Below are 288,358 nucleotides of genomic sequence, written 5' to 3' on the forward strand. Positions count from 1 at the left end.
TTGCTAGGAATCTGTATGATTTGGGTCACATTCACAAGTCCAAAGCTTAAGTTGGCATATTTCCAGCTACATCCATTAATGGGATCTTCGTAGGATGAATTAAGTAGATCTTTCAGAGTTTACATTCTATGCTTTTGGATTGATTCTCTCCTTCTTACCTTTACTCTGTACTTCAATTTGCTACCAGAAAGATTTTTAACATAGTTTTTGAAAAATGTAAAGCAGATTGCCTCAAATAAATGTCACCACAAATAGATGCTGACTGGGTGAATAGCAGATTGTTTTTTAAAAAATGAACCAAAATGTAAACTGTGATAGTAGGGAGAAGACTGTAGACTATTGGCCTTCTTTGGTCTGTAGCTTTGCTTCAGTAGCCTGAATCTTCACATTGTACTGCAAAGTGGTGGCCCAACACGCAGGTAATACCAGGTAGTAGTGAATTGTAATCAAGGTTTTGGGGGATGGGGAGGTTGGATATTCCTGACATTGGTATAGCAACAAAAATGTAAAAGGGAAATTCTATTTTGCATGGCTGTGCTGTGATTGTGTGTGTATTTAATGAATCAGATATACAGAAGGCTTTATGAAATACAGAAATATCATTTACAGAATAAAACAATAAAAACCTGTATGCCTACCACCCAAGTTAAAAATAGAACCTACAATCTTGAAAGACCTCCTATCTGTCCCTTACCAATTTTATTTCCTTTTCTTTCCTTACCATCCACAAATAACCGTTATCTTGGTTTCTGTGCTAATCTTTCTTTTCTTTAGAGTTTTGCCAGTTACATATGTACCCCTGTAATGCATGGTTTTGTCTTAAAAAGCTAAGTAGCAAACCAAAACCTAGCAGTGTAGGGCAAGGGCAGTATTGTCACTATCAGATCAAGGCTTTTAGGACTAGATAAATTAAACAGATTCTCTAGGTCATAGTTTGGCTTTAGTTTCTCTGATAATTTCTAAAAGCCAATTCTGAGGAAGACAGTGCGCAAGGTCATGAGTGAGTTGTGGGAAAAAGGGTCCACTGCAGTCAGGGCATCTGACAGGGCTGTCGTGAGCTTGATCCTGGATGTCTGACAGAGACACTGTCTGTCGCGGTAGTCTGCTGTTTCCTGTGTCTAAGCTCTCCACGGCTTCCCTCCAGTCCTCTGGAGTTGATCAAAGCCCAACCCATGGGACTGGGTGGTTTAAAATAAACCTCAGCTGATCAATTCACCAAGGCATGGAGGAGAGAACAGAAATTTCATTAGATTTGGTCAAAATCAGATAAGTACAGAAAAGAACCTGGACCAAACTGATTTAGGCAGTCTGCTGATATAACAGCCGTGAGAATCTTGGTAGTGACATCCCTCAATGTCTGTCTCTTGGCTCACAATACTCAGATCTGATGCATAGCTGACATTCCTAGTATTTCCTTTCACCTCTTTCCTTGGGTCTTCTCCCACCCTGTATTCCTGTAAGCCATATCTTAGTCTTTTTTTTTTTTTCCTCTAATTTTGTTGGAGTGACATCCTCCAGTAACTTGAGGAAATGAGTGTGGGAAATAAATATTTTAGTAGTTTGCATATCTGAAAATATTCTGTTTCAGTTGGTAGTTTGGTGGATAGAAAATTCTAAGTTGTAGATAATTTTTCCTTTAGAATGTTGAAGGCATTACTTTATTGTCTTCTCGCTTCCAGTATTGCTGTTAAAAAAATCCAAAGCCACTCTGATCCTTTGTATGTAATCCTTTTGTCTCCCTCTCTGGAAGCTTGTAGAAATTGTCTTCTGTGTTCCTTGGTGTGGGTCTATTTTAATTCTTTGTGCTGAACACAGTGGATAAACACTAGGTTTTTAAAATCTGTTGACTCATGTCCTTCAGTTCTGGGAAGTTTTCTTGACTTATTTCATCAATGAATTTCTTGCAGTTATTTTCACTGTTCTCCGTTTCTAAAAATCCCATTATTCTGGACTTTCTCCTATCCTTTTTTCCAATTTGCCATCTCTGTCTTTTGCTCCTCCTTCTAGGAAGTTTTATGTCAACTTTGTTTATAGTTTTATTCTCCTTGCATTGTTTCTGTCGGTTTTATCTGTTTGTTTTGCTTTGATCTCTGTCTTCCACATTAGAGCCTTCTCAGATCCCTGGTGATCCTTGGTATCTGCTCTTGAGTAAGACTAAGAAGCTGATAGGAGGTTTTGTAAACATGAAGGCATGCCAAGTTTAAACCTCACCATTGGAAGATCTGGATGGGCTCTGTGTTGGAGAAGCCCTGTTGTTGATGATTTGGGGCTACTTCTCCTGGGCTGGCCGGATTCCATAGAGAAGAGTCTTATAATGGCCGGCCTAGAGGGTAAGGGTCTGAGTGCTGGAGCTGTTGTGGTGGTCTCCGTATTCATTACAAATATACTTACTTCATCCTTATTTTCAGTCCCTTTCTTTCCAGAGATTGTCTCTGAATATCTGCCCACTTAGGAGAAGTGTGGTTGTGCCGTGGTGTGGAGTTGGGGAATGAATCTAGGGAACTAACTTCTTACAACAGCTTTCTTAGCAATCTTTATTTTAGCCCACCCCGCACATTTTATCCTTGGTTCTAGAGGTACCCAGTACCGTCAGTTTCTGTGCCCTTGAGGATTCTGTGGTGTGAACTGTGTTGGGTCTTAGCTTTCCCCACTGTTAGCTCGAAGCTTCTCAGATCAGCCAAGTGACACTAAACCCGCTGCTTTCTCTGTCACTGCATTTTGTTCTGTCGTCTCCTCTCAGGGTCTCCCTGCTTTTTTTTTATTCTAATTTTAAGTGAAGTATGTAGGTTTAATCTACCACCTTAGTCCAGATTTGTACTCTGATTTTATAAGCTAATAGGCCTAGTGTGTCAGGCAGTCAGGTAAAGGGAGCTTCTTGCTGTTGACCAGTGAGCACTGGCCATTGTGTTGTGGATCCCTTGGTTTGAATGGCACCTGCCCACATGTTTGTTTTGCTGACCTTGAAGTGGTTTCTCTCTTTTTAACATCCTCTTTTCCAGTGGAGCTCTTTTGATTTACAGTCAATAGTTTGTTTTCCAAAAGCTCATCATACAGGGGGTTATTTTAATGGTTAAAATTTTAGTCTAGATGTTAAAGGCAAGTTTTACTGCAGTTTTAGGGATGGTTGCAAGTCAGGTGGATGTGGGTCATTTTCTAAGCTACTTTGAGTTACAGTAATTCTAGAAATTGTAGAGGAGGAAAGAATAGCCTGTCTTTAACTCTGTATGAATTATATTTTGCAAACAGGTAATAAGTGTCAACAGCGTGTTTCCACAAGGATTGTGCTGTGACAACCCATACGGAGCTGAATGCAGTTAGTGCAGTCCACCACTGCTTGCCCGGACTCGAAGACATGACGTACACTGCACATGTTATTAGAGTTTTCTGTCAAGTTTTTACCAACATCATTTGATTTACGGTCTTTATTATATTTAGGGTATGTAAACTTTAAAGAGTTGACAGCCTCTATACCTTAAACATAATCATGAGACATATCCTTTTCAGATGTGGCTATTTCTGCTCAAGTGGTCTATCCAAGTGAAAGATGACTGAGTACATTAACATGCATTCTTTAAGAAACCAAATACTTATTTCATCACAAAAATCAGTACTTACTTCTGTGTGCTTAACACATTATTAACCTAGTCTAGACATAGCCTTTGGACATGCAGGCAATTTCCTACCCGGAAGAACCGCCTGTGAAAACTCATTTCTAAAATTGTTTCCGAGCAAATTGATTTAAAGAAATGAGTACCTGATTGGAAAATCCCGTTAAAGCATAGGATAACTGTTTCTATTGGTGGTAACCCAAGTCATCTGGGAAAGACATAAACATTGTCCCAAATGTTCTAGGCACATCTGATGAGAATTGACCATTTTAAAGAGTATATCCTGCATTCGATCCATCTCTGAGGGAAACTGAGTGTGTTAAGCAGGTGTTTGTAAGTGGAGTCCTTGCACTTCCTTCCACAGCTTTCCTTTAGAGTTGGCGGGAGTAGTTGTACAAGATCAGTAGAGGTTAGTAGGCCAAATAGAATTTTTGTGTGTGTAGGCTGGGTGCTTTTAAAACTCTAAGGCACAAAAATAACTCATAAGAGAATTTAAAGAGAAACAATGATCTGTGGCTTTTTTGTTTTCAGCTTTAGTATTTGCAAAACTGAAATACTATTGATAAAATGCCTAAGGTCCAGAAGATTACATAGAGTCCAGAAGATTTTTTTTTTTTTAATGTTGTTTCAGTGGCATGAATTCCTCGGCTTTGATCAGTCTCTGTAATATGCATAAAGGAAAATAGGCCCAAAGAAGCTGGGTTTTGTCCTGGGTCACAGATTTAATAGCAGAGCTGAATCTAGTTGTTAACCATTCTTAGCCACATTTATCCATAATGTTGTCACGCTCCCTTTCTGTTCCAAAGCTCCAAGTGCTTTGCCACCTTCCTTGTTGATATTTATGAAATGACTAAGATGAGGGTGGAATATCTGTTTCCCCCTTATTTTAGCTAAGTGGTTGTAGAAGAAAGGGTATGAAGAGATAACTGCTTATCCCAGATCGTAGAGTGTGAGTCAAAGGTTGGTTGGGAAATAGAAACCTGAGGGACTTCTTGACAATTTTGTACTTGTATTGAGTTTTGTTTACATTGAATTAGACTACCAAGTTAGCCAGTATCTTCTGGATTTTGTGCAGATAAGGAACAAGGGACAAGGTAATTGTCTTCAAATATTTGAAGGACAGTTATGTAGGAGAGGAAAAAGTATGAAGGACAGAACTGGAACTAAGATGTGAAAGAGAAATTTGAGTTTAGTTTAGTCTAACATTTCCAAACATCTACTTTGGGCTGGGCATTATGCCAGGTGTTTCAGGAGGTCCAAAGATAAGATGATTCCTGCTCTTTTACTCTGAAGAAGTTTGGATAGTCAACTTTAAAACTAAGACTGGATGTGAATGTCTGAAGTACAAAATGTCAGAGTAGCTCGAAGAAGTTAGAGCTTTGAATAAGCTGAGACTTGGGTGGGGGTACAGCCTGAGCAAAGAAAGGCCTTGTGATGAGCTTGCAAAGGGCATATTTAAGGATTGCATCTCAGTTTGGAAGGAACCTGGGTTTGTGCAGAGTACTTGTGAGAGAGAAGGCCTGAGGGTGTACTGGGCACTGCTTTTGTTGGAAATGAACCGCCAACAGTTTCTGTTTCAGGAGAGAGACATGATAGGATTGTGCTTTGTAAATATACAGCCCTAGGCAGTGTCTCTTCCCATGGTGAAGATGGGAGAGGCACTGAGGTGGGGTTCTATAGGTTAATGAAAACCCCTAAGAATCTGGGGTTTGGCCTCAAAGGGACTGTTGATGACCCCCTGAAATTTTCTGCAAAATATGGTGTGTGCATGTGTGTTTCATCAAAACATAAAAAAGCCCATGATACAATAAGAGGTCTAGGTAGTAAACTAGAGAAATAGTCCAGGGGAAGGTTACTGGTTGAGAAGGGGGGTGGGAATGAGAAGGGGAAATAATTTGAAAGATATTTCAGAATCTTGAATTTTTGCAAGTTACAAGTAAAGGATTTTTTCTTTAAAGGTATTTCAGAAATGTGTTTAGGTTTCTCCTAGATCCTCCACTGGACTGCAAGCTCTGATAGCAGGGAACACATCTACCTGTTAACCATTCTAGTCCCAGCACTTAGCAAAGGTCCTGGCGCATAGTAGCCTCTCAATAAATGTTTACCTGAATGAGAGTGACATCTCATGTGCCTGCCAGATAACTGGAATGAATAACTGTACTGTGCTTAAAATAACCATGGACTCATGAAAAGGAAGTAGTTTAAAAGGAAGGCGATTCTTACCGAATTTGTTGAGTTAGGGGTTTCAGCAGGTCATCCAGGCGGAGGTGTCCAGGAAATAGTTGGAAATCTGGGTGTGAAACTTAGGAGAAAGGACAGAGGTGAAAAAAGAAAAAAATACAATTTTGGAGTCATCTTTATATTGGAGAGAAATGAGATAGAAATCTTGCGAAAAACAGAGGTGGATGGTCTGACATGAAGGCAAACTTGAGTGTATGGTGTCAATGTAGGACCTTTCTAGGCAAGACTTATTCAAAATGGCACCCTGTCTCAGGGTTTCATCAGGAAACCAAGGATGTTACAACCACTGGAAGTGCTGGGGGAGAGGGAAGGTCAGGAGGACCTCGCTGGCTTTCAGGAGATCTGGAAGCACCAGGGTCCCAGGAAAGCCTTTACCAAAGAGCTCTCAGCTGCCTGCAGAGCCAACTTGGTGCTTCTCACGAGGTCTCTGGGAAGTCGCTACCAAAACCCCACATTTGCCAATCGCCATCCACCTGCCCACAGCTGCCAATTCTAGGAGTAAGACTTCTTTCTCCCCTTTCAAATTTCACCTTTGTGCCTCTTATCAGCAGGGTCTAACCTGGGATCCTGGTGGAGGGAATCTGAGAACTGTGATGCAGAAGAAAGGGTAGCAGGATATGGGGCTGATGATTTTAGAGCATGTAAAATGGGTCATGTCACTTCCCCTCAAAACTCTCCAAAAACCCCCACCCCCGATACCTCCATAATGAAGTTTAAGTTTTGCCAGTGTGGCATCCAGTGCCTTCTCCCTAACAGACAATGATATTTTCTGTTTCATGTGACTGTCGGTCTGTTCCATGCATTTCTGTTCTCTCAACCTGGAGTGTCCACACCAGTCTTATCCTCACCCTGGTAATCTGCTCCTTGAAGCTTTCTCTCAAATTTAGGTTGTCCTACTCCCACTGTACCTTTTGTACAATGAAGGAATGTTTTATTTCTTTTTGTTCACGTGTTTCCAGGAGTTAGCATACTGCCTGCCATTCCGTTGGAATAAATGAGGGAAGGAAGGTGGTGGGGGGCTAGTAAATTTTATGGGTAGGTGATCAGTAATGATCTTCAAGGGACTGGTTTTAATCCAGAGGAGGTACTGAAAGCCAATTGCAGTAGGTTGAAGAATGAAGAATGAGTGGGAATTAAAGAATTAGAGATAATGTATGGCAGAGATGTTTGATGAAGAGATGATGACACAATTTGAGAAGCAAAAGCCAAGTAAAGGCAGCTTCCTAGCCACCCCACCCCCACCCCCTGCCCCCAGGAAGCTGTAAGCCTGTTAGAAGTCAAAGAAGACAAGCTATTTGGAAATGTAAATTTGAACAAGAAAGCCAAATTGAATTAAGAGCACACGTGGAGGTTTACTCTTAGAAGAGGGATACTTTCCCCCCAAGATAGTAGCAAATAAGAGAGTTTTGAGGTAAATACAAGAAATCTTAAGGGAGTCCATAAGCTCAGTATAATGAGGAGGCCGGAGGTAGAATCAGGATTTGGAGCTTAAGAGTATACAAAATGTGCAACTAGCACTTTGGAAAATGTAGCAGGAAGGTAAAAGAATGGATAAAAAGAGTGGTAAACAAGTAGCAAGGGCCTGGTGAGGTTAGCATATATCTGAAATGGACCCAGTCAGAATAATTTGATATCACCCCAAAGTCCTTACCAGTCTCACAGCAAAGAAAGGAAAGGAGGTGGTGGAGAGTACCAGGAGTTTTAGTAAATAGGTGTGGCAAAAAATCCTGAGTTTGAGGCTTTGGGAGGGGTGAGATAGCAAAGTGCGCTCACCACCGGGTTTGGCCCCGCAGAAGACTGACAGTAGGGGGCGCTCTTAAAGCATGCTTCAGTCTCCTGGGACCGAGACTGGTGCCCGTGAAGCTGTGCACACAAACTAAACAGCCTATTCTCCGGGTGCAGAGCCAGATGGGGGAATGCCACACCAACTCAGAAGTTGAACCTTTCTATGATCCCTAAAGTTTCTTCCAAAATTCAAGATTGTATGATTATTTGGGGATTGCTGCAGAAGTTGGCAATCTCTGAATTCAAAATTAAGTGTAAAATTTAATAGGATATACACAAAATTTTAAAAAATTCACAATAGCCACATTTCATATATTGATTTTCTTCTAGGTATATCTGAATTCTCTTGTTAATAATACCCCATCATCTTTTTTTTTTTCACTCTAAACATTCCTCGAGCAGAGTTACTAGACTGAGATATGCTATAGGGATACAGTTGGGAATAAAACAGACATGGCTCCCTCTTTCTTAGAGCTCATACTTGATAGAGATGACAAACAGTCTAGCAGCGAATATACAGTCATATCAAAAATGCAGAAGAGGGAATTCCAAGGCGGTCCAGTGATTAGGACTCCACATTTTCACTGCCGGGGGCCTGGGTTCGATCCCTAGTTGGGGAATTAATATCCTGAAAGCCACGTGGCCAGGCCAAAAAAAAAAAAAAGCTGAATAATATGTTTATAACCCTGGGGTAGGGAAAGCATTTATAAGCAAAACATAAGACCCAAAAGGAAAAAAATTGATCCATTTACTAAACCTAAATTTAAGACTTCTATAAAACAAACAGCATAAACACAATTAGATCAGCAATAGACTAGGGGAAAACACTTACCACCTATGTATTAATAACCAGAATCTAGTTGAGAGACCCCTGATATGAAACAGCAAAAAGTGTTACTGCTTACTCCACGGCCTTGGGAAAGCACCCTACGACTGCTGGCCTCTTCATCTACACATCAAGATCTTTACACTCACGTGGCCATGAGGCTCGAATGAAATATTGTTAAGTGAGCATGCTTTGCAAACAAAGCGCAATACAAATGCAAAGAATGAGGGTGTAATGATTTGCTGCAAAAATGCTTTCATCTCCTGAAATACTGCTGTCAAGCCTCAGGCTGGTGGCTGGGAACATGGGCATAAGCTAATGGCCGCATGGATGCCTTCAGTGTCGGTCGAGGAGCCCCTAGACAGTGCCCCTCCCCCCCCCCCCCCCCACCACAGGCCACATTGCACTGTGGATATCACTCCCCCTGGGAAGGGAACCCACAATTTCCCTTTAAGAAGACCTTCAGTTCAACTGGCTTCCAGGGTTGAATTCTGCTATCAACCCCCCTGGGGGAAAGCTACTGCTTTGGGCTTGATTGCCTCAGTCTATCAAGGTGACAGCTTTGAGTAATTATCCTTCTTATATCTGACACTTAAAGAGCTACTGATCGTAACCAGCTGTTGTGATAAGAACTGTAATTGCAGTTTTTCATGTTGGGAGCAGATCTCCTATACAGTATATGGCAGGGTAACTACAGTGTGTTTTGGGATCCTATATTGAAGAAGCCTTTTAGGGACTACCTAATGTGTCCTTATATATCGAAGGAGGCTGAATTTTATCCCAACATAGAGAGATGAATATTTTGCTTACTTATTCCTTGGACATACGTTTTACTGAATACATACCAGCTAAAGTGGGAAGAGGAGAAGATGTGTTCCTGACCACTAAGGAAATCGCAGGCTCAAAGGGGAGACTGATATCAATATTTCTTAAAGCTTTTTGACTGAGAAATATAAGACATAATGGAAAGGATATACACCTAGATGTGCAAAGTGATTTAGTAACATGGTGGAGAGAGGGATTGGTTCAGTCACAGAAGGTCAGGGCCAACTTCCCAGCGGAAGAAAAACAGAAGCTGGGCTTCAAAGGATGAAGAGTTTGCTCAGTGAAGACCAAGAATTTGAGGGAAGGCACAGAGGATGGAGAGGATATGGCATTCCGAGCAGAGGACGTGGCAGGTGCAAGACAGTGAGAAAGGCATAGAAAGACTTACCGGGTAGTGTGGGAGTAGCAAGAAGTGAAGCTGGAAAGGTGGGTTGTGGCCAGATTTTGAAAGGCCTTGACAACCATGCTGAGGAGTGTGGACTTTCTTTTGTAGTCAGTGTGGAAGAGTCGGTCTTTTCATACCTTAAGAAATTAAAGTACTTAGAAACGTAATTTGGATTGTACTATACCAAAAGGGTTGGAGGAGAAGAAAAACTAGGCATAATGAAACCAGTTAAAAAACTATTGAGAATAAGCCAGACACAAAAGGACAAATATTACATGGTTCCACTTATATGAGGTACCTAAAATACTCAGAACCATAGAGAAAGTAGAATATTGGTTACCAGGGGATGGGGGAGGGGGAATGAGGAGTTTCTGTTGAATGGGTACAGAGTTTCAGTTTGGGATGATGGGAAACTTCTAGAGATGGATAGCACAACAGTGTGAAAGTACTTAGTGCCACTGAATTGCACACTCAAAAAGGGTTAAAGTGGTAAATTTTATGTATATTTTGCTGTAATAAAAGACAAAGCTATTGAGTTCATCCTGGTAAGAAAGTGCACATGAGTCTGAATTGAGATAATGAGTTTAAAGAGGAAACGAATAATTAAATTTTCCCCCCTATAAGACTGATTTAAGTTTAAAAGACATTTCTGAAAGATAATTGGCAGGACTTGTGCCTGGATGAAAAGATCAAGGAAGAAGGGGGCAGAGATGACAGAGGTCTTTTGTTTATACACAACTGTGTGTACATATTGGCTGAAGAGGAAGAGAAGGATGAGTTTGATTCTGTGGGGTGTAATCTACAGTGAACACACACACCTCTGGAGCTCAGGGAAGAAGACAGAGCTAGAGATAACAATTCAGGAGTTGGGAGGATGTGGGTAGTATGGAACTGAAATCATTCAGAGAGAGAGCCATCAGCAGGATCTCGGAGAACATCAACAAGAGGAAACAGAAAAGATAAATCGAAAACAAATGGTTTTATGGAAGCAAAGAGAAAAGAGTGTCAAGTCAATTATGTCAAATGCAATGGAGGTTAGTTAGGATGAAGACTGAACGCAGTTGGCAGATTGGAAATTTGGGGTCACTGATGTCCTTTTCCAGAGAGAAGGTAGCAGTGCAGTCACAGTGAGGTAAGAGGTAAATGGGGTGTGAGGAAATGGAAGTAGTCAGTGGAGACTAATTTTTTTTAAAACGTGTGAGATTCTTCATCTCCTTTGCAAATAACACTTCAAGTTTTATTATTAATCCTCATTCTTCATCTCTCTGTGTTCATGCTTATAATTTCAACTAAAGCTCAATCTTATTTATCATTGGTTGTCCCTGTCTTCAGTGGGACCTCATATCTCAGCCCCTCTCCAATTAAAGGTGTGATTCTAAAACTAAGAAAGAGAGAAGAGCACCAAGTTGAATCTTCTTTTGTAATTATAAATGATCCTGTGAAGATGGCTTCTATTTCAGTGGGAGGTACCTTTCTGTCTTTAGAGAATCCCTTCAATAACATAATGATTCTCTCCTCTTTGTATGCAAGGATGATTTTCTGCTTATTATTATTTTAAAAATGTATTTCTTTTATTGAGGTAACACTGGCTTATACCATTACATAGGTTTCATGTGTACAACACTGTATGTCTACTCCTATGCACCCTGCAGTGTGCTCACCACTAAAGGAGATTTCATTTCCTTTCGTCAACATACAGTTGACCCCTTTTACCCCTTTCCTCAGCCCCCTCCCCTCTGGTAAACACCGCTCAGTTCTCTGTATCTATGTTTTCTGTTTTTGTTTGGCTTGGTTTGTTCATTTATTTTGTTTTTGCTTATTTGTTTTTTATATTCCACATGTGAGTGCAATCATATGCTGTTTAACTTTCTCCATCTGACTTATTTCACTTTGCATAATATCTTCAAGGTCCAGAAAATTATTTTCTTGGCGCTCAATCAGGACTTAGACTTTGTGTATCTAGCAGCTGTGACACACATTGTTGACAGGAGATAAGCTGGGTGTTAGAAAACCTGGGTCCTAGTTCTATTTAGCCTGTAACCTGTGTGATACTGCTTTAAGTTATGAGTTTTTTTTTTTTTTTGCTTTTCTGGATAGCAGTTTTCTCATCTATCAAATGAGGGGCTTGGATTAAGTGATTTTGAAAATTCTTCCCTGTCGTAATAGATTCCCACTCAGTTACCTTTGTGACTGTGGCACCCAGCTGCCAGATGATTGGCCAGCATCAGGGGTGCTGTATATGATGGGGGAATATGGCAAGACTGCTGGTCCACACTGGGACATGGTTATTACAACTCATTGTCACTGGTGTCCCTTAGTCCTCTTCCCTGCGGGGCGCTGAGACCTCATGGCTTATCTGGCTTCTGGCTTTTTTAGTCCAATCTACTAAGCCCCTCTCTTGGGCTGGCTTCTCAGGGCCATGGTGTTGGTTGATGGAGCTGATGTGGAAACTCTGGGGCAGGGACATGGGCAAGGATACAGGGCCAGTTGCCCTAAGGAAGTGAGGCGAGATTCCCCAGATGCCTCATATAGGCAGCATTCCCTTCCTGTGTGGTCTATGGTGCCCACATTCAAGGTATGCATGAGGACAGACTGGCCAAGGGGCAGGTGGGTCCCTAGTACAAGCCCCTGAAAATGATGGCAGTGGGGCTTCACTCCAGAGCAGCGACAGTGTCAGCAAGTTCATTAAGAAATCTACCAGTAATGATGAGAAAGCCGGCACATCTCCCCTTCAGATCAACGCTGATCAAGATGAGCCTCGCAGGTATTTGTGGGTGGAGCTCAGAGAACAGCTCTCTGGAGCAGGCTTCATGTCAGATAGTCAGGAAAATTCACTTCTCTCTGGTGCCTCTGCTCTCAGATTATATGATGTTTCAGTGGAAAACCATGTAGGATTTCTACTTTAGTATCCAGCTTCACAGCCAGTTTGCATGATGCCTTTAATTTTCTCTTAATTTAGCCTGTCTAGGTTTTATGATATTTCATTTTGAATCTGGTCCTTTTAGGGGTATACTGCTTGTTGTTAGGTTTTAGATGAACTAAGGAAAGGACAGTTACCCTCTCAGTGCGCTGATGGCAGGAGAAAGGTCCAGAGTGTGCAGGGCAGTTGCCAGGGAGTTGAGAAGGTAGGTAGGAAAGTTGGGAGGAATGGTGGCGTGCTCCTTCCTCGTGTGGACAGCTGGTCCCTGAGCCGGCACTGCTGAGAGGAGAGGTTGCCTCTCCCATCCGGTCTGGTGCTCAAGGACAGGGAGCACATAACAAGCCTTTCCTATGGGCTCTGGTCCTGCATGTCCAGCCTCTGACTGGCTATTTCCACTCGGATGTCCACTGTCCCTTCACTCCCAACATACATGAAACCTGGTTCCATTTTACCTCAATCTGTTCTCCCTCCCCACCTTGTGTGTGGGCTTCCTTTGTCAGTCCTGGAGAGGGATGTGGGAGAAGCCGTGGGCTGGGAGTGGACCAGGATTCTGGCCTCAGTCTTGCACTCGGTTGGGTGTCTCTGGGCAGACTCACAACCTTTCAGAGTTGGGATGCACTGGTATAGCATTGTCTAGGGGAGCTGCATGCCAGTTACACCCAATCACCCTGAGGCACGTTGTTATTAAGACTTCAGCTCTAATTGATCATGAGAGCACACTCTATTCACAAAGGCTCAGCCTTCCTCTCCTGTTACTGATCCTTTCTATTGGCATCATTATCTGTGACAGATATTTCCCATTTGCCCTTCTAGACCCTCAGCTCACCCTTCTCCAGCCTATACTTGGCCCAGGGAGGCCAACCTATGCCCTCTGGCTTAGGCTGGGTTTGGGCCACGGGGAGCACCCCTAGGCAACTGGAGAGAGGAAGGAGAGTGAGGCCACGATCCTAGTCTCCTGGTTCCCTCCCGTGGGCACCCTGGCCTGGTTGTAGCTCTCAGCCAAAGGTCCCTGCATTTCTCCAATTGTCCTTTTCGACAGGACTCTCTCCTGGGTTCCAGTACCTTTTCCTTCCCCTTCACTGGTCTATAGGAGCGAGGTCCGTTCACATCATCTCCTTGTTATCAAGGCGAGTGAAGTCCAGTTAGCCTGTCACTGGGCATGAAGTGGGAGGAAGGGCATTTTCCAGGACAGGCTGTGAGGTGGGGTCTGCTGCTGGTGCCCCCACACAAGGCCCAGGTGCCCGCGGAGAGGCTGGCTGCACAGAAGGAAACAGCAGGCATTCCGGGCAGGCCGTGGGGTGCTTCAGGGGGCAAAGCCCACCTCTGCAGGAGGCTAAGTATGTGTTAGGCCTCTGACAAGGAAAAGCCGGGCTGGAGGACTCTAAGGTACTGGCAGAAAATGCAGGGGCAAAAAATGCGGGTTCTGGACTCAGGGTCTGGGCCACACCCAGCACCCTCATCCCATCCTCCCTAACCTAAAGCAACAATTCCAAACTGGTGACTTGACCTCAGTGTGACCCGTACCGCCCCCTTGTTGGGCTGCTCAGGCCTTCAGGCACAAACATCAGGGCGTTGTCCATCTTAAGACATTACCTCTGAAAGCCCCAGTTATTGGTGATGAAATGATGGGGTAAAGGGCAGGAAGGTGGCTCTGTGTCCCCAGGCCAGCCTTGTCCATCAGCCCCAAAAGCCTCTTCCTGTGTTGGGCCACCTCCCTGGGTGGTACCTGGAGGGTGGAGAGAAGTGGGCTGGTCCTGATAGAGGCACTTGGAGCCAGGAGTGGATTCGTGGGCTTCCCTCAAGGCAGCAGATGTCAGATGTCAGGACCCTCCGGTCCAGCTTGCCTCTCTTCCCACCCAGGATGTCAGCACCATGGACAGGACTCAAGCCCAGTCCTGGGAAGTTGAGATCTGTTCAGGATTCAGGCCAAGCAGAAGGCGGGCTAATTCCTGTCGCTAGGGAGGACAGAGATGGTGATGATTTCTCCACTGGGTGTCACTGCTCCCCCTGTACTCTATCGCACAGGCTCCGGCAGACTGCAAGTGGTAAAGCGAAGGTGGCCCCTCCCGCTCCTCCAAGTAGGGAACAGGGAAGGAATTAACTGGGTCAGTCCGGAGAATGCTGGCTGGGAGCCCAGTGGAGGGTTTTAGTCTCCAAGTGCTGCTCACCACTCAGTGACCCCACTTGCCTTCAGTGGTAAGATTAGGGTTGTGGACACTCCCTGCTGGCACTCTCTGCTTGCAGCAGTTTCCTGCCGCCACAATGCCCCCAGCTCTAGTGTCTTCCTATCATACCTTGACATCCTCTGCAAAATCTGAGCAGGGAGGCAGACATGAGCAAGGAGGAGTGTGGGGAACCTGGTTCCCCTGCTTCCTTGGGGCCATCCGCCCACAGGGTCAGCACAGGCGAAGACGGCGGAACCAGCCAGGTGAGTGCCCGTGACCAAGGCACTCGCTGCCCCACGGAAGCCATGCTCAGAGGGCTCAGGAGCTGCATGAGAGCTGAGGGCCCTGGTGTGTCCCCCTGGCAGGCAGAGGCTTCACAGTGTGCTGGCGTGCTGCGTGCTCACCCTCTGGGACTCCAGACTGCACCGCTGTCTCCAGGGACAGGTCAGCATGGTGCAGCCTATTAGCTGACACCCCACTCAGCATCAGAGCGCAGAGAGTGGCCTGAGCCCGCCTTGACGATGTCAGAGCTGAAAGGAGGGCAGCAGCCTGGGCCCTGGGGCTCGTTAGAGGGACTCAGAGGAATGGCTGGAATTAAGAGAACTAATGCCAAAGAGAACAGCCCTCCAGTCCTGCAGAAAACATATTTCTGGGCAGAAATGGGGTGGAAAACCCCGCCAGCGTTTCTATCACAGAACATCCCAAATGATCTCAGGGAAGTCACTCGGCAGTTCCCACCGTCCCCCGGTTGGTGTATGGAACTGTTTGGTCTTCCGTTGGCCAGTCCTAGAGTTGAGTGAAGCAATTCCCTTATCTCTACACCAGGAAACAATTATGGAAGAAAGTGTGTTATTAAGTGTAAAATCAACCAAAGTGCCATCTACTGGGACCATGACGGGGTTTCACCTTTGAACCATCCTTTGAATAGCAATGGGAGTCCTCCAATGAGGACCCGGGGGTGATGGACAGAGAGAGCAGGCATATGACCTCTGTGCTTTCAGCACCACACCCCTCCAGTTCTCTCCCTGCACAACCTCTCCCCACCCCTCCCAGCCCAGCTTCCTTTAGGAAGCCCTCCCTGACCAAACAAGATCCAGCATAAATGCAACTCTCCCCACAGGACATTTTTCTTTGTTCTCTCCCAAGACCATTTCGTTGGATTTGAGTCACATCTTTTATCCTCTGAAGGGCTAAGTGCCCAATCTGGGTTCCCAGAGTGGTCAATAGTCTGGGAACAAGTTCTAAGCTAATTATTGGAGCCATGGTGACAGTTTGGAGGGCCAGGCTAGTCATTTTTCAGTGTTGGGAAGCAGGATGCTATGTTGCATTGAGACAACTGACTTCGGGTTCAGGAGGGGGTCAGGGCTTCACTGCAGGGAAGGATGGCTTGTGAGGGCTGGGAGCTGCCATTTCTGAGACAGGAGGGAAGTAAGACCTGAGCGACGGTTCCATAAGGAGGCTCTTATTACGAGGGTTGTCCTGCCCGGAGTCCTGGTTTATTCACATGCTTCTGCTGTGACTTGATCACCTTATGCCAAGACTATCACACTGTACTTCTGATTTGCCAGGCTTCTGAGCCTCCACATACACATGTACACTTATAGAGTGTATGGTTTAAGCCTAATTTTTTTTTTTTTTTTGGCCACGCAGCATGTGGGATCTTAATTCCTCTACCAGGGATGGAACCCGTGTGCCCTGCAGTGGAATCTTGGAGTCTTAACCACAGGATGGCCAGGGAATTCCCTAAGCCTGAAATTTGACATCCCTGCCCCAAACACCTACTGCTGAACCTGCCATTACAATGCCTTTTGATTTCTACCTGCCCTGCTCCTCCATTTCAAGTTTATCCTCCTTCCCACCCCCATCCTCCAAACACACACCCACAGGACCCACCAGAGCCCTCTGGTGTCCTGGCCACTGGAGTCATGTTTACCAGACTGTCTTAGGAGAAGTACGCTTGACCTGGTGGCCCAGGGCCTCTTCGACCTCCTCTGGGGACTTCTGAGCCTACCCTCCTAATTCTTCTGAGTGGACATCAGACACAGGGCAGATAAAGGTCCAGCCCTTCGCACTTTCATGATCCTGGGAAAGACAAAAAGCCAAAACCGAAACCAGACAGTTATCAGGAGGAGGGTGTGTAGACTTGGGTAGGTGTGTGCAAGTTTCCTGCAAAGAAACTTCAGTGAGACATGGAACTGACCAGACCTCTGAGTTTAGCGTTGGGGCAGGGGGGAGCTCACTCTTCAGTCACCCTTACAGAACTAGCCCCCAGGCCCCTCCTGTTTATTGTTTTCAGAGCTGTGGACACAATCCCTTAATACCTTCCTTCTCCACAAACCCAAATGGCTAAACCTGATTTTGCTGCTTTTTCTTTTTTTCTTTTCTTCTTTCTTTCTTTCCCTTCCTTCCTTCCTTCCTTCCTTCCTTTCTTCCTTCCTTCCTTCCTTTCTTTTTTGGAGGGATCTTAGTTCCCCAACCAGGGATTGAACCCACGCCCTCGGCAGTGAGAGGACGGAGTCCTAACCCCCGGAACACCAGGGAATTCCCTGTGCTGCTGCTTTGATAGCAGCAGCTGTATCCACCACCCCACTTCCCAGCCCTCTACACACCTTGCTCCAAGCCAGAGCAGAGCTGAGGGAGGGAAGGAGACAGACATCAGTGAGGACTGACCTTTTCGACCATCTAGTTGGATCCCAGACCGAAAGGCAAACAACTAAGAAGCAGGTGACTCAAGCCACAGGGACTCTGCTGAGCTCTACGCCGTCTTGCAGCCACTTCCTTCTGAGGTCCCTGGCACCCTCTCTCCTATCTCAGCTCCAACACCAGTCTATTTTTTCCCACCAAACTGCAAAACTTGTTCAGTAAGTATGGTAAGGAAACGTTTTATTTAAGACCCTCACGCCTCTCTCCCGGAAGTGTTCCGTGGTCCTTCTCCACGGGCCTTTTTCATGGAAGAAGGGATTGTTGAGGTCATTACAGAAAGGATAGTGGCAATGGGAACACCCCCGAGGAGCTGCTCCGGTGAGCAGTGAGCTTGTGAGAAGTATTAACGACGGCTTCTTATTTTCTGGATTTGGGGCTCACTGACCACCGAAAGACTGCCCTTCTCAAGGTTAGCCAGTTCTTAGAGACAGCAGATCACTCCCCTGTGAGTGTGCCTTTCATATGCAAACCTCCCAATGCAGAGCCCCTACCCTCAGCCACCTGCTTCATCTGGCCAGACCACCATCCCCCTGCCCTGATCCTCCCAGGGCTGGGTACCACACAAGCAACAACAGCACCTAAGCCCCGGAGCCTACCAGAATTATTCAAATTAACCAATCCTGAACCTCTTCAGCTACTTACCCTGCCTCACTCATTCCTTCCTGGAAAAAACACAATACAGCCCTTTGCCCAAGCTTTCCCGCCTCCTTCTGCCCCCTGACTGCCTCAGGTGCTTCTCTGTGTGGCCCTACGTGGTGGGCCGTGCCCCCTCCTCTTGGGAACTGTGAGTAACGGACTACTTTTTCAATGGCAGTCATCTCCAGATCTGTTGGCCTCATCATACCTGAACGAAAGTAAAATCCCAGGTACATTTTAAAACCAGCATGGAGGCCAAAGACCTTAGTTAAGCTATGCCCCTCTCTGAGGGGCTATGTCATCCTCTGAAATAGAGATGAGATTTCTAAAGTTCTAGAGAAAAGCCAGCCCAGTTCCTCCCCTTGTGACAATGACAGCAGCATCCCATGCCCTGGGGGCCTCCCTGGCCGGGAGTCCACCTCATGATGTCGGTCCAGGCTCAGGTAGAGGAGACCAGAACCTGTGCTTTAAGGCATCCCCTGTGGTTTTATAGCCAGAGCCTGTGGACTGTGGAAGAGGAGGTGTTGGAGTCCACCTCTTTGTGGACAAAGACCTGGCCCAAGGGTTCAGAGCCAGAAGTTAATGACTGAGACACACTTAATAGGCCTGAATAATGTGATTCAGTCCAGCTGCTCTTCATGGAGGATCTACTGTGTGTGGCAGACACTCTGATGGGGAGTGGTGAGCAATGCGGCTCAGAGGAGCCAAGTCCTGAAAGACGTCATAGGCCACGCTAAGGATTCATTTTACCATATCTGCAGGGCACAGGTGAGTCAGAAAGAGTTTTAAAAAGGAGAATGACATGACTAGATTTATGTTTTAAGAGTTGATGCAATGGGGACTTCTCTGGTGGCACAGTGGTTAAAAATCCACCTGCCAATGCAGGGGACACGGGTTTGAGCCCTGGTCTGGGAAGATCCCACAGCTGCAGATCAACTGAGCCCATGCACCACAACTACTGAGCCTGCCCTCTAGAGCCCACGAGCCACAACTGTTGAGCCCATGTGCCACAACTACTGAAGCCCACATGCCTAGAGCCCATACTCCGCAACAAGAGAAGCCACCACAATGAGAAGCCTGCACACCGCAATGAAAAGTAGCCCCCACTCACTTCAAGTAGAGAAAGCCCTTGCACAGCAATGCAGACCCAATGCAGCCAATAAATAAATAAATAAATAAAGTAAATTAAAAAAATTTTTGTCACATTTATTGTTTTATTCAAATACAATATGCAGAATTTTTATTACATTGACTTTTTTTTTTAACATACAATAAACTGCATATATTTAGAGTGTCCAATTTGGTATCCCAATCTCCCAGTTTATTCCCCCCCACCCTCCCCGCTTTCCCCACTTGGTGCAATGAAGTTGGCCTAGATAAAACTAATATATTTGCTACCATTGAAAAACTGGACACACATGAGATATATTTATTGTAGAAGATGAATTTGGCAGACCTTGGGAAGAATTGCATATGTTGAACTGAGCTCTGGCTTGGGTGTTGGTGGACTTCGTTGTCATTCACTAAGATGGGACGTGTAGACCAAGCAGGTTCCCTCTTTTCTTCTATAGTTTCTTCCAGCTTTCAAAGTCTAAGAAGTCTACTTCCCAGAAAGAAAAGAAGGTGGAGGCAAAAAAAAAAGGAGAAGCAATGTTTACACTAGTGGGCCCTGAAGTCGTTCTTTGAGCATCTTGCCTGGCTGGCATTCAGTGGAGGACTGAGTTCATGGTGAGTCTTGGTCAGAGCTGAGCGGAAACCACCTATGATGGCCACCTTGTGTGCCTCTCAGGAGAAGCATCTTTAATATGTAGCCCAAGCTCCACTGCTACTCAGCCCCCTTAGAAATGACGGAGAAGATGGATACCACGTGCAAAAAGTATTTAGGTCAAGCTCCTATTAGGAGAAATTGAGCAAAGAAAAGGCCAGAGGCCAAAGCCACTCTCTTCTTGTAAAACCAATCACAAGGGAATTCCACACATGCCAGATTGTCTTAGTCTGTTTGGGGTGTAACAGTAGAAATACGGTAGACTGGGTTGCTTTAACAACAGTTCTGGAGGCTGGGAAGTCCAACATCAAGGCTCTGGCAGGTTCAGCATCTGGTGAGGACCTGCTTCCTGGTTCATAGACGGCCACCTTCTCGCTGTGTCCTCACATGGCAGAAGGGGCGAGGGAACTCTGGTGTCTCTTTTATGAGGGCATTAATTCCATTTATAAGGGCTCCACCCTCATGACCTAATCACCTCCCAAAGGCCCCACTCCCAAATACCATCACATTGGGCATTAGGATTTAACATATGAATCTGGGGGGAGTGCAAACATTTAGTGTATAGCACAGATCTTAAGTCTCCAGCCCTGGGCCCCCACACCTTCCTGCTGCAGCTGGTTCACAAAGAGGAGCTGGTGCTCACACTGAAGTGGGGAGGACACGCAGGAGCTGGCGGTGTCCTCAGACCTGGGCTCCCACCCCCTCCGCTGCTGTCAACCCCTGGATGGCAGAGGAGCTGTGATGGAGCCCAGTGCCAGGACACCAGTCTCCGGGACAACATCGGGGATGGTGCAATGAAGGGCCAAGCATGGGCACCTCCGTGATAACTAGTCCCTGATCTGAGCCATGGAGGTGGCATGTGGGGAAGACAAACATTGATTCCGCTTTGTCCATGGCCCACACAACCACAGTCGCTACTCCTGGAGAAATGTTCTACTCATGCAGAGGTGCAACCTTTCTTTCTTCCTAAAGTGTCCATAAAAAGTATCAATTTCAATTTAAAAAAAATGCAGGTGGGCAAAAGAAAAAAACCCCATATTCATTTTTATTGTGACCCTCCATTCTACCAGGATGGTAGATGTTCAACCTTCTGGTTGGGGTTTCCCCCTTTCCTGGAGTTTGTGGCTAAATTCGAGAGCATATGGGTAGTGCCAAGGCTTTAGGGAAGGCTCCATTGGGCCCAGAGTCACCTGTGCTCACAGGAGTCCCTGGAGGTGTCTATTGTCTGTCTGGTCCATGTTCTTCAGTTCGTGTATGTCCCCACGAGAAGTCTCTTGTCATTTCAGGTCCATCAGCCATCATGACCACCTCTGATTCTCTGATTCTCTGGCTGGAGGACCCAGGAATCATTCAGCTGCTTCAGTGTCCTGGGAGGGTGCCTTCTGGGTCCCTGCCACTTGGACCTGACGTGCAGATGGTCCCTTCTGTGTCTTGCTGTCCTCCTGTCCTCTTGTCTTCTCCCCCAGGAAGTGGGGCTCAGCCACCTCTTGGAGACCCCCCCAAAGGCTCTGACTGTCTCCATTTCCCCTCATCACTGACCCCTCCTCAACTACGGGCAGGATGGAATCCCTCCCTTTATAAACAGTGATTTTTTTTTTTTCCTGAGGAACTTAGCACTGTTATGATTTCCAAAACATTATTCTTCCACAGTGTCTTCCTATTAAGTCTGATGTCCCAACACAGAAGAGGGGTGGACACGGGCTCTGCCGCACAAACTGTGCCCGGCTCTGCGGGTGAGCCACTCCCCAGGGTCTCTCAGGACAGCTGGCTGAGCCTGCCTCCTGGGCACAGAGCTCTCCTCCCCGTCCTGGCACCGTGCCCGCCCCTCTCCTATCCTTCGCACCCAGGGGCCCAGCAGAACGTGTCTTGAATCTGGAGAAGCCTCTGAGTGTCGCACCTTCTGTGGGGTCTCTGCCCGAAAGGCAGCAGGAAACATGGTCTGCCTCCTGCTCCCAGTCTCCAGCCACACCTGCTTCTTCCAGTCATTGCCCCTGGGCTTTGGCTGGCTGTCTCAGGGGTGTGGGGTCAGCTGGGGCTGGGATCGTGAGGGACCCTCATGGCTCCTGCCTCTGCGCCCTTGGCCTCCTGAGACCTACCCAAGCACACCTCACGTCCACACTTTTAGCTGAGAGTTCATGAGTCTATGGGTCAAGTTGCCCTTGAAATGTCAGAGACTTTTAGAAGCCCAGCCAGAAAGGACACTCACAAGCCCTACGTTCTGAAGAGCTGTCTTGGAACTGAGCCTCGTTTGCTCTGGCTTTGCTGTCGGTTCAGCATCCTCCCCTGAACTCAGCGTCTGCATTGAGCCTGCCCTCCCCCCCCCCGCAATCTGGTGGGCACCGGGGGCCCCTCCAGTGCTCTTCTTTCCCTCCTGATGGCCCTTGACACCTGCTGGTACCAGCCAGTGCTGCCACCTCTGGTAAACACTCCCCTGCCCTAGAGGCAGCGTCCCTGCAGGGGCTCTTAGAATGGCCCCTTCCCTCTCCAGGATGAGGGTTGGGTTCTTGTAGAAATTCCAAGTCTGGCATAGAGGGCTTAAAATTCATTCTCCATGCCCCTCTTTTTCTAGTATTTTCCTGTGAATCAGGATCACCCCCTCTCTGTCCTGCCACTGGCCCTGGATCTGCTCAAGGCATTTCGTGTTCCGTGGGACCCTCCCCCTCTCGCAGCCTAGGGACTCACCCTGGACCCCTGCCTTGAGAGGCTCCACGTGGCTGCGTGTGATTCTGTCCGGCTCCCCAGGGCCGTGAGTGGTGCTCCTTCAGGCCTGTGACCAGTCGCCTCTGCCAACTGGGTGAGTTCCCGCACTGGAGGGTAGGACTCTCAGTCTCGAAAATCAAGGGGTGCAGGAAATTAACCACGTTGTTCTAAAACTTGGTCAGTTCAAGACGAAGCAAGAGAGTAGCACAGACATATATATACTACCAACTGTAAAGTAGATAGCCAGTGGGAAGTTGTTGTATAACAAAGGGAGTTCAACTTGAGGATGGAAGATGCCTTAGAGGACTGGGACAGGGAGGGTGGGGGGGACTCGAGGGAGGGTGGGGGGGAGTCAAGGGAGGAAGGGAATACGGGGATATGTGTATAAAAACAGATGATTGAACTTGGTGTACCCCCCCAAAAATAATAAATAAATAAAATTAAAACAAACAAACAAAAAAAACTTGATCAGTTCAGTGTTCCTGCCTGCTTGCCTTAGAGCTGTGTCATGTAGAGTAGGTGGAGAGCGGGGAGAGAAAACATCTGCACAGAAAACATGCATGAATATTGCAAAAACAGGGTCTACCAGCAACAGTAAACTTCTGTTTCTTGGGGAAGGGAGGAGGGAAGCAGATAATCACCTTCCAGGTGTGTGCTCAGTAGGTAGGTAGAGGTGCAAAGCGCTTCTGCATAGGGAGCAGGCCCACTCCATTGCTGTACCTCTTACTGACCACGTGGCCGGTTCACTTTCTGCAACAGCACGGAACTCGTGCAGGAAAACTCGCTGGGCTCCTCCACCCAGGATGCTCCCTATCACAGTGATGGTACTCACTGGCCACCTCCTTCCTGCATCTTCCTCCTGCCTTTCTTCCCTTCCATTCTACGCGCCTCCCAGCGAGCTGCCAGCTGCAGGACCCCACCTCCACCCCAACGCTGTGGACTGCCTGCAGGGACGGGCATATAACTCAGGCGGGACCAATCAGATCCCGTCTCCTTGGGGTCTAACTTCTGAGTGATGGCACAAGGAAGAGGCGGTGGGTGGGGCTGAGTTACCAGACGGTAATACCCAGAAAGAGAAAGTCCTAGACCCACGACTGCTGTCCTTCTCCACTCCTGGTTGGTCAACTCTTCATTCACTGAGCTACCACTGTTCTTCAAATAAATGTCCATTTCTTGCTTAAGTTGGTAAGAGTCCATTTCTATTGTTTGCCACTAAGAACGCTAACTCATAGACTTTGATTTACACCTACCAGGCATCCTCTGATTTCCCAGATCCGCTGATGGTCAGGCAGTAGCAGGGTAAGTTATGAGTTGCCAAGGACTCTGGAATATTGCCCTCTGGGTATGTGGGTCACAAGGTGACCAAGAAGGCTGCCGACTGGTGCTCAGGCTGGGGAAAAGGTCAGCTGGGTCACTTCAAGGTGATGGAGTCTGTAAACCCAGAGGCGTCTCTGCATGAGAACCCATCTGACTCTCACTGGTCTGTGCCCGTCCAGCCCCACCCTCCTCTGCGAGCCTCACTGACCCGGCAACGGGTAGCAGAATGTGCTGCAGGAAGAGCTGGAATTATAAAAACACCAAAGCTGGCTGCAGGGCAAGGGGCATCTTGGAACAGCAGTTACATTTTGGCAACCTGTTTTCCAACTTCGGAATCTGCCTGGTTGTATTAGAGTAATGGCTTTCAACCCCACTCTCCAAAAGCTGGTTTCAGATTTTGGTTTTGCAATCAGCAGCCCCCCCAGGTCAGTACCATCTCATCCAGGTGGTCCAGCCCCGTCTCCCGGGACCCCAGTTGGATATTCTTCCCTGGGCCTGGTTTGCCCAACAGAAGGACGTGGACACAGAGAGACAGAGACAAGCTGAAGGGTTAGCAGAAGCATTTAGTTACATAAGAACAGAGAAAAAAGATTATAACTGGTAAATTTACCGATATGTTCCTATTAAGCCAGAACATGTGACTGTTCCTGTCAAGCAGCCCTGAAGTCATGCCTGGGCTCTGGAAGAGTGAACTCAAAGGAAAGCTCATAGTGTGTTGAGCTTTGGAAGAGAAAAGCAAAGACTGATATCAACTAAAGAGAAAATAGGGCAGATATACACTACTGTATATAAAATAAACAAGGACCTACTGTATAGCACAGGGAACTATATTCAATATCTTGTAATAACCTATAATGGAAAAGAATCTGAAAATGATATATAAAAAAAGAAGAGAAAATAGAATTTTCAAAAAGTTCTTAGTTATACTTTGTTTAAATTTATTTAAATCATACCTCCTTTGCATAATTATAGGTGAAAAATTATATGCTGGAGGCTTTTAAAGTTTTCAGAGTGGTGTTCTAGAGCAAGAATCAGCAAACTTTTTCTATAAAGGGCCAGGTAGTAAATTATTTTAGGCTTTCTGGCTTGATACAACTATTCAACGCTGCACTTGTAACACAAAAGATGCGACAGAGAATATATAAATGAATGGGCATGGTTTTGTTCCAAGAAAACTCTATTTACATAAACTGGCCATGGGCCAGATTTGGCCTGTGAGTCATAGTTTGCCAGTCCCTGCATTATAAATGGAGATTTAATTAAGCATGAGCATGGGAATTATTTAGACCAGGGGATCATAAATTAAAAGCCACAATCCAGGACGTCCTAGGCAGCACGGTGGGTAAGAATCTGCCTGCCAATGCAGGGGACATGGGTTCGATCCCTGCTGCAGGAAGATGCCACATGCTGTGGAGCAACTAAGCCTGTGCACCACGACTATTGAGCCTGCGCTCTAGAGCCTGTGAGCCACAACTATTGAGCCCATGTGCTGCAACTACTGAAGCCCAAGTGCCTAGAGCTGGTGCTCTGCAACAAGAGAGGCCACCACAATGAGAAGCCCATGCACCACGAGTAGCCCCCGCTCGCCACACCTAGAGAAAGCCCATGTGCAGCAACGAAGACCCAACACAGCCAATTAAATAAACAAATAAATTTATATATATGCCACAATCCACTTGAGGCAGCTTTCCTAAGCTGCACTTATCAAAATCTGAAGTAAATAAGTTTGCAAATACAAACATAAAATTCTACACCTCCAACTTCTGTTAAAACAAGTCAGGGTTGATAAAGATTTAGAAACCCGCAGCCTCCATGACTAATGTTGGTTTCTTGGACTTTCACATCAAGGGTATAAGATTAACGAAATAGGTTTTCATTTGAGTGAAGCATCTCAGAGACAAGTAGCCTTTAAATAGTTCCCCAGTACTCTCTTGGGTTGTTTTTTGTCACATTTTAGACAATTGATTCTGTTGTGTAGAAATATGTTGAGGTTGTCAGTATTGGAATCGATGTTTAAGTTATTTTTAATGCCCTTGAAATTTAACAATCGTTAGTGAAGGGTAAAAACTTGGCAAATGTTGTGCAAGTTATTCTAGAAAAAGAACCAGTCTAGGATTGGAGATAAAAGTGTAGGTTTGTGGATTGGTATTCTGGTTGCAAATGACAGAAAACACAAATCAAATTGGTTTAAGCCAAAAACAGAACTTACTAGCAGAGGTGTACGGCTTGATGTATAGGTTCAAATATCACTGGGACTTGGTCTATCTTCTCCCTGTTGGCCTCCTTCCCAGGCTCTATGTATCATGAGATGGCCGTTGGCCGCTACAGAGCAGCATCCTTTAGGTTCAGGTTGAGTGAGAAAGAGAGAATGCTTCTCTTTCCGAAGTCCCAGCAAAGTTCCATTGCATCTATTGGCTCTGGTTGGATGCCATGACCCTTGCTAATCCAAGACTGTGGCCAGCAGTTTGCAGTGCTCCAGCTGGCCCCTCACCCTCCTGCAGGGCACCATGTGGCAGAGTAAACTCTGCCTGAAGCCCGTGGGCTGTTTGCTCTGGGTCAGGTTGGTTCCCAAGAGAAAAATAAGGGGAGGCTAGACGGATTCTCAGTAGCAAACCAAGAGGTGCACTGTTAGTTTAGCTTGACATTCTGCTGACCCTTCATTCTTGCTGTCAGGTGGGACTTGCCCCCTGCCTGTCTATTAGTAGATTCCCTCCTACAATAGCCAGCTGCCAATTTAGCTGATCTCCGTGGTGAAAAGGTGCAGGTCAAGCCTCCCTGTGTAGCCTAGTCCACACACAAAGATGGTGCATTCAGCGTGGCCGTGAAGTATTATGTGTGGAGAGCCCAGTGCCTTTCTCCTCCCAGAGTGCCTGGGGCCGGAGGAATTTGGGATTAAAAGTTTATGTGTGAAAATGTAATGGAAGAGTTTTAACTCTTTCTTATGTTTGAGGAAAGATCATGGGTTCCCAGAGAGGCTCTGTATTCTTAAAACCAATGTCTCTCATTGCTAGAGCTAATTACTAGAACTAGATTTCCATAACTTGAAACACACAGTCATAAATAATCACATGTGAAAGTGCTGGGTGTGTGGGGTGCACCTCAGGCTGGTGTGTGTATGGGGTAGCAGGGTCACTCCAGCTGGGGAAGGAGGGCAGGACCACCAGCTGGGGCAGCTGAGGCCCTGGGAGAGTTGGGGGTACCACCGTGGCTTTGGGGTGAGAGATGGTAGCAGAAGATGAAACTGCACAACTCAGATGGGACTTGAACCCAGCCCAGACCTGGATTGGGACTTGAACCCCCTGTCTTTTAATTAAAATCACACACCTGGTCTCAGGACCTACTGAAGTTCAAGTTCTTTATGTCTCAGTGCAGAAAGAATTCAGTGAGAGACAAAGCGATAGGTAAGAAGTGGATTTCTTTAGAGAGAGACACATTCCACAGACAGAATGCGGACAGTCTCAAAACGCGGGAGCGGCCCTAGGGCTTGGGGTCATCTCAGAAAGTGAGAGCAGCCGTGGGAGAAACACACCCCACTGACAGCGTGGGGGCGGCCTTAGGAGGCGAGAGGCCCTGAAATACCGCGTGGTGAGTTTTTAAGGGTTGGGTAATTTCCCAGGCGACTGCACCGGAGGATTATTTTAACGCTCTTGGAGGAGGGGGCGGGGATTTCCCGGAACTGGGCCCAGCGTCCACTCTTTTGCCCTTTTATGGTCTGCCTGGGAACAGCCGCGGCGCCTGTGGGTGTGCCTTTAGCATGCTAATATATTATAATGAGCGTATAATGAGGCTCAAGGGCTGCTGGGAGCAGAACCTTCTGCCATCTTGGACCTGGTTGGGTCCAGCCCGTTTCTGTCCTATCCTGAAGGGCTCTGTCATTCTTTTTTTTATTTTATTTTTTTATTTTTTGGGGGGTACACCAAGTTCAATCATCTGTTTTTATACACATATCCCCGTATTCCCTCCCTTCCTTGACTCCCCCCCCCCCCCCCGAGTCCCCCCCACCCTCCCCGCCCCAGTCCTCTAAGGCATCGTCCATCCTCGAGTTGGACTCCCGGCTCTGTCATTCTTTTAAAGGTTGTGCCCTGCTCCCTTCCCTCCTGTTTCAAAGCCAGGCCTGACCAATGATGAGTGGAGGCACTAGTCTGTAGAAGTGACTTTTTTTTTTTTTTTTTTTGCCCAACCGCACGGCTTGCGGGATCTTCGCTCCCCGACCGGGGATTACAGGGGGACCCTTGGCGGTGAAAGCACCGAGTCCTAACCGCTGGACCACCAGGGAATTCCCTGGAAGTGACTTCTAAGGTGTGGAAGGTGTCGGAAAAGGAGAGGCTTGGCTCCTCCCCTGAGCTGCTGAGCGAGGTGGGGACAGCGGCAGTGACCACAGAACCATGTGAGACAGTGTCAGGCCCAGCAGAGAGAGCCTGAGAATGCAGAGGGAGGAAGGCTCTGAACACACTCTACAGGCAACCAGACGAAGGGGTAACAGGAGACCGTCTTTCTGCTCTGCCTCAGGTGTGTGGCTGACCGTGCACCATCTTATCTTACGTTATAGAGCAGTTTCACTGGACACCCAGGAAATCAACAGGGAGAGGAAAGGGCAAAGCCGAGTGAGGAAGGACCTTCAGTGCAGGGAAGGCAGAGTCTGAGAAGCCCCCTCCTTCCACGCTGTCCCAGAAGGTGACGGGGAAAAGAGATGTCCATCGTGACCCCAACTTTGCCCATGCCCACAGGGGGGCCCCGGGGGGCAGTGCAGGCAGCCCCCCTTCAGACCCCTTAGTGTGCTCAGGGGACCTCCACAGCCGCAGGACCCATGCCCCCTGCAGCCAAGCAGCCTCACTTTCCCTTCTCAGGTGAGCTTGGGGCCCCTGGTGCCTTTTGTAGAGGCTCCGTGTTTCCTTCCCAGGTAGCATGGGGAAGCCCCTCTGGCCACATTCCCTGGACCATCTCCCCTTCGTATCTTCAGACCCAGAGCGCTTGCCTATCTCCTTTGGGCATCTCCCTGAGCCCCACGGGCTGTGGAACAAGACTGTCTTGAATCTCAGTTCCTACATTTGCTATGGACCTTGGGCAAATAGCTTAACCCATCGACACCCAAATTTATTAATCTTAAAAAAAATCTGAATGTACAGGATTTTTAATCCTGTAAAACAAGGACGTGAATGTTAGGTGGTTGTGAAGATTAAGATTAAAACAAAAAGCTGTCATGCAGTACACAGTTAAGTATTCAGTAAAGGTCAACTAATTAGTGACCTTTGGCTCTCGTCTTCTAACCTTGGTTTTCCTGTTACAGCCTAAGTCAACTCTGTCCCCTCCCTTGTCAAACTTCTCACTATTGTATTTTTCAGGGCTTCCTCTTGGACTGACTCCCATCAACGTCTATGTGTGTCCCACTGTGTATTTCCTGAAACTTGGGACCCAGTGCTACCCAAGTCAGAACATTCCATCACTATGAATAGCAGGTATTTGCTTGACTTGGACTTCACAGTGTGGGGGTAGTTTTGGAGGAGCGTTCTAGTGCCCAGTGCAGAATAAGAGCAAGACTATGCCTTCCTGGACTTGTCTCTCTGAAAGATGGGTTATTAGAAGTTTCTGGGTATTAGGGAGATAAGCACCCAAGGATTAGAAGCATTTTTTTCTCCACCTTTCACCTGAGGCCTTTGCTCCACCCATGAATCTTAGCAGCCTCTCCCAGGTCAGCAGTAATATCTTTCCCTCACTAAGGACTGCCTTCGTGCATCTCAGGGGCCAGGCTGCTTGTGTTACTTTTGCAGTGCTTTCATTCCGGCTCAACCCGTCACTAGAAATCAGCTTTAGAAAACAGAAAAACCTCTATGTTCAGCCCAGAGCCTCACCCTCACCGCCCTCATCTCCTGTCCCGGAAAATGCTCTCCTGTCACATCCCAACAAGCTGCACCCTGATTTATTTCCTTACTGCCAAGAGGGATCATTAACTTATCTGCAACTACCCATACTTATCAAACTGTGAAACATTCGCTGCCACGGAGTGCACCTTGGTCCCCTGCAGTGACTGGAGAGGGCTGGAGGGGGAGTCTGTTACAGACCAGCAGGGGGCACTTGGAGGCCCCACCCTCCGCAGAGCTGGCGGGATCCTTGTCTCCTTGTTATTTTGGCAGGTGGTGAGAAGTTAACCTTCCTCCCCCGGAGCAGCTTCACTTCTTTCTTGTTCTGAGAAGAAGCCAAAAGGAGAAGACCCCAAGCGGCCATGAACTCTGCCATCCGCAGCTGTGAGCACCCTGACGCCTTGGTGAGTGCTGGGAGAAGAGAGGGAACCATCAGGGGTGGGGTGGGGTACCAGAAAGGAGGAAGGACGCCTGGAGGGGATCCCAGCCTGGAGTCCTAATGCCGATTCATTTTTAGTGCCAAGGACATTAACCCAGGTTCTAGGGAAGACTTTGGATGATTGGAGCTGTCCTCCTGACCTCACCAGCACAGAGGCAGAGTCCTCCCTGAGTGCTAAACTCTGTGAATGAATTACCAAGGAAGAAGGGAGAGCTAAAAGGTCCTCTTTGCTTTACTCTGTGGAATCTAAATGTTTGTTTTGCAGATTTCTCAGCATTAGGATTTATTTGATCTGAAGCAAAATAAAGAGAAAAAGAGAGGGAAGGAGAGAGAGAGAGAGAGAGGGAAGCAGAGAGAGAACCAACATTTACTGAATAACCAGTATACCTCAGGTTATGTACTTTATTTTCTCCCTTCGGTGCATGAAGCATGCACCTCTGTTTCCATTTTACAGATGAGGGAGCTGAGGCCCAGAGAAGTAAAGTGACAGTAACCCACCTGGAGACCTCTCTAGCTAGTCTTTGAGCCCTGGTTCCACCATTCTCTCCAACCTATTTTGGCCACCTAAAAGCAACCGGGGCGCTGAGTGGGGACCTTCTGCCCGCTGTAGCCAGAAAGAGCCTCTCCCCACCAGGTGCAGCCACTGTGTCTGTGAGACAGGTGCCACCCACGAACCTAGGCTGGGCCCTCAGAACTGTCCCCTGGAGCCAGGCTGCCAGACCCTGCCCCCTACTGGTCAGCCTTCTGGTAAAGAGACCTTGGCCATCTCTTCTGAAAAATTGTGGAAGGCACCTGAGAGAAATCTCCTCTTTTCTCCTCAGAATTCCTTCTGTTAAAAACCAAAATTCAACTGAGTAAATTTAAAGCTCTAATTGGCTTTATTCAGTGATTCATGAAACTGGCAGCATCCCATCATAGCAGACAGAGGAGCTGTACAAATGGAAGAGTTTTATAGGCAGAAGGAGGCAGGGCAAGGAAGTTATTCTATCAAAGAGTGGATTGTTTCAGGCAAGGTCACTTTCCTGAAAGCAGGGGTCTACCAGGCAGATCAGCTCACTAGTGCTGAGCAGATAATTGCAGACTGACTGGTTAAAGGTTACATTCCTGGGAGAGACTGAAACTGCAGTTAGATTAGATATTAAGTCTTAGTTTGCTAACGTGGGGTTTAGCATAAGTGACTCCATTTTGGGCCTTTTTTTTTTTTTTAAAACACTTCTGCCACTACCTCACGGAAGCCAAAGAAAAAAAAAAGAAAAAAAAAAAAAACAAACACCTTGGGAAGTAAGTTGAAGACTCCACTTTCTGAAGGCTGTGGTGCTTTCCACATCTTCAGCTCACCTGTGGCCAGTGGGGAGGGGAGGGGTCTGGGCACATATCTGTCTTTTTACAATTTTCCTCAAAGCCTCAGTTTCAGCACCCAGATTAAGAAGCCACTTTTCTGCGATGTTTTTGGTTTTCATGTGCATATTGCTTTGCTAGAAACTTCTAGGGATATAAACGTGGGGAAGACAGCTTCCCCACCCTGAAAGCTTATGGCCTAGCTGGGGGAAGGCAGCGTATACAAAAAATCCTTCTGATACAGCGAGAAAATGGTGAATTACCTAACAGAGAGACAAGATGTGTTGGGAGTACAAGGAAGACAGTCATATCAGGTGGGGAAGAAGGAGAAGTGAAGGAGGAGCAGGCACTGAGCTCTTTGAAGGCAGGTTTAGGGGAAGCAGGGTGGTAGGGATCGGTGAGGAGCACAGGGTGAGCAAAGGCACTGAGGCAGGATAATTGAGGCCATGGTTGGAGAGACCTGGCCAAGCCTGTTGTCTAGAGTCAGCTGAATGGGAGTGTTAGGAAACAAACCTAGAGGAGCAAGTTGGGGAGCGGGAGGCTGTGTGGCAGGTGGATGGAATCAGAGGGCAAAGGGATTCATCTTCCCCCCAGGAATCCTCCTTCCCACTGCTGCTCCCTCTGCACCAGAGTCTCCTGCTCTGCTGATCTGCTCCAGGGAGCTGGCAGGCTGTCCCTTGTATGCACAGGGACGCACCTGCCGGCGACTGCCCTCGACATGAAAAGAGGGAGGTTCCATTCTCCCATTTACAAGGGGAACTTGGACAAGCCATGTAACTTCACTGAGCCTCAGTCTCCTCATCTGTAAACTGGGTTGTGAGAGTCAAATGAGAGGATGTACTGGAAGGTCTTTGCAAACTGTAAAGTGCTATAAAATGCTAAGCTTCCACAGAATGCCTCTTTTGAGCAAGTCTTTTGGTGAAATTACAGCTCATGTGTTGGGTCGATTGACACTTCTGACCAGGAGAGCTTGTGGCCCCTCTTCTCACACCAGTGCTCACTGGCAGGCAAGCTTCATGAAGAGTTCATTCTTCCTTCACAAAGGGGTTTGTGGGCGTTCTGCTGCTGCTGTAAGAGTCACAGACTTTTCCCGCCCAGGGATTCTCCTGGGATTAAGGCGCTTCCCATATCCAGCTGTGCCCTGAGGTGGGACTTCTTCCACCTCCATCTGAGAAGCCCCTGCTCTAAAATATCTCTGGGATGTCACTTGTTTCTGTGCATGTCTTTAATATGCTAATGACTCATCTCTGACACACAGGACTCTTAGGCACAGTGTGTACCTGCTTATTTTATTTTTTGCCCCAGCATTTTGCATAAGTGACATAAGGTAGTTTACAACAAAAGATATATTTTGATCAGGCTCTGTGCTTTCTACTAGCCTTGGCTGACAGGTTTCACAGTAGTCAAACATTCTTTTCAGAAGAAAAGAACCAGCTGTTCTCAAGGAAGACAAGTTTTTCCCCACTCTAAGTTCTAATTTTTTTTTCTTGTGGGGCCTCATACAAGGTCAATTTCCCAGAAAACTGTTTTAAAGCAATTGCAGAAGTGGTTTCCATAATCTCAGATGGTCCAAGTTAATATTCAGACAGAACTTATTATATATAGAGGTCATCAGGCTGAGAACACTCTTTGAGTCACTGACTAGTTTTAAAAAATAAATTTATTTATTTATTTATTTATGGCTGCGTTGGGTCTTCCTTGCTGTGTGTGGGCTTTCTCTAGTTGCAGAGAGTGGGGGCTATTCTTCGTTGTGGTGCATGGGCTTCTCATTGCAGTGGCTTCTCTTGTTGCGGAGCACAGGCTCTAGGCATGTTTCGGTAGTTGTGGCACGTGGGCTCAGTAGTTGTAGCTCACGGGCTTAGTTGCTCCCCAGCGTGTGGGATCTTCCCGGACCAGGGATCGAAACCATGTCCCCTGCATTAGCAGGCAGATTCTTAACCACTGCGCCACCAGGGAAGTCCAGACTCATTGACCCTTAATAGGAAAAAAAAAAAGTTCCCAAACTAACATTTCTCTCAGTCAGTGTTTCCCTCCCCATCACCTTTCTGAGAATTCCGAGGGGTCCTGGGAGAAGGTATGAGGTGCATTTGCTGGCAGCTGTACCTGCCCCAGCCCTGTGAGCTCAATCACCAGCACACATAACAGGAAGCCACATACACTTCGAGTATTTTTGCAACCATCCCAGAGTTAGAAGGGGACACCGAGGCTGGGACAGGGGAAGTGATGTGCCTGTGGCTGCCAAGCAGGGGACTGACAGACCACGTGTGCCCCAGTTCAAACTGTGTGCTCTGCTGTTCTGTGTAGCTTACCCAGCATCAATCAACCAACCAGCCAATCAACCAGCCGCTCTTTCCTTCTGCCCCTCCTCTTTTCCTCAGCCTGTTCTTCCGCTGTAGCTGTCCTGCTCACTGACTGCGCCACACATTCACTAAAACCTCCTGATGAGTGCTCCAGAATTCCCTCCAGCAGCCTTCAGGCTGTCTTTGGCTTGGCTTTGACCTCCTTAGGCAAAACCACCCTTCTTTCACGTGCAACCCAAGTACCAAGCAGCATCGGTACATCCTTCTTTTCAGGAGTCTAAGTAGGATCAGTGTGATGGTTCTAAAGTGTTCTAACCAGTTAAGGGTTTATTTTAAGGATCAGTGAGGAGGACTTCCTAGGTGGCACAGTGGGTAAGAATCCGCCTGCCAATGCGGGGGACACGGTTTCGATCCCTGCCGCAGGAAGATACCACATGCCGCAGAACAACTAAGCCCGTGTGTCACAACTATTGAGCCCATGTGCTGCAACTACTGAAGCCCATGCACCTAGAGCCCGTGCTCTGCAACAAAAGAGGCCACCGCAATGAGAAGCCAGCGCACCACAACGAAGAGTAGCCTCTGCTCACCGCAACTAGAGAAAGCCTGTGTGCAGCAACAAAGACCCAACACAGCCAATAAATAAATAAATTTATTTAAAAAAAAAGAATCAATGAGAAAAACTCTTTATGGCCAATAATTTATACATGAGTTCATTTATTTTATAGCTCGACAGATGATGCTATGGGCACTAACTCTGTGCTAGAAATGGAGTAGAGAAGTTACGGGACTTTATGGCCTTTTGGATGAGGAAACATATGATGGTATTGAGGCGGGTTTGGGGCTGTAGTAAACATGCCTTTAAGGAGGGAAGGTCTGGTCTAGTCTAGGCCAGTGTGGAGTGATGTCAGGGAAGGGCTTCCTGGAGCAGTTTCAGGATGTGTGCTTCCAGGCATTGCTAAGTAGATGAGAAGAAACAAAATTCTTACATTAAAGTTTTAGAAACTACATATGAGAAGGTCACCGAGCAAACCCTGTTCTGAGCCCCGGGAACAATGTGATTCTGCAGAGCTGTGCGGTGGCTGGCTCAGTCCACCCACTAGCAGCAAGCCTGACCACAGCCCTGGGCTCCTCCGACTGCCTGGAGGTTCAGCGCGCTGGATGATGTTCTGCATCGCCAGTGACGTAGGCCCCCTGTACTGGGAAGGAAGAGGATCAGGTTTGCCGGTGCTCTGCCCTGTGGAGGAGGAGGACTGGCTTCCTCTGTCTCCATGTGGAGATGGCACGTCTACCCCACCCACTGCCCCAAGTGCCAGCAGTTATGGCTTCCCGGGTGGGAACTGGATGATGCTCTTAAAACGGTGGTTCTTAACTGGAGGTGATTTTTACCCCGATGAAGACATCTGGCCATGTCTGGGGTCGTTTTTGGTTGTCACAGCTGAGGGTGGGGGCGAGGGGGGTTGCCACTGGCATCTAGCGGGTTGAGGCCAAGGATGCTGGGACACATCCTACAGTGCACAGGACAGCCCTGCCCCCTGCCACACACACCCCCCCACAGCGAAGAAATACCCAGTCCAAAACGGCAATAGTGTTGAGGCGGAGAAACCCTGTCTTAGAGTAGAACGTTCCCTAGGGACCAAGGCCGTCCTGGAAGTGGTAGGGGACAACCACCCAGTGCTTGATTTGGCAGCTTTCTTGCCTCTCTCCACTTCAAAGCAAGTGGTGACCCCCTCACCCCACCCACCCATCTCCTTCTCCCACTTCTCCAGAGCAGGGCCGCTGATCCTTAAGGAGAGCACCCACGGTGCCTGGGCGCACCATTCTTTTGGGGGTCGCCAAGAATGTTTTAATTTCTTTTAAAATCGGAAGGAGAAAAAAACAATTTTTAGACCAAAGAAAATGTTTTTATATATAGTAATATATCTTTATATCAGTGTAGTCACAAGAAATATTACATTTCTTTTATAGAAGGAGCCCATAGAGCGAAGTGATTAGCACTCACAGGAATCAGAGTGTGGCTTCAATTCAGAAGTTGCTTTCTGAGGCTGTGCTGGAGTAAAGGGTGCTTGACCAATGGAGGTGGGTGTTGGCATGGGTGACTTTAACATCTTTTCCAGAACTTTCTCCATGAGAAGCCCACACTACCTTCAGGGCAGTCCTGGTTGTGTCACTGTGCAGACCCTGCCCTCCCTCTGTGGTCTGACCAGGGCCCAGGACCCTTCTGGAGCCTGTCACCTAGAGTTGCCTGATCTTCCTGCTGGTGACCTTGACCCTTCTGGCCACATTGAAGACATTGTTCTCCTGTTCCTCTCACCCACAGATGCTCAAATGTCACTCTGATTGTGAGTTTAAAGGCTTTGAAACATTATATTTATAACAGCTAATATTTACTGGGCGGGTACGCTGCGCCAGGCACTGGACTATGTGCTTTGTGCTCCATTCCCCCCCAGCTTTATTAGATGTAATTGACATATAACACTGTGTAAGTTTAAGTTGTCTAAAGCATGGACTTGATGCGCTTACGTATTGCAAAATGATTACCACCATAGCAGTTAGTTAACACCTCCATCACGGCAGGTAATTACCAAAATTCTTTTTTGTGGTAAGAACACTTAGGATTTACTTCCTTAGCAACTTTCAAATATATAATACAATATTATTCACTATAATCACCACAGTGTACATTAGATGCCCAGAACTTATTCATCTGATACTATTTGTTCATATCCTTTGACCAACATCTCCCCGTTTCTTCATGTTCCAATTTAATTTTCTCAACTGTGAAGTAGGTGGTATTGACATTTCTGTTATATAGATGAGAAAAATGAGGCTTGAAAGTATTAGTAATTTGCCCAAATTTGGTAAGCTATATAGCCAATAAGTTGGAGAAGGTTTATGATCCAAAGTTAATTTGGGGTAGACTGGTAGGAGTGTAACTTATCTATTGACCCTAGAGCATTCTGTATGCCCTGCACTTATTTACATTTGTGTTATGTCTCTTCATTCATCCATTTGCTCAGTCTATACTGAGCACACAGACTGTTCTAGAAGCTGGGACAAAAAAGAATAAGGCACAGTGAATGCATTCTGGGAACTCACACCCCAGCAGAAGAGATGGCTAAGGAAACAGTCCATTATAATAAACATGCTGGAAAGAAAGAAAGAAAGAAAGAAAGAAAGAAAGAAAGAAAGAAAGAAAGAAAGAAAGAAAGAAAGAAAGAAAGAAAGAAGGAAGGAAGGAAGGAAGGAAGGAAGGAAGGAAGGAAGGAAGGAAGGAAGGAAGGAAGGAAGGAAGGGAGAGAAAGAAACAAGAAAAAAGAAAGAGAAAGGAAGAAAGAAAGGAAGGAAGGAAGGAAGGAAGGAAGGAAGGAAGGAAGAGAAAAAATATGCTGTGATAAGGGCTTTGGCACAGGGCCAGCCAGTGGGACATATACAAGGGCAGTTACACAATTCTGGGCCAGAATCCCCATTTACCTGCCTATTTCCTGACCGTGGAATTGACCCCAGTTCCCTCCTCCACAAAGTTTCTTCTCTGCCAGAGCTTTAGGCAAGGCACCCACCCCTCTTGATTGGCCCCAGACTTCACACTGAGGGCTTGCTGCAGATGTATAATATAGAAAACCACTGGTCTTTTGACCTAGAAATCCCAAGCTGGCCAGCAGTTATTTCTAGCCCATTGCTTTTTGCCTCTGGAAAGCTGTCCACCTGTCTGGTTGAAATTGGAAAGTGAAACCAAGCAGGACCCTGTGGGGCTCCTGGGGATGGAAGCCTTTCCATGTCCCCTGTTCCTTGTTTGTAGGGAATAGACTCCATCCTCCATGATGTTCCCTGAGTCCCAAAGGGCAGATTCATACAGTTGCTAGTCAGGGAGGGAAGGGATGCACAGAAAAGGGAGGAGCAGCCAATGAACAATAGTGCAGCTTTGGGGCAGGCTCCTGGTCCCACCTGAAGGGATACACATAACAGTATCTTTTGAGCTCTGTATAGAACTAAAACCCCCAATAAATGGAAGCTGTCAGCATTCTTCATTCCAGATTAAAGGAATCAGAGAAGCTCTTCAGAAGACCACCTGAGGCACATTAAAGGAACCACAGAAACTCATCAGATTACCTGAGACCAAATTAAAGAAGTGCAGGCCCTGCACACATCCTAATCTTATCAGCAACGCCACCCTTGAACCATTGCTATAAAACTCCTCACCAGATCCTCCTGGGTTGGGACACACAGTTTTCAAGGGCAGGAGCCCACTGTGTCCCCCTTTGCCTGGCAAAGCCATAAAGCTTTTCTTTTTGAATTCACCCAAAATTCTGTCCTTAGACTTGATTCAGAGCTGGTGCACAGAGGCAGAGTTTTCGGCATCAAAAGTCCACTTGATTCCTCTTAAAATGTTCAAATGTGTTCTTCTCTTGTTCTCAGCAGAAGGGTGTTGGTGTGCTCAACTCCCATGAAGGTGGCCAAGGCAGGAAGAAGGATGACCAGTCCAGGGGTCCCAGTAGCAGCCACCTGGCTTATAGCATCCTGGATATCCCACCATGGTATCTCTGCATCTTCTTGGGGATCCAGGTAATGCCACTCATAAGCACAGGGTCCAAAAAGGCTCTGCCTCAAAAGACACATCAACACACACCCAGGTCAAATTAGTCAAAACACACAACTTCAGTTGCTGATATTCTTGGCTTCCATGTTGTTGACATTCAGGGGGACTCAAGGCTTCTCCAGTCTCTCTTTCTCTCAAGGAGTTTGGGGGTGGGGGTGCGGAGTTAGGGGAGGATTCTCCCCCATGCTGAGCTAATAGGTCACATCCAGGACACCAGCTGGGCCACTGTGTTTTTGTTTTTGTTTTTTTTCCACGATACCAATTATGATTTATTTGTTTGACAACAACTAAAAAGTTTGATAACCAATGCTTGGGGAATATTGGGAAACAAGCACTCGCAAACACTTTTGTTGGAATGTTATTTGGTGCAACTTTTCTATTAACGTGTGAAACATATATTGTTTAACCCAGTCCCTAATGCTTAAGGATTTCTCTGTAGGGAATTCCCTGGCAGTCCAGGGGTTAGGATCCCATGCTTTCACTGCTGAGTGCACGGGTTCAGTCCCTGGTGGGGGAAATAATATCCAGCAAGCTGCGTGGCATGGCCAAGTTAAAAAAAAAAATTCTCTATAGATATGCTGGCAAGAGTTGTTAAGATAACTATAGAGTTGTTCTTCTATTGGTAATAGTAAAATCACAACAAGCAAACAAAAAAACCCCTAGAAACACTCCCAAAATATCCATCTTTGAGAACTGTGGCACATCCTAACAAATAAATTTTTTAGATTGTGTAAGAACTTTATTTTTTTATTTAAAAAGAATTTTATTGAGATATAATTGACTTACAATAAACTGCATATATTTAAAGTGTACAATTTGATTTTTTTTCTTATTAGTAATGTTTATATACGGCAATCCCTATCTCCCAATTCATCCCCCCTAACCACCCCTCCTGCTTTCCCCCCTTGGTGTCCATGATTGTTCTCTACATCTGTGTCTCTATTTCTGCCTTGCAAACTGGTTGATCTGTACCATTTTTCTAGATTCCGCATATATGCGTTAAGATACGATATTTGTTTCTCTCTTTCTGACTTACTTCACTCTGTATGATAGTATCTAGGTCCATCCATTTCTACAAATGTCCCAATTTTGTTCCTTTTTACATCTGAGTAATACTCCATTGTATATATGTACCACATCTTCTTTATCCATTCATCTGTTGATGGACATTTAGGTTGCTTCCGTGTCCTGGCTATTGTAAATAGTGCTGCATTGAACACTGGGGTGCATGTGTCTTTTTGAATTATGGTTTTCTCTGGATATATGCCCAGTAGTGGGATTGCTGGGTCATATGGTAATTCTATTTTTAATTTTTCAGGGAACCTCCATACTGTTCTCCATAGTGGCTGTATCCATTTACATTCCTACCAACAGTGTAAGAGGATTCCCTTTTCTCCACACCCTCTCTAGCATTTATTGTTTGTAGATTTTCTGATAATGCCCATTCTAACCAGTGTGAGGTGATACCTCATTGTAGTTTTGATTTGCATTCCTCTCATAATTAGTGATGTTGAGCAGCTTTTCATGTGCCTCTTGGCCATCTGTATGTCTTCTTTGAAGAAATGCCTATTTAGGTCTTCTGACCATTTTTTCATTGGGTTTTTTTTTTGATATTGAGCTGCATGAACTGTTTATATATTTTGGAGATTAATCCTTTGTCTGTTGATTCATTTGCAAATATTTTCTCCCATTCTGAGGGTTGTCTTTTCGTCTCATTTATAGTTTCCTATGCTGTGCAAAAGCTTTTAAGTTTCATTAGGTCCCACTTATTTATTTTTGTTTTTATTTCCATTACTCTAGGAGGTGGGTCAAAAAAGATCTTGCTGTGATTTATGTCAAAGAGTGTTCTTCCTATGTTTTCCTCTAGGAGTTTTATAGTTTTTGGCCTTACATTTAGGTCTTTAATCCAATTTGAATTTATTTTTGTGTATTGTGTTAGGGAGTGTTCTAATTTCATTCTTTCACATGTAGCTGCCCAGTTTTCCCAGCACCACTTACTGAAGAGGCTGCCTTTTCTCTATTGTATATCCTTGCCTCCTTTGTCATAGATGAGTTGACCATAGTTTATCTCTGGGCTTTCTACCCGGTTCCATTGAACTGTATTTCTGTTTTTGTGCCAGTACCATATTGTCTTAATTACTATAGCTTTGTAGTATAGTCTGAAGTCAGGGAGTCTGATCCCTCCAGCTCCGTTTTTTTTTTTTTTTTCCTCAAGATTGCTTTGGCTCTTCGGGGTCTTTTGTGTCTCCATACAAATTTTAGGATTTTTTGTTCTGGTTCTGTAAAAAATGCCATTGGTAATTTGATAGGGATTGCATTGAATCTGTAGATTGCTTTGGGTAGTATAGTCATTTTCACAATGTTGATTCTTCCAATCCAAGAACATGGTATATCTCTCCATCTGTTTGTGTTGTCTTTGATTTCTTTCATCAGTGTCTTATAGTTTTCTTAGTACAGGTCTTGCAATGATGAATGGGATTGTTTCCTTAATTTCTCTTTCTGATCTTTCATTGTTAGTGTATAGGAATACAAGAGATTTCTGTGTGTTAATTTTGTATCCTGCAACTTTACCAAATTCATTGATTAGTTCTAGTAGTTTTCAGGTGGCATCTTTAGGATTTTCTGTGTATAGTATCATGGCATCTGCAAACAATGATAGTTTTACTTCTTCTTTTCCAATTTGAATTCCTTTTATTTCTTATTCTTCTCTGATTGCTATGGCAAGGACTTTCAAAACTATATTGAATAGTAGTGGCAAGAGTGGACATCCTTGTCTTGTTCCTGATCTTAGAGGGAATACTTTCAGTTTTTCACCATTGAGAATGATGTTTGCTGTGGGTTTGTCATATATGGCCTTTATTATGTTGAGGTAGGTTCCCTCTATAGCCACTTTCTGGAGAGTTTTTATCATAAATAGGTGTTGGAGTTTGTCAAAAGCTTTTTCTGCATCTATTGAGATGATCATATGGGTTTTATTCTTCAGTTTGTTAATAAAGTGTATCAACTATATCACATTAGTTGATTTGTGTATATTGAAGAATCCTTGCATCCCAGGGATAAACCCCACTTGATCATGGTGTATGATCCTTTTAATGTGTTGTTGGATTCTGCTTGCTAGTATTTTGTTGAGGATTTTTGCATCTATATTCATTAGTGATATTGGTCTGTAATTTTCTTTTTTTCTAGCATCTTTGTGTGGTTTTGGTATAAGAGTGGTGGTGGTTTGGGAGTGTTCCTTCCTCTGCAATTTTTTGGAAGAGTTTGAGAAGGATAGATGTTAGCTCTTCTCTAAACGTTTGATAGAATTCACCTGTGAATCCATCTGATCCTGGACTTTTGTTTGTTGGAAGATTTTTAATCACAGCTTCAATTTCATTACTTGTGATTGGTCTCACCTGTGAATCCATCTGATCCTGGACTTTTGTTTATTGGAGGATTTTTAATCACAGTTTCAGTTTCACTACTTGTGATTGGTCTGTTCATATTTTCTATGTCTTCCTGATTCAGTCTTGTACAATTCAGGTTGTACGATTCCAAGTATTTGTCTATTTCATCCAGGTTGTCCATTTTATTGGCATATTGTTGCTTTTAGTAGTCTCTTATGATGCTTTTTATTTCTGCGGTGTCCATTGTAACTTCTCCTGTTTCCTTTCTAATTTTATTGATTTGAGTCCTCTCCCTCTTTTTCTTGATGAGTCTGGCTAAAGATGTATTGATTTTATTTAACTTCTCAAAGAACTGGCTTTTAGTTTTATTGATCTTTGCTATTGTTTTCTTTGTTTCTATTTCATTTATTTCTGCCCTGATCTTTATGATTTCTTTCCTTCTACTAACTTTGGGTTTTGTTTGTTCTTCTTCCTCTAGTTTCTTTAGGTGTAAAGTTAGATTGTTTATTTGGGATTTTTCTTGTTTCTTGAGGTAGGATTGTATTGCTATAAACTTCCCTTTTAGAACTGCTTTTGATACATCCATGGGTTTTGGATCATTGTGTTTTCGTTGTCATTTGTCTCTTGGTATTTTTTGATCTCCTCTTTTATTTCTTCAGTGATCTCTTGGTTATTTAGTAATGTATTGTTTAGCCTGCATGTGTTTGTGTTTTTTACGTGTTTTTTCCTGTAATTTATTTCTAATCTCATAACATTGTTGTCAGAAAAGATGCTTGATATGATTTCAATTTTCTTAAATTTACCAAGGCTTGATGTGTGACCCAAGATGTGATCTATCCTGGAGAACGTTCCATGTGTACTTGAGAAGAAAGTGTAATCTGCTGTTTTTGGATGGAATGTCCTATAAATATAAATATCAGTAAAATCTATCTGGTCTGTTGTTTCATTTAAAGCTTGTGTTTCCTTATTAATTTTCTGTCTCAATGATCTGTCCATTGGTGTAAGTGGGGTGTTAAAGTCTCTCACTATTATTGTGCTACTGTCAATTTCCTCTTTTATAGTTGTTAGCATTTGCCTTATGTATTGAGGTGCTCCTATATTGGATGCATATATATTTATAATTATTATATCTTCTTCTTGGATTGATCATTATGTAGTGTCCTTCCTTCTCTCTTGGAACGTTTTTTATTTTAAAGTCTATTTTTTCTGATATGAGTATTGCTACTCCAGCTTTCTTTTGATTTCCATTTGCATGGAGTATCTTTTTCCATCCCCTCACTTTCAGTCTGTATGTGTCTCTAGGTCTGAAGTGGGTCTCTTGTAGACAGTATATATTTGAGTCTTGTTTTTGTATCCATTCAGCCAGTCTGTGTCTTTTGGTTGGAGCATTTAATCCATTTATATTCAAGGTAATTATTGATATGTATGTTCCTATTACCATTTTCTTAATTGTTTTGGGTTTATTTTTGTAGGTCCTTTTCTTCTCTTCTGTTTCCCGCTTAGAGAAGTTCCTTTAGCATTTGTTGTAGGGCTGGTTTGGTGGTGCTGAATTCTCTTAACTTTTGCTTGTCTGTAAAGCTTTTGATTTCTCCATCAAATCTGAATGAGATCCTTGCTGGGTAGAGTATTCTTGGTTGTAGGTTCTTCCCTTTCATCACTTTAAATATATCATGCCACTGCCTTCTGGCTTGCAGGATTTCTGCTGAGAAATCAGCTGTTAACCTTATGGGAGTTCCCTTGTATGTTATTTGTTATTTTTCCCTTGTTGCTTTTAATAACTTTTCTTTGTCTTTTATTTTTGTCGGTTTGGTTACTATGTGTCTTGGCATGTTTCTCCTTGGGTTTATCCTGCCTGGGACTCTCTGCACTTTGGTAACTATTTCCTTTCCCATGTTAGGGAAGTACTCGACTATAATCTCTTCAAATATTTCCTCAGGTCTTTTCTCTCTCTCTCTTCTCCTTCTGGGACACCTATGATGTGAATGTTGGTGCGTTTAATGTTGTTCCAGAGGTCTCTTAGGCTGTCTTCATTTCTTTTCATTCTCTTTTCTTTATTCTGTTCTGTGGCAGTGATTTCCACCATTCTGTCTTCCAGGTCACTTATCCATTCTTCTGCCTCAGTTATTCTGCTATTGATTCCTTCTAGTGTATTTTTCATTTCAGTTATTGTATTGCTTATCTCTGTTTGTTCTTTAATTCTTCTAGGTCTTTGTTAAACATTTCTTGCATCTTTTTGATCTTTGCATCCAGTCTTTTTTCGAGGTCCTGGATCATCTTTACTGTCATTTTTCTGAATTCTTTTTCTGGAAGGTTGCCTTCCAGCTCCACTTCATTTAGCTGGTTTTCTGGGGTTTTATCTTGTTCCTTCATCTGATACAAAGTTCTTTGCCTTTTCATTTTCTCTGTCTTTCTGTGATTGTGGTTTTCATTCCATAGGCTGCAGGATTATAGTTCTTCTTGCTACTGCTGTCTGCCCTCTGGTGGATGAGGCTATCTAAGAGGCTTGTGCACACTTCCTGATGGAAGGGACTGGTGGTAGGTAGAGCTGGGTGTTGCTGTGGTGGGCAGAGCTCAGTAAAACTTTAATCCACTTGTCTGCTGATGGGTGGGGCTGAGTTCCATGCCTGGTGTTTTTTTGGCCTGAAGCAATCCAGCACTGGAGCTTACACTCCTGGTGTGTACACTACTTTGTGTGTGCCCTCTAAGAGTGGAGTCTCTGTTTCCCCCAGTCTAAGTCCTGCAATCAAATCCTGCTGGCCTTCAAAGTCTGATTCTCTGGGGATTCCTCCTCCCATTACCAGACCCCCAGGTTTGGAAGCCTGACATGGGGCTCAGAACCCTCATTCTAGTGGGTGGAATTTTGTAGTATAATTGTTCTCCAGTTTGTGAGTTGCCCACCCAGTGGTTCTGGGATTTGATTTTATCATGATTGTGCCCCTCCTACCATCTCATTGCAGCTTCTCCTTTGTCTTTGGATGTGGGGTATCTTTTTTGGTGAGTTCCAGTGTCTTCCTGTTGATGATTGTTTGGCAGTTAGTTGTGATTACAGTGCTCTCACAAGAGGGGGTCCGTGTAAGAAGTTTAGACTTGCCTCCACATTCAGTGGAAAGCTCTCACTATATGTAACAAATAATTCTGTATGTAGCTGTTAGAAAGAGAAAGATATATTTACCTTGCAGTTAAAAAATGATCACCAATATATATTAAGTGAAAAAAAGCCAAGTAAATAACTGTGTATAGTGTGATCTTTTTGTGTTAAAAACTAACAAACAAGAGAGATAGAACAATAGGAATAAGTATATGTAGTAATTTTGCATGTTTTGAAGGATTCACAAGAAATTAATAGGGATATTTAGCCTTGGGAAGAGGAACTAGGAAAGGGACAGTGGCTTTCAACTTTCACTATTTATTTTGTAAATTTTTGTAGCTTGAATATTCTAATCTCATAGATGTGTTTCTTTGAATTTTACAAACTGTTCAATGTGGGATATCAGGGTTGGGACACATTTTTTGTTTGCTTCTTTGTGTTTTTCTACAAAATAAGAAAAGCAAATGTCATACTATTTTAAAAAATATTATGAGCCAATACAATGGATAATATAGATATTTTATCACGAAAGGATGTCGAATGCTTTTTCTGCATCTATTGAGATGACCATATGATTTTTATCTTTCATTTTATTAACGTGATGTGTCATATTTATTGATTTATGTGTATTGACCATTTTTGCATCCAGGGATAAAATCCCACTTGATCATGCTGTATGACCCTTTTAATGTACTGTTAAATTCAGTTTGCTAGTATTTTGTTGAGAGTTTTTGCATCTATATCCATGAGGGATATTGGCCTGTTTTTTCTTTGCTTGTAGTATCCTTATCTGGCTTTGGTATCAGGGTTATGCTGGTAAATGAGTTTGGTAAAATGAGTTTGGGAGTGTTCCCTCCTCTTCAATTTTTTGGAAGAGTTTGGGAAGATTTGGTGTTAATTCTTCTTTAGACATTTGATAGAATTCATCGGTGAAACCATCTGGTCCTGGGCTTTTATTTGTTAGGAAGTTTTGATTACTGTTTCAATCTGCTCACTAGTTATTGGTCTGTTCAGATTTTCTGTTTCTTCATGATTCAGTCTTGGTAAGATGTGTATTTCTAGTAATTTATCCATTTCTTCTAGGTTATCCAATTTGTTGGTGTATAATTATTCATACTAGTGTTTTAAGGTACTTTTTATTTGTGTTGTATCATTTCTGATTTTATTTGAGTCTTCGCTCCTTTTTTTTGAGTTTAGCTAAGGATTTGCTTATCTTTAAAAAACCAGCTCTAGTTTTGTTAATTTTTTCTACTTTTTTCATTTCATTTATTTTTTTTAATATTTATTTTATTTATTATTTATTTTTAAATTTTTAAATTTTTGACTGCATTGGGTCTTTGCTGAGGCATGCATGATCTTTTGTTGTGATGTTGGGCTTCCCTGTAGTTGTGGCATGAGGTTTTTCTCTTCTCTGGTTGTGGCGCACAGGATCCAGAGTAAGTAGGCTCTGTAGTTGTGGCACACAGGCTCCAGAGTGAGTGGGCTCCATAGTTTGCTGCACATGGGCTCTCCAGCTGAGGTGTGCAGGCTCAGTAGTTGTGGTGTGAAGCCTTAGTTGCCCTGTGGTACATGGAATCCCAGTTCCCCGACCAGGGATGGAACCTGCATCCCCTGCACTGCAGAACGGATTCTTTACCACTGGACCGTCAGGGAAGTCCCCATTTCATTTGTTTCTGCTCTGATCTTTGTTTTTTCCTTTCTTTTTCTAACTTTGGGCTTAATTTGTTATTCCTTTTCTAGTTCCTTGAGGAATAAAGTTAGGTTGTTTATTTGAGATCTTTCTTCTTTCTTAGTGTAGGCATTTATTGCTATAAACTTTCCTCTTAGAATTGCTTTTGCTGCATCCCATTAGTTTCAGTATGTTGTGTTTCCATTTTCATTTGTCTTAAGATATTTTTGATTTCCCTTTTGATTTCTTCATTTGGTTGTTTAGGAGTGTGTTGCTTAAGTTCCACAAATTTGTGTCCAGTTTTCCTCCTGTTATTGATTTCTAATTTCATACTATTGCAGACAGAAAAGATTCTTGGTATGATTTCAATCTTCTAAAATTTGCGAAGACTGTTTTGTGACCTAGCATATGATCTATCTTGCAGAATGTGCTCAGGCCTTCCTGGTCAATGGTTTTGCCCTCACCTTGTGCCTTATTTTAATAATGAGGCTCTCATCTTGTTCTTGTTCTTAAGGCCCTTCCTTGGTTCCTGTTATGTCCCCCTGTGCTGTGTCCCTGCCTTGCTTTCTTATATAGAACATAAATTCTCAGCACTAGGGTCCTGCCCTTGAACCCCAGACCTTCTGGCTGGGTCCCTGCTTGTTGCTGCCAGGCCCTCCTAGTTCCTACCACTTGCTTGGGTTTCTCTGACTGTCACTCAAGGCCAGGCTCCTCTGAGACCAGAGGTGGAGCTCTTGCCTCTGGCAATAGGAATAGGAATGAAGGTGGTGTAGAAAGCCACAACATCTTCAAGCCTATCTCCTTTCTCTGCTCTGCCCACAGCACTTCCTCACAGCCCTGGGGGGACTTGTGGCAGTGCCGCTTATCCTGGCCAAGGACCTGTGTTTGCAGCATGACCCCCTGACCCAGAGCTACCTCATCAGCACCATTTTCTTCGTCTCTGGCATCTGCACTCTCCTGCAAGTATTTTTAGGAGTCAGGTAGGTAAAACTCCTCCCCATGGATTCTGACTTTTACCTGCCAGGATAGCAGCAGGGTTTGCCTGGCTGGTAGCCTGAGATGAGTTAGGAAGCTGGTGTGACATGATAGAGGGAGCACAGGACCAGAAACAAGAGCCTGGGTTCAAGTCCTAGCTCCAACACTTACATTAGCCAGGATTCTTGATTAACACAAATAGCTGCAGATAATTGTGCCTGAAACATTTTACTTCTGCAAATTTTATAAGGCATATGGCTATGAACACATTGCATGGACTCCTCCCTGGACTTTAGAAGGAGTGGTGCAAGTGAGGGGCCTTTCACTGTAAATCTGCTTTTGACCTAATCTGCACCAGGTCTGGGCTCAGCCCTGGAGTTTCAGAGGAAAATGAAAAACACTCCTTACAATGTGCTTCTGCCCGACTTGTCTTAAGAGAAAATGACTTGGCAGGAAAAATTAATGTCCATTCATTTTTTTTTGCTTCCAGTTTCATTGAGATATAATTGAAAGACAGTACTGTATAAGTGCACAGCATAATGATTTGACTTACATACATCAAGAAATGATTAGCACAATAAATTTAGCGCTAAATTTAGCTGGCGACATCCATCATCTCATATAGATATAAAATTAAAGAAACAGAAAAAACATTTTCCCTGTGATGAGAACTCTTAGGATTTACTCTTCACATTGATTTATTCTTTATGAATTATCTGAAGCAAACCACACAGGTGTAGGCTGATACAAGGGGGCAGATTATTTCCAGGATAGGCTGTCTGTAGACAGCATCCAGAAAATATGCATTCCCGGTGTGGTCTTCTTGCCTAAATCAAATCAAAGGCACTTTCCAAAGTGCTTCTTTTGCACGTCACTTCCAGGAGATATGCCAATGCTTAAGTTCTCCAATTTTCTGTTGAGGAGAGGGGATTAGTGCCTACATCTTTGTCAGGTTATTTCCCTTCTCTCTCCTTCTCCCTCTTTCGCCATCTCTGAGAGCCAAGATTTCTTCTAAGTCCCCCACCAAGGACTCAAAAAGGTATAGGGTTTGGTCTGGTCTGTCTCTCAGGCCCCTGAAATCCGGGACCCCTCCTACCTTTCCAGGATCAGTCCCTGGAGTGTCAGATGCTGTGGTAGCATCAGAGAGGCCTTGCAGCCACCTGCCTTGATACCCAGGGGTCCCCACCCCTGGGCCGCCCCATGGAGAGTTACAAACACAAGGCTCTTCTGGATGGGGACGCCTCTCTCCTTAAACTGAGATGGTGTTCACTATACTGACTGAAAAACGTTGATCTTCGAAACTGAGGGCCTGAATTTTTGTCCTGGCTTCTGTGCTGTGGGAATGTGCACAAGCCATTCACCTTCTCTAAGGGTCAGTGTTCTCATCTGTAAAATGAGGGAGTTGAAGTATGTCATATCTGTAAGTCCCTTCCATCTCTGTTATTGTGGACACCTACGATGCTGACAGAGAAGATGATGCAGTATCATATTCCAGCTGGAATCTCAGTACTGAGAGTGCCTGTGGGCCTAGCCTTCTGGTAAAACCGTGTGAGAGACACAACGAATTAGGAGTTAGAGTCTGAAGAATCTACAGCCTAATTAAACATGCAAAGAAAGAGGGAAATAAAATTAGGAAATAAAACCATGCTGATGGCCTTAGACTAAGGTAGGGGCAGGAATACACTTGAGTGTGGTTCCACTCATGGAAATGGGCTTCCCACTCAGAGGCTAATGAGGGCAGTGACTGCCTATGACATTAGAGGTTTTAAAACGAGCTGATAGCCTGGGAATCAAAGGCCAAGTCAATTTGATTGCTGGTTTTCTGAAAACCCGTATTCAATGATGTTCTTTTCTAGACTGCAAATAAAAATGCTAGTGCTGCAATAAAATTTTGGAAGATCTTAACATTTAAAACCGTCTTAAATAGCCAAAGGAAATGATAAGAGGCAGGAACATCTTCCCTGATGAGAGCTAAAGAGCGCAGTGCTCACTGAGGGGTGGGCAGCTGCAATCCTTGGCAGAGGGATGGCTGCCTCCCTGCTGTAGATTTAGGGGGCTCGGGTGTGTCTCCCAAGGGCCTTCCTCACTTCAGTGCTCAGTTCCAAAATTTATGTAAGGGCATACTTCATTATTCATTTCAAAAGAAAGCGTTAAGTTTAAATGCAATCGCTAGAGGAAATTAAATATTGACTGTGTAATTCTGGGTCTTAACTCCATCTCTGGAATTATTCATGATTTTTATCTGGAAATGTCTTTCTCTGGAGTGGTTCCAAGTGATATATCTCCCTTTTCATTTTCATGGGAATGTCTCTCATGTGGAGCTAGTACTTCTCCCCAAAGTGCATTCAGATCTGGCTTATATATAGTCTTGCCCGAATCAGCCCTGGCCTTGGTCCTTTTCTTCCATGGACTTCCTGGCAGCTGAGCCCTGATTTGCCCTAGCTCTGCATCTGTTACTGATTCTGCAGAAAGTCCTTGCCCCTTGCCAGAGGTCTGCAGCCAGCTTGCCCCTGCACCGTTGAAAACCAGGCCACCAGATGTGCCATTGGAGCTCTGACTGGAACAGAAACAGTGGTGGCTGTTGGTGGTAGAAGAGTGACCTGGTAATCAGTCACATCAGAGGAGGGAGAGGGGGTGATGTGTCCCAAAGACAGGCCTGGTGCTGCTGCTCCCTCTGGGTTTAAGTCGGGTAGTTAACTACAGGAAAGGTGTGGGACATGCCTTCCTACAGTATAGCAGGTTCTTACCCACTTGGGGTAGGAAGCTCGGGAAAAAGATGAACACTAAGTGTTCTTTGTCCAATAGTGAAGGAGTTGGGGCTCTTAAGGTTCCCAGGGTTTCTCACAACACAGTGACCCTTTTAAATTTGAGAATTCATCAATCCCATTTGACATTCGTGAGGCTCTGCTCCCCATTCTGAACTATTTCAAAGAAAATCCCTGTGTCTTCACTCTTTGCCTAATCATTGGATTGACTCCAAAAAAGAACATCAAAATGATGACACAGGTAAGGTTGGATTCCAGCATCTCAAGCTCCAGATGTTTCTGTCTGGAACGGTTGACCTCTTCCCCACAAGCCCCTCACGCTCCACATGTCCCAACACCAAACCCCTTCTGGGGGCTCATCCCCTCCAGGTTCCTGGATGCCCAGGCCTTATCGCCTTACCTAATGGACACTTAATGGTCCCTCTCCTTTCTACCCGTGACAATTTTTGCATTGTTATTATCTCGGAGTCCTCATAGTTCTATGAACAGGAAAAATTTTTTAATTTTACCAAAGGCATGGTAATTAAATTAGATAATGTATATAAAGTGCTTAGCTCAGTACGTAAAATTTATTTTTCACACCAAGAAAAGGGTATTACCATATACACAACTGTGCACCCTCCCTTCTTTTTTAAATAATTGAAAAAAATTTAACTGTGGTAAAAAACACTCCTCCCCCTCCTTTTTAAACATACACAATACATTATAAATATCTTTCCATTTCAATAGACACATTTCCACAATAGCACTTTTAGAAAAATATCACTTAGTATTCTATATTCTAGAGTACGTAGTATATTCTAGTTTAACCATTTCCTATTAAAGGACATTTAAGTAGTTTTGAGTTTTTCACTATTGTAATAGTGACCAATATCATTCATAACTATGAGAGATACACATCTTATTTGTACTGATAATCATTTATCTAGTTAAAGGCAGAGAAAAGACTTGAAGAGATGTTAAAGTTATTTCTGGATGGTATACATTATTATTATTATTTTTTTTATTTATGATTTTTTTTGGGGGGTACACCAGGTTCAATCATCTGTTTTTATACACATATCCCCGTATTCCCTCCCTTCCTTGACTCCCCCCCACCTCGAGTCCCCCCCACCCTCCCCGCCCCAGTCCTCTAAGGCATCTTCCATCCTCGAGTTGGACTCCCTTTGTTATACAACAACTTCCCACTGGCTATCTATTTTACAGTTGGTAGTATATATATGTCTGTGCTACTCTCTCGCTTTGGTATACATTATTTTTGAAAGGTATATATTATACGCGTGCTGATAAAATTTATCTAGTTAAAGATAAAAAAAGATGAGAACAAAATGTTAATGATTATTTCTGGTTATAGAATTATGGTGATTTATTCTTCATATCTTTATTTGCCATTACTTTTTCTTCAGAGTCCATGTGTTTCTTTATAACTGGGAGAAAAAAAACCACTTAAAACTTTTTTTTTAGAAAAGTATCAGGGCATGTTTTGTGAGCCACATCCTTTGAATCGTTGCCAGAGAGCAGAAGTCCAGTAGGCTGCCCTTTACCATCTTGGAAGGGGGCCTGGGAGCTATGGCTCAAGGCTCTAGCCTTGGGACAACTTCCTAGATTCTGCAACCTTTGTCACTTCACCTGCTTTTATCTCTGTTTTCCCCAATCTGTTTCTCTGTGGTGGTCAGCATTAACGCCCTTAAAAAAAAAACAAAGAGGAAAAAAAAAAAGAAGAAAAAAGAAAAAAAAAGTACAGATGAGCTTGTCTTTGGGGCAGATCAGAAGAAAGGACTGGAGCAATGGGGGTGCATGTCAAAGGTACACTCAGGCAGTGGGTAGTGATATAGTGATGGGTTTAAAGAAGACAGACAAATAGCCTTCCCCTACCAACCAGAGATCTCCCCCCTGTCCCCTTCTAGGCAGAAGCAAGCACTCTCATCCCTCCAAGTTGATTCTTTCTTTTCTTTTTTGTTTTGAAAAACGAAGTATATACCCATCCATATTTTATTTTATTTTAATTTAATTTTATTTTTATTTTAAATTTTCAGCTTTTTATTGGAGTATAATCGCTTTATATTACTGTGCCAGTTTCTTCTGTACAACAAAGTGAATCAGCTGCATTTATACGTATATCCCCATATCCCCTCCCTCTTAAGCCTCCCTCCCACCCTCCCTATCCCACCCTCTGGGTCATCTCCCTGTGTTATGCAGCAGCTTCTCACTGGCTATCTATTTTACATTTGGTGGTATATATATGTCAACACTACTCTCTCACTTCATCCCAGCGTCCCCTTCCACCCCACCCACACCATGTCCTCAAGTCTGTTCTCTACATCTGCATCTTTATTTTTGCCCTGCCACTGGGTTCATCAGTACCATTTTTTAATTAAAAAAAATTTTTTTAATATATATTTATTTATTTAATTTATTGGCTGTGTTGGGTCTTTGTTGCTGCACATAGGCTTTCTCTAGTTATAGCAAGTGGGGGCTATTCACTGAGGTGAGCAGGCTTCTCATCGCGGTGACTTCTCTTGTTGCGGAGCATAGGCTCTGGGCACATGGACTTCAGTAGTTGTGGCACATGGGCTCATTAGTTGTGGCTCGTGGGCTCTAGAGCACAGACTCAGTAGCTGTGGTGCATGGGCTTAGTTGCTCCACAGCATGTGGGATCTTTCCAGACCAGGGATTGAACCCGTGTCCTCTGCATTGGCAGGTGGATTCTTAACCACTGTGCTACCAGGGAAGCTCAGTACCATTTTTTTTTTTAGATTCCATATATGTGTGTTAGCACATGGTATTTGTTTTTCTCTTTCTGACTTACTTCACTCTGTATGACAGTCTCTAGGTCCAGCCACCTCACTACAAATAACTCAATTTCATTACTTTTTATGGCTGAGTAATATTCCATTGTATATATGTGCCACATCTTCTTTATCCATTCATCTGTTGATGGACATTTAGGTTGCTTCCATCTCCTGGCTATTGTAAATAGTTCTGCAATGAACATTATGGTACATGTTTCTTTTTGGATTATGGTTTTCTCAGGGTGTATGCCCAGTAGTGGAATTGCTGTGTCATATGGTAGTTCTAGTTTTAGTTTTATAAGGAACCTCCATACTGTTTTCCATAGTGGCTGTACCAACTTACATTCCCACCAACAGTGCAGGAGGGTTCCCTTTTCTCCACACCCTCTCCAGCATTTATTGTTTCTAGATTTTTTGATGATGGTCCTTCTGACTGGTGTAAGGTGATACCTCATTGTGGCTTTGACTTGCATCTCTCTAATGATTAGTGATGTTGAGCCTCTTTTCATGTGTTTTTTGGCCATCTGCATGTCTCCTTTGGAGAAATGTTTGTTTAGGTCTTCCACCCATTTTTGAATTGGATTGTTTGGGGTTTTGTTTTTGTTTTTTTCTTTTTTGGTATTAAGCTGCATGGGCTGCTTGTATATTTTGGAGGTTAATCCTTTGTCAGTTGCTTCATTGGCGAATATTTTCTCCCATTCTGAGGGTTGTCTTCTTGTCTTGTTTATGGTTTCTTTTGCTGTGCAGAAGCTTTTAAGTTTCATCAGGTCCCATTTGTTTATTTTTGTTTTTATTTCCATTACTCTAAGAGGTGGATCAAAAGGATCTTGCTTTGATGTATGTCACAGAGTGTTCTGCCTATGTTTTCCTCTAAGACAAGCTGATTATCTAGGTATTTTCCACCAAATTTCTAATTAATACACTTCTGTTTTAGGCATTATTGACTAAAGTGCCAATATGGATGACTATGATTTCATTTTCTTCCATAGCCCCTCACTCCCACCACACACAAGCATATTTTCCATCTTCGTATTCTCGTACCTTCCCAGCATAGGTCAATATTGACTGTTCACATTATAATGGCTGTGATGCTATTCAGAGCTGAATCACAAAGTGGTTCCTTTCCTGCCCAACTTTTTGTTTTCCCTGAAATTTAATATCTTTCTGTTTTTAATATTCATAAGTTTCTATCCATTTATTTTATTTTATTTTTTAATAATTTTATTTATTTATTATTTTGGGAGGGGTACACCAAGTTCAATCATCTATTTTTTTTATGTTTTTTTTTTTTTTTTATATTTTTATTTTATTTTGGCACACGGGCTTAGTTGCTCCGTGGCATGTGGGATCTTCCTGGAGCTGGGATCGAACCCGTGACCTCTGCATTGTTAGGCGGATTCTAAACCACTGCGCCACCTAGGAAGCCCCAATCATCTATTTTTATACACATATCCCCGTATTCCCTCCCTCCCTTGACTCCCCCCCCACCCTCCCTCAAGTCCCCCCCACCCCCCCCCCCCCCGTCCCAGTCCTCTAAGGCATCTTCCATCCTCGAGTTGGACTCCCTTTGTTATACAACAACTTCCCACTGGCTATCTACTTTACAGTTGGTAGTATATATATGTCTGTGCTACTCTCTCGCTTCGTCTCAGCTTCCCCTTCACCCCCTGCCCCCTCCCAAACCTCGAGTTCTCCAGTCCATTCTCTGCACCTGTGTCCTTGTTCTTGTCACTGAGTTCATCAGTACCATTTTTAGATTCCGTATATGTGAGTTAGCATACAATATTTGTCTTTCTCTTTCTGACTTACTTCACTCTGTATGACAGACTCTAGGTCTATCCACCTCATTACATATAGCTCCATCTCATTCCTTTTTATAGCTGAGTAATATTCCATTGTATATATATGCCACATCTTCTTTATCCATTCGTTTGTTGATGGGCATTTAGGTTGCTTCCATGTCCTAGCTATTGTAAATAGTTCTGCAATAAACATTATGGTACATGTTTCTTTTTGGATTATGGTTTTCTCTGGGTATATGCCCAGGAGTGGGATTACTGGATTGCCGGGATCAACTCGGTGACTCGAGGTGAGTGACGGGTGCCGCAGGCTTGAAGAAGACACAGACACAGACTGAAGAGAAAGATGGGACCGGGGGACTCAAGACCTCTAGGATCAAGAGCCTTGCTGATTGATCCCACGTTGCTTTTATTGAGTTCTCAGCATAGCCTAAGGGTCTAACACTCCCAGGTTAATCCCATAAACAATCAAAGGCCTCACATGACTGGGGGCAATGATCTTTGTTTGCCTCCTGGGTCCTGATTTGAGCTGGGCGTGGAGAGCAAAGCAGCCCTGGGGGCAGGAGACCTCTCTCAAAAGGATTAAGGGTCTGTGCCCCACCCGTGTTGGCCCCTCTGCGACTGTGCCTGTCTTAGGTTGTTCCTCCCTTGAGGAATCTTACCCGTCTCTGGCTAACCAGTCATCCTCCAGGGCCAAACACGGTGATATAAGGAAGGCTCTATGCACCACCCCTGTTGGCCCCTCTGCGGCTGTGCCTGTCTTAGGTTGTTCCTCCTCTGAGGAATCTTACCCGTCTTTGGCTAACCAGCCATCCCTCAGGACCAAACAGGGTGATATTAGTCTCCACGCCTCGCACCCTCAGCTCCTCCACTGCTCAAGCAGGACATTCTGAATCCCTTCGCTCGGCCCACATACTTCAACATTTTCAATGTTTCAAAAAGGTTCCAGAATGTCTTCCCACACTGGATCATATGGTAGTTCTATTTGTAGCTTTTTAAGGCACCTCCAAATTGTTTTCCATAGTGGCTGTACCAACTTACATTCTCACCAACAGTGCAGGAGAGTTCCCTTTTCTCCACACCCTCTCCAACATTTGTTGTTTCCAGATTTTGTGATGATGGCCATTCTGATCGGTGTGAGGTGATACCTCATTGTGGCTGTGACTTGCATTTCTCTGATGATGAGTGATGTTGAGCATCTTTTCATGTGTTTGTTGGCCATCTGTATGTCTTCTTTGGAGAAATGTCTATTTAGGTCTTCCACCCATTTGTGGATTGGGTTATTTGCTTTTTTGGTATTAAACTGCATGAGCTGCTTGTATATTTTGGAGGTTAATCCTTTGTCAGTTGCTTCATAGGCAACTATTTTTTCCCGTTCTGAGGGTTGCCTTCTAGTCTTGTTTATGGTTTCTTTCGCTGTGCAAAAGCTTTTAAGTTTCATGAGGTCCCATTTGTTTATTCTTGATTTTATTTCCATGATTCTAGGAGGTGGGTCCAAAAGGATCTTGCTTTGATGGATGTCACAGAGTGTTCTGCCTATGTTTTCCTCTAAGACAAGCTGATTATCTAGGTATTTTCCACCAAATTTCTAATTAATACACTTCTGTTTTAGGCATTATTGACTAAAGTGACAATATGGATGACTATGATTTCATTTTCTTCCATAGCCCCTCACTCCCACCACACACAAGCATATTTTCCATCTTCGTATTCTCGTACCTTCCCAGCATAGGTCAATATTGACTGTTCACATTATAATGACTGTGATGCTATTCAGAGCTGAATCACATAGTGGTTCCTTTCCTGCCCAACTTTTTGTTTTCCCTGAAATTTAATATCTTTCTGTTTTTAATATTCATAAGTTTCTATCCATTTATTTTTTAATTAATTAATTAATTAATGTATTTATATATTTGCTGTGTTGGGTCTTTGTTGCTGCACACGGGCTTTCTCTAGTTGCGGTGAGTGGGAGCTACTCTACATTGTGGTGTGTGGGCTCCTCATTGCGTGGCTTCTCTTATTGTGGAGCACAGGCTCTACACATGTGGGCTTCAGTAGTTGCAGCACATGGGCTCAATAGTTGTGGCACATGGGCTTAGTTGCTCCGAGGCATGTGCGATTTTCCTGGAGTAGGGATCAAACCTGTGTCCTCTGCATTGGCAGGTGGATTCTTAACCACTGTGCCACCAGGGAAGTCCTATCCATTTATTTTTAATTCAATGCTAAACCCCCTGCCTGTTGTCTAGATCTCTTCTTAATAATTTCATCATATCAGGTAGCCTATCAGCTTCATCTTCTTGATGAACTACCTCCTGGGGCTCTCTGACTTGCTGCAATCTCTGTCTGTGCCTGGTATACATTAAATATGTCATCCTGAGATGTCTCTTTACCCTTATCTTCAGAATTCCCTTCATGTCAGTTTTCTTTTCTTTTTTTTTTAGTATTTATTTATTTGGCTGCATCAGGTCTTAGTTGCAGCATGTGGGATCTTCATTGCCTTGTGCAGGATCTTCGTTGCGATATTTGGGATCTTTAGTTGTCGTATGTGAGATCTTTTTAGTTGTGGCTTGCGAACTCTTAGTTGCAGCATATGGAAACTTGTTCCCTGCCCAGGGATCGAACCTGGGCTCCCTGCATTGGGAGTGCAGATTCTTAGCCACTGGACCACCAGGGAAGTCCCCATGTCAGTTTTCAAGTCTAGATCTCTTGTTCCCATGTCTTCCTCCTTTTTTGGTGGAACATGATTACCCAGTAGCTTCCTGAGAGAACACATGGTAGGTAAATTTTGTAGGACTCTGCAAATGTGAAAATGTCTTGATTCTATTCTCATACTTGATTGATAGCTTATAGAATTTTAGGTTGGAAATAAATTTTTTTTCAGAATTTTGAAAGCATTGTTCCCTTGCTTTCTAGTCTCCAAAGTGGTTTTAAGAACTCGGAAGCCTTATGCAAGCTTCCCCCTTCTGCTGCAGGATTTCATACAGGCCCATGTTGTGCTGAGTGTATTTATCATTTAACTGGGAGAGATCTATTTAGTCATAGTGTCTAACATACAAGATCAACTATGATCATCCTATTGCTAAATCCAATAGACAGCTGTTCAACTAGGCTTGACTTTTGAGCTTCCATGTAGGTCTCTGCATGGTCAAATTTTAGCAAGAATCCTGGTCAGTCACTATAGCCAGAATCCCCACGCTCATTCTCTGATTGGGTTCCTCATTCTCCATCATCCCCAGGTGGTATCTGAGACCTTTGCCTATCTTCAGCAAGAATCTTCTCCTTACCCCTGATGCTTCCTCTTAGTAATTTTCCATCCACTGACCCCCACCCTGCTCCTTGGCTATTCATTCCCACTTTTCCTTGTTGTACTGGGAGATGAGCCTGATCTCTCTCCCCTATTATAAAACCCCATTGTAGTAGCCCCCCTTGAATAAAGTCTGCCTTAATGTCTTCAACAGGTGTCATGTATATTATTTTTATCAAGAGTACATGAGAGCTCAGAGAGAAGGGTTCCCAATACTTCCAAAAGTTTAGCTGTTTCTGTTTTATGGGCCCAAATGGGACTCTAAGAGAGGGGAAAAATTTCCCACATAATCGTTATCATAAACTCTTTAAGAAGTTTGATCTTACCACATGTCTTCCTATCAGTTGTTCTTATAGTGAACACACTGTCTCAATTTGGCCCTGTGACTCAGACCTTCTGGTCAGGGCTCTGCCCTTCCCGGCTGAACCTTGCCCCTGGCACCTCCCCCCAGCATCAGTTTCCTCATACAGGGACAATGCAGTATTGTCCTACCCACCTTGAAGTACTCTTGAGATAATGATATGAAAATGCTGTGTAGTTTTAAAATACTATATAAGCTTAGATGTTAATAATACCCCCATGGACACATTTCTGTGGCTTTGACAACCTAAAATATCAATCCTATCAAACGTCTAAGAGACATTCCTGAGATTGCAGATACTGACATTTTACATGCAAGTCATTGCTGTAAAAGAAAATGGTGGGGAGTTTTCTTTTTCAGACTTGAGCAGACAGATAAGATGGTAAAGGGTGGAGGGAAGAGGAAGATGGATAGGGACAGTCTTAGGAAACAAATCTTAGAGAACCAACCCACAAGAAATGGGAATGCTGGACAACAGCTTAAATAAAAAAAAAAAAGTCCACACTATAACACCTGTTATGTGAGGAAACAGTAAGAAAATGTTCTGGTGAACACTACCTTTTCCAGAAGTAGCCACACATTTCAGAGGGAATAATAATGAAAATTACTCTATTTATTGAGCTCTCCTCTTCCCCCAGGCATTGTACTAATCACTTACATATGTTTTATCTTCACAGTTACTCCTTGGGAGAGTACTGTTATCTTTATTTTGTCAAAGGGGACACTGAGGCTTGCAGAAGTTGGGCAACATGTCTAGGTCACACAACTCATAAGGTAGAGCCAGACTTAATTCACCTTTTGTCTACACCATGCTCTTAACCGGTGTCATAGGGCAGCGGTGATCAATGAGGAAACCCAAGCACTCATCCTGGTTAACTCTGTGACCTTGGCCTCCAGGTCCCCTACCTATAAAATGACAAGGCCAGGCTGGATATGCTTCAGACAGCTCTTTCTATTTCTAAAATGTTGAGTTTTTAAAATCAACAACCTTTATAAGAGAGACATCTAAATCAGAAGGTGCATGTATAATAGTGAATCATATTCGTGGGAAAATTTTAAAAATAGGAATTGCCATCATGCTAGCAGATGAAATTAACTGTAAAATTAAAAACAGCACTGAGATACACATTAAAGTCACCATAAAGGGTAAAAGGTGCATAGGTCAATGAAAGCCGAGTAGTGATACTGAATGCACGCATCTTAAACATGTACCAGGAAAGTGCATGAAAGAAAAGCTAGCAGAAATGCAAGAAATATATGTATATCCCTCTCTCTCAAAAGGGTACCAATAAGAAGTTATGAGAAAGAAATGAATGATAACGAAATGAGGTGGGGACGGGGACAGGAATGGATTGAAAATAGGATTGGAAGGTCTCAGTATGGGATAATGAAGGAAGAATTTACAGATACATTGTGTGAATCTAAAGGTAGGACACAAGAATCCGCTCTAGTAAATAAATGGAAAAAATTCATCTTGCTCTTGAACATAAAAGGTGTTTATCAATTACAAAAAGGTAGAAAGAATTCCCTGGCAGTCCAGTGGTTAGGACTTCACGCTTTCACTGCTGTTGCCTGGGTTCAATCCCTGGTTGGGGAAACTAAGATCCCGAAAGCTGTGTGGCATGCCCTCCCCACCCCCCACAAAAAAAAAAAAGAAAAAAACAAAGGCAGAAAATCCATATATCACATTATCCCAACTGCATATAGTAATCTTGAATGAAAATAACATAACAGAACTACTTGAAAATTTTGAATACTACCTTAAATGAATTCTAAGTTGGGGATAAATTCCTGTGTATACTAACAGAGAACTTTTTTTTTTAATGAAAATAAAGCTCACCATCAGAAAAAATTGTTATAAATATATTTTGACAGTATCTAAATTCTATGTAATGAGTAGATAGTTTATAGACAAGGAAAAACAGACATAAAATCACGTGAATGAGAGTACATCTTTTATGACAATGAAATGCAAATTAACATTCGTTAGGGTTTCATTATATGCCTGTTAAACTAAAAAAAATTAAATGAGAAAACACAATGTCAACAGGTTTTTGCAGCACTAGGCTCAATGCTGGAGGGATGGAAAAGAAAAATAATCACCCCTGCCCTCATGGAACCCAGTAAAACTGAAATGGCTGAGGCCATGGTAGCATAGCAATGGTGGAGCGCTTGTAAACATAATCATAAGGTGTTTAAAGAACCCCCGAGAGTAAGTTACTGTGAGTGCTTAGTTTATTGGTACAAGGGTTAACAGGGAAATGTGTAACTAGAAGATAAGTGGGAGTTTTGTCTCACTCACCATGGGTATCTCCCCAATACCTGGCAAGCGGTGCGTCCTGCAGAGCAAGTTCTCAATAAATATTTGTTGAATAATTGTACATATGGAATTACAGCAAAAAGTTAAAACACGAGTCTTGTATTGTGTACTCTCTGTATATGTGATATGCAAAGATTTCTATGTTCATTTTAAAAGCTCAAAAGGGATTTTGCAATGATACAAGTATAGCATGTTTCCCTTCTCTGTCAAGATACTTAGCTTCATAATTTCTGTGCATTTTTAATTGAAGTATATTTAATTTACAATGTTGTGTTAGTTTCAAGTATACAGCAAAGTAATTTGGTTATACAAATATATATATATATACACATACATATATATTCTTTTTCAGATTCTTTTCCATTATAGGTTATTATAAGATATTGAGTATAGCTCCCTGTGCTATATAGTAGGTCCTTGTTATTTACCTGTTATATATGTATTAGTGTGTACATGTTAATCCCAAATGCCTAATTTATCTCCACCCATAATTTTTTTAAGTGTACAATTTGATTTTTTTTTCTTATTAGCAATATATATATATGGCAATCCCAATCTCCCAATTCATCCCACCCCAACCCCCCCCCACCTTCCCCGCTTGGTGTCCATATGTTTGTTCTCTATGTCTGTGTCTCTATTGCTGCCTTGCAAACCAGTTGATCTGTACCAGTTTTCTAGATTCCGCATATATGTGTTGATATACGATATTTGTTTTTCTCTTTCTGACTTACTTCACTCTGTATGACAGTCTCTAGGTCCATCCATGTCTCTACAAATGTCCCAATTTTGTTCCTTTTTAAGGCTGAGTAATATTCCATTGTATATATGTACCACATCTTCTGTATCCATTCATCTGTTGATGGACATTTAGGTTGCTTCCATGTCCTGGCTATTGTAAATAGTGCTGCAATGAACATTGTCCCCCCCCCCATAACTTTTTAATTAAAAAAATTATTCACACATACCCATTCCAGCACCCCTGTGTTCCTGCCCTGTGTGTGCCATATATTCCAATCTATTTTGGAGCCTTATGGGTCTAGACTTATGAGTCTAGATTAGTTGTTCTCAGCCCTGGCTGACATTAGAATCACCTGGAGCTGAAAGCCCTCCCCATGCCTGGGTGCACCCTCCCGACAAGCCCTCTAATTCCTCTGAGGGTGCTGCCCGGACATTGCTGATTCCTACGTTCGGTCAGGGCAGAGTCCACTCAGGCAGCAAAACTCTTCTGTATACTTCGTATTTTCATTAAATACAATGTGTTCAGTCATTCTCAAAAATAACCCTTTAAGCTGTCTTCATGGAATCCTGAGTTCAAAAATACCCTTCTAGTCTTGTTAAGAAAAAGTACCTAAACCAGGTGTGCTCTAGCGACAAGTGCAAGCAAGAAGCTGAGGTCCCTCTGTTCTGCACACCCACCCCGCACCCCCATTCTAATATGCAGGGTGAAGAGACTGGCTTAGCCTTGATAGCTTCTGACCTTCTAGTAAGAGAGGGTTGCTGGAGGTTGACTTATCAGGCTTCATTCACCTTGAAGGGAGACAAGTGAGGTGGACACTGCCCGAAGTTCTCACAGAGGCCAGGGTGAGACACGGACCAGGAGAGAGAAAGGCCTGGGTCGGGGACACGCCCTGATAACTGACCTCAAACCTGACCAATCCAAGTGGTAAAAAGGAGCCTGAAGGTAGATGTCTGGGATTGCTGTTCAGTTTTGAAGATGCACAGGCATCTGGCCACCCGGACGCTAGCCTGTGCATCTCTTGTCAGGCGGGGAGCTCCACATGTGTGAACTGTGCTTTGATCCTGGGGTCTGGGGACGATTTTCTGGGACCGAGGAAGACTATGGCACCCACTAAACCTGTTCCCTGTGCTCTTTGCTGTCCCCAGACCATTTCCCAGCACCTGACTCTCTGCTCCTGGGCTTGCATCTCCAGGATGGGGGTTAGGTTGTCTTGTTTTTCCCTCTCCACCTCTCCTACCTGTCCAAAGTCTGGCAGCGTTCTGACTTGGAGCTTGGAAGGAGTCCCCTATAAACTGAGAACTGCAGGGATCATGTGTTGGCTTGAAACCAAGGTAGGATTTGGGATTAAAAGGCCTCCATTCGGGCCAGTGACAGACCAGTGCTAAAGGAGTTGTTGAGTAACTGTCTCCTTTCCCCTCCTCCAGGCTACCCATTCTCCAGGGAGGCACATTTGCTTTTGTGGCACCCTCCCTGGCCATGCTGTCCCTTCCCACCTGGAGGTGCCCCATGTGGACACTCAATGCCAGCCTGGTGAACACCAGCTCCCCTGAATTCACTGAGGAATGGCAGAAGAGGATCCGAGAGGTATCGGGGCTAGGGGGTGGGGTGAGGGGAATGGAGTGGTCCTCAACAGGTGCTCCTGGTTTGACTCATGTGTTCAACATTCGTTGTTCAACTCACTGCTAGGCAAGATTCCAGGCTTTAAGATACTTGGCCCTTGCTTAATTCAGTTGTATCATCCAGGGAAAGAAACTGGTGGCCTTGAAGCAAGCTCTGAAGTTTGGCCATGCTCCAGGTTGGCTTATCTAAACAATATATAAGGAAGCCAGCATACAGGATTCTCAGCAGAAAGCACAGCCACACCCTCAGGGACAGTAGACCTGATAGCTTCCAGACCCCAACATCCTCACCTGGCCTAGGAGGTGAGGGGTCAAGGATGGGCCATGGGTGGGGTACTACATGAAAGAGTGACTGTCACTTGGGATTTCTGGGAAGTCCAGCCATCTCCCTCCCAGCTTGACTTAAATATGTAGGCCTGGAGCGAGGCTAAGGACCACCTCCTCTGGAGCAGGGGCAGAGTTATACAAGCACCACGTGGTGCTGGAGTTACAGTACAAGGTAGTTTGCTCAGGCATGAATCCAGCCCTCACTTATTGTCTTCAGGGCTGCCTCCCCCAGGCTCACTAGAACTGGACCAAGGACATTCCTGAACTCAGGGCTATGGACCTAGAGCAGAGTCTGTTCCCTAGATGTCCCTGGCAGTCAAGCTAACAAGCCTTAGCCCAGCCAAGGTCCACCCTGCAACCCACCCAATCCATGTCCAGCATCCTCACAGCCTCATGGCTGCAATAAGGGTCGCATCCTCCATATGTGAAAGATGAAGGAAGAGGGAAGACAGAGGAAACATGGTAACTAGATTCCTATTCTTACCCAGATTTGATCAGTGAGAAGGAATAGAACTGACAAAACACTCCAATGGCGGGTGGGGGTGGGGTGGAGGGACCATGGTGTAAGTCCTAAACTGATTCCAAATGCCTGAGAACCAGGAGTCCTGATGTCTGGGGGCAGGAGAAGATGGGTGTCTCAGCAGAGAGCATACTAGCTCTTCCTCTGCCTTTCGGTTCTGTTGGGTCCCTCAGCAGAGGTGATGGCACTCACCCACACTGGGCAGGGCCACCTGCTTCATTCAGTTCACCAATTCAAATCTAATCTCTTCTGGAAACACCCTCACAGACACACTCAGAAATAATGTTTTGTCAGCTATCTGGGCATCCCTCAGCCCAGTCAAGTTGACACATAAAATTCCCCATCACAGTATGTATATGTTCAACTTCAGTCAACACTAGCAAATACATTTCCAAAGTGGATGTTCCAATTTACACTGCCACCAGCAGCGTATGTGAGTTCTAGTCACTCCAAATTCTCACCAACATTTTCTCTCTTTCATTTTAGCCACTCTGGTGAGTGCAAGATGGTAAACTTGTATCATTCTTTTATGATGTTATTGAATGGTTTAGAATTAACTATGATGGTCTGTCCTCATCTTGTAAGTCTGTTTGGCCAGCTGGGGTCATTTTTGCCCCTATGCTTACTACGTTAGCTGGTGACTGGAGCTCAATATCCCAATATAGACTTTGTTATTTATCATTATTTCCATGACTTTCATTTCATTGAGTATCATAATCAGTCCATGACCCATTTTAATCTTAAAGTTCAAACAACAGATCATGTCCTAAATATGCCAGTATCACGGTAGATATTGGCTATTTTCACAACATGCCATCCCTCATTGTCCATCCAGTACAGCCCAGTATACTCTGGGTCTAGTTTTATTAGATGTGCTTCAGTTTGGTAGAATCAACTCTGATACAAGCACCCCTCATCCCAGATTGAAGACATATCTAGAAATACGACCAGGAAATCATGTTCTTATTTCCAGCATTTTAAATGCAAAGGGCAAAAATAGCATTATTCGGTACAATGATTTGGTAACTCCAGTTCTTTCTGCCCTCATGTTTCTTTTTGCCCACCAGGAGCCCTTCTTAACCCATTTCCTTGCTCCTATTGGAAGAAGTGGTGTTGAGCGCTCTTCTGCTAGCCTTTAAATTGTGGGCAGGAGAAGTAACACTGTGAAACCCTCCTGTGTGTCCTTCCCCATGGTACTTTCAAATGATTTAATAAATATATTGTCACTGTAACCTCTCCACTGGGTAGGATGCATCCTGAAAAACACCAAACTTTCCAAACCAGTCCATAAATACCATCAGAATTCCAACAAATCAAATTAAATTGATTCTTATTATTCCTATCTTAGGGAACATAACCAAATCCCTAGTCCTGGGAAAACAGGGTTTCTTTATGCTCTCATTTCCCGATCTGTCCTTTGCAAACAGCTCCACTGGTGACTCACTTTAGTGCCCCACTTGTGCCTTGATCTTACACTATCCTACCCTGCAAAGCCTGCCCTTCCTGTCTTTGTCACCCACATTTTGTTGCTTAAAGCACACATACTAATTTTGCAATAACTCCACTGCTTTGGGAAAGTGACATGGAATATGAAAAGATCACTTGATATTGTATTTCTTGGTCCATTCCTGTCTTGTTCATGCTGTGAAAAGTGATCCTTGAGCTGTTTGTTATATAAGTTGGTCTTCATACTGGTGGGCAATCTGGGTTTCTAGTCTCTTTATTGTAGCCTGAGCCAGGGCTTCAGTGGCAGGATAGGCAAAGCTCAAACCAGAAACACTGTCCATACCAGTTTTAAAAAGTGTTAAAACCTCCCGTGCTCTGTGGACTGTCCAGTACAGGCAGCCTGCCAGCTGTGCAATGGGCCACTTAGCCTCCTATTCTCCCACCAGCAGCACCTGCGCCCATCGCTGTTGTCCATCTCGACCATCCTGAGCAATGCAAGCGACTTCAGATAGAGATGGGGATTATGTGGTTTGTGAGCCCACGTGTGCATGCCTTGTGGCCCGAGGAGTCATCTTGTGGGCCCTAGTGACTACATTCAAAATCATACCTCCTTCCTTTTTTTAAGACATAGGGGCACCAACGTGAACCACCAGTATTGGAGGTTTGACTATAAAGTCCTATCCCAGTAAAGGTGACGTTTCAGTAGAGCCTCTATGATACACTTACCAGACCAAACTGCTAGTCCATGGGCCACAGCCCGAGAACCTATGCAATTCTAAAGGGATGACTCTGGGGATTTACGTGTGTACTGTCAGTCATATCACACACAGCTCGGTCCATTGGCTGGACTTAGACTTGCCTTCCTTCCTCCATCAAGGTCCTTCTGTTGGAATGTTACACTCCTTCAGTCTCAGCCTTTGTCAGGTGGGTGAGCAGCAACTTTAGCAAGACTCCAACCAGTGCTTTTTGAATTCAAAGACCCACATATTGGGATCCAAGTCTCTGTTGTTAGACTTAGATTATCTGGTGAGGTAGTATCCACCCAGGGGACACGGGACTGTCACTTACTTGTGGATCCTATGAACTCCTCCTTGTGTAACTGCCATTTCTTTTCCTGAATGCAGTTATTTCCCTTTAATCAGCAAATTCTGTTGATGAGCCCCTTCCTTATCTGAATGTTTTTCCGATATCACTCAAGATGTCATTGGGATCTCTGATCTTGGAGTTATTTGGTGCAATTCAGTAATGCTCTAATTCCAAACAGTGCCCAGTAGCAGACTAGTTAGGAATGGTCTTTCAAAGGGAGAGCAGTCGAGTAGCTTCTCTGGGCCACCTCCGCACCAAATGCCCCACGTAGAGCTGAAGCACCTGGCATCTGCCAGGGTCAGTCCTCACTCAGCGTGGACTCAACCACCGACACTTCTGCTATCTCAGGAGCACTGTGCTGGTAAGGACACCAGTCTAAGCCATAACTTGTGAATTTCAGCCAGAACCTTCTACTGTTCTTCCCTTTGAAAAGCAGCGTTTCTGCACATGCCTGTGCTCTGATATACAGTCCAACAGTGCACCCAGATGTGGATGTACTTCAGTGATCTATCAAGTCCTTGTGCTTCCTTTTTTTTTCTCAAGGTGGACCCAGAGTTCACAGGGGCTTTTAACGTTTAAAGAACTTTTCCATGTAGTTCCAGACCAAGATATACCTAAGAATTAATTTCACTGGTCAAGCTGGTGGGCCCTGGATTTTTGCCTGGTCAATTGGCCAGTCTCCAAATGCTGTGTGTTGTACCACCTTTTCCAAAGCAGGATGTATTTCTTCTTCAGTGCAGGCTAGTTAGATTATATCATCAATAGCACGAATCACAAAACACATGTGGTTTGAGGTTTTGGGGGGTCTGGTTTGGTTTCTGCTCTCCCCCAGGGAACCAATCCTTGGCTTTGGTAAATCCAAATTAAAACTAAGTGAAGGATAAGTGGATTTTGTCAACGAAAATTCAATTAACTATCAAGTTAAGAAGAAAAAAAAATGGAATTTTATTCGAGCCAAACTGAGGATTATAAGCCTAGGAAGCAGATTCTGGGAAAGCTCTGGGAACTCTTCCACCTGTCGGAAGTTGAAGGCACAGTCATACACATTTTCAAGACAAAGGATCGAACATCAAAATGACATACGGATGCTTTACATAAAGTTCACCAAGGATACATAGTCCAGGTAAGCACGCACAAAGTGAGCAGCAAGTCACCACAGCCCCCTACAGAGCTGGGAAAGAACGCTATTCTTTTAAGAAATTACATTGCTAGCATCAAAAGAAAGAAAAAAAAATGATGTTTACGGTTGAGCAGGCCCTCCCGTCTTAGAGGAGCTCTGGTTGCTGTGTAATGCAGGTGCACGCTGCACGTTAGGGAGGGAAGAGGCCCAAACAAACACACAGAGAGAATTTTATGTGTAATTTTTTTCTTGTCCTGCCTTAAAATATACATTTTATTTCATCAATTTCCTTATTCTACTCCTCTAGACGCCAGGGGCAGGATTTCCCTTTCACTTAGACCTACTGAGAACTATAATTTCTTAAGCAAGAATCTCTTGCCTTCATACTATCCAAGAAGAAAGATCTGACAAGTTAATTTGTCTCTCCTCCTACCTAAGCACTTCTGCTGCTTGAAACCTTCCTGTGTTCTAATGACGTTTCTGTCTCAACACTGTAATGGTCCAAAACTTCACCGTGTTCAGAAGCAGTTACTTTGTGTTTTGAGGACACAGTATTAGTACTGAGAGAGGATGTTTAAGTCATGCTGTACCTGCACCGAGCACAGGATTCCAAGTGACAGACACAACCTTGTTTTCTTTAGTACATTTACTGTTTATTTTTGTGTTTGTGAGTCCTCTAAAGCACGAGTCAGCAAACTATGGCTTTTGGACCAAATCCAGACTGTAATCTGTTTTTCCTCTGCCCACCAATTAAGAATGGTTTTTACATTTAAAAAATTTGTTTAGAACTTAAAAAAAGAACATGTGACAAACTACAAGGAGCCCACAAAACCTAAAATATTTACTATGTGGCCTTTTACAGAAAAAGTTTGCCAACCCCTGCTCTAAAGCACAGGGCCCACGGTGGGGGTTCCTCTTGCCCAGCTCTAAGACTGTAGCCTCCACTATATTTTTCCCACATCACCTCGAAGTACACAACAGTGAGCGCAAACCCAGAGTCTTATTTGTGGTATTTTAACTCCATTTGCTGGTCCAGTGTTTTTCCACCAGTGTTGTAAACAAGGGAAAGTTCTTGCAAGTTTCAGTCTCCTTTTATTAATTGATGGATTGGTTTAATTCACTGAGCCAGCCTATTGGAATTTAAGGTAGAGTTTCCATGTTTCAATGAGTTATATTTGTCCACATTACATGTCAAGACTTGAAGCTACCAATGGTTAGCAGTCCAACTCTACATCACAATACTAGCCACAGATGAAAGTGAGAAAAATGTAGGACCGATAGGGATGTCATTACTTTCTGGGAGATGAGAAGTAATACAGAGGACAAGTAAATAATGATTATATTTTGAGAAATGGTGGTAGCAGAAAAAGAAAACTCTGAGAAGAGATGGCAAGCTCAGTTTTCAACACGTTAGACCAATTTAAACCTCACCTTCCAGTATTATGGTGGTTTTAAAATTTTTATATACTGATGTATGCCTATGTATAAGCAAAATGAATGACAGCAATGATAAAAAGGCTAGAAAGGGAGAAATTGGAATTGTTTTGTTACTATGAGGTACTCACACCACTCATGAAGTGGTATAGTGTTGTTTGAAAGTGGACTTGGATTAGTTGTAAGTGTATATTGCAAACTCTAGAACAACCACTAATGGGAAAAAAATAGGATAACAGATACGCTGAGAAAGGAGAGAAAATGGATTCATATAAAAAGCTCAACTAAAACCGCAAAAGGCAGAAAAAGAGTGGAAGGCAAAAACAGAAATGAAGAAGAAGGGCAACAAGTAGAAAATAGTAGTGGATATGATGGATATTAATCCAAATATGTCAATAATCACTTTGAATGTCATTTGCCTAAAGGCATTGATTAAAAGTCAAAGATTGTCAGAGTGGATGAAAAACAAGACCCAACCATATGTTGGATGGAGAAGAATATACCATGTTAACACTAATCAGAAGAAAGCAGGAGTCAGATTTCTTTCTTTTCAGGAAAAGCAGACTTCAAAGCAAGGAAAGTTTTTAGGGATAAAATAGAATATATAACATCCAAATTAGTAAAGTGAAGAAGGAGAAGTAAACTCAATCAGTCCAAAAAGATCAGGGGCTGGCAAACTACAACCCATGAGCCAAATCTGGCCAGTTGCCTGTTTTGTTTGTTTTTTATACAGCCTGCAAGCTAAAAATGGTCTTATATTTTATGTGGTTGAAGAAGATCAAAAGAAGAGTAATATTTTATGATGTATCAAAATTACACAAAGTTCAAATTTCAGTGCCTATCAGTGGAGTTTTGTGAGAACACAGGCAAGCTCATTTGTTCCCGTCTTGTCTGGGAAAGTTTGGACTGAGCCTGTAGGGCCCACAGAGTCTTAACTATTCACTCTCTGGTCCTTTGCAGAAAACCTTTGCCAAACTCTGCAACAGAAAGTAGGAAAACAGAGAAAAATAAAGCACCAAGGTATTCAGTACACTACTGGGTGATGCCAATATTACGAGTCATCAGCGTTACCACTGTGATCAATAGATAATCTTCAAGTTTACTTCCTGAGAAACTTCACATTAGGTGAAAATGTCCAACAGTTGGAAATAGAGGGCTAGAGAGGGGAGTGAGGTCAGAGCTCGCCTTCCTTCGGTTCTTTTGGGGTCCAGCTTTGCCCCTGCACTGCCTTTGAAGTTTCCACCAATCCGGGTGGCCTGGGCTGGGCTGAGGCCCCGGCTGGACCGCAGGCTCCCAGGTACTGAGCCCCACTCTTCCTCTTCAGCTGCAGGGAGCCATCATGGTCTCTTCCTGTGTCCAGATGCTGGTGGGCTTCTCAGGCCTCATTGGCTTCCTCATGCGCTTCATCGGTCCCTTGACCATTGCTCCGACCATCTCCCTGGTGGCCCTGCCTCTCTTCGATTCTGCAGGCAACCATGCTGGGATCCACTGGGGGATTGCTGCCATGTAAGTGCCCTCCGGGGAGGGAGGACCATCTAAGTTTTCTTTGGAGGACAATTACTCAGTAAGAAGAGTGAGTCCTGGATACTGGCAAGCTCTGGTGGTTTACAAATACTTTCACGAACATCACGATACCTTAAAAAGCAGTGAAATGGCTACTTGGAATGTATTATTACTATTTATTATGTTATTAGTCCTCACAGACAATTTCATCACAGGCAGGGTATAAACATACTTAGTGTAGGGTTCACAGACAGCTGATGCTACCCGTCCCCTGCCTCCTAGGTTTTCACTGAGCAAATATGTGTAAACCTCAGGCACCTGGGAAGGGTGCAAAGACATGGCCCCAGCTCAAGCATTTTGTAGTGTAGCAGAGGGATGACTTGGGTCCAAGTATCTGTGACACCAGGAGACAGTGATGAGAGTCACAGAGTGCTGGCTTGTTTGGGACATGGGGTGGTGACAGCCAGCTTATGGAGGGGGGTGCATCAGGAAGGCTTCCAGGAAAAAGAGGCCTTCAACATTTAAACAGAGCTTTGAAGGGAGTTGGGGATGACACTGCATGTGCTCATTCACTCTGTCCATCATGGTCTGACCTCAAGGACCTGCAGGACCACCTGGGAGAGAAGATGGTCTCTGACTCTGGCCTCACTGGCTTCAGTCTGGATCTATGCAGCTGCCATGCTTATTTTTCAGGGCCCAAGGAATACTAGTCCCTGCCCACTCTTCCTCTTCAGTCAGCAGCAGCCTCTGAAAGGGGCCTGTCCACCTGTTCAGAGCTGGCAGGATGCTGCCTACACTGCAGAGCAGGACCTAGGAGGGAACCCTCGCAGCACAGCCACTAACCCCAGTCCCAGAGACACGTGGTGGCCCAGCTTCCTGGACCCTCGCTTGTGACCGGCCCCAGCTTGCCAGGTTGGGTATGGTTTGTTTCTGTTTCAGGACCATCTTCCTCATCGTGCTGTTTTCTCAGTACCTGAAAAACATTGCGGTGCCTGTGCCTGTTTATGGACGAGAGAAGAAGTGTCACACCTCTAAGTTCTACCTGTTTCAGCTCTTCCCTGTAAGAAGCACTCCCCACCCTCTGCCATTCTTAGCTGACTCACCTGGAGAGTGAGGGGCAGCCTCTTTCTCTCCCAGATGGCCCCCAAGTCAGATGCTCTCCACCTGCAGGGGCCTTTCTTCCTCAGCCCCCTCCATTGCCCCACAGGTGGTGGGAGCATTGCTGTGATGCTGTCCCAGCTAATTCCTCAATTCTCTCCCAGGAGCAAAGAACTCGCCCCAGGTTGCCACCCTGGGCACCACTGTGGGACAGTCTTCCGGTGTCCCTGGGCCGTCCTCATAGCATGGCACTGGGGGAGACAGCCAGGCTCACCACTAAGGGTGCAAAACGAAGGGCCAAGTTGCTTAGACCAGGTTCTTTCTTGTTGGCTCCTGGATAATTTGGATCCCCCCGACAGTGATGGTGCCTCCTTCTTCAGAGCCTTCTCTGTTGAAAGGAATCCACTCTGTCAAGTAGGTGTAGTTGCCAACACAATGTTGACACAAATGTATTTTCAGGTTTTTTAATTTATCTGAACTACATTCTACGTTGTAAAAAGACACTTCCACATAGTGATCTCATTGATCCCTCAACAACCCTGTAGGCCAGTGGTTCAAAAGTTCAGTGTGCCTAAGAATCACTTGGGGACACTGCTGAAAATACAGATGTTTGGGGTTCTACTATCAGAGATTAAAAATCAATATATCTGAGGACCCCGCTTTAACAAATCCTGCTTCAGGTTCTGCAGAGCAATGGTTGTAATTCCATTGCACAAAGGAGGAAACTGAGGCTCAGGGAGGTTGATCCAAGGTCATGTGACCAGCCAGCAGTAGAAAGGGAGTCAGATTGCAATCCCTCTGACCCAGGATATGTCCGATTTCCTAGACGTTTCTGCCTGTGCATAACACAAGGCCTCGGCACAGTTTATTTTCTCTGTTTCTTTAGCGTATCCACTGAGACAGCAGATTCCTGGTGTTACTGGAAGGGTTTGGAATCCAACAATTCCTCATTTCAAAGAGCTTTACTAAACTCGCTCCTTTGCCCGCCCCCTCCAGGAGGTGTGGGCGGGGCAGGGGGCGGGGCCGAGTGTCCTCACACCTGCGCCTCCCTCCGCAGGTGCTGCCGGCGCTCTGCCTCTCGTGGCTGCTTTGCTTCGTGCTTACGATCACCAACGCCCTCCCCAAGGCACCCACAGCCTATGGGTACCTGGCCCGCACCGACATCAAAGGCGACGTCCTGAGCCAGGCTCCTTGGTTTCGCTTCCCTTACCCAGGTAAGGAGAAGATGGGGCCCTCTTGCCTGGGACACACTTTTCCCAGGACTGCCCATGGGGCTCAGGGCACCGGACGGGGAGATGACTAGAGCCTGGGCGGGATCTCTTCCAAGGGATCTGACAAGGAGGGAGCCCTGGGGAGTCCGTATGAGACCCCGAAGGGAAGAAGGAGACCCTTGGGTTGTCCCAAGAACCTTTGGGGGGCGGTAGACCAAATGTTCCCGCTGCCAGACCTACCTCCTTCCTGGCCCACACGCCTCATCCCCTCCTCCACGTTGCTCAGACCCTACAGGCTGGGAGTGGGGAAAGCGCAGAGGGATCCCGACCTCTTAGCCAGCCTTTGGGTCTCCTCGTAGAATTCGTGGATCCCACACAAGGGAGACTCGGGACTGAACTAGAACATTTCTGGGTTGCAGGTCAAGGCCATCCCTTAGGCCACTTCTGGTCTCCTTTCCCTGAGTTCTTGACTCAGGGTGTGTGAATAAGGCCATTCCAGTGCAGGGATGGGGGGTGGGGGGGCTGGCCTCATGGACCGAGGAGCTAGGGCCTCCCTGAGTAAGAATGCTGGCTTCAAAATGCTTCATGCCTTCCTGGAAAGAGGCCCGGTTTCTAGTCCTTTTTGTGCACTGTGACCTCAAGGTCAGGGCACGTGACCGACCCTCAGGGAGGCATGGTACAGCAGGAGTCGGAGACAAAGCTTCAGGACCGTTGTTGGGTTGGAAGACGTGTTGCCTGGTCTTTAAAGCCTTCCAGAGAACCCTCTGGCAAAGAAAGTATTTGGGGTCCAACAGCCTGTTATCATCCGGATTAATATTCCCTCTGCATTGCATTTTCAGGACAGTGGGGCCTCCCCACCATCAGCCTGGCTGGGGTCTTTGGGATCATCGCGGGTGTGATCTCCTCGGTGGTGGAGTCAATAGGCGATTATTATGCCTGTGCCCGCCTGGTGGGGGCGCCACCCCCTCCAAAGCACGCGGTCAACCGAGGCATCGGCATCGAGGGCCTGGGCTGCCTGCTGGCAGGGGTCTGGGGGACGGGGAATGGCACCACCTCCTACAGCGAGAATGTTGGCGCACTAGGCATCACCAGGGTAAGGCTGCTGACAGTGGCCCTAAGGTGGGGGTAAGGGGGGCGGGGCAGGCTAGGTACCTGCATCTGTTATCAATGTCTTAGTCTCTTATTGTTGCTGCAACAAATTATCACAAACAATGGCTTCCAGCAACCCAGAGTTATTATTTTCCTCATCTAGAGATCAGAACTCCAACACAGTTCTCACAGGGCTGCAGGAAAGGTATTGGCAGGGCCGTGTTCCTTTCTGGGGGCTCCAGGGGAGAATCCACTTCCTTGCTTTTTCCAGCATCTAGAGGCTGCCCACATTCTTTGGCTATGGCCCCTTTCCTCCATCTTTAAAGCCAGCAATGTTGCATCTCTCTGACCTTTCTTCCTCAGTCACGTCTCTCCTTCACCACAGCTGGGAAAGGTTATCTGCTTATAAGGACGCATGTAATTAGATCGGGCCCACCTGGTTAATTCAGGCTACTCTCTCCATTGCAAAATCCTTGACTTAATCAAACTGCAGTCTCTTTTGCCATGTAAGCTGACATATTCACAAGTTTGGGGATCAGGGCATGGACATCTTTGAGGAGCCATTATTCTGCTTACTATAATTTTTTTTATATAAATTTATTTATTTATTTTATTGGCTTCGTTGCTGCACATGGCTTTCTCTAGTTGCTGAGAGTGGGGGCTACTCTTCATTGTGGTGCGCGGACTCCTCGTAGTGGCTTCTCTTGTTGTGGAGCACGAGCTCTAGGCACGTGGGCTTCAATAGTTGTGGCGCACAGGCTCAATAGTTGTGGTGCACGGGCTTAGTTGCTCCGTGGTATGTGGAATCTTCCCAGAGCAGGGCTCGGACCCATGTCCCCTGCATTGGCAGGCGGATTCTTAACCACTGTGCCACCAGGGAAGTCCTGTTTACTATACTTGACCTTCTTGCTTGTGGTCACCTGGTCACCGCCACCTGAATGTCCCAAGGGTACCTCACACTCAAAATGGCCTCTATGATGCTCAGTCCATGCCCCCATCCTTACTTCTCCTCCTGTAAAACTTGTCTTAGTGAATTCACCCAAGTCATCCTTAACTTCTCTGTCCTGCACTCCACACAGTGGATTCTGTTTTTTCAATGTGCCTGCTGCCCTCCCGTCCTCTTGTCTCCATTCCCAGTACCACCGCTTTATCATCTCCCACCTGGATACGGCAGCATCCCTGTCCCTTTCCAGGATCTTGCCCATCTCTAATCTAGCTACCACATGGCTGCCCAAGCATCTCTCTAGAACCCAATTAAATTAGTCCTTGCTTAAAAATCTCTTCCAGGCTCCCATTTTCCACAGGAAAGCCCCATAAGGTCAGCAAGAGTTCTTCAAGATGGTGCTTTCTAAAGTGACTTAGAAAAGAATATTATTACGATGTTACTGTCCTATATGCTTCAGTGCATAGATGCAGTGTTGTCCAGCACAAGCAAGTGAGCTTTGGAAAATACAGATTCTCCCATCCACATCCGTACCCGCATTTTCTGATAGCTCCCTTGGACCTATCTACCTCTGTATCCTGCATGGCCTCGGCCCCACAGTGGGAGCTAAAATCTGTGAGCAGACAGCAGAGCCAGCACCCACCCCTACGGCACGTTCTATGTGCTTTGACACTGTGGACTCTGACGTTTTCCCAAAGCTTCAAAAACTTTAGTGCAAGTGAGAGGAACATTTTTCCGCATGAGGGCTACTGACCCACACAGAAATGTAATGGGAATGGGCTCTATAAGTATAAAGCGGCAAATTTTTTCTTGCTGAAGGGGACAAATCTCATGCAGAACAGAAGACCCTTTACAGGAGAGGGAAGGAGCAGGGAAGAAAGATACATAGACTCGGAGCAGGCTACAAATCCAGCAGGAGACATTAAATCTGGTCTGGACTCACACCGCCCCCTTGTGGCCCCGTGTTGCATCTGCATCCATGGGCGCTGACCATTTCTTGGTTCTCTTCTGATTGGTCAGGAGAAATCAGGCTGAAGGCCAAAGATCTCCCATCACTTCTCTAGGGTGTCATGTCCCCCAGCCTAGACGTCAGTCCTGAGACCAAAAGAGGCCCACGGCTGCATGATCAATTCTGTGGTGGTAGCATTGGGGATGACCTGCCATCTTTATGAGACCATCAGCGTATCCAAAGGGCACTGGTTGAACCTGACAAGTTGGTCTATTGTGCTTAGGTGCACGCCTTTGTTCCCACAGTTCATTGTTAGGGTTGTAAACAAAACAAAAAGTTCTTTTGATGTGGTTAATTCTTATCACTTGTCTTCTAATGAAGACAGTCCAATTAGCTCTTAAACTGGAAAGAAAAATAAGCAAAGGCAGAATCTGCTACTTTATCACTGCATTAATGGACTTCAAGTTGTTGACATTAGAGTATCTTAAAAAGTGTTTAAATTGTGGTAAAGGTGTAACATAAAATCTACCATCTTAATTATTATTTTTTTATTTTTTAGGCCAAATTTACCCTTTATTTAATTTATTTTTTTAATTTTTAAAAAAAATTATTTATTTTATTTTTTATTTATTGGCTGTGTTCGGTCTTCGTTGCTGCGCGCAGGCTTTCTCTAGTTGCTGCGAGTGGGGGCATCTTAATTATTTTTAAGTGTACAGTTCAGTAGTATCAAGTGTATTCACATTGCTCTGCAACAGATCTCCAGAACTTTTTCATCTTGCAAAGCTGAAACTACACTAGAGTATCTTTTAAGGACTGGGAGTAGACACAAATGCATGAGAAAAGGTTCAAGAACTACCTAAACACATTCATTAATAATAGACTCATGGGACTTCCCTGGTGGCGCAGTGGTTAAGAATCTGCCTGCAAATGCAGGGGACATGGTTTTGAGCCCTGCTCCGGGTGTATCCCACATGCCATGGAGCTACTAAGCCTGTGTGCCACAACTACTGAGCCCACACACTGCAACTGCTGAAGCCCACTTGCCTAGAGCCTGTGCTCCACAACAAGAGAAGCCACCCCACTGGGAAGCCCGTACAACAAAGAGTAGCCCCTGTTTGCTACAACTAGAGAAAGCCTGTGCAGTGCAACAAAGACCCAATGCAGCCTAAATAAATAAACAAATTAATTAATTAAAAAAAGATAATAGACTCATAATGGGATATTCAGACATTTGCAGTACAACTCTAACTTTTGAGGATGCTGCTGAATGCTTCCAGGTCAGAAGAATTGTCTCACTGGTAGCTGTCACTCAAACCCCAGATATAACCCTTGACTAGCACAACAATCATTAATGTCCAGCGTGTGACAGCTGTGTGTATGTGGCACTAGGATGGGATGTGGACCCATAATCTTCACAACAGTGGTTTTTTTTTTTTAAATAAATTAAGCTTATAGAAGCTTAATTTTATTTCCAGATCTAATAGCTATTCTAAGGGGGTGAAACGTACTTCTTTAGCATTCCCAAACTTCTGGCTACTTGAGAAACTCTATGCAAAATGGCAATTAGTAGTGACTGTAGCACAACTGATCCTTTACAGAAATGAACTAGAGAAAAACTCACTTTTAAGATTCTTTTTTTTTAACTTTTTGATCTTTTTTTTACACATTTTAATTAATTAATTAATTTATTTATTTACTTGGCTGTGTTGGGTCTTCATTGCTGCGCGCGGGCTTTCTCTAGTTGTGCAGAGTGGGGGCTACTCTTTGTTGTGGTGCGAGGGCTTCTTGTTTCTGTGACTTCTCTTGTTGCGGAGCACAGGCTTTAGGTACGCGGGCTTCAGTAGTTGTGGCACATGGGCTCAATAGCTGTGGCTCTTTCGAAACTGTGTCCCCTGCATTGGCAGGCGGATTCTTGACCACTGCGCCACCAGAGAAGTCCCTAAGAGTCTTGATTTTGGACCAGTTAATGTTATATAATACCATGGGAAGGAGCCTTGTCTTAGTTTTATATCTTAAAATACCTCCAGATAGATGAAGGAGGAATCATAGTTCCATATTCCATGATAATTGCTTGTTGAGAAAATCTAATTTGTCCTAATTGAGAAAATGTATCGATTAATAATAATGAAGTGACTTATAGAGGGAACTTTTTAAAAAATTGGCTTTATTGAAGTATAGTTGATTTACAGTGTTGTGCTATTTCTGCTGTACAGCAAAGTGATTCAGCTTTATATATATATACCCTTTTTCATATTCTTTTCCATTATGGTTTGTCCCAGGATGTTGAGTATAGTTCCCTGTATTATACAGTGGGATCTTGTTATTTATCCATCCTATATATAATAGTTTGCATCTGTTAATCCCAAACTCCCATCCCTCTCCCACCCCCTCCCCCTTGGCAACTACAAGTCTGTTCTCCATGTCTGTGAATCTGTTTCTCTTTCGTAGATAAGTTCATTTGTGTCATATTTTAGATTCCACACGTAAGTGATATCATATGGTATTTGTCTTTCTCTGTTTGACTTATTTCACTTAGTATGATAATCTCTAGGTCCATTCATGTTGTTGCAAATAGCATTATTCTTTTTTATGGCTGAGTAATATTCCATCACATTTATACACCACATCTTTATCCTTTCACATGTTGATGGACATTTAGGTTGTTTCCATGTCTTGGCTGTTGTGAATATGCTGCTATATGAACATAGGGGTGCCTGTATCTTTTCAAATTAGAGTTTTGTCCAGATACATGCCTAGGAGTGGGATTGCTGGATCGTATGTCAACTCTATTTTCAGTTTCTTGAGATACCTCCATACTGGTTTCCATAATGGCTACACCAATTTACATTCCCACCAACAGTGTAGGAGGATTCCTAGAGGGGACTCTTTGAAATGTAAATCACATCATGTCACTACTCTGCTTAACATAACTGCTGAGAGTCTCCTTTGTCTTTGGATTTTTTATTTTTAATTGTAGTAAAATACACGTAACATAAATTTAGCATCTTAACCATTTCTAAATGTATAGTTCAGTAGAGTTTAATACATCCAAATTGTTGTGCAATCAAGCTTCAGAACTCTTTTCTCTTGCAAAACTGAAATCTTTACCAATTGAACAACAACTCCTTTTCCCCACCTCTCCCAGCCCCTAGCAACCACCATTCTACTTTCTGTCTCTATGAATTTGACTGCTCTAGGTACCTCTATAAGTGGACTCACACAGTATTTGTCTTTTTGTGACTGGCTTATTTCACTTCATGTCCTCAAGGTTCATCCATGTTGTGTAGGTGTCAGAATTTATTTCCTTTTTAAGGCTGAATAATATTCCATTGCACATATATACCACATTTTGTTTATGCCTTATCTTTGGAATTTATTCTAACTCCTTTCCATGGCCCTTGAAGTGCTTCATGGCAGAGCCCTTTCCTTGCTTTCCATCCCATCTCCTATCTCTCTCCTTGCATCACTGTGCCCTAGGCACATCAATTCCCTCCCCTAGCTTTTTTTTTTTTTTTTTTTTTTTTTGGGCACACGGGCTTAGTTGCTCCGCGGCATGTGGGATCTTCCTGGAGCTGGGATTGAACCCGTGACCTCTGCATTGGCAGGCAGATTCTTAACCACTGCGCCACCTAGGAAGCCACCTCCCCTAGCTTTATTGAGATACACTTGGCATATAATATTGTGTAAGTTTAAGGTGTACAGTGTGTTTATTTGATACACATATATTGCAATGTGATTATAACCATTAGCTAACTCCTCTATCGCGTTACATAATTACCATTTCTTTTTTGTGATAAGAACATTTAAGATCTGCTATCTTAGTGACTTTGAAGTATGCAGTACATTTTTGTTAACTATAATCACCATGTTGTGCATTAGATCCCAAGAACTTACTCACCTTCTAACTGGAAGTTTGTACTCTTTGATGAACATCTCCCCATTTCCCCCACCAGCAGCCTCTGGTAACCACCATTCTACTCTTTACTTCTGCAAGTTTAGCTTTTTTAGAGTCCACCTGTAAATAATATTGTATAGTATTTGTTTTTCTCTGTTTGACTTTTTTCACTTAACATAATGCCCTCAAGGTCCATCTGTGTTGTCATAAATGGCAAGATTTCATTCTTTTTTATGGCTTAATAATATTTCATTGTATATACCACATCTTCTTTATCCATTCATCTGTTGACAGACACTTAGGTTGTTTCCATACCTTGGCTGTTGTAAATAATGGTGCAATTAACATGGAAGTGTGATTTATTTTTTGAGTTAGTGTTTTCATTTTCTTGGGATAATACCCGGAAGTGGAATTGCTGGATCTTATGGTAATTCTATTTTTAACTTTTTGAGGAATCCCAATACCATTTTCCATAGTGGCTCACCAGTTTACATTCCCATCAGCACTGCACAGGATTCCCATTTCTCCACATCCTTGTCAGTACTTGTTACCTCGTCTTTTTTTTTTTTTTTCTTTAAGAACTTTTATTGAGATACAATTGACATACAATAAACTGCACATATTTAAAGCATACAATTTGATTTTTTTCTCATTAGTAATGTAGGTATGGCAATCCCAATCTCCCAATTCATCCCACCCCAACCCCCCCCTTCCTCCCTCTGCTTTCCCCACTTGGTGTCCATATGTTTATTCTGTACATCTGTGTCTCTATTTCTGCCTTGCAAACTGGTTGATCTGTACCATTTTTCTATATATTCCGCATATATGTGTTAATATACAACATTTGTTTTTCTCTTTCTTACTCATTTTACTCTGTATGACAGCCTCTAGGTCCATCCATGACTCTACTAATGTCCCAATTTCGTTCCTTTTTACAGCTGAGTTGTATTCCATTGTATATATGTACCACATCTTCTTTATCCATTCATCTGTTGATGGACATTTAGGTTGCTTCCATGTCCTGGCTATTGTATATAGTGCTGCAATGAACATTGGAGTGCATGTGTCTTTTTGAATGACGGTGTTCTCTGGGTATATGCCCAGTAGTGGGATTGCTGGGTCATATGGTAACTCTGTTTTTAGTTTTTCAAGAAACCTCCATACTGTTCTCCATAGTGGCTGTATCTATTTACATTCCCACCAGCAGTGCAAGAGCGTTCCCTTTTCTGCACACCCTCTCCAGCATTTACTGTTTGTAGATTTTCTGATGATGCCCATTCTAACTGGTATGAGGTGATACCTCATTGTAGTTTTATTTGCATTTTTCTAATAATTAGTGATGTTGAGCAGCTTTTCATGTGGCTTTTGGCCATCCATGTCTTCTTTGGAGATACCTCTTGTCTTTTGATGATAGCCATTCTAACAAATGTTGAGGTGATATCTTGTGGTTTTGATTTGCATTTCTCTGATGATTAATGATGTTGAGCATCTTTTCACATACCTATTGGCCATTGTATGTCTTCTTTGTAAAAAATGTCTAAGTTCCTCTGCGCATTTTAAAATTGTTTGTTGTTGTTATTGAATTGTATGAGTTCTTTATATATTTTAGATATTAAACCCTTATCTGATATACAATTTCCAAACATTTTCTCCCATTTCATATGTTGCTTTTTCATTTTGTTGATTCTTTTGCTGTGCAAAAGCTTTTTAGTTTAATGTAGTCCCACTTGTTGATTTTCACTTTTTTTGCTTGTGCTTTTGGTGTCATAGCCTAAAAAATCATTGCCAAGACCAATGTCAAGAAGTTTCCCTGTGTTTTCTTCTGGTTTTGTGGTTTCTTGTCTTACATTTAAGTAATCCATTTTTAGTTAAATTTTATGAGTGGTGTCAAGATAGTGGTTCAGTTTCATTTTTCTGCATGTGGTTATCCAGTTTTCCCAGCACTATTTATTGAAGAGACTATCCTTTCCCCATTGAGTTTTCATGGCTCCTTTATCAAATATTAGTTGACCATACATGCATGAATTTATTTGTGGGCTCTCAATTCTGTTCCATTGGTCTATGTGTCTATTTTTATGCCAGTACCATACTGTTTTGATTACCATAGCTTTGTAGTATAGTTTAATATCAGGACACATGGTGCCTGCAGCTTTATTTTTCTTTTTCAGGATTGTTTTGGCAATTAGATGTCCTTTGTGGTTATGTAGGCATTTTAGGATTTTTTTCTATTTCTGTTTAAAATGCCATTGGAAATTTGATAGGGATAGCATTGAATCTGTAGATGGCTTTAGGTAGTATGGACATTTTAACAATATTAATTCTTCCAGTCATGACATAGGATATCTGCTCATTTATTTGCGCCTTCTTCAATTTCTTTCATCAAAGTCTTATAGTTTTCACCTCCTTGGTTAAATTATTTTATTGCTTTTGATGCTATGTGAATGGGATTATTTCTTTTTCAGACGTTTTATTGTTAGTGTAGAAAAATGCAACTGATTTCTGTATGTTGATTTTGTATCCTGCAACTTTACTGAATGCAGTGATTAATTCTAACAATTTCTTGGTGGAGTCTTTAAGATTTGCTATATATAAGATCATATCATCTGCAAATAAAGATAATTTTACTTCTTTTCTGATTTGGATGGCTTTTATTTCTTTATCTTACTTGATTGCTACGGCTATGACTTCCAGTAGTATGTTGAATAGGAGTGGTGAGAGTTGTCACCCTTGTCTTGTTTCTTTATTTTTTTAATAATTTTATTTTATTTTTAAAAAAATATTTATTTATTTATTTATTGGCTGTGTTGGGTTTTCATTGCTGTGTGGGCTTTCTCTAGTGCTGCGAGTGGGGGCTACTCTTTGTTGCAGTGTGTGGGCTTCTCATTGTGGTGGCTTCTCTTGTTGCAGAGCACAGGCTCTAGGATGCATGGGCTTCATTAGTTGTGGCACATAGGCTCAGTAGTTGTGGCTCATGGGCTTAGTTGCTCTGCAGCATGTGGGATCTTCCCTGACCAGGGATTGAACCCGTGTCCCCTGCATCGGCAAGTGGATTCTTAACCATTGTGCCACCAGGAAAGTCCCACCCTTGTCTTGTTTCTGATCTTAGAAGAAAAGCTTCCAATCTTTCAGTATTGAGTATGATGTTAGCTGTGGGCTTTTTGCATAAGACCTTTATTGTGTTGAGATACTTCTATATTTAGTTTGTTGAAAGTTTTTTTTTTTAATCATGAAAGGATGTTGAATTTTGTTCAATGCTTTTTCTTTATGTGTTGAGATGACCATATGTTTTTATCTTTCATTCTATTAATATGGTGTATCTCAACTATTGATCTGCATATGTTGAGACATCCTTGCATCCCAGGGATAAGTCCCACTTGATCGTGATGTATGGTCCTTTTAATGTGCTGTTAAATTTCTTTTGCTAATATTTTGTCGATAGTTTTTACATCTATATTCATCTGGAATATTAGTCTGTACAGTTGACCCTTGAACAACATGGGGAATGGGGTGGAGTTAGGGGCACCAAACTTCTTTGCAGCTGAAAATCCATGTATAACTTATAGTGGGACCTCTGTACACATGGTCCCTCCATATCCATGGTTCCATCATATCTGTGGTTCCACATTCACAGATTCAACCTACCATGGATTGTTTAGTACTGTAGTATTTACTGTTGAAAACAATCTGCAAATAAATGAACCCACACAGTTCAAACTCACTGTTCAAGGGTCAACTGTACTTTCTTTTCTTATAGTGTCCTTATCTGGCTTTGGTATCAGGGTAATGCTGGTCTCCTATAATGAGTTTGTGAAATAAGTATTATTAATTCCACCTGGTAAATTTGGAGGCTGACATTTGGAGAGGTTAGGTAACAGTGCTTAAAGCCACACAGCTAGCTAGAGGCAGCGTTGGGATTGGCTCTCAAACCCCATTCTTAAGCATTGGGCCACTCCCTCCCAAGAGAGACTTCTTGCCTCACTATAAAGGCTGCCTAGAGAAGGAGCATTTGGAGTCAGGACTTGAAGACAGGCATGAGGGCAGCAGAGAGGAGAGGTGAGAGCAGAGACGGGGACCTAAGGTCACACCTTCCTCCTTTCCCCAGCGCCACGTGGGAGTAGAAGGGGGCCATTTCCGGGTCCTTTGGTGCTGCTCCTGCAGGTCCTGTGGAGCCATTGTTCGTGGTGCCCCAGGAACAGGCAGCGGCCTCCAGGGTGTGCAGTCCAGCTGGTGCTGAGCTCCCTTGTCTGTCCCCCATCTCCCTGAGTGCTGCAGGTGGGGAGCAGGATGGTGATTGTCGCCGCGGGCTGTGTTCTGCTCCTGATGGGCGTATTCGGGAAGATTGGGGCTGCGTTTGCCACCATACCAACCCCCGTGATTGGAGGCATGTTCCTGGTGATGTTTGGGGTCATCACTGCTGTGGGGATTTCCAATCTGCAGGTGAGGCGAGTCACCCTTAGAAAAGCAGCAGCATTGCGTCTCCTGAAAGGAAACCATGGGGATGGAGATGAATGGAACAGGGCGGAGATGAGGGAGGAGGGGAAGGGAATCCTCAGTCCCAGGAACTGCACTGGCCCCATATGGAAGAAAGAAATAACCAGAAGCATCCAAACTTCTGAAAAACAAAATTGCATCAAGTTTGAACTGGATTACCCAAACCACTCAGCTCCCAGGGTCACATGGGAGTCAGGACTTGACTGAGAACCTGTGCCCTCTGAGCCCAACTTCCCCTTCCAATCTCAAGTGCTGGGAGGTGGGGGTGGTTTGGAGGGGTGTTTGACTGATGTGCAGTACAGATGCTGATGGCTTGGGGCCTGCCGTGTGGGCCTCTCTCCTGCAGTACGTGGACATGAACTCATCCAGAAACCTCTTTGTATTTGGCTTCTCCATCTACTGTGGGCTTGCCGTTCCCAACTGGGTGAACAAGAACCTGGAGAGGCTCCACACAGGTGATTCTCCATCCTCTAGACTGTGACCGCTCCAGGGGCAGAGCCGGTGGGGCCCTTGGTCCCTGGGACTTCCCTTTCTTACAAATTAACTATAGTCACCATGCTATACATTACATCACCATGATTTATTTATTTCCAGTTTTATTGAGATGTTATTGACACACATCATCGTATGAGTTCCAGGTATACAGCATAAAGGTTTGACGTACATATACTCTTGTGAAATTATTACCATAATAAGTCTAGTTAATACCCACCACCTCATATAGATACAATAAAAATAAATGGAATATGTATAAATACAGCTGATTCACTTTGTTGTATAGCAGAAACTAGCACAACAGTGTAAAGCTATTATACTCCAATAAAGATCTGAAAAATAAATAAATAAATGAACAAATAAAAAATAAAAAGATAAAAAAAATAAATGGAAAATAGTAAAGAAAAAATTTCTCCTTGTGATGAGAACTTTTAGGATTTACTCTCTTAACTTTTCTGTATATCACACAGCAGTGTTAACCATAGCCATCATGGTGTTCATTACATCTCTTGTACTTATTTATCTTATAACCGGAAGTGTGTACCTTTTGATCACCTTCCTCCAATTCCTTCTCCTCCCACGCCCTGCTTCTGGTAACCACAAATCTGATCTTTCTATGAGGTTTTTTTTTTTTGAGTCTACATATAATAAGTGAGCTCATACATACTTGTCTTTCTCTATCTGATTTATTTCATAGCATAATGCCCTCAAGGTCCATCCATGTTGTCGCAAATAGCCAGATTTCATTCTTTTTTATGGCTGAATAATATCTATTATAAATATATATCACATTTTTTTTTAGTCATTCATCCATTGCTGAACACTTACGTTGTTTCCTTATCTTGGCTGTTGTAAATAATGCTGCAGTGAATGTGGCTGTGCATGTATCTTTTTGAGTTAGTGTTTTCATTATGTTTGAATAAATACCCAGAAGTGGAATTGCTGGGTCATATGGTAATTCTATTCTTAATTTTTTGAAGAACTTCCACACTGTTTTCCATATGGTTGCACTAATTTACACTCCCACCAATAGTGCATAAGGGTTCCTTTTCTTCACACCCTCACCAGCACTTCCTAGTTCTTATATTTTTGGTAAAAGCCATTGTAACAGGTGTGAGATGATATCTCACTGTGGCTTTGATTTACATTTCCCTGATGATTAGTGATGTTGAACACCTTTCATGTACCTATTGGCATCCATACGACTTCTCTGGAAAAATCTCTATCCAGATCCTCTGCCCACTTTTCAGTCCCTGTCACTTTTGTCTCCACTGTAGGGATTCTTCAGCTGGACCAGGTCATCCAGGTGCTACTGACCACGGGCATGTTTGTTGGTGGATTTCTAGGCTTTCTACTGGACAACACCATTCCTGGTAGGGCTCACCTTTGCTCTGTAAGCTGGCAATTTGGGTATATGGTCAGCATTTGGGTCCCCCACATTGCTTCTCTAGCCCCAGTTCTCACGAGAGGCTGGCCACAGCATACCCTAAGCAGGCCCTGGGTCTGGGTGGGGTGTATGGGCTGTACTAGCTTTCTAGGGCTGCCATCACAAAATGCCACAGACTAGGAGGCTTAAACAGCTCAAATGTATTTTCTCACAGTTCTGGAGGCTAGAAGTCCAAGATCAAGGTGTTGACAGGGTTGGTTTCTCCTGGGGCCTCTCTCCTTGACTTGCAGTTGGATGGCCTTTCTTTCCTGTGTGTGCATCTTTGGTGTCTCTCTGTGTGTCCTAATCTCTTCTTATAAAGACACCAGTCAGATTAAATTAGAGCCCACCCTAAAGACCTCATCTTTAACTTAATCACCTCTGTAAAGACTCTATCTCCAAATACAGTCACATTCTGAGCTGGGGGGGTTAGGACTTCAACATATGATTTGTTTCTTGGAGGGGGGTGGGCAGGTGGACACAATTTAGCCCATAAAAGGACCCTAAGGTGAGAAATACACCAGAAGCAAAAAGCAAAAGACACATCCCCAGTTCTCTTAGAGCCTGCAGTCTAGTTGATGAGGGAGAGGACGCATGTATTCATTTATTTATGTTCCAATAAAAACCACAGCAAGTGTGCTGTGTTCCAGGTGCTCTGTATTGAGGATACAAAGCGCTGCAAGATACGCCCTCTGCCTTCCAGAAACTCACAGGCTAATAGGGAAGAGCGAGACGACAGAGACCACTACAATACAGGGCAGTAGTGTGATGATGGGCAAGCAAAGCCCAGGGGCCGCGGAGGTGAAAGCACGGAGCTGCCCTCGCTGGCGGCTTTCAGTGCTCTCTTCTTCTTTTTTATTTATTTATTTATTTATTTATTTATTTATTTATTTATTTTGGGGGGTACACCAAGTTCAATCATCTGTTTTTATACACATATCCCCGTATTCTCTCCCTCCCTTGACTCCCCCCCACCCGCCCTCGAGTCCCCCCCACCCTCCCCGCCCCAGTCCTCTAAGGCATCTTCCATCCTCGAGTTGAACTCCCTTTGTTATACAACAACTTCCCACTGGCTATCTGTTTTACAGTTGGTAGTATATATATGTCTGTGCTACTCTCTCGCTTCGTCTCAGCTTCCCCTTCACCCCCCGCCCCCTCCCAAACCTCGAGTTCTCCTGTCCATTCTCTGCACCTGCGTCCTTGTTCTTGTCACTGAGTTCATCAGGACCATTTTTAGATTCCGTATATGAGTTCGTATACAATATTTGTCTTTCTCTTTCTGACTTACTTCACTCTGTATGACAGACTCTAGGTCTATCCACCTCATTACATATAGCTCCATCTCATCCCTTTTTATAGCTGAGTAATATTCCATTGTATATATATGCCACACCTTCTTTATCCATTCATTTGTTGATGGGCATTTAGGTTGCTTCCATGTCCTGGCTATTGTAAATAGTGCTGCAATAAACATTATGGTACATGTTTCTTTCGGGAGTATGGTTTTCTTTGGGTATATACCCAGTAGTGGGATGACTGGATCATATGGTAGTTCTATTTGTAGCTTTTTAAGGAACCTCCAAATTGTTTTCCACAGTGGCTTTACCAACTTACATTCCCACCAACAGTGCAGGAGAGTTCCCTTTTCTCCACACCCTCTCCAACATTTGTGGTTTCCAGATTTTGTGATGATGGCCATTCTGACTGGTGTGAGGTGATACCTCATTGTGGCTTTGACTTGCATTTCTCTGATGATGAGTGATGTTGAGCATCTTTTCATGTGTTTGTTGGCCATCTGTATGTCTTCTTTGGAGAAATGTCTATTTAGGTCTTCCGCCCATTTGTGGATTGGGTTATTTGCTTTTTTGGTATGAAGCTGCATGAGCTGCTTGTATATTTTGGAGGTTAATCCTTTGTCCATTGTTTCATAGACAACTATTTTTTTCCCATTCTGAGGGTTGCCTTCTAGTCTTGTTTATGGTTTCTTTCGCTGTGCAAAAGCTTTTAAGTTTCATGAGGTCCCATTTGTTTATTCTTGATTTTATTTCCATGATTCTAGGAGGTGGGTCCAAAAGTATCTTGCTTTGATGTATGTCATAGAGTGTTCTGCCTATGTTTTCCTCTAGGAGTTTTATAGTGTCTGGCCTTACACGTAGGTCTTTAATCCATTTGGAGTTTATTTTTGTGTATGGTGTTAGGAAGTGTTCTAATTTCATTCTTTTACATGTTGCTGTCCAATGTTCCCAGCACCACTTATTGAAGAGGCTGTCTTTTTTCCATTGTATATTCGTGCCTCCTTTGTCAAAGAGAAGGTGCCCATATGTGTTTGGGCTTACTTCTGAGTTCTCTATTCTAGTCCATTGATCTTCCTTTCTATTTTTGTGCCAGTACCATACTGTCTTGATCACTATGGCCTTGTAGTATAGTTTGAAGTCAGGAAGCCTGATTCCACCAACTCCATTTTTCCTTCTCAAGATTGCTTTTGGCTATTCGGGGTCTTTTGCGTTTCCATACAAATCGTAAGATTTCTTGCTCTAGTTCTGTGAAAAATGCCATTGGTAATTTGATCGGGATTGCATTGAATCTGTAAATTGCTTTGGGTAGTACAGACATTTTCACGATGTTGATTCTTCCAATCCAGGAACATGGTATGTCCCTCCATCTGTTGTGTCGTCTTTGATTTCTTTCATCAGTGTCTTAAAGTCAGTGCTCTCTTCTTGATCCTCCCACAGCCGCTTGAAAGGACCTCTGTGATAGCTCCTGCTTCGTGGTATTCTATTTTCCACATTTCTTCTTTCCACCAAATGTAGAATGCATCTGCCTTACAGAACCACTGAAATATAGAAAGGTCCCCCCGGTAAGATGAGGAGAGAGCAGCGGTTCACAGAAGGCCGCACCCCAGAACTCAGGGGGTGCCTGATGAGGAGCTGACTTGAGCTGAGCTGGTTCTTGGGATGGGCTTGGAGGAGGAGGAGGGGTGAGGAGGAGGAAGGGGAGGATGGTGCCAGGCACTGAGACGAGGCCTCGTGAGTGCCTGCAGGGGGCGCCAGAGACGCTCGCCCAGGTCCGCCCGCTCCCTCAGCGCCCAGTCTTTTTTTTTTTTTTTTTTTTTTTTTTTTTTTTTGGCACACGGGCTTAGTTGCTCCGTGGCATGTGGGATCTTCCTGGAGCTGGGATCGAACCCGTGACCTCTGCATTGGCAGGCAGATTCTTAACCATTGCGCCACCTAGGAAGCCCAGCGCCCAGTCTTGACCGACCACTGTTTCTTATTAGGAAGCCTGGACGAGAGAGGCCTCCTGGCATGGAATCAAATCCAGGAGTCCGAGGAGACTATGAAGGCCTCGGAGGTCTACGGCCTCCCCTGTGGGATCGGCACCAGGTTCTGCACGTCCTCCTGTGCCCGGTGCCTCCCCTTCTGGCCCAGGCGGGACCACGGTGGGAAAGCTGAGGTGGGAGTGAGCCAGCTCACGCTCTGCTCCCGGGACTCCTCAGCAGAGCTGCCCACGGGCGCCGCAGACACCAGGATGTGAGAACGCTCCCTCCGCACGTCCCAAGGCCCTCTCTGTCCTCCCACCCAATGTGCTGAGCTCCCCACTCACGTATGGGGGGTACCCTGCCCTCTAGAGCGCCTCTGCACCCCGCACATGGTGGCAGCCAGATAAGTGTTAGATGAAGACCTTGGCAGGCGTGCTTTGACCCGGGCACTTAGTCACTGAGGTCTGGCCTCAAGCTGCTTCCTTACACTGCGCTCCAGCCCTCCCGTCTCCAGTGTAAGCCAGTCCTCTTGCAGTATTTTGATGCATTGAGAGGAAGAGGCTTTGGGTGGGGCAGGGATGGAGACGGGGCTGTTTGCTGAAAGGTGACAGGAACAGTTCTCTTCCTCCTCAAAGAGGTAGGAGGCCCTGCCAGCGCCCCCAGGTCTCTCCCCTCCAGGCCCCTCCCCTCCAGGCCCCTGCCATTTGTAAACACTGAAGGGTCAGCAAAGCCACAATTCTGCATGTCCCCTGCGCTGGTCCCTGAGGTCAGATTGTGTATCACAGGACGGTATGTGAGGCAGGGAGCAGTGGGACCGTGGAGTCAGACAGGACCAGGTTTGGATCCTAAGACTTAACCTGTATGTCAGGTTCACAAGGGGACATAAAACAGTCAAAGCATTTGAGAGGCCTTCAGTGGAGAGAAGCCACTGTTGTTATGATTTATAAACTGTAAAGAGCCAGGCGAACCTGTTCTCTCTGCATCCTCAGTGGATTAGTCAGGATTCTCTAGGGAAACAAAGCCAATATATCTATCTCTACAGGGAGAAATATATACATATACACACACACCCCCACACACAGGGCTGGCAGGAGGGTGGGAGGGGGAGAGGGGGGAGAGAGAGAGATTGACTTAAGGAATGGGATCATGTGGTAGTGGAGGCTGGAAAGTCCAAAGTCTTCAGGGTAGGCCAGCAGGCTGGGAAGAGTTGCAGCTGGAGTCTGAAGGCAGTCACTGGCAGAATTTCCTCTTCCCAGGGGAGGTCAATCTTTTGGTCTGTTCAGTCCTTCACCTGACTGGATGAGGCCCACCCACACTATGGAGAGTAATCTACTTTACTCAAAGTCTACTGATTTAAATGTTAATCTCTTCTGAAAAAATACCTTCATAGAAACACCTGGAATAATATTTGACCAAATACCTCGGTACCATGGCCTAGCCAAGCTGACATATAAAATTAACCATCCAAGTGTACAGGCCCAGGGACATTTATGCACTCTGCCCAGAGGCCTCACCAGAAAGCACTCAGAACACTGTGGGACCTGGCTTGGACTCCATTCAGGAGTCTTTATTATCAGAAGAAGCAGATGTAGCTGATTCTACCATGATGTCCTGGAGCACAGGGTTGAGGTCAGCACTGTTCCTGGGCTCCTAGAGCATGCAGGATGTGTGGTGGCCTCCAGAACTCTCTAGAACCCATCAAAACAATGCCCTGAACCCAGGTGTGCGGCAAGTACCTGGTGTCATGGGACAGATCCTGCCTGTCATGTTCTCGTAAGGCTTGTGGCCTGGGCCTCAGGTGCATCTGGTACCCCCTGAATAGGAGCACAGTGGGAGCAGGTGTGTGCCCCGCAGCAGGCCAGCATCTCATACCAAACAACCTGAAGGACCAACACAGGGCCACACTACTCTCAAATACTTTATAATAATCAGAAACTACAACCATCAAAATGCTCTTGAGACAGCCCACTCTAAAACATCCTGCAAGGCTGAGGCAGGGGCAACTTGGGCTGCCAGCATTCGAACCTGGAGACTGCCTGCCCTCCGTCATCCCCTCTGCTCCCAGCCCTTCTGCATCACAGATCTTCATCGTCAAACGTCTCCAAGCACCTCAACATTATCATCTCATCGTCGAGGGGAAGGTCTGGTTCCTGCAAAACACAAGTAGAAGAGGATTCAGTTTTCCTTAAGGTCTCTGGGCCTCAGCAGAGGAGAAGGCCCCATCATCTCAGGCTTGCCCCCCTCCCTCTCTCTCTCCCCCACATCTCTTCAGTGGTATCTTCTTCTCCAGCTTCCGGCCAGGAAGTTAAGAGCAATGGTGGGCAGGGAGTCCATTTCACTCCACTCCATACTCTACGATCTCCAGAAAGGCTTCTCCTGGATACAGCTGAACTGGCTTCTTTCCTCTCCTGGGAATTTCTGGGATCCCATGAGAGAGACTGGGGCAATCCTAAAGTTTTACCCAAATGCCCTCAACAGAGGATGGTGAATTACATCATGATGCACCCACCAATAGAATACCATGCAGCTATTCCAAATAATAATAATAATAAAAAAAAATAAAGGGAATGAGATCCCTCTCTGTCTGTGGGATATAATATTTTAAAAGGGCAAGGTACAGAGCAATGTGTATAGCAGGCTACCGTTTGTGTTTGAAAGATTATATGGATATCTGGAGAATATCTTTGGATAACTGTACAAGAAACTGGTCATGGTAACTGCCTTCAGGGAAGGGAATGTGATAGTAACCAAGGGACACTGACAGGAGAAATGAATTCCTTGTATATCTTTTGGTAACTTTCGAACTTTAAACCATGGGTTAGCTATTTGGAGATACTTTTTAAAAGAAACAGCACTATGTTTGCTTAGCAAGCGTTTCTCATTCTCTCTCTTTCTAAAAAAATATTTATTTGGTTGCACCAGGTCTTAGTTGTGGCATATGGGCTCCTTAGTTGCAGCATGTGAACTCTTAGTTGTAGCATGCATGTGGGATCTAGTTCCCTGACTAGGAACCGAACCCAGGCCCTCTGCATTGGGAGCTCGGAGTCTTAACCACTGCGCCACCAGGGAAGTCCCGCTCATTCTCTTAATGATGACCTCAGCCAACCTCTCTGACTCCCCATTACCTCTTCCCCTAAAAGTATGTTCCTGGGTTTGTGTTCTTCCTGCTTCTCCCCACCCCAGCAGAAAATCACACCTGTAATTTATTAGCCCTGCTGGTTAGGGGTTGATCCCCTTGGGCCCTAGGAAACACCCCTAATCCAGCCAACCATCTCATGAATGTGGGACCTGGTCCCCAGCGTGACAGCCAGATTGGGGGTGACTCTGTGAACGAAGCCTCTCCAGCTCTGGAGAACTGTCCTCACCTGCCGTGCTCTACTGATAGGAGTGGGGCACACGAGAGCCAGGGTATCCAAGAGGGGCAACAGCTGTTAGAAGGAAAATCACCTAGGCCCCTTGTTCAGGGTGAGGATGATGGCAAAGGTTGAGAAAAGGGGGAGGCAGAGCATGGGGGTGCCCAGAGGCCAGGCATCCTGGGAGGGAGTCTCTGTCACACAGAGTGCTTGAATATCATTCCAAATGTTTTACTTCCTTAAGCCCCTGCAAACGCTGATGAGGGATTTTTAAGCTGCAGATGTGTGAAAGCACTAGGCTGTGAGAGGTGTTTGCTGGAAATTGAGTGTTGAAGCGTGTTGAGTAGGGTTCCCCCTAATTCATGTCCACCTGGAACCTATTTGGAACTAGAGTCTTTGCAGATGTGGTGTGTCAAGGATGTCAAGCTGAAACCACCCTGGATTTCGGATGTGCCCTCAATCCGAATGGCCGGTGTCCTTACAAGATGAGAGGGACAGAGACACACACGTGAAGCTGGAGGCAGTGACTGCAGTGATGCAGCTACAAGTCAAGGGATGCCAGGGATGGCTGGGAGCCACCAGGAGACGGGAAAAGGCAAGGGTGAACTCCCTTCAGAGAGAGCATGGCTTGCCAACACCTTAATTTGACCTTCTGGCCTCCAGAGCTATGAAAGAATAAATTGTTGTTGTTTTAAGCCATCAAGTTTGTGGTAATTTGTTACATCAGTCCCAGGAAACCAATACGGGTACTCATTAAGTGTCATGCAACCACCTCCCATGAAGCTGACAGCGGGGGACGAGTGGGGAAGAGAATGCAGTTGCCCTCTTTACACACCGTCTACCAAAGCCTGAGGCTTCCTGCTTGTACCAAATACAGATTCCTGGGGCTGCATCTCGCAACACTGAATGGGAATCTTGGGTGTGGGGACATCAAGAAGCCGCATTTCCAATAAGCTCCCAAGGAGATTCAAATCTGAGCACCTCTGCTTTACATGAGTGCTCCAGTCCTGCCTCTTCTTTCTTTCCTGACATGTGTGGAGAAAGGAAGTGGGGAACGCAAAGACTGTCCCTTCCATCCGTTCTCAAAGCCTTGCTAAAGCGAACTGACTTCACTGTGTCAAAAGAAAGGGACACAGTGGTCAGGGCTGGCGGCGGGGGATTGGTGGGAGGCGGAGAGCAAACCGCGGGGAAGGGCTTTGGCTCCAAGTGGAGGTTCAAAGTGGTCCCGGCAGAGGGAAATGAAGTGTCAGTGGAAACAAGGCCACACTGAAAAGCCGTCCTAAGTATTTTTAGGCATTTTCATCACTATCACTTACCTTTTTAAATAAACAGCTATATTTTTGCTAAATTAGGAGAAAATCCATGGCTATGAATCTGAAAGGGCCTGTCCCCTTGGCAGCTCAGGCATAACCCCTCCCCGCACGGAAACTCCCAGGCATGGACCTTCTGACCAAGACCCCCCACAACGCATGTCACCTTGGGCTGCACAGTCAGCTTTTTGTTTTGTTTTGGGCCACACTGTGCAGTTTGTGGGATCTTAGTTCCCCAACTAGGGATTGAACCCAGGCCCCAGCAGTGAAAGTACCGCGTCCTAACCACTGGACCACCAGGAAATTCCCCCAATCAGCTTTTTGGAAGCAGAAATTAATATCCTTCAAAAGCTGACAGCAAATACTACCCTGGGGTCTCAGAAGATGATGAAACAGTCCGGCCTCTTAGAACGGCATCAGGGAGTCATGCAACATGTAGAAATGCCTGTGAAGGGCCAGGCCCCCGAGGCCTGGCTCCTGCATCAAGGGGCTCCCAGGCTCAGGTCTGCCCTGAAGAGCATCCCTCAGTCTCTTCCCTCCATTTCCCAGGACATCCTCCGTTCCACAGGTTGCATTAGGCGGAGGTCAACCACCCGTGGAAGAACGTCCCCCGGGAGGTGGGGGGTGGGGGTGCTGCAGCCGGGGTGCCCCTCCAGAGCCCTTCCCGCCCTCCCAGGGGAGGTGAGCCGAGGCCTCACTGCACTCTGCTCCGTCCTACCTGTTTGAACTGAGTGTTAACACAGCAAAGGCCTTTAAGAAAATCGATGATCTGCACATAGAGTTGAAACTTCTCCTCGGGATTTTCTGGGTTGCAGCCGGCAAGTGCAGAACTGACAGCAGGAAGGAGGACGAAACGACAAACATTGAAAATCCTAACCTTCCTCCTCTGCTTGCACCCCCTAAAATATTTGATTACAGTGAGAACCAAGCACTCCGAAGCACACAGCTGAATGCTCGGATGGCCCAGAGCCCTCTGTGGGAGGTTTGCATGGCCCCAGTTCCAACATCATGTCTGGAACCTGCTGGGAAAACCAGACAACAGGGAGGCTGGGTGGTGAGCCTAGTTTAGTGATCTGAGCTGTGGCCTGTGGAATAAGAAGCAAGATTTCCTCTCCTCTCAGAGTCAGGCTTGTACAGCAACGCCGCACAGTTCTGCTCCTGCTGGTGGCTGCCCAGGCTCGGGGAGCACAGGGCGCAATTAAGTTCAGTCCCTTGAGATGCCTCCGCTCAGGTCTAACACGGAACACGGGCCCTGGCACAGAGGGCAGGCTGCTTTGCAGACTCCTTTCCCGCTGCTTCCTGTGACAAGGGGAGAAACCCGCCAATGGGACCGTGAATTGGGCTTGAACAGCTGGTGCGCTGACCTCACTTCCTGCTGGAGTGAGGTCCCACAGTCAGTGTGGGAAACCGTGGCAGCAACCGCTGCCTTTTCTAGGGAAAGTAGAAAAAAACATTTTTTTAATTGGTTGTTTTCGTTCCCTCAGTAGGGCAAGGAGTTCCAAAATTGTTTGGCATGTACACTTTGGCCACTTTTCAACAAAACTGTCTTCACAGCCCAAGCCCAGCTCAGAAATAGGAATGTCTACCTCCAGCCGTTTTCAGGAAAATCAAACCTCACACCAGCTGGGAAGAGCTTGAATCACCACGGAAAACTGCTTTGAGATTTTGGGCAAGTCTGTCTGGGCCGGGGGTGGGGTGGGGGTAGGGGAGCAGAGAGGCAAGTGCTGATCCCTGGTCTGCCTGCAGGCGGCCAGGGCTCCAGGCTGTAGCCGCAGGCCTCGAGGAGAATGGAGATGTTCTTTGGGGTCACAAGGACGTGAATGTCGCCCGCACTCCCAAGGCAGAAAAACTAAATTTTCTTGCTTCTTTTTAGCCAGGTATCTGAAAGGCCTGTGCCCTTCAGCTTTTCAAAGTAGCAAGAGAATTTCCGTCCTAAACGTTCTCTTTCTGAGAAAACACACCTGGTTTGTTGTTGTTTTGTTTTGTTTGTTTTTAAAACAAGCTGCTTCTTGTCTTAAAATCTCCCCAGATGGTCTTCTCACTTCAGGGGGTCAGCCATCCCCTCCCCTCCCCCTTCCACATCCTTCCCATCAGCGCTGTGAAAAGCAGCTTCTCCCTTGCGCAGCTCAGAGACGCCCCCAGGCTCAGGGCACTGGGCCTGTTTCCACATTGGCCCAGGCTCTCTGTGCCTCAGGACCTCAACCCCCCCCCCCCCCCCCCCCCCCCCGCCGCCCCAGGACCAGACCTACTGCATGGCCACCTCACCCCGGGGAACAGTGCAGCACAAACAACCTAGAGTTGATAACCTGCTGTGTCTCAGCCCTGGGCCACGATGGAAGAACTGTCTACTCTTGAAGAAGCCCTAGACAGTATCATCCCCAGGGCAATGGCACAATCCTGGGACTGGCCTGCTTTGAATCACAGAAAAAAAGTGGACTTCCAAGAACTTCCACTGAATTATGCTCCCTTCTGAGAGGCCTCAGGGGAGAGGTTCCTAAACACCCCAGCAAGGGTACACACGCACCAGTCTCACACCCCCTTCCTCACCTGGAGCTAGATGTACTTGGAGCCTCACTTTTGTCCAGGAAACTTGCCACATCGAAGGCATCTTCCAAAAGGATCTGAAAGGAAGCACAAAACTTTGACGTTTGCTCTGGGCTGCTGGGGAAGAGACTCGAGTCCCCAAATGGGTGCGTGTTAAATCTGAGGCCCAAATCCAGGGTCTCTGCTTGGTGACCTTTCCAGGGGATAAATATTAAGTTCTTGTCCACCCAGAGCAAACTGCCAACCCCAGAGGTAGCTGAGAGACAGGGAAGCACTGGGGACCGTGGTCTCCTCCCTTTAAAGAAAGCGGGAGCTTAGGCGCAAGATGCAACAGCCAGAGGGGAGCCTCAGTTTACACTGGAAAGGGCTCATCTACACCTCGTGAGGGGCAGAGACTGTTTGAGCCAGGATCCACAATCTAGCAGTTTCAGGCCGGGGCAGCTGAACAGAGGTTAAGGGGGCTCTGGGGTTAAGCTGCAGGAGAGCCGACTCCCAGCCCCGCCACTCACTAAACTGCGACTTAATTTCCCAGATCCTCCTCTATAAGGGGAACCACAACAGTGCCTACCCATAGGGATGTTGCAAGAATTAAACCATGTGTGGGAAGCACCTGGCACCTAATAATGGCTCAAATATGCTAGCTATTATTGAATACTATCTGCTTTGTAAAAGAAACACACTTTCCTCCTGGAAATTTTGGGAAATAGAAACAAAGTTAAAATCACTGAGAAATAATCCCAGCCAGAGATGTCGGCTGTTGACATATTGATCTGTTTCCTCCAGTCATTTTCCTGGGCATATTATAGCATATATTTCCAATTTTGGAATCTTCCTATTTAGATAGCTTTCAGTTCGGCTTTTTAAAAATTTGTTGAAGAATATTAAATATTTCATGGGAACATGACATACACTTAGGACTGCAGGATTTAGTAAATAAAGATACAAGATGCTTGGTTAAATTTGAATTTTAGATAAAGAATGAATAATTTTTCAGCATATGAATGTTCTAAGTATTGCATGGGACATTCTTACATGCAAATTTTAATTAGGCATGCTTTATTTTGTCTGGCACCCCATCTACATGGGAGGCAAGAGGGAGTTCTCTGGTCCTAGTTGGCAGGTTCCCCAGAGTCTCCTCTCCCCTTACCTGGGACACACTGCTCTTTGCCTGGGGGCCTTCTGTCTGCCCTTCACATCTTTTTTCTTTTTTTTAAGTTTTTTTTTTTTTTTTTTTTTTGGTGTGGACCATTTAAGAAGTCTTTATTGAGTTTGCTACAATATTGCTTCTGCTTTATGTTTCGGTTTTTTTGGCCCCAAGATATGTGGGATCTTAGTTCCCCAGCCAGGGATCGAACCTGCACAGTCTGCGTTGGAAGGTGAAGTCTTAACCACTGGACCGCCAGGGAAGTCCCCCCTTCATGTCTTCTTACAGTTCCCTTCCCCTGAACTGAATTTCCTGGGACTCTGGAAGTGTGGATGGTCCTCCTGGTTTTCTGGACATTTTCTTGTGTCCTTCATTTTGATATCCCTTTGGTTACCTCAAAGAGGATCTGGGAAGGGGTCACTGAAAGGCCTGAGTTCCTATGTCCATCAGCCCAGAAGTCCACTGGCTTCATGTTCCTCCCTGGCAGTCCTGAGGCAGGGACGCAGGACCTAAATTCCTTCCCTCAAACTAATCAGCCCACCAGAATCGCAGGCCACACACCGTCCTCACCTGTGCAAACCCTCTCACAAGCCAGCTCTAGAGGGGAGCGTGGCCAGGCTCTGAGGTCCTTCTGGAGCACCCTGCACACTTATGGGTCTGCGCCTCTCTTGAGTCCAGGGATTGGCCCCAAACACAACTGTTCCATAGCAGAACCCCTCCGGTGGACCAGGAGCTACAGAGGTTTCACTGCAACTAATTTAGAAGCCACAGCAGTGTAGGGATACAGGCTGTGTCCCTACACAGAGCATACCTGTCACCTGTCCCACTCACCTCGTCACCCAGCCCTGGGTTGGCCCAAGCCTGGGGACGGTGGAGGGGGCAGAGCCCAGCTCTGGGCATGGCGAAGGGACTCTGCGGTCAGCTTTCTTCAACACCGGAAGAACATGAGCCCCTAGCCCTTCCTGGAAAAGGCCAGACAAGCCCCATGATTTGGGGACATTAGATTCTGGGGTTTTCTCTTTGGGTCTGCTCTTCCTTGAGGAAAGGTTTGTGCTGCAAACACACACACACACACACACACACACACACACACACACACACACAGAGTCAGCTTATAGTTTGACAGAATTTTCATGCATTTGACATGTTTTCTTTTGCCTTCTTTGTTGTGGGACTCCAGGGCCAGGCACTTTGGGGCCAGAAAGACATCTAGCCTGGCTGATGCTTGCCTTGGGTTGAGGTCTTTTGCTACGGGTCATCCGGCCCTGCTTTGGCCTTTATGGAGGAGAGCTCAGGTCCTCTCGTGGTGGACCCAACATCTGTGGACAACCAGATCAGAAGCCACAGTCCAGTGGCGTAGGCTGACTGTGGCTATCCCCTGGCAATTCCCTCCAATAACACCAGTGTTCACCAGTCACCTGGGCTGCTTGTTCAAAATGCAGGCTCTGAGCCACCCCCTTGGGGACTTGCATTCAGTGAGTCTGGGGGACAAGCCAGGCACCTGCCTTTTAACTAAACTCCACTTGAGAAGCATCAGGGGAGTCACAGAAAGTCAACCATAGACAGGTGACCAAAGGGCAGAGATTTGAAAAAATCTGTGATGCAAAAAATCTGTGAAGGATGCAATCCTCAAAGCAGGAACTAGGTGTCCTGGACAAGTGTGGCCTCGTCCGTGAACTGGAAGGCCTGGACGAGGCGACCATAGTTTTCCAGGTTTGGGCCCTGGTGGCTGGGACATCTCCCAGAGAATGGGGCATCCAGGGCTGGCCCCCAGGTCAGAGGCACTTGGAGGTTCTCTGGCTCTAAGACTCCCCAGAGAGAGACACTGGACATCCCTTCAGAGGGGCCACCCACTGAGGAGCGTTTGGAAAGTCAGGGCAAAGCAGGGTGTGGGGACCACAGAAGCTAAATGTCCTGCAGAGCACTAGACAGGCCTGCAGAGCCGAGGACCGCCCGCCCCGCGAAGCAAGGGAGGGCAGAGGCAGCCCCACGTGGTAGCAGCAGCCTTCTGAGGCTGTCCTCGTTCCGGAAGCACAGCTGAGGGGCCCCGCTAATGCCACCCAGTGCTCTGCTTGGCGGACCAGGGCGGTTCTTACAGCTTGAACTCTGGGAAGCTCGTTTATGGTAGAAGTGTGGCTACCTCCTCTGCCTTCCGCACTGCTCTTTGGAGTGGGAGCAGCCTTGCTCTCTGAGGTTGGGCCTGATTGGTCCAAACAGAATCCTGTCTCGATGAGTCATTGGCTCAGTCATTTGGCAATCTGGCCGATTCTGGCCAATGAGAGGAAAGGAGAGGTATGGTGGAAATTTCTGGAAAAGTTCTTCCTTGACCCTTAAGAGCGAGCCGCAGGGAACCTTTTCTCCTACCTGATGTACTGAAGGAGTAACACCTTGATTGCTACCAGCTGCCTTCCACAGTCGCCACAGGGGGAGCGGGACGTGGGGAGGAAAGGGAAGGTGAGACGCCATCCCTGAGAGGAGGCAGAGGAGGGAGAAGGGATGAGCCGAGTCCTTGGCGACATCTCTGGGAGACGAAGCGGAAGTCCTCCTGCCTCCGGCCCTCTCTGGGTGTGCCGAGTACCTTTCCTCTTGGGTTAATGAGCGAGTAACTTGAAGCAGAAAGAATCTTATTGGATACAACCTTCTAAGCCTTCTCTTCTAGAATCCCCAGGGAAAGCCCAGGAAAGTAACAGGAGAACAATAAATGTTCTGTGGTTGTGTATGTTCTCTCAGGAAAACCAGAAACTGACCGCGCGCAGCAGAATCCAATCGGCACCTCCAAGTCGCTGTGTGACACCGGCAGCTCCCTGGCGTCTGCAGGCAGAGGTGACGGAGGCGTTCCTGCCCACCCGCCAGCCCACCCGTGGGTCCGCTCACCTCCTCGGGGGTGGAGACGAGCGAGCAGCTGGCCCCCTGGCTTTCGACGCCGCTGTCCTTCACGCTGCCCTCGGCGCAGGCCGGCTCCTGAGAGGGCCCCGCCAGGCCCAGGAGGCCGCTGTGCTTCTGCGCCCAGGCCTGCAGGAGGCTGGCCTTCCTCTCCTCGGAGAGGGTCTGCCACAGGTGGGAGATGGCCGCAGACACGATGGGGAGGGTCACCTCCTGCAAGGAGACGATCCCGTTCCCGATCAGAAGGTCCATCGTCTGCTTGTAAAAGTTGAGGTACCTGCAACAGAAAGGGCGGCCACTTGCGGACCTGCAGCCAGGGGCCGGAGGTTTCCCGCCAGGCCGGCTCCTTGGGATGCCGTTGGGGGTGGGGTGGGCGCGGCTGCGCACAGGACGCAGGCCTAGGCCGCGCTGTGGTTCACCAGGGACTCAGCCTCCCTAGCCGCCGCCCGCCCTGAGCCTTGCAGAGTAGAAGCTTGGGCGACTTAGCTTTGTGCTTTGGGGTCCCTCCCCAGGTCCTCCCTGCGCCCCCTTTGAAGCTCTGTGCCAGACAGAAGAGAGGATGAGAGGCAGGGCCGGCTCAGCTCTCTCCCCAGGGGAAAACTGTTTCAAATTTAGAGCCCAGGAATGTGCAGACGTCATATGACCTCGCTTTAATTTGGAAGCTGTGGAGGGAGCCCCCTTTTATTGGGCCGATGCCTCCAGAAGCCCACCTAGATGCCGGGGGCCTCAGGTTTGTGGAGGAGCGGTGAGTGGCAGGGGAATCTGAGCCGTTCGCCCACTGCCTCTCTGACTCTAAGAGCAGCAGTGCTGCTGAAGGAGACTTGTGGTTGTGCGGGGCGGGTTTAGCCCTCATCCCACAAACGGCCCCCTTTCAAAGTCACCCCAAATAAAGTCAATCTAAGGAAGCACAGTGCGCGTGCTCTGCAAATGTGGCTTCAAGACTATTCCTCTAGCTCGTCTGCCAACCCCATCCCTAAGCCCCTGCTATGTGGAAACCCTGGCGCTCCCGTGACTCCAGGCCTGCGGGGTGCCCCAGCTGCAGCGCTTGTCCCCTTCTGCACAGGGGCCCAGCTGTTCACACCGTTCAAATTGCAAGAGGTCTGGCAGCAAGGTGTCTGGGGAGTGTAAGAACTCCACTTTTTTCTCCTCTTCCTCCTCCTCTTCCTCCTTCTCTTCCTCCTCTTCTTGGTCTTCTTCCTCCTCTTCCTCCTCCTCTTTTCCCTCCTCAGCATCCTTCCCCACTGCCTCGATTGGGCACCAGGTGTCAGAGCCTTTCTGATGGACTTTATTTGACATCAGACTGGGGAGGAAATGGAAACAAGACAATTATAGACTAATGTCCCTCATGAACATCAAGGCTGAAATTCTTAACACAGTTTTAGCATATATAGACTAAAGACAAAAATCTATAGGATTATCTCAATATGTGCAGAAAAGCGCTTGGCAAAATTCAACATCCATCCATGATAAAAACTCTCAGCAAACTAGGAATAGAAGGGAATTTCCTCAACATGAGAAAGGGCATCTACAAAAAAACCTACAGCCAGCATCATACTTAACAGTAGAAGAATGTTTCTCTGCTATGATCAGGAACAAGATAAGGATGTCCTCTCTTACCACTTTTTAAAAAAATGTGCTGGAAATTATAGACCGCCCAATAAGGTGAACAAATGAAATAAAAGATGTATAGATTGCAAAGGAAGAAATAAAACTGTCTTTATTTGCAATGTGATTACCTATGTAGAAAATCCCAAAGAATCTACAGATATGTGACCAGAACTAAGAAGGAAGCAAGGTTGCAGAATACAAGGTCAATATACAAAAACCAATCGTATTTCTATATACTAGCAATGAACAATTGGAAATTGAAATTTTAAAAAGTACCATTTACAGTGGCACCAAAAAACATGGTTAAATACTTAGGTTTAAACTAAAAGTTCCATCTAGAAAAGAAAAAAAAATAAGTTGGACTTTATAAAGTTTTTAATTCTGCTCTTCAGAAGACAGTTTAAAGAGAATGAAACAACATGACACAATTTGGAAAACCAGAACTTGTACCCAGAATCTCTTCATACAGATAGGACTAATCCCCAAGGTATCAGATTGAGTTAAAAAGCAAATACACCAGAAGAAAACACAGGTGGAGTCTCAACCGCTCTCTCCCTCTGTCTAATCTCAGAGTGGAGGGAGTCTTTCTGACTATTCACCCAACATCATGTGCCACTATAGGTGGACAGGTTAGACTTCATTTTTTGCATGGACAAAACAAAAAGCAGAAACATTGAAAGCAAAATAGTAGAACAGTCAACCAAGGTTCAATTGTTTGTAATCCATACGCTAGAAAGAGACCTAATTTCTTATGACCACTAAACAAGAAAAAGACCACCAACCCAACAGGAAAATGCACAAAGAGTTGGTAAAAAAAAAAAAGCTCCCAGGAAGGGAAATAGAAATGATCCTGAACAAAGGCATTTAAGTTCACTCATAATTTAATTAACTAAACTATAATAATTATAAAACAATTAATCTATGCCTCTGCTGGTACCACAGTTTTAATTATTGTAGGCTTATAATAATTTCAGTGAAAAAATCCTCCCTAATTGATATGATTCTGAAAGAAATTTAGCCACCTCTCTGTGGATAAGTGATACAAGTATTAATAAGATTTTAGTATGAGCTAGTGTTCGTATGTTAAATCAGGAAGGAGTGATGGCTTATGTAATAAATGGGGTGGGATCGATAGCTAACATCTGCTTCACTGAGATCATCTCCTAGGCCGATTTCCAGGTGGGGCCAGTCTGATTTATAAAATGTGGCCACAAACACCCTGTCACGTGCACTCAACACACACACACACACACACACACACACACACACACACACACACACACACACACAATCCCATACTTGCCTCCACCCCTGACGACCAAAGCAGTGCAGAGTGTGATTATAGGTGATCGTGTCCTTTTTTTTTTAAATTAATTAATTTATTTTATTTATTGGCTGCATTAGGTCTTCCTCGCTGCACATGGGCTTTCTCTAGTTGATGCGAGCGGGGGCTACTCTTCATTGTGGTGCGTGGGCTCCTCATTGCCGTGGCTTCTCTTGTTGCGGAGCACAGGCTCTAGGCTCATGGGCTTCACTAGTTGTGGCACATGGGCTCAATAGTTGTGGCACATGGGCTTAGTTGCTCCGTGGCATATGGAATCTTCCCAGAGCAGGGCTCGAACCTGTGTCCCCTGCACTGGCAGGCAGATTCTTAACCACTGCGCCACCTAGGAAGTCTGATCATGTCCTTCTTAATACTTTTCTGTATTCTCACATTGTCTACAGTGTAAATTTAATTTAATAACCTATAATTTCCCCCTGATTATTTCCCTTAGGATATAATACACATTTATTGTTTTAAAAAATTGGAAAATACAAGGAAGCACAGAGAAGAAAATAAAAGTCCTCAGTAACCCCACCCAAAACGAGAGGAAACAACATCACTTCACCTTGGCGGGCTTTCAGGAGGTTCTGATAGGAAGCAGTTTGCAGCCTCCTTTTCAGAGTGAATAAAATTGTTTATACACGTACTCCTGGGCCTCCTCAGAGACCAGCCTGCATGTACACTGTGCTGGACACGCCCTGAGGCCAGCAGAGATGACAAGAGCCCAGCCATTGCCCCAAAGTCCAGGCTGCTCTCGAAGCAACTGTGCAGGATGATGTGGTGCAGGTCTGGGTCATCCTTTGAGAGCACAGCAAAGACTAAGTCTACAAAGCACACGTCAAAAAGTGTGAGAGTTAAATGCTCAAAATGAGATCATAAAAGCAGACATTACTCAAATCAGCCTCTCTTGTCTGACTGTGACGTTATAAACGAGGTTCCCCTTTCAGCAACTGTGACACCTGGGTGTACTACTTTTTCCTCTGCTCTCTGAAATTCAGTTTGGCTTTTCTTAGGTTCCTGCGACGCTTGGAAAATAGAGGTTTGGATTTTCCTTATTTTCATATGTATCCTTCAATAAAGCCATTAGGTGAATTTTTTTTTTTTAAGCTATAACACAATATGAATACTGTGATCTCATTTCTCTACAAAATAATGTGCAAAATTAAAAAACTAAGATATCTTTAAGAGTAACTGATTTTCTTTGAGTGGTGACATAATATGTATTTTTATTTTCTTTTTCAGGCATTTCTGTCTTTTTGACATTTTCTGTTAATAAATAATCGGGAAAACATCCAATATGTGTGATTAGAATAAAATAGAACTCTCCCCAGCACAAGACTGTTCTAAACAGGTAAGCAGCACCTGTTGCTCTGTTCTGCGTTCTGGAGGGGAAGGGTGGGCTGCCGAGCTGCAGCGGAGCAGGAGTCGTAGAAGAGCAGAGTCTAGGTCTCCCGGTGCTTGGGGGTCTTACCTGGGATTTCTGGAGTACATGCTGGCATATTCTTCCTTGACCTCCTCTAAGCTGTTTGCATTCCCATCCTCCAGGTTGAAGGATTCTATTAGGGAGTTGAAGGCAAGGGTCACGCATGATAAAGTCGGGACTTGGTCCAGTCTCTCCTCCCTTTCAGGCCTGGGTGGCTGCTGAGCCCACCCAGGTTCAGTGTTAGGGAGTCAAGAGCCCAGTTTCACCTCTCCTTTTAGGTGTGGGGGAAAAGCACTAGAACAGGGGAGGTTTCTGGAACTGGCCTTTCTTGGTCAAGACATGGAAAGTATCCCTTTCAGACTTTGGCTTTCACTAGCTTCTGAAACCCAAATTCCCAGCCAGCTGCGTCTCCCAGCCTGAGTGCCAAGGAAGGGAGACAGCAAGCCCCGGTCCGCTTCTCTGGCCTCTCAAGAGGAGGTCAGGCACCCTGCAACAGCACCTAGGAAGGAACTCATCGCGCTCACACAGCCCGCCGATGTCTGTCTGTCCTGCCAGACCCTCAGCTCCCTGAGGACAGGGCACTGATCTCACCATACCCCTGGGCCAGGTGCAGTGCCTGGCACACAGTAGGCCCTCAATAAAGATACGTTCACTTGGCTTAACCCAATCTCTCTGTTTTCAACAGAAAAACAACCAGCCCTTCCCTGGGAGGTAGAGGGGTGGCAGGTAGGGATCTCTTACCTTTCAGCTTCAGGAGATTATCCAAGGTTTGTTCCAGTTCCTTAATATGGTTCTTCGCCTTATTTAAAACCTGCCACTGAGGACAGAGACAGACAGTGCCAAAAACCCAGCCTCCCACCACAGAGATGGTTTTGTGGACACAGGAGCCCCCTTTCTTGGCCTGAGGCCACCCTCTCTCAGGGGCCACGTCCCAGTCCTTGACCTTGTCGACAGAAAGGGTAGGAAGTTTGTTCTGATCCACAGAAGGCATGACATTTACTTTGTATTCTGGAAATGGTTCTCACAGAAATGCCACAGTATTTGGAAACAATGAAGCTGAGTTCAGCAGACAACTTAGGGCTGCAAACCACGACATACACTACATGCAGTTGGGATGGCCAGTGACTGCAGAGGTGACCTGACCCACAGCAGCTCCAGGCCGCACAAAGGCCCTCATTAACTTCTCAGTTGTCACAGTGTGCCACTTGCAGGTTAACATTAAATGTACTAGTCTCATGGTTTTTGTTAGCTAAATGCATACACTCTGGTTGATCTAAAACTTCTATCAAGTGCTCTGTCAACTTGAACTCTGAATTTCCCGTTCTGCAAGAGTAGAATCACAAGCATTTCCTCCCTTCCTCCCTCCCTTCCTTCTGTTTCTACTGTATGTAATATTACTGCAGTCAAAATGGTAACTGTAAGATTATTGAAAAATGAGAAACGCTAAATGTTGTTTATTATGCTGACACCGGATGCCCAACAGGCGTCCCACACCTTCATCAGCCATGTTCAAGGGCAAAGATGGGTGCTCAGGCCGGGCACACGGAGTAAACAAGACAGCCCTGCTTTCAGGCTGCTGACATTCTAAGAGGGAAGATGAGCATGGAAACACCCACTCAACACACACAACACGTAACCACTACTCGTGTGTAACACGCGCTAGAATTCCGCAAGCGCCGCAAAGGGCTGTGGGAACGCTCGGCGTGGGGCGGGGGTCCCATGGGCGGGAGGGCTGCAAGGAGCAGGGCGGCGGAGAGCCCGGCGGAGCCTGGGAGGATGCATGCCCCGCGCAGGGAGCTGCAGAAGGCAGGGAGATGGGGCTGCCGGGGCACAAGGAGGAGACTTCAGGGGAACTAAAGGCACAGCGCTCTGCAGACCCCAAAGACAGGGACAGGAGCTCAGAACGCTCCTTTAGAGCAGGGGCCACCTGCCGTCCTACACCATCTGCTGCCCCCGCCCTGGGCTCAGGATTATACCGTTGGGTCAGCGAGGACCCTGTCCCCTCTTCGGACACCAGGGGCCGAGAGGTTGCCCGAACCTCAGGCTTGTTCTCAGGGTGAGGTGAGGACTTTCCGGCGCTCTGGTCCAGGATAGTCGCCTGTGTCTGCACAGTAGGGCCACCCCATGCTGCGCTCAGTCTTACTGCGTCAACTGGACCAAAACAGAACCAGGTGAGCCTGGTGCAATTCATTGAAATTCTGTTTCTAGAACATTTTTGGTAGGCTGATTTTCTTCTATTTTATTTTTGGCTGCATTGGGTCTTTGTTGCTGCGCACTAGCATGTCTCTCTCTAGTTGTGGAGAGTGGGGGCTACTCTTCCCTGTGTCGAGCGGGCTTCTCTTGCTGCGGAGCGTGAGCTCAGTAGTTGTGGCGCACGGGCTTAGTTGCTCCTCGGCATGTGGGATCTTCCTGGACCAGGGGTTGAACCCATGTCCCCTGCATTGGCAAGCGGATTCTTAACCACTGGCAGGCTGATTTTCTTAGGACCTTTGTCTGAGAATTACGAGGAATAAATGAGGTGCTACATTCGGAAATGATACTAACATTCTGAACCACGTATGACCACGCTATGTTTGCCTGCTGCTCTCTTGTTAAACTCTACAGCAGGCCTCAAGAAGCCATGACTGTTGTCCCTGTTTCACAGGTGTGTTAACTGAAGCTTAGCAAGGAACCTGCCTCACGTGGACCGAGGCCAGTTAATAGCCAGGCTCTCAACCACCACGTCACGAGGTTTGAGTTTTAGGGGCTGCGAAGGGTTTTCGTCCAGAGTAACTTCCACCCCTTGCTGCCAGCCTGAGTACCTGTTCTTCCTTCAGTTGTGCTGCCAGTCTGTGCAGACTTCTTCCTTGGCCATGGACAGGGACTTTGGGGTTTTCTTGCAGCCCCGGAAACACGTCACCCAGGGGACACAGAGCAGAGTTGTGCTGGACAGAGGCCCAGAATGAGGCCTCCCTCCCCACCTGTGTCGTGAACCCCTGAGCCTGGCTCAGCAGGGGAACAGCCCTCCCCACACCTCTCACCTCCCCCACCCCCACCATAGCCTTCTGGAGGAGCATGTGAGACCTCTGTTGAGATTCTTTCAGCCCCGCTTGGAGTCCTGCACAAGGGTGCTCTGGGCACCTGTCTCTGATTTCCACAGAGGCCCTGGCCCTGCGCCCACTGAGGGGCTCTTCTGTGTGCCTGCCCTCAGTGAGGGTCCAGCGCCAGCTCCGGAAGCAGGAAGCGGGATGCTCCCACCTATCAGGTGGTCCCTCTCCGTATGTGCAGGTCTGCTGAAAGCACAGAGGGAAATCCGTTGGCTGGAAACAGTTGCAGGGGATCGGGCTGGTCCAGGGAGATGGACAGAGGAAAGAGGGCCAGGTCTGGAGCCCCAGACCAGGCCTCCTCCTGGCCCTGCCACCAACCATCCGACAGGTCCTGTCTGGACTCCAGTTCCCTCCTCTGTTGAAAGAGGGTGAGGGGACTTGGGGCTGCTGGGGACCTCTCCCCTGCGGGAGGCCTCCTAAATGCTTCCTCTAGTGACATCACCTCCATCCTTCCATGACCACCCAAACCCACCCACTCTCCGTGCTCTACCAGAGGCACTAATCAGCAACGAAAAAGCCGTATAAGGAGAAAGGCAAAATTAAGATCGGGAAAAGATAAGTGCTTACCTGGAGAGCCCTGTTGCCTAGGGAAAGACCTGGTTGGTGCATGAAAACTGAGGGGCACACGTGGGCACGTGTGGGGGGGTGTGCTTCAGGTTATGTGTGTGTGCTTGGGGGGGGGATGCAGGGTGTGGGCAGCTGCTAGAGCCTCGCCACTGCCTGTGGGAGGGATGGGCGTCAGGGTCGCTGGCTTGTCGGCGGTGGGTAGGTAAGGGCCGGCTCTCAGGCTTCCCCCACATTCAGCGGCAGACAGAGCCCCGTGAGGTGTCCACAGCTGACCGCTGACCCACCCAGGCCGCAGCCCTCAGGGGTGGGAGCTCCAGGCCAGTCCCCACCTCGGCTCCACAGTCCCTCCACGCGTGGGAGCTTTTCCTCCCCACCTTCAGGTCCCTGTACCTTTGAGGCTGTGAGATCAGAGTGGGAGTACACAGTCTTCCTGAGGTTGTGGAAGAGCCCTGCCAGGGTGGCTCGGTGGCGGGCCTGGGATAAGCGTCTGCGGGCCACCCGCGGCTCGAGCTCCTGCGGCTGTGCCGGGGGCTGGGGCACTGCTCTGCCGCTAGTGGTGTTGCCTCCTCCAGAAGTCTCCATGAGAGGCTGCAATGTACTGGGCTTTGTTTGGCCCTAAATAATAAAGATACAGTGTGAAAGAAAAAGGAAGGTAGACTGAAGCAGAAAGAAAGGGAAACAACTCCCAAGTGAAAGGTCCCAAACCAATGAGTATAACCAGTAACAGATACACAGTAGATAACAGACGATACAAAATCTGTTATTGAAGCTCGACTCCTAAAAACACAAGGTGCTCATATCTGACTTACAGTTGAAGGGCACGGCTGCTTTATACCGGAAGTTTCCAGACCTTGCAGGTACTCACCAGACACTTGTTAATTGACTGCGGTGGCCAAGGAGAACAAGCTGTACCCTAAGATCTCATTCTTTACAGTCTGTTAAAGGCGGGACAGGTGTGTGTCCTACTCTTTGAGAAGGACCCTGAGAAAGCACCCCTCTTTGAGTTGGGAAGTAGTTAGGTGTATTTAGTATATGAAAAAAATCCATCAAGGTGTATTCTTTAGATTCGTGAGCTTTTCTGCATATATACTAGGTCTCAAAAAGAAGAGAATGCACTCTTCCACATGTGAAAGGAAAAAGGCACATGAAGGCAGAGAAGTGAAAGCTGGTTTGCCTTGAACTGCTTCCAGTGGGTTCTGAAGATGATCATTGTGTTGTCCTTGATCGCATCTGACTTTACGAACCAGGAGCCCTGCTCTAGGAGAGGCGACTCTAAGGCTGATAACGTAATGGTTTTAATAAAAGATTGAGCCATGGGTGGCTCTGCCAGCTCTTTGAACAGGAGGCTGCGTTGTCCTCACCTCTGGTACCTGCAGGAGGTGCTCCCTGCCGGGGTGCAAGTGAATTAGGATGGGCGCTCTCCACGGGGTCCACTCTCCCCTGAGCTCAATCCTGCTGCATAGGGACAGTGCACGACCTGGGTAGGTGTTGATGTATGTCAGCCACCTGGGGAGACTGATGAAAATACACATGTCCAGGCCCTGCCTTGAAAACACTGGATCTGCATCTCCTGGGGTGGCCCAGGTGTCTGTGTGGGCGACACGCTGCCCTGGTGCTTCCTGTGCTTTCCCGGTTGAGCCACCACTAGGGTACACACAGCAGCCGTTCTCTCAAAGCATCTCAGCTAGCAGCAGCTGGGAGCAAAATCTCCTCCGTAGACGGAACATGGGGGAAGGAGATGGAAGAAAGCTCTCCTACCAAGTTCTAGGGGGAGAACTGGCCACAGAGACAGTGAACCCAATGAGGCAATGTGGGATTTTTTTTTATGTTTATTTATTTATTTATTTATTTATTTATTTTATTGGTTGTGTGGGGTCTTTTTTTGCTGTGCGCGGGCTTTCTTCAGTTGCGGTGAGTGGGGGCTACTCTTCGTTGTGGTGCGCGGGCTCCTCATTGCCATGGCTTCTCTTGTTGTGGAGCACAGGCTCTAGGCACGTGGGCTTCAGTAGTTGCAGCACATGGGCTCAGTAGTTGTGGCTCACGGGCTCTAAAGCGCATGCTCAATAGTTGTGGTGCACGGGCTTAGTTGCTCTGCGGCATGTGGGATCTTCCTGGAGCAGGGATCGAACCCGTGTCCCCTGCATTGGCAGGCAGATTCTTAACCACTGTGCCACCTAAGAAGCCCGCAATGTGGGATTTTAAAACATCTTTTAGGTCAGACAGCAAATGTCCTGTCACCCATGTGGTCTCCACGAGGGCGCCCACTTTCCCTCGGGTTGTGTCTCAGACCAGTGGCGGGGAGATGGTAAGTAGGGGCCATTTTTGTTGCCTGCGCTGATCCCTTTCAGCTCCTGTGACGTCATTACCAGGAGTTACGCCGTCGGTGTGGGGAGGACAGCAGCTGGGTCACAGAGGCCCATCCAGCCCGAGGGCTAGGTTACATCAGAGGCCACACTGTTATAGTCTCCGATTTCCAGACACCAACAAATCTTTAATAGGAAGCAGAGGAAAACAGTGAAGGTTTTGAACTGCCTAGGGAAAAACAAGAACCTTTCGAACCTAAGAATATAGGTCCTTTTTACCTGTTTAAATGAAAGAGAAATGCATGTGTCAACACTGGGGAGTTTAGGTTGACAAATGGAGGTAAAAATACCACGGTTCTCTCAGGATCTCAAATTCTCTAGGAATACGAATACCAAAGGCTGTTGGGCTTGTGGGGAGTCTGGAGATCTGCCAGTGCCAGTGCTGATAATTTAGGTCTCCTCCCAGGCTTCTACCCAAACACATTCCTCCGGAAAGATCTGGATGGCTGTGGGGACAGTTGCAGTCACTGAATAAGGGCGCAGCCCTCTGCCTCTCCCATAGGGGGCAGACACTCCCATTACTTGCTGCCTCTGGGGGCAGCCTTCTCTGCCTGCCTCTGGGGTGAGGATGGCACCAGAGCATCTGCCCAGATGCAGTGGGCTGTGGCCTCCATCTTACCCCGCCTGCTGCGGTCACCTCCGGGTCAGGAGCTGGAAGAGGTCGCTCCCTTGGAGCTGGAGTGGGGAACACCACAGGGAAAGATGGGAGAGGATCCTTCCACTCTGCTTTAAGGGGGGAAATCAAGCCAAGTGTCTAATCAAGATGTTAACCTTCATTAGACCTTGTGCAATTTTAAATATCCTATTCCTAGATGCTCCATCCTGCTCTCCACCAGGGAGGATTTGCTATGATTCTCCAAAGCCATTCTTTCCAAGTTCTCTTTTTTGACTTGCACTGTGGACCCAGCAGCAGCTTAGGTGTATATTTTTCAGAGCCTCTTGTTGCAGTAATACCGTTGGATGTATCCCATCCACATCTGTGATCCGTGTGAAGTGGTGGTTCACCCAGGAAGAGTACCACAAAAGTCATTTTCTCGGATGGGGGAGGGGAGGGCAGGACCCTCCTCCGCCTTATTGCAGGCTTGGCTCTTTTGATAGAAATGGGGGAATTAACTGTAAAAAAGATCAAGAAGTGATCTTTCATTTAAAGACAGAACAAAACAAAAACAAACCTTTTCTCCTAAAGGTCCTACGCAGATACAACACGTGTTAAGGAAACTGCCCCCAGCAGTATAAGGAATTAGAGCAGTGTAAAGACCACAGTCTGAGACGCCATCCCCAGGGCCTGGAAATCTGCATTTTAATAGCCTTGACCTCTCAGAATCTCCCATTTCCCCCTTCTCTCACTACCAACAACAGAAAGGTTTACTCTCCTGCCCACCAACTTCTATCCTGTGGCCCACTTTCTTTCCTCCTACGGAGAATGCCACCCTGCCCCAGTTTCTACCTATCTAGAGTCAGCTTGTCCTTCAATTCCCAGTTTAAGTCCCAATTTCTCTGAGAAGTTTTTCAGCCCCAGTCCACCCAGGTTTCTCATTTAAATCTTGTTTTGCCAACAAATTGGTAAGATCCTTCATCAGGATCCATGCATCCAGCATCTAAGGTGTCCTTCCTGAGGTGCATCAGAATAGGCATAAGACAGGCTAGCATTAAGAGAATACCTTGGGGACAGGGAATAATAGTGAGTTTGACCTGGACCCAAAACACCTCTCTGGATCCTAAGCATTTACCATCTCATGCATTCAGTTCTTGACAAGATTCACAGTGAGAAGCACATATCTGAGAAACTTAAAAAGCCTTTGAAGGTGATCCTGGCCAATTGCCATGTGAGACAGGTAGGGAGGGATTATATAGGGGCAAGAACCTATTCTGGCTTAGGAAATGGGGCATGTTTGGAGGGTGAGTGTGAATGTCCGGGCATCTGAAATGTGTGAGAACTGGGGGAACTCAGGATGGGGATTATATGTGGAAGAAGCTAGTCCTACATGAGTGGGATGATGCAGCGATGTACACAGAGGTGGTACCCGGCCAATGAGCTGAACCAGTGTGAGAAAAGGCAGGATGGGTTATGGGTTGGCTCAAGACCTGGGTTGTAACTCTATGTTAACCAGCAATGTGACTTCTTATGAGCCAATAAACCTGAAATCTTAACTTCTTTATTTGGATAAAGGAGGTGAAACGTCTCTAAGTAGATTCTAGTTTAAACTTTCCACCTCTGTAAGGTCATTGTCTTGATTCCGTGACCCTCTGGAGCAAGGGCAAGCAGCACAAGCCGCTCATTCTCCAACAGAAGAGGAGGAAGGAGCACACAACAGTGTGGGGAGATGCACCTGAAGAACTTCTGGGGACTGCAGCTCCGTAAACAAATGTTTACTGGGCACTTTGTGCAAAGCCCATTCATTCTGAAGGAAATTGGGGCCAAAGATAGTATTAGGCATTTTAGAATGGCCATAGCTATGATAGCTTTTCCTTTAAAAACTTTTTACTGTGTTCAATCTGTTCATTAGATCAGCTTGCTAAGCATGACCTTCAGTCTCACAAGGTTAGAAGAGAGCTTCATTGATGCACTCTTTTCTAAAAAGGCATTTTGTGAAGGTTCCTACTGTCATGCCATAATTTTTATCATCTCTCATATAGAAAGTATACTTTCACTACCAAAGACTTTCCTATTAAGACACCACTTAATACCCACCTGGAGCTGACATTTTTTAAGAAACTCCCTAGGATAAATGTTAAAAAACTACGACTTCACCCTCTCCAAGGTTCAGAGTAACTTTCAATCATTTTTAAGCATCAGTCCGCAAAACATTTGAGAGTGATCCAGTCTCATTAGCAAACCCCAAGCAAATGCATACAAGACACTGGATAATGTTTTGCAACCCACCAGCAGCTTCCTTTGGTTCCCTATGCTTATCAGACCATGTTAAAAAAAAAAAAAAATCCAAAATCACTCCCAGAAATATGTAGGGCGTTGGGATGACATATACAAACGCTCACACTAAAGTCTGGATCCAGACCCAAATGTTCACCCGTTTGGATCCACGGGCTTGAATCAACTGCTTGTACAGAAACACCCAGGACGCCAGGTGCACCCCTCTGGAGGAGCCAACCGGCAAGGTGAGAAAGTCAGCCCCGCCCCTCCACAGACTTTAGTCGACTCTCACCCTCGGAAGGAGACGGGCACCCAGGGCACACGGCCGAGGTCCCCACTCCCGGGACACGCGGGCCGCCGGAAGCCCTGACAGCGGTGGCAGCGGTCACCGGCCTCACATGCCAAGCAGAGGGGGGACCGAGGCTCCGCCCGGGGCCAGGCAAACCAAGCACCTCGGCACCAGCGCGGGGACCAATCACAGTGTGTCCCCGGGCCCAGAGCCAATGGGGATGCGCGGTGGCGGGCCAATGAGGGTGCAGGCAGTAGAAGAAACAATGTAACATAACGTGCTGTGTGAAGGCGACACAAGAAGGCGGGGAGATGGGGGAGGGGCGGGGCTGACCTTCTCACCTTGCCTGGTGGCTCCTTTCAAGTGGGGGCCGAGTGAAGCAGGGAGGGGATACCTGTGTCACCTCAGGTGCCCCACACGGCCTGTGTGTGCCCACAGAGGGCTGAGTGGATGTCCTCCGACTGGGTCCGCTCAGTTGACGTGGAGCCCCAGTATCCTCATCCCTCAGACAGGGCTCTGACACCTGCCTCACGGGGTTATGCTGAGGCTTAGAGAAGAGGGGGTCAATAAAGGGCCCAGAGCACAGGCTCCCTGTCTCCGGGGAAAAGATGAGAGCGTGCAGGTGTGAGGAAACAGAGAGGCGCGTCAAAAGGGGGACGGGGAATGATGCTTTAAACTAGGGAAGAAGAAATGGGGGTGGGGCGTAAGAGGGGTTGCACAGAAGAGGCCGTTAAAAGGTGGGGTCAAAATAGCAAGAAGGAAAGAGAAACAGGGCTCACTCTTTGAGACAAGAGGAAACAGGCATTCTTCCAGCTTAGGGAAAAAAATCATTTTTCCCCAGATACAGAGAGACTCCAGTGTCTAGGTGTCTTTTTGCATGAATTCCTGCACCCCTGAATGTTTCAGGCTGGTGGTGCTCCCATGCCTTCAGTTTTATGCTGGGAAGCATGGGACAGCCAGGCCAGGGGCCCGTTGCTGCTCTCTGACCCGGGGCAAGCTGCTTCACCCCGGGACAGGGGTGAGCCCGAGGTCGCACGGCCTCGCTGAAGCAGCCTGGGCCTGGTGGCGCGCGTATCTGGATTCCAATCCAGGATGCACCTCGCAGCGACTGTGAGGACTGTAAATGGACTCTGCCTAACGCAGACAAATAGGGACCTGGCACCTGAAATTTAGCTTCGGATTTTGGTGGAACAGCAAATTAAACAGTATGTTAGGTAGAAAGAAACTGCCTCATAGAAAGCACCCAGTAGGAGCAAATTCTCCTCCTTTCCAAGGTAAATGTAAAATGTTCATTTTAAAACAAAATTCTGCCTAGGTTGAGACCCTATCCCTTCCAGCTGTCAGGCCCTGTCACAGAGGGCCCCTGAGGAACTGCTTCCCCCCCCCCACTCCCTGGTCTCTCTTCTGTGCAACCTCTGTTACGCCCCACCCCCATTTCTCTCAGCATTGCTGAGACTCCCGTGGGAACAGAGGGCATTCAGGAGTCTGTGCACCTCTGTCTCGGAGAGCCTTACCTTTGCACCAAGAGGGCACACAGAGGTCCAGAAGCCAATCTGCCAGGCCTTCATCTAGTACCCTCCTCACCCCCATCAACCACCACCACACACACGCCTGCCTCGCAGGATGTGGCCCATTGGGGAGCAGATCTGCACCCAGGAGAAGTGCAGTCCTGGGGTGGTATGGTGCTAAGAGGGTTCCTTACCTGCTGCAGCCCGATTTCTCTCTTGAAAATGAAGATCTCTGGTCCACTTCAGGCAACCTTCCCCACAGCTGTGAGGCAGAAGGCTCTGCTTATGAACCCTGGGACCTCCTGGTGACCTCTCACCCGCTTTGGATACAATCAGAGTTCTCCCCAGCAACAGCTACTCACACACCCCATCACCTTCTGACCCTGACCCCTCCCTCCGAGTAGCAGAGATCCTGCACTGACATATGCCCCCTCATAGTAACATAGATCCTGCCTCAAATAACCTCCTCCCTGAGTAGCATAGATTCCACACTGCAATACGCCTTCCCTCCACCAGTCTGAGAGTATTTTCTCTCAGCTCCACACCAGTCCCAAAGGGGAGCTTCCTAAGATTCCTGCGTTAATGCCAACCCAGTGGCCACCCATGTTCTGTGTCCTCGGCCCTAACTTTCTTGTTGGAGAAACAGCCTTTTTCACTTGTTCTCTATTGTTGGGGATGGCATATTTAAGATCATTTAAAAATCAAAATGGAGGAACTGTGGTTCAGGCATCTAAAATGGAGCTGGGTGGCCATTGTGGATGTGGTTTCAGACACATTCCGGTGTCAACTCCTGAACTTTCTGAACTATATCAGTCTCAAGGGCATTATCAGCTGTTTTCAAAACAATATCTGCGAATGGTCACGAGGCCTCCCCTTGTAACTGTGCAACCATTTTGGGCCCCAACAAATCCCTGCTTAATATGCACCCTCTCTTCCTGCCAGCTCCAACCTTAATTCTGACAACTTATGTAATTTTATGGGTTTTGCATATATAATCCTCCTCCATTTTGTGGTCCTGTGGAAAACAATTCACATTCTTCTTGAATTTGTGTCTTCTGGGTTATAGTCCTCATTTCGGCTCAAATGAAACTCTCCTCTGTCCCTTATTATAGATTGTTTATTGATTACTTGCAGTCAACATTGGTTCCCGTCCATTTCATGTGATGACGGGCAGGGGGTCTCAGACTCTATCTCCTCCAGATAAAATAAGAGTGATGGATTGTGTACTGAGCATCTACTGTGTTCCTAATCCTTGTGGATGACCTTATGAAGCGTCTTCTCTTCCCCATTTTACAGATGGGGAAGCCAGCTCAGAGAGGGGCAGTGACCTGCCTAAAGTCTAAACACCTAAGTTTCTCTCTGGACTTCTGCTCACCACATCTCCTTGGGTGGCATTTATTTTTTTTTTGTTTGTTTTTGTTTTTTTTGGCACACGGGCTTAGTTGTTCCGTGGCATGTGGGATCTTCCTGGAGCAGGGATCGAACCCATGTCCTCTGCATTGGCAGGTGGATTCTTAACCACTGCGCCACCTAGGAAGCCCCCTCCTTGGGTGGCATTTAGTGAAAGGAATATTAACTGTTTTTGGCCAGAGAGAAATTTGCATGATTTTGTAAGTTTCAGAACAAAAGACCCTCAGCTGTGAACTGGGATCTGTGGTCAGTGGCTTGTAGGGAGGGATGAGGAAGGCAGAGGCCCATGGAGGGGTACAATCCCTAACTCCAGGTAGGAGATCCCAGCACTTCTGTTAAGAGGAACCGTGGACGCAATCCCAGATGGGCTTTTGCCCTGCATCTCCTTTGTATGAGGCCAGATTCTGGCTTCCAGGAGAGCCTGGGGATATAGTAAGCTCTTCATGGGGAACAGGTATTGCTGGGTCAGCATGGCTGGGCACTTTCTGCTGTAGAAGGGCAGATATATGACTCCCAAGACATGTCCCAGGGTGAGAGTGCCCATCCTCCCCTGACCTCCAGAGTAAAGCTCCCAAAGGCTCAGGGCCTGTCATCAGGACTCAGTACCAAGGGACCTCCTTCTGGGGTTTCTGTTTTAAGGGTTTAATGTATATGAAAGTGTTTTGAAATGTAGAAGGAGCTATATAAATACTGATAAAGAAAGTTGAGGCTTGAAGCTATAAAATTCCTAAAAGAAGACATATGGGAAAATCTTCATAATATTGGTTTTAGCAATGATTTCATGGATATGACACTGAAAGCACAGGCAACAAGAGCCAAAATAGACATCAAACTAAAAGGCTTCTGCACAGGAAAGGAAACAATCAACAGAGTAAATAGGCATCCCAGAGAATGGGAGAAAGTATTTGCAAATCTTATATCTGATAAGGGGTTAATATGCAAAATATGTGAAGTCCTACCACACAACAGCAAAAAGCCAAATAACCTTTTTAAAAGATGGGCAAAGGACTTGAACAGACATTTTCAAAAAGAAGACATACAAATGTCTTCTTGTTGTGGAGCACGGGCTCTAGGCGCAGGCTTCAGTAGTTGTGGCACCAGGGCTTAATGGTTGTGGCACACGGGCTTAGTTGCTCCCTAGCATGTGGGATCTTCCCAGACCAGGGCTTGAACCCGTGTCCCCTGCATTGGCAAGTGGATTCTTAACCACTGCACCACCAGGGAAGTCCATCAAGAAATATTTATTGCATGTCCACTATGTGGCAAACATTGTTTTAGGCGCTGGAGATACGACAATGAACAAAACAGACATAAATGCTGATCCTTGTTGAGTTTTAATTCTAGTGCCGGGAGATTAAAAAAAAAAAAAGACAAATGTGTTTATAGTATATTAGAAGGTGATAAATTAAACCCCAATACCAGCTAGCCAAGTGACCCCTCCACACCTCCCACCAAGGTTTCAACAGACCTCATCAAAATGCCATGTCAAATGGAATAAGTCATGGAAACCATAATGCTCATATTTCACAAATTTGCGGGGGATAAAGTCTATCTTACTAAGGAGAATCTGAGAAACTCACGGAAAAGGAGTTCCCTGGATTTTTTGAAAATCAAAGTATTGAAGGACCTGGACCAGTAGTGAGATTGCTAATTGCTGGGCTCACCATTGCGTGCGATGACTATTTTGTGGTACACATGAAGCAGAAGGGAAAGAAGAAGGCAGCATGGAGCAATAACTCCCACCATGATTAGAGTTCTTCCACTGGGTTGCTTGAGGAATCTGTCCCATAGTTTCCCCCTGGATGAGGACTTCATGAGCAGATAGGGCCCCTTAGAAAATGTACAAATAAAATCCAACTCCCATTTGACAAGCAGAGAAAGAAGAGTCAAAGCCAGATAAGCTTTTGATTTTTATATTGCTTGTATCCTTTTGCCCTCAATAAACAAATTCCTTTTTTAGTTCCTTAAAAAAGAAAAAGGTGATATGATAAATGCTAAAAAGGAAAGCCAAGTAGGGGAGGGAGATAGGGAGTACAGGGGGAAGGGGTCCATTTTAAATAGGGTGGTCAGGGAAGACTCTCAGAAAAGATGAGATCTTAGCCAAAAGTTGAAGGAGGTCAAGGAGCAAGCCATGTGCCTATCAGGGGGGAAATACCCTGGATGGAGGGCATAGCAAATGCAAAAGCCCTGGGGCAGGAGTGTGCCAAGTGCAGAGCAAGGTGTCTCTGTGGCTGGGGCAGAGTGAGGGAGTGAGTGAGGAGGAGGATGGTGAGAGATGTGGTTAGTGAGGCGAAGGACAGGGGGTAGGGCTTTCCCAGGCCCTCTCTGGCTGCCGTGTCAAGAAGAGGCAGTGAGAAAGTGAGGAGGGAAGCCTGGAGGCCAGTTAAGCCCTTACAATAACACGGGTGAGAAAACATGCGAGCTGGTGGTGGACGAGGTTAGAAATCACTGGATATTGAAGGCAAAGCCCACAGAATATCCTGATGGGCTGATGGTAGGAGGGCACCACAGAAAGAGGAGAGTCAAAGGTGGCCCCGGTTTAGAGCCTGGAGAGCTGGAAGGATGAAATGAAAGGATGGGGAAGACCATGGGTCAGGCAGTTTCTGTTCTCCTTTGATTGGTCAAAGGAGTTGACCAATCAAATCGTTGGTCAACTCCTGTATTCATTTACAGAAATGAAACCGTTTGAGCCCACTCTGGTCTTCTCTCCACCTTTATAGATCTAACTACTGTTATTAGTTTGGTATAAATGCTCCCAGATCCTTTGCTAGATGTTTATGTATCTGCAGATATTCCCTTGGAAAATATAGTTTTGTGAGTTCTGGGAGGAAAGAACTTTACATAAATATGTCACTCTGTAACTTGCTGTTTTCATTTAATAATATGAGTGGGAGATGAGTTTGTATTTATTTGTACAAAGAGATCTACCTCATTTGTTTTTACAGCTGCATAATGTTCCATATGTTAGACAAGTACAAAGGAGTGGTGAATTCCTTTGAAAGTGGAGAAAACTTGCAAGGTGTATTAGTCAGGATTCTTCAGAGAATCACAATGTATTTATACAGAGACAGAAAGAGAGACAGAGAGAGAGAGAGGTGTGGGGGGACAGGCAGAGGAAGCGGCCCCAATTATTGCGGAAGGTAGAAACAGGATTGCAGAGAGCAAGGAGTTGTTTTTTAGAAAATGTGGCAACAGAGATGGGATTCCCCCCCCCCCCCATGCTGTCCTCCACTCGATGTTTGTGAAGGCATATTACTTATTAACCTAGGAGACATGAATTGTTCCAGCAGTGAAAGTGAAAATGATTTTATAGACTCAAAAACTCATGGATTCCTGCTGCTGTCAGGCTCATGCTATTATTGAGCGCTTACAGCCCTGTACACATGGGGACTTGGCTGCCACATGGGGTGGAAGGCAGAGGACTGGAGGCAGGCAGGTTCTCACTCTAATTTGAGCTACTCGTCAAGAGATATGATCACAGTGGTCTGGGACAAGAAGGATCACCTTCAGTCTCCGGGATAATCTTAGAGATGATCTCTAAACAGACAGACCAGTTTCCCAGAAGGTGCCTTATACAAGCATGAGGCCCATGGACTGTAAGGGCGGGAAGGAACCCAGGGTTCTTCTGACCCAAGGTCCTTATGCTGCAGATGACAAAGCTGGACAACTTGATCATCAGAGTTCTGGTGTAAGGTCCAATCTTTTGTTATGAAAATTGAATTGTATAAGCATAGGATTGGGAATTCTTACTTTAGCAGTAATTTATATTTAAAAGTTTTGGGGGGATAGTTGATAAAAGCTTTGTGTGAGTCAACACTAAGATATGGTTATGAGACATAAACATGCTATATTTAAAGATATTCATTATATTTATAAAATAAAATTAATACATGTTCATGGTAAGAAATTTGAAAAGTATTAAAAAGTATAAAGACCAAGTCAGAAATCACCCATAAAATCCAACGTCTCTACTACCTAAAGTCAATAATTGTAAATATTTTGTGTGTACATACATGTCAAAATTATTATATAAAGCAATCGTATTGCATTTACAATTCTGTATTGCACTTCTTTTAATTAATTAATTAATTAATTAATTTTTGGCTGCATTGGGTCTTCAGTGCTGTGCCTGGGCTTTCTCTAGTCGCAGCAAGCTGGGGCTACTCTTTGTTCTGGTGTGCGGGTTTCTCATTGTGCGGGCTTCTCATTGTGCTGGCTCCACAAGCACAGGCTTGTGGAGCACAGGCTTTGGGCACTTGGGCTTCAGTAATTGTGGCACACAGGCTCAGTAGTTGTGGCACACAGGTATAGTTGCTCCTCGGCATGTGGCATCTTCCCAGACCAGGGATCGAAACTGTGTCCCCTGCATTGGCAGGCGGATTCTTTTTTTTAAATGTTTATTTATTTATTTATTTATTTATTTTATTGGCTGTGTTGGGTCTTTTTTGCTGTGCACGGGCTTTCTTTTTAGTTGCGGTGAGTGGGGGCTACTTGTTCATTGTGGTGCACGGGCTCCTCATTGTCGTGGCTTCTCTTGTTGCGGAGCACGGGCTCTAGGCACGTGGGCTTCAGTAGTTGCAGCACATGGGCTCAATAGTTGTGGCGCACGGGCTCTAAAGCACAGGCTCAATAGTTGTGGTGCACGGGCTTAGTTGCTCTGCGGCATGTGGGATCTTCCTGGAGCAGGGATCGAACCTGTGTCCCCTGCATTGGCAGGCGATTCTCAACCACTGCGCCACCTAGGAGGCCCAGCAGGTGGATTCTTAACCACTGTGCCACCAGGGAAGTCCCCAAATTAAACTTTTTATTTTGAGATAATTGTAGATTCACATGCAGTTGTAAGAAATAATACAGAGATCCCATGTATTCTCTACCAAGTTTTCCCCAATGGTAACATCTTGGCAACACTATAGTACAATATCACAACCAGCATATTGACTTTTATAATCCACTGATATTATTCAGATTTCCCTCTTTTACTTATACACATTTGTGACTGTGTGTGTGTGTTTAGTTCTCTACAGTTTTATCACGTGTGTAGTTTCACGTATCCACAACCACCGTGAAGTTCCATTACCACAAGAAGCTCCCCTTTTGCCCTTTTATAATCACATCCCCTTCCTCTTACACCCCCTTACTCATTCCTCATGACTGGCAACCACTAATCTGTTCTCCATATCTAAATTTTGTCTTTTCAAAAGTGTTATATAAATAAATCATACCTAGCTTTTGATCTACACATAACCTTTTAGAATTGTTTTTTTCCACTCAGCATAATTTCCTTGACATTTGTCCAGTTCTATATCACTAATTCACTTCTCTTTATTGCTGAGTACCATTCCACGGTAAGGATGTACCAATTTGTTTAACTAGAGGAGGTGAGGTAGGGTCGGCCATGTTGCCTGTTGCCCTGTTTATTTTCACTTCTACCAAAAAGAGTTGAAGGCCATCTGGGTTGCTTCCAGTTTTTGGCGATTAAATAAAGCTGCTATGAGCTTTCATGTACAAGTTTTTATGTGAGGATATGTTTCATTTCTGTGGGACAAATGTCCAAGAGCGTGATTACTGGGCCTTATAGTAATTTTGTGTTTAATTTATAAGAAACTGCCTGAATTTTTTTGGAGTGTGAATCACACGTTTAAAAAAAAAATTTTTTTTTTTTTGGCCACGCCATGCATCTTGCGGGATCTTAGTTCCTGCCCAGTGACTGAATCCGTGACCCCTGCAGTGGAACCGCAGAGTCCTAACCACTGGACCGCCAGGGAAGTCCCCAAATCACACATTTTTTAACATAGAGTGTGAATATTTCTCTAAGTAATGAAATATGCTTTGAAAAAAAAAAGATTTTAAATGACAATATTATATTGCATGGAATGGGTGTAGTATAATTTATTCAAGCTTTTCCCTAATGTTGAACAGTTTGTTTGTTTCAGATTTCTTTTTCCCTGTAGAAGTCATGAATAGATGCCTGCATGTGCAGTTGATGTGACGAACAGGCTGGCTGGAACTGTTCTTGCCATGCCCAGCAATGAGCAGGTTCTGAAAAATTGATTTGTGCTAACTTCACTGCACAGGGGCCTGAGGGAGACATCAGAATGCCACGCTTTTTGTCATTCAATAAGAAATACAAGTATTGCCCACACAGGGAGTGTGCATGGTAGCACTGGCATAAGTGACATCCCCTTTGATCTATGTTGGACAGTTAACTAACATAATTAAAAACTTCTTTTTAGTTTACCAGGAGAAAGACACTGGAATGCCACAACTCTTCCTGTGGTCAAGTGCCAGGGTAATCAGAAGGTGCCCTGGTGAGCTTGGAACCAGGAAAAGGGTGGGCTACCTCTAATGGCCCCATTTTTATGGGCTAGTGCTTCCTTCGCAGCTTGGGAATGGTCTTGTCACAGGACAGAACTCAGGACATCTGCTGGCCAAGATGCACGTGAGGGCTTCAGGGGGCTCTGTCACTCTCTTGATTTCTGCATGTCTGTGGGCAAAACCTCTTCTGATGGACACAATATTTATCTTGTGAATTGATGCCCTCGGTGAAGTCCTGTGAGCCAGTAGCTTTTCTCTCTCTTCCCATTGGCTTTGTTTCTTGGTTTCTGACCCATCTTGGGCTGATTCTGCAGCTCAGCACTCAGTGGGAAATGCAGTTTCCTCATTCCTACATTCTTGGAGCATATCTCACTGCAGCCTGTAAGTACTTACAACTTCCACTATTGTAAATAACGTTCATTATTACAAATAACTTGCTCTCTTATAAACAACCCATTCTATATGAATCTTGTCTTTTTAAAATTATTTCTTTAAGGGAAATTTTAGAAGCATAGTCATTGGGTTCAAGAGTATGAACATTTTGGGGGGCAGTAATCATTTATAATGTCATCCCTAGAAAAGTATAATAGCTCATTCTGGAGCTTTGTGAGAATGCCCACTTCGTTTTATGGTTATCAGCCCTGGGCAATAGATTTTTTAAGTGCAAATTTGGCAAGTGAAAGGGGCATCTATTTTAATATGTATGTCATTGATTTTCAGTGGGCTGAGCACTGATGTGTAAACAGGCTGCCTCTTAAGGCAAGGCCAAGGGTTATCAGCAGGGAACCTATGAATTGCTAGGTGGGTCATGCTGGGTCACTTCCAGTTTTCAGAGGTGCTCAGAACTTTTTGTGACACTGACCTCCGTAAGAAAATCTTTCTCTGCTGAAAGCAGTGGCGATGGAAGCTCCGTACTGAGCGTGTAGCTTGGAGTCCCAGGCAGTACAGTCATTCATTGATTCAGCAAATCGCTCTCGAGTACCTCCTTTCAAGTGACTAAGCTTTGCATTGGAGGATTAGCCAGACACATTCTCTGCTCTCAGGAGTTTATAATCAAGAAGATGAGACAGACAGACAGTTATAAAGCAATGTGATAAGCACAGACGGGGTGCTAAGGCATGGGAACTGAGAGAGGGAAATACCAAGTGCTACCGGAGGGGTGAGAGCCAGGGAGGACTAGGCTGAGTCTTAAAGGATAGGAGTTCAAGGGAACAACCGCAGGCAGAGTCAGGCAAGGGACTGGGTAAAAAGAAATCTCAGAAGTTATAGATTTAACAAAGGGCAGTCCAGGGCATCAAGATTAGAAGTAAGGGCAGGAGGTGAAATTCTAAGGTAACCCCAGAACCTTAGAGAGCTCCAGGTGCTCTTATACCTCTGACTCGTTATTTGTGGTACCCAGGGTTAAACTGATGGATCCCTGCCCCAGGCAGAAGGCTCCTGCCATAAAGAGACCCTGCGTGGTTAGTCTGAGCTCCAGTACTCTTCAGGAGAGGGTTTGTATTCATCCTCACTCAGCCACGTGGCCTGTCTCACAAGTTGATTCAGCGATGCTGCTGTGAGCACTGGTGGACTTGGAATCAGAAACGTCAACCTGAGACCTTGAATAAATCATTTAGTCTCCCTAAAGCTCAGTGTTTTTATTTCTAAGACGAGGGGAAAAGACTTCACAGGGGTGCAAGAAGTTCAAATGAAATAAGGTATGTAAAAGTGTTTTGCAGCTACAAATATTATGGTTATTACTATTATTAAGCTTAAAATAGTCACTTTTGCATGGAGGCTCTGTTAATTGGCAGCTGATCCTTTCTACCCTTCATTTCCATGAAATAAGTGATTCTCAGACATATGTGTTCCTAAGAATCCCTTGGAACTTGGTCCAAATGCAGATTCCCAGGTGCCATCCCAAGCAATTCTGATTGAGTGGGTCTGGGTTGGTCCCGTGAGTTTGTAATTTTACAAGCCCTTGAAGTAATTCTGGTGCAGGTGGTGACACAATCACACTCTGGAGAAACAGGATCTGAGTTCTGTTGGGTCGGCCAAAAAGTTCGTTTGGTTAAGGAATACGTTGTTCTCTGAAGCTCTTGGTGAAAATGAAAAATGTGTCTTTTATTTTTACTCAAAACTGAACAAACTTTTTGGCCACCCCAATGCAGTCGAATGTAGCAGGACTAAACCCTCCTTCACCATTTTGAACTCAGAGTCTCCAAAAATACTTCTGAACTCAACTGGTACAATTAAGTTTGAGGTGGCTGCAGGATAGATATCCAAGTGGAAATGGCCCCAGGTGTGTGGGCAGGAGCTCAGGAGACGGGTCTGGGCTGGAGGTAAGATGTGGGAGTATCAGTGTACAGGTAACAGCTGAAGCCTCCATAAGGGTAGGCTAGGATAGCCATGCTTCAGGTTTATGGGTTCCTGTTTGTTTTAGCTTCTACCAAAAAGAGCATATCTGGATGTCCCATGGCCTCCTCTTCCGGAGTTTTCTCTGCCCACGAATGGCATTATCATCCACCTAGATGCCCAAGCCAAAAACCTGCCAATCACTTACTACCTGTGCTGCTCATTCATCTTAGCTAATTAATCACCAAGTCGAGCGGATTCCACTCCTCTGTAATTCTCAGATCTTCCCCCCACCCCCCGCAATCTTCATCCCCGCTGCCACCAGTCTAGTCTCCTCCCTTGCATGGAGTGCCACAGCCTCCTAGCTGACCTCCATCTCCCTTCCAGCGCTGTTCCCATCCACTCCAGCCTCCACTGTGCAGCCAGAGTGTGTGTGCTCCAGTCGTCCGGCTTCTCCAACCAGCCGGAGCTGGTGCTGAGGGCAGCCACCCTGGTCTTGCATATAATTGTGTCCCTGACACCTAGCACAGCGCTTGGCATCTAGTAGCTGTTCATTAAATGTTTACCCCCCTGCCCCATCCCCATGCTTCTTGTCCTCCCTTCTCTCCCAACTCGAAGCCTCAAAGGCAAAGAGAGAGTATTAGATTGGAAGAAAAGATAACTTGTGGTTCTCCTTGTGGGCACCCGCATACTCTTCTTTGTATAAAGGAACTGCTGCGGGCCCCCAACAGCACCTGCTTAAACGAACCTCAGGCTTCCTGTTACTTTCATAGCAGACGCCAGAGCGTAAAGCAGTAAAGGCTTAATCAGATACGCTGGAGCTGATCAGTGAGCCGGAGAATCTAGTGCCTTCTCCGGTTACATAAAGACAACTCAGTAAAACGTCTCCAAAAATCTCTAAAGAGAAAGTAAAATGGTAGGAAGGGAAGATGGGGGAAGAGGAATGCTTTGGACAGGGAGCTGGTCAGAAGCTCACAGAGCCTACACACTGGGGTGACCCAGGAGTTTACATTCCCTCTAACAGGGCTGTCCTGCTTGAATGTGACTGGGTCTGCACTGAATTTGTCCTCATTTATAATTCAGTACATTTTTATTGAGCCTGTGCTATACGCCTGACACTGTTTTAGGCAATGGGGATGTAGTAGCAAACAATTCTGACAAAAATCTCCGTTTTCATGCAGCTTATATTTTTAAGGGGGGGGCGGAGGACAGAATAAGTAAAATATCTAGTTTGTCAGATGGTGATAAGTGCCATGGAGAAGGATATAGCAAGGCAAGGGGGCTAGGAATTCTGGAGGTGAGAGCACTATTTTGTACACGATGATCAGACCTTTCTGAGAAGGTGACATTAGTGCAAACGTGTGCAGCCTCTTTTGTGTGTTTGCTCAAATGAACTATCCATATGGGTATCTGGGAGAAGGCATGCCTGGTAGAGGAAAGAACTCCTGCTAAGGCCCAGAGGGGCTGCCTTTTGTTGATCAGAAAACCGATCTTAGTTGGTTTTATACGCTCTGGTCTGAAATTGCCATGGCAGTTGGAGGTGAGGGGAAGGTGGGAGCTGCAGCTTCAGCTTCAGGTGCCTTTAAGGGAATCTAATTCACAACTTTCCTGCAGGAGGAGGTTTTGGCATTGGCTGCTTGTCGGGATTTCCCAAGTTCACTTTTGAAGATCTGAGATCCCAGTCTAAGTAGGATTTGCCCCGGTCCTCAGTCATCACAGAGGTGACTCTTCTTGCCTTTCCCCGCGCGGCAAGGCCGTTTGCCTGGGGGATGCTTACACCTGTGGAGACAGGTAAAGCAGGCAGAGTGGAACAGGTCTCTACCTTGTCTTGCCACAGGTTTTGCTCTTTTTCTGTTTAGTTTTCCCTAGGGCAGATCAGAACGCCCTTGGGGCTAAACTTCATGTAGTAGGATTGGAGGATCTGAGCAGGGCCACAGTGATGATCTGAGTAGTATTTTGACAAACACAGAAAGCCGCGCCATTAGGGGGAAGGAGAAAGCGACAAACCTTGCAATTTACCGATGGGCCATTCACTGCGCTAAGCATTTTATATACTTTCTCATTACATTTTCATTATTTTTCTGGAAGGTAGGTGGAAAGTGAGGCTCAAAGGTATTAACTATGTCTCTGCTTACAAAAATATATGCACTTTATAAAAACGTGAAACAAAAAGACCGCAAAAAAATAGGAAGTGAAAGTCCCTCATAGCCTCACCTCTTAGAGGAAACAACTAGAAGCGGTTAGCGTATAACCTTCCTGAATTAATATACACACAAGCACATACACGCTACCCTTTTTGACCCCCCCCCAAGAAACTGGGACCGAATCCATACATACTGTTCTGAAACTTGCCTTTTCTTTTTCTCTTAACAGTGTGCCTTGGTTATCTTGCGGTGTTGACACATCTTATGAATAAAAGCAGGCTCTTTGGGGAGTTGGGGCTCTCTGATAACACGCCTGGGGTTGTGTGACTTCACACAAGTCACTCTGCCTCTTAGGACTACAGTTTCCCCCATTTGTAAAACGAGGGCAGGCAGAGCACCGCAGACGATTCCACGATGTAATGCCAACGAGCAGGGCACCTCAGTCCCCTGCCCGCCTCGTGACTCTCTGGGATAACCTCCAAGGTCCAGCCCTACTTGACTTGGACGGCAGCCGCCACTTTCAATAACTCAGATGACAAAGCCGCCGGCCAGCGCTGCCAGTAAACCCCGGCGGGCTGTGCCTCTTTCATTTGCTCTTTCAGCTGGGTGATGGGTGATGGGAGCAGCGGGGCGGGCCCGGGGCGGGGCCACAGACGCTCGGCGCGGGGTGCGTGCGGGCTGGTAGGCCGGCCGCGGCTGGACGTCCTTGGCGCCCGCACCCGGCCCCGCCCCGCGCGGCCTCGGCCCCGCCCCTTCGTCCCTCGCCCGCCGCGGCCCCTCGCGGCGCTGGCGCAGCGATGGCGGAGGCCGTGGAGCGCACGGACGAGCTGGTCCGCGAGTACCTGCTCTTCCGCGGCTTCACGCACACCCTGCGGCAGCTGGACGCAGAGATCAAGGCGGACAAGGAGAAGGGGTTCCGGGTGAGGGACCGGCGGGCGCGGCGCGGGCAGAGGTGGCCCCCAGGGAGCCCGGGGCTGGCTCTCCCCCAGCACTGCCCTCGGGGGCGGGAGTGGCGCTGTCACCGCGCCGGGGGGACCGTCGACCTCAGTGCGTCCGGCAGTCGCTTGACAGATGAGGAACTGAGGCCCTGAGAGGGGATGTGACTTGCCTGAAGTTGCCCAGCGAGTCAGGAGCATCGCCGAGGCTGGAGCCCAGGTGCCCTGACTCCTGGTCCAGGGCTCCCTCCTCCACCCCAGCTTCCCAGCAGGTGCTGGCCAGTCATTGGCCAGGATGGCGATGAGGTTTTAGGAGCTAACGTTGAGTAGATGGTTGGGCTTCTGGCAACAGAAATACTCGAAAGTTGGCTTCCAATGGCATTGGGGGCAAAGAGGTCTGCAGCCCAACATGTTAGCTGGGTTCAAGTATCTGTCTGAAATGGCTTTGTCAGTGACTCATGGGCAGCTTTGCTTCACCACTGAGGAAGACCTTGTTGTACATTTGAATTCCCTGCTCGGACATGATTTTCTGTTGAGAAGTTCTTGGAATTTCTCTGTGTGTGATTTGTGTGTACGTTTGCTGGCTTCAGCTGGTGTTGGCAGGTAAATTGAGAGAGGCAGTGAGCTTAGCAGCAAGAACACTGGAGGGGAGTTAGGAGACCTGGGTTCTTGTCTTACCGAAGTTAGGGGCTACCTGGTGGTGGCAAAAGCAGATCATTTCAGCTCCCCGAGCCTCAGTGTCCTGATCTGTAAAATGGGGGATGTCGAAATGGTATCAGTATTCAGAGGCTTTTCCATCTTGTGTACTCTGGTATGATTGCTCCTCACAAGGTGGTGACTCCTTTGGCTGATGTTCTGAACAGCTGCCAGGACTTTGGTGGTGCTTTGAGGATTTGAAGGAGACAGTACATCTCACCGTGAGCTTTGGAAGCCTGGAATGGAGGAGCTAGGAGGAAAAGCATGGGGATTGTCTCACTCTGTCTTTTTTGCTTTTTGAAATCTTAGGTAACTGTGACCAGAGAATTGAAGTGACATTGCCAAGGTGGCTAGGTTAGAGGCAGATCCAGGCCCTGGACCCAGATCTCCTATTTCCTGGGCCAGAGTGCTTTTACACCTGAAATTTCCATGCTTGGTAGAGTCAAAATGCATATCTAACATCAGAAAAAAAGTTAAAAGCTATTACATTACTGTGTTTTGAAAATTTTATAGATCACTAACTTAAAGCAAAAAAAAAAAAAAAAAAAAAAATTTAACACCCAGAAGCCACAGCAAGAGGAAAAAGCTGTATTTACCCTGTGGAGCGAGGAGAGAATTCCCTTCTGTCCTTCACTGCCTTCTCCGTCCCATCTTTCTCTCACCAGGTGGACAAGATTGTGGACCAGCTGCAGCAGTTAATGCAGGTGTATGACTTGGCTGCCCTTCGGGACTATTGGAACTACCTGGAGCGTCGGCTCTTCAGCCGCTTGGAGGACATGTATAGACCCACCATCAACAAGCTGAAAACCAGCCTGTTCCGCTTTTATCTTGTCTACACAATCCAGGTGCTTTTGATTTAGGGATTTCTTGGCGGAGAGAGTTCTTTGACTCAGAAATAGTTTTTCTTTTAATGCCTAGGGACAGCTCTCTCTGTTACTCTGGGAAAGGGTGAAACAGTTACAGTGCAAATTATTTTTGACTGTTTTCCTTTTTTGTTTTTTTCCTTCGATCATCTGACTTGTCTTCCTCATTCCTATTTCCCCTCTCGTTTTAAACGTGTAAGCCTGGGTGGTGTTTTAAAGAACGTAAATAGCTGGACTAAAGTGTGAGTAATAAAGATTATGGCTGTCCTGGGGGAGTGAATCACTTAGATTATTTGAAAATCAACTAGGAATTAATTTTTAGGATGTCATTTATCATCAGGACTTTAGTTTAAGCCAGCTTCTTTGAAGTTACAGGGAACTTGAGAAAAGAGTGATTTCCTTTATTTTGTTGAGTTCATAGATCACGTTTGGCCACTTGCCCAGCAGGCCGATACTCAAAGGCTCTCTGCTATGCGGTGGTGAAGAATCTTACCTCTGGACTTCTGTCTCTTCCCCCTCCTTGCTACCTCCTCTGTGTCTTGACAGACAAACAGAAATGACAAGGCTCAGGAGTTCTTTGCAAAGCAGGCCATGGAGCTGCAGAACCAGGCCGAGTGGAAGGATTGGTTTGTCCTGCCCTTCCTGCCGTCCCCAGACACCAACCCCACCTTTGCTACCTACTTTTCTCGCCAGTGGGCCGACACCTTCATCGTGTCCCTGCACAACTTCCTGAGCGTCCTGTTTCAGTGCATGCATATCCTCTCGGCTGCCCGGGGCTGGGGGCCCAGGCTGAGGCAGCTGGACGACGTGATCAGTGGCTGCTGTTCTTAATGTCATCGTTTCTTCTGCAAAATGCCCTAGGATCATTGTGTTGTGTCACGTGAGGGGCTGGACAGACTGGTTATTTTGATCAGTGGGCCGGGGATCGTAATTCTTAGTCCTGCAGTCTGTTGCTGACTAGTGGACATGTGGGGGTGGGGACTGTACTAGCAGTGGCAGGTAGGAGCCCTCTAATAGGGCAGAGGGCCTCTCTCAGCAAACGCAGGGGCCAGTACCGAGCTGCTTTGCAGCGAAACCGGCCAGCCTGCAGAGCACCCTCTGTGCGCGCCCTGTGCCCATCAGGATTTCACTTGCTTTTGTTGGGATTAGGTAGCAGGTGAGAACACTTCTACGGCTGGAGCCTCCTTCCTGTATTAGTGCCTGGGTCACTCTCTCTACAGTGACCTCAGGGTCCCTCGACTTTATCAGAGGACAGGGCAGTTTTAAGACTATATGTGTGGATATTTAAGAGAGAGAGAGGATGTAAATAATTTACAGCCTACGTTATTTACTGTTTTGTTGTGGAAAGCCCAGGACATCCTCCTCGCTCGCCTTGCTCTCTAGCAGGAGTTCCACGGGAGGAGACGGGAGTCTGGTTTGAATGGGGCTGCCTGGTGAGGCCCTGATAAACTGGGCGTCGTGGAGGCCCACCCACCGTCGCCTTTTGGCCTCTGAGAGGGACATCTTATGGTGGAGGTAGGAAGGGAGCGTGGAGCATTTCCTTTTGTGCTGTGGTGCGTGTGAATTACACCCGTGCCAGGTTGGCCTTTTCTCTCCTCCTGTGGCTGCTCTCCATCCTGAGGGCTTTCTAACAAAACTAGCAGGGGGCCCAGCCCAGAGGTAGTTACGGCTTGACCCCGTGGGCCCTCTAGGGAAGTTTGCTTCCCCAGTACCCAGGCCCTGCCTGCTTCGTGCTCCTCCCAACTGAAGCTGTTTGAGGTGGTTGGGAAAGACTGACACCGTGACCCAGAATGTGGACGCTTGTAGGGTGGCAGTCTGCAGAAAGCTTGCTTCTCCTCGGTCTGAACCTGTGCCAGGGCGAGGCTCGGTCTTCTGAGGGGAAAGGCGAGTGGCCAGTCCTTCCGCCCAGCTGGTAGAGCAGCTGGCGGTGTGCCTGCAGAGCCACTGGCTGCTGGGCTGGCCTTTCGCTGGATGTCGCTGAAGCTTAGACTGGCTGTGAAGCCCTGAGGATACTAACTCTTTACTGCTGGCATTTGAGAGGAACCGTCAGGTTTGGATTTATGTCCTCTCTCTGGGCTAGCCAGGCAGGTTGTCACGTGTCCGTGAGTCTGTCTGAACAAAGCCAGGCCAGGCCCAGTGTCAAGTGAGAGACTCTTCGTAAAGCTGTGAGGAGCCACAGCACAGAGTCTTTACTGTGTGTCCTGTTCAAGGGTATTGCTATGGTGCCAAGAGTTTGGGAAGGGCTTTTAAAGTTTTGCAGGCAGGCTTATTTTTTTTTAATAGGTTTATTGAATTGTTTTATGTTATTGCAGAGTTTGTGATAGAATATATATTTTATTTTATTTTTTCTTTTTTTTAAAAAATTAATTTGTTGGCTGCATTGGGTCTTTGTTGCTGTACACAGGCTTTCTCTAGTTGCAGAGAGTGGGGGCTACTGTTCATTGCAGGGCATGAGCTTCTCATTGCGGTGGCTTCTCTTGTTTTGGAGCATGGGCTCTAGGCTCTTGGGCTTCAGTAGCTGTGGCACATGGGCTCAGTAGTCGTGGCTTGTGGGCTTAGTTGCTCCATGGCATGTGGGATCTTCCTGGAGCAGGGATCTAACCCATGTCCTCTGCATTGGCAGGAAGATTCTTAACCACTGTGCCACCAGGGAAGTCCCAGGATACATATTTTAATTGACTATTTTTTCCCAGCTTTGTTGAAGTATAATTGACAATTAAAAATTGTATATATTGGGGCTTCCTAGGTGGCGCAGTGGTTAAGAATCCGCCTGCCAATGCAGGGGACACAGGTTCGATCCCTGCTCCAGGAAGATCCCACATGCCACGGAGCAACTAAGCCTGTGTGCCAAAAAAAAAAAAAAATTGTATATATTTAAGGTATAAAGCTTGGTGATTTGGTGTATGTACACATCGTGACATAATCACCACAGTCAAGTTGATTAAAAGACAGGCTTATTCTTTAACTTGGTGCACCGGTTCCTGTGATCCTGAACTTTGACGCGGAGTGCCAGAGGACCAACCAGGTTCAAGAAGAAAATGAAGTTCTGCGCCAGAAGGTCTGTTCTGAACAACGCTTGCTCCTTGGGAAGTGCTTCTGCTTTTCGTGTGTGAAATTAGGTAGTGGCCGTGGAGGGCTGATTCAGTAGAGGAAAGCACTGATCTCAGATGAAAGTGAGTCACCAGAAAGGCAGTGTTGGGGACTTGGGGCCGTGACAAGTCTTTGAAAACCAGAAGCGAGGTTCATGTTTTAAGTCATGCAGCATGAACAACATAGTAACCGTGGTGAACTTTTAAGAGGAAGAAGACTCTATGCATCGATGTCACCTTATAGCTAACCTGCTTTCACAGTCTGCTTCCCACCCCCAGTGCTTTTCCACCCGTCCCTACATCTGTATAGTTTACAGCCCAGATATGATTTAATTGTTCTCAGCTAAACTAGGTTTCTCTAGTTTGGTAAAATGATAGCTCCAGGGGGCCCACACTGGGCTTTACATTTTGCCTCAGGGGCATTTCTCTAACCTTGAAATTAACATGTCTTCAGAAAGGGAGGAATTTTCAGAAAAAGGAAGGTTATAAGCTGTTTAGGGGTTTAAAGTTCTTGGGTTTGGGAAGGTGTGTATAATTTTCTTTAAGCAAAAGGTAAAAAATGCTGACCTTCGTTTAAAAAATTTTTTTCATCGGAGTTCCAAAGCCCAATTTTGTAGATTCCGAAGAGCAAAGCAGGATTGGGTGGAGCTATTTTTCTCAGTGAGTGAGTTCAGGAAGAAGCAAGTCAGATAATTAAAAAGGAAGCACGTCAAATGATAAAAAGAAAAAAAAAGTGGGTTTTGTATATTTAACAGTTTTTAGTTTTCTCACCTTCCTGTAGTCAAGTAATAGCAGCCTCACCCATTTCTCCAGTCTGCAGAGAGTGAGACAGGCACCCTGAGGCTGAGAGCAAGTGGCCTTTGCGCCCGTGTGGTTGGGTTTTGGATGTGATGTGTCTAATCTTCCCCAGGGGAGGGAGAGCTAGGTGAGATCCCTGTCTAACTCACCTGCACCTCTACATAGCTGTTCGCACTGCAAGCCGAAATCCACCGACTGAAGAAAGAGGAGCAACAGCCAGAAGAGGAAGAGGCCTTGGTCCAACACAAGTTGCCTCCTTACGTCTCTCACATGGACCGCCTGGGGGACTCGGAACTGTGAGTGTGTGCTGCGCCCCCTCCTCGCCTCTGTCCCCCGTGTGCTCCCCTCCTCCTGGCAACGACTTGGAATTGCTCACTGTTCTTGTCTGAGCTTTCTGAGTCAGGGCTCCCGGTCCTCTAGTTGCCTCCCACCTCCCAGCCTCTGGGCCTGCTCCGCTAGGGACCTGCACATCTGGATGTGCGCAGTTGGGGTTAATACACACGAGCCGCTGTCCTGAAGCCCTGGGAAGATTCTGTGCCCTAAAAGGAGAGCCTCTTGGATGACAAGATTGCCAACCACAGGTTGGATGCATTTCTCCTTAAAAGCATGCTCTTGTCTCAGAGTTTGGAAAGGTAGGCAGGTTGGGAGAGAGGTATTTGAACAACCTTAAAAAAAAGTCAGGTAAAGCCGAAGACCCAGGCGATGAGAATAATAGCAGTTGAAGAGACGCAGGCACCGCAGGTCACAGAATTAATGATTGGTGAGTCAGGATGCAAACCCAGGCAGACAGATTCCAAACCTACATGTGGCCAGGTACTGCAGCAGATGAAACTGCTCTAGTTTCTGAGCTAGCGCCCTCCGATGGAAATAAAGTGCAAGCCAAAAATCAAACAAAAATCTTTAGTAGCTATGTTAGAAAAAAATTAATTTTAATGATATATTTTGTCTAGCCTAACTTTTCCAAAATATCATTTTAACATGTAATGAATATAAACAAAGATATTCATGAGATGTCTTTTTCACACTGAGATTTGATTTCCAATGTGGACTTTATGCCTCCAGTACATCTCCATTTGGACTAACCACATTTCAGGTGCTCAGCACCACACGTGGCCAGTGGTTATTAGACAGCGCTGCTCTGAGCTTTGCCATGGCCTTCAAAGAAGAGCCTCAGCCTTCACCATTGTGCCAGTTAGCCTGCCGGCTCCCTTTATACAAGAATAGCACCAAGCATCACACCACCTTAAAGCCCAGGCGTGCGCACCTGGCCAGGGCCCTGGCCACTGGCAGCGTCCACAGCCCGGGAGGTCTGTGCTCTGGGTTCTCCCAGGTCCCCCTCCAGCGCCGTGGCCTTGTGCTGTGTCTGCCTGTGCAGAGCCATGGTGTGCAGCCAGAGGACTGCTTCGCTCTCCCAGTCGCCTCGCGTGGGCTTCCTGTCCTCACTGCTGCCTCAGAGTAAGAAGAGCCCCTCAAGGTTGTCGCCTGCCCAGGGCCCCCCTCAGGCTCAGAGCTCAGCCAAGAAGGAGTCCTTTGGTGGCCAGGTAAGCGCAAGCCCTGCCTTTCTGACTCTTGCCGGGAGGCTCCGACATCCCACTTGTCAGCTGGAGACTTGTCTGCCCTCCCTTAGGACCTGCACGTGGAGGGGTGGTTGGTGGCAAGAGGCAGTATGCTCTGAAGGGTCCCTTCCCTTTTTCTCATAAATTTCCTCCAAATCATGAGTGCTTATGACTGGGGTTTGGTTACTCAAGCGTGAATTCAGGCGATTCTGGACTTTTAAATTTTTGGTGATATAAAATAGCGTGTAGGTAAAGACTAAATTAAAGTTACTTCTAGATCAGTGTAGTATTTCTTTTACAAGTTGTTATTTCCTGATTCTGCAAAGGATTTTTGCTACTTTTCACTTTTATAGGCACTTACAAGAGAATTTCTTTTATGTCAGCCTGTATCCAAAATTGAGTAGTTTTCCGAGCAGAGATGGTCAGAATTCATTGCTTTCAGAAATGCTGACCAGAGGTAAACTTTAACAGACCCACAGTTATGCTTTATTGCTTGGGTAAGGACTATTTCCCTTTTAATATTTATTAGTTGCCATCACCTCTGCCTTCCTCTCCTGCCACTCTTGGCTTGAGAACAACTGCAAGTGATGCAGCAGTGTGGGCCTGCCTGGGGAGACAGGGGTCCGCCCCAGGGCTGCTATTGGGATGTCGGGGCGTTTAGCACAGCACTTGGGTTTCGTACTGTTGTTGACGTGTGGACGCTGAGCAGGACAGCAGGGAAGAACGAGCCTGGGCTTTGGAGTTAGGCAACTGTGCCTTGTTTATCATCCTGGTTCAGATTGCTTAAATTCATCCTACTTCACTTGGGATGACAGAATATTCATTCCCTAGGGAGAGAGTTATTGGAGCTGATATGAGAGCCCTTGGTATATGCAGTGCCTGGCGGGTTATAAGTGCGCAATACCTTTTAGTTGTAGTTGTTGTATCTGGGAAGGTATTGGCCTACTGGGTATTTGAGTCAGTTCTGAGACCTAAGGTGGCAGCGATGCAGAATGACTGCAACCTTAGCATCCAGGGGGTTTGGGGCATCAGAAATCAATCATGGTTATTCTACGACTGTTTTTTTTTTAATTTGAACCTTAAAATTAGAATTCCAGTTTTGTAGAATGTGGCTAAGTTTTATTGTTTGCTTTGCAAATCTCTTTCACTGTGCAAGATTTTTTTTTTCTACAAATTTTATATTTTTTAATTAATTTTTATAAATTTATTTATTTATTTTATTTATTTATTGGCTGTGTTGGGTCTTCGTTGCTGCACATGGGCTTTCTCTAGTTGCTGCAAGCAGGGGCTACTCTTCATTGTGGTGTGCGGGCTCCTCGTTGTAGTGGCTTCTCTTGTTGTGGAGCTCGGGCCCTAGGTGCGTGGGCTTCAGTTGTTGTGGCACATGGGCTCATTAGCTGTGGCTCACGGGCTCTAGAGCACAGGCTCAATAGTTGTGGCACACGGGCTTAGTTGCTCCGTGGCATGTGGAATCTTCCCAGGGCAGGGCTCGAACCCGTGTCCCCTGCATTGGCAGGCAGATTCTTTACCACTGCACCACCTAGGAAGTCCTGTGCAAGATTTTAGAAGTGTAATAGATGATGTATGGAGTGCTACGTCCCTTGAGATGTGCATGGAATGATGAAATTCAATTTCATTAACTTAAAAGGGAGTATGGAGACGGAGTCTTTGGGCTTAAGCCTATGGCCTTTATCTTTACGTGTTCAGGCACTGTGTCCTATGGTGAGGGTGAAATGGGATTGGAAATTTTTTTGTGCAGTTCATGTCTGGGAGACAAAGGTAAGATGTGTAATTTGCAGCCAACATTCCTTACTTTACCTCTAAAATATATTCAAACAAATTTTGTGTCACTGTGTGGCATGTTAACAGAGCAAAAGTAGCCCTCTTTCCGTTTCCTGAAGGGAGATGATAAATATCTACAGTCTGAAAAATCCAGTGGTTGGGTCACTTGTTTTTTTATTGATATATTTGACTCAGCGGGGTGTTTCAATTCTAAAAATAACTAGTATATTTGAGATTCAAGAAAATCATAGAATTTTAGAGTTGGAGGAAGCTTAAAGGTTATCTGGCCCACCCTCCTATTGCGTAGAGGGCCACATTCTCTGATTGATTGCCTCCTGTTCGGGGAGCTCATTGCTTGTATATGTGGGATGTTTGCCTGTTTGGAAGTTGTTAGTTGAAACCTCTTATGATTTTTATTCACTGATCTTAGCTTTGCCTTTGAGCTATAACACGTAGAATAAGGCTTCTGGTTAGGACTACCCTTCCTGTCCTTTCCATGCTAAGCACTATGTTCATTCCTTCCTTTCTGCCCAACTGTTCACCCAAGTGGCCTGATTTCTAGACCCCTCACCATCCTGGCTCCCTTCTTCCAGGAGGGACATTTGAATTTTTTAATTCCTCTATACAATCGATGGCCAAATTTGAGTTTAGAATTCAAGATGTTCTCTTACCAATACCAAATGCAGTTCGTTGTATGATCACTTCCTGTGATTTTAATAATATATTGCTTTTAACGCAATAGAAAATGACATTGGTTTTTTAATAAGCCAAGACGCTTTGTTAGCACATATTAAGATTATTTTTTTCCTCACTACTACCGTGCCAGAGCGCCCTCTTTCTTTTTTACTCTTAATGAGCAAACAAAACAACACAAGTTGTGTTATTAAATTAGCAATACATAAAATGATAGGCTTTCCCACTTATGTACAGCACTGTAAGTTTCAGTCACATCAGCATTTTGCCCACTTGTAATCAGTCGCTGTGACTGTTGTTATCCCTGAAAAGTTCATTACATTATAGATGTAAAGTCTCGGGTGATACATTCTCTGTGCTTGCAGTGTGAATCTGGAGGCAGACTTTTAGAGACAAATGGAAGTAGCTGTAAAACCACACTTCCCAAACTCTTCTGGGATCTCTATTACAGAGGCCCCCGTGCGCATCTCCTCAGCAGGCACCTCCACTGCAGTTTTACCCCATTCTCACCTCCAGTAATCATTCTCCTCCTTCCACACCCACTCAGTCAGCTTGGGACTGCCAGGGGGAATCATGGTTATTACAGAGATAACCTCTAATTGGCTGTAGTGTAAAGAAAGCAAAGCATCCACAGACTTCTGTATTTGTAATTCTTATTAGTATCAAATTACCTCGTCGCTTACCTGACATCAGCCGTAAGAATGCTGCCCTTGGGGCTGTTTCCATGGGTCTCAGCAGGATGGGGAAAGGGAGCCCTCTTCCCTGTATTTCATCCTGTAATTTCTGTGTTACTAGGGCCTGCCTTCTGGGTGGCTTTATTTTGCTTCAGGTGAGGCCAAATTACTGGAACTTATTCTCTGTTCCATTTGGACGACTGCCTGGTGAGCTCTATTCAGGCCACCAAAAATGAATTTAGAACCTTCTCTGGAGTGAGAAGTGAGAAGATCAAATGATAAAACATAGGTTAAGATGTCTCTCCTGAACTACAGAAGACGGGTAGATTATGATAGAATGTGACAATATAATTTGGACCATTGGAAGTTATCTGAATCCAGTAGTTAAGATTTTTATGACATTTTCTCTTAAAACAAAACAAAATAAAACTTTCAATGACTGGTTGTATCACAGTGAACATTTATTTAAGTTACATGCATTTGTAGCTAGACACAAGTTTACCTTAACCTACTTATTTAGGTGTTCGGTGGATGGCTGCATTCATTAGCTTTTAGCATGCTAGTGTTTTTTCTTGAGGTTTACCCTTCTTTTGTAAATAACTTAGATATAGTTTAAGGAGACGCGCTCTCTAAGCCAGATCTGATAGGTCACCCCTAGGTCTATAGCTCTTTTGGTCTAAACTACCCTATCATTATAAAGATAGTTCTTCTTAATTTATTGCAGTGTCTTATGTTAATGCCTATTTGAATTTTCATTTCGGAGTACTGTCCAACCCCCAACCTAATGATATACTGGACAACTTCCTTACCATATTGACTCAAGAGGGAAGTACTGCTTTTGTTCTTCTTAATGTTATAATGTACTTGCTGCGGAAGTGTTACAAGTGGCTTTTGTGTCAGCTAGAGGAATTTGAAGTCTGTCCTCAGTCTCTGTATTCCATTTGTTTGGGCCAATTGAATTAAGCACTCTTAACCCCACGTCTTGGAAAAGGAAAAGACACCACATATCAGGTGTAGCGGGTGAGTAAGGAAAGACAGGAGTGCCACCAAGTGCCTGACCCTCCTCTGCAGCCTTCCCCACCTTTGGCCCCAGAGTGGGATGCCCCTGTGGCCCATACTTTCCTTGGGAATGCATGCAGTATTACATGGGTTCTTTTCCCCTTTCTTCTCAGGTTTCCAGTTTAAAGATCTCTCGGTCAGGTCAATAAGTCTGTCAAACCTGAGTCATAGTTGTGCCAAGCTGCTCGAGACCTCCGTGCTTGCCAGGATCCTACTGTTTTGGAAAACAGCTGTCAACCCTGGAAGCTGATTTTCCTTCTCCTCTCAGCACTGTTTCCGTAGCTAGGTATGGAGTTCCCATAGCTGCCTTTGAGGTTCAGAAACATGGCCTCGCTGCAAGTTCTTCTTTTGTCTTTTCTATCAAAATATTAGAGCTTTTGGAGACATGTTTTGGAATTCTTCATTTCTAATTTTATTTATTTGAGTCCCCTTTTTTTTTCTTGGTAAATCAAGGTAAAGTTTTGTCTATTTTGTTTAACTTTAAAAAAAACCCAGCTCTTAGTTTCATTGATAATTTCTATTGACTTTTTAGTCTATTTCCTTGTTTTCCACTCTGATCATTGTTATTTCCTTCCTTCTACTAACTTTGAGCTTCATGTATTCTTCTTTTTCTAGTTCCTTCAGGTGTAAAGTTAGGTTGCTTACTCGAGATCTTTCTTTCTTAATGAGGTGTTTGTTATTACAGACTTCCCTTTTAGAACTGCATTTGCATAAGTTTTGGTATATTGTGTTTCCATTTTCACTTGTCTCAAGATATTTTTTGATTTCCCTTTTGATTTCTTCTTTGACCCATTGGTTGTTCAGGAGCATGTTGTTCAGTCTCCACTTATTTATGAATTTTTTAGTTTTCTTCTTGAATTGATTTCTAGTCTCATCCATTGTGATGCTCGCTATGATTTCAATCTCCTTAAATTTATTAAGACTTACTTTGTGGCCTAACATATGATCTGTCCTGGAGAATGTTCCACGTGTGCAGGAGGATGGAATATTCTGTAAATGTCTGTTAAGTCCATCTGATCTAATGTGCAGTTTAAGTCCAGTGTGTCCCTGGTGATTTTTCTGTCTGGATGATCTATCCATTGGTGAAAGTAGAGTATTGAATTGAGTACTATTATTGTATTGCTGCCTATTTCTCCCTTCAGGTCAGTTAATATTTGCTTTATATATTGAGGTGCTCTGATGTGCATAAATATTTACAAATGTTATATCCTCTTGTTGCAGTGACCCCTTTATCATTATATAATGGCCTTCTTTGTCTCTTATTACAGTCTTTGGCTTAAAGTCTATTTTATCTAATATAAGTATAGCCTCCCCTGTGGAATTCTTTAGTCTGAGCAGTTTGCCCTATGGATCAGTAGATATAGGGAGGAATTAATAGATTTGTGTAATGAAGGTTGGGACCCTTGGATCACCTCCTAGGGAGTGAACCACCCCTCACCTGACTACCCACCCTGGGACTGTGTGAGGGACCATGGTTACCTCAGGGCAACTTCTTACTTTTGGGAAGGTAAGAGAAGTCATCTTCCACTTTCTAAAACTATGGGACTGTTCAGTGTTCCATGGGCCATGGGATACTTCTCAAGAATGGCTGGGGACTTCCTAGGTGGCGCAGTGGTTAAGGATCTGCCTGCCAATGCAGGGGACACGGGTTCAATCCCTGCTCCAGGAAGATCCCACATGCCGCGGAGCAACTAAGCCCATGTGCTACAACTACTGAGCCTGTGCTTTAGAGCCCGTGAGCCACATCTATTGAGCCCATGTGCTGCAACTACTGAAGCCCACGCACCTAGAGCCCGTGCTCTGCAGCAAGAGAGACCACAGCAATGAGGAGCCCGCGCACCACAACGAAGAGTAGCCCCCACTCACCGCAACTAAAGAAAGCCCGTGCACAGCAAGAAAAGACCCGACACAGCCAATTAAATAAATAAATAAATAAAATTTTAAAAAAAGAAAGAAGAATGGCTGGGAAAAAAAAAAAGAATGGCTGGAAGCACTGAAAGAAGGGCCTTATCTTGGTTGTTATTTAGCTCCAGGATTATGGAATTTTTATTATTTTTTCTCTTCAGTGTCACCTTCTTCCATGTGCTCCTGTCATGGTTTTGCTTTCTTTAGGTTTCTCAGAGCCTGAGGCCGCTGTCAGATCTATGTGTGAATTCTGGTTCTGTCAAGTTCTCCCTGTGTAAAACAAGTAACTTAACTTCTCTGAACATCTGCTTTCCATGTTAAAATAATGCCTCATCTTTAAGGGAATGTCTGTAGGGTTCTTAGCATGGCACCTTACATATGGGAAATGCTCAATGAGTAATATATGTTGATGTTATTATTGTTGTCGGTTTTCGTCTTAGGTTATTTTTTTTTAAATCTTGACTAAGAACTTTACTTTTCCCCAAATAAGTCAGAATTCAGAGAATCAAATACTCTCTCTAGAGAAAATGTCTGTTACAAGCACAAGTAGATACCGCTGGAGGTCGCCTCAGACAGAAAAACAAAAATAGCCAGTCCTGTGTAGGTCAGCCCCAGTTAGGCTCCAGGTAAACTAATAGCCTTTAAAATTTCCTTTCTTAACTGTTCACATGGCTCTGGGGTCCCAAGGAATCTATGTTAATCATTTTGTTTAGTGTTAACATAAAAAATAACCAGTCGAAGAACTAGAAAGCCACAAGTAGACTCTGGTTGACTTTATTCTCTTTACTTAGGACTTGTGTACAAATGGCTTGTGAGGAGGTTGGCCTCAAACCTGAGTGGCTGTTTGTATCCATATCCCTATGCTAAGAGTGTAAAAAAAAAAAAAAAAAAAAAAAAAAGGGTGTATGTGTAGTGGGGTAGGAGTGTGACCTACAATTTGTGGAAATACAGTTGGAAAAAGAGAACCCAGCCAGATAATCTGGAAAGGTGATGAGGTGGCAGCTCCTTTTTAAAAAGCTCTAGATTTGGGGCTTCCTAGGTGGCGCAGTGGTTAAGAATCCGCCTGCCAATGCAGAGGTCACGGGTTCGATCCCAGCTCCAGGAAGATCCCACATGCCGCGGAGCAACTAAGCCCATGTTCCAAAAAAAAAAAAAAAAAAAGCTCTAGATTAGGAATCTTCAGTCTCCGTGGGGATGGGAATTACTGAGTTCATTTGCTGTAACCTTGGTTGACTTTATCTCACTTGCTATGAGGAGGAGCCATAAGATGCCAGTTTCTCTCATCCAGTTTACCTTGCTCAAAAGTCCTGAGTTTCCAACAATTTCTGTTAAGACTTTCTGGTTGCCTGGTAATCCTTTCCAAATACCTCAATATTTGTTAATATTGGCTGGCTTAGTCATGGTCATTTGGCCCCAAACAAGAGAGGGTATTGTGTTCCTTTTCCCCTCCAGAGGGGTGATTTTATTTAATTTTTATTAATTTTATTAAATTTTTTTCCTGTATTTCCCAAACATATAATTGCTTGTAAATGTTTATAACACCCAGCGTAGGGCCTGATCTGCCTCATAACCATCGCTTAGTAAGTGCTAAGCTAAATACAGTTAATTACTCCTATTAGATCAAGTAGATATACGTGTATCTACCTCCAGGTGATAGATGTGGCAGGTGGAGAAGTGCGGGGGACCTGTCCTCTCAGGATGGGGGAGTGGGGAACAGAAAGGAGGAGGTCCAGACTGCTTATGTTTTGCCCTTCACTTTGCTCATGGGCTGCAATAGTAACATTTTAACTGTCTCTCAGCACAGCCCGGGGGGATCCTTACCCAGGAGTAAGGGTAGAGTCCATTCCTTGGTTCTCGCTCCCCTGCTGACCCAGGTATCATGGCCTGGACCCAGGCAGGAAGAGACTTCACAGCCTGCTGTCTCGCCCTCCAGACCACCAAGGGCCGGGAGCCAGCGTGTGCGCCCAAGGAGGGGAAGAGCCTCTTCAGTGGGCTGGCCACCGGGGAGTCCAGCTGGTCACAGCACCGGCAGCGGCGCCTGCAGGACCACGGCAAGGAACGGAAGGAGCTCCTCTCCATGACTTTGCAGGTACGGCTCGGCCTCGGTGTCTCACAGACGCCCGCGGGGACGCCACACACCTAGAGGGACATGGGAAATGGGCTGCGGGGGGCAGTGCAGGGCCCGCTCTCACCTCTCTTGAGTTCTTCTGCTGTGTAGAGTGTGGTTTTGCCTAACTGGGTTTAATTGCTTGCACTTTGGTTGTTTTGTTGCAAAACAGTCTGGCTCTCCAGGGATCCCTCTTCCCGATGTGGTGTTTCCCTAAACAGGGGCCATAAAATGCTGGCCTCTGAAGATGCTCCCAGAAGATGAGCTTGTGAATAATTGGTGTGGGATCCCTTGCACGCTCGGTCCTTCCCTTAGGTTAACTGTGCACGCTAGCACATCAGGGGTGCTCAGAGTCGGTGGGAGAGAGGCCTGTTTCCCTTGGTGTAATCCAGAATCACAGGATCCCTTTCTCCCGCACTCCCTGCTGGAGTCGCTGCCCCGAGGGCCACGTGCCCACACAGCATCTCCCTGCGGCCCAGGCACTTGCCACGCTGAGTTCGGGGACTCCTCTCACTAGTGAACATGAGCTGGGGTCTGCTCTTCCTGGTGGTATAAGCTGCTTCTGCTTCAGTCACATACTCTGGATTGAAGGCAAAAGTCCGAGCGATTTATTGCCTAAGTCACCTTGTTGACCATTGAACTAATGGAGGCTGCTTGCCTGTTTTGAAGGCATTTGTGGCGCTAGCGGTTCTGTACTGGTTCCAGTTGGATCGCACAGACCCTTACGGCTCAGATCTCAAAGTCATCTGTGCTGTAGGATTAAAGGTGCAGCTGAGTTCAGCCACTCCTGTAAGGCACCGCTCTGAGCTTGGAGGTCTCTGTTCCTCTGTTATTTTATTTTTGCTGTAGAAGTGCTCTTTCTGGGACCCCGAGGAGTGATTAGAGAAGGCTCAGGAACCAGGAGGGTGGTAGAGAGCGCCCTGGCCTGGGTTACGTCTGGGTGAGCAGGTAGTCATCGTGGTGGCCGACACGTAGTGCCCCAGGGAGGCAGAGACGGCCAGCTGCAGCCCGCCAGAGTGGCAGGGAGTATGGGGTGCGATTTGGTGCCCGCCTCGCTCTGGCTCTGTTGCTGTCCTCAGGTCTGTCTTTGTGCCTGGCCAGTCCCCCCAGTCTCTCAGGACCCCTTCCCAGGAGGAGGTGCTGGTTGGCGTGGCAGCGCACTGGTGCAGGCCAGGCTTACCTCTGACTGACCTGGCTTCACAGCCATGTCCTGCCCCGGGCCAGCTCTTGATCTTAGGCAAGTTATTTAACTTCTGCTTTCAGTCTTAGTTTCCACAGCTGTAAAGTGGGGTTAGTAATAGGATCAGAAATGGTTTGGGGGAGCTGTAATGAGACAATCTATTGTAGTCCCAGTGCCTGACGTGCAGTAGGCACTCGCTCACTGATTCTTGCCGTCCTCAGCCTGCTCTGTCCAGGTGGTGCGTGTCCTGAGTCTCACCAGCCCACACGCCCTCCGCAGGGCCTGCAAGAGGAGCAGGGTCTCTAGGAAGGGGCTGCTGGCAGGGCAGGCTCTTACAGTTCAGAGCTCTTTCTCCTAGACCCCAGACCCCCAGGGTCCTCCCCCGAGGGCTGTGGCCCACAGTGTGTCCCCAGACGTGGGGAATGGCGGGGCCCAGCGCAGACCCCTCGCCGCTGACGTGTGCCCCCTTTGCTTGGCGCAGTGTGCAGAGAAGAAGCCCGAAGCTGGTGGCCCGGAGGCAGAGCCCTGCCCGGAGCTCCACGTGGAGGCACTGGAGACGCTGACGCGGGCCCCCACGGCAGGCCCTGAGGGTGGGGGGGTCCGCCCTGAGCAGCCGTTCATAGTGCTGGGGCAGGAGGAGTACGGAGAGCACCACTCCTCCATCATGCACTGCAGGTGGGTGCCGGGCCGGGGCCAGGGCCCTCCGGGGAAAAGGCTGGTGTCGTGGCGTGGTGGCTGGGCTCCCGGGAAGCCTGGGTTTTCAGGCTGTGGGGTGAGGGTGTGGCAAGCAGGATGATGAGGGATAACAGAGATGCAGATGGTGGGATGGCCCCCGAGGGACCGTGGTCGCCCCTAAACTGTCGGAGGAGGGCTGGACAGCTGCCGTTGGGGTCCTGCCGAGAGCTGCTGTTGGCCAGGTCAGCCTCTCCACTCCTTGTGACCCTGGAGTGTAACGTCCAGAGGGTAGGGGATTCCTTACTCTGATGGACGTAATGGGCTCTGGAGCCGTGATGGAGGAGGCGCTCAGTCTCCAGAGACCCCCAGGGCCAAGGGTGGGGCTGCCTGCATCTTGCCCGCAGGGCTCAGCATGTAATAGATGCCTTGTAAGTAGTTGTCAGACAGATGAATGAATGAATGTTTCTGGGAGTAGTCCATGCCTGTCCTTGGAGTGTGGGCATTTGACTCTCAGCAGGAGAGTCAGAAAAGCAGTCCTCTGGGTGCCGCGGAAGATGACGGCGGACTAAGGCAGGGATGCTGACAGCATCCCTCTTTCTCTCATCCTAGAGTGGACTGCTCGGGGAGGAGGGTCGCCAGCTTAGACGTAGACGGGGTCATCAAAGTGTGGTCCTTCAACCCCATCATGCAGACCAAGGCATCCTCCATTTCCAAGTCACCGCTGCTCTCTCTAGAGTGGGCCACCAAGCGGGACAGGCTGGTGAGTGGTCTTGCCTGTTGTTGGATCTGCGGTCGCAGCAGAGAACTCCCCAGGGCCCTCCCCAGCGGCTGCAGCACCACAGGCCTCGTTGGGGCCATCAAGCCCAGCGTCTCCCTTCTCTCTCTCACTGGGAATTCAGGGACCACACATCCAGGACGGTCGCAGCAGCCTCCTGTCTGGAGGTTGCTGGATTAACAAGAATTGGAATTAGACGGCAGTGGGACCCTGTCCGATGACGGAGGCCCTCTTCCTGGGTGTGGTGGTCGGGCTCGTTTTTCCATCTCCCCGGGGAGAGACCGGCCTGTGCCCCTGTTCTCCCTCTCCAGCTCCTGCAATCCCTGCATGCTTCTGACGAGCCCCCACGAAGATTCTCAGCTGCCCCTCCTCCTGCTGAGACCCCTCCCAGTGCCAGGCTGGAGGGGCTGTGTCCTACTCTGGGGCTCTCACAGGGCTCACACAGTGGTGTTAGCACAGTGTGCTTTTTCCTTCTGGACTTTACTAGCTGAGACAGAGTTTGTAGTTAAGGAGATAAAGTGGATTTATAGTTTTTTTGTTCCTCCACTGTATTCCATTTTGGAAGGGAGCATACCCAGTAGGCCAAGGAGCAAACCTTGTTTTTTAATAATTTTTGGCAACTTCAGGAATTATCCTTATGGCACTAGGACCTCAGGGCTTACCCTGTACCAGTGTCAGTTTGCTAGGTGAATGCTGAGGCCGTATGCTAGGGAATATTCCTGGGGGACACCCTCAGACCCGCTTCTGGTGCTTTCTTCTGGCTGTCCTTGTTATTGTCTTTGAAGTTTTCACCAAATAAATCACAAGGATGGCCTTCTCTATTTTTTCTGGAGGTCTTTATAGGCTCAGAGCCAGAGCTGTTCCTAGGACACACAAATGGGGCTGTCACCCAGCCCCAGGACCACGTGGGGCCAGTGCCCAGGGAGGTGGTGGTGGATCAGGACCCGGAGGTTAGGACTGCCATAGCTGGGATTTCAACTGGAAGACAGGGATGGCGGGCAGAGGGTCTCATTTCCAGCTCTACCTGCCATGATACCTCTCTCCCGTTCCACAGATTCCTTTTGCACTTTTGTTTCTGTTCGGTCAGCTCTGATGTCTTTAAGTTTTAAATGACGTCTGTTTTAGCCAGGTTTCCCCTGAACTAGCTGGAGAAGTGGAGGCCGGCCTCACCCCGAAGGCTGCCCCGACCTCACAGGGGTGGGCCTCGCCGCTCAGTGGGCCTCCCTGAGCGGACCTGACCCCCAGCTGTCCTTCCCTCCTCCCGGCCCTTCCCATTCCAGCTCCTGCTGGGCAGCGGTGTGGGGACCGTGCGCCTCTATGACACGGAAGCCAAGAAGAACCTCTGTGAGATCAACATCAACGAGGATATGCCCCGGTGAGCTGGAGGCCGCGCCCCCGCCCGCTGTGCTCGGCGGGGCCTGCCCTGGCCTTGGCTGAGCCTCCTCCGGGCGGCCGGAGCGCTGACCCGGCCCCGCGTGTGTTGCAGCATCCTGTCTCTGGCGTGCAGCCCCAGCGGCGCCTCTTTCGTCTGTTCCGCCGCGGCCCCGAGCCTCGCCGCCCACCTAGACATGTCAGCGCCAGACGTGGGCAGCAAGGGCACCGACCAGGTTCCCGGCAGGCTGCTGCTGTGGGACACGAAGACCATGAAGCAGCAGGTGCGGGCCTGCGCCGCGGTCTCCCGGGGCTGGTCGCGCTCACGGGAGGCTTCTGGGCTCTGGTCCGTCTTTGCTTTGCGCTCCTCACATCTTGATTTGTGAGGACATTTCAAAGTGTAAGTGCTGAAAAGTCGTAATATTCTAATTGGGCAGATGGCTGGCAACCAGAGCTGCTCAGAATCATGCCACAGATTTAGAGTTCACACACAGCCTCCTATCGGACCATTTTGGCTTATTTAAATTTTTTTAATTTAATTTTTTTTTAAAGAACACTGGCTTTTTTGTTTTTTTCGGGGTTTTTAGCATTATTTATTGTTTTTTGGCTGCGTTGGGTCTTCGTTGCTGCATGAGGACTTTTCTCTCTAGTTGTGGCGAGCAGGGGCTACTCTTCGTTGCTGTGTGCAGGTTTCTCAGTGCAGTAGCTTCTCTTGTGGAGCACGGGCTCTAGGTGCACGGGCTTCAGTAGTTGCAGCACACAGTCTCAGTAGTTGTGACACATGGGCTTAGTTGCTGCACAGCATGTGGGGTCTTCCCGGACCAGGGATCGAACCTGTATCTCCTGTATTGCCAGGCAGATTCTTAACCACTGCGCTACAAGGGAAGTCCCAAATATTTTTTAATATTTAAAGAATTCCCTTCCCTTCCCTCCCCTCCCCTCCCCTCCCCTCCCCTCCCCTCCTCTCCTTCCTTCCGAGCAGTTTCAGGCTTACAGTAAAATTGAGAGGAAGTTTCAGAGATTCCCCACATATGCCATCCCCACACATGCACAGCCTCCCCGCTACCAGCCTCCCCCACCAGCGGAGCGCATCTGTGAGAGTTGATGCACCTGCACTAACACATCGTCACCCAAAGTCCATAGTTTACATCAGGGCTCCGTCTCAGGGGTGTGCATCCTGTGGGTTTGGACAGATGCGTAATGACATGTACCCACCATTACAGTGTCATAAAGGGTACTTTCCCTGCCCTAAAAATGTCCCGTGCTCCATGTAGTCTTCTCCCCTGCCCCCAGCCCTGGCAACTGTGGATCTTTATACTGTCTCTGTAGTTTTGCCTTTTCCAGAATATCATATGGTTGGAATCAGACAGCCTTTTCAGGTTGGCTTCTTTCACTCAGTATTATGCATTCAAGTGGTTTATTTTTCAGGAGACAACGAGAGTCCCCTTCTCACTCCCTCTTAATTTAGAATTGCATAAAAATTGCAGCAGCAGCTAGAAGCAGTGAGGACACAGGCATATTCTTAAGAAATAACAGTCTTAAGAAAGCCTTCATTCACACAGGGCCAGTGGCTCACCTTCCCCAGGAGCGGAGGACCCGTTCCCATCAGAACAGGAGCAGACGCTTGCAGCTGTGACCCTGCATCCCGGGAGCTTCCATGCTGTTTACAGTCGCCTGTTTAAAAGCAGTGGTGTTTCCTACTAGAATTAGTTTTGGTGAGGCCCTTACGTGCAGCAGCTTGTTTCGTGCTGGTACTGGACACTTGAAGAGTCCCTGTCTTGTTGGTGGCTGTGTCTCAAGTGTTCTGTTTGTGACTTTCTGCGTCTGCCTGTGTCTTTTCCCAATTGGAAGCCTCGTCGGTCTCTCCAGCTGGCCAGGGCCACCCCAGGATGGCCACCCTGCCCCGTCAGTTCTTCCTCTCCAGCTTCCTCGTCCTGGCAAATGCGTCCCACTGAGAAACCAGCCTTCTCCCTCACCCTGCAGTCAGTCCAGGAGCAGACATTGTCAGTTCCACCTCCAAAACCAGTTTCCAGTCTGAACACTCCTCTCCATCTCCGGGGACGCACCTGCTAGCACCCCTTCAGCTGGACAGCCACTGGACGGCTCCCACCATGGCGCCCACCCGCCCACCCGCCACACTGCACCTGAGGGATGGGCGGCCGCGGAGGCACCTCCCGCCCCTCCGGGTTTCCCATCCACACTCCCTGGAGCCCCGCGTGTCTGGCCCTCCCCGCTGCTCCAGCCTCCTCCTCCCGCAGCCACACGCCCTTCCTGCATGCTGTCCCCTCTCGGGAGGGTTCCTACCCTGCTCCGTCCAGCTGACACCTGTCCTCCGGCATCTCGGAGCTGCGCCCCCTTAGACCACCCAGCTCGATCAGGGTTTTTTTTTAATCTTGTTAGTTTGTTCTAAGGGACTTGTCATGATTTGTAATTTTATGTTTACGTGTTATTTTTCAATTTTTCATTACATACTGAATACATAGAAGAGTATTGAAATCGTAGGTGTGTGGAATCACGAGAAGAACCGTAAAATGAGCACCTCCCTGCCATCACGATTTACGATACTTTTCTGCTCTGGCGTGGCCTTCCTGAGTCTTGGAACCTGTCTTGAAATTTGGTGTTTTTACTGTCTTACATTTTAAAATTCAGTGTGTGCTTTTTCCAGCTCCAGTTCTCCCTGGACCCGGAGCCCATTGCCATCAACTGCACAGCCTTCAATCACAACGGGAACCTGCTGGTCACGGGGGCGGCTGACGGCGTCATCCGGCTGTTCGGTACGCAGGCGTGCTCATGGCAACCCAGGTCCCCTCCTCACGTGTCCCAGGCAAGGGAGCTGGACTTCTGCCGGCTGGGCTCGAGGCTATTGCAAAACCCCAGTTCAGGATGCTCATGATAGCACTTAACTTTGGTCCGAGTCTGCTGTTTTCAGGACCTCCCTAATCACCTTGAACCTGGTCCGTGTCGGTGGACACGGGAGGGTGGAGCTTAGCTGTCCTCCAGTCCTGAGCCTTTGGATCTGAGTTCTCATGGCTTGAGTGAGAGCCAGGAGGACGTGCGAGAGTAATGCTGTCCTGTCCTCTCGGTGCGGCCACTTCTCTGTCCCCATGACAGCAGTGTGCGGCAGCAGGCTGTTTAAAGTGCCCACGCCAGGCCTGTCCCAGGACACCAGAGTCAGAGGGTCTGGGAAGGCCCTGGGGACTGTATCTTTAACCCATTTCCAGGGTGACCTGGTGGGAAGTTACACTGCCCTCCTGAGAAGGACTAGGGTGCCCTGCTAGACTTACAGGCTCCCCTTATGAGCTTGGGCTCTGCCCAGGGATTCCTGAACCTGATTTTTGACTCAGTGAAAGAAGCTTCCATTTAAGATAGGTTAACAGAAGACTAGGCGCAGCGGAGGAGAGAACTGGTAAACTGAAACACCCCATGCCCGCTCTCCACCCGGGGTCACTGGGCAGTGGGCGGGTGAGAGGTGCCTGCTGCTGGGGGCAGATGCCTCCCCAGGGCCGGGGCGGGAATCCTAGCGGCGTCTCGCTGCCTCAGACATGCAGCAGCACGAGTGCGCTATGAGCTGGAAGGCCCACTGCGGGGAGGTCTACTCCGTGGAGTTCAGCTACGACGAGAACACCGTGTACAGCATTGGCGAGGACGGGAAGGTAGGTGGGAGCGGGACTGGGGTCGGGGAGCTCCCTTCCTCTGGCCTAGGCGTCAGAGATCCTGGAGGTTACCAGAAGTAGCACCATGGGCTGGCTTCCGGTCCTGACCGTACCTTTTACTCGCTCTGTGACCTCAGCCTCCCTCAGTTTTGTCACCTGTAAAATAGGGATGAAAATAGTAACCGGTCTCAGAGGCTCTTTGTGAGGTTTACTGAGTTCCGTGGGAGTTGACTGTTCTTATGAAAGGGGAGGACCCACATGCTTCCTCCTGGCTGTGGCAAACAGGGCTCATTTCACTGACCCACCCAACTCAGTGGGGTCCCGATGGGGCCAGAATGTACTTCAGTGAGCTTGGTCATCGGGTGGTCACAGCGTGGATGTATAGAGTGTGCTGGGGCTGGAGACAGCTTCGCCCAGACAGGCTCAAGAAATGTAAAAATGAAGCGGGGGAAAAAAGTAAAAATAAGTGCTCCCTTTTAGGGTCTCTGTGGAAGGATACATGAGGATCCTTGGAAAGGGAGCTGGGGCCGGCAGAGCTGGGAGAAACTTGCTTTTCACGTGTGCCCCCTTGTATGTTTTGTACCGTATGCGGTCCACCTGTATCATCCCCTGAAGACAGGAATTACAAAATGAATCCTTCCTTTGGAAACTAGGAGAAGGGGTTTTTAAATCAAAGCTTGACTTCCGGTTTATTTGAGTAGGATTCTCAGTACGCGGTGGTCCCCCGCAGGCAGCCGGTCCCTGGGGTGGGCCGAAGGGCTGTCTGCACCACGAGACGTGAAGCTCAGCTTGTACTCCACGGCTCGTGTCGCACGGACCGCACTGCTGAGAAACTGGAAGTGTGTGTGGAATTTGTCCTGTTTTTAAGAAAAATCTAGTTGGGTTCTAACCCAGCTAGTAACGTGAATAATAAAAACAGCGACAAGCCGTCATAATAGCAGTCCTGGGAGCACCGCCCCTGCCTGAGAGGCGGGAACCCAGGCGGAGGCCGCTGCCTGCCCTCCTCCTCTCCTGGAGTCAGGCCAGAGAGAAAGTTCAGACTTGGACATGAAGCGACTGACTCTTTCTAGATTTTCTTCCCTTAAAAAAGTGTGTTGGGAAGAGTTGGGACTGGGCGGTCACGTCACTGCCTCTCCTGGGGCCCGTGGACCCGCCCCTCTTCCCTGGGGCCCCTGCCTGCTCCTCCCGCCGGACCCGGGCGGGGGCCGCGGCCGCCCTGCTCAGGGCTCTGTGCTTGTGCTTTGCGGTTGCAGTTCATCCAGTGGAACATCCACAAGAGCGGCCTGAAGGTGTCTGAGTACAGCCTCCCCGCCGACGCCACGGGCCCCTTCGTGCTGTCTGGTTACAGCGGCTACAAGCAGGTTCAGGTCCCCCGGGGCCGACTCTTCGCTTTTGACTCGGAGGGGAATTACATGCTGACGTGTTCTGCCACGGGGGGTGTCATCTACAAGGTACCTGGGGGGGGCGGGGGGCGGTAGGGAGGTTCCTCCCCGGAGGTCTGGGCCCGGTTGAGCTCGGGCTTCCGTCCCAGCCTCTGTCCCGATCTCTGTCCCTCCCCGATGGCCGTGGGGAAGCCTCTGACCTGGGATGGTCAGCACCTGGGCCTGCTGGTGGCAGGCTGGCTTGGGAGAGCAGGCGGGAGTGGGGACGGGTGTGACGTCCTCCTCTCTGCTCACCCATCACTGTCCTTCGACAAGACGCTGTCCCTTTCCGGCCCCCCTTCCTTGTGAGTAATACCAACTATAGGAAACATCAAGAACTAGGCAGAAGGGCTGTGTGTTGGTTTGGGGAAATACATCCCAAACAGGGGAGCACCTGGGTGGTCTGTTGCAGTCACTCTAATCTGGTGTAGATTTATTGCTCATGGGATGTCACGTGGGTTAGGGACAGTACAGTCCATGGCTGGGACAGAAATCCGGGGGTGTGATTTGTCACACGGGATGTACATTCTCCACTCGGCCTTGTCCCTCCGTTTATCTGCTTATTTTAATTCCCATGTCACAACCTGTCTGGTTCATGTACTTTTTTTTGGATATATAATTGATGAAATGATAAACCTCTCCTATTTTACCAGTGTTACCAAATAGACGGGGGGCGAGGATTTGGGTTGTGGCCTAAGCGCATGGTTCTGCTTGCACGTTTCCGTGTGAATTCAGTTCTGAGCCTCAGGGCTCGCTCTTTGCCGGCGGTGTTTGGTCTGTAGGTAGGAAGTGTCGTGGAGTGGGATGCTGTTTCTTGGGGCCTCCGCGCTCGCCTCACAGCCAGTGGGCAGCCCGTGCTCTGGACACAGCTGCCTGCGGGCGTGGCCCTGGCCCTGGGCCGTGTACACAGGAGACGAAGCGTGTGGCCCGGCATTCCTGGGGTTCACACTCAAGTTAGAAGGAGACACGGGCATCGACAGTGAGGACAGTGAGGGGCTGAGGGCTCCAAGGGAAGGAAGCCGGGTGGAGACCAAGTCCCCGGGGAGGACTGGGGAGTGGGGGCTGTCTGAGAATTTGAGGCCTTTGGAGGAGGAGGAGGAGTTGGGAGGTCAGGGAGGAAGGCGGGCTTTGGGGCCCCACGGGGCAGAGGGGAGCAAGGGCACACGGTGGGGTGAGGGGGAGGGGGGCTGCTGAAGTGGGAAGTAAGGAGCCTTCTGGACTGTTGACCTTGAGTGTGGCACCAGGAAGCCTGGGTTTGCTGTCACCCAGGCTCCTCTTTTCTACAAATGATGATTCGGGAGGCTCTTGCCCTGTCCTTAAAAATTAATTCCATAATTAATTTTTACTTATTTATTTAAATATATGTATTTTAAAAAATCATTTTGTAAGTTTTATGGAGGTACGGTTGACAAAAATTATATATATTTAAGGTATACAGAGTGATGGTCTCATATAAAGCTCCATAACTTCTTGTAATTGCTATTGGGAGATATTGTAAAAAGCTTTCTGTTTACAAGCCTAATTTTATTTTATTATTTAGATTTAGTTGAGGTTCAGATGGGCTCTCCTTTGCTCTCTGTATGGTTATGTGTGTGTATATATTATTTTATTTTCAATTGTGCAGGCTTTGTCATTTGTCCTGATCAGTTGATGTGGTTTGCAGTAAGGCTTTCTCTATAATTAATGGGTTGAAAGATTTTGCTCTATCCCCTTTAAAAAAATGTCAAAAATGGGGTCTGATTACTTAAGGAATATAATGACCTTCAGGTCCCATTTTTATAATCTGTAAACAATTTATGATTTTTAAAGACATTTTCTCCGCAAAGGCTTCACGCTTCCTCTCTCTTGCTCACGGATGTTACATGTAGCTGGACTGATACTCAGGCTGCTCCGGGTTCCCCTTCCTTATTACCTTCTGACCCCTCACACCTGTGCACACGAGTCCTGGATGGCGGGTGCTGGGGGCGTGGAGGAGAGCGGTGTTTGTGCCCTGACCCAGGGCCTCCCAGCGCCAGCCCGGCTGTGGATGTGTGCCGGCCCAGGGCAGGGGAGTCACCAAGATCCTGCCCTCCTGCCCTCCTGCCCCTGGTGTTCCCTGGGGGAAGCAGACGTAAAACAAAGAGGCAGATGCAGGCCAGGAGGCCAGGAGCGGTAGCTGGTGCCAGAAGAGAACACCGGGCGTGAGCAGAAGGCATCATGACAGCGCGTTAAAGGTGGCAGAGAAAATTGTGTCTTTCAGAGCGTATTAGGGACTTATTTTCCAGTTCAGTTGAAGGAGTAACTGTAGTTGGGAAAAGAAGGTATTTCCTGGTCCGAGCAACGAACCTGAGACTTTCTGCGAAGGGGGGCATGTGTGCCTGGGCATGTCCTCAGCTTGGGGAGGCAGCCCCCAGGCGCGAGGCCGTTTGCCCGTTGCGCGGGGATAAAGGGGGTGTGTTTGTGAGCGGTGCCTGATGATGTAACCTCGTCTCTCCTGTCCCCTTGCAGCTGGGCGGGGAGGAGAAGGTTCTGGAGAGCTGTTTGAGCCTGGGCGGCCACCGCGCCCCTGTGGTCACTGTGGACTGGAGCACGGCCATGGACTGCGGGACCTGCCTCACGGCCTCCATGGATGGCAAGATCAAGCTGACCACCCTCCTGGCGCATAAAGTCTGACGGGACCCGCCCGGAGGGTCACCCACGGAAGCAGTGTTATCCTGGGAAGCTGGCAGAGACGACACGGGAGGACAGGACCCTTCCCGGCTCCCTGCCAGGGTGGGGAATCTTCAGGGAGACACTGCCCCGGGGGCTCGGACTCTGTCCAGCCGCCTGACGGGAACGGGAGCCACGTGGAGCGCTGGCACATGTTCCCCGGACATCGGCTCGCTGGGCTGTGCCAGGAGCAGGCTCCAGACGGCGGGAGGGAAGCTCAGGAAGCGGGAGAAGCGTTGTGATGGCTGCTCTGTTGGCCCAGAAGAGATCGAAAGTATTTTGTATATATTTGCTCAGTTTTCTTTTTTTAAAAAAGAATGCTCTTGTGGTCACCTGCTGTCTCTTTCCGCAATGTGTGTGTGCCGCAGAGTGTCTCCCTTCACCCTTCGCCCTGGCGATGGTCGCTGTGAGCCTAGGCCCCGCGCCCCAGCTCTTACCTCGCCCGCCGTGGGGCTGACCTTTATCGGAGGTTTGCTTGTTGCTTTGCCATAGAAGTTGGACACTCTCTCTCTACAGTTCCGTTGGCTAACCAGCGTTTGTGCTGTTCCTGTGTCTTTGGGCTCATGTCAAGGAGGCCATAGTGTCTCTTCTTTCCCCTGAGAGTTGGCAGCTTTTGTTACAGAAGCTTCTCGGAACAAGGGCAGGGCCTGAGGCATCTGTCCCTCTCTATCTAGGTGGCTGTGGTTTCCCAGCACCTGTCATTATGGTTCCTCCCATTCTTTCAGCGTCACTTCCCTGTAAGTTTGGACAAAGCCGGCCAGCAGCGCCCTCTGCTGGTGAGTGGCCAGAGGACAGGAGCAGGTCGGCCAGATGCCGGCCTGGAACCCAGGGTTCACGCCATCCCTGTGTGTCCACAGCCTGGTCCTCTGCTCCCTGGCTGGGGTGGGACCTTGAAGAGGCAGATGCCCTTACAGGGTGGAGAGGAATGAGAAAATGACTCTCTTCTGCCGCTTGCATTTCCTTCTGAGGTGGTCGAATTTCAGGCTGGACCTTGGGCTCCAACACTTGACAGGGGCAGCCTTGTTACCAAGCTGCTTGGAATCGTTGTTGCAGAGACTTTGCTCCAGCCCAGATCCGGGGTGCAGCTCCTAATTACCTACTTTTGGAAAATCATGAAGAGATTGGTACTAAAGCTTTGGCTCTGATCTGCTGAGAGTTGGGAGGAAAGCAGGGAGGTGTTTATGTGGTAGACAACGCCAGACTTAGTGATAAGTAGTTATACATTTTTACCCATTTCCACCTGGTAATTCTCCTTCAAATGAACAAACCCAAGACTTTTCCATTTATAATTTTTCCCATCTTCTGCATTGAAGCAGCAACCTTATTAATTTCCCCCAGTGATTCTGTAGGACATTTAAAAAGTGGTCATGTGTTTCATTTGAGTGAGAGAATTCATTGTTTAACTTTTCCTCTCTCCGTCTCGAAGTTTCTATTGTTGCCTGTTCTCTCCTCTCAGTATGGTCTCCACAGCTTGCTGAAATGGCTTTAAGGTTTGTAGAAAACACTTGAAGAACAGTCTCTTCTTTCATTTCCTTTATGCCCCAGGTTGGATGCCCGTCTCCCTCTTGTTTTGAGCTCAGCTTATAGCAGATGTGACTGAGTCTCCACCAGGATGGACTGAGGTGGGGCTTCCACATCACTTTGAAGCTGCCTGAAAACACAAAACCAAAACACCATTAGCCTCTGGCCTTTTGAAATTAGCAAGTACGATACATGCTGCATGCCACCCTGCCCGCTCCTGGCCTGTCTTTGCCTGACCTCCACCCCATCCTGAGTGCCAGTCAGCAAGCATTCATCCTGGTGTTCCCCTCTGTCCCATCCTCACCCCTCCAAGATGAGCTCTCATCCTCCAGTAAAGCATGTCCACACTTAAATTCACCTGGCCTTCACAATACCTGCTTGGCGTCTAGCCGAGAACCCCAGCAAGACACCTCCACTATCTTGGGCAAGGGCAACTGCATGAAAACCATCAAGCCAGCTCAGCCTCGGGCCCCCGAGCCCGCACACCCGGTGCAGGTGCGGCCCTGGCTCTGAGCTGGGCTGTGTGAGAACAGTGAGGTGCATTTCCTCCTTGTCCTTGGGACCTGTCTGTGCGTGTCTGCTTCTGCTCCATGACCTCAGATCCCCTGAGCTCAGCATTCAGAATGCTTCAGGAGCTGATTCCCACCCATTCAAATCCCACAGCTTGGGTTTCTCATCCCTACTCAGCCTTTCACACAGAAAGCTTTTTATGCAGATGGGTTTGCTGCTCCTCAGACCCTAGTTTTCAGCTGGCTATGGGAGGAGGTTTTTAAGGAGAAGGTGGAGGGAGTGGTTCTTGTAATAGCAAGTGTTCTCTGTTCCTTTATTCGCAAAACATAACGCTACCTCTCCACCAATTAGACTTAGGTTTGTCCTGGCTCACAAATCGTGGGTGTGGAGGACCCTAGAGGTCAGTGATTTTGGAACATTTAGGGAATCAGAGGAGAAGCAGGTCCTGCCCACAAGGGTTGGCCTCCTGAAGAGGCTGGAGGCAGAGCCCAGGTTCAGCTGCAGTTAAATGACCCCAATGCACAGCAGGTTGGTTTTGTGACTTGAAATCGTTGATTTATTTCCTTAAGCCTTGATTGATTTAACCTTTCCTGGACCAGCCTACTTCCCTAGGAATGGGGAGTAGTATGGGGTGAAAGTGCTTTGGAGAAACCGAAGACACACACAGTGGGAAGCGAGATCTCCTGGCTCTGGATTCTCCAAACTCTGGATCACACTCCCCTATCCTGCGCCTCTAGCCTCTGAAGAGTAATTATTCTATTTGTTGTAAGTCCCATTTCAAGTGGCTGTCATGATACTTTTGCATTTTGGGGGCAGATGGTTTGTTCTGATCATCCTTTTGTCTCAAAATGTGGTAGAAGTTTCACCTTCTATGCTTGTGCTTGTGTTTTTAGTCATGTCTGTCACCTGAGTTTTTGTTTTTGTTTTTCGTTTTTGTTTGTCTCTTTTAAGTTCAAGCTGTGTGATTTTACATTACACTAGATGCTAACTCCACGTGTAAACTGCAGTGCTCAGCATCAGGCTGAAAGCAAAACAGCAGGGACACCTTGTGCAGCCTTGTGCAGCAGCCCTGTTTGCAGAGGGAACGCATCAGCGGCCAATTCGAATATTAATGATTAGTAACACCTGCTTTTAAGATAAATCGACAGTCCTTCATTTCTCTTCCTGCACTCGAGGGGCTCACCTTGCCCCACCACCCCTGCCTTGGGGTGCATGCCTCCAACAGGGAGCACTGAACTTGGTTCTCTTGGGAATCCTCCCCTCCCAGCTCTGCCCTTCCCCAGAAGAGTTTTCACAAATGCAGATTTCCCCCCTTCGCCCCTCCCTCTAATTTCTGGTTGGGGATGGGGTCTGGGAGTTGACACTTTAACAGAGTCCAACCAGAAAGCCTCAAATGGAGCCACATTTGGGGGCTGTTAAAGAAAAAATATCGTTCAAATTATTTGACACTTGTTAAAGAAAAGACAAAGTTTATTCGAGGGGGCTACTAAGTAGGGTTTTGCAATGGGGGAGAAGTCGGGCTTAACTCCCAATACAAGGAGAAGTGGCAGGGTGGGGCTCAGTGGGTGGTTAATTATTAAGAGGAAACATCTGGGGTAAGGGGGGATTCTGGCTAAATTGACCTAACAGGGTTCTTGATGAAGGCGGCCGGGTGATCAGACATCACCTGGAAGACGGTGAAGGATGAGGATCAGATGTGGAGGATGGGTGGACTCTGGTTAAATCAACTTAGCAGTATTCTTGCCAAAGATGGACAATTTGGAGTTGCACACGGAAGGCCAAGAGGCCGGGCCTGGTTGAGAAGCGTTCAGAGGAGCCCAACCCGAATTTGGTCAAGGAGAGACTTTGTCAGGACCCGGGACAGCGGGGTCGGCGTCTCCCATCCGCTGGGGAGTCCGGGCTCCACCGCCGAGGGCGCAGACCACGCGGTCTGCCGGCAGGGGGCGCGCTCGGGCCTCCGCGCCCGCGGGCGGCCGGGAGCCGGAAGTGCGGGGGCGCGCCGGGGCCGGGGGGCGGGTCGTGGGGCGCGCGGGCGTGCGGGGCGCGCCGGGCCGACAGGCGGCGCTCCCGCCTCCTGACCCCCGCCCAGCGTCCGACCCCCCAGACCCTCCCCGGAAGCCAAGACGGGGGCGCGGGCCCGGAGGCAGGAGGCCCGGCTGGAGCAGCGCCGGTGAGGCCCCGCGTGGCTGCCGCGAGTCCCTCCTCGCCCTCCTCCTGCGGGTGGGCACCGGTCTCGTCGCGTCACGGCGGCGCCGCGGCGGCTGAGAAGCGGGGCGCTGGGCCGGGCGCGCGCCCGCGGGGCCGCCCCAGGCCCTCACCCACCCCCAGACGGCGGGCCCGGGGTCTGGAGGACCCGGGTGGGAGTCCCGGCCGGCCATTTCAGGCTTTTTTGTGGCTTTGTGCATGTTGCTGAGGCTCAGTTCCTCATCTGTACAATGGGCTTCAGAATATCTACCACCCCCTGGTCAAATCAGCATATGCACCGGCCGCCGTGCTGTGTGTGTGCCGGGCGGTCAGCGGTGCTCCTTAGATGTGGGGATGACGAGTACCACCGCTTGAATTTTCGCAGACCGTGCCCGGAGCTGCTTTCAGGGTTAACTGTTACGTGGACGGTGGAGACCCGCACCCTTTGAGTCACGGGGGTCGGGGCTGAGCTTTAGGAGGAGGAGCTGAGGTGGAATGCAGTGGGGGTGGGGAGAGGCCAGGTTAGATGAGACCCCGCCCCAGCTTTTGGATTCCACTCATCTGGGATCCAGGCACGGTTGTCCCTGACCCCCTACTGCTGGCTGAAATCTGACCGGTCAGAAGTATCTTGGTTTAAGGGAGTGGGTGTTGGCCAGTGAAACCTTACTGTGAATCAAAATGGCCTTGAGGTGTCTTATAACCTCTCCCAGATAGAGGGAATGAGAAGTCTGTGGTTGGGAGAGATGTTTTAAGGGTAGGGAGAGTCTGGGCACCCTGGGGACAGTGAGCCTCTGGAGTGGAGAGGAGGAGGGGGCACCTCCCTCTTTCCTTCCTCCTGGGAGGGTGTGCCCCCCAATCCTCCTGTCTTGAATGGCTCAGTGCAGAGGCTATTGGAGGCATTGGGCCTGGCTGCTGCTAGGGGCCCTGGGCCCTGTGTGGAGGGCTGCTTCTCCCTGAGCCCATCGCCTGCCCCTTCATGCCCTGTGAAAGGCACATCTGAATCTCCTGGGCCCTGTCCTGACCAGTAATTTCGGCTGATTCCTGAGAGTGTTCTTGCTTACTAGAATTCACTGGACTTTGTTCTTCTTTGTAGGAATTAAAGCTGGACTCCCAGTCAGGGCAGACAGACCTGTAATTCCTGGGGTGATGAGAGAGTGGGATTTGCTGTCCCGAAGTCATTAAGCTTGGGCCCTGGTTCCTCTTCATGAGAGACTGGGGAGATGGAAGAATTAAAATCTGAGACTAAAAAGAGGGTGCTTCCTGCGTGGATGACAGCCGAGGTGGCTGAAAAGAGGATGGTGCAGGTGAAGACCCCCAAGAGGAGGAGAACAGCCACGATGCCGGCGGCTGCAGCAAGGTGGGGCAACTTCTGGTCCTCCTGGGAGTTAGGACGGGGGGAGGATTTGGGGCATCAACAGTTGCTGGGGCCCTGTCTTCCAGTGTTGGCAGAACAGTGAGGTAGGGGGTGTTTCAGTCTGCAGACCTCTCATCCACTCTCAGGGGGGGCACAGGAAGTGAGCTGTCCCCTCCCAGACTGGCACCGGCTCCTGCCTCTGTTGGCGTCTCCACCGCCAGGCCCTCATATGTCAGCTTCTGTATAGCGGCTCCCCATCTCAGCTTATACACGTCAGCTAAGCTCTCAGAGCCCAGTTGTCCAAATTGCCAGTCTCTTCATTTGCCACGGAAATTGCGACCATCCAGCAGGCAAGATGAGTGGACCAGGTGGTCCAGTCTCCCCGCGGGGTAGGTCTTCAGGGACAGACAGACAAGCCGCAGGTTGCTGTGCTGGCCTGAGGTCAGAGGCTGTGGGACTGGTTAGTTGAATGGTGGTAATGAAGGGGGTGTCCAGGCTGCCAGGGAGGGTATGCCCCTGCCCTCACCTCTTGTGGTCCCAGGCGCTCACTGTCCCTCTCTGCTCTCCCCTTTCTAAGTTTTCTTCATTGACCAGCCTCGATTTCTGATCTTTGCAGCTGTCCTTTACCGTGTTCATGCATTGGGGGTGGGGGGGGCGGGTTCAGGCAAGTCTTGGCTTGTTTGATCTGCTCACGTCCGCTGTGTGTGTGAGCTTGACTCTCAGAAGCGGGCCGTCCTGCCCTATCTCCAGATCCTCAGGGGAGTTGATGGAGGGTGGGAAGCCCTCCACTGTTGCCCCGAGAACCCCCTGTGCCAGTCACTAGTTACAAGGGTGCAGAAGCCACGCTGGTGCCCTGGGGAGGCTGCTGCTCTCACCCCTGATGGGCAGGCCCTGGGGTGCAACTCTTGCTCTCACTCTCTCCTTCTGGCGATTCCGTGCCTGTCTCTAGCTTCGTGCTTTTCTTTCAGACTTCCTGCCACGAGGACTGTGTACTGCATGAGTGAAGTTGAAATCGTAGACGTTGCTCTGGGGATCCTGATTGAGGTAAAGTCAGTTGTGTCTTTTCTTATGACCAGAAACTTTTAGTGGGCAGAAGCTAGACCAGGTCCTGGTTCATGCGGATAGAGAGGCGCCTTGCCTGGGGCGGTGGCCAGCAGCCCGCTCCCCAGGAGGTGTGCCCCCACTGGGCACTTGGGGCTGGAGACCTGGGAGGGCGCGGCTGTGTGAGGCAGGGCAGCCCTCTCTGGGTGCCTCTGTGCTGGTGGCGGGTGGAGGGGACAGAAGTCGCTAACTGCTCGTGTTCTCTGGAGGGTCTCAGTCGGGCGAGGTGACGTCTGAGCGCCGTACGTCACACCACGCCGCTAAGTGTCCTGCCTTCTGGAAACGAATAATAACTGTCCCACTTTAGAGTTGTATAGTGCCTGATAGTTGCTCAGGGACTTTTATATATTCCTATCTCATTTGATCCTTGCAATAACCTGCTGATAGAGGTTATTATTAATTACAATAAGTGACTTGGTGCCAATAAAGGAAGGGCTGAGGCTCACACTCAGGGTTTGTATCCCATGCTCCTTCCATTCTGTCACCCTGCCTCTCCATGTATGTTTATTCTGGTTTCCTTTCCTACAGCACTATTGCTCAGGTCCCTGCCTGCTGCCCTCCCAAGCTGGTCTTGGTTTCTTCACCATCTGAGAAGGGGGGTGGGGAGGGGAGGAGTCGGGCGATTTGGGAACAGGGCCTGACCGTCAGGCCCTAGCTTCACCATTGCTTCTGGGTATGTTCTGCATCACTGACAGAGAAACCAGCACGTTAGGGAAGTAAAACCCGTGTGTTTTGCCTGTCATTTCTTCTACTCAGCAGGGCCGAAAACAGGAAAAGCCGTTGGAACAGTCGCCTCTGGCAGGCACTGATAAGACAGAGAGCTCCCCGGCCAGCTCAGCGCCACCGTCCCCGAGTGCCCCCTGGAGCAGAAGTGAGGACAGTGAGGGTGAGGGCTGCAGGGAAGACAGCCCTCCCCCAGGCCCCAGCCCCGCTCCGGGGCCTGCGGGTTCTGACTTGGCCTGCAACAGAAGCCCCGAGGAAGACCAGGATGCGCTAAAATACGTCAGGGAGATATTTTTCAGCTAAGGGACAAACTTCCAGGACTTTCTGCTCAGAGTGGCTGACGGAAGCTGGATTTCCCCTCTCAGCCTCGGACTGTCCTGGCTTCTGCTCCCAGCTTCGCGCCTCCTTGGGCTGTGCGGGTTCACCTTGGGAAGTGAGGAATCAAAGTGAGCTCCCGTTAGAATTCCTCCCTGCACTGTGCTCTCTCCCTGCTCAGAGGGCCTGGGTCCCCACAGTCTGTTTTATTCAGTTACCTGGTTCCAGGGAAATGAGGTCGTGGTGGTCAAACTTACTGGAACCAAAGAGGCAACTGAATAATTTTCAAAGAAAAACAAGTATGGCTGCTAAATACACTGGAATTCCTACGGTTCGGCCTCCCTAAGGAGGAGGCCTATTTTAAAAATAGCTTCCATCATGAGGCAATCAGTCAGTCTGTGGACCCTTGCTGGTCCAGCCCTAAATCAGACATCCTGCCACGTGCTGAGCTCTCTCTCAGAGCCTGAGGCTCCGCGTACAGATTGGGAAGCCTCCTGACCAATCAGACGGGCCTACCCCCCACCAGCTGCACCTTCCTTCCACTTGGTGGCCTTGGCCTTGGTCCCTGGACAGTTGGAAAGCAAAAGTGGGACAGGAGCCCAAAGGAGACACCAAGGACAAGACATCACACTGGAGTCCGTGTTTCTGCCTCTGTATTCAGTGTGGCTTTTGACCGGCATAGGATGAGGTGATCATGTGCTGTATAGGTTTTCAATATATGGGTGCTGAAAAATACACAGAGTTCCCCAGTGCATGAGCTGTACTCGTGTCCTTTCCAGGTGAGAGGTGGGGGATGCAGTGTTTACGTGGATGTGGAACCGTTCCATCCTGTTCCCCTTCCTCTCTTGACCAGAGACCCGGTGTGTTCAGCTCCTAAATTCCCAGGTCGTGTGCTGGGAGCCGTCTGCCTGCCGACCCCCTGTTCTGTCGGGCTTCAGGTCCAGGAGCCTTTTCAGGAGGACCTTCAGACACCAAAGCTGCTCTTTGTACCCATGCGTCCTGTCTTTGGTGAATCCCTCAGATCATTCCTGGGCCTTTGGGAGCGTTGTCAGAGGCTAGGGGCTTATCGCCTCCTACCCACCTCGGATGGAGATGGGGAGCTTGCCAGGCAGGACCCCCAGGGACACCAAGGTGTTTCTTCCTGAACCTTCACTGGGTTCCAGTCTGGCATTTGGCAACTTGTCTTGGAAATCTGGACCCATGACAGGAAGCCTTATCTCCCCATTGTTCTGAAGATAAAGTAAGAGTGGCTTGTTCAGATCAGTGAATTAAAGCAGGAATTCTCGTGACAATGAGCTACGTGGTTTTAGGGTGTCCTTAGGGACCTTGCAAGTCCCAAAGGACAGACACTACACTAACAAGCCGAAGGAGCCAGGCTGCCCTGGCTGCCTCTTGTTCTCGTTGACGTCAGATGCCCCCCCTTCTGCGGGGGGTCCCGTCTGCTAGCGCTTGAGATCAGCATTAGCTGTGACACAGGCTGGCCTGTGAATGCTCTGGCACCTTCGCTGAGCACCGTTCACCCAGAACCCTTGCAGTCACTTGAGCCTTTAGACAGAGCTGACCGCTCTCCAGCTCTTGTCCTTTGCCCTCTGAGGGAACACGACTGTGGCCATAAGCAAGAGGATGAGTAAGGCCTGGGCGACACCCAGAGCTAGAAACCCAGGCCCCAGGAGGGAGAGCCGGAGCCACTTCCATGTGTAGGTGAGGAAGAGGCCCAGGCCGCTGGCCAGCAGCGTGGAGGATGTGGCCAGGAAGCCCACGGCCAGCTGCCACTCTCCCTCGTTACTGTTGCACCAGGCCAGGAGGAGAGGCAGGGGGACGAAGAGGGTGAGGACCAGGGCCCCGTACACGCCAAGCCTGGCCAGGGCCAGGCCAACTCGAGGCACCCCCAGGGCCTCCAGCTCAGGGAACTGGTGGCACTGGAGGGCGCCAGTGCCCTCGTTCCAAAGGCAGAAGTTGTAGAAGCCAATTCTGAGGTTGGGCAAGTCAATGAGGTTGCCGGCCTTCCAGAGGAGAGCGAAGAACAGCAGGAAGGTCACTGTGACTGCGAGCGTCAGGATTCCCAGGAACAGCAGCTGGTTGCTCCTCCTGGACTGCAGGACGAGCATCTTTTGCCCTTCACAGGGCACCTTCCTGGGTACCTGCGGGGAAGTCACACCGTGAGTGTCCAGCTCTCCCTCTCTCCCTCCCAGTTCCTTCTCAAGCTCATGTTCTCCCTTCTGGAATTCCATAAAAAACCTCTGGCAAACTTCCTTCAAGACAGCCAAACCAAAACCAAGAAATCTGGGGTGACCTCCAGGCAGGATCCACAGGCTGAGTCCTCAGCCGCCTCCCTGGGCTGAGATCAGGAGGCAGGGCCCTCCTGGCAGCTTGGAGGGCGGGAAAGGTCGTAACTGAATGCCCTTTGGCCTGAGGCTTTGCTGAATCTGATTTTTCCTTAGGATTATTATCTAAAACTGTGGTCTCAGGATCAAGGGTAGAAATGTTTTTTTAATGATTTTACTGCATATTGCCAAATTGATCTATAGGAAACTCACCTTCTGTAGTCCCTCCATAGTGTATAGTGTCGATATATATAGGACGTACCTTCCTCATCTCTTTTGGAAAAATCTTTTCACTGAGCTTTTAATCAGAAGGACTTCTCCAAATTGGCTTCTAAAACAGGAGTCTGCACACTATGCCTTTACATTTGTAAAGTTTCCAGTATGGAACAAAACAGCCGTTTCCATCCTGAAGTGCCTAGGAGCACAGGGCCAGAATACAGAGTGGTGTCCTGCAGCGCACCTGCCTGTGGTGTGGGCGGTGCAGGGAGTGGTGGCCAGTGGGGGCCATGGCGAGAGGCCCAGAGACAGCCCTGGAGATCAGCTTCTGGAGGGACCACTTGAGAGGCGCAGCCCCTCCCCTTTCCCAGAGCTGGCTGGAGGGTCTGCCTGACCACTCCCACGCTTGTCCTGCATGTGGGAAAGCAAAGCGTGGTGAGAGGACAGGATGTGCAGCGGACTGAGGGGGAGGGTGGCGTCCATCCGTGCAGGCTGCTTCAGCAAGTTACCCTGGACGCGGTGGCTCAACAGCAACAGAGACTTCTTCCTCTCAGTTCTGGAGGCCGGCAAGTCCAAAATCAAGGCATCCGCTGATTCGGGGTGTGGTAAGGGCTCAATTCCTCGTTCGGAGACGGTCGACCTTTTGCTGTGTCCTCACATGATGGAAGGCACTAGGAACTCTCTGGGGCCTCTTTTTTAAGGGGACTGATTCCATTCACTAGGGGATAGTCTTGATCCCTGCCCTAGTACTGACCACCTCCCAGAGGCCCCACTTCCAAATACCGTCACATTGGGGATTAGGTTTCGACGTACGAATTTTGGGGGGACACAGACGTGCAGTCTGCAGTACGTGGCTAATGAGAATAAAGATTTATCAGCGACGCCTTTGGCAGAGACAGGTTTATCAGGTGTGGAAAGGGTATGTGTAGTCCATGTTATTAGACTGGTATGGTGAGCTTTCACCAGTCCAGTCCACGGATGGGAAAAATTCCCAACAGGAACAGAGTTTGCTCGGTTTTGCGTATGAACAAACACTTGTAAAAGTCTACCCACATTTTAATGGATTTAGGTATTTCGGGGTGTAGGATGGATTTCCAGGGCTGAACCTGGATTTGTACCATCGTGCAGTGGGAAATAATGTTTGACTTGCCTCTGTGGTGCAGGGCTGGGAGTTGGGGTGCCTTTGTGTAAAGGCTCCCTCTTCTATTTCAAGCCTGTTACATGTGGGCTAAAAAAACATCCTTATTATTAAGCTTAATGCAAAAAAATTCCTAGGGCTTCTCAGAGGAGATCGCATGAGCCACCTCACGCAGCAGCAGCTCCCCAGGCACCCGGAGCCTTTGTTTTTGACTTCCTCTTCTCTCTCAGCTGACCTTTTGGAGGTTTTCAATAGAGAATGAAACAAAATAAAATGGAGCTGAGAAACCTGTGAGCAGGCGTGTAGAGAAGGTGGTAGTCCCTGATTTTCTTCCTTTCACTCCTTTTTGCACATAGAATTCAGTCCCAACTCTGCTATGCCTGGTGCTTGAGGCTCACCAGCATCTGGTGCGAGTTAGAAGTTGAACTTAGAGGCCCTGCTTCCTTTCCTACCCCCTTGCTTTGCTTAGTCCAGCAGCTGCCCACTGTCCCCGTTCCCGACTGCCCACCCACTCAGCCACGCCACCTCCTCAAGTCCTACCCTGTTTCCTGCCTCTCTGAGTCCTCCTCGTTTTTCACCAGCTTTCTCAGACTACTTCAGCCCACACTCTGATATAGCTGAAGGCCAGGATGTATGTACCAACTAGCTGTTTTATCCCCAGAATGGTGCCTGATACACAGTAGGAACTCTTTTTTTTTTCCTTTTTCGAATAAATGAAAATGACATGTGGTGTCCTTTAGATACTGCATGTACTTCTCTAACAAGCCGGCAAAGCTTCTGCGCGTGAGGGGCCATGATTTATGTCTCAGTCTACTCAGTGCTGGGATGGTTCTCCTTGCTTCCTGTTGGGATGTGGACAGAGAGTTTGGGGGCTAGTCCTAGCTTCTTTTTTCTAAACATTTCCCAGTGAAAGGGCTATGGTTATTTGGTTGGAAAACCCTAGGGCATTCTTCTCTGCCTTCCTAAGAGCATGCCCTGTTTTTTTGTTTGTTTTGTTTTGGCTTTTAACAATCCTGGTAATCAGGTGCTCACCACAGTGAGCTTTTTAATTCCCTTTAAGTGATAAGTCTGTGCTTCCTTCAGAGGGCAGAAGGGGAGACTGCTGAGTCACTGTTGCTATTTTTAGGTAAAGTTTTTCCTGTTTATAATAAAGTAATGCATGTTGGTTGTAGAAAACTAGAAAAATATGCGAAAGTATAGAGATAAGACTAAGAATCATCTGTAACTTCAAGGTTGTAGAAATAACCACTCGACACATTTCCTTCTATAATGTTGTTTTACATAGTTGGGATCACATAAATATATGTGCTTGTATCCTGCTTTGTAAACAACATGATAGCATTAATATTTCCCCTTGTCACTAGAAGTGTTTCCTAAACAATATTTTTAATGGCCATTGTGTAGAGTTTATATATTCTGTTTTATGACATCGTTTTGTAATGTTGTGTATAATGCCATGGTGACTGTGAATCAGTTTATCCTTCCACCAGCAGTTTAAGAGAGTACTTATCTCATCCTCCCTGATTTAATTTTCTCATCTTTTCATCTTTGAGAATTAAAAATGACACAGCATTGCTACTGTTTCATTTTAATGAGTAAGTTTTTCGAGTGTTTGTTTTGACCATCTCTTTTTTTTTTCTCTTGGGAAGTCCTGTCATTTCCTTTTTTTCTTTTTTTTTTTCTTTTTATCATTTTCAGTTTTGGTTTTTGTTTGTCAGTGTATATGAGCTCTTTATAAATAAAGGCTGCCAGCCTTTTGCTGTCATAAAGCATAACCCTTTTGTGGCATTGGGGACCCTGGACCAAGCCACAGATCTGGTTGGACTCTGAGCGAGTATGTGGCTTCACGTGTGTCACCGCAGAGCCCAGGGAGGCAGATTCCCAGTTAGAGAAAGAGAAGGAAAACATTCTCAGACTATTCATTTGATGCCGTTTGTTTGCTTTTGTTTTTTTCGTTTAAGCACCTCTAAAGTTTTCACATGGATGGGATGATGGCTGAAAGAGGCACAGATGTAGTATCCTGATCTTCTAAATTATGTCCTTGCCGCTTTCATGTTAAAAGAGTGAAACTTTCATGAGGTTGTGTCCGAGGGAGGACTGGAGCTCTGGCAGATTGTTGCACTGAAAATCCCTCCAGCTGCCCATGCCCTGAGTACAGGACACCCGGCAGGCCGAGGACGGGTGGCCGGGGAGCTTTTCCCAGCATAGGTTTCATTCCTGGCCTGTCCTTGACTGTAAGGAACACTTGAGAAGGGCTGACAGAGCAGGGAGGCTGCCTCTCGCCACTGGCCACTGACAGTGGCTTGTTTACTTCAGACAGCGGAAGGCCCACCACGTGCTCTCCTGAGTTGCAGAATCAAAATGGGCTTTACAAACTGCTGCCTGTCGACCGTTGTTTCTGGTATAGAGAAGGTCTGTAGCACCAGTCTCCAACTCCCAAACACGTCTTCCTTTTATGCTAAAATATCTATCAGCTTAATCATTATGTGACAGTTGGGTATAAGTATTGACCATACACGTATTTATAACTTGTCATTTGTCGCTGCTCCAATAAGTGGCTTCTCATATTACATTTGAGATTCCCACAAAACTCTTTTCTCTACATTGACTTAGCAAAAATACCCCCGCCACCCGCCGCCTCACCCACCTCATTCTGGTTTTTTAATTCATTCTTCCTGCCTGAATGTCTAATGATACTCAGTAACAAGACTGAATATACCCCTGGGGCTTCTTTGGTTTCTCTGCATTTGCCCATGGTCACCACCGGCAGGCCTCTGTCCCGAATGATGCCCCTGAGGGTAGCCTGCTGGAGCACCCTGCACTGTCCCTCATACCAGAGGGCCGCTTGTCCACCACTGGGAAATTCTACTTCATTCATGAAGTGTTTAATGAGCCCTTTTAGGTGCCCATAGGAGAGGAAGGCAGGTGCCTGTAAGTGTCCCCTTCAGTCCGAGCTCTCTCTCCAGAGGGTGGGGACGAGACTCTGGAACGTCTGAATTCCTCGGCTAGGAAATGACACAGTATGCTGTGCCCAGCAGATGTGTAAACGTCCTGGAGCTTGTTACCAAGGGTGACTCGATACCAAGGGAGCCCACTTTCCAGGGATGACATTAACAATGACTTGGCCTCCTCCTGCTTCTTTGGGACCTGAACTGCCCAGTGCTGTTAGTGCCCGTCATCTCCTGGACTTCTTCTCCTGTTATCCTTGCTCTCCACTCCCTCCCTCAGCTTCTGCCATATTGGCTCCTTTAGCATTTTCCAGAAACTTTAGGCAAGCTCAGGACTTTGTATTTGCACTCCCCGCCTTGAATGCTCTTGTGTCGCATGCCTGCCTGCCTTAGGTCTCTGCTCAAAGGCCTGTTTCTCAGTGACGCCATCCCTAGTCAGCATTTTGGAACTGAAACAGCCGCTCCGCAGCACCGGCGTCTGCACTCCCTGCCCCCCCTTCCTGCTCCTCCTCTGGAGCATTTTCCATCATCTAACATTCTAAATGTTTTGTTTTGTCTTCTGCCTACAACCCTCAATAGAATGTAAACTCCACGAGAGCAAGGGATTTTATCTGTCACACCAGTCAGACGAAAATCCATGGCTGTCTGTCTCTATCAAAATGTCGTTAACGGTTACGTCCCCGCACCCAGGACTGTCTGGCGCGTCGTGGGCACGCAGTAACCATCCGCTGAGCGGCCTCCGAAACGTCAGCCACGGTGCACAGAGCTTTGCAAAAGCCTCCCTCTATTTTTTTGACCTACTTCTCTGTCCTGGTCCTCCTTCTGGTCCTTCTGTTTTTTATTCTTCCCGTTTCCTAAGTGTAGGTTTCCTCAAGCCTGTCCCCTCTTTCTCAGACATTTTTGTGAGCCTGTAGCTTCAGGGGCTGGACACCGTGAGGCCACGTGCAAGGACAGACTCCGGTGTGGTGACAGCTGAGGCCAAGGGGTGGCAGCTCCCCCCACCCCCGCCCCACCCTTATGACTTAAGAAAGCTGTAGGGCACCATAGAGGGCAGAACTTGCTTCGAGAAATCTTTGTGATCACTGGAGGGGGTCTAAGAAGGAATCTAGTTTGATTGAGTGCTTTTTAATGATTAAGGACTGACCCTGTGCTAAGCACTTAGCAGGTATCCTTAGGTTCTCACAATAGGAGCACATTTAATGTTATTATCTCCATTTTCCAAGAGGAGAAAACTGAGGCTTATTGAGGCTCAGTAACTTCCCCAAGTGAGGCTGGTGAGGCCTGTCAGGCAGGATTGTGAAATCACTGTATGAACCTGCGCTTTGCCTCCCGAGGCCCGGCCCTTCACTCTTCACGGCCACAGTGTGCGGACGTCACTCCATCCTCATCTTGTACGGTGGTGACACTGTGGAATGGTGCGTCTGATCATAGAGTCTGAAGCTGTGTGTCCTAGGTTCAAATCCCCGCTCTACCATTTACTACCTGCATGAATGTCTCTCTGTGTAATTTCCGCATCTGCAAAATGGGTATAATAATAGAACTTGTTTTGTAGATGTTGTGGAAATCAAGTGAGGTAATTTATGTGTAGCGTGTGGAACATTACCTAGTAAGTGCTCGTTAAGTTATTATCATAGAGAGGAGACTGAGGCTCAGAGACGTGACATTCTGGGGGAGACGCTAGTGCTGGAGTTCAGGAACAGAGCTTCCCTGGAGGACCCGGACTCCAGGAAGCTGGCCTCACTGATGTCTCACTGGTGCCCACGACCCCAGGATGGTGTTAGGGACCTGGTGGTGAAGAGCATGGACCTCAGTGCCAGGCTTCCGGGGTTCAGGCTGCTGCCCTGTCGCTCACGGCACATGTCCTTGGGCAGGTCACGAGCTTGCCTGTGCCTACATCCCCGCCCTTAATGCATCCGCTGGTCTGTTTCTGGGGGCTGGTGTGAGACGGAAGTGAGTTAATTTGACCTGTGCTAGTGGACTGGTGTCTGCTCTGCTGCCTCTGATGAGGCTGTGCTTCAGGGAGGAGCGGGGCGGAGGCGGAGGGTGGGGGTGCAGCATGAATGGAGGGTGTGCAGCGTGAATGGAGAGGGAGCAAAGTCCAGGGAAGAAAATAATGAGCAGAAATAAGTCAGAAAAACAGAATCGGACAGAGGAGAGAGCCAGCTTGTCAGAGGAGGCCACCAGCCCTGACGAAAATCTGTCTGGCTGGACATACTAAGGCTCACGGTTTGGGTGTGGCTCCTGACGAAAATAAAAAGGGAAGAAGAAAGGGAAATGTGTCATATTTCCTTGGGCAGAAATGCGAGCACAGGTTCTTACTTTTGAAAACGAGGCCACAGCCATGTTTACCAACTGTGTTAAGACAGACGCAGTTTAGATGGCCCGGGTTTCAGACACCCTGGACGGCCGGGCCAGCAGTGGCTTTTTATGGAAGGCCGTTGACATCTGGTTTACTGAATTTTTCCATGTAAATAAAAACAGCTTTGCCAGCAGAAACATGACGACACCGTGAGACTGCAGTGTAGAGAGAGCACCCGCCGCCCCCTCCACCCCCAGCAGGCTCCTGGAATAGACCGTCTCAGCGGCTCCGTTAACATTCACTTGCTGTCTGTCCCGTGGTTTCGTTGCTGATTAGCCCTGCTTGGTAAGCAGACAATCCAGCTGGGAACAAAGGTCAAAAAAAAATTTAATGCAGGGAACAAATCCTTAAAAATGAGCCAACGCCTGCACCTTGGGACCCATCCCTGTTTGGTTTTTATTGGGGGGACTTCACAGTGCCGTTTACGGGGCCTAAGATTCACAGGCCCCAAGGCAGAGTTGAAGACAAGTCACAGTACTGGAAGCGGGTGTGGTGCTCCCACCCTCTCTCCTGCCCTCACTTGGAGAGTGACTGTCTCCCTTCTGCTGATGAGGCCAGGGTTTCATCTCCTGACTCCAGTGGTGACACATGTTGGATGATTCCCTGAGTCAGCCCTGGGGAATCAGTAACATGCTGGGCAAAGCAGGGGCCTTCCTGCCTTGAGCTTGCACTCTGGTTGGGGAGACAGACAGCAAGCATGTACTTTTAAAAAGATAATTATAATTTTGGAAGAGATTTGGGAAGCAAATAAACAGGATGACGTGAAGGAGGAAGGTAGAAGGAAGTGATGAGTCTCGATTGGAGGGTCAGGGAAGGCCTGTCTGCAAAGGAGACGTTTGATTTGAGGCCTGAGGGGTGTGAAAGAGCCAGGGGAAGAGGCTTCCAGAGAGAGAGTGCAGTGGTTATAAATACTGGATTGGGAGAGGAACAGACCAGGGGCTGGTGACAGCCCAGTGACTGAGGGGACGGGACGAGGCTGGACAGGTGAGTGGACTCAGGTCCCTGAGGGCCTAGGAGGCCAGGGTGAGAGGTTTGGATTGTATTCTCACTAGGTGTTTCATTAACTCAAGCCCCTGTTCCCCCAGACCTAAGGCACGAGACCCCAGGCGGCGGGGCTGAAGGTGTGGAGGGTTCCTGAATTGGGGTTGGAGCAGTGCCGGCATTGTTTCTGGCAGTTCTGCCCACTAGCCCTGCTGTAAAACTAGTGAAAGTAGTTTGCCTGCAGCAGTCAAAAGGAAAGAAGGGGAGGTGGTAACGAATGATAGTCAGTCACTGAGACTTAAACCTTCAGTTTTGCAAAAGTTATTTTGAGAGTTGGCCGGAAGGGAGGCTAAGTTTTCTAGGACTTCACCTCCATCCCCAGGTGGACGTGGTTGGATGTGGTTCTTACCTGGAGAGTTTGTAATGCATATGAAATGGCTTCACTACTCATTAAAATAACTCAAAAGCAAATCACAGACAAAGTGAGTAGCAGATGCTGTGGGGCCACCCCCTCCATCCCGCAGAAAGCGAATCTCGCTCTGGTGGGGGTGCTGAGGCCTTCGGCTTCCCAGTGGCCGGGATGCCGTGGCCGGGATGCTGCAGGGAGGGGCCGAGGTTGCTGCCCCATTGTGTTCCCTGCTCTGCCAGGGTCTTTGCTGTTAGACCCCCACCTCCCTACTGCTGCTGAGTGGGCAAAAGGTCTGTGTCCTCACAAAAGAGCTGGGGATCCAGGGATCCCCTCCCAGAGTCTTTTCAGGTTTAGGTTTGGGCTGATAATGTAATTTGTATATTGGGACTCACAAAATGCAGTGGCCCCAGAGGCCCAGGTCACAAATCTAAACCCAAGTCAGCCTGCATGGGAAACACTTGTCAAGGAAACCTAACATACACCAATCACAATCCTCCAGCAGGTGAGCCCACACACCTTCCTAGAAAGTGGGACCTGCTGGCTTGTAAGGAAACCCCAGCCTCCTAGCCAGTCCTGCCCTGTTTCTGCGTTACCTCTTCTGATGCTCTGTGAGGCTCACTCTTGCCCCAGATCCCTGGGAAGAATGCTTCACTGCTTGTGAGGCGCTGTGCTCCCCTCATCTGTGCTCCCCTCATCTGTGCATCGTTTTCCCTTGAATGAAGGAATGAGTAAACTAAATGGTTTCCGTTTTGTCACTTTGACAGGGCTGAGAAAGCTGAGGTGGTGTGAGCCCAGGGGTATAGAATAAAGCCCTGCAAATTCTCAGTTTCTATGAGAACATACTGTGCGTGCATTTGAAGATTAACCTTCCAAAGATATTTGTTATGTTAATTAATTTACCTGAAGACGTAATTCACCTGAAGAGGCCTAAGGCAGGCTAGAGTCACTGAGGTCATTGCAGTGTCCAGCTCCCAGTTAGAAATAACTGAGGGGAGGACTTCCTAGGTAGCACAGTGGGTAAGAATCTGCCTGCCAGTGCAGGGAACACAGTTCGATCCCTGCCCCAGGAAGATGCCGCATGCCACGGAGCAACTAAGCCCGTGTGCCACAGCTATTGAGCCTGTGCTCTAGAGCCCGTGAGCCACAACTAGTGAGCCCATGTGCCACAACTACGGAAGCCCATGCGCCTAGAGCCCGTGCTCTGCCACAAGAGAGGCCACTGCAATGAGAAGCCCACGCACCGCAATGAAGGGTAGCCCCCGCTCACCACAACTAGAGAAAGCCCGTGTGCAGCAACGAAGACCCAACACAGCCAATAAATAAATAAATTAAATAAATTAATTAATTTAAAAAAAAGAAAAAAGGAAATAACTGCGGGGAAAGTGGGGAAAGTGGGCCAAGTAGAACAGAATAGCAGGGGGACTGGATGGACAGCTTAGAGAGCAGAATACCTCAGAAAAGCCACACATATGAAGTTAATACACCATAAAAGTGTAATATAATTAGGAGGAAGAAAGAGTTTTCCATTGACTAATGCTGAAGCAACTGATTAGTTAAAACTATTTTAGGGCCTCATCTCACTCAACGTACCAAAATAAATTTCACATGGATCCAATAGTGAAATGTAAGGAATAAACAGACACAAAAAAAAATCTAGAAAAAAATAAATATTTGATTTATGAATGAGAAAGAATGCTCTGAGCTTAAAAGCAAATTGATACTACAAAGAAAAAATAGTACAGATTTAACTATTAAAATACACATTTCTATACAACCAAACATAAAAGTCAATTAGCATGGAAACATATCTGCAGCAAACATGAAATGGTTAATATACCTAATATAACAAATGTTCATGCAAATAGATATGGAAAACATTAAACTCCATAAAAATGGACAAGGCATATGAAAAGATATTTCACATAAAAAAGAATGCAAAATAATTAACTGTAAAAAACTTTCTTCCTTATTTGTACTTTCCACCAAATGTAAGGGTTTTTCCCCACCAAGGAATTCTCTGTGACACCTTTGTGTCCTATAATTTAACGTAATCTGATACCATCTACCTGGAGATAGCATCAGATCCCACAGGTTAAGGGGTCAGTGCCACAAGCTGAGTGCCGGCCCCTCCCCCTCCCCCCAGTGCAAGTCTAGGATAACTTGGCATTTCCCATGACCCCCTCCTTGGGTTTGATTAATTTGCTAGAGTGGCTCACAGAACTCAGAACAGTCTACTTACTAGAATACTGGTTCATCATAAAAGGGTGCAACTCAGGAACAGCCACCCAGCAGATGCACAGGGCAAAGGGTAGGGGGAAGGGTCATGGAGCTTCCATGCCCTCTAGGCCTGTCACCTTCCCAGCACCTCCGTGTGTCCACCAGTCCAGACGCTCTTGAACCCTGTACTTCAGGGATTTTTATGGAGGTTTCATTATGTAGGTGTGATTGTTTAAATCATTGGCCATTGGTGATTGAACTCAATCTCCAGCCACTCCCACCTCCCTAGAGATCGGGGCTGAAAGTTCCAACCCTTTAATCAGGTGGTTGTTTTCCCTGGCAGCCAGCCCCATCCTTAGGGACTTTTGCAAAAGTCCAGTCATCAACATAAACACAGAAGTGGTTGAAAAGGGTTTGGAATGAATAAACAAAGACACCTTTACCTCTATTATCACTTAGGAAATTCCAAGCGTTTTAGGAGCTCTGTGCCAGAAATGGGGACAGAGACCAAACCTGTATTTCTTTTTTTTTTTTTTTTTGTATTTCTTATTATAAATCACTCTATCACATTAACTAACATGAAAAAAAAAAGTCTGTACCTCTTGTAATCAAAGATATGGCAACTAAAATAACCTATGAGTTTCCCTATCAAAACTGCAGATAAAAACACTTGATACCAAGAGTGCAGTAAAACTGGCATTTTCATAGAATAATGGTGGATGTGAAAATTCTTACAAACATTCTGGGAGGCAATATGGCAAAAGGCACTCAAACCCCTAAAAATCATAATAATACCTTTTGGCCAAGTAATTCCCCTTATAAGTCTACCACCCTAAGGCAGCAATCAGAAATACAATCAATGATTTATATACAGGAATGTTCATCACAGTATTACTTTGGCAAAAAATGAGAAGCAACTTGAATGCCCAACATTAGAATCAAGTTAAGACATATCAAGATAATAAAACTCTGCAGCCTTTAGAGAAACCAGGTCTAAAATCACACTTTATAGTATGACTGCAAGAAAGGAATTGTCCTAAAATGTTAATAATTGCCCTGGTATCTCTGGGCATTAAGGGTAAGAGTTCCTTTCTTTTTTCATTAAAAATATTTCCAGAATCATGTGTTATATTTACATAAAAGTGCAATTTGGAAAACAATCTTAGTGATTAGATAAAGCAGGGGGTTAGCTGGAAAGAGTGTTGAGAAAGGGGAGTATGCGAAATCAAAAGAATGTCATGTGCACGGATTCGGGACTTTGGGAGAGGTGCGGTTTAGGAAGAAAATACTGAAAAATGCACTTCAGTTGTCATGAAGAAGGAAGGAAAGACGAATCACATACATACACGTATTTATCTTTTCCCAAAGAACTTCTGATTTTACAGGTGAAGAAGCACACTGGAAATTATTAGGGAAACAGCCCACGTTGAAAAAAGAAATTTTTTAAGGTCTGCACCAAGTGAACTAAAATCCCACCATGAATTTCCCTCAAGGTGTGAAATGCAATATAGTCTAATAACATAGGGTCTAAAAATCTCTTAGACCCTCTTATCTTCTTTCTGAGTTGAGAACACAGGTCTCTCTGACAATCTTAGTCTACAGTGCGTATTTTAAGAACTAATGGTGTTTCCTGTAACTACCCGTTTAGCTGCCCAAGTCAGTGATCTGCTTTTGTTTGGCTGCCTAGTTCTGATGAAGAACCCACTTCATGCGTCAGAAACCATTATTTGTGCAGACTCGGTGCAGAACCCTGCTGCCCACAGTTCTCGCCTGGGTTTCTAGCCAGGTATACTGGCATTACCTGCACCACTTTTGAGGCCAGAGGCACACAGGGTGATGCTGAAGAGAGTAGGGGGAAGGAGGGAAGAAGAGCAGAGCTCGTGGAGGTGGCTCGTTTACTGGGGGAGGATCCCCAGACCCTGACTACTGGTCGTTTCCCCGGGCCCATGGCTAGAATGCAGGGTCCGAGAGGAAAGCTGACTTGGCTTACAGAGGGGCAGGCATCTGGCCGAGCTGTGGGGCATGCAGGGTAGGTACTTACCAAAAAGAAGATGCAGAACCCACAAAACACTCACAAAGAGGAGAAGCAGGAAATCAGGTTCGGTCGATTCTTCTCTCTTCACTGGCTTCCTAATGTCAGGCTCCAGAAAGCAAGGCCGGTGGAGACGGAAAAGATGTAGCCCCGAGCATAAGCCCGGAGCTTATGACTGGCTGGCAGGCACACTTGTGCCTAAGTAAACAGCTCTCTGAACTTCGGCACATTTGTGCTGACTGATGACACTATCCCGATTTCACTTTCATTTCTTGCCTATGGCTCGTGACTTTTCAGAAAGAATGTAAACAACATTGTTGTTCCCCAAACCAGGCACTTTCCCCACACCTGAGCCAACCAACCAGTAGACTTAAAGAGCCAGGTAAATGTCTTGATTATATCACACAACAATTCCAGAAAGGAAACTGGCCAAGATGCTCTCAAAGCGCCTGTGTTTTAAACCAACATAAACACCTAGAATTTTACTTAGAAGGGACCCTCAAGATCATCTGGTCCAAGATCCCAGACCCAGGTCACCAGTGGGGAAGCAGTTATGCATCTGTCCCCTCCTTTTCAGAAATCAGCTTTGTAGGATGACTGGGCGTCCCTGGACACAAAACCTTGTCTTCTTAGCGTCCTCACCAGGGTGTTTAGGCCCATGCTTGAACAGCTGGAGTATCTCTTATTTCAAAATAAAAGCAGAATGGAGCTTTTATTTTTGTAATCATAGGGGCTCCTAGCCAGAGTTTAAAAATTGCTTTCTGTGCTCACATGACCAGCTGGAAATTCCAGTTTGGGGTTAAGCTCGGTTAAGTCAGTAGACAGCTACCTAGCAATATTGCTAAATCCTTCAGGATGCTTCTTCCCCTCCCTGTCTTTTGCACAAAGGAGTTCTTTGAACTGCTCCATTTTTTCCCCCTTTGTAGTTCTTTTAAACTCAGATACTAGAAAGAGGTGATGTGATCTAATAGAAAGGAAGAGCAGAAGCTCTGGGATCAGGGAGCTCTGCTACAGATTAGCAAATTATTTAAACTCTCTGAGCATCAGTGTCTCATCTATAAAATAGAAACAATACCTACTTTGCATTAGCCGTTGTGGAAATTGGAGATAATGCTTGAAGGTTCTTAGTGCAGTACTGGGCACACAGTAATGGTAGCTGTTATTATTAAAAGCAGAATTTTTGAATATCTAGCCTAGCCTTCATAATAATGCCTTCAAGGCAGAGACAAAATTAATTTTCTGGTATTAGTATACACTAGTCATGCTAAAAACAACACTGGTGAATGGAGTGACATAATATAGAAGAGACAGAAGTATACATTTAAAAATTTTATTTGAAGTTAGAATGCACATGAAGAGTCAAGAATTTGTCAAAGTCTTATAGAAAACAGCAGTCCCACACTATCCCCTTCTTCTCCAGGGTAAGCACTTCATCTGTTTTACCTGATTCTTTAGGTATTTGCCTCAGTTCTCTAAGTAACATGCTTATAATTCTTGATTTTTTAGTTTTAGGCATAATCTGTTTACTCTCAGCTATAGAAGATGAAGATGTAGCTTTCTTCTTCCCGACCTATGTTCCACAACTACAAATCCTAATTCCCTCTTCCAAACTGGTTATTATTTTGTTGATGCTTAGTGTCTACAACATTGTAACTATATAAATACCATATATAGTAGCTGTATCACAATTAAATTAAAATCATATATATTTAAAAAACACTCTTAGGAATAATAGTTATATCAAACAATAAGAAAAAAACAACCAATTACGTAACAGCAATTAAACTAAGTAGAGGTAAATCTAAATTACTTTTAGAGAGAGAACAAAAAAACAAACCCACCAGATGTCCTGCAGTGCATGTGGATGCTCTGTAGTTGGCTGCTTTGAAATCTGAATTGAACCTGCGTGGGACCCTGGATCTGTCATCGTGACCTCATGGCTTAACTCTCCTCCTTCCTTTGATAGGGAGAAGTTGTCCTCATCTGTATGGTCTTCTCTAAAGAAAGCAGGTAAACTTATCACCTGCCGCACAGTTTCAGTAAGAGAGTTTAAGGGATCCCTTTATCATTTATAGCCTGTTTTATTCCTGTGTAATACTTTTCAAATGTTTTTCTGGTCCTTCAGTTCCCACACTCTTTCTGTCCCTCATCTTCTTGGGAAGGCAGGTTTAGGTTTTCCTGTGGATGAGTGTTTTCATCCAAACTATCCATTATTTCCCTTTGAAGTTGTTCAGCATTTTTTTCTGAGATGCCTTTGGCATTAATTAGTTGGGACTGGAAAGATTTCAATCCCTTTTTGATTGGTCATGCATGTTCTTGAAGGTGAGCCATTAGCACACCATGACATGAGAGTTAAGGGACTTCACGTTTTGACTCATTTTGAGAGGTCTGCTGTGTCTTCAGTGAAGAAGCAGACCCTTTCACACTTCTATTAAGCGCTGCCCAACACAGACTTTGTACGCTTTAGAGGACTGGCCTCTGCGAAAGGCAATTTGAGGGCTTCATAGGTTTGTCTGAATTCTTTAATCTTTTCACTGACATAATATTCTTTATCCAGGGCAGAAAACCTTTTGATTAGCTCTTTATTCCTCCTTAAAGTATGTTGGCTTCTTACTAAAAAAATAAATCACAGCAGCACATGCTGAAGGAAAACCCAAAGGGCTTTGCCGCAAGTAGTCAGATAACACTATCGGAGCACTGCTCCAGGAGCAGCCATGCAGCTAGTCCTGTGGCAGTCTGAAGGTCCTCCATGGTTCTAAAGGCACTGATGCTGGGCCTCTGGCTGTTAGTATGCCATGGACCACAACTGCCTGCTTCTACCCCTGTGGAGTGTTGTATTCTAAAATAAACAAGTACCTGGCAACCAGGCCAGACCATTGGTGGGGCAAGGCAAGTAGGCCTGGTTGAATAAAACGTTACACTCTCTGTTCTGTTCACTGCTACACACACAGAAAGTGATATCTGTACTGTGCACTGGGGAAAATGTAAAAGGCTGACTACAGCCAGAGGAGACTAACTCACGAGCTCTGGCTGACGTTGCACAAAACTAGGGGATTAGAGAGGTATCATGCTGTAACCCATTCTCTGAACACAGGCACATCAGGGCATAACGGTGAGACTTGCTAAAGTAAAGGACTCACGAGTCCACATTCCTGGGTGAGGCTCCTTCTCCTGATTTGGAGTTTCTTTCTGCAGCCTTGAATCCTGATCCTGATCCTAGGCTCACATGGGCCTGTGTTGGTCAGTGCAGACAAGCTGGGTCAGAGAAATGAAGGGCCTCCCCAAAGGTATTTCCTCACTGATCTTCAGTTCAGTTATAAGAGCTCAGGAGACATCAAGAGGAGCTGTCGATGTCTTCACATTTCATGTATTTTCAGTGGAGCCCTTGTCGTAGCTCAGTCCAAGTGTTCTCAGGTGGGATGACTCTTTGACTTAGGTGCCTTCCCTCATGTGGCCCTGCCATCTCAGCACAAGTCATCTTCAGAACTATGGTTACCTCTGCAGAGGGAGTACATTATTCTATCAGCTGACTTTGCCATCTTTTATTTCTTTAAACAAAATCTCACTGTCTTAGTATTTCTCTAGCAGACTCAGGCCCAGAGCCTCTTTTGTCCATCATGCAGGACTCTGCCATGAACAGTTCTTTCCACACAAACTTTTCCCAAAGAAGAAAGGATAGAACAGTCTGAAGAGACTGGTCTGGGAATCCTGGAAGGTGCCAGGGTTTGGTTCAGTGGTCCACCTAGGAATGTGGACAATAGAGGCTCTTACGAGGCTTGGAGGTGAGGGGTGAAGACGGCCAGATGCTTGATGAAGTGTTGTTTCTTTGTTTATGGTTTATTTATTTGGAAGAGAAATAGCCAGTTAGGAGTTTATAACATGTTTCTGAAAGTAAAGAAATCAGCTACAATAGTATAGAAGGAGATCTTTGATGGAAAAAAATGACTTAAGTAAACCCCTTTTATCTGCAGAAAGGATATTCACCCTTCTGGGATAAAAATGAAATATAGCTTTTTTTGGTGATGGTGGGCAGACTGTCTTTATCTTAAAGCCTAATTATAAAAGAACAATTTAATGATGTCAGGATGGAAGCCCCAGAGTTAGTGTATGTCTTTTTTTCCTATTATAAAGCCCCTTTGTCTGGGTCAGTAGCATCAGTGCTAGTTCAGGAACCCAGGCTCTATGAGGTATCACTGCTGTCATGTGTGGAGAACCAGAGATGATACAGAATCTGGGTGATGTCTGCAGATAGGATGGGGTCACAGCACACACTCAGTGCTCCTATCACAGTGGCCTCCATTTTTAAAGGTTTTCTTTTTTTTTTTTTAACTGGAGATGGAATTCAAGTTTGTCAATACCACACTTTCTTGATTAATGTAGCTTTATAGGTAAGTCTTTTAAGTCTTGTAGTCAGGTAACATCAATCCTCTGACTTCTTCTTCCCTTTCAATATTGTGTTGGATATCCTGAATCTTTAATCTTTCCATATAAAGTTTAGAATCAAGTTTGTTGATAATTTGCTAGAATTTTGATTGGGATTTCATTGAATCTATAAATCAAGTTGGGAAGAACTGATATCTCGACAGTGGTGAGTCTTCCTATCCATGTACATGGACTCTCTCTCCATTTATTTAGATCTTTGATTTCTTTCATCAGAGTTTTGCAGTATTCCTCATATAGATATTGAACATATTTGATTTATACCTAAGTATTTGAATTTTTGGTGCCAGTGTAAATGGTACTGTGTTTTTAATTTCAAATTCCAGTATTCATTGCTGGTATATAAGATAGTGATTTACTTTTCTATGTTAACTTTGTATCTTGCAACCTTGCTATAATTGCTTATTACTTCCAGCAGGTTTTTTTGTTGATTCTTTGGAATTCTCTGCATCAATAATCATGTATCCTATCAAGAAATAGTTTTATTTCTTCCTTTTATTTCCTTGTCTTATTGAATTACCTAGGGCTTCCAGTATGATGTTGAATAGGAATGGGAGAGCAGATGCCTTTGCCTTGTTTCTGATCTTAACAGGGAAGTATCTAGTTTCATCATTAAGCATGATGTGAGGTGTAGATCTTTTGGTATTCTTTATCAGATTGAGTAAATTTCTCTCCATTCTTAATTTGCTGAGAGTTTTAAATCATGAATGAGTGTGAGATTTTGTCAAATTCTTTTTCTGTATCTATTGCTGTTGTCATATAATTTTTCTTCCTTATTCTGTTGATGTGATGGATTGTACTGATATCTGAATGTTGAACCAGGCTTGCATACCAAGAATAAAGCCTACTTGACGGTGGTGTATAATTCTTTTTATACATTATTGACTTCTATTTTCTAATATTTTGTTGAGGATTTTTGCATCGATGTTCACAAGAGATATTGATAATTTTCCTTTTTTGTAATATATTTGTCTAGTTTTAGCATTAGGGTTATGCTGGCCCCATAGAATATGTTAGGAAGTAGTCCTTCTGCTTCTATCTTCTGGAAGAGATTGTAGAGAATTGGTGTAATTTCTTTCTTAAATTATTGGTAGAATTTATCAGAGAACTCACCTGGGCCTGGTGATTTCTCTTTTGGCAGGTTATTATTTATTGATTTGATTTCTTTAGTTCATATAGGCCTATTTAAATTGTCTATTTCTTCTTGTGTGAATTTTGGCAGATTGTGTCTTTCAAGGAATTGGTCCATTTCACCTAGGCTATCAGATTTGTGGGCCAAGAGTTCATAATATTTCTTTATTATCCTTTTAATTTCTGTGGGATCAGTATTGGCGATTGCTTTTTTATTTCTGACGTTAGTAATTTGTCTTTTTTTTTCCTTAGTTAACATTGTTAGAAGTTTGTAAATTTTACTGACAGTGGAATATTGTTCAGCATTAAAAAGAAATGAGCTATCAAGCCATGAAAAGACATGATAGAACTTATATGCATATTACTAGGCGAAAGAAGCCAATCTGAAAAGGCTATACATACTGTATGATTCCAACTATGTGATATTCTGGAAAAGGCAAAACTATGGAGACAATAAAAAGATCAGTGGTTGCCAGGGTTTGAGGGGAGAGAGGGATGAATAGGCAGAGCATGGAGAATTTTTAGGGCAGTGAAACTACTCTGTATGATACTATGATTGTGGATACGTTTTGTTACACATTTGTCTAAACCCATAGAATGTACAATACCAAGAGCAAACCCTGACATACACTCCATTTATGGACTCTGAATGATAATGATATATCAGTATAGGTTCATCAGTTGTAGCAAATGAATCATTCTGGTGGGCGATGGTGATAATAGGAGGCTGTGCAGTGTGGAGACTAGGGAGTATGTGGGAAATCTGTTGCCTCCTGCTCAGTATCACTGTGAACCTAAAACTTCTCTAAAAAATAAAGTCTATTAAAACCAAAACCAGAACATAACAGTTACTCCTTTAATATCCTGAGCTCTCCTTGAACCCTCTTTGGCTGCTGGAAATATCAATGAGAGTAGACTACCCAAGCTCAGATCCTCCTAGTTCCATTTTGCTCCCAGGACCTAATTAAGTTTGTGGCCTGTAACTTGAACAAACCTCTCCTGCCTCGTCCTCATTAGCCTCATCCTGTAATGGACGCCATTGTTGATCTGCAACTCCAGGCTGATCAACTGTTTTCTTACCACATCCATCTTGCTTATTTGCCTGACATACCTGTTTCTCTGCAGTGTCCTGTAGGAATCTCACCAGTAGTCACTGTCTTATGAGTGACAAACCACGAGGTGCTCCACGTGCTTCTACATGAATAAATGGCCAGAGATGTACACTCATCAGCTCTAACAGAAACTGCATGTCTAATCTTTTCATTTTTCAAGTAAAATGACTATTTAAACCATAATCTATGCATTTTTGTGTATTTTTGTCAAACTTTTTGCTCTGTGCAATTAGCATCTTTTAATATGTAGTATTTTCTCTAATGGAGGAACACAACTTAGTACTTTACTGTGCACTATCTTAATTCTGCAACTATTTTAGTCATGTATGTTTTATTTATTTATTTTTTTAAAATTTTATTTATTTATTTATTATTTTTTTGGGGGTACACCAAGTTCAATCATCTGTTTTTATACACATATCCCCGTATTCCCTCCCTTCCTTGACTCCCCCCCCACCCTCCCTCGAGTCCCCCCCACCCTCCCCATCCCAGTCCTCTAAGGCATCTTCCATCCTCGAGTTGGACTCCCTTTGTTATACAACAACTTCCCACTGACTCTCTATTCTACAGTTGGTAGTATATATATGTCTGTGCTACTCTCTCGCTTCGTCTCAGCTTCCCCTTCACCCCCCACCCCCTCCCAAACCTCGAGTTCTCCAGTCCATTCTCTGCATCTGCTTCCTTGTTCTTGTCACTGAGTTCATCAGTACCATTTTTAGATTCCGTATATGTGAGTTAGCATACAATATTTGTCTTTCTCTTTCTGACTTACTTCACTCTGTATGACAGACTCTGGGTCTATCCACCTCATTACATATAGCTCCATCTCATCCCTTTTTATAGCTGAGTAATATTCCATTGTGTATATATGCCACATCTTCTTTATCCATTCATTTGTTGATGGGCATTTAGGTTGCTTCCATGTCCTGGCTATTGTAAATAGTGCTGCAATAAACATTATGGTACAAGTTTCTTTTGGGATTATGGTTTTCTTGTGTATGTTTTATATATACAATTATACAGTAGTAAAAATATAGGAATGTCTTTTATATCACTAATGGTTTCTAGCACACTGCAGACAGAAATTGAGGAAATGATGTTTGTTGACTGATTCATTAAAGTGTCTAGTAGGGACATTCGTGCCAGTTATAGTACATGTCTTTCCTTTCTTGAGGTCTTAGTCTTTTGGTGTTGTATGCATAAGTCGTTTCAAAAGAAATAAAAAGTTCAGAGATTTTTTTTTCATCTTGACAAAAATTAAATATAAATATCTAAGTGATTTTTAATTTTCTATATTTTCTCTGGATTTCTTTTTAGCTCTCTGAAAGATGTTCCCACTAAAGAAGATGGGATATCTAAAACTTGTAGTTTAGTACATGCACAGGAACATGTAGGGGGTGGTATAGGGACAGAGGGACCGGGAGGGCTTTTCTTTTTCGTTTTACTATGTAAGCATATGTAATCTTTCATCCACAGTTTTCAGAGCAGCAGAAAGCTAAATTATTTGTCCCTTTGCAACTTCAAACGAAAGGTGGGTTGTCCATCCTTCTTCTTTGGTTGCTTTCTGTTATTTTTCGTTGGATGGGGGGCTGTTTGCATAGAGTCTTTCTGGTTGGACTCTTCAACTTGCAGATTCTTGTCTGCATCCTTCTGAGAACTTGAGGGAGTAGCCTCCCATTTGCTGCTGACAGGTTTCATGTCTTTAGTCTTTGTGGCCTTGACTCGAGAATGTTTTTTCCTCTTCTTGGGTCCTTTGAGAGGTGACAAACTTTTAAATGACTTCTGGGCCACAGACTGGAGCCGTTCTGAGGAGCTTACCATAAGAGTCCTTTGGCTTATCAAAGGGGGATTTCTGGGTGGTGTCCAAGATGTGCTGTGTTTCTTTATATTTATATAAGCAGATGGGTTTAGTCTAGGAAAGAAATGAAATATGTGAATTTTTGCCCAATATGTACCATAAGTATCTTTCATCCTTAGGTATTGTCATAGTATATAAATCATATTTTTTTCCTTTGGCGAGTTCATTCTTCCTTAAGACTTACTTTTATTTCTATGGGAATGATCCAACGTCATTTCCAGTCATGATTTTTCAGCACTACTCTAACGTTGTATTTCTAAATGCTTAGAGGATATGTTTATTTGGATACCTGCCCCTAACCCCAGGCTTCCTGATACAACGGCCACTGTTGGGCCTCAGCTCCTTACTTATACATCTAGCTGAAGTAAGTATTCTCTAAAATTATACTTTGCTCTAAAAATCTACTTTATTCTATTAGAATCGACTCAGTATACATGCTTTAAGTTTTTTTCCCCCTGTAGTCATTAAAGAGATCAATATGAGTCCAAGAGAGGGAAGTTTTCCTCAAGAGAGGGAGGTTTTATAAATTACTAATTGTAGCTACCTAAAATCTCTGTTTTTCTTTAGAATTCCATTTTTTAAACCACAAAATCTCAACTGTGTTTTTAATTAAACTCTTAATTTTGAGATAATTGTAGACCCACGTACAGTTGGAAGAAATAATACAGAGCAATGTAATGTGCCCTTCACCCATTTTCCCTTAAATGTAATATCTTGCAAAACTACAAACAATAACACAAATCAGGATATTGCCATTTGTATAGTCAAGATACAGAACAAGTCCCCTCATGTTTCCCTTTTACTGTCATACCTACTTTCCTCCTTCCTCATCCCCTCCTTAATTCCAGACAGTCGATCTGTTGTCCAAATTACATAATTTTGTTATTTCAAGAATATAAGTGGAATCATACTGTATGTAGCCTTTTGGGATTGGCTTTTTTTTTTTTTTCCATTAAATTTTTTTTTATCGCAGTATAGTTGATTTATAATGTATTACTTTCAGGTGTTCAGTAGAGTGAATCAGATATATATACACACACACACACACACACACACACACACACACACACACACATATCCACTCTTTTTTTAGATTCTTTTCCCACATAGGCCATTAAAAAGTATTGAGTAGAGTTCCCTGTGCCATACAGTAGGGGGATTGGCTTTTTTCACCCAGCATAACTCCCTGGAGATTCATCCTTTTGTGTATCAGTAGTCCATTCCTTATTATTGCTGAGTAGTAGTTAATGGCATGGAGGTACCAGTTTATTTAATGATTCATTCATTGAAGGCCATGCAGACTGTTTCCAGTTTATGGCTATTACAAACAGAGCTGCTATAAACATTTATGTACAGGTTTTTGTGTGAACATAAGTCTTCATTTCTCTGGGATTAATGCCCAGGAGAGCAATTGCTGGGTCATGTGGTAGTTATATATTTGATTTTTAAAGAAACTGCCAAGCTGCTTTCCAGAGTGACTGTACCATTGTACACTCCTACTAGTAATATATGAGTAACCCAATTTCTTTGCATCCTTATCAACATTTGGTGTCATCACTATTTTTTATTATAGATATTTGATAGGTGTGTAGTGATATTTCATTGTGGTTTTAATTTGCATTTCTCTGATGGCTACTGATGTGGAATGGCTTTTCATGTTGTTATGTGCCATCTGTATATTCTGTTTGGTGAAATATCAATTCATGTCTTTTGCCCATTTTCTAAGTGAACTATTTGTTTTCTTACTGATGAGTTTTTTTCTACTCTTGTGTTTTGTTATTTTTTTTATTATTATTTTATTTTTATTTTTTAAATTGAAGTATAGTTGATTTACAATGTTGTGTTAGTTTCTGGTGTACAGAAAGTGATTCAGTTATACATATATATTCTTTTCATATTCTTTTCCATTATGGTCTATTACAAAATATTGAATATAGTTCCTTGTGCTATACAGTAGGACCTTTTTATTTTATATATAGTAGTCTGTATCTGCTAATCCCAAACTCCTAGTTTATCTCTCCCCCACTCCCTTTCCTCTTTGGCAAGCATAAGTTTGTTTTCTGTATCTATGAGTCTATTTTTGTTTCATAAATAAGTTCATTTGTATCATATTTTAGATTCCACAAATAAGTGATATCACATGGTATTTGTCTTACTCTTCCTGATTTACTTCACTTAGTATGATAATCTCTGGGTCCATCCATATTGCTACAAATGGCATTATTTCATTATTTTTATGGCTGAGTAATATTCCATTGTATAGGGACCACATCTCCTTTATCCATTCATCTGTTAATGGAAATCTGATTTCTTCCATGTCTTGGCTATTGTAAATGTGTTGCTCTGAACATTGGGGTGCATGTATCTTTTTGAATTATAGTCTTCTCTGGATATATGCCCAGGAATGGGATTGCTAGATCATATGGCAACTCTATTTTTAGTTTTTAAAGGAAGATCCATACTGTTTTACATTGTGGCTGCACCAATTTACAGTCCCACCAACATCCTGTCCAGTATTTATTATTTGTAGACATGTGTTTCAGCATGTTCCTCCTTAGGTTTATCCTATGTGGGACTCTCTGTGCTTCCTGGAATTGGGTGACTATTTCCTTTCCCATGTTAGGAAGCTTTTGACTATAATCTCTTCAAATATTTTTTTAGGCCCTTTCTCTTTCTTCGTCTTCTGGGACCCCTATAATTCAAATGTTGGTGCATTTAATGTTGTCTCAGAGGTGTCTGAGACAGTCCTCATTTCTTTTTTTTTTTTTTGGCACACGGGCTTAGTTGCTCCGCGGCATGTGGGATCTTCCTGGAGCTGGGATCGAACCCGTGACCTCTGCATTGGCAGGCGGATTCTTAACCACTGCGCCACCTAGGAAGCCCCTCCTCATTTCTTTTCATTCTTTTTTCTGTGGCAGAGATTTACACCATTCTGTCTTCTAGGTCGCATATCTATTCTTCTGTCTCAGTTATTCTGCTGTTGATTCCTTCTGGTTCATCTCTGTTTTATTATTTGTAGACTTTTTAAAAATAAATTTATTTATTTACTTTTATTGGCTGCATTGGGTCTTCGTTGCTGTGCATGGGTTTTCTCTAGTTGCGGAGAGTGGGGGCTACTCTTTGTTGCAGTGCGCGGGCTTCTCATTGCGGTGGGTTTTCTTGTTGCAGAGCACAGGCTCTAGGCGCACAGGCTTCAGTAGTTGCAGCACATGGGCTCAGTAGTTGTGGCTTGTGGGTTGTAGAGCGCAGGCTCAGTAGTTGTGGTACATGGGCTTAGTTGCTTCATGGCATATGGGATCTTCCTGGGCCAGGGATTGAACCCATGTCCCCTGTATTGGCAAGCAGATTCTTAACCACTGTGGTACCAAGGAAGCCCTTGTAGACTTTTAAATGGTGGCCATTTTGACCAGTGTGTGGTAATACCTCATTGTGCTTTTGATTTGCATTTCTCTAATAATTAGCATAGTTGAGCATCTTTTCATGTGCCTATTGGCCATCTGTATGTCTTCTTTAGAGAAATGTCTATTTAGGTATTCTTCACATTTTTTGATTGGGTTGTTTGTTTTTTTGATATTGAGCTGTATGAGATGTTTGTATATTTTGGAAATTAAGCCCTTGTTGGTTGCATCATTTGCAAATATTTTCTCCCAGTTTGTATATTGTCTTTTCATTTATGGTTTCCTTTGCTGTGCAAAAGCTGATAAGTTTGATTAAGTTCCATTAGTTTATTTTTGCTTTTATATCTCTTGCCTTGGGAGACTGACCTAAGAAAATATTGCTATAATTTGTCAGAGAATGTTTTGCCTGTGTTCTCTTCTAGGAGTTTTATGGTGTCATGTCTTAAATATAAGTCTTTAGGCCATTTCAAGTTTATTTTTGTGTAGAGTCTGAAGGAATGTTCTAACTTCATTGATTTACATGTGGCTGTCCAGCTTTCCCAACACCACTTGCTAAAGAGACTGTCTTTTCTCCATTGTATAGTCTTGCCTCCTTTGTTGAAGATTAATTGACTCTAGGTGTGTATGTTTATTTCTGGGCTCTCTAGCCTTTTCTATTGATTCATATGTCTGTTTTTGTGCCAGTACCATACTGTTTTGATTGCTGTAGCTTTGTAGTATTGTCTGAAGTCTGGAAAGGCTATACCTCCAGCTTTGTTCTTTTTCCACAGGATTGCTTTTGCAATTCTGGGTCTTTTATGCTTCCATATAAATTTTAGGATTATTTGTCCTAGTTTTGTCAAAAATGTCAAGGATAATTTGATAGAGATCACATTAAATCTGTAAATTGCTTTGGGTAATATGGCCATTTTAACACTATTAATTCTTCCAGTCCAAGAGCATGGAATATCTTTCCATTGCTTTGAATCGTCTTCAGTTTCCTTTATCTATGTTTTATAGTTCTCAGTGTATAGGTCTTTCACCTCCTTGGTCAGGTTTATTCCTATGTATTTTTTTTTTTTCTGATGTGATTCTAAATGGGATTTTTTTTTTACTTTCCCTTTCTGATACTTCATTATTAGTGTAAAGAAATGCAACTGATTTCTGTATGTCAATCTTGTATCCTGCTACCTTGTTGAATTTGTTTATCAGTTCTAGTAGTTTTTTGTGTGGAGTCTTTAGGGTTTTTTATATATACTATCATGTCATCTACATATAATGACAATTTTACCTCTTCCTTTCCAATTTGTATACTTTTAATTTCTTTTTCTTGTCTGATTGCTGGGGCTAGGACTTCCAATAGTATGTTGAAGAGAAGTGGTGAGAGTGGGCATCCTTGTCTTGTTTCAGATTTTAGTGGGAAGGCTTTCAATTTTTCATCATTGAGTATTATGTTGGTGTGGGTTTATCATAAATAGCTTTTATTATTTTGAGATATGTTCCCTTTGTACCCACTTTGGTGAGAGTTTCTGTCATGAATGGATATTGAATTTTATCATGATTTTTCTGCATCGAGATGATCATGTGCTTTTTGTCTTTTGTTGATGTGGTATATCACATTGATTGGTTTGCATATATGAGGATAAGTCAAAAATTATCCGCATTCTGGCAGTAGAATTTACTATAATTAACTTTTAGAAAAGACAAATACATAATTTTTCGACATAATCTCCTTGCTTTTCAATACGCTTTGTCCATCTGTCAACATGCTTTTGTATTCCCTCATTAAAAAATGTTTTAGGCTGAGCTGCAAGCCATGAATGCACTGCTGTCTTCAGTTCTTCATCAGAAATGAATCTTCAGGGCTTCCTAGGTGGTGCAGTGGTTAAGAATCCTCCTGCCAATGCAGGGGACATGGGTTCGATCCCTGCCCCAGGAGGATCCCACATGCTGCAGAGCAACTAAGCCCATGTGCCACAACTATTGAGCCTGCACTTTAGAGCCCGTGAACCACAACTATTGAGCCCATGTGCTGCAACTACTGAAGCCCACATGCCTAGAGCCTGTGCTCCACAACAAAAGAAGCCACGGCAATGAGGAGCCTGCACACCACAACAAAGAGTAGCCCCCACTCACTGCAACTAAAGAAAGCTCGTGCACAGCAAAAAAGAGAGACCCAACACAGCAATAAAAATGAATGAATGAATGAATGAATTAGAAAAATTCATTTAAAAAAAAAAGAAGTGAATCTTCATTTCTGTAGGGCTGCTTTCAGGGGACCAAACAGGTGAAAGTCCAATGGAGCAAGATCAGGATTATAGGGAGGATGCTTTAATACCTCAAAACGAAGTTTTTGCAGAGTGTTGACAGTGTGGGCAGAAGTGTGTGGACGTGCATTGTCACGCAAAATCACAGTGCCCTTGGATAGCATTCCTCTGCATTTAATCTGAAGGTTAGGCTTCAGCTCTTCAGTAAGCATCTCACTGTAATGAGCACTGTTGATTGTTCAACCTTTGAGCCATGGTTGAGTTACTAATGATTTGCCACATAATCCACTGTCACTCATGTATTTGACAGAATCATTTTACATGTACACTCAGTGTTGTCATCAGCCGTGGATGGGGATGGGTGTCCAGCTCCTTCTTGATGGCTATCACTTGTGCAACCTTCCTTGAACTTCTCTAATCCATTCATACACACTTCTTCGTGACAAAACACTTTCTCCATACTGCACACAAAGTCTTCGATAAATAACGGCACCAGGTACACCCTCAGACCACAAAAAACGAATCACTGCATGCTGCTCTTCTTTTGTACAAATCACAAGTGGGGCATCCATTTTTACTTGCACCACAGTTACAAATGAACTGATGTAACACGTTCACACCTGCACAGCAGTGACAGTAGCCTTGAATGGAAAGTGCTGATAAGACAGTGCTGTCAACAGAAGTTTTAATATAACCAGAGTGCAGATAATTTTTGACTCACCCTTGTATTAAACCATCCTTGTGACCCTGGGATGAATCCAGCTTGATTGTGGTGTATGACATTTTTTGTGGGTTGTTGGATTTGGTTTGCCAGTATTTTGTTGGGGATTTTTGCATCATCGAAGACACTGGCCTTTAATTTTCTTTTTCTGTAGTGTTTTTGTCTGGTTTTGGTATCAGGGTGATGGTGGCTTCATAGAACAACTTTGGGAGTGTTCTGTCCTCTTCAGTCTTTTGGAAGAGCTTTAGAAGGATCAGTGTAAGTTCTTCTTTGTATGTTTGGTAGAATTCCCCAGTGAAGCCATCTGGTCCTGGACTTGTTGTTTGCAGGGAGTTTTTGTTCATTTGTTTTGTTTCAGATTCTGTTTCACTTCTAAAGATTGGTCTGTTCAAATTATCTATTCTTGTTTTTTTTTGTTTTTGTTTTTTTTTTGCCACACCATATGGCTTGCGGGATCTTAGTTTCCTGAACAGGGATTGAACCTGGGCCTGCACACGTGTGATAGCACCAAGTCCTAACTGCTGGACCTCCAGGGAATTCCCATCTATTTCTTCTTGATTCAGTTTTGGTAGGCTGTATATTTCCAGAAACTTGTCCATTTTTTCTAGGTTGTCCAATTTGTTGGCATATAATTGTTTATAGTATTCTCTTATTTATTTTGTATTTCTGTGGTATTGGTTGTTATTTCTCCTCTTTCATTTCTTATTTTATTTGGGTCTTCTTCCTTCCTTCCTTCCTTCCTTCCTTCCTTCCTTCCTCCCTCCCTCCCTCCTTTTTCCTCCCTCCCTCCCTTTTACATCTTCATATTTATCCTTTTGCTGTTCATTGCAGTTATCACCACTTTCACATACACAAAATTAAAATTTTTTTTTCTTTTTAATCTGTGTGTTGGCTTATTTAAGTGATTTACTTTCCAGTTGTGTTTTTCTCTTTCTTTTTGATTCTTGCTTCTTTTCTATTTAGAGAAGACCTTTCAATGTTTCTTTTAGGATAGGTTTAATATCACTGTATTCTTTTAGTTTTTGCTTGTCTGAGAAACTCTTGACCCCTTCAATTCTAAATGATAATCTTGCTGGTTAGAGCATCCTAGGTTGCAGGGTCTTCCCTTTCAGGACTTTGAATATATCATGCCACTCCCTTCTGACCTGCAAAATTTCTGCAGAGAAATCAGCTGATATTCTTATGGGGGATCCCTTATAACTGACTCTGTTTTTCTCTTGCTGCCTTTAGAATCTTTTAACTTTCTGTCATTTTAATCATGATGTGTTTTGGTATGGGTCTGTCTGGGTTCATCTTGTTTGGGACTCTCTGTGCTTCCTGTACCTGGATATCTGTTTCCTTCTTTAGGTTTGGGAAGTTTTCAGCCATGTTTTTTAAATACATTTTAAAAAAAATAAATACATTTATTTATTTATTTATTGGCTGCATTGGGTCTTTGTTGCTGGTCATGGGCTTTCTCTAGTTGCAGTGAGCAGGGGGATACTCTTCATTGTGGTGTGCGGGTTCCTCATTGCAGTGGCTTCTCTTGTGCAGAGCACGAGCTCTAGGTGCTTGGGCTTCAGTAGTTGCAGCACACAGGCTCAATAGTTGTGGCTCATGGGCTCTAGAGCATAGGCTCAATAGTTGTAGCGCACGGGCTTAGTTGCTCCATGGCATGTGGGATCTTCCTGGAGCAGGGCTTGAACCCATGTCCCCTGCATTGGCAGGAGGATTCTTAACCACTGTGCCACCTAGGAAGTCCCTAAATACCTTTTTGATCCCCTTTTTTTCTTTCTTCTCCTTCTGGCATCCCTATTATGCATATACTGGAACACTTTATATTATCCTATAGGTCTCATATACTGCTTTCTGTTTTGTTTGTCTGTCTCTCTTTCTGCTGTTTTGATTGAGTGATTTCCATTATTCTATCTCGCAGATCACTTATTCGTTCTTCTGCATTATTCAGTTTGCTGTTTTATTGCCTTTACCTCAGCTTTTGTCTTGGCAAATACATTTTCTAATTTTACTTGGCTTCTCTTTATAGTTTCTAGTTCCTTTTTACAGTAATCTGCATTTCTATTGATAGCCTTTCTTAATTCCTTCGGTATTTTTATTACCTCCTTTTTGAACCGGAGTCTAGTAGACTAGGTAGATCTATTCATTGTTCTCAGGCAAATTCTCCTGATATTTTAATTGGGAGTGGTTCCTTTGCTTCTTCATTTTACTTGTATTTCTCTGACTCTGTGAATTTAGGAGAAGCAATTATCTATTGTGGTCTTGAACAGCTGGTTTTATGTGGGAGCGTCCCTATAGCTTGCGTGAGTCTAACACTTTTGGTGTGCGGGCTGTTTTTAATTTTTTCCCCAATATTATAGCTTGTGTTTTTATCCTTTTAACAGGGTCTTTCAAAGGGCAAATACTGTTATTTTGATAAATTCCAGCTTATCAATTTTTCTTTTATGGATCATGCTTTTTGTCCAACTGTAGATCCTGAAGATTTTCTTTTTTTCTAAAAGTTTTATAGGTTGTGCAGTTAAGTCTGTGATCTATTTTGAGGTTTGTTTTTTTTTTGGTATAAGGTATGAGTTTAGGTTAGGGTTGATTTTTTTGGCCTATGGATGTTTAATTGCTCCAGCAACATTGGTTAAACAGGCTCTTTCTTTTCATTGAGTTGCTTTAGCATTTTTGTCAAAATTAGTCAAGAATATTTGTATGGGGTCTATTTCTTGGTTCTTTATTTGGTTCCATTGATATGTATGCCTATTCCTCCTCCCATACTATGTTCTCTTAATTATTGTAGCTGTATAAAAGGTCTTTAAGTCAGATAGACTGGGTCTTTCCATGTTATCTTTCTTTTTCAAAATTGTTTTTGCTATTTTAATGCCTTTGTATATATATTTTAGGATAATCTTTCCTATATCTACAAAAAGTCTTGCTGGGACTTTGATAGGAATTACATAAAACTTGTATGTCATTTTGGGAAGAACTGACATCTTTATTCAGTTGAGTTTTCTAATGCATGAACATGTTATGTGTGTCATTTTTCTGTTTTCAGTTTCATCTCTTTATTATTCCATTCCTTTTGCTTGCTTTGGGTTTATTTTGCTCTTCTTTTTATAGGTTCTTAGAGAAGGAGCTTATTGATTTGAGATTTTTTCCTCTTAATATATATGTTTAGTTCTATAAATGTCCCTCCTAGCACTGCTTTAGCTGCATCCCACAAATTTTGATATATTGTCTTTTTTTCATTCATTTCAGAATATGTTTTTATTTCCTTTGAGACTCATGAATTGTTCAAAAGCATGTTGTTTAATTTTCAAGTGTTCATGAGTTTTTCTGTTATCTTTGTGCATTGATTTCTAGTTCAATGCCACTGTGGTAAGACGATATGCTTTATATGCTTTAAATTCTTTTAAATATGTTGAGGTTTGTTTTATGGCCAGGATATGGTCTATCTTGATATATGCATACTTGAAAAGAATGTGTATTCATCTGCTGTTGAGTGGAGTACACTATAAATGCAAATTAGGTTTTGTTGGTCAGTGGTGTTGTTGAATTCTTTTACATCCTTATTGCATTTCCACCTAGTGATTTGATCAGTTATGGATTTGTCTATTTCTCCTTTCAGTTTTTGCTTCACGTATTTTGTAGTTCTGTAGTTTTGTGCATACAAATATAAGGTCACTATCTGTTCTTAATGGGTTGACCTTTTTATCATTATATAATGTCCTTCTCTGTCTCTGGTAATTTTCTTTGCTCTGAAACCTACTTTATCTGATATTAACATAGTCATTCCTGCTTTCATTTATTGTTTTAATGATATATTGTCTTCCATCCTTATACTTTCAGCCTGCCTATACTGTCATATTTGAAATGAGATTCTTGTGGACTGCATATCATTGGGTAATATTTTTAAATTCACTCCTCATCTCTGTCTTTTAATTGCTGTATTTAGACAATTTATATTTAATGTAGCTATTATTATCTTAGGACAAGTCTGCCATTTTATTTTATTTTATTTTTTAGTTTCTGTTTGTTCTCAGTTTTTTTTTCACTGTTTTCTCTTTTCCTGCCTTCATGTGAATAATGTGAATATTTTTTTAAGCTCATTATTGGAATATAATTGCTTTACATCGTTGTGCCTAATAATGTGAATATTTTGGGGAATTCCATTTTTATTTATAGTGTTTTTGAGCATATCTTTCTGAATAGCTTTTTGAGTGGTTACTCTATCTTAAGTTACATATGAATGCCTTATCATATCTAATGGTGTAATTTTACCAGTTGAGTAGCGTATAGATATCTTACCTCCCTTTATCTGCCTTTACCTCCTCATATTTATAATTGCTTTAAATATTTCCTTTACATACATTTAGAACCATATCAATGTTATAATTTTTGTTTCAACCATCAAAATATTTAGAAAACTTGAGAAAGAAATCCCATTATATTTACCTGTGCATTTGCTCAGCATGTTATTTATTTCCTGATGTTCCTCCTTTAATTATTTTCTATCTGTTGAGAAAAATTCCATTAGCCATTCTTTCACTGTAGGTCTTCTAGTGAAAAATTCTCTTGGTTTTCCTTCATCTCAACATTTCATGAGTTCTCCTTTATTTTTGCTGGGTGTAGGATTATGGGTTGACAATTCCCGTCTTTCAGTAATTGAAAACAGGGTGCCATTTCTTCTAGCCTCCATAGTTTTTGATGAGAAATCTACTGTAATGCAGATTGTTTTCCCTTATAAATAAGGTGCCATTTTCCTCTGGCTGCTTTCAAGAATTTTTCTTTTTCTTTAGTTTTCAGAAGTTAAATATTGCTATATCTTGGCATGGATTTCTTTGGGTTTATCCTGTTAGTGGTTTGTTCAGTTTTTTGATCTGTAGGTTTATGTCCCTTGCCGAATTTGGAGTACCTTTGAGTACTTCTCAGCCTTGCTGTTTTCTCCTCTTCCTGGGACTCTGATAATATGAATGTTAGATCTTGTTTTATACTCACAGGTCTCTGAGGCTCTGTTCATTTTATTTCTAGTCCATTTTCTCTCTGATGTTCAGGTTGGGTTATTTCCATTGTTCTGTCTCTTCCAGTTCATAGATTTCTTTCCTTTGTCCCCTCAATTGTGCTGTTGAGTTCAGCCACTGAGCTTTTTACTTCAGTTATTGTTTTTCCATTCAAAAATTTCCCTTTGGTTTTTCTTATTAACTTCTATTTCTTTCTCTCCTTCTCTGTTCCCTTGACCCCACCTTTTTTTTTTCCTCCCCCCACTGCTTTGTATTTTCTTTCATTTGTTTCAAGTGTGATTGAGTTTGTTGAAGCATTTTTTTATCATGACTTTTAAAAATCTTTTTCAGAAAATTTTATTGTCACTGTCATCACATTGTTTGCATTTACTGATTATCTTTTCCAGTCAGTTTTAATCTTCCTTGTTCTTGGTATGATGATTTATTTCTGACTAAAACATGGATGTTCTCATGTTATAAGACTGGATCTTATTTAAACCTTCTGTTTTAGGTGACTTTTTGTGACTGTGCTCTGGCAGGGGTGAGACCTCATTACTGACAGATGGAAGCAGAAGTCCACGTTCCCCACTTGGACTCCATTGACACCAGAGGGGAGGAGCTTCTAATTCCTGCTGGACAGGTGTGGGAGTTTCATCTCCCCATGTAGCCTCCATTGACACTATGGTAGAAGTGGTCTCATTACTGTTGGGCATTGGTAAAAATTCTGACTCTCCACTAGACCTACTCTGACACCACCATAGTGGGGAGGGGGAAAGGCACCTCATTTTTGTCCAGTGGGTGTGGAAGTCAAGGCTTACCACATGGTCTCCAGTGACACCCCGGGGAGGGGATCTTTACAGGCCAGTGGGGATGAAAGTCCTGACTTGGTACTTGCCTTTCTTTGATATTACCTAGCAGGAGCATTGAGATGCCTCATGATAATCTTATAAGAGTAGAAGTCTAGACCCCTCACTCTGCTTCTACTTATGTGGGTGGGAGTGAAGCCACTGTTTATCTGTAGTGTTTGGCTGGAGTAGTGTGGTTTTTATTTAAATGTTTTCTATTTTGGTAGGCCATTCTGTTCCTGGTCTTTTGGTCATACAGCACAGGCTTTTATTGTCTTTTTTCCTTTTTTTCTTGGTCTGTGTCTATTAGTGTTGCTATGTTGGTGGCTTCTTCAGCTCTAATTCTTGGATGTATGAGGCAAAAAGAAAACCCAGGCCACTCACCACTGTGTCATTCTTTGGCTCTTAAGCTCCCTAGCTAGTCTGCCTTCTTTTCTCCACCTTTCAGAGTTATCCTATGTTTGTTTTATATGTAATGTCTAGGGTCTTTAATTGTTTTTAGTGGAAGAACAGAGAAAATATATTTACTTCATCTTCCTGGATGTGAAAAATCTCTCTAATTTGATTTTGATTTCTATACTCTTTCTCAGGAATTTTGATGGACTGCCAAACATGAGATTTATTCTCTATGTTTGACCTTTGACCAATGTTTCATCAGAGATACATTTGAGAGATGTAAATCATCTTGCTAATATGCTGTGGTTAGTAATCCACCTATACTCTATTAATTTTCACATAAGAATAAAACAGACAATATAAGTTCCAGTCCTATAATTATATTCAGATGTTATATCCTTAAGCATGATAATTCTGCAGGCTGTTTCACTACATTAAGTAGTCTTTCCTTAGTTGAAACTTGGATTGATGCCTAAAATGGTTTAGCAAAGGTGTGACCTTTTCATTCTTTGCTTATTCTTACTCTGGCCTGTAATCACGTACTGGTATGTCAGTGTGCTGAGTGTGTTGAGCCAGTAGGGTAAAAGATATAGAAAACAGAGAAAAGGGAGCCATAAAGAAATAAGTTGTAAGAGCAAAAAATATCAATTTGCTGATGTTAAATATGTAGCGAGATCATCTGTTAAGAATAGTTTCGCTTTCTGCTTTCCTAATTTTTCTTATTTCCACATATACCTACATTAGATACTTCTGGGGAGTGTCCAGCCCAGACAGAGTTTTCCCATTCTGGGGACTACCTCTAGATCCACAAGGGTAGGGCTTCAGTCGGCCATGTTTGTAACTGTTGGACCTCTACCCGCTGGAATGACTATCAGATTATCTTTCCTATAATTTAGAATTGGGAATGAGAGATAGTGAGTCAGTCTTTTCAGTGAAACTGCCCTAGCATACAAATTTGTGAGTCAGGGGTGTGAAGACTTTTCTGCAGAGAGAGAAAAGCAAAGACTGAAGATGGATAGCTTTCTATTCCCAGTTGCAGGCCTTTCCTGAATCCTGCCTGAATTCATTCTCTCTGTTATTTCCATGAATAGCCTTATATTTTCTTATAATTCTTCCCCTCGACCCTACCTTATGCTTTTTGATTTAAGCAAGCTTAAATTATTTTGTTACATGTTAACCAAAGAATTCTTAATTAATAAAGACTACCATTTATTTACATCTTCAGGCTCAGGCCAGTCTACACTGAATACATGTCTAGGTTCAAAGTATATAAGAAATCTCTTGTGAAAATAATGTCTAAAAATCAAACAATGTCCTAATTGTCACCTCTCAGACCCCTTGCTTATATCCAGATTCTCAACTTCTCAGTTTCTTTGCATAGGTCCACTGTATTTTGTTATTAATTTTTTGATTTTTGTTTTTACTGATACTATCATCCTTGATCCCTTATTTGCCTGTACTATTTGCTTCTCTCTTTAGCTGACTTATTAGATTCAGTTTTTGTCAGGCACTGCCTCCCCCAGCATGATAGCTACCCTGTCCCACTAGAAACTGCCACCAATTGCCTATTTTTGTAATTTTTATTGACTTTGCTGATTATACAGTAAAGAAATATGCATTAATAAAAATTTAGAAAAAAATCAGGAAGAGGAATATCATACTCTGCCAATACTTTAACTATCCAGAGATAATCGTTGGGAATATGTGCTTCCAGAGTTCTTTCTAGGTATATATGTATTTGAGTATGTAAAATATGCACACATTAAATATATATACATAATCTATAAATGCAACCATAACAAAGCAAACTGATCTGCAGCTTTTATTCACATATATTGTGAACATCATTTCATGTTAATATATAACTGATATATTTAATAGTTACATAATCTTGCACTTTATGGATATACCATAATTTATTTAAGCAATCTTCTATTGTTGGACATTTAGATTCATTTTTGTTTTTCTTTCGCCCTTATAAGCAATACTGAAATCTTCTAGCCCTTTCCTAGGTTTTTTTCCCTTAGGATCAGTTTCTAAAAGTGGAATTTCTTAGTCAAAACGAATATAGATATTAAGGATTTTTCATATATTGTTGGATTGCTTTCCAGAAACGGTACCCATTTATATTCCAACAATCAGTGAATTAATTTTTCTATTGAGAGACAAAAATGAAGAGAATTTCATTATTGTTTTAATTTGCTCTCCTTGGATTTAAGTGAGATTGAACATTTTAAAATGATCACTGGGCATGTTTTGTTTTTGTTTTTTCCTTTTGTGAATTTCTGGCTCATGACCTTTGCCCATTTTTCTATTAAAATATTCACAATTTTGTCATTGATTTGTAGGTAGTCTTTGAATATTAAATATATTGGTCCTCTGTTTTGCATTTATATCATGAAGAGAAATGTCAGAGCATACTGATGAAGGACTCTGTAGTCAAAATGTCTAGTTACAGTTGAATCCAATTGCTACCTATTGGCTGTGTGACCTTGAACAAGTTGCTTAACCTCTTTGTACCTCAATTTCCTTATGTGTAGAATGTAAAACGTGTGTGTGTGAACACAGAATAGTGTGTAGCACACAGAAAGTATTTTATCAAAATCTGTTGCTAATATTATAGTATTATGTTTATCATTTTCAGCCTGTCACTGTCTTACTTTTATTTATATGAGTTTCCTTCTGGCCTCAGTGATGGTTCTTTTCTTAACCTTGAAAAGAAATCTGGTGTTATCCTTCCTGCTCTTCTCTGAATGTTAGTAAACTGAAGTAGCTCAGGTTAATTATTTCTAATTTTGGCTGCCCCCTAGGATTATAAGGTTTTAAACACACCTAAGAAATTTCAAGTCAGGCTGTGGTCATACTTATGAATACATACTTTATTCACAGATCCAAGTTAATGGGTGGCTTCATGTAAACAGACATCAAATAAGGCCTGATAATCTGCTTCTTCACATATCCAATGTTTTCTTAAGGCTTTGGGCCTTTCTCTCTTTGTCAAAATGGCGTAGCTGCTACTGTTTTTAAAAGCCTATGTTTGTTTCTTAGGGTAATGAATTTAATAAACCTTGTTTCTTTATAAAAGTGTGTGTATTCAATAGCTAAGAACGACAAAATTGTATTGACTTACTGATATTGGATTTGAAAGTTGGTTCTTGGATTGATTATCTGAGTAGTTTGCACATTTTTAGTGCTTACGATGGGGTGCAAATACTGTAATATTTCTTGAGTTTCAGCTATTTTTTTATCCTTGTAGATTCTTTTTTCATCATCTGTCCAGTTTACTCCAGCCTTCTTGCTTTGGAAAGATGGACATTCTTTCATGTTGCTTTTTAAGTTGTGATGCAGATCTGGGGAGCAACCATAAAAATATGTAGATATATAAACTGAACTGATTAAGCAATTACCTATTGAGCATTATCTGCCAAAGATTCTATCTAAAAATTCTTATCCATCTGAAGCTTATACTTTAATTATGGGGCAGAAAATAAGCAAGTAAACAAATAAGATATCTATGTCAGATAATAAAATTTATGGGAGAAAATAAAGTTGGGAAGAGGAATAGAGAATTCTTGGCGGAGGCTCTGATCCCTGTTTTTAGAAAGGTGTTCAGAGAAGGCCTCCCTGTGAAGCTTCCATGTCAAAAGAGTTAGGGAGCGAGTCAAGCAGCTGTCAGAGGGAAGAGCATCCTCGGCAAGGGGAATAGTAGGTGCGAAGGCCCTGAGCTAGAAGCATGGTAGTGTGTTCAAGGAACACTAAGATGCAACAAGTGGCTAAAGTAGAATGAACAAGGGGAAAGATATAAGGTAATATGAGCTCAGATAGGTAACTTGGACTTAGTTCACATAAGGCCCCACAGGCTATTGTTAAGGACTTTGATTTTTACTGAGTGTGAAATAGGGAGCCACCAAAAGGCTTTGAGGAGTGTCACATCTGAGATTTGCTTTAATAGGATCATGCTTGCTGCTGAGTCAAGAACAGACTGAACAGGGGTGAGGGTAAACAGGCAGGGAGATCTCTTAGAAGGCTAGTGAAATAATCTAGGAGAGCGGATGGGAGCTTGGACCAGGGTGGTGGCAGTTGCCAGAAGGGTGAGAAGTGAGAGGGGAAGGGAAGTATCCTGAATATATTTTGGAATTTCCTAATGAATTAGATGTGGGGTGAGAAAAGAAAAGGGAAATCAGCGGTAGCTTCAAAGCTTCTGTTTGAGCAAAGCGAAGGATGGAGATATGGTGAAAACTATGGTGAAAGCATATTAGAAATTCCTTCATTAGATGATATGAAGGAATTATTGTTTATTTTGTTAACTGTGGTAATGGGTATAATAACATTAAAAATGCGTAGAAAACTGTTTTAAAAATAAGGTTCATTTAAAGTTTATTCCACCCCATACCCATTAGGATGGCTATTGTCAAAAAACAGAAAATAGTAAGTGTAGGCAAGGATGTGGGGAGATTAAAACCCTTGTGCATTGTTGGTTGGAATGTAAAATGGTGTAGTCAATGTGGAGAACAGTATGGTGGCTCCTCAAAAAACTGAAAATAGAATTACCATATGATCCAGCAATTCCACTTCTGTTTATATGCCCAGAAGAACTGATAGCAGCATCTTGAAGAGTTATTTGTACATCCATGTTCATAGTAGTGAACATTATTCACAATGGCCAAAAGGTGGAAGCAACCCGGGTGCCCACTGATGGATGAATGGATAAGCAAATGTGGTATATATATACAATGGAATATCATTCAGCCTTAAAAAGGAAGGGAATTCTGACACCTGCTATGACATAGATGAACCTTAAGAACATTATGCTAAGTGAAATAAGCTAGGCACAAAAAGACAAATACTGTATTTGTCTTCCAAACATTTGATTCCACTTACATGGGATACCTAGAATAGTCAAAGTCAAAGTAGGATAGTTGCCAGGGGCTGTAAGGAGGGAGGATTGGGCAGTTGTTGTTTGATGGGTATGGCGTTTCAGTTTTGCAAGATGCAAAGAGTTCCTGGAGACTGTGTGCACGACAACGTGAATGTACTTAACACTGCCGAACCTTACACTTAAAGATAGTTAAGATGGTAAATTTTATGTCACGTGTGTTTTAACACAACTTTAAAAAATTCAGTATGCATAGGTAGACTGAGGGGAAAAAAAGAACCCTAAGTAAAGACTGAAGGAAAATTGGTAGACATTTTAAAAGATGTAACAGTGTTACTTATAATTGTGATCCCTAAATTGATATGTAGACAGCATAAGAAAAAGTAGAATACACTTAGAATAAAAGCAAGAAATACATTATGCTTTGTAAAAAAGGTTTATCTACTTAGAGATATACACTGAACTATTTATGGGCAAAACAATATGATTTGCTGACTTTGCTTTAGCTACTTTGGTAAAAAAAAGTTGTGGGAATATGGATGAAACAAGAATAGCAGAATGCTGATAACGATTAGGAGTGGGTGACAGGCACCCCTGGTTCGTTATTCTATTCTTTCTACTTCTGTTTATGCTTGAAATAACCACGATAATGCTTTTAAACAAGGAACTGTCCATTACTAAAAAGAAAGGAAACAGATGACTAAAGTGCTCACTGAGTTAAGCTAGACTTGAAAGACAATGAGTGATTTGTATACAATACTGTATACAATACGAGTGTATTGTATGATTACACTATCTGGCAGTGATGGTAAATAAAATGAATTTATCTGTAGTCTCTTGAAAAGCCATTCCTAGGCCATTCAACAAATATCCACTGAATCTTTATAATGTATCTGGCATTATGTTTGGTTTGGTAAATAGGTATGGAAAATACAGTCCTTCCAAACAATGGGAATATGCCAATGGTTGGGACTAGAGAGAGAAAAGTAAAGCATCAATTAGAATATATATCTTAAAAAAAAAAAAGAATATATATCTATAGAGATAAGGCAAGGTACTTACTATAGGATTGCTGAAGAGGGACTTCTAGCCATACTTAGAGCTGGAAAAGGAAATATTCCTAATTCCTAATTAATCTGAGTCTTGATACATAGGTATGTCAACTAAGTAACAAAAAAAAAGGAACAATCCCCTTTTTTAGTGGGACTAACATGGCACATTCAGGAAATCACAAGTATGGTTTAAAATGACTAGAAATTAGGTAGGTGTGAATAAGTGGTTCAAAACTAGAGACTTTATAATAATAGTACTTTTGGGAGATTTCCTGAGACAGGAATAATTTGTGACTGGCAGATGCTTAATGTTTTAAAAATGGAATTGTTAAGAGGCCATTGACGACTTTATACATGGAAGTGATATAATTAGATCTGCATTTTTGAAAGATCACACTGGCAGCCAGGAGGATGACAGGTTGAAGAAAAGTGAGACTTGAGGCAGAGGGACAAGTTAGGAGGCTAATGCAGTAATTCAAGGGCGGCAGAAAGGGAGTCTCAACTAAAGGAGCAGTGCTATGATGAAGAAAAGCAGATTCAAGAGAATCTTTGAGGGTAGAATGGATAGAACTTCTCATGATTGGACACCAAAGAGATGTAGAAGATTAGGATGTGTCTTGGGCTATTATTTAGGTAACTGGAGGACGGCAGTATTTTTGACTGAGACATGGAATGCAGGAGGAGAAAGTGTCTGTAGTGGGTAAGTTGAATTAGAAGTATCTGCGAGGAAAAACAGATGGCTATATCCAGTAGGCAGAAGATGGAATTCAGAAGTGATGCCTATACTGGTGATTAAAAAATACGATCATCATTTGTTTGTTGAAGCTACAGGTACAGATCAGAGCACTCAGAAATAAAGTATGTGGTGAGAAGAGGAGAGACCGAAGGATGGAATACTGGGAAATAGCCCACTTAAAATTCAGTCAGAGACAGTAAAGCCCACGTAGGACATCAAACATGAATGGGCAGAGAAACAGGACTAAAAGGGAGAGAAGTTCCACAGTGAATCAAGGGAGAGAGAGTTTAAAGGCTCTGGAATAACCAACAGGAGGGAAGTCAAGTCTGATAAGAGCTGATGACTTTGGAAATAATTTCATTGTTATGGAGAGAAGACAGATTGTAGTAGGTGGAGAAGTATGCAGGTGAGGAAGTGAAGGAAAATTTATAGCCCTAAGTGTATATATTATAAAGAAAGGGACAACACCAAAAAATAAGAAAAGATAACTCTCTCTGACATGATTTACTTCAGTAAAAAGGAAAATTGTGGAATTTTTATTCGTATGTCATCGATTCATCAGGATACGTTTAAAGATAATGTAATCAAAAGCTATGAGAACCTCAGCTCAGGAAAGATTGGAAAGTTGAGAAACAATTTTAAATTAAGCAGTGTGGTGGGAGCAGTGGGGAACACTGAAAAATAAATCTCCCTGTTGTAGCAAAATTCTGTAAATACTACCTGTCTCTAATTTCTCTCCTCCTGTTTTCAAATACACTTTAATTAGACTTGTATCTCGATCATTCTACTGAAATTTCTCTTATCTGGATCCCAGATAAAACCTCCATGTTATAAAATCCAATCGTAAACCCATCTCACTTGACTGTCTCAGAAGCATTAGACTTGGCTGATCATTCCCTTCCCTTTGATACACTTTCTCACTTAGCTTCCAGGACAGCACATCCTCTTGCTTTTCCTCCTACCCCAGAGGGGGCTTCTCAGCCTTCTTTTGTTGGGTTCTTACTCTTTTCCTGATCCATTAGTGTTGGAGTTCCCAAGGACTTGCTCCTTAACCCGCTTCTATATCTACACTCACTTAAATCTCATCCAGTTTCATGCCTTAAAACACCACCTTTATGCTGAAAATTCCCAAATGTATCTTCAGCCCAGATCTCATCCTTGAACGCTGGATTCATATGTCCAACTGTCTATTCAATACCTCCACTTCAGTGTCTAAAAGGCATTTAAAAAGCAACATGTCTGAACTGAATTGCTGCTCCACTCTTGGTCTTTGCCATCTGGTGGATGATAATTCAATCCATCTAGTTGCTCTGGCCCAACACCCTGGAGCTTCAACAGTTGTAAATACCTATGAAACCATTACTGTAAACAAGATCTAGAAAAGATCACCCCTAAAAGAATCCTGATGCTCCTTTGCAGTCCGTTCTTTCCTTCCTCCCCTACTCTGTCCCTTCCTGTTCTAGGAAACCTTTATCTACTTTTTGTTTCTATAGATTAGCTTGCATATTATATAAATGTGATTTCATATAGTATTTACTTTTCTGTGTCTGGCTTCTTTTTCTCAGCACAATGATTTTGAGATTCATCCATGTTGTGTGTATCAGCTCATTATTTTTTTATTCCATGATATAGAAAGGGCATCAATAATAAGGAGGTGATGGAATAAGGCAATTAAAATGATTTTTTCAAGACTACATTAAATAATTTTCTTCTGTATTCAACTTATGTGGAAATTAAATAAGGCAAATATTTTTCAGTCAGGAATAAAATGGCTGTCTATCCTCTGTTTATAAAAAGTTCCCATAATCCAGTTTTCATAGGATTTATCAATATTAATGATGATATAGTGAAAGCCACCTTTGTATTTATTAAAATCCTAAACAATAAAAAAAAAAAACCTTCTGTTGGTATCCTTGTCTTCTCAGTCCAAACGGGAGTTTGTTTGCTCATAGGACACTTCAAGGATGTCACTTTGACACAGTTTCCATACAAATCATTGTTCTTGGGCTGAATTGTTTCCTGGATTAGTCTTTCATTGGTTTCTAAAAAATATCTTTGTTGGTCTTTGCTAAGCCTCTGAAGCATAGTTTTGGAGCTGAAAGAAATTGGATACTCTGATTTCAATGTCAACAGTAAGCTATCTAAACAAGAGTAATGTAATGCCATGTTATATCTGTATATTACATCTCATAGTATGCAAAGTATTGTTACAGATATCTTACTTGGGGCTTTTACCAGTCCTGTGATACAGGCAGGATGGCCAATGCTATCCCCATCTTACGTCAGAGAGGCAATATTAGGCAATCAGAGAAGTTAAGCTACTTGCTCAAGATAACATAACTAATCAGAAGGAGGGGCAGGTCTAGAATACATATCTTCTAGCTCCAGTACTTTTTCTATTACCTTGTCTTATATTCATATATGATTTCATTTCTTTCCATAAATATGGTAAGTAATATATTTTAAAAAGTTAGCTTAATCAGTTCTAGATCCAAGTACATGTATAGCCAAAGATGGTTTCTTAACCTAATTTTCTATGTTTTGGGGGAAAGAGAACCTACATATTTCAACAGAACCCATTACTGAGCAGCAACCAAATTCTTAGAAAAGAGGCCAAGGCAGGAAGAACAGGCACACCGTGTCTCCTCTGCTGTGCCGATTCAGTCTATTCTCAGGTACTTACAAATCCACTGTTCAGTTGGTTGTTCGTTTCATTATTCCCAGAGATAGGGAAACTTGCCAAGGAGGCTAGTGATATAATGATTACTGGTTTAGACAAAACTACAGACTTTATCTATGTTACCCCTACTTCCCTTTCTATTCCTTTTCCAGTTTATAGGTACTAGTATCATCCCTATGTGACCCATGCTTCAATTGCTATTATACATAGTAAAGCATTTGATAGTCATTCATTCTAAGTCTTATGCCAGAATTATTTCTTTTTAAAAAGAGAAACTCAGATAAAGCAGTGATAATTGCTTAGAAGTAAATGTCTAACTGCAGTTGTTAAGGCATCTTTTAGGGATACTGAAATCTCAGAACCACTGAAAATGCATCACATGGGAACTCCTATGTATAAAATCGACCTAGTCGCAGACACTACGTAGACTGTAAGGAGACAATCAGCAACTGTTCTCAACAAGTCACTTTTACCTCTTACTTTAATTCAAAATCAAAATCTGATAAGACAGAGGAAAGAAAGTAAGGTAACCTGGTAGAAAAAATCCTAACTCAAAGGTAGTTCTCCTACCTCAAATATCTTTTTAGACACCAAGAAGGGGCTTGTCCAGGTATTTTTGCTGAAAAAGAGAATATATTTTTACTACAAAATTTCTGAACTTAGATTTTAAGGTTAACAAAACTTAATTTTTTACTTTCTTCACAGTTACCTCAATTCATATATTTAATGGCTAGCTTAATTGAGTTTACCTTCAATTAATCTGTCATTATCTCAGACATATGAAATATATTAGTGCATATTTCCTCTGGAAGCCTTTAAATGAAATTGTTTCAGGAGAAGAGCAAACAGTAGAATTACCTGTCCAATAATTATCAAGCATTTCTGAACTGAATTTTGCATGTCAGGCTCTATGAAGGGCATCTATATGTACGGTGACTAACTTTTAGATTACCAACTCAGGACAGCTATACCAGACCAAAAAATTAGTACAATATGTAATAAGTACTTATACACACATTATTATTTTAACATAAAATATAAACTAGGTGTTTATTTAAAATTATATATTCTGTATTATTTGCTTTTCTGTTACATAAATGCCATTATTTAAGAAAAACAACAGAGCTAGTTAACAGTGGCAATTAGTAGTAATTAATAGAACCAATTAAACAAATAGTATGTGTGAGAATATATCATCATTAGTTTTTTCCTCTGATACACATTTCAACTCTTTTTAGGATATTTACATTTTAAAGGATATTTACATTTTTAGGATATTTACATATTATTATGTCTTCTTAAGATACATAAATATAAGACTTAAAAAGTTGAATGTAAATACAATGGGGCTAATTAAATAGATATTACTTATAATTAATAAAAATTGACATTTCTTTATGTCTGATGATAAAGTAGGATATTTTTCCTCTTTGTGTGTCCTCTTCCAATAATACTTCTCTGAACTGCCTGTAGCCTTCAGGATATCCTTCTTTTCTTCTATGTAGTTGTAAAACTGAATACATTCAGTCAAGACCTCTGAGGTCTGGTTTTTTACAGCCCCACATTACACTGACCCCTGGTGGCAGGCCAGTGCAATGACATCAAGTTAGATATCGTCAACAAAGGAATTTGTGCATGGAATATTACTTATTAGCAAAGCAGGTTTCTTGTAAAGAATTAGTTTCCAGCTTTCCAAAAATGTCCGTCCACTTTGTACCTACAGGCTTATTTTAGTAGACTGGCTTTTGGGCATTTGACCCTTTGCATCCTTAAATTCATCATGTAGTGTTCACCATATCTAAAATGTTCATTGTTTTTAGATACTCTGAAGCACACTGCATATCATCACAAGTTAAACTTATCTTTCCCAAGGAATAGGTTTATAAACCACAGAGATAATATGAACTTAAACTGAAGGTGGATTTCAAATAAATTACAGTTTTTAGTGCTGTTTAACTTGACTGCCCTTCCTGGTGACATATTTTTGACCTCTGAGTCAGTCTTATTTCCCCATAAATGTCTTTTTTTTCCCACTGTGTTAGTTTTTGTCATAACCTGCACATGATGTCAGACAACTGAGATGCAGTTGATTCATCCTTTTCTATGCTGTTTATGACCTCTTCAAAGATCATCAAATAGATTTAAAGAAACAGCATATAAATTGTTTTACTGTAGTCCTTTCCTTTATTCCCACCTTCAAACTATTTACAAATTAGAGGAAGCCATTCTTCTTGTCCCACATGTTGAAAATGTGATTTAATGGCAAACCAACATTTTTATGTCTTTTCTATGGCTGGCAACAATGATAGCCACCTTGTAGGCACACGTCTAAGGAAACTACCCTCTTTCATTTCTATAAAGTCAAAAATCTCATTAAGTGCTTCTGCATGTTTCGAGGAAACTAAAATGTGACCAGAAAACTTCATTATGAAAGCTTCATTATCAAAGAATAGCAAATCACACTCTTTTTTAAATACAAGGTGTGCAAGACATTCAGGAGGTCAGATCTTTTTATTTTCTTTGGTTAATTAGGAAGTTGACAGACTGAATGAAATTTGCAAAAATAGACATTTTATATTTTCACTGCCAGCCAACCATGCAGATAGATAAGCAAAGTCTAGTTTGTATTTGGACAACATATTGACAGTATCTGGTTTGATGTTTCCTGTGGGTTCATTAAAATTGTCATAGAAATCAAGATTCTTTGAAACCCCATTTTTCAAATTAAAGTACCTAAGGGCCAGAGGAAATTTTTTTTTTTAGATTCAATGTATCATGTGATAACTGTAGAAAACATTATTGTTGGTAAGATCTGACAAAATGAGCTTTACACTGTAAGAGTCCAACACCTCTGTCATCAAAATTTCCCCTTTGGTTAACCCACAGGGCATTTTAGTGGCAAACTTTGAATTATGAAATGTAATTTTACTCAGTTTCATCAAGCAATCAAGGGAATTAAATGATAATCAGTGTTCATTCATGCCATATGCCCAAGTGAATCCACCAGCTATTATTTTTGGCTGAGCACTGGTGTCCTTTTGAGAAGTGAAAAAACTTTCCGTTGATTTAGAAGTACTTGCTTGTTGCATGTCTCGTCTGAACTTGTGAGACTGAGTCTCCTTTGTGATGACCAATCCCAAATTCTTTTCTCTAAATTGTACACTGTGCTCTGTTTTGGTTATTTATCTCCCTAATTAGTTGTGTTTATGATGCTTCCTCAAAAAATTAAAAATAGAACTACACTATGATTTAGCAGTTCCACTTCTGGGGGTAGAAATGGGGGAAAAAAAAGATCTTAAAGAGGTGTCTTGTCCATGTTTACTGGAGCATTATTTACAATAGCCAAGACATGGAAACAACCTAAGGGTCAGTCAGTGGTTGAATGGGTAAAGAAGATACGGTATATATATACAATGGAATATTATTTGGCCATGAGAAAGAAGGAAGTCCTGCTACTTGGGACAACAGAATCTTGAGAGCATTAGGCTAGGTGAAATAGAGAAAGACAAAGATTTTTGTCTTTGTCTTTGGTTTTCTAAAGTTTGAATATGATGTGCTGGGGGTGTGTGTGTGTGTGTATACATATAAAAGTTTGTCCTGCTTAGTACTGAGTTTCCTGGATGTCTGGTTTGGTGTCTGTCATTAATTTTGGAAAATTCTTAGCCATTATTATTTCAAATATTTGTTTTACTCTGTTCTTTTCCCTTTCTTCCTGGTATCACAATTATGGGTATGTTATACCTTTTGAAATTGTCCCACAGCCCTTTGATGTTTTGTTTGTTTTTCATTCTTGTTCCTCTTTGCATTTCAGTTTGGAAGTTTCTGCTTACCTATCTTCAAGTTCACTGATTCTTTCCTTGACCATTTCCAGTCTACTGATGAGCCTATCAAAGGCATTCTTTATTTCTGTTAGTGTTTATTATTTTTAGCATTTTCTTTTGATTCTTTCTTAGATTCTTCCCTTTTTTTATATTACCCATTTGTTCTTAGATGTTATTTACTTCTTCCTTTAGCCCCTTAACATACTAATCACAGCTATTTTAAATTCCATGTCTGATAACTCTAAAATGTGTCATACTAGAGTCTGGTTCTGATGCTTGCTTTATCTATTCAGACTGTGTTTCTTCTTGTCTTTTAGAATGCTTTATAATTTTTCTGTTGGAAACTGGACAGTGGATAATAAGAACTGACATTAATAGGCATTAGTATTACATTGTATGTTAACTTGACAGGGAGTTGGACGTGTGTGTGTGTGTGTGTGTGTGTGTGTGTGTGTGTGTGTGTGTTTAATGCTTACTTTCTTCATACTTACCAGGACTGTGTTTAATGTGCTGTATCTGCTGGTGCCAGAGGCCTGGAATTCCTATAATAATCTTGTTTTTGTCTATCCTGTTGTCTCTGGGGTTCCCTAAGAACTACATACCAGATTGAATATGTGTCTTGCTCGCAGCTCTTTCAGCTGTAAACCACTGTTACTATACTGGAGTCATGTTGGTGCGGTGGTAAGGTATGGGGGAAAGGGAACGTCCTATAATCTTATTAAATCTTAGTCTTTTAGTAGGTTTGTGTCCCTGGACTGTGACCTTAATAAAGCATCTCTTAGGCCTGCTGCCGCGGGGACGGCCTGCCGTCCACCTCAGCCTTGGCCGCCGCCGCTGCTGGGGTGGCCCTTGCGCTCTACCTGCCGCTCGGCCTCAGCGGGCTCCCGCAGCTTGGCTACCAGGCTGCGGTGCTCAAGGAGGGCCTGCTGCAGGTCTACCAGCCCTATCTCAACTACCTGAGGCCAGATTCAGAAGCCAGCCAGAGCCCACAGTACAGCTTTGAGTCATTACCTCAGAAGATTTGTTTAATCTGTGGCGATGAAGCATCAGGCTGTCATTATGGTGTCCTTACCTGTGGGAGCTGTAAGGTCTTCTTTAAAAGGGCAATGGAAGGGCAGCATAACTACTTATGCACTGGAAAAAACGACTGCATTGTTGATAAAATCCGCAGAAAAAACTGCCCAGCATGTCGCCTTAGAAGGTGCTGTCAGACTGCCATGGTCCTTGGAGGTTGAAAGTTTACAAAGTTCAATAAAGTTAGAGTTATGAGAGCACTAGATGCCATTGCTCTCCCACAGCCGGTGGGCATTCCAAATGAAAGCCAAGCCCTAAGCCACAGAATCACTCTTTCACCAAATCAAGACTTACAATTGGTCCGCCCACCGATCAGCTTGCTCATGAGCATTGAAACAGATGTGGTCTATGCAGGACACGACAACACCAAACCTGATACCTCCAGTTCTTTGCTGACAAGTCTGAATCAGCTAAGTGAAAGACAACTTCTTTCAGTAGTCAAGTGCTCTAAGTCACTGTCAGGTTTTCGAAACTTACATATTGACGACCAGATAACTCTCATCCAGTATTCTTGGATGAGCTTAATGGTATTTGGACTAGGATGGAGATCTTATAAACATGTCAGTGGACAGATGCTATATTTTGCACCTGATCTAATACTAAATGAGTAAGTAGTAACTTGACGTTTGTTGTTATTATTATCGAAAGTGTATATGTAGAATAATCTTGAAAATTACATTTCAGTAGTTGATCATACATCTAGTGACCTAAATAATAGATTTTGCTGAAAGATTTCTCAGAACTACCTGAGCATATAGCTTTAAATGACAATATTAATAAGACTGTATTATTTTATCAGTAAAAAAAAATAAAGCATTTCTTAGCTTTTCTTCCCCTTCCCCTTCAATGAGACAGGAAGGCTAGAGGGGGCTGGCTCTGGCAGGGGGAGGAAGAGTAAGCATTGCAGTATATATCCAGGACATTCTCCCTAACAAAGGTCTACTCTCCAAATCCAGCCCTTTACATGCTGGAGCTAAAACTAGCAGTCCCCTTACTATGTTTACATTGTATGTCTGTCTTTTCTTCTAAGAATAGTTTTAGCTCTCACATTTAGGTCTGTCATCCATTTTGAATTAATTTTTACGTATGGTGTAAGGAATGAGTCCAACTTCATTCTTTTGCATGTGAATATCTAGTTGTCCCAGTACCATTTGTTGAAAAGGCTATTTTTTTTCCCTTCACTGAAGTGTCTTGGTACCTTTGTTGAAACTCAATTGACAATAAATATAAAGGTTCATTTCTGTATTCTCAATTCTATTTCATTGATCTCTTATATCTACCCTTATGCCAGTACCAACTGTTATGATTACTGCAGCTTGGTGGTTAGTTTTGAAATCGGAAAGCATGAGTCTCTGAACTTAGTTCTTCTTTTTCAAAATTGTCTTGGTTATTCTGGCCCTTTACATTTCCTATGCATTTTAGGTTTAGTTTATTATTTCTGTTTCAGCTGAGATTTTGATAGGATTGCATTGAATCTGTGTATCAGTTGGTAAATAGTGCCATCTTAACAATATTAAGTCTTCTGATTCAAGAACACAGGGGAATCTTTTCCATTTATTTAAATCTCCTTTAATACATTTCAACAGTGTTTTGTAGTTTTCAGTGCACAAGTATTACATTGCTTTTGTTAAATTTATTTCTAAGTATTTTATTCTTTTTGATGCTTTGTAAATGGAATTTTCTTAATTGTATTTTCAGTGTTCATTGCTAGTATACAGAAATACAATTGATTTTTATAATAGATTTGAGATCTAATTCACATACCATACAATTTACCCATTACAACTGATTTTTTATTTTTTATCTTGCAGCCTTGCTGAACTCATTTATTAGCTCTAGTAGGTCTTTTTTGTTTTGTTTTCTTTTTTTTTTTTTGGTGTGTGTGTGTGTGTATGTATTCCTTAGGATTTTCTATATACAAGATCATGTGTTCTGCAAATAGAGGTAGTTTTACGTCTTTCCAGTCTGGATGCATTGTATTTATTCTTCTTTCTAAATTGCCCTGCCTAAATCTCCATTATACTGAATAGCAATATTGAGAGCAAACATCCCTGTCTTGGTTCTGATCTTAGAGGGGAAAGCATTCAGTCTTGTACCGTCAACTGTGGTATTGGCTGTGGGATTTTCCTCGGTGGCCTTTATCAGGTTGAGGAACATCCATCTACTCCTACTTTGTTGAGTATTTTTTTTTTAATCATGAAAGGATGTTGGATTTTGCCAAACATTGCTGCATGTACTGAGATGATCATGCGCATTTTGTTCTTTTTTCTATTAATGTGTATTACACTAATTTTCTTTACTTTTAAATTAATTTTTATTGGAGTATAGTTGATTTACAATGTTGTGTTAATTTCTGCTGTACAGCAAAGAGAATCAGTTATACATATATCTACTCTTCTTTTAGATTCTATTCTCATGTAGGTCATTACAGAGTATTAAATAGAGTTCCCTGTGCTATACAGTAGGTCCTTATTGGTTACCTATTTTATATATAGTAATGTGTATATGTCAATCCCAATCTCCCAATTTATCCCTCGCCCTCCTTCCCCCTTTGTAACTGTAAGTTTGTTTTCTACATCTGTGACTCTAATTCTATTTTGTAAATGGGTTCATTTGTACCATTTTTTAAAGATTCCACATATAAGCGGTATCATATATTTGTCTTTTTCTGTCTGACTTCACTCAGTATGACAATCTCTAGGTCCATCCATGTTGCTGCAAATGGCATTATTTCATTCTTTTTAATGGCTGAGTAATACTCCATTGTATATATGTACCACACATTCTTTATTCATTCCTCTGTTGATGGACATTTAGGTTGCTTCCATCTCCTGGCTATTGTAAATAGTGCTGCAGTGAATACTGGGGTGCATGTATCCTTTCAAATTATGGGTTTTTCTGCATATATGCCCAAGAGTGGGATTGCTGGATCATATGGTAGCTCTGTTTTTAGTTTTTTAAGGAACTGCCATACTGTTCTCCATAATGGCTGTACCAATTTATATTCCCACCAACAGTGTAGGTGGGTTCCCTTTTCTCAACACCCTCTCCAGCATTTATTGTTTGTAGATTTTTTGATGATGGCCATTCTAACTGGTGTGAGGTGATACCTCATTGTAGCTTTGATTTGCATTTCTCTTAATAATCAGTGATGTTCAGTATCTTTTCATTTGCTTCTTGGCCATCCGTTATGTCTTCTTAGGAGAAATGTCTATTTAGATCTTCTGCCCAGTTTTTGATTGGGTTGTTTGTTTTTTTGATACTGAGCTGCATGAGCTGTTTGTATAATTTGGAGATTAATCCCTGTTGGTTGCTTCATTTGCAAATATTTTCTCCCATTCTGTGGGTTTTCTTTTCATTTTCTTTATGGTTTCTTTTGCTGTGCAAAAGCTTTTAAGTTTAATTAGGTTCCATTTGTTTATTTTTGTTTTTATTTTCATTACTCTCAGAGGTGGATAATTTTCATATGTTAAACAAACCTTGCATCCCTGGGATAACTCCTTCTTGGTCACCGTGTATAATCCTTTTTATATACTGCTGGATTCAGTTTGCTAGTATTTTATCCTACTCTTTTTTCTTAATTTTTAACAGATTGAAAACTAGGTAAAGAAAAAATGCTATTTATTTATTTGGCCCCTGGAACCTTAACAGTTACCTTTCCTGAGAAACTTTCTCTGATACTCCCTTATCCCCAAACATCTCTTGTATAATACCATACCACAGTAGGTGGTCTGTGAAGAAGATAAACATCAGATTTTTAAAAGAACATGAACAAAGATGGAAAGGAGATTATATAACAGAGGATGATTATAAGAGAATGACTGAGACACAGGAGAATAGTATCAGGAAGGTTAAAATACCAAATGAACTAAGATATGAAAAAATATCGACAAGAAGTAAATTTTACTTAGCTATATTCAGAATGAAAATACATCAATGTTTAGATTTGTTGTGCTGGGATTATTTTAAAATACTGATGGATGACAAAGAGCAGAATCCCTCAGCTCCTCTGCTGCACCTGTCTTTTCTATCAAACAGAGTTTTCTTCTGGTTAGACAGGGGAGAATAAATATTGGTAAGAGATGACAGGAGTCAGAAGGCTCTGAATGACTTATCTTCAGTCCCAGACATATTACATCTCAAGTAATGAAAGAGCTTCCATATATATAAGATCACAAAACCACTGATACTAATCTTTCAAGAATTCAAGGAAGTGACTCTCCTCTTGCTGCTAAATGCCTAGCTTGTTTCTTAAGACTCCATCATAATCATGATCATAATTTAAGGATCAGTTCCTTCAAGAAAACATTCCCTGAGATTTCCAGGCTGGATTACATCCCCTTGTCTGAGCAACCAGAGCAATTTGTGCGTATCATTAAAAGTCAGTCTATCTCACTTTTATTGTAGTGAACTGAATATGTCTTATTACAGTTTGATTACTACTCCTTAAATGATGAGTAGCTTATCTGGTTGAAGAGGGAGAATTATGTTTCAGGTAGAGAAGACAGCATGAGCAAAGGCACTGATGAATTTTGAGGCTACAAGAAGATCATCATTGCTGAAGTGTAAAGGAAAAGGCAGAGAATGGGAAGAGGTAAAACTGGAGAGGTAGTCAGGGGCCATTGGAAGTCTTGTATGTCATGTTAGGGAACTTGGTTTCTCTGCTGCAGCTAGTGGTTGTCAAAAAGAAAAATTTTTTTAAAGTAACAGACTAGTACTGAAAGAAAATTGTACATGAAAGCTACTCAGGATAAATAAGGGTTGGATGGGCTAGGTCCCAAACGCTTGGCCTCCCACTGACTCTCACTATAGCTCCCAATGTGGTGAGCTGAAAAGTGTGGTCTGCAGATCATCAACATGAGAATTATCTATGGTACCTTATTAAAAATGCAGATTTGGGGGTTGACAACAAATGCCAACTCAGAATTCAAAACTGGGATTATCACAAGCTCCCCAGATAATTCTAAAATTTTAAAACCAGACATTCTGTGAGACAATTGGCACATAGTCTTCACAATACCAGTGCTGTGAATGACAAAGGAGGGCTGAGCAGATGTTCCAAATTAAAAGAGAATAAAGGGATATGGCAATTAAATGCAATCCATAAACCTGAATCAGGGAGAAGTTTTGCTCTAAAAGACATCATTGGTACATCTGGCAAAATTTAATTACAGTATGATACAAGATAGTATTGTATCAAAGTTGAATTTCCTTATTTGAATGTAAGAGAATGTTCTTGTTCTTGGCAAATATATGCTGAAGCTCTTTAGGAATAAAGGAGCATGATGTCTACAAAAAATGGATTGGGGGAAATATAGCTAGATAGGTAGATATAGTTCTTTGTACTATTCTTGAAATTATTTAAAAATTAAAAGTTAAAAAAAATTGAAAAGAGAAAGCCTAGAACGAATATAAGTCTCAGGACTGTGCCAACTTCAACCATTGTTAGAAAACTGGGAATTACTGAAAGGCTTTAGGTAGTGGTATTAATCAGGTTTCTGTTTTTGATAGATTGCTGTTATGATAGTATGAAAAGTGGAATTAGGATGACAGTATTGGTGGAAAGGAGACCACTTAGAAATCTAAAGTGCTTCTGATAAAAAGGTGATAAAGTCTGAAAAGAATGATGGTAGTTAAGGTGGAGAAAAAAGGGATTATGAGGTAAAATCAGTTGGATTCAGCGGCTATTTAGATATGAGTGGTGGAAATGAAAGAAGAAAAAAGATAACTATCAGGTTTCTAGCTTAAGTAGAAACTAGATAGTAGATAGTACTGCTACCAAAGTTATAGTGACTACAGAGGGAACAGCATTCAGTGTGAGATTAGATGAATTTAAATTTGGCTATGAGGGGCATTTCTGTGAAGACACATATAGCAGATAGTTAAATATAAGAGGCTGAAGCTTTGACAAGAAGTCAGATATATGTATGGATATGTATTTATATATGCATAAGGTGTATACACTGTATATGGTATAACAATATGACAGAATTAGGGTCATGAAAGGCTGAATCTAGGAAGACTTAGTTTAACAAAAATAAATTTAAGGCTCAGTACACTGGGCCAAAATACCAGCCAAAATTGAAGAAGTAGAGAATGGAGGAGACATAAGTTAGCAGTGGCACTATGAAAATAAAACTTTACAGGTCTGAGTATTTGTAAATCCAATATGTCACTATTTTAGGATAATTTTCAAAAGTACATATGTAATCTTAAACTGGAAATTAATTAATGGAAATCTGGTATCTAGAAAGATGCAAACGAGAATGATAATTTATTGTATACAGTCAGGCTTCCATATCCATGGGTTCCACATCTGCAGATTCAATCAACTGTGGATCAAAAATAGTAGGAAAAAAATTCCAAGAAGTTCCAAGAAGCAAAACTTGAATTTGCTGTGCACTGGCAGCTATTTACATAGCATTTATATTGTATTAGGTATTATAAGTAATCTAGAGATGCTGAAGGATATGCAGAGGTTATATGCAGATACTGAGCCATTTTATATAAGGGGCTTGAGCATCCTTAGATTTTGGTGTCTGTGGGGTTCCTGGAACCAGTCCCTCACAGATACCAAGGAATGGCTGTCCTAGTTAGATGACATCTGCAATACTGTGTTCAATTTCATTCAACCTTGAATAGTGATAGAAAAGAGTAAGATATGATAGTAAAGGGACTTGAATCATATTATGGATGGCTGAAAGAAGTGGAAGGAAAATTTCAGGGAAATGATAACTTTAAAAAATATTTATGATCTGTCATGTGGGAGAGGCATTACATTTGTTATTTTTTCATGGAGAATTAAGGAAAATGAGTTGGTCAGAAATGTTTACCTTTAAGGTTTCTTCATTCTTTTTTGCTTTCTGTTATTAAAGAGGTGAATTAAATTTACAGGGACATATATTTTTAATGCAACATAAAAAGAACATTGCTCTCTAGCGATGGAATGAACTGACTGCAGTTTGGTAAACTACTTGTCGCCAAGTGTAGTCAATTGAAGATTAGATATGCCTGGGTCCTATCATCAGTAGGAGGTGAGAGGAGGGTACTCTCAAGGTTTCTCTCTGCTTTAAGATTCAGTGAGATGGGAATGAAAAGATTAGATAATGAGATGAATATTCTTTCTTTTTTTTGACTTGGTAAAATTATAAGAAATCAAATTGACATATAAGGAAGTTCTACTGTCATCTATATTTCTAGAGTTAGAAAAATAAAAATTTGAGATTCAAAATTTCTGGGAAGGTGAATTGTTCTTTGTCTATCCGATTTGAAGATAATCTTCTAGTTTCTTATGTGTAAATCTTGACCAGATGCATATTATTAAATAGGTCACATTCAGATGCTAGGTGATCACTCATTACTGCCTATATTCCCATCTTACTCATAAATCTTGATTAGGGAACTGTCTTCTGAAATAAATATACAGTAATATCGGATATATGTGGCCTTGTATCTAGAAAAGATGCTAAAAGTTCATTAGTAGCATGAAAATAGTTCATTGACTTCTCTATTTCATATTTTTATCTTTTTCTAAGTGAAAAATACTAGCAGATAATATGTAAATTGTTTAGCTCAATGAACTTAATACAAACAGTTCTCAAATCTTACAATTTTTGTTGCAGTTTTGCTATTTATAGTAAGGTCTAAAAAACGTTCATACTCTGGGTCAGCAATTCCTTTCTAGGAATCTATTATAAATAATTAAGAATATACACAGATAGGGAAGTAAAAGGTCTCTACTGTTGCTCACAATAGAAAAAAATGTGAACAAAATAAAAGTGTAACAATGGGGGTGGCTAAATAAAGGTTTGCCAATACAATGGAATACTTTGCCACCATTTATTAACATGTAAAGAAGTTAATAATACACTATAATTTTAAATGAAAACATAGGTTGGAAAAAACCCTGAAGATTAATCAATCTGTGATCAACTAACATGGAGTATATGTGTATAGAAAAAAGTCTAAAATAAGCATTCTAAAATGTGTTCTTTATTTTTAATTTTTGACGTTAAATTTAACAGAATATATAAATGTTACACATAAAAAGCGATTGATTTGCTTGCCTGATCACTATGAGAAAGAATAAAGTCCAATGACTAACCCAACACTGTAAAGCAATTATACTCCAATAAAAAAATTTTTCAAAAAGGGAAAATTAAAAAAAAGTCCAATGAAGTAACCATCTTAATTATAATTAAATTCTCTCCTTTCCTAGGTGTGGTTCTTATTTCCAATTCTGTTTTTAATTAGCCTGCTATATATAAACTAAATGGATTTATGTACATGTATATATACTTTTAATTAAGTTACCTGAAATTCATTTTGAAAATAAGTGTGGTATAGCCATGTAAAAATTAATACATACACACAAAATTAAATAATTATTTTAGACAAAATTAAAATATTGTTTAAATTATATGAATATTTTTCAAAGGACCTCAAGTATAGATGAGATAAAAATTAAGAAAAAAATATATCAGAAATTTTATAGAGTCAGAGATTTATGTCAGACTTAGCAGATTCCTATAGAAGCAAATGAATAACCCAAAATTTAATTTCTCTCCTGGCTCATCCTTTATTATGTTACAAAACAAAAGGACCAAGATGTTTTTTAGAACATAAAATCCCTATATCCTGTTTTGGGAAAAATCTTTCAAATCAGGGATATCTCTCAAGCACATGGACCACTCGATCCAACCCTCCGACGTAACTGACCACTGCTTTCTCTGTGCTCCCTGGGAACCCTGTCCAGACTATAGGCATTGCACCTGTAACACTGCACTTGTGACTTGTCTCCCCTTAAAAAGAATGAATTCCTGGGGGTAGGAAATGGTATAGTATATTCTTAATATCTCTAGCACAAAGCACAGTGATGACTGCAAAGCTGTAGCACAAAAAAAGTGTTTCTTAAGGAAATGAATTAATTGTTTATGAGAGGGTAAAAGCAGAATATTACCTGTCACATCAGAATTTGATTCTTCGTGTCTTTGAACTAAATGTCCTTTATCACAAACCTAGTGGAACACAGAACCAGAAGGAAAACAGTACTGTATTATAAACGTGAAAATGAGGTATATTTCCTATGATTTACAGTAATTTTCAACATTTCTCATTTTATCTTCATAGATTTAGAATGGATAAAAATATAATCTTTTAAATCAGAACACTAATATCTTTCACAACACTACTTTTCTTCTACAGCAATGATAGAAGAAAATATTAATAGTGTATTTTGGCAGTAAAGGGAGTTTAAAATTTTTTTACTTCATATAGAACTTATTTATCATGAGAAAGACAAAAAATGTATGCTTATAATCTCACTTAAGAAGAATAAAGATGTAGGAAGATGTGTGAAATGAGTGAATACGTATAAAATTGTATGAAAAGGTATAAGCAATTACAAAACTTTATATAGAAAAGTTGAAAAAATATTTTCTTGTAGCTTATAAAAAAGTTCAGAGTAAGAAAGATCACACATGACATTGCTGTCTATCTTGAAAGGCAGTAGTATCTTGCCAGGATGACCCAGATGGACTAAAAGAGACACAAAACACTGTAGAACAGTGATTGCTAATCTTGAGTAGCCTACAAATCATTATGTGATTGTGAAAACATTTTAAATGCTTCCAAACTTTTGTTTCTTCATCTGTGCTATGTGGATATTAGAAAGAATTTTCTAAAAGGGCCTGAGAAAAGAACTGAAAACATTTGCCAAGATGTAATGCGTATCAACTCATGATAAAAAGTAGGTTATGAAATAGAGTTAAAAGCTAAAATTGAATGGCAGCAAAAAAAAAAAAAATTGACACAATCAGCATGAAAACTGGCTGGCAGGGGGGTGGGGGGGACTAAATATCAAAACTTGATTATTGAAGGGAGAGAGGAATGGAAATATTCTAGAAAAAATTACAGAAAGTTAAAAGTAGCAATATTATATAATCATTACAAAGAATTTGGAGAGACGGGTGAAATTAGGCTGAAGAAAATTCACTTGATTCGACTAACTCAATGTCATTTTTTAGCCCTCTTTGATTGAAATAATGCTGTGAACCATAATAAACTATTATATTATCTCACAGAAAATCACCAAGCCAGCATCCTTATGTGATCTATAAATTCTAATCCTAGTAATCTGTAATTATATGTTTTTGCTTAAATTCTGCAAAATTAATTATTGAAAGTATCCTGGTAGGAAATAAAGTTAACTAAAATATTTTAAATATTTTTTAGGGATATATCAGTATCTTACAAGCAATCATTTAGAGTAAGAAATAGTTCAAGGGCATGAATTTAAATTGACCTCAGGCATTAACCTCAGTTAAGATGATACTGTTCATTCTTTTTTGCCAAAGATTATTAAAAGATTATTAGAACATAAGAAGGGAGGAAAAGAGAAAAAGTTTCAAAAGTTCTTGGGAAGTCAGATTCTGTTAATTCAGTCTACATTTGGCAAATGACAGGGTATTTGGTGCTCACTTATATGCTGAATGAATTTGTCACCACTAACTTTACATTTCCCACTGGATCACTATAATTAACACCAGAAATATGTGAGTAGAAATCTTCTGAGTCTGGTACTCTGGTCTTCAACTTCTGGGCTCTCTGCAGGTAACAGATGCTTTAAAAGGTTGATTGATTGGATCCAAGGATGATTTTTTTTGAATCTCATCAACTGGGATGTTGTCCTTAATTGTCCTTCATCTGTGTTCGTCAGGCTTCTTTCCCAACTAGAGAATTCTATTCAACTCTCGGTACTAATCTTTCCCCCTACCCCTTCCATCTCTTCTGGAGCTATTTATTGTTATTTATGTATTTCTTTAGTGACTGGCTGGTATATTTTAGTGAAGTCCATTACCCTGGGAAGTGTTAAGCTTCTATTTTGCTCCTGGGGGGTAAACACTTGGCTGTGCCCACGTTCTCTCTGGGAGGGCAGTGGTTTTGGCAGGGCTGTCTTTGACACCTTGCCTGACCACACCCAGCTGTTAAAGTCCACTAATTTCTGTATCAGGAAGTTTTTAGCCATAATTGCTTCAAATACATTTTTAGTCCCCTTCTCTCTCTCTTCTCCTTCTGGAACCAACATTATGTGTAGGTTGGCACAATTTATACTATCCCAGAGATCTCGTATATTGCTTTCATTTGTCTTTCTGTCTGCTGTTCTGATTGGGTGATCTCCATTATTCTGTCTTCCAGATCACTTGTTCATTCTTCTGTGGCACTTAGTTTGCTATTCATTGTTTGCAGATTGGTTTTTATCTTGGCTGTTGACTTGTCTAACTTTTTTTTTAATTTTTATTTATTTATTTTATTTATTTATTGGCTGCATTGGGTCTTCGTTGCTGCACATGGGCTTTCTCTAGTTGCTCAGAGCGGGGGCTACTCTTCACTGTGGTGCACAGGCTCCTCATTGTAGTGGCTTCTCTTGTTGTGGAGCACGGGCCCCTAGGCACGTGGGCTTCAGTAGTTGTGGCACATGGGCTCAATAGTTGTGGCTCAAAGGCTCAATAGTTGTGGCACACGGGCTTAGTTGCTCCATGGCATGTGGGATCGTCCCAGGGCAGGGCTCAAACCCGTGTCCCCTGCATTGGCAGGCAGATTCTTAACCACTGCGCCACCTAGGAAGTCCTACTTGTCTAATTTTGATTGGTCCCTTTTTATAATTTCTAGTTCCTTGTTACAGTAATCTGCATTTCTATTGATAATCTTTCTTGATTCCTTTAGCATTTTTATTATCTCCTTTTTGAACCTGGGGTCTAGTAGAGTGGTGAGGTCTGTTTCATGATTTGTTCATTCAGGGGATTTCTCTTATTCTTTTAATTGGGAATAGTTCCTCTGCTTTTTCATTTTACTTAACTTTCTCTGTCTCTGTGAATTTAGGAGAAACAGCTACTGTGGTCTTGAAGGGGTGCTTTTATGTGGGAGTGTCCCTGTACAGACTGTGTGAGATCGATGTTTTTGGTGTGAGGGCTGTCTTTGGTATGGAGGCCTGTCACATCTTTCCTCAGAGTATGCTGGCCATTGTCTCCTTGATAAGGGGATATGATTGGTGTTGTGTTGTCCAGATCCTGCACTGGGTGTTGGGTGGGGCCTCCTCTTTGCTCTGCAGCAGTCACAGCCCTGCTGGGGGTGAGGTCTGCTCCCTGGTTGTTGGAGTAGAAGCCCTGAGGTTAGGTCCAGTAAGCTCTGTTGCCCTTAAGTACGGGCTCTGTCCCAAAGCAGGTGAGTGCTGAAGCAAGTGAGGCAAACCTATGTGCCACCGGTGAAGGCTTCTGCAGTTTAGCTGAGAAGCAGCCCGAGGTCGTGTCCATTTCTCTGTTATGTTTGTCCTAGACCTAGTGCTAGACTGGTGCTGGGAGCTGGGGTGCTGTGGCTGTAGGAATTGTGGTCGTTGTGCTGCTGCCTGGGACCTGGGCTGCCTCTGTGGGAGTGCTCTCCTAGCACTTGTTCACCCCCAATCCAGCTCCAAGCTGGGGTGTGTGGTGGGAAGAACCAGAGCACTGAAAGGTAAGATGTAGGTGGAAAGAGGGCAGTAGTCTCAGGTTTTCTCTATTTGCCTCGTCCAATGTGGAACCAACATGTTACAATCCAAGACGGGCGATTAGGATCAAAATATTTTTTGCGATGTAGCACCCAAAGTAGAGCCTTATTTTCAAGAATGGGGTCTAGGTAGAAAGAAGGGATTCCCCACCTCTTGGCTTTACTTACCTGGAACTTAGCTTCAACAACAGGTAGCTGGAGGCAGGATAAGAAATACTAATGCCCTACCCTTCCTGGGAAGATAGCCCTCTGACTGGCATCTGTGGGGAGAGGGGACCCTGTGTCCTTGGCTGCACTCTTCTGGAGTAGAATAATACTGAGCTGGGAGACAGATGGAGTAGGGTGGGTCTTCATTCAAATACCACAGGCTCTCACATTCTTTTTGGTTGTTTTTTTGTTTTTACCAAATTTGTATAGATTTTCCTGAATAGATACTTTACATTTTGTTTTTTTAGAAAAATAATTTTGACCAATTTTTGCTGGTAAATGGGTCTGCAGAGCTCCTCATGTTGTCATGATGGAAGGCAATCTCTCAGCACTATCTATTTTATACTCTTGTTTTGCCATTAATTTTTTTTAGTTTTAATTTATTTCTTTTTGCTATCCTGGATGCATCTTTGTAAAATGTCTCAAATACTTTTCTGAGTAAGGTAAGTATAAGTGAAATATAAATATAGCACCTTAATAAGACCCACCTCTCATCTGTCAAGATTCTTTTGTATTTTTATAAGCAGTAGGTAAAATGAACAAAATCTTAATCATTAAGTTTACCTGGGGGAAAATCGTTAGGTTTTCCTGGGTATAAGAGGAAATAACTTGCCATTCTCTTGTGTTTTGTTTTGTTTTCCAACAACTGTTAACAACCACATCAATGAATATTTACCTCTCTCTCTTCTCTGGTGTTTTGATGGCTTGCTATGGTAGAGTTTCTTTCCTTTTTTGTTTTCAGATGTTTTTTCTTGTTTTTTATCTAGGTAAGAGAATATTTAAAATCAATTATTTAATCAATATATCAAAGACAGTATGTATGCAGATATAAAACTATCTTGAGACTTCCACTTCTAGGAAGACGAAGTACTTTTCTTCTTCTTTCCACTCAGTATAACTAAAATCCCTGGGTATTACATAGAAAATAAACACAAGAGGCTCTAAAAGGTGAAAAGAAGGCAGACAATGAGGGACTTCAGGAGCAGAAGAGCAGCATGATGGTGAGTAGTTTCATGTGTTTTCTTTTTGCCTCATATACCCAGCCTTAGAGCTAGAGAAGCCAGAAACCCAGAAATGCCAATGAGTGAAAAAATAATGCCTGAAAGCTTCCCAAATTTGATGAAAGACATGAGGGTAAATATCAGAGAAGCTCAGTGAACTGCAAGTAAGATGAAATTAAAAAACCCACACTAAGTCACATAAACTTTCAAAGTCAAAGAGAGACTTTTGAAAGCTTTAAGAGAGAAGCAAATTATGAGGGTGAGTCAAAAATAATCCGCACTCAGGCTGTAGAATTTATTTTAATTAAATAAATTGAAAAGACAAATACATCACTTTTCAACATAATCTCCCTGCTTTTCAATACACTTTGTCCATCTGTCAACAAGCTTTTGTATTCCCTCATTAAAAAAGGTTTTAGGCTGAGCTGTGAGCCACGAATGCACAGCTGTCTTCACGTCATCAGAAGTGAATCTTCGTCCTCATAGGGCTCATTCTTGATGGCTAACACTTGTGCGACCTTCCTTGAACTTCTCTGTCCATTCGTACACACTTCTTCGTGACAAAACACTTTCTCCACACTGCACACAAAGTCTTCAATAAATAGCAGCACCAGGTACACCCTCAGACCACAAAAAAACGAATCACTGCACGCTGCTCTTCTTTCATGCAGATCACAAGTGGGGCATCCACTTTTGCTCACACCGCAGTTACAAATGAACTGATGTAACACGTTCACATCTGCACAGCAGTGACTAGGGAGACAGTAGCCTTGAACGGAAAGTGCCGACAAGACAGTGTGGCTAACAGAAGTTTTAATATAACCAGAGTGTGGATAATTTTTGATTCACGCTCATATTACATGTAAGGAATCCTCAATAAGATCATTACCATATTTCTGATCAGAAACTTTGAAGCTAGAAGACAATGCAAAATGCTTAAAGGAAAAACAAAACCCCCCAGCAGAACTGTCCTTCAAAAGTTAGGGAGAAATTAAGATATTTCCAGATAAACAAAAGCTGAGGGAGTCTGTGACCACTTGACATGCCTTGAAGAAATGCTCAAGGAATTTCTGCAAGGTGAAGTGAAAGGACACTAGACAGTAACTTGAAGCTGTAGAGGAAAATAAAGGTCTCAATGAAGGTAGATACATGGGAAATTATAAAAGCTAATATTTTAACAATAGTTTCAAACTGAATTTTTTGCTGTCTACATGATTTAAGAGAAAAAAATTTAAAGAAAAAAGCATTTATTAGTATAAAATTAGTATTGGACTACTGTCATTTTGGTCTATAACTCTAAACCTTATTTATTACATAATTTAACAGACTCATATGCTTAAAGAATTATTAGGTTATGTTTTTGGGCACATAGTGGGTTTTAAAAGATAAATATCATACTAACTATCTTCTCTGACCACAATGGAATGAAGTTAGAAATAAATAACAAAAGAGAGACTCTGGAACTCACCAAAAAAGACACCTCACATCCAGAGACAAAGGAGAAGCCGCAATGAGGTGGTAGGAGGGGCGCAATTGCGTTAAAATCAAATCCCATAAATGCTGGGTGGGTGACTCACAAGCTGGAGAACAGTTATACTGCAGAAGTCCACCCACTGAAGTGAGGGTTCTGAGCCCCACATCAGGCTTCCCAACCTGGGAGTCCAGCAACGGGAGGAGGAATCCCCAGAGAATCAGACTCTGAAAGCCAGCTGGATTTGATTGCAGGCCTCCACAGGACTGGGGGAAACAGAGACTCCACTCTTGGAGGGCACACAAAAAAATGTGCTCACCAGGACCTAGGGAGAAGGAGCAGTGACCCCATAGGAGACTGAACCAGACCTACCTGCTGGTGTTGGAGGGTTGCCTGCAGAGGTGGGGGGCAGCTGTGGCTCACCAAGGAGGTAGGGGCACTGGCAGCAGGGGTTCTGGGAAGTGCTTATTGGTGTGAGCCCTCCCAGAGTCCGCCATTAGCCCCACCAAAGAGCCTGTGGGCTCCAGCACTAGGTGGCCTCAGGCCAAACAACCAACAAGGTGTGAACACAGCCCCACCCATTAGCAGACAAGCAGATGAAAGTTTTACTGAGCTCCGCCCACCAAATCAGATTAAAGCTTTACTGAGCTCCACCCACCCAGCCCTACCCACCATCAGTCCCTTCTATCAGGAAGCACACAGGAGGCTCCCAGATAGCTTCCTCCACAAGAGGACAGACAGCAGTATCAAGCAGTATTAGCAGTATTTTGTCTTGTGGAACTGAAAACCACAGCCACAGAAAGATAGAGAAAATGAAAAAGCAGAGGACTTTGTACCAGATGAAGGGACAGGATAAAACCCCAGAAAAACAACTAAATGAAGAAGAGATAGGCACCCTTCCAGAAAAAGAATTCAGAACAATGATGGTGAAGATGATCCAGGACTTTGAAAAAAGACTGGATGCAAAGATCGAAAAGTTTACCAAAGACCTAGAAGAATTAAAGAGCAAACAAACAGAGATATGCAACACAATAACGGAAATGAAAAATGCACTAGAAGGAACCAATAGCAGATTAACTGAGGCAGAAGGGCTAATAAGTGACCTGGAAGACAGAATGGTGATCATCACTGATGCAGAAAAGAATAAAGAAAAAAGAATGAAAAGAACTGAAGACTAAGATACCTCTGGGACAATGTTAAACGCACCAACATTCGCATTATAGGGGTCCCAGAAGGAGAAGAGAGAGAGAAAGGACCTGAGAAAATACTGGAAGAGATTATAGTTGAAAACTTCCCTAACATGGGAAAGGAAATAGCTCCCCAAGTCCAGGAAGCACAGAGAGTCCCAGGCAGGATAAATCCAAGGAGAAACATGCCAAGACATACAGTAGTCAAGTTGACAAAAATTAAAGACAGAGAAATGTTATTAAAAGCAACAAGGGAAAAACAACAAATAACATACAAGGGAACTCCCATAAGGTTAACAGCTGATTTCTCAGTAGAAACTCTGCAAGCCAGAAGGGAGTGGCATGATATATTTCAAGTGATGAAAGGGAAGAACCTACAACCAAGAATACTCTACCCAGCAAGGATCTCATTCAGATTCGATGGAGAAATCAAAAGCTTTACAGACAAGCAACAGCTAAGAGAATTCAGCACCACCAAACCAGCCCTACAACAAATGCTAAAGGAACTTCTCTAAGCAGGAAACATAAGAGAAGAAAAGGACCTACAAAAACAACAACAAAAAATTAAGAAAATGGTAATAGGAACATACATATCGATAATGACCTTGAATGTAAATGGACTAAATGCACCAACCAAAAGACACAGACTGGCTGCATGGATACAAAAACAAGACCCATATATATGCTGTCTACAAGAGACCCACTTCAGACCTAGGGACACATACAGACTGAAAGGGGATGGAAAAAGATATTCCATGCAAATGAAAATCAAAAGAAAGCTGGAGTAGCAATACTCATATCAGATAAAATAGATTTTAAAATAAAAAATATTACAAGAGACAAGAAAGGACATTACATAAAGAGCAAGGGATCCACCCAAGAAGAGGAGATAACAATTATAAATATATATGCACCCAATATAGGAGCACCTCAATCCATAAGGCAAATGCTAACAACTATGAAAGAGGAAATGCAAGGCAGAAATAGAGACACAGGTGTAGAGAACAAACACATGGACACCAAGTGGGGAAAGCGGGGAGGGTTGGGGGGGAATGAATTGGGAGATTGGGACACCAAATTGTACGCTCTAAATATATGCTGTTTATTGTCTGTTAACTGTATCTCAGTAAAAGTTCTTAAAATAAATAAATAAATAAATAACAAAAGAAAAACTTAAATGTTCAAAAAGTTGTGGAAATTATATACACACTTTTAAGTAATCAATGGATCAAAGAAGTCACAAGGGAAATTAGAAAATACTTATAGAGTTGAATGAAAATGAAAACACAACAGAGCAAAGTTTATGGGACATGGTGAAAGTGGTGCTAAAAGGGAAATTTATAACTATAAACACATTAAAAAAACCAGAAAGATCTCAAGTCAGTAGCCTAACTTTTAAACTTAAGGAACTAGAAAAAGAAAAAATTAAATCCATAGACAGCAGAAGGAAGGAAGTAATAAAGATTAGAGCAGAGATAAATGAAATAGAAAATGGAAAAACTAGAGAAAATCAATTAAACGAAAAGTTGATTCTTTGAAAAGATCAACAAAATTGACAAACCTTTAGTTAAATGGACTAAGAAAAAAAGAAGACTCAGATTACTAAAATCAGAAATGAAAGTGGGGATATTAGTACCAATTCTACAGAAATAAAAAGGATTATAATAGCATATTGTGAACAAGTATATGCCAACAAATTGGATAACCTAGATGAAATGGACAAATTCCTAGAAACACAGAATTTACCAAGACTATTTCATGAACAAATAGAAAATATGAGTAGACCTGTAACTAGTTAAGGAGACTGAATCAATAATCAAAAATGAGTAGACGCAGCTGTAAAAAGTAACGAAATTGGGAAATTTGTAGAAATGGATGGACCTGGAGACTGTCATACAGAGTAAAGTGACTCAGAAAGAGAAAAACAAATATCGTATTTTAACACATATATGTGGAATATAGAAAAATGGTACAAATCAACTGGTTTGCAAGGCAGAAACAGAGACACAGATGTAGAGAACAAACATATGGACACCAAGTGGGGAAAGCAGGGAGGGTTGGGGGGGAATGAATTGGGAGATTGGGATTGCCATATATACATTACTAATAAGAAAAAAATATCCAACTGTACACTTATTTTATTTTATTTTTTCAGGCTCCTGCATGGGCCAGACTGCTGGCTAGAGCTGAATATGTGGTTCCACCAGTACCAGCACCAGGTTCTTCTATTGATGATACCAGTGGGGGAAGTAGTGAAAAGTTTATAAGATTTATTCAGGGAAAGGCTATATCAGGTGCCCCAGTTATTAGTGGGACAAGTCAGTTTCTGAACCCTGCAATCATAATGGGTACAACTCTCAAGATAATTATTACCAACGCAGGGGCTGTTATGACTATGTTACAGATTTGGTCATCTCCAAGTTGTACACTTTAAATATATGCCATTTATTGTATGTCAATTGTATCTCAATAAAAGTTCTTAAAGAAGAAAAAAATGAGTAGACCTATAACCATTTAAGGAGATTGAATCAGTAACCAAATTCTCCCAACCAAAAATAAAGCCCTGGACATGATGGTTTCTTTGGTGAATTCTACCAAATATTTATAGAAGAACTAATGCTGATCTTTCTCAAACTTTTCCAAAAATTGAAGAGGAAGAGACATTTCCTAACTTACTCTATAGGGCCAGCATTACCCTGATACCAAAGCCAAACAAAGACACTACGAGAAAACTATAGACCAATATCCCTTATGAACACGGCTACAAAAATCCTCAACAAAATAAAAGCAAACCAAATTCAGCAGCATATCAAAAGGATTTACACCATGACAAAATAGGATTTATATCTGGAACGTAAGGATAGTTTAATTAACATATGGAAATTGATCAATGTAACACACCAAATCAACAGAATGAAGGAAAAAAAAAAGCACATGATCATCTCAATTAATGCAGAAAAGGCATTTGACAAAACTCATCACCCTTTCATGATTTTAAAAAACACAACAAACTAGGCATAGAAGGAAACTACCTCTACATAATAAAAGCCATCTATAAAAAACCTACAGCAAACATCACATTCAATGGTGAAAGACCAGAAGCACCTCCTCTAAGATCAGGAACAAGGCAAAGATGTCTGCTTTCACCTCTTCCATTCAACATAGTATTGGAAATTCTAGCCAGAACAGTTAAGCAAGAAGAAGAAATAAAAGGCATCCAAATTGCAAAGAAAGAAGTAAAATGACCTCTGTTTGCAGATATATTATATTTAAAAACCCTAAAGATTCCACAAAAAAACTATTTGAACTAATAAATTGAGTCAGCAAAGTATCAGGATACAAAGTCAACACATAAAAACAGTTGCATTTCTATAAATAATGAAAGGTCAGGAACAAAAACAGTTCCATGTACAAAGAGCATCAAAAAGAATAGAATGGTTAGGAATTAACTTAACCAAGGAGGTGAAAGAATTATATAATGGAAACTACAGAACACTGCTGAAAGAAATTAAAGAAGACATAAATAAATAGAAACACATCCTTTGTTCATGGATTAGAAGACTTTTTTTTTTTATCAATCCAGATAAGCAATTTATTCATTAATTCTTTGAACAAATGCTTAATGATTTTTTGTTGTGTGTGGTACAGATGTATCACACCCTTCTTGATTACCAATAGCAAACACACTAGAAAGCTAAGATATAAAAATCAATCATTAAAAATGCCAGTACTACCCAAAGCAATCTATGGATTCAGTGCAATCCCTAGCAAAATCCCAATGATATTTTTTGCAGAAATAGAAAAATTCATTCTAAAATTTATACGGACTCTCAAGGAACCCTGAATGCCAAAATAATCTTGAAAAGGAAGAAGGAAACTAGAGGGCTCACGTTTCCTGATTTCAAAACTTACTACAATTCTTCAATAATCAAGACAGTGTGGTACTGGCATAAAGACAAACATATAGACTAATGGACTAGAATGGAGAGCCCACGAGTAAATCTTTGCATATATGGTCAAATGATTTTTGACGAGGGTGCCAGAATATTCAACAGGGAAAGCACAGTTTTTCACCAAATGGTGCTGGGAAAAACTGGATATCGACTCGCAAAAGAATGAAGTTGGACCCTTATCTAGCACCTTATACAATATTTAATTCAAAATTGATCAAGGAACTAAATGTAGTACTTAAAACAATAAAAATCTTAGAAGAAAACATAGAGCAAACTCTTCATGACATTGGATTTGTCAATGATATCTTGGATATGACACCAAAGGCACAGGTTAAAAAAGTAAAAAAAATAGACAAACTGAACTTAATGAAAATTTAAGAACTTTTGTACATCATAGACACTATGCACAAAGTAAGAAAGCAACATACAGAATGGGAGAAATATTTGCAAATCACATACCTGATAAGGGATTAATATCCAGATTATATAGAGAACTCCTAAAACTCAACAACAACAACAGAAAACAAACAAACCAATTAAAAAAATGAACAAAGGATTTGAATAGACCTTTCTCCAAAGAAAATATATGAATGGCCAATAGGCATATGAAAATATGCTCAATATCACTAATCATTAGAGAAATGCAAATCAAAGCCACAGTGAGATATCATCTTACATCTGTTAGAATGGCCATTATTCAAAAACAACAACAACAAAAAACAAAAACAGAAAGTAACAAGTGCTAGCAAGCATGTAGAAATATTAGAGCCTATTATGTGCACTGTTTGTGGGAATATAATATGGTACACCTGCTGTGAAAAACAATATGGAGGTTCCTCAAAAAATTAAAAGTAGAATTACCATATGATCCAGCAATTTCATTTCTGGGTATATACCCAAGAGAATGAGAAGCAGCGTCTTGAAGAGATATCTGTACAGTCATGTTCATAGCAGCATAATTCACAATAGCTAAAATGTGGAAGCAACCCTAGCGTCCATTGATGGAGGGACAGATTAGCAAAATGTGGTAAAAACATACAATAGAATATTATTCAGACTTATAAAGAAAAATTCTGAAATATGCTACAACATAGATGAACCCTGAGGACATTATACTAAATGAAATAAGCCAATCATAAAAAGACAAATACTGTATGACTCCACTTATATGAGGTACTTAGTGTAGTCAAAATCATGAAGAAAGTATGTAGTGGTTTCCAAGGACCAGGGGAGCAGAGATTGGGGAGTTATTAATGGTTATAGGGATTCAGTTTTTCAAGATGACAAGAGTTATGGGATGGTGATGATGGTTGTACAACAATGTGAATGTATTTAATACCACTGAACTGTACACTTAAAAACGGTTACGATGGTAAATGTTATGTGGATTTTTACTATAATAACAAAAGAACCTCTATATTTTTGAGGGGGCTACTGGAAAAGAGGGTATCTACCAGACTTAGAATTGTGAGACCGTGAGACTGGAATTCCATTTTGCCGGCAAGAGAGGAGAGCCTGTCTGAGGATGGAACCAACCCAGAAGAGACAGAAATGACATTAAAATGGGGAAAAAACTCTGAATCCTAGTGATATCCTTTGAGCCCCTTATTTAAGCCACGGCTAAAGCCAGCCTTGTCCCCAGACTTTTTCCCTTACTAGGCCAACCAATTCCCCTTTTAGCTAAGCCATTTTTTGGAAGAGTTTTTTGTTCCTTGCAATGGATGGAGTCCTGAGACACACTGTCAGAACATGATTTAGAATGTAGAGAAGAAAACAGTCCCCATGTCAGTAAGTGAAAGCTGCATCTTCAGTTGCTCAGGCTTGGAATTCTGGAGACCTCTTTCTCTCCTTTTTATTTTTCAGACTCCTACCCAAGCCATAAGTAAATTCTCTAGACTCTGGCAGATATATCTAAAACCTGATTACTTCTCATCCTCTCTACGGCTACCGCCTTGGTCCAGCCCCCACTTTTTCTTGCCTGTATAACTGCAACAGCCCCTTAAATGGTCTCCTGTTGTGATGACCACCTCCTCTTGTGGTCATCATTCTACTCTCAACACAGCAGCCAGAGTGACCTTGCTGACACTTAAAGCACATCATGTCACTCCTCTGATCAAAACTCTCCAAACTCTGAGTAAAAACTGAAGTCCTAAGCCAGGTTTTACATGATTTGCCCCCCTCAACTCCTGACACCTATCTCACCTTATCTTTTACCACTCTCCCTTACACTGTTCAGTCTTCTCTACCTAAATTAGCCTCCTTGGTCTTCTTAGAAGATGACAGACATCCTCCTTTCTCATGGCCTTTGCACTTCTGGTACTCCTGCCCTGGGAATAGATCCCCTTGGATTGTTCCCAAATTTCTACTCTCCCTATTCCATTGGTGTTAGATTTGGACATACGACTTGATTTAGCCAGTGGAAAGATAAACAGGGACTTTAAATGTACTGTCGTGGTTTGGTGTGCCCTCCTGAACTCTGGTGATTTACCATGAGCAGAACATACCCTAACTGGCTGCTGGTTTGAGGTGGGGGGAGGAAGAAATGTAGAATAGACCTGAACCAACCCACAGTCTGGATATAAGTTCAACTGATCCCCGATTAGCCCAGTAGAGCCATAGATGATCCATGAACAAGAAAATAGATATTTGTTTATAAAGCTATTGAGATTCTGAGAATTTTGTTTTAATGAATAAAATATGAATAGTATAGAAACTGATCCCTAGAAGTAGAATGCTGTCTTAATAAAAACCTAAAGTATGTGTCAGTCATTGGCTTTGTGACTAAATAACAACAAGTGGTTATAGGAAGCTAGCTAGAAAAATAGGGAAACAAGTTATGTAGAGGTGATACACTTAGTAAAACTGTCTTCTGCGATAGTGTGAAAGACGGAAAATTTACCTAACAGACCTGAGTCACTGAGTAAAGAGATTTTGAGGCAGGAAGTTTAGAGTATGAGTTGGTTGTTGCTAGCTTCATTTGATAAGGTGCTACAAGAAAAATACTTGGATAAAAAAATTAAATTAAAATGGAAAACAGCCCCAAATTCTAGAATTTGTAGGTTGGCTTCAACATAGCCTTGAGGCAAAAGTAATGGCTTTTTACATGTGTGGTAGACAACCTCTAAGGTGATCTCTGATGATCCCCATCTTTTAGTATTCATACCCTTCTGTAATCCTAGGTCACTGGGCTCAACCTAGTGACTTACTTCTATATTGAATGGTATATGGCAAAAGTAATGGGATTCTGCTTCTGAGATTAGGCTACAGTGAGCCTGTAGCTTCTATCTGTGTGCCCTCTTTTGCTGTCTTACTTGATCATTCTGAGGAAAGCCAGTTACGTGTTGTGAGCTGCCACACAGAGAAGCACACATGGCAAAGAACTAAGGGAAAACTTCAGCCATCAGCCAACAAGGAAATGAGACCCTGAAGCAGCCTGTGAGGAACTGAATCTTGTCAGTAATCCTGTGAGTGAACCTGAAAAATGGATCCTTCTTCAATCAAGCCTTCATGTTTCCACAACCTGACCAATACCTTCAATGCAGTTCTTTCAGAGACCTTAGATAAAGGAACTCAGATGAACCACTCCTGGCTTCCTGACTCATAGGAACTGTGTGATAATAAATGTTTGTTGTTTAAAGCTGCTAAGGCTTGGGGCAATTAGTTACTCAGCAACAGAAAATGAATACAACATCAGTCTTGATCCATTCACCTGCTATAACAAAATACCACAGACTGGGTGGCTAATAAATAAGGGAAATTTATTTCTCATAGTTCTGGAGGCTGGAAGGTTGAGGTGAGGATGCCAGTATGGTCAGATGAGAGCTTTTTTGGGGGGGGGGTTGTAGACTGCTTGTTGTATCCTCACAAGGCAGAACGGGCTAGGCATCTCTCTGGAGCCTCTTTTATAAGGCACTGATCCCATTCAGAGGCCTCTGCCCTCATGACATAATCACCTCCCAAAGGCCCCACCTTCTACTACCATGATATTGGGCATTATAATTTCAACATAAGACTTTTGGGGGATAGAAATATCCAGACCACAACATTCCAGCCCTAATCCCCCCAGATTCACATCCTTCTCACATGCAAAAATTCATTCATTTCATCCCATCAACCCCTAATGTCTTAACTTATGCCAGCATCAATTCATTCCAAAGTCTTATCTCAATATCATCTAAATCAGATATGGATGAGATTCAAAATATGATTCATCCTGAGGTAAATGTCCTGTCCAGTTTTGAACCCATAAACCCAATCAAGTTATGTGCTTCCAAAATACAACTGTCGGACAGGCATAGGATAGACATTCCCATTGCAAAAGGGAGAAAAAGGAAAGAAGGATGGGGTGATGGGTCCCAAGCAAGCTCAAAACCTAGTAAAGCAGATTGATTCAATGAGATCTTAATGGTCATTAATAATTTTCTTGCCTCAATGCTCTGCCTTCTGGACCCACTAGGGGGAAATATCACTCCAGCAGCTTGGCAGAGTGCTACTCATGCCTGGCTCTCTGTTGGGACTCTGCCCACACCACAGTGCACAGCTCCAGGTGGCCTACCTCCATGGCCTCCATTGGAAGCTGTCTGCCCTGGTAAAACCTAGGTGTTAGTGGCCCTGATGGTCTCTTAGTCACCTTCAGGGCTTTTAAAAACTTGTCTTGATGACACAGATGGAAAGATATAACATATTCTTGGATTAGAAGAATTAATATTGTTAAAATTACCATACTACCCAAAGCAATCTATAGATTCAGTGCAATCCCTATCAAAATACCAATGGCATTTTCCACAGAACTAGAACAAATAATTTAAAACTTTGTATGGAAACATGAAAGACCCTGAAGATCCAAAACAATCTTGAGAAAGAAGAACAGAGCTGGAGTAGTTATGCTCCCTGACTTCATACTATACCACAAAGCCACAGTTATCAAAACAGTATGGTACTAGCACAAAAATAAACACATAGATCAATGGAACAGAATAGAGAGCCCAGAAATAAACCCACTTATGGTCAATTAATCTATGACAAAGGAGGCAAGAATATACAATGGAGAAAAGAGTCACTTCTTCACTAAGTGGGGGTGGGAAACTGGATAGCTACACATAAAAGAATGAAATTAGAACATTCACTAACATCATATACAAAAATAAACTCAAAATGGATTAAAGACCTACAAGAAAGACCAGAAACCATAAAACTCCTAGAGAAGAACACAGGCAGAACACTCTGAAATAAACTAGCAATATTTTTTGGATCTGTCTCTTAAAGCAAAGGAAATAAAAGCAAAAATAAACAAATGGGACCTGATTAAACTTAAAGTCTTTTGCACAGCAAAGGAAAACATAAACAAAATGAAAAGACAACATACTTAATGGGAGAAAATATTTGCAAATGATATGATTGATAAGAGATTAATATCCAACATATATAAACAGCTCATATGACTCAATATCAAAAAAAACAAGCAACCCAGGACTTCCCTGCTGGCCCAGTGGTTAAGACTCTGCACTTCCACCACAGGGGGCATGGGTTCGATCCCTGGTCAGGGAACTAAGATCCCACATGCTGTATGACCAAATAAATAAATAAGTGAAAAGAAATATAAAAAAAAAACCCCAAACAAAAACCCAAACAACCCAATCAAAAAATGGGCAGAAGAACTGAATAAACATTTTTCCAAAGAGAAAATGCAGATGGCCAACAGGTACATGAAAAGATGCTCAACATCGCTAATCGTTAGGGAAATGCAAATCAAAACCACAATGAGATATCACCTCATATCTGTCAGAATGGCTATTATCAAAAAGAACACAAATAACAAATGATGGCGAGAATGTGGAGAAAAGGGAACCTTTGTATACTGTTGGTGGGAATGTAAATTGCTGCATCCACTGTGGAAGAGAGTATGGAGGTTTCTCAAAAATTGAACTATCATGATCCAAGCAATTCCACTTCTGGATATATATCCGAGAAAAACAAGACCACTCATTTGAAAAGGTACATCCATCCCAATGTTCACAGCAGTATTTACAATTGCCAAGATATGGAAGCAACCTAAGTGTCCATTAACAGATGCACGTATGAAGAAGATGTGGTATGTATACACAATGGAATACTACTCAGCCATAAAGAATGATGAAATTTTGGCATTTGCAGCAACATGGATGGACTTGGAGGGTATTATGCTAAGTGAAATAAATCAGAAAGAGAAAAACAAATAATGATACCATTTATATGTGAAATCTGAAAAACACAACAAACTAGTGAATATAACAAAAAAGAAACAGATTCACAGCTATAGAGAATAAACTAGTGGTTACCAGTGGGGAGAGGGAAGGGGGAAGGGTCAATACAGAAGTAGGGGATTAAGAGATACAAACTATTATGTATAAAATAAGCTACAAGGATAATTGTACAACATGGGGAATACAGCCAATATTTTATAATAACTATAAAGGGACTGTAACACTGAAAAATTGTGGATCATGGACTTCCCTGATGGCACAGTGGTTAAGAATCCACCTGCCAATGTAGGGGACATGGATTTGATCCCTGGTCCAGGAAGATCCCACATGCCACGGAGTAACTAAGCCCATGCACCACAACTATTGAGCCTATGCTCTAGAGCCCACGTGCCACAACTACTGAAGCCTGTGTACCTAGAGCCTGTGCTCCACAACAAGAGAAGCCATTGCAATGAGAAGCCTGCACACCACAATGAAGAGTAGCCCACTCTCTGCAACTAGAGAAAAGCCTGTGCACAGCAATGAAGACCCAACACAGCCAATAAACAAATTTATTAAAAAAAATTGTGGCTCACTATACTGTACACCTGTAACTTTGTACATCAATGATACTTCAATAATAAAAAAAAAAACCCAAACTTGTCTTGAAGAACATTACACATTCTCAGCTGAAGAGCTCTGTTGTACCATACTGTAAAATTGTAGAAGTCTGACAGCCTTCCTTTATTCTATCCTGTCTCTGTCCCCTTCAGTTCAAACTAGCAGTTTTCCTGCTGGGGTGGCTGATTAGTTCCGTGGTTCATACCTACACTAATCTCCTAATCAAATGCTTGGTCCTCCACACACTTACTATTCTATTCTGAACAACACATTCTCATTCTTTGGATTATGGATGGGCTGAGAATTTTCCAAATTTTAACGTTCTGGTTCCTTCTTGCTTAACAATTCCTTCATCAGTTCTTTTATCTCTTCTTGCATTTAACTGTAAGCAGTCGGGAGGAACCAAGCCACTCCTTTAACACTTTGCTTAGAAATATCCTCAGCTAAATATACAATTTTATCACTCACAAGTTCTACCTTCCACAAAACACTAGAAACAAACACAATTCAGCCAAATTCTTTACCATTTTATAGCAAGGACTGCATTTTGTCCACTGTCCAATAACATGTTCCTCATTTCTGTCTGAGACCTTATCTGTAGATGGTTACCTATGTGTTCTCTAAAAAGATGGAAACTTACTCTACAGCTCTCTTCCTTTCTTTCTGAGCTCTCTCCACAATCACCTGTAAAAGTCCTTTCATGGCAATATCAGCATTTTCTAACATGTACCAATAGAGTACTGTCTTAGCTCATCTTAGTCACCTCCTAATACCATCACATTGGAGGTTAGGGTTTTAAATGTGTGTATTTGGGCCGGGGGACACTAACATTCAGTACATAATACCACCTAAACTCCCTAATCCTCCTCCTGCTCTAATTTCCTTCTTAGGCACTTCTCATCATGTAACGCATCATATATTTTACTTACCAACTAGAGATTTATTGTCTTGTTTTGTTCGGTGCTCTATTCCCAAGCATGCAGTCGGAGCTCAGTACATAGCTGTTAAATAACTAAATGAATATAGGACTAGCAGTCAGGTGATGTATGTTATGCTACCAACTATCATTAAGTGGTGTGGCTTTTGAAAAGTAATGTAATCTCTCTGGATCTTAACTGTTCTCATCAATAAAGCAAGGGTGTTAAAAAAAACCCTAAGGGTAGAAAATTCTGTGATTTAAGGATATGGTACATAATAAGAAAATAACAATTATGCTATACAGTAATTATACAACTGCAGACTTTTTTTGCCTGATTGTTAGTCATAAGAAGAAGAGTACCTATTTGGCATATCCATATCATAGGCAGAAAGTTTCAATTGTACCTGAGAACTCAGCTTGAGAAGATCAGTCTGAGAGTCATTGGATTCTGAACTGTCAGAGCCGTGGCTACTAGAAAAAATAATAAATTATTTTAATTTACAGAATGTTTTGATGGTATTTTAAAACTTCAACTGTTACTTTTACTTCATTATCTTATTGGAATGGTAGAAATAGTTCTAATTATAAGAAGAAGAATGTTTACAAAGGTGGTGTAGATGTTTGGTCGTTCTAGACATTAGAAGAGTATTAGAAGAATGATGACTGAAATTGGTTGAAACACGTCAAATACAGTAAAACCTTGGTTTGCAGCATAATTCGTTCTGGAAACATACTTATAATCCAAAGCACTTGTATATCAAAGCGAATTTCCCCATAAGAAATAATGGAAACTCAGATGATTTATTCCACAACCCAAAAATATTCACATAAAAATGATTATAATACTGTAATATAATACAAAATAAGGAAAATACAAAATATAAAGAAAAATAAACAAATTAACCTGTACTTACCTTTTATTTTTTTATTTTTATTTTTTAAAGTTGTTTTTTACTTTTTAACAAATTTATTTATTTATTTATTGGCTGTGTTGGGTCTTCATTGCTGCACATGGGCTTTCTCTAGTTGCTGAGAGTGGGGGCTACTCTTCATTGTGGTGCGCAGGCTCCTCATTGTAGTGGCTTCTCTTGTCGTGGAGCATGGGCCCTAGGCGCGTGGGCTTCAATAGTTGCGGCACATGGACTCAGTAGTTGTGGCTCACAGGCTCTAGAGCACAGGCTCAATAGTTGTGGCACACAGGCTTAGTTGCTCTGTGGTATGTGGAATCTTCCCAGGGCAGGGCTCGAACCCATGTCCCCTGCATTGGCAGGTGGATTCTTTACCACTGCGCCACCTAGGAAGTCTTGTACTTACCTTTTAAAACCTTCATGGCTGGTGTGAGGGAGACAAGAGAGGAGGGTTATTATGTAGGGTGACTTTCACTATCACTAATGGAATCACTGCTACCTATTGGCTCAATGGAATCTTCTTTCTGTGCAACTTTAGCAAGGAACCTATCCAATGACACTTGCTTTTGCCTCCTTTGGAGGATTTCACGGAAAGGTGACATTGCATTGTCGTTAAACAGATTCATCGCTCGCACTGCTACAGCCTTGTTTGGGTGGTGCTTTTCTACAAAATTTTGCACTGTTTCCCACATTTTACACATCTCCCTAATCTCATTTGAAGTAAGGGGTTCCTCCGCCTTTTTCTCCTCCTCCTCTGCAGATGAGATCTCCTCCATAACCTCTAGCTGTTGCTCGTGATGCAGATCCATCAGTCCGTCAGTGGTCAGCTCCATTGGCTCAGCTGTGATCATGTGACATTTGGTGTCACGTACTACTCGTACTATAAGACATCGCTCATTTATCAAGTTAACAATTTTTAGAAATGTTTGCTCATCTTGTGGAACACTCGCAGAACAAGTTACTTGCAATCCAAGGTTTTACTATATAGACAAATCAATGAGTTCAAAATGAATGATATTCTCTTTCTGCAAACAAACTTATTAGTCGCCACTGGAGGTTCCAGGGGCACTAACTCGAGGTCTGAAAATTTATAAATAAAGGGAAAGAATCAAATATTTGTTCTGCTTTTCCTATAGGAACTACACTAAAATTAGTAGCTTCCTTTTTCCAATAACATTCCCTTGGCATTAAATTTTGCACTTATTATTCACTAACTTAGGTTATTTATATAGCATCTCTATAAGTGTGTAAGTTCTCTGTGGGTAATGACAGCATTAAAAACAATTTGATATGTCTTTTACATACAGTACATAGTGGGTGCTCAATTAATATCATTTGAATAAATGAAGTCTTGATGAGATCTGGCTAAAGTAATGTGCATGGGAAAAATTTTCCTCCACCTATTTTTCATAATTCAGTACAGGCTGACAATCATATCCTCATAGTATTATAAAGAGCACAGTATCAATAGAACAGCATAGCAAATTACCTTACTTCTACCATCTTGACTTACCTAGACTCTAGAAGATCCAATGTAATTCCTTTCAGAGAACTATCTGAATCATCAAGGACTTTTTCCAAGTTTATATGTTTCTCCATTTCTTCTAATTCTTTCAGGCACTGATAATACTAGGGGGAAATGACAGAAGAGTTAATTATAAAATAACTATTTCTTAATTAAACTAATATTTATAGACACCTGGAACATCAAGTACCAAAATACACTGAACGCTGTTAGGATGTTAAAAGGAACAAAGTGCTGTAGGCCCACAGGCAGGTGATGTTCTCTAAGAGACTGGAATCTGATGTTTTATCAAATGGACTTGACTTACCTTGGTTCGGTCTGGATCACAGTAGTCCAAGAGAGAGTCACAAAAATGATATCCCATCAACTCCAAGTCTTTTATGTTGAAATGAGTGCCTCTTTTACTACCTAAAACATCAATAAGTTTATCCACCCTTGAGGGTGAGTTAAACATTTTTTCCTAGCAGGTATGCCTAAGTTGCAAAACAGAGTATAAACAAAACATCTGATATGATTCCATATCCTGTCCTTTGGATTTTCTACTCTGGGGCAGGTCACTTAACAGCTTATTGCTTTCCTTTGTTCTCTCTCCACCACCTGGACCAAAGGTGACTTAATACAATTAGTCTATGTTGCAAAGCAGAAGAAAATTCAGTAAGAAGGTTATGGAATATTTGGTTACCAGTTATAAGCACTCTAATTATCACTTAGAGAAAATCCTGGGTAAATATTTTAATGTTTTCATCATCATTAATAGTGTTATATCAATTTCAAGGTGCTTTAAAAACTAGCCAGAAGTTACATGAGTGGATTTCCAGCACTTTCCTTTGAGTTGATATATTTTCTAATAATGTGACAGTTACCTTAATATGGGGCATTCTAAGGATATGTTAAATGTGACTAAAAGGCTTCTTAAATGGAAGTAGTGCACATTTTTATTTGTAGTTCAAGGAACCAATTAAACTAAAGATTGACAAAAAACCAAAACAATACAAAGACCCAGTCTATTTTGCCTAAAAAAATAGCAAATCTACTAAAGGTATTTCTATACTGATATTTTAATTACGAGCATGGCTTTTTCTTGAAATCATTAGTCATCTGTAGGAACCCCTTCTAAAACAAAAACAAAAACCCAAACAAGCAATTAAAGATTAGTTCATGAAACAACCAATTAGATATTCTATATATGTGTTAAAACTTCTTTTTCTAAACAAAGGAAAATGATGAGTTAGAGATATACTGTGGGAGTTTGTTTATTCATATTCATCCTATTTATAGAATTGATTAGATATCAGTATGTATCTAAGTAGAAAGAAAGTGCTCACTATCTGTCTACAGTTTGTCTACACTATTAATCTTACATTAAACATGTCTCTTTGGTTTAAAGCTCTGACAGTCATGAATGAGGACACTTGATCTCACCCAGAGTAGATCCACAAAAACTTGTCTCCATGGTGAAGCTGTTCCTGATTCCCATTTTCCACATCACCACCCTTCCTGTTCCCTCTTTGCTCTTCTGAATATTAAACTTGCAAGCTGAGAATGAAAACTGAAAAGAAGCAAATAAAAATAAGACCCATTGCTTTTCTAATCACAGTGTCTTTTGTAGGGAGTAGGGTTGGAAATGAAGTAGTAGTTGTGCAAAAGCAGTAATTCTCTCTAAAGCTTCTCGAGCTTTTATTTCCTGACCAATGGAAATAACTCGTTTTAAGGATGACATATTTACATTTCTGAGAATTACAGACTTGAATTCTGAAATAAATTTTACTTTTTATCTATATATAACACATGCATTCAAAACTAGTTGACTAATTCTTGCTAGTGTTCACTTTAAAAGGCTAAAGGAAGGAGCCTAAACATGCTTAGGAATGAAGATCATGTTGTAGATTTTCAGAATTGAATAAAGATGCTTTATTATCACATGCAAGATAACTTGCCCTGAAGGACTATTATAACATTAGTATCTACAATGAGTTTTTGTAATTTAATTACCATACAATTTAAAAAAATTCCTTTGTGTTCAATTCTGTGAATTTTAACACATATACAGGTTTGTGTAAACACTACCACAAATCAGGATGTAGAACGATTCCATCACCTCCTGAAAATCCCCTTGTGCCTTCCCTTTGTAGTCACAAGTATTTCACTTATTTTGGTTTTAAATTGTGGTTTCCAGTTGTTCACTGTGAGGATACAGAACTGCAGCTGGTTTTTGTGGGTTGACTCTGTATCCTTTGACACTGCTAAACTCACTTATTCTATGAATTTCTGTGGATTGCATGGGTTTTCTATGAAGACAGTCACGTCTGTCTTTCCAATCTGTCTGCATTTCTTTTTCTTCCCTTACTGCACTTGTTAGAACCTCCAGTATAAGGCTGAATTGAAGAGGTAAGAGTGGATATCCTTGCCTTGTTCCTGACCTTAGGAGGAAAACAGTCATTCTTTTATCATTAAGTATGGTAGTAGCATATTGGACACTTTTTTTTCATATTTCAAATTACTGGTCATTTCACATAGTTGCTTTCTTATGGTCAATTGTATAAAGCAGTCAAAATAACTAAATAAAAAAGCAGTTTACTGAATAAAATTATCCATTTTGCTGTCTCGCATGGGCAACATGTAATAAAGGAAAAGTCAAAATATTAAAGGTGCTTACTTTATCTGGACAATTTTTGCTCAGCATAAGGGGGAAGATTTGTTGCTCTAAGTATACTGCTTTACATCTGTCACTACCATCACAGCCATACATGAAGATGTTCTGTTTCTTACTATGGCCATGAAGGTCACAATACAAAATAACCTCTAGTTTCTCCATCAATCTACCAAGAAGAAAAAGAACAAGTTACTACATTTTACGTCTGCATTTTTCTTCTACGGTTGTAATTATGGATTAACAAGTCTAATATCCAAATAAACAGACTTTCTTACATCCTAGTTTTCAACTTCTTTTCTTACCTCTTAGGCATATTATTATTAATATATAATTTTTTAAACACCTACAATAAGTTCCTATTAATTGTATATAAAATATGAATGCTTTAGCTTTCCAGTATAAGGATAAAATTTACCTTACTCCCAAGACTTTCTCCAACAGGATCTCTCTGCTTTTTTGTTTTTTGTTGAACACAGAAAACAGCTCACTCCTGTCTTTGCCTATTAGCTCTCACACAGGTTCTTTCTGACTGAAATACCTTCTTTCTTCATCTTTGTAAATGCAAATACTACCCTTTATCCCTCAACACTGACCTCTGTCTCACTTCCTAACTAGTCAAATCCATAGATTTTTCTTTTTTGAACTCCTGTAGGACTTAATATTGGTACCATTTACTTGGCACTTGCCTAGGTAAGTTTTTATATTTTCGAGATTTAATCTCGTTATGGATAGGGAATGCTTCAAAACATGTGAAACAGTGCTGTGTATACAGGTACTCAAATATGTGTTAAAAATTGAGTGCCTGATGACTTAGTGCTGAAGCCAATTAATATTTAACCTTTGAGTAATGTGGTGAGTAAATACCATTTTGAGAAAAAGGGTACCAAAATTTGACTTGATTGTTTTTCTGGTAAATTTCTAATAAATGATTTAAATAAATCATTTCTCAAGAGCACAATTCTTAGCCTGTATAATTTAGGCATTCAATGAATATTAAAGTAATAAAAATAAGCCCCCAAACTGGTTGATGAAAATAACTAGTAGAGAGGCTTTCAAAAGGAGAAAAAGTGGTGGTATTAAGGTGGTAGGATTATGAGCATTTCTGCATTTTCATATTTCCAACTTCATATAGCATTATTATATTCCTTAACTGAAATTATATATACTGTTTGTTATATCTGGAAGAATAAATATCAAATGTTAACAATTTTTAGTAATATGGAATGTATTACTTTTATAACAAAATATTAAATCTTAAAATCAAAATATTCAAAGCGTAGCTTCTATCCAAAACAATACTTCTTTAAACGATAGTGAAATCCCAAGCTGAAGTCTGTTACACGTATTAATTTATTGCCCCTTTTCACTTGATGACCAGTAAATTCTAACTGATAACATAAGACTGATAATAAAGCCACCAAATGATCATTACAAGTTTTTAGAAAAAGAACTAGCTTATAAAGTAAGATTATCAAGTTTGCTCCTTAAATGAGATATGCTGTATATTTTTAAACCGTTTCCCCAGTTTTAATGAACATTTGGTTTCTTCTAAGTGAGTCAGAAGAAACCTCTAAGTAATTAAATCCCAAAGAAGTGTTACTACTTTTGAAGTGAAACAGAACAGGGTCTCTCATCTTACACTAATTTAAATCACTTTAGAACAGTGGAATTTTTTTCTTACCCACAGTTAAAGATATTCTAAGTATCTTACACTAAGTATCCTATATTAGAATCTACTGTTATTCTCAAATACTTTAAATGTATTTAATCTTAGACACACTTGCAGCTGCTCACCTTTCCACACATATGTGACTTTTATTCTATTTATCTGCCTATGATGAATTAATTGCATTAAAGGTAGTTCTCTTTCTTGGAAGTCTTTCTGAAACTTATTGAATAGATTCCTGTCTTAACCTTCTTATGAGGCAATTTAAGAAGAATTAAGACATAAAATATCTTCCATAGAGACAAGCCAAGGGACCTTGGCCTGTAATCTATCTTGTGTTGGGGCAGGCACCCTTAATGTCAAAGAGCATTAAGTAGACATTATAAATACTCTAATGGGTATCCCATCAGTTCCCTTTCTATTAAAAAATAAACTTTAAATTTTGGAATAACTTTAGATGTACACAAAATTGGCAAAAATAATAGAGTTTTCATATACCTACCCCTCATCCAGTTTCCCCTAATGCTAACATATCACATAACCATGATACATTGTCAAAATCTAAGGAACCAATGTTGGCACATTACTATTAAACACTCAACCTTATTTGGATTTCACTAGTTTTCCCAATAATGTCCTTTTTCTGTCCCAGAATCCAATCTAGGATACCACATTGCATTTATTCAGCTCTCTTTCCATTGTTTGCCATCCCCAGGAAGATAAGCAAGTCACGGGTTATTCTTTATCACTTAAATATTTCCCAAATAACTTCAGAGAATCCTGAAGTCCACATTTGTGAGGGGTATAAAACCAGTTTTCACTTTTTTTGTGGGGATCTGCACCTCAGTCCCCATGGGTCTAAGCAGACAAAAGGATTAACATGAAAGCTGAGGCTGAACTAAGGTAACTAGAGCCAATGTTGGGTGCTCCTGAAGCCTGTCAGCTCCTTTGAGGGACTGGAGGTATCCTTGAGGTCCTCCTCCTTGGAACTGGGCTCTTATGCTTGCACTACGGGGCTCTGGTGACAGAGCTGGATGAGGATATAAACACTCTCTATAACAGTACTTATTACTGTAACATTTGAACAATCCTAAATAGTTTACAAAGAGTTTTTACATCCATATCTATTTCATTAACAACTTTCTTTTTACATTTGAGGAAACAATACATTTAGAGCTTCCAATGGTCCAGTAATATTGGGCACTTTAGTAATAATATTCTCATTTAATCTTCCTGTCTGTGAGGTAAGTATTATTACTCCCACACTACAGATGAGAAAACTGAGGTTTGGGTTTGTTTTTAAATTGCTCAAGATCACACAGCAAATGATATAGCAGGGATTCCAATCTGGTATGTTTTCACTCCAGTCTCCACATTCTTAACCAAAAAGGTTAAGAGGCTTTGGGTGTTCTTTGAAGCCAATAAATCTTTCTACTCTAGCAATGCCTATTCCTGATTGTTATTACGTCAATCTATTAAAAAATTCACCCAGTAATTCAACAAATCTTTAAATATTATGTGCATTTTAGTGTTCCAAGTCCTTAGAAAATTTAAAGCAGTTCATTTTTTCCAGGGGCAAATAAGACTATTCATGAAAGTTTAAATAAGTATGTAACCTATAATCAAAAGACTCATCATAGAGCAATGTATGCCAGAAGGCTCTGTAGATGTAATTAATTTTCACATATAAGGGATTCAAGGATCCCAAAATAAATATCAGTGCTACCATTAGCTTTGGGAAGAAGCCAAATTTAGGACAGGCAAATTTAACTATACATTTTCACTACAGACTCTATTTCATTATTTAAAAGGAAGCTAGTGAATGTACTGACGTAATGCCAGAAAGGTATAGAAGCAGAGTTGGGAAGAACGAGGAAAAAAATTAAGTAGCTATAGTTAAACTATCTTAAGAAAATATAGAGTAAAATGAGTGGGATCGTGGCAGCAAAACTCTTACTACCAAGTTTACTAAATAAGCAGAGGGTAATTTGAGGCTTATTTTACCTACGGATCATGTTCCGCGTATACCAAACAGAAGGAAATGATTCCTTCAGGAGAGATGTATAGTTACGGTTTAAATCCTGTCCAGCTAAGGAACACCGATAATTTCCCACAATCACACCATCTGGATTCAGCATGGGTACCACTTTGAAGATGAAAGTGTCTCGAAGCAACTGTGCATCACTTGAGTCTCCTAAAATATAATCTAAGAAGCCTTTCATGATCCAAGAGCTGTTGGTTTCTCCTGGATGTACCCTTGCAGTCAAAATCACGGCCTTTCGCTTTCTTGACTCACTGTTCTTCAAGGGGGTAGTAATTGTTAAAACATACACCATGTTCCTAGCAATTGTGTGGCACAAGACACGTATTTTACAAAACTTTGACCGTACTGGGTCATTATTGATGCTAGAGAGGTATTCTTGCAGGTTTGTGTAAGTGTATGGATAGCAGTGAGCAAAGTAGCAGGTATCTTTATTGTGTGGAAATTGGAATGTCCATGTAAGAGAGAAATAATGGCGCCCATCTTGCCCCTGGTTGTTTCTGTAATACTTGATTTGGTCTCCTATTCGCTGCCAGCCAATATTATGAGCGTTGGCCTCTTCTTCAGAATAAAACAGTGGGCGCATACCCCGATTATAAAGACTAGCAGGCTTGGTGAAATTGATAATAGTGAATCTGTAGACTATTCCTGCTTGAGTATTAGTGACTTGGAAATAGTACCACTGAGTGTGTTTATTTGTGAACAGGTCAGGGCGCACAGTCAGTTGGTATTCATATTCTGCCCTAATACACAAAAAAAGGAAGGGGGGGAAAAGCACATAAAAATGTAAAAATGACATACAAGTTTAAATTAAATAATAATAGTAATAATAAATATACAAATAATAAATTAAACTACCTATTCACAGAAAGCTTTTTATTTGGGAAACTTTATTTAGGCAGTATCCCATAGCAAATAATTGCAAAAGACCAAAGTTTTGAAATTTCCTCTTTATTGTATGCAAAACTAGTTCTATGCTAATTCTAAAGCCTTTTTATTCCTTTGTAATTCAAGAGAGCTCATGAAAAGTGGGCATTTGACAAAAATTATACATTTCAACCCAGTTATGTTTCCTATAAAAGCAGTGATTAAAGTTCTTAAGTTTTTAAGAAATAAAGTCGTGTTTCTTTTTTTACTTCAGACATATATTTCTGCTTCATATTAGATTCTAACTCTTACCTATCACTAAGAAAGGTAAAAAACATACATAAATTACTATGAGCATATGGATTACAAAATTTTAAACTCTGTGAGAGGACAGGAACTGTATTTGATAACTATTTGCATCCCCCATTCTTAATCATTGAAGATACTAATTAAAGGCAAAAATAATTTCATTAGTATATTACTTATATATAACAATTTTAATTATCTGGTTAGTTGTGACTTTTTTTCTTTACCAAGTACTTGCTTCCTATACTATCAGCATTATGCACTTATTGTATGTGTATGTGTGTTTGCATGTATAGTTATAAACAGTGAACTAAGAATTGGTGAAATGAATATTGCAAAACCTTGAGAGCTGTTGAATCTAGGTGATGGGTATATGATAGTTAATGTAGAACTGTATTATGTGCTGTACTTAGGTGTGTGTTTAAAATTTTTCATAAAAAATTAAAAAAAAATATCCTTGGCTTGCATGCATGTTCCCAAGCATGTTTTACAGAACACTCATCTGAAGAACTACTCCATTAAAGAGTTTGAGAAGCAGTGTATGTGTGTGTCTGTGTGTGAGCAATAATTCATATTGGCATACTGAAAATGTACATTACAGAAACCTGCTTCACTTTAATTCATAGTTCTCAAAACTGTTTGAATCCAGAACCTTCCATACCTACCCCCCTTATAATAATCTCTAATTAGCATCTATACTTCAAGGAATTATAGTTCAGTAATGGATACTAAAACTAATGTGCCTAACATAGGAAATAATGAATAGTTGATAGTCTAGCTCCTCAAATAAAAATAATTAAAACCTACACTTTGACTACCTTCTGTAGATTACCACTCTCAAACCTTGCTTCAAACATCAAAGTATCGTCACAGTTATCCACAGGCTGCTTCAAGGCTGTTCGGTTGCCCCCAACTCGGGAATACACAAAACATGGCTCTTTGTAGGCTGATGAGAGACCATAAAGATATCAAGCCATATCTAAAGTATATAGGCTATTCTGCATAGAGTTTGGAGCTACAGTATAATTGAAGTGTCACTAAGGATTATAAATTTTAACATAATTTGACACTGACATATATATGTTTATGTTGAAATAAGAAAGTCTGAGTATTTAAACTAGAAAAGCAATGCCTGAAATAATGTATTTCTCACAGTAAAAATAATTATTCTACTTCTGGTTATAATGAAGTAATGGATCTGAAGTCATCTTTTCACTATAAATGACTATAAAACTGGACAAAAAATATGAATTAACTGTTTTCAAGTATCTGGACAACACAAACACCAGAACTACATATGGTTCTTGAAAGAAGATAAATACATGAAATAAGCCCATGTTTCATTCGTGTCTTCTTCCTGGGGGTGCTTTTTACCTCTTAGGAAGATGGCACTTAAGGACAGCATAACAGTCATGTTGACCTGAGGAAGTGAGATTGTTGCCTGGGGCTGCTGAAATTGGTACCCTTGGTACCAGAGAGAAGAAAGCTACATAGAGGGAAGGCTTTGTAGTCTACATAGTGGTTCCCCAGTCCTTGGCTGAAGGCTTGGCTGTACAAGCACAGGATAAGACTAAGGATGATATGACAGAGTGCTACTGTGGGACTGAGACACCAGAGAATATACATTCTAGGATATATTGAAATTCCAACTGATCCAGAATAGAAAGACTTCACTAAGCACCTCAGGCATTCAACTGTGACTCTAGAAAGGTGGTTTATTAGGCATAACAACCACATTCAGGAGTGCCGTGACCAGCTCGGCGACTGGAGGTGAGTGACGGGTGCCGCAAGCTTGAAGAAGACACAGACACAGACTGAAGAGAAAAGTGGGACCGGGGGGGGGGGGGGGGGGGGGGGGAGGGGGCTCAAGACCTCTCGGAACAAGAGCCCTGCTGACTCATCCCAGGTTGCTTTTATTGAGTTCTTTGGCTAACATTCTCAGGTTACACCCATAAACAATCAAAGGCCTCACATGACTGAGGCAATTATCTTTGTTTGCTTCCTGGGTCCGAGTTGAGCAGGTGTGGATCTGAGCTGGGCCTGGAGAGCAAAACAGCCCTGGGGGCAGGAGACCTCTCTCAGATATTGGGGGTCTGTGCCCCACCCCTGTTGGCCCCTCTGCGACTGTGCCTGTCTTAGGTTGTTCCTCCCTTGAGGAATCTTACCCGTCTTTGGCTAACCAGCCATCCTTCAGGGCCAAACAGGGTGATATTAGTCTCCACGCCCCGCACCCTTAGCTCCTCCACTGCTCAAGCAGGACATTCTGAATCCCATCGCTCAGCCCACATACTTTAACATTTTCAAGGTTTCAGAAAGGTTCCCGAATGTCTTCCCACACAGGAGTAAGGGCCATGACCTAGAACTAAGGAAAAAATGAACAGACCTGTTTTTATATATAAAAAAACACCAGTCCCAAAAGAAGCAAAATGATTTGCCAGCAATTTAGCTGCCTACCAGAAAAAAAATTCACAGTAATTTTTTAAAAGAACATAATACAAACCCCTACAACATATCTTTCACAACTTCCCACATATGAAAAAAAAAACTATGAAGCACACAAAGAAGGAAATGTGATCCTATATCTATATATATGTGTGTATGTATATATGTGTATATATATATATTTAACAGACACCAAGATAACTCAGGTGGTACAATTAACAGAGGAGGACTTTTAATATATGTTAAAATACTTACAGGAAAAGATAGAAATAATGAATAAACAGGGCAAGAAATCTAAAAAAAAAGAAATGGAAACTATAAAAAAGAGTGAAATATAAATTCTAGAAATAAAAAGTACAATAATGGAAATGAAAGATGTACCAGATGGGCTTAAGAGAAATTGAATATCGGAAAAGACTCAGTGAACTGAAAAACAGACGAATATAGTTATCCAAACTCAAGGCGAAGGACTTCCCTAGTGGCGCAGTAGTTAAGAATCTGCCTGCCAATGCAGGGGCCACAGGTTCGATCCCTGGTCCGGGAAGATCCCACACGCCATGGAACAACAAAGCCCATTGCCACAACTACTGAGCCTGTGCTCTAGAGCCCTCAAGCCACAACTACTAAGCCTGCATGCCGCAGCTACTGAAGCCCATCCACCTAGAGCCCGTGCTCCGCAACAAGAGAAGCCTGTGCACCGCAACAAAGAGTAGCTGCTGCTCACCACAACTAAAGAAAGCCCATATGCAGCAACGAAGACCCAACGCAGCCAATAAATAAATAAAACAAAAAACAAACAAAAGTACAAACTCAAGGCCAGAGAAGAACAAAAGAACAAAGACCCAGTGACATGTGGGACATAGCTAGAAATCTACCATATGTGTAACTGGAATTCCAAAGGAGAGAAGAGAAAGAATGTTATGGAGAAGGCAAATTTCTCAAATTTGAAAAAAACAAAGAACTCTATTAAATAATGGATCCAAGAGGTTCAGCAAACTCCAAGCAGGATAAATGTAAAGATAACCAAATTTAGGCAGGTCATAGCCAAACTGCTGAAAACAGCCAGACCAAAAAAAGTCACATCATAAATAAGGAACAATGATATAAATTATGGCTGACTTTTTACTAAAGAGAACAGATGTCATGAGATAATTGAACAATATCTTTAAAGAAAGAAAAATATTTAAAAGAAAAAAATGAGAATCCAAATTTCTATAGACCCAATTGTTTGGGGACTTCCTTCTCCTACAGCTACAGGTCTGGAAATTTACTCTGTTCTCTTACCCTTTCAGGCCTAGGAGAAATAATGGTTCTGTTCTGTTGACAATTCTGTGTTGCCTCACGATCCCTTATTAGTCTCCGTTAATTCTGTCCACTCTTTTGTAAGTTACCCTTTCATTAAAATTTCTTACCCTATGTATGTCATCCAATTCCTGACAAGACCTTGACTGGCTCACCTCAACTATTTTAATTTTATATTATATCTCATTTAAGTTCTGTGTGGAAGTGAAAAGGTACATTAGCTGTGTAAATATCTGAAATCAAATTTAAACAATCAGAGGTGCTTTTCTCACCCCTGTTGTTTACAAATGCACGAGTATATGATTTCTGTAATTACTTACTGTTTAAGAAGCAATCCCCGTGAAGTTTTCTGTTTTCCCAGCTCTTTAAATAAAATACATACGCTCCCTGGAAGTTATCTTTAATATACAGTCTAAGACACTGTGTTGGCCAAAAAGTTTGTGTTTTCCATAAGAAGTGATGATGAAAGTGTACAGGAGCCCCACACTTCCTTATGTTGGTGCTTCAGGAGCAGCACAGCTTAGGATATAGGTTGAGACTTCTATGTTTGACAATTAGAACACTCTATCATAAAGCAGAGATTCTGTACTACCAGAGCTCTCAAAGTGCAATTATTAATACTGAGTGTTAAAAACACTTTCCTGAGATACAATCTTAGATGTTATTTGCAACGCGGGATATTTTCCTCTTTTAAAGATGGCAATCCCAAGACCTGTATCAAACTGGCATGAAATGAAAATAAACCATTTGAAAGATTGCATGAATATGACCTATAGATAGAAAGGGAATGACAGTTGCAGAGCACTCTGCTGGATTTATCTTTGAAAACTGATGCAAAGCTTAATTCCATCTCAATAAAACTCTTCATTCTCATGGTCAACATGATGCTTTATTTTAAGGTAACTTTCCATAAACTGCAATATGCACCTTCAAGAATATAACTAGCACTGAATCAACACTTAGAGCAATATGTAACCAAACATGTTTATGGGGTCAGGAACTTCCTAGTAATTTGCAATTTCCACTATAAACAGTAAACAAATATAACTAAGACATCAGCCCTGGTACCAAATTATATTTTATAGCAACATGTCTCATTATGTACCCACCATCTTCGGCTAGATAAACCACAGTATCTTCCATGGAGTTTGGATAAAGGGGTTCCATCTCCAGGCCTGTTGGGATGTACATTAGCTCAGGATTAGAAGGGGTCCAATCTGGAGAGAAAGCGAAAACATTATTTGAATATGACTTCAAAATAAAACAGGAAAATTTTATTGTATATTTTCAAATTATTCATTGGTAGATCTAGGCTCAAATTTAGTGTTTTATGCAAAGCTGGATTTTGCCAAGAGTCCACTGAAAGTAACAATGAGCATGCTCACACCTTAACAAAACCCATAACATTTCACTTGCACCTTGGTTCTAAGTTATCACATAGTTCATGATTATTTTGTGTCATTTTAGATTTTACACTAAAGTTTCTATTTCTCCTGGGTGTTTGATGCCTTTCTAACCTACCTCTGGGAATCCTGCTCCACCTTTTATTTTCTCCCTTTCCCTGCATCTTCAGCCTCTTGCTTGGTAATGGTTATCCCCTAAGCTTATACACGTGGTTCAAGTTTCTTTTGTCTCACCAAAGGACATTTTTCCTTACCTATACCAGCTTTCCTACTCTTCATTATTTTTAGGTCCAAATTTTTGACCACGATCTATCTGACTGAAAAAAAAAATGACTTCATGGCCAAACTACCCTTATTGTTCCCATTTTTTAGTGGGCAAGAATTTGATGATGACTCATTCTCCTACTTCTATTATTGGCTGATATAGGAATAGATATGCCAATAGAGGGAGCCAGCCTCTATGATCCCAAATATATTCCCTGAAACAATAAACAAGAACTTGGTGATGAGAAACAAGTATCACTGGACAAACACATTTTGGGATTATATGTACAACTGCTTTAGCAACAGAAGTGTATTTGACACAATGAACAGGGGTCAAGTCTAGCTACAGAAAAAGCACAGACTAGAATATCGATGCAGATATGCATCAGTGTACATTGTAGGGTTAACTGAACAACACACAACCAAATAAACTGATAGTAAACAATAAAGCAAATTAAAACCTAAAAGCGAGACTCAGTTGAAAACTCAGCTCAAACCAAGATTAATCATGAACCGATACTACAGCATCTGTTCTGAAATTTTGGAAATTTCAGCTATTTGCCTTTTTTTTTTAATGTCTTTATATATCAAGCTATATATCTGCCCTTTAAAAGGAGTACAGCAATCTCATTTTTTATCTTTGTGCAATTTGAGGATACCTTTTCTCACATAGGTAATTTCATTTTCTTCTCTCTCTCTTAAAAGCAGAAGGCGCCTATTTGGCTCATAGAGGAATTAACCTAATGTCTGTGTACAAATGGAATAAGATTTTCTACCCCTGTAAACTTCGAGACCACTTTAGAAAATCTGTTGACAACTTTCTATAACTATGGTATTTTACTAATAGAAATTCTTTGGGCATTGATTATGAGGTGTTCCTTTCCCAAAATTAATTTAAGAGGCGTTCCTTTCCCAAAATTAATTTATGTTCCAGTTTTCAATGTTGAATAAAAGGTTCAGAATAAGTGATGGGCCAGATTTGGCCCATGGGCCATAGTTTATTACTACAGAGACTGAACTCTAAGCCATTTGGTATTCCTATTAGTTAGCTTTTAAAGAAAGAAATCTCTCCAAAACTTAGCGACATAAAACAACAGTCGTTTATTTATCTCAGCTGGGTGATTCTTCTGGCGTTGGTTAGGTTCATTCATATATCTTGATCAGCTGCTGGTTTTGCTGGGTGCTGACTGATGTAGGATAACCTCAGCTCATCTCTGCTTCACTCTCATTATCCAAATAGCTAGCTAGGAATTGTTCCATAGTGGCTGGACAGGGTTTAAGAGGAAGCAAAAATGTATAAAGTCTCTTGAAGCCTAGGTCAACACTGGCATGCTATCATTTCTGCCACACTTAATCTGGCTAAAGCAAGTGACAAGGCCATCGCAGATTCAAAGGATAGGGCAAGAGTACACCTCTCTTCATGGAAGGAGATGCAAAATATTTCAAAGGCTGAGGATACATGGATGGAGAATTGTGGCTACTTTTTAAAATGAGTAAAATTTACAAATTGCATATAATACAATGTACAGATTTTAGCTGTACAGTTCAATGAGTTTTAAAAATATACAATCACATAACCAATACACCTATCAAGATACAGAACATTTTTATCATCCTGGAAAGATTTCTCTTGCCCTTTCCAAGTCAATCCCCACCACCCACCTCCAAAAACCACTGATTTCTGTCACGATAAACCAGCTTGCCTATTCTACAACTTCATATAATTGGAATCATATATTATGTAGTCTTCCGTTTTGGGCCTCTTTTATTCAGTGTAATGTTTTTGGAATTCATCCATGGTGTGTTTACCAGTTTGTTTTTCCTTTGTATTGTTGGTATGCATGCCATTGTATGGCTATATGACAGTTTGGTTATCCATTCTCTTACTGATGGACTTCTGAATTGTTTCCAGTTTTTGGCTATTGTGAATAAACATGAAAATGAAAATTCACATGCAACTATTTTTGAGAACATCTATTTTAATTTTTCTAATATAAATATCTAGGAGTGGAACTACTGGTCACAGGGTAGATACATATTTTCCTTTGTTAAAAAATAAACAAAACAAACAAAAAACCTTCCAAACCTTTTTTTCAAGTGGTTACACAATTTTACACTCCCACCAACAATGTATTAGAGTTCCAGTTCTACATTCTATTACTTGGAATTGCCAGCTTTTTTTTTTTTCCCTTTAATGTTTATTTATTTATTTTGGCTGTGCTGGGTCTTAGTTGCAGCACACGGGATCTTCACTGCGGCATACAGGATCTTTAGTTGCGGCATGCGGGATCTAGTTCCTGGACCAGGGATCGCACTCCTGCACTGGGAGTGTGGAGTCTTAGCCACTGGACCAACAGGGAAGTCCCCGCCAGCCTTTTTAAATAAAACCTTTTGCCATCCTAGATGTAAAGTCATATCTCACTGTGATTGTAATTTTCATTTCCACATTAAACACTTTTCCATATGTTCCTTAGCCATTACGTCTTCCTTGAGCAATGTTTGCTCAAGACTTTTGCCCATTTTTTAACTAGGTTTTTTCTTTTTAATACTGATTTGTAGGAATTCTTCATATATTCTGTGTACAAGTCCTCTGTGTTATAGACTGTGGCTTGCCTTTTCATTTTATTAACTGTGTTTTTTGATGAGAATTTTTAATACTGATGAAGTGAAATTTATTCATTTTTTCATTGTTTCCTTTTTCTTTCTGGAGCCTCTCTAAGGTATTGCTGCCTTATTTATGGTTATGAAAATATTGTTTTCTTCTAGGAGCTTTAAAATGTTAACTTTTATGTTTGTCTATGATTTATCTTGAATTACTTTTTGGTGTATTAAGTGAGACAGAGGTGAAGGTTTATTTTTTCCTACATGGATACCAAGTTGTTACAACACAAATTATTGAAAAGACTTTCCTTTTTCCCACTAGATGGCTTTGGTGCCTTTGTCAAAAATCATTTGGTCATGAATGCTGAAAATCATTTGTTATATTTCTGGATTCTATTCTGTTGCACTGAATATTTATCTATCTTTTTTTGGACAATTATTTGTGTTCACTTTTTAAATCCAGCAAAACATACTTCTATCTATAGCTCACATGGCCAGAAACAAATTAAATGTTTAAACAAAATGTTTATTAAGGATTATACTTATGAAAAATACAAAAACAAACAAATACAGCTCAGTGATTTAACACAAAGCAAATACCACTCAGGTCAAGAAATATTCCATTGCAACCACCACAGGTGCCCCACTCATGTTCCCTTCTAATCACTACCTTTAAAAGTAACCATTAGCCTTATTATAATGTAATCATGTCCTTATTTTCCTTTATAATTTTACAACCTAAGTATTCACATATATGCATATATATAACAGTTTATACCTACACAAGTATACATATGAAACTATAGTTTTGTTTTGTCTATCTTTGAACTTTACATAAATTGAATTACATCATATATATTCTTCTGTGCCTTTTTCACATACTTGTGAAATAAGTCCATCTTGTGGCATGTGGTTGTAATTTGTTCATTTTCATTGCTATATAATATGTAATTGTATAAAAAATGGTTGCAACTTACTTAATTTCTACTCGTAATGGACACTGAGGCAGTGTTGGTTTGGGGATATTATAAACAACAGTGCTACAAAGAGCTTTATACATGTTCCATGGAGCACAGGTGCCCGCATTTCTCTCAGGTATATACCTGGGAGTAAGAATTCTAGATCGTAGGGCATGTATAGCTTCAATTTTAGTAGATAATACAAAGCTGTCATCCAAAGTGGTTATACCAACTTACATACCCACTAGTAGGTTATGAAGGTTGTAGTTGCTCCACATTCTCACCAATGTTTAGTACGAGTTAAAATTTAGTCTCCTATGACTTCTAAGAAACAGCATTCAACCTTGTCAATAATCAGGGAAATGCAAATTAAAACCACAATGAGACACCACTTCATAATAATGTTCAGTGATGTTTATTGACTAGTTGGATATCCTTTTTAATAAAGTGCCTACTCAAGTCTCTTGCCCATTTTCCAATTGATTTGTCTTTTCCTTATCATTTGTAAAAGGGCTTTGTATATTCTAGATGTGACCTCTTTGACAGTTGCATATTGCAAATTGCAAATATCCCAATCTATAGCTTGCCTTGGGCTTTTTTTTTTGATGTACTAAAGTTCTTAATTTTGTTGTAGTCAGAATTTGCAAACACTTCTTTATGGTTAGCATATTTTGCGTTCCATTTTATTCTTTCCCAATTCCAATATCATCAAGATATTCTCCTGTATTATTTTCTGGAAGTTTTGTCGTTTTGACTTGCACATTTACACCTACAATCCACTTGCATTTGAATTTTGTGTATAGTATGAGAATGGAGTGAGTTTTCATTTTTAAAATAGGGAAATCCATTTATTCTAGCACTATTCACTGAAAAGACTATCTTTTAAGTATTATTCTGAAGTTCCACTTTTGTTTTAAATCAGGTGTCCATTTCATCACTTTCCAAAAAACTCTGTACCCTGTGGTTATCACTCCCCATCCCCTAGTCTTCAAGCCTTTAGACAACCATGAATCTACTTCCTGTATCTATATGTTTGTTTATCCTGGATATTTCATATAGACGGAACCATACAATATTTGTCCTTTTGCGTCTGGCTTCTTTCACTTAGATAACATTTTCAAGATTCATCCATGTTGTAATATGTATCAGTAGTTCATTCCTTTTTATGGACAATTAATATTCCATGTGGATATACCACATTTGTTTATGCATTAATCCACTGATGGACATTTGGGTTATTTCCACCTTTGGCTGTTATGAGTTATGTTGGCATATTAACACTGATGTACTTTTTTTTTGGACATATGTTTTCATTTCTCTTAGGTATACATACCTAGGAGTGGGACTGCTAGGTCAAATGGTAACCCTGATAAACTTTCTAGAGAAGTGCCAAACTGTTCTCCAAAGAGGCTGCAAGGTTGAGGGTTCTTATTTTTCATTCACACTTGTTATCTGATTCTGACTCTAGCCAGTGTAGTAAGTGTAAAGCGCCATCTCGTGGTATTAATTTGTACTGCCCTGGTGACTAAAGATGATGAATATCTTTTCATGTGTTTATTGACTTATGTATTTATCTTCTTTAGAGAAATGTCTATTCAGATCCCTTGCCACTTTTTAATTGGGTTGTCGTTTATGGTGAGTTATTAGAGTTCTATATGTTCTTTACAAATCCTTTATTAGATACAATTGTTTGCAAATATTTTCTCCCATTCTTTGGGTTGTATTTTCACTTTTTTGATAGTTTCCTTTGTAGCATGAAAGTTTTAAATTTTGATAAAATCCAATTTATTCATTTTTCTTGTTTTTGTTGCTTATACTTTTGGTGTTATAGCTAATAATCCATTGCCAAATCCAAGATCATAAAGATTTAGCTCTATGTTTTTTTCTAAGAGCTTTATAGTTTTGGCTATACATTTAGGTCTTGAAACATTTTGAGTTAACTTTTTTTTTAAGCTCTTTATTGGAATATAATTACTTTACACTCTTGTACCAGTTTTTGATGTACACCAAAGTCAATCAGCTGTATTTATACACATATCCCCATATTCCCTCCCTCCCGCAACTCCCCCCCACCCTCCCCGTCCCGGCCCTCTAAGGCATCATCCATCATCAAGTTGATCTCCCTTTGTTATACAGCAACTTCCCACTGGCTATCTATTTTACAGTTGGTAGTATATATATGTCTATGCTACACTCTCACTTCATCCCAGCTTCCCCTTCACCCCCCACCCCCCCAACCTCATGTCCTCCAGTCCATTCTCTGTATCTGTATCCTTATTCTTGTCTTGTCACTGGGTTCATCAGTATCATTTTTTTTTTAGATTCCGTATATATGAGTTAGCATACAATATTTGTTTTTCTCTTTCTGGCTTATTTCACTCTGTATGACAGACTCTAGGTCTATCCACCTCATTACATACAGCTCCATTTCATTCCTTTTTATAGCTGAGTAATATTCCATTGTATATATATGCCACAACTTCTTTATCCATTCATTTGTTGCTTTTAGGTTTTTTCCTAAGGGCATTTAGGTTGCTTCCAAGTCGAGTTAACTTTTTTATATGGTGTGAGGTAAGGGTCAAACTTGTTCACATTGCAAGTGGCTGGAAAGAAGTGGCAAAAGCAGATATCCTTGTCTTGTTTTTGATTTTACAGGGAAAGCATCCAGTCTTTAACCATTACGTATATAAACTGTGGGATTTCATAGATGCTTTTTATCATGTTAAGGATGTTCCCTTCTTTTCCTAATTTGTTTTTTTTTCAAGAGAAAGGGTGTTGGATTTTTTTTTGTAATGCTTTTTCTGTGTCTATGGAGACGATTTTGTGGTATCTGGTTTTTATTCTATGGATATGCAATATTAATTAGTTGATTTCATTATATTAATTGATTTCTGGATATTAAGCTAAACCTTGACTTTTTGGATAAATTCTACCTGGTCATGGTGTACAATTCTTTTTTTAAAAAGTAATTTATTTATTGGCTGTGTTGAGTCTTCGTTGCTGCACACGAGCTTTGTCTAGTTGCAGCGAGCAGGGCCAATCTTCTTTGTGGTGCGTGGACTCCTCATTGCCGTGGCTTCTCTTGTTGCAGAGCATGGGCTCTAGGCGCATGGGCTTCAGTAGTTGTGGCACAGGGGCTCTAAAGCCAAGGCTCAATAGTTGTGGCTCACAGGCTTAGTTGCTCTGTGGCACGTGGGATCTTCCTGGACCAGGGATCAAATCCGTGTGCCCTGCATTGGCAGGCAGATTCTTAACCACTGTGCCACCTAGGAAGTCCCTGTAATTTTTTTTATTTGTTGCTGGATTCAGTTTTCTGGTATTCTGTTGAGGAATTTTGCATCTATATTCATAATTGACATTGGTCTGTAGTTTTCTTGTGATGTCTTTGTCTGAGTTTGTAACCAGGGTACTACTGGTTTCATACAATCAGTTGGGAAGTTTTCCTTCCTCTTCTATTTTTTGGAAGAGTCTGTGAAGAATTGGTAGGAACTCTTTGGTAGAATATTCCAAACATTAAATGTTTGGTAGAATTCAGCAATAAAACCATCTGGGCTTTTCTTTGTTGTAGTTTTTCTATTATTAATTCAATCTTTTTACTTACTATTTAGATTTTCTATTTTCTCTTGAGTCAATTTTAGCAGTTTGTGTCTTTCCAGGCATTTGTCCATTTCATTTAAGTAATTCATTTTATCTAAGTAATTCTTTATTAGTCTGTATCTGGTTTTTATCTCATTTGATAATTACCATCCTCTTCGTTTTCTGACACAGGCTTCTCAGCACAGTTAACATAATCCTCAGAGTACTCAAGCATTGAGAAGTGTTCTCAATTATAGCAGTGAGTGTGTTCTGCACTTGAGTCATTTGCCACAAACTTTTATATGATCTCTCCTAAACAAGGGTATCCAAAATGTAGGCGTTCCTTCAGAAGGCTTTACAGCACATCAAAAAGCACAGCAGCGCTAAGGAGCCACTTTATTTTATCTTAAGTGGTTGATGTCAAAGATGACTGTCTCATAAGGCATATTAAGTGACAGTGTTAAGTAACTGCCAGGATAAGCCATTTCTATATGCAGCATCAAGTATTAGTTCAAGTTAGTTCACTGTTACATGAAAAAAAGACATTTAGGAGTAGAGGGCCCTGCAAAATTACAGTTGTTGCATATACTGCTGGTAGCCCTCCTAACACTCATTCTGACTTGTCTTCTTGTTTTTACTAACAAAAACCTGTCTTTATCAGGGTGGTAATGAGCGCCACTAAAAATCTCAACTTTCTAGGCATAGCTGTGGATAGGAGTAGATACATAATGTAATGCTAACCAATGCTATGTAAGAAGAAAACTACTGGCAAAATTTTTGTGACATCTGTTTTTCTCATAAAAAGAGAAAGAATCAGCTAGCATGCACATTTAACCTTTGTTTTTCTTCTGCTGCTTCTATTTTCTTTCTCTTAACAGGATCTTTCATAAAGCAAAAGTTTTAATTTTGATGAAGTCCAACTGATCAAGTTCTCACTTTATTGTGTTCTTGCTGACAATTCTAAGGACTCTTTGCCTAGCTCTAGATTGTGAAGAATTTCTATTTTAAAAAGTTTTATATCTTACATTTAAGCCTGTGATCCATTTTGAATTATTTTTTGTATAACGTGCTAGACTTAGACTGAAGTTCATTTTTCCTTTTTTTTCCCCCCCACCTATGGATGTCCAACATTCATTGAAAATCTGAAGTTTCCTCCACTGAAATGCTTTTGCACCTTTGTCAAAAGTTATTTGGGCATACTTGTGTGGCTCTGTTTCTGGTTTCTCTATTCTGTTCCACTGATCTGTGTATATATATCCCTCCACTAATACCACAGGGCCTTGACCACTGTAGCTATATAAAAGGTCTTGAAATTGGATAGGCTGATTGTCCCCACTTTATGCTTCTTTTCAAAATTATTTTACATATTCTAGTTATTATACCTTTCCACATAAATTTCTCTGTATCCTAAAAAACAGTCTTGATAGGAATTGCCTAGAACCTGTATATCAATTTGGGGAGAAGTGACACCTTTACTAGATTGAGTTTTCCAATCAATGAACATGGTATATTTCTTGATTTATTTAGATCTTCTTTGATTCCTTTCATTAGCACTGGGTAGTTTTAAGCATACAAGTCTTGTAGATGTTTTGTTAAATTTACACCTAAGTATTTAAGTCTTCTGAGTGATTGTAATGATAATGTTGTATATTGTGGTAGGGTTTGGATTACACAGATATATGCATTTGCTAAAATTCACTGACTGATATACTTAGATTTGTGCATTTCACTGAATGTAGAACTTACCTCCAAATAAAAAAAGAATCACAAATAAAGACTGAACTTTAGAGGTGAAGTGTAAGAAAGTCTACAACTTACTTTGAAATAAAGTGAAGGAGGTGTCCAACTTCTTGTTTTGGGCCCATAACTTGTTGGGGTTTCTATTAATGAACTTTATCAGACATCTGGTTCTTACTTCAGGACCATCCACCTAAAATCAACCACGCTGTCCTCTTAAATAAGACATCTTGATGGATTAATGACTAATCAGCCCATGCTCACACATAACTGATTTCATGCACTTGCTTTTCTAATTTTTAGGAGATGCTATGACTCCGCTATGGCTGTCTGAGGCCTTAATACAGTCAAGTAAATTGCAGCTGGACTTTAATTGAATATTATTTACCAACATCATCGACTATAAGGTGTTATTCAGTCAATGGTTACAGGACATGAGGCTAATTGCAGACACTCATACATGTACACGTACATACATGTACACGCATATAAACAGGTAATGAACCTGTTTAACAAACCCCTCTAATCCCCCACTAAATCCCATTCTCTATGTGCCTATAATGCCCTGCCAAACCCCCCCAAACAAGGCAAAAAATATAAATACATAGAACTTAGCCATCTACCGAATAACATAGACAACTTAATGCCCAAGATTAAAATAAATAGAAAATAAACCCCAACTGTACCAATAAACTACTCACTATTTATACAGGAGACATCTCCCTAGATCTACTGACCATTTTTATCAAAATTTTTAAACTAAATCTAACATAAATCACATAGAACAACTATATACGTTACTTCAATATGTGAAAACAACTTGTTAATGTAGCTTAAAATCTTAAAGCAAGGCACTGAAAATGCCTAAATGAGTTTACTAACTCCACAAACCTTTAGGTTTGGTCCCAGCCTTCCTATTAGTTTTTAATAAAATTACACAGGAAAGCATTTGCACCCCAGTGAGAATCCCTCTATGCCACTGAGATTAAAAGCAGCAGGCATCAAGCATACGAACATTTGTACTGTAGCTATAATGCCCTGCTTAACCTCACCCCCATGGGAAACAGCAGTGATAAAAATTTAAGCCATAAATAAAAGTTTAAGTTATACTAACTAGGGTTGGTAAATTTCATGCCAGCCATTGCAATCATATGATTAACTCAAATTAATAGAGATACAGCGTAAAGCATGTTAAAGAGTAATCTAAAATAACGTTTTAAGTTGTAAAAAGCCATAACTAAAATAAAAACAGACTTTGAAAGTGCTGTAGTATTTCCTGATTACACAAGAGCTAAGACCCAAACTGGGATTAGATAACCCACTGTGCTTAGCCCTAAACCCAAATAATTACAAGAACAAAATTACTTGCCAGAGTGCTACCAGAAGCAGCTTAAAACTCAAAGGATGTGGCAGTGCTTCACACCTCTCTAGAGGAGCCTGTTCTATAATCAACAAACCCCGATAAACCTCACCAACCCTTGCTAAATTCAGTCTATATACTTCCGTCTTCAGCAAACCCTAAAAAGGAGTAAAAGTAAGCATAATTATTATACCTACAAACATTTGGTCAATGGGCTACATTTTCTACATCAAGGATATATTTTCACCACATGAAAGTTTTTATGAAAACTAAAAACCAAAGGAGGATTTAGTAGTAAATTAAGAATAGAGTGCTTAACTGAATAAGGCCATGAAGCATGCACACACCGCCCATCACCCTCCTCAAGTATTATAATAATTTCCTATAATCTATTAGCAAATACTAATTAAATGAGAGGAGACAAGTCATAACAGGTAAGCATATTGGAAAGTGTGCTTAGATAAATCAAAGCACAGCTTAAATAAAGCACCTAGTGTACTAGATTTCATAATTTATGAATACTTTGAACTAAATCTAGCCCAACACCCCTCCCCGTTCTATTAGTACAAGCAAACTAATTAAAACATTCACTCAACATTCAAAGTATAAGAAACAGAAATTTAAAATATCTGCTGGTGCTATATAGAGAAAGTACCATAAGGGAATGATGAAAGAAGCATTAAAAGTAACAAAAAGCAAAGTTTACCCCTTGTACCTTTCACATAATGATTTAACTAGCAAACATTTAACAAAGAGAACTTAAGTTAAATATCCTGAAACCAGATGAGCTACATATGGATAGTTTATTAGAACAAACTCATCTATGTAGCAAAATAGTGAGAAGATTCACAAAGAGAGGTGACCGTCCTAATGAGCCTGGTGATAGCTGGATGTCCAGGAAAAGTTTCAGTTCAACTTTAAAAATTGCCAAAAACCTTTTATAAATTTTAATGTATCTTTAAATGTTAGTCTAAAAGGTACAGCTTTTTAGAAATGGGTACAACCTTATCTAGAGGATAAAAATAAGCAACACCATAGCTGGCTTAAAAGCAGCCACCAATTAAGAAAGAGTTCAAGCTCAACAATAATTTTACCTTAATACCAATAATAAGCAAATCAACTCCTAGATTTATACTGGACTAGTTTATTAACCAATAGAGGCAATAATGTTAATATGAGTAACAAGAAGTTATTTCTCCCTGCATAAGTTCACATCAGTAACTAATAATATACTGATAATTAACAGTAAATAAACTCAACATTAAACTATTTATTAACCACATTGTTAATCCAACATAGGCATGCACCCAAGGAAAGATTAAAAAAAGTAAAATGAACTTGGCAGACACAAACCCCACCTGTTTACCAAAAACATCACCTGTAGCATAACTAGTATTAGAGGCACTGCCTGCCCAGTGACAACTGTTAAATGGCTGTAGTATCCAGACTGTGCAAAGGCAGCATCATCATTTGTCCTCTAAATAAGGACTTGTATGAATGGCCACACAAGGGTTTTACTGTCTCTTAGTTTCAATCAGTGAAATTGACCTTCCTGTGAAGAGGCGGGAATAACAAAGTAAGAGGAGAAGACCCAATGGAGCTTTAATCTATCAACCCCCCAAAATATAACTAAACCATCAAGGGATAACAAAAATTTGTATGGGTTGAAAATTTTGGTTGGGGTGACCTCGGAGAACAAAAAAGCCTCTGAGTGATTAAAGTCTAAACTTACCAGTCAAAACATATTATCACTTATTGATCCAAAAAACTGATCAATGGAACAAGTTATCCTAGGGATAACAGTGCAATCCTATTCTAGAGTTCATATCGACAATAGGGTTTAATAACGACAATAACGACCTCAGTGCTGGATCAGGACACTCCAATGGTATAACCGCTATTAAAGGTTCGTTTGTTCAATGATTAAAGTCCTATGGGATCCGAGTTCAGACTGGAGTAATCCAGGTTGGTTTCCATCTATTATACATTTCTCCCAGTACGAAAGGACAGGAGAATAAGGCACTTTAAAAAGCGCCTTAAAACTAACTGATATAATCTCAATTAACACATATAAAACATCTATCCAAGACCAAGGTTTGTTAAGGTGGCAGAGCCCAGAAATTGTGTAAAACTTATACCTTTATAGCCAGAGGTTCAAAATGTTTATAAGTAACATCTTAACACTTGTTATCCCCATTCTTTTAGCCATAGAATTCCTAACATTAATTGAGTGAAAAAATTTTAGATTATATGCAACTTTGAAAAGAGCCAAATACTGTAGGGCCACATGGTCTATTACAACCCACTGCTGATACAGTCAAGTTATTCATTAAAGGACCACTATGACCAGCTACAGTCTCCGTTTCCATATTCATCATTGTACCAATCCTAGCCCTAATTCTAGCCCTAACCATATGAATCCCCTTACCCTTACCCTACCCCCTCATTAATATAAATCTAGGAGTATTGTTGACACTAGCTATATCAAGCCTAGCTGTATACTCCATCTTATGATCTGGATAGGCTTCCAACTCAAGACACGTACCAATTGGAGCCCTACAAGCAGCAGCGCAAACAATTTCATGTGAAATTATACTAGAATTATTCTTTTATCGGTTCTCTTAATAAATGGATTTTTCACCCTCTCAACCCTCATCATAACAGAAGAACATTTATGAATAATGTTCCCATCATGACCCCTAGCTATAATGTGATTTATTTCCACTCTAGCAGAAACTAACCAAGCCCCTTTTGACCTAACAGGAGAGTCTGAACTTGTATCAGGTTTCAATGTAGAATATGCAGGTTTCAACACAGAATATCCATTTGCCATATTTTTCTTAGCAGAATACACCAATATTATCATAATAAACATTTTCACAACAATCCTATTTCTAGGAGCATTCCATAACCCCTATATACCAGAACTATACGCAAACAACTTTATTATCAAAACACTATTACTAATCATCTCTTTCCTATGAATTTGAGCATCCTATCCTTGATTCCAATACAATCAATTAATACATTTACTGTGAAAGAAACTTCCTACCACTAATGCTAGCCCTATGCATATGACATGTCTTATTACCTATTATTATATCAAGCATCCATCCACAAACATAAAAAATGTCTGATAAAAGAGCTACTTTGATAGAGTAAATAACAGAGGTTTAAATCCTTTTATTTCTAGAATCATACAAATCAAACCTACCCTTAAGAATTCAAAATTCTTCATGCTACCAATATTACACCATACTCTAAGTCAGCTAAATAAGCTATCGGGGCAGGGAGTCGAGGGAGGGAGGGAATACGGGGATATGTGTATAAAAACAGATGATTGAACTTGGTGTACACCCTAAAAAATAATAAATAAATAAATAAAATTAAAAAAAAAAAGCTATCAGGCCCATACCCAGAAAATGTTGGTCTGTACATTTCCCATACTAATAAATCCCATCATCTTTATCATCAGCCTAACAACCATTATCTCAGGACTCACAATTGTAATAACCAGTTCCCACTGACTTAATCTGAATCGGTTTCAGCCATTATTCCCATTATAATAAAAAATTTAACCTACAAGCTTTAGAAGCATCCACTAAATATTTCCTAACACAAGCTACTGCATCAAAATTACTTACAAGGGTGAATCAAAAATTATCCGCACTCTGGCTGTAGAACTTATTTTAATTAACTTTTAGAAAAGACAAACACATCATTTTTTGACATAATCTCCTTGCTTTCCAATACACTTTGTCCATCTGTCAACAAGCTTTCATATTCCCTCATTAAAAAATGTTTTAGGCTGAGCTGCAAGCCATGAATGCACTGCTGTCTTTATTTCTTCATCAGAAGTGAATCTTTGTCCTCATAGGGCTGCTTTCAGGGGACCAAACAGGTGAAAATCCAGTGGAGCAAGATCAGGACTACAGGGAGGATGCTTTAATGCCTCAAAATGAAGTTTTTGCAGAGTGTTGACAATATGGGCAGAACTGTGCAGATGTGCACACCCTCAGACCACAGAAAACGAATCACTGCACGCTGCTTTTCTTTCATGCAGATCACAAGTGTGGCATCCATTTTTGTTCACACTGCAGTTACAAATGAACTGATGTAACATGTTCACACCTGCACAGCAGTGACTGGGGAGACAGTAGCCTTGAACGGAAAGCGCTGATAAGACAGTGCAGCCAACAGAAACTTTAATATAACTGGAGTGCAGATAATTTTTGACTCACCCTCTTATAAAAGCCGTTATCATTAACCTGTTATATTCCAGCCAATGAACCATTATAAAAATCTTTAATCCAACAGCATCAACAGTAATAACAATAGCCCTAACCATAAAAGTAGGACTATCTCCATTGCACTTCTGAGTATCTGAAGTTATACAAGGCATCTCATTAATAGGCTTAATCTTATTAACATGACAAAACCTTGCACCCCTGTCAGCATTATACCAAACCTCACCATCCATCAGACTAAGCCTAATATTACCTATATCCATACTATCAATCATAATTTGGGGGTGAGGTGGATTAAACCAAACCCAACTATGAAAAATTATAGCTTACTCATCAACTGCTCACAGAGGATGAATAACAGCCATTATACTGTATAACCCAACTATAACAATCCTAAACTTACTGATTTACATTACAGTAACACTCATCATATTCATATTATTCATTTACAGCTCAGCTACCACTACACTATCACACACATGAAACAAAATACTCATTATTACAAACAACCCTCATCCTCATCGCCTATTATCCATGGGATGCCTCCCACCACTACCAGGATTTATGCCAAAGTGAATAATCATTCAAGACATAACAAAAAACAACATTATTTTACCCACACTAATAGTTACTACAGCACTACTCAACCTGTACTTCTACATACGACTCACATACTCTACAGCACTAACTATATTTCCCTCCATAAATAATATAAAAATAAAATGAAAATTTGATTTTACAAAACGAACAATTTTCCTACCAACAGTAATTATAATATCCACAATGCTCCTACCCCTTACACCAGTACTCTCAGTAATGGATTAGGAATTTAGGTTACATAGACCAAGAACCTTCAAAGACTTAGCAAGTATAATTTACTTAATTCCTGCTTAATAAGGATTGCAAGACTATATCCTACATCAACTGAATGCAAATCAAACACTTTAAGCTAAATCCTCACTAGATTGGTGGAATTACATTTCCCACAAAACTTTTAGTTAACAGCTAAATACCTGGTCAACTGACTTCAATCTACTTCTTCCACCTCCAGGAAAAAAAAGGCGGGGAGAAGCCCTGGAAGAATTAAAGCTGCTTCTTTGAATTTGCACTTCAATATATCAACTTCACCACAGGACGTGGCAAAAAGAGGATTCAACCTCTGTCTTTACATTTACAATCTAATGCTTACTCAGCCTTTCTACCTATGTTCATAAACTGCTGACTATTCTCAACCAACCATAAAGATATCGGTACTTCATATAATATCTACTATTTGGTGCTTGGGCTGGGATAGTGGGCACTGCCTTAAGCCTATTAATTTGTGCTGAACTAGGTCAACATGGAACAGTGCTTGGAGATGATCAGATTACTATGTAGCTGTAACAGCCCATACATTTGTAATAATTTTCTTTATAGTTATGCCCATTATAATTGGAGGCTTCAGGAACTGACTAGTCCCACTAATGATCAGGGCACCCGATACAGCCCTTCCCCGTATAAATATACGCTTCTAATTACTTCTACCCTCTTTCCTACTACTACTTGCATCATCAATAGTTGAAGCCAGTACCAGTACAGGTTGAACTGTATATCCACCTTTAGCCAGAAACGTCGCCCATACTGGAGCTTCAGTAGACCTTACTATCTTTCCCCTTCATTTCGCAGGTGTTTCCTCAATTTTACATGCTATTAATTTTATTACTACAATTGTTAACATAAAACCACCTGTTATATCCCAATATCAAACATCATTATTTGTATGATCAGTTTTAATTACAGTTGTGCCACTGCTACTATCATTACCTGTACCATCAGCTGGAATTACTATGCTATTAATAGACCAAACCCTAAATACAAACTTTTTTGACTCCACAGGAGAGGAAGATCCAATTTTATATCAACATCTATTCTAATTCTTTGGCAATCCTAGGTTTATATTCTAATTTTATCTGGATTTGGAATAATCTCGCATATTATAATGTATTATTCAGGGAAAAAAAAGAGCCTTTGGGGTACATAGGTATAGTATGAGCTATAATATCAATCAGATTTTTAGGATTCATCATATGAGCTCACCACATATTTACAGTAGGTATAGATGTTAACACACAAGCGTATTTTACATCAGCCACAATAATTATTGCTATTCGAACAGGAGTAAAAGTATTTAGTTGACTAGCAAGCCTTTATGGAAGTAATATCAAATGATCTCCAGCCATAATATGAGCCCTAGGCGTCATCTTCCTTTTTACAGTAGGTGGACTAACAGGAATTTGTCCTAGCTAACTCATCACTAGACACTGTGCTTCATGATACACATTATGTAGTTGCACACTTCCACTACGTATTATCAATAGGAGCCACGTTCACCATTATGGGAGGCTTCATACACTGATTCCCACTATTCTCAAGCTATACACTCAACTCAACATGAGCAAAAATTCACTTTGTAATTATATTTGAAGGTGTAAATATAACCTTCTTCCCTCAACATTTCCTAGGTCTATCTGGAATACCAGGACAATATTCCAACTACCCAGATGCATACACAACATGAAACACTATCTCATCAATAGGCTCATTCATTTCACTAACAATATTAATAATTTTCATAATGAGAGGCATTCACATCAAAATGAGGTCTTAACAGTAGAGCTAATTACTACAAACCTAGAATGAATAAGTGGAGGTCCATCACCACATCACACATTTGAAGAGCCCACTTATGTTCACTCAAAATAGCTAAGAAATGAAGGAACTGAACCCTCTTCTACTGGTTTCAAGCCAATATCATAACTGGTATGTCTTTCTCAATAAATGAGATATTAGTAAAATTGTATATAACTTTGTCAAAGTTAAATTATAGGTGAAAGTCCTTTATATCTCCATGGCATATCCTTTCCAATTATTTTTCAGGATGCACCATCACCCATTATAGAAGAATTACTACATTTTCATGATCACATATTGATAATTATGTTTTTAATCAGCTCCTTGGTCTTCTATATTATTTCACTAATGTTAACAACTAAACTAACGCATACAAGTACAATAGATGCATAAGAACTAGAAACTATCTGGACAATCTTACCAGCCATTATCCTAATTCTAACTGCCTTGTCATCATTACAAATTCTTTACATGACAGATGAAATTAATAACCCTTCCCTTACTGTAAACACTACAGGACACCAGTGATACTGAAGCTATGAATATACAGACTATGAGGATTTAAATTTTGACTCCTACATAATCCCAACATCAGACCTAAAACCAGGAGAATTATGACTATTAGAAGTAGATAACCGAGCAGTATTTCCTATAGAAATAACAATCTGAATACTAATCTCCTCAGATGTTTTACACTCATGAGCCGTGCCTTCACTAGGCCTGAAGACAGATGCAGTCACAGAACACCTGTATCAAAAAACTCTCACATCAACACAACCAGGTGTATACTACAAACACTGTTCAGAAATTTGTGGATCGAATCACAGTTTTATACCTATTGTCCTTGAACTGGTACCACTAAAATACTTTGAAAAATGATCCACATCAATACTATAAGTTCATTAAGAAGTGAAACAGCATTAACCTTTTAAGTTAAATACTGGGAGCTAAAACTTCCCTTAATGGTATACCACAATTAGACACATAGACATGATTTATTATTTTATGAATAATTCTGAGATAATTCTAATAATCAAATTAATGAATTAGAAAACAGCACAAAAGAATAAATATATTCAAACATTGATTCTTTGACAAAAGTAACAAGATAAATCCCACTAATATAATCAGGAGAAGAAATTAAGAATGCATAAATACTTAAAATATGAGAATAGAGAAAAAAATTCTTACGTTCAATGGAAATTATAACAATCACAAGAGAATTCTTTGCCTAAATCTATGTAAATAAATTAAAAATCCTCCATGAAAAGTATTATTTTTCTAGGAAAATACAAATAACCAAAACTGTCCCAAGAATAGATAGAAAACCTAAACTAACAAAGAAGAAATGTAAGTTTTATAATAAAAATATTCTTTGTAACTCTAAAACAACAATAATAATTATGTCCAGATAGTTAAGGGAAATTCTGTCAAGCTTAAAAGAACAGCTAATTGCAGTATTATTCAAATTGTTCTAGAACACAGAGAAAGAAATTTAAGAAATATTTAAAACAAAACCTTAAAAAGTATAAAAGATAGAAAATTAAAAATTTATCTTATTTATGAATATTAAAGCAAAGATACTGTGTAAAATATTAGCAAACAATTTGGCAACACATTAAAAATAATGCATAATGATTAACTGTAGTTTATTCCAATAATATTGACTTAAGGAATCTACTAGTATAATTCACCAAAGCAATACACCAAATGAGGACATTATGATCCTTTCTCCCCAGAGATGCTGAAAAAAAGCATTTAATAAAATTTAGTAGTTATTCCTGGCAAATTTTCTTAATAATATAAGACTACATAGATATTTCCTTGATAGGATTGAAAGCAAATTTATTTCAAACAGAAGTGCTTAAAAGGAAAACACTAAAAGCATTCTCATTAAAATTAGGAATAAGATAAATATAAAATTATTAAATATTTTTTGAAAGTACCAGTGTACTCAGTCAAGAAAAATAAAAAGTGTGAGGTATAAAAATTGGAAATGAGGAGATTTAACTACATTACTACCAGGTGATGTATATCTAGCACATATATAATAATTCAAAAATTAAAGGTAGGGCATTTCAAAATTAATACACAAAACTTAACTTTTACAAAACAAGTAAGAAAATAATACCTAACAATACAACTTAGAAAAGGTGCAGGAAAAAAATTTTAAACTATATTAAAGGAGATAAAGGAAAACTAGAATAAATACTGAGACATACCTTCTTTTTGGATAGGTAGATGCAATATTGTAAAGATGTCACTCCTTAAATTAATCTATAAATGTAGTGTGATCACAATAAAGTTACCAATCTTAATTTGGGGGCAACTAGGAAAGCTTTTTAAAAAATTCTATATAGAAATACAGTACAGCAAAAATAGCCAAGAAACTGGAGAATTAAAAAGAAAGAAAAAAGTAATGATGGGGAACTAAGCTTACCATGGCAAAACTTACCGTTTTAAAGCTATAGTAATAAAGGGTTTCGTGCCATTATATGAATAGACAAGTTAATGGAATAGAACAGAATTCAAAATCAGACCTAGGAGTCTAGTATAATTGTGGCTTTTCCAAATGAGTAAACAAAAAAATAATTTACTTACTAATCTTGTTGGCACACTTGGCTAGACAATTAACAGGATTAAATTGGGAGCTTACTTCTTGCATTGAAATGGATTCCTGATGAATAAAAATTTAATCACAAAAAATACAAGTTGAAAAGTGTTAAGAAAAACATGAGAATTTCAAAACCCAGAAGTCATGGAAAAACAGTAGACATACTGACTACATAAAAATTAAAAATTTCTGAATGACAAATATAAAAGGTAAATGACAAACTAAGAAAAAAAGGATGCAAACATACAACGTAGTAAGCCAATCTTCTGAATATATAGAGAGCATTTACAGACCAAGAAGAAAACAAAAAGTACAACCAACAACAAAATGGGCAAAGTATTTTATCAAAGAGTTCACATAAAAAGTTAGTATAGGGGCTTCCCTGGTAACACAGTGGTTAAGAATCCGCCTGCCAATGCAGGGGACATGGGTTTGATCACTGGTCTGGGAAGATCCCACATGCCACGGCGCAAGTAAGCCCATGCACCACAACTACTGAGCCTGCGCTCTAGAGCCCGTGAGCCACAACTACTGAAGCTGGCGCGCTTAGAGCCCATGCTCCGCAACAAGAGAAGCCACCACAATGAGAAGCCTGTGCACCACAACGAAGAGTAGCCCCCACTCACCACAACCATAGAAAGCCCGGGCACAGCAATGAAGACCCAATGCAGCCAGTAAATAAGAATAAATAATTTATTAAAAAAAAAAGTCAGTACATATACCTGTTGTTCATTTGTATGTCTCTTTTGGAGAAATGTCTATTCAAGTTCTTAGCTCATTTTTTCATTTGGTTATTAGTTCTTTTGCTACTGAGTTGCAGCAATTCTTTATATATTTTAGAGATTAACCCCTTATCAAATACAGTAAAACCCTGGCTTGTGAGCATAATTCGTTCTGGAAACATGCCTGTAATCCAAAGCACTTGTATATCAAAGTGAATTTCCCCATAAGAAATAATGGAAACTCAGATGATTCATTCCACAACCCAAAAATATTCTTATAAAAATGATTTCAATACTCTAATGTAATACAAAATAATAAAGAAAATACAAAATATAAAGAAAAATAAACAAATTAACCTGCACTTACCTTTTAAAACTTTCGTGGTTGGTGTGAGGGAGATAAGAGAGAGGAGGGTTATTGTGTAAGATGACTTTCACTATCACTAACAGACTCACTGCTATCTATTGGCTCAATGGATTCTTCTTCTTTTTGTGCAACTTTAACAAGGAACCTATCCAATGACACTTGCTTTTGCCTCCTTTTGAGGATTCTGCAGAAATGTGACATTGCATTGTCATTAAACAGATTCATTGCTCGCACTGCTACAGCCTTATTCGGGTGGTGCTTTTCTACAAAATTTTGCACTGTTTCCCACATTTTTCACATCTACCTAATCTCATTTGACTTCCTCCACCTTTTTCTCCTCCTCCTCTGTAGACGAGATCTCCTCTATAACCTCTTGTTGTTGCTCACGATGCAAATCTATCAGTTTGTCGGTGGTCAGCTCCTGGCCATGTTCCTCTACCAGCTCTTGAAAGTCATCCTCATTCACCTCCAGTCCCACTGTCTTCTGCAAGGACACAATTTCATTGACAACTGGCGGCTCCTGTTCATGAGCAAGCCCCTCTAAGTCATCTCCAAGAACACAATTAGGCCACAGTTTTCTCCAAGCAGAATTGGAGAAATCCCGCAGCAAGAGAGTTGTGATCATGTGACGTTTGGCATCACGTACTACTCATATTGCAAGACATTGCTTGTTTATCAAGTTAAAATTTATTAGAAATGTTTGCTTGTCTTGCAGAACACTCACAGAACAAGTTACTTGCAATCCAAGGTTTTACTGTATATGTTTTGCAAATATTTTTCCCATTCCATAGGCTGCCTTTGCATTTCCTTTGATTGTTTCCCTTACATGTAGAAGCTTTTTAGTTTGGCATAGTCCCACTTGTCTCTTTTTGCTTTTGTTGCCTGTGCTTTTGGTGTCATATCCATGATATCATTGCCAAGAACAATGTCATGAAGCTTTCCCCCTTGTTTTTTTTCTAGCAATTTAACAGTTTCAGGTCTTTAATCTGTTTTGAGTTGATTTTTTTTGTATAAGGTTCTAATTTCATTCTTTTGCATGCTGACATCCAATTTTCTCAACAACATTTTTATTTCCCCCATTTTGTATTCTTGGTACTCTTGTCAAATATCAGCTGACATATATGCATGGATTTATTCCTGGCTCTCTATTCTGTTCCATAGGCCTATATGTGTGTCTTTATGCCAAGACCACACTGTTTTGGTTACTGTAGCTTTGTAATATATTTTGAAATCAGAATGTGTGATGCCTCCAGGTTTGTTCTTCTTTCTCAAGATTGATATGATTATTTGTGGCCTTTTGTGGTTCCATCCAAATTTAGAGTTGTTTTTTATTTCTGTAAAAAATGCCACTGGAATTTTGATAGGGACTGCATTATCAACATCAGTAATCTTCAGGGAAATGTAAATCAAAGCCACAGTGAGACATCATCTTACACCTGTTAGGATGACTATTATCCAAAAAAACAAAGACAAGTGCTGGTGAGGATGTGGAGAGATTGGAACTGAATTTAAATGTAAGTGTAAATACAGAGCAAATTTCGAAGACTTCATATTAAAAAAAGTAAAATATTTTGAATATATTTTGATTAAATATCTTTTGAAATCAATTTCTCCCCCCCTTTTTTTTACCTTTTTAAAATGTGACTACTATAAAATTTTAAATTATATACATGGCTCATGTTATATTTTTGTTGGAACACACTGTTCTAATACCATGAGTCTTCTCATTGAAATCAAGTTTGGCAAAGTAAGTTTGCCAATGTTTGAATCCCAAAAACTGCAAAGAACATACCAATATGTTGGACTTTTTTATCAATGACGTCGCAGTGGTATGGCCACCGTGTTGGGCTCAGTGGACCAGAAGAAGAGACACCATATAAATCTCGTGGTTCACGAAGACGTGGCACCCATCTCCCTAGCTGATATTCCAATAGTATTTGTGTAGTCCGGGGGAAAAATGAGCCACTAATACAGTCAGCTGAAAAAGGATTCAAACACAATCATGAGTAATAAGAAGGAAAACCCCAATTCCTATAACTTTTTTACACAGTCTATTTTTTTCCCAATAGCATTAATTTATGAATACTTATGGATATTGTTATAAATATGTTATACTTCATGGGATTTAAAAAAACAAAAGTACTAATGACATTTTGTAATAATTAATATTCACAATAGACAGAAAATAACTGTTGACTTCACTATTAATGTATGCTAAATTCTCATTGCTACTCCAAAGACGTTTGTTTCTTGAAGCTTTTTAAGCAAATTCTCTACTGCTGAGCCTTCTTAAACTTAATCATACTGAGACAACACTTGTCTAATGCGTTAAATGACACTCACTGACCATAATTCCTCACCACCTACTGGAACTATGTTCTCAGAGGTTGCTACTGAACTCTGTTACAACTTTTCAGTTCTCATTCTAGGGCCACTCTGTGACACAACCCCAGGACATAATTTTCATAGAATACAATGGGGTTGCCCCAAGTAGGTAATGCAGTGGCCCTCTTTCAATGGGATAATTGTGGGACATCAATTTGATGTTGATAATCATCCCTCCTTAAGCTCATTCCCCTTGTTTTTTTTATGATGCTACACTTCCTAGTTTTCTTTCTATATTTCACATACTTGGTTCTCCATTTTGTCTCACTGACTCCCCTTGCTCTTTTACTTCTGAAATGTGGCTTTTTAGCTAGATTTAATTCTTGGCTATTTTTTGTATAACAGCAGATACAGCAATTGGACTAGGAGTCAGACAAACTGATTTCTATTCTAACACTGTTTCTATATGATTTTGGTTGGCCATGGCGGCCTCTTTGAACATAAATCTTACTATATGTAAATAAGGGATAACATTACCTTCCATTGCTACTTCTCAGGATTCTTACATAGATTCACTTATCCAGCAGTAATTAATCATCTAGTGTTCCATTATGTGAATAGACTACATTTTGCCTAATTTACAGTATGACTCAAAAATGGCAAGGTAGCTATTTATGAGTTAGAAAATAAAATTAGATCCATACCTCTATTTGTAAATTATAGAGATATTAAATACCAAAATACAAACAAGTAGATAAAAGTACTTAAAGGAAATTTAGATGATTATATTCATGACCCTGGTGTAGGAAAGGCCTTTGTAGCTTAAAAAGATATAAAAATAAAGAGCCACAAATGAATAATGACAAACTTAACATCAAAATAATTCTAAACAACAGAAACAACATAAACAAAGTTAACAAAGGATTACTATGAATGCACAATTTATAACAAGGTGGAATATAAATAGTCAGGCATATGAAATAACACTCAATTTCTATAGCAATCAAGGAATTGTTAGTTAAAATAGTGAGGTACCTTCTTTCTTCCAACAGATAGGCAAAATTTGAAAGAGAAAAAGGTGGGGAAAGAAGTCTACAAAATAGTACTATAAACTTTCTGTAAGTATGGTGACCATTGTCAGCACACACACCAGGCAGTGCCACAATAACGTGCAGCAGCTGAGTGCTGAATCTTGGGCACACAGGCCCTGGTGAGGACTATGGAGCAACCTATTTCCCAGTGAAAGTATGCTGGCTCTGCCCACTCCACACTGCAGCTCAGCACCAGATCTGGGTAGACAGGTCCAGGGAGAAGTATGCCACAGACGCAGCTCAGATCCCAGGCAGCAGCACAGCCACCTCAATTTCTGCACCACAATGCCCACATCCTCAGCCCCAGCCTATTGCACACCACAGCCTTGTACTAATCTGGGACAAACACAACAAAGAAAGGGATGGGATCTTGGGCTGCATCTGAGAGGAACTGCAGATACCCACACAGGTGGTGCATAGGTTTGCTGTGACCAAAGAGCCTCACTTGCTTCAGCTATCACCTCCTTTGGGGCAGGGCACACACTCAAGGGCAAAAGAACCTTATCGAACCCAACCTTCAGGGCTTCTACTCCAAAACCATGGAGCAGACCCAAAACCCAACAAGGCAATGGCAACCACAGAGAAAGAGGAAACCCCACGTCACATCAAGCACAGACTCTAGACACTACAAAACCAATCACACCCCTAATCCCTAAGGGGATAATGGCCAGCACACACTGAAGAAAGATGTGGCTGGTATCCATACCAAAAGCAGCCCTTGTACCAAAAATACTGAACTCACATGGTCTACATAGGGATGCTTCCACATAAAAACACCCCTTCAGGACCACAATAGATAACTGCTTCTCCTAAGTTCATAGAGACAGAGAAAGTAGAGGAACTACTCCCAGTTAAAAAAATGAGAGAACTTCCCTGAAAGAACAACTAGTGAAATAGACCTCACTGGTCTTCTAAGCCCCAAGTGAGTTCAAAAAGGAAGGAATAAAAATGCTAAAGGAATTAAAAAAGATTATCAATAGAAATGCAGATCACTATAACAAGGATCTAGACTATAAAGATGAACTAATCAAAATTAGCTAATTCAATTGCCAATCTAGAATCAATGAATAGCTAAGTGTCACAGAAGAATAAATAAGTGATCTGGAAGATAGGATAACGGAAATCACCCAATCAGAATAGCAGACAGAAAGACAAAAAAAAAAAAAAAAAAAAGAAAGCAACATATGAAGTTTACAGGATAATATAAAGAGTGCCAACCTATACATAATAGGGGTTCCAGAAGGAGAAGAGAGAGAAAAGGGGATTGAAAATGTATTTGAAGAAATTACGGCTGAAAACTTTCTAAAATCTAAAGAAGGAAAAAGATATCCAGGTACAGGAAGCACAGATGGTCCCAAACAAGATGAACATAAACAGACCCACACCAAGACATATCAGAATTAAAATGGCAAAAGTTAAAGATAAAGAGAGGATTCTAAAGGCAGGAAGAGAAAAACAGAGTCTTCTACAAGGGAACCCTCATAAGGCTATCAGCTGTTCTCTCTGCAGAAACTGTGCAGATCAGAAGGGAGTGCAAAGTCCCTTTCAAAGTCCTAAAAGGGAAAACCGTGCAACCTGGGATACTCTACCCAGCAAGATTATCATTTAGAATAAACAGAGGGATAAAGAATTTCTCAGACAAGCAAAAAATAAAAGAATACAACAATACTAAATCTAACCTAAAAGAAATATTGAAAGGTCTTCTCTAAATAGAAAAGAAGTATTTATAGGAAATGGAAAATCACAATAGGAAAGGCAAATATATAAAAGGATTGAAGATTACTTAAATAAGCCAGTACATAAATTTAAAAAAAATGTAAAAGTGATTATAACTACAATTAATGGTAAAAGGATAAGCATGAGGATGTAAAATAGGACATCAAAATCACAAAATGTAGGGGAGGGGAGTATAAAAACATAAATCTTTTAGAATGTGTTTAAACTTGTGTGACTATCCATTTAAAGCAAGTAGATATAGTTATGTGTTAACATACTTGAAAACCAGGTAACCACACATCAAAAAAATACAAGATTCATAAAAACCAAAAAGGAAGGAACTCAATTATAATACAAAAGAAAAACATTGAGGCACAAAAGGAAAAACAAAAAGAAGAAAAGAACAAGAAAGAACTACCAAAACAACTAAAAAACAAGCTTTAAAATGGCAATAAGTATATACCTATCAATAATTACTTTAAATGTCAATGGACTAAATTCTCAAATCAAAAGAGAGTGACAGATTGGATTAAAAAACAAACACCTACAATATGCTGCCTACAGAGACTCACTTTAGGGCAAAAGACACACACTGGTTGAAAGTGAGGTGATGGAAAAGGATATTTCATGCAAATGCAAACAGTAAGAAAGCAGGGATAGCAACAGTCATATCAGACAAATATAGACTTTAAACAAAAAGCCATAAAGAAAGACAAAGAAGGACAGCATATAATGAAAAAGTGAGCAATACAAGAAGAGGATATTATACTCATTACCATATATGCCCCCAATATAGGAATACCTAAATATATAAAACAAATACTAACAGACATAGAGAGAGAGATTGATGGGAATATGATAACAGTAGGAAACTTTAATATCCCACTGACATCAATGAACAGATCTTCCAGATAGAAAATCAGTAAGGTAACAGAGGTCCAAAATGACACAGTCGGTTGGACTTAATTGATACCTACAGGACACTACATCAAGCCCCCTGCCCCTGAATACACATTCTTTGCAAGCGCACATGGAACAGTTCTCTAGGGTAGACCAACAAAACAAGCCTCAACAAATTTAAGAGCACAGAAATTATCTCAAGCATCTTTTCTGACCACACTGGTATGAAATTAGAAATCAACCACAGAAAGAAAAATGGGTGAATAATGAACATATGAAGACTAAGCAACATGTTACTAAACAAACCAATGGGTAAGTGATGGAATCAAAGAAGAAATCAGAAAATACCTGAGGACAAAGGAAAGTGAAAACACAGACTTACAAAATCTATGGGATACAGCAAAAGCAGTTCTATCACTATATCATAGTGATATAGGCTTTCCTCAAGAAGGAAAAAAAAAAACCTCAAAAAAACAACCTAACCTACCACCTAAAAGAATTTAAAAAAGAACAACAACAACAACAACAACAAAACCCCAATGTCAGCAGAAGGAAGGAAATAATAAAGATAAGAGAGGAAATAAATATAATATAGATCCAAAAAAGCAACAGAAAAGATACAAAACCAAGAGCTGGTTTTTTGAAAGGGCAAACAAAATCGACAAACCTGTAGCCAGGCCTGCCAAGAAGAAAAGAGGACCCAAATAAACAAAATAAGAAATGAAAGAGGAGAAATAACAATTGGTATTGTAGAAATACAAAAAGTCATAAGAGAATACTATGAGGAATTATATGCCAACAAATTGTTTCTAGAAATACACAGCCTGCCAAAACTGAGTCAAGAACAAACAGATAACTTGAGCAGACCAGTCACTACAAGTGAAAAAGAATCTGTAATAAAAAAAACCTTCCTGCAAACAAAAGTCCAAGACCAGGTGGCTTCACCGGGGAATTACATGGAATATACAAAGCAGAACTCATACTGATCCTTCTTGAACTACTGCAAAAAAATGAAGACGAGGGAACACTTTCAAACTGATTCTATGAAGCTATCATCACCCTGATACCAAAACCAGACAGAGGAACTACAAAAAAGAAAACTACAGGCCAATATCTTTGATGAATGCAGGTGCAAAATTCCTTAACAAAATATTAGTAAGCGAAATCCAATACATAAAAAGGATCATACATTATGGTCAAGTTGGATTCATTCCAGGTTTGCAAGTACAGTTTAATGTATGCAAATCAATGTGATACACCACATTATGAAGAGGAAAGCCAAAAACCACATGATCATTTAAACAGGCACAGAAAAAGCAACATTATGGACAGATCATCCAGACAGAAAATCAACAGGGAAACACAGGCCTTAAATGACTCATTCACCAGATAATTGATACTTACAGAACATTCCATCCACAAGCAGCAGAATAGACTGTCTTCTTAAGTGCACATGGAACATTCTTCGGTATAGATCACATCTTTGGCCACAAATCAAGCCTTGGTAAATTTAAGAAAACTGAAATCATATCAAGCATCTTTTCTGACCACAACGTTATGAGATTAGAAATAAATTACAGGAAAAAAACTGTAAAGAACACAAACACGTGGAGGCCAAACAATATGTTACTAAACAATCAATGGATCACAGAAGAAATAGAAAAAATACCTAGAAACAAATGCCAATGAAAACAGGACGATCCAAAACCTATGGTACACAGCAAAAGTAGTTCTAAGAGGGAAGTTTACAGCAATACAATCTTACCTCAGAAAACAATAAAAATCTCAAACAACCTTACCTTACACCTAAAGCAACTAGAGAAAGAAGAACAAAAAAAACCCTCAGTGTTAGTAGAAGGAAAGAAATCAAAGATCAGAGCAGAAATAATGAAATAGAGACAAAGAAAAAACAATAGAAAAGATCAATGAAACTAAAAGCTGGATCTTTGAAAAGATAAAAAAACTGATAAATCTTTAGCCAGACTCATCAAGAAAAAAAGGGAGAGGTTTTTATACTATTATATAATTATATAATATATATTATTATAACTAAATTATAGCTAAACAAAAGCTATAAATAATAAGCTATTATTTATTCTAATCAATAAAATTAGAAATGAAAAAGGAGAAGTTATAATGGACACCACAGAAATACAAAGGAACATAACAGACTACTACAAACAACTATGCACCAATAAAATGGAAGACCTAGAAGAAATGGACAAATTCTTAGAAGGGTACAACCTTCCAAGACTGAACCAGGAAGAAACAGAAAATATGAACAAACCAACCACAAATACTGAAATTGAAACAGTGATTAAAAAAATTCCAACAGGGACTTCCCTAGTGGCGCAGTGGTTAAGAAGCTGCCTGCCAATGCAGGGGACACAGGTTTAATCCCTGGCCAGGGAAGATCCCACATGCCACAGAGCAACTAAGCCCATGTGCCCCAACCACTGAGCCTGAGCTCTAGAGCCCATGAACCACAACTATTGAGCCTGTGTGCCACAACTACTGAAGCCCATTTGCCTAAAGCCCATGCTCCACAACAAGAGAAACCACCTCAATGAGAAGCCCGCGCACTGCAATGAAGAGTAGCTCCCACTTGCCGCAACTACAGAAAGCCCGTGTGCAGCAACAAAAACCCAACACAGCCAATAAATAAATTAAAACAAACAAAACTAAAAAAAAACCAAAAAAAACTTCCAACAAACGAAAGTCCAGGACCAGATGGCTTCACAGGTAAATTCTATGAAACATTTAGAGAAGAGCTTAACATCCAACCTTCTCAAACTATTCCAAAAATTACAGAGGAAGGAACACTCCTCAGCTCATTCTACAATAAAAGGATCATACACCATCTTGTATCCCAGGGATGAAAAGATTCTTCAATACCTACAAATCAATCGGTGTGAAACATCACATTAACAAATTGAAGAATAAAAACCACATAATCATCTCAATAGATACAGAAAGAGCATATGACAAAATTCAACACCCATTTATGATAAATACTCTCCAGAACTGGGCATACAGGGAACTTACCTCAACATAATAAAGGCCACATATGACAAACCCACAGCTAACATCATTCTCAATGGTGAAAAGCTGAAAGCATTCCTTCTAAGATCAGGAACAAAACAAGGATGTCCACTGTTGGCACTTTTATTCGACATAGTTTGGGAAGTCCCAGCTACAGCAATCAGAGAAGAAAAAGAAATAAAGGAATCCAAACTGGAAAAGAAGTAAAACTGTCACTGTTTGCAGATGACATACTATACACAAAAAATCCTAAAGATGATACCAGAAAAGTACTAGAGCTCATCAATGAATTAGGTAAAGTTTCAGGATACAAAATTAATACACAGAAATCTCTTGCATTCCTATACACTAACAACAAAAGAGCAGAAAGAGAAAATAAGGAAACAATTCCATTTACCATCACATCAAAAAGAATAAACTACCTAAGGAGACAAAGACTTGTACTCTAAAAACTATAAGACACTGATGAAAGAAACTGAAGATGACAAAAACAGATGGAAAGATATACCATGTTCTTGGGTCAGAAGAATCAATATTGTCAAAATGACTATACTACAGATTCAGTGCAATCCCTATCAAATTACCAATAGCATTTTTCACAGAACTAGAACAAAAAAAATTTAAATTTGTATGGAAACACAAAAGACCCAAAACAGCCAAACAATCCAAAGAAAAACAGAGCTGGAGGAATCAGGCTCCCTGACTTCAGACTATACTACAGAACAGTATGGTACTGGCACAAAAATAAACACATAGATCAATGGAACAGGATAGAAAGTCCAGAATAAACCCACACACCTATGGTCAATTAGTCTGTGACAAAGGAGGCAAGAATATACAATGGAGAAAAGACAGTCTCTTCAATAAGTGGTGCTGGGAAAACTGGACAGCTACATGTAAAGAATGAAATTAGAGCATTCTCTAACACCATACACAAACATAAACTCGAAATGGATCAAAGACCTCAAATAAGGCCAGAGGCTATAAAATCCCTAGAGGAAAACAGGCAGAACACTCTTTGACATAAATTGCAACAATATTTTCTTTGATCCACCTCTTAGAGTAATGAAAATAAAAGCAAAAATAAACAAATGGGATCTACTTAAAAGCTTCTGCACAGCAAAGGAAACCATAACCAAAATGAACAGACCCATAGAATGGGAGAAAACATTTGCAAATGAAGTGACCAACAAGGGATTAATCTCCAAAATATATCAATAGCTCATGCAGGTCTACATAAAAACAAAAACAGAAACCCCCTCCCCCCCCAAACAACCCAAAAAATGGGCAGAAGATCTAAACAGACATTTCTCCAAAGGAGACATACAG

At 42.8% G+C, this 288,358-nt stretch overlaps 7 protein-coding genes and 1 pseudogene across 24 annotated transcripts in view; 5 read left to right on the forward strand and 3 right to left on the reverse strand.

Moving 5' to 3' along the window:
- The first annotated feature begins 30,096 nt into the window (after positions 1 to 30,096).
- LOC130850835 (solute carrier family 23 member 1-like) lies at positions 30,097 to 89,786 on the forward strand. The gene is made up of 12 exons (XM_057730217.1): positions 30,097 to 30,138; positions 38,228 to 38,371; positions 47,371 to 47,528; positions 63,028 to 63,187; positions 70,480 to 70,661; positions 71,598 to 71,718; positions 72,814 to 72,970; positions 73,807 to 74,060; positions 84,116 to 84,280; positions 84,681 to 84,789; positions 86,107 to 86,202; positions 89,530 to 89,786. The coding sequence occupies exons 1-12, from the start codon at positions 30,097 to 30,099 to the stop codon at positions 89,784 to 89,786; spliced, it is 1,845 nt and encodes a 614-aa protein (XP_057586200.1).
- A 1,625-nt stretch (positions 89,787 to 91,411) lies between these two features.
- On the reverse strand, positions 91,412 to 116,092 carry STRA8 (stimulated by retinoic acid 8). Its single transcript, XM_057733248.1, has 9 exons — positions 115,980 to 116,092; positions 109,144 to 109,368; positions 105,842 to 105,917; positions 105,149 to 105,233; positions 101,827 to 102,045; positions 100,737 to 101,022; positions 96,722 to 96,795; positions 94,893 to 95,004; positions 91,412 to 91,661 (listed from the first exon to the last, which is right to left on the reverse strand). The coding sequence occupies exons 2-9, from the start codon at positions 109,333 to 109,335 to the stop codon at positions 91,587 to 91,589; spliced, it is 1,119 nt and encodes a 372-aa protein (XP_057589231.1). The 5' UTR covers positions 109,336 to 109,368; positions 115,980 to 116,092; the 3' UTR covers positions 91,412 to 91,586.
- Positions 116,093 to 118,672: 2,580 nt separating this feature from the next.
- Positions 118,673 to 118,947, forward strand: LOC130851838 (protein S100-A10-like; annotated as a pseudogene).
- A 9,802-nt stretch (positions 118,948 to 128,749) lies between these two features.
- On the forward strand, positions 128,750 to 156,237 carry WDR91 (WD repeat domain 91). 2 transcript variants are annotated; one of them, XM_057731830.1, is made up of 15 exons: positions 128,750 to 128,908; positions 130,285 to 130,464; positions 131,029 to 131,235; positions 133,457 to 133,540; positions 134,535 to 134,665; positions 135,745 to 135,910; positions 143,972 to 144,127; positions 145,807 to 146,000; positions 146,610 to 146,760; positions 148,056 to 148,150; positions 148,262 to 148,430; positions 150,812 to 150,920; positions 151,687 to 151,799; positions 153,053 to 153,250; positions 155,708 to 156,237. In XM_057731830.1, the coding sequence occupies exons 1-15, from the start codon at positions 128,786 to 128,788 to the stop codon at positions 155,870 to 155,872; spliced, it is 2,241 nt and encodes a 746-aa protein (XP_057587813.1). In that variant the 5' UTR covers positions 128,750 to 128,785; the 3' UTR covers positions 155,873 to 156,237. The 2 variants fall into 2 exon arrangements, with proteins under 2 accessions (XP_057587813.1, XP_057587814.1); XM_057731831.1 differs by lacking the exons at positions 151,687 to 151,799; positions 153,053 to 153,250.
- Positions 156,238 to 161,343: 5,106 nt separating this feature from the next.
- The window catches only part of CYREN (cell cycle regulator of NHEJ), a 132,644-nt gene continuing 5,629 nt past the window's right edge, over positions 161,344 to 288,358 (forward strand). The window contains exons 1-3 of one of the 3 annotated variants that reach the window (XM_057730517.1): positions 161,344 to 161,480; positions 162,446 to 162,521; positions 163,335 to 163,604. In XM_057730517.1, the coding sequence (XP_057586500.1) occupies positions 161,344 to 161,480; positions 162,446 to 162,521; positions 163,335 to 163,604 (483 nt within the window). Of the gene's footprint in view, positions 161,481 to 162,445; positions 162,522 to 163,334; positions 163,605 to 288,358 lie in introns of those variants that run through there. The other 2 variants (XM_057730518.1, XM_057730516.1) reach the window with 2 other exon arrangements.
- TMEM140 (transmembrane protein 140) lies at positions 164,625 to 178,880 on the reverse strand. Of its 4 annotated transcripts, none has more exons than XM_057730521.1 (2): positions 178,250 to 178,880; positions 164,625 to 165,757 (listed from the first exon to the last, which is right to left on the reverse strand). In XM_057730521.1, the coding sequence occupies exon 2, from the start codon at positions 165,722 to 165,724 to the stop codon at positions 165,164 to 165,166; it is 561 nt and encodes a 186-aa protein (XP_057586504.1). In that variant the 5' UTR covers positions 165,725 to 165,757; positions 178,250 to 178,880; the 3' UTR covers positions 164,625 to 165,163. The 4 variants fall into 4 exon arrangements, with proteins under 4 accessions (XP_057586504.1, XP_057586505.1, XP_057586502.1 ...); XM_057730522.1 differs by lacking the exon at positions 178,250 to 178,880 and adding an exon at positions 176,231 to 176,465; XM_057730519.1 differs by lacking the exon at positions 178,250 to 178,880 and adding an exon at positions 172,562 to 172,600.
- The window catches only part of AGBL3 (AGBL carboxypeptidase 3), a 106,991-nt gene continuing 4,587 nt past the window's right edge, over positions 185,955 to 288,358 (reverse strand). The window contains exons 4-18 of one of the 12 annotated variants that reach the window (XM_057730515.1): positions 279,748 to 279,933; positions 256,545 to 256,652; positions 252,499 to 252,637; positions 250,482 to 251,261; positions 246,815 to 246,977; positions 245,581 to 245,707; positions 244,466 to 244,566; positions 244,147 to 244,262; positions 242,130 to 242,196; positions 227,029 to 227,115; positions 222,565 to 222,622; positions 209,281 to 209,329; positions 207,929 to 208,125; positions 202,497 to 202,716; positions 185,961 to 186,835 (exon numbers count right to left, since the gene is read on the reverse strand). In XM_057730515.1, the coding sequence (XP_057586498.1) occupies positions 186,424 to 186,835; positions 202,497 to 202,716; positions 207,929 to 208,125; positions 209,281 to 209,329; positions 222,565 to 222,622; positions 227,029 to 227,115; positions 242,130 to 242,196; positions 244,147 to 244,262; positions 244,466 to 244,566; positions 245,581 to 245,707; positions 246,815 to 246,977; positions 250,482 to 251,261; positions 252,499 to 252,637; positions 256,545 to 256,652; positions 279,748 to 279,933 (2,810 nt within the window). In that variant the 3' untranslated portion in view covers positions 185,961 to 186,423. Of the gene's footprint in view, positions 186,836 to 202,496; positions 202,717 to 207,928; positions 208,126 to 209,280; positions 209,330 to 222,564; positions 222,623 to 227,028; positions 227,116 to 242,129; positions 242,197 to 244,146; positions 244,263 to 244,465; positions 244,567 to 245,580; positions 245,708 to 246,814; positions 250,243 to 250,481; positions 251,615 to 252,498; positions 252,638 to 256,544; positions 256,655 to 277,977; positions 278,440 to 279,747; positions 279,934 to 288,358 lie in introns of those variants that run through there. The other 11 variants (XM_057730506.1, XM_057730505.1, XM_057730504.1 and 8 more) reach the window with 11 other exon arrangements.
- Positions 212,093 to 214,216, forward strand: LOC130851089 (progesterone receptor-like). Its single transcript, XM_057730958.1, is given in 2 exon segments — positions 212,093 to 212,110; positions 213,314 to 214,216. Coding segments are annotated over 2 exon segments (921 nt in total).

Source organism: Hippopotamus amphibius, chromosome 4 (assembly GCF_030028045.1).
Source record: "Hippopotamus amphibius kiboko isolate mHipAmp2 chromosome 4, mHipAmp2.hap2, whole genome shotgun sequence".
Classification (NCBI taxonomy): Eukaryota; Metazoa; Chordata; class Mammalia; order Artiodactyla; family Hippopotamidae; genus Hippopotamus; species Hippopotamus amphibius.

Coding starts and splice junctions, on each gene's coding strand:
- LOC130850835 (XM_057730217.1), top strand. CDS start 30,097: ATGAACTCTGCCATCCGCAGCTGTGAGCACCCTGACGCCTTG. Junction 84,790..86,106: donor CCTGGAGAGGCTCCACACAG/GTGATTCTCCAT, acceptor TCTCCACTGTAG/GGATTCTTCAGCTGGACCAG. Junction 86,203..89,529: donor ACTGGACAACACCATTCCTG/GTAGGGCTCACC, acceptor GTTTCTTATTAG/GAAGCCTGGACGAGAGAGGC.
- STRA8 (XM_057733248.1), bottom strand. CDS start 109,335: ATGGAGACTTCTGGAGGAGGCAACACCACTAGCGGCAGAGCAGTGCCC. Junction 102,046..105,148: donor ATGTACTCCAGAAATCCCAG/GTAAGACCCCCA, acceptor TTTCCTCCCCAG/TCTGATGTCAAATAAAGTCC. Junction 96,796..100,736: donor TCGTCTCCACCCCCGAGGAG/GTGAGCGGACCC, acceptor GCTTCCTTTCAG/ATCCTTTTGGAAGATGCCTT.
- WDR91 (XM_057731830.1), top strand. CDS start 128,786: ATGGCGGAGGCCGTGGAGCGCACGGACGAGCTGGTCCGCGAGTACCTG. Junction 148,151..148,261: donor ATCAACGAGGATATGCCCCG/GTGAGCTGGAGG, acceptor CGTGTGTTGCAG/CATCCTGTCTCTGGCGTGCA. Junction 148,431..150,811: donor CGAAGACCATGAAGCAGCAG/GTGCGGGCCTGC, acceptor TGCTTTTTCCAG/CTCCAGTTCTCCCTGGACCC.
- TMEM140 (XM_057730519.1), bottom strand. CDS start 172,585: ATGGCTGTGGCCTCGTTTTCAAAA. Junction 165,758..172,561: donor CTGTGGCCTCGTTTTCAAAA/GTAAGAACCTGT, acceptor ACTTCCCCGCAG/GTACCCAGGAAGGTGCCCTG.